The 288,358-nt window shown below is 42.8% G+C and overlaps 2 protein-coding genes and 3 long non-coding RNA genes across 10 annotated transcripts; 2 read left to right on the top strand and 3 right to left on the bottom strand.

Moving 5' to 3' along the window:
- Positions 1 to 57,197: 57,197 nt before the first annotated feature.
- On the bottom strand, positions 57,198 to 57,567 carry LOC120740732. Its single transcript, XR_005697476.1, has 2 exons — positions 57,405 to 57,567; positions 57,198 to 57,307 (listed from the first exon to the last, which is right to left on the bottom strand). It is a non-coding gene; the product is annotated as an uncharacterized LOC120740732 (long non-coding RNA).
- Positions 57,568 to 106,154: 48,587 nt separating this feature from the next.
- On the top strand, positions 106,155 to 227,026 carry glra1 (glycine receptor, alpha 1). 5 transcript variants are annotated; one of them, XM_040043096.1, is made up of 11 exons: positions 106,155 to 107,434; positions 134,300 to 134,424; positions 134,703 to 134,714; positions 144,356 to 144,394; positions 164,025 to 164,092; positions 174,777 to 175,000; positions 182,819 to 182,901; positions 184,196 to 184,333; positions 197,135 to 197,349; positions 204,491 to 204,637; positions 223,761 to 227,026. In XM_040043096.1, the coding sequence occupies exons 1-11, from the start codon at positions 107,364 to 107,366 to the stop codon at positions 224,067 to 224,069; spliced, it is 1,431 nt and encodes a 476-aa protein (XP_039899030.1). In that variant the 5' UTR covers positions 106,155 to 107,363; the 3' UTR covers positions 224,070 to 227,026. The 5 variants fall into 5 exon arrangements, with proteins under 5 accessions (XP_039899030.1, XP_039899028.1, XP_039899029.1 ...); XM_040043094.1 differs by lacking the exon at positions 106,155 to 107,434 and having other exon boundaries at positions 133,634 to 134,424; XM_040043095.1 differs by lacking the exon at positions 106,155 to 107,434 and having other exon boundaries at positions 133,635 to 134,424; positions 223,785 to 227,026.
- A 10,666-nt stretch (positions 227,027 to 237,692) lies between these two features.
- On the bottom strand, positions 237,693 to 246,184 carry g3bp1 (GTPase activating protein (SH3 domain) binding protein 1). 2 transcript variants are annotated; one of them, XM_040043135.1, is made up of 12 exons: positions 246,034 to 246,184; positions 241,765 to 241,881; positions 241,485 to 241,566; positions 241,034 to 241,207; positions 240,846 to 240,936; positions 240,529 to 240,622; positions 240,082 to 240,331; positions 239,897 to 240,001; positions 239,406 to 239,523; positions 239,084 to 239,209; positions 238,894 to 239,003; positions 237,693 to 238,798 (listed from the first exon to the last, which is right to left on the bottom strand). In XM_040043135.1, the coding sequence occupies exons 2-12, from the start codon at positions 241,857 to 241,859 to the stop codon at positions 238,550 to 238,552; spliced, it is 1,494 nt and encodes a 497-aa protein (XP_039899069.1). In that variant the 5' UTR covers positions 241,860 to 241,881; positions 246,034 to 246,184; the 3' UTR covers positions 237,693 to 238,549. The 2 variants fall into 2 exon arrangements, with proteins under 2 accessions (XP_039899069.1, XP_039899070.1); XM_040043136.1 differs by lacking the exon at positions 246,034 to 246,184 and adding an exon at positions 244,680 to 244,786 and having other exon boundaries at positions 237,697 to 238,798.
- Positions 244,753 to 246,010, top strand: LOC120740661. Its single transcript, XR_005697433.1, has 2 exons — positions 244,753 to 244,872; positions 244,990 to 246,010. It is a non-coding gene; the product is annotated as an uncharacterized LOC120740661 (long non-coding RNA).
- A 16,715-nt stretch (positions 246,185 to 262,899) lies between the features above and the next one.
- LOC120740704 lies at positions 262,900 to 278,404 on the bottom strand. The gene is made up of 3 exons (XR_005697449.1): positions 278,392 to 278,404; positions 277,374 to 277,377; positions 262,900 to 263,121 (listed from the first exon to the last, which is right to left on the bottom strand). It is a non-coding gene; the product is annotated as an uncharacterized LOC120740704 (long non-coding RNA).
- Between the last annotated feature and the right edge of the window lie 9,954 nt (positions 278,405 to 288,358).

Below are 288,358 nucleotides of genomic sequence, written 5' to 3'. Positions count from 1 at the left end.
AAACATCATGCTATGGGGCTGTTTTTCTGCCAAGGGGACAGGACGACTGATCCGTGTTAAGGACAGAATGAATGGGGCCATGTATCGTGAGATTTTGAGCCAAAACCTCCTTCCATCAGTGAGAACTTTGAAGATGAAACGAGGCTGGGTCTTCCAACATGACAATGATCCAAAACACACCGCCCGGGCAACAAAGGAGTGGCTCCGTAAGAAGCATTTGAAAGTCCTGGAGTGGCCTAGCCAGTCTCCAGACCTCAACCCCATAGAAAATCTGTGGCGGGAGTTGAAAGTCCGTGTTGCTCGGCGACAGCCCCAAAACATCACTGCTCTCGAGAAGATCTGCATGGAGGAATGGGCCAAAATACCAGCTACTGTGTGTGCAAACCTGGTAAAGACCTATAGTAAACGTTTGACCTCTGTTATTGCCAACAAAGGTTATGTTACAAAGTATTGAGTTGTATTTTTGTTATTGACCAAATACTTATTTTCCACCCTGATTTACGAATAAATTCTTTACAAATCCTACCATGTGGATTCATGGATTTTATTTTTCACATTCTGTCTCTCACAGTTGAAGTGTACCTCTGGTGCAAATTACTGACATCTGTCATCATTTTAAGTGGGGGAACTTGCACAATCGGTGGCTGACTAAATACTTTTTTGCCCCACTGTATATGAGATTGGGGAAAAACAGCTGGAGATGGAAATGTAAGGAAAAAGAGAAACTGAATTGCAGAGCGTGGGAAGGGGGAAGAAGAGGAAACAAAAAGAGTAAAATGGAAGAAAGAGGGAGAAAAGTTCCAAGATGAAAAATGTGTATGTAGAGGAAAACCAGTAGCATGTAGTTTAGTAAAATGGCTATTAATCAACATTTGTTAGTTTTGTGCTAGATATATTTCTTCAGTTTTTCATAAAAGAAGACAAACTGTACATGGGTGACTAAATAAGAAAATTACCAAAGAAAATTGCTCCACCTGCATTTCTTTGTAAAGTTTATTGGTATAATAATGAAATATGCTCAGAAAAGCAGGAAAAAATGCAATCACTGTTAAATATCACAAAGAAAACATGAGGAACTGTTTAGCAAACCATTGTGGGATAGAGAATTTTACACTGGCTGTCTCCTGCACTGAGGAGAACCCACAGTCATCAAAAAATACACTACACCAGTGTAAATCACGCGGCACACCTCCAAACAAAAATGTCACAAAAAGCATATTGATCATTTTCCCCATGCAGCAGCCATTGTGAAATTGGCTCGGTTTGTCTCCAGTATACATTTTTGCTTTCTTCTGACCACTACTCATGCTATGGCCTTCATCTGGGTCGGAGTTTTCTCCAGGACCCAGGTCAGACTGGCTACTTATTCTTTTCAAATATGTATCTATTGCTATTATGCAGTTGTCTTACAGCATCACTATTATGTAATTTCTTCTTTGTCTTCTTCTGTTTTACTGGCAGTTGGCAACCCATTTAATTAGAGCAGGTAGTTGTACTGCCCTCTAAGCGACCGGCATGAGTAACGGGCAGTACAGAGTACTAATCAGGTGAAAACCAGATAACCTTCCACAGCACACAGGTTGGAAAACACTGCACTATACTGCCAAAAGTATTTGCTTGTCTGCCTTCACACGTATTTGAACTTGAGTGACATCCAGTTCTTAATCCACAGGGTTTAACGTGATGTCGGCCCACCCTTTGCAGCTTTAACAGCTACGTCTCTTCTTGGAAGGCTTTTCAAAATGTTTTGGCGTGTTTATGGGAATTTTTGACCATTCTTCCAGAAGTACATTGTGAAGCCAGACACTGATGTTGGAAAAGGCACACGCACACGCGCACACACACACACACACACACACACACACACACAGAATATAAATACAAATCTGTGTAGACAAATACACACTGTCTGCTGTATTTGTACGTGTATACTGGTGTACGTGTGACTCATCACTCTGATGCATTGCATTGAGCTTGATGATGTAAGGCTTTGATGCAATTGGTCCATTCCATGACGCGGTTTATGCACTATTCTTGAGCTAATCTGAAGACCACATGAAATGTGGAGGTCTGTAGCTACTGCCTTTGCAGAAAGTTGGTGATGTCTTCACACTACGCGTCTCAGCATCAACTATTGTAATACCACTAACAGCTGACAGTGGAAAATTCAGTAGTGGGTAAATTTCACAACTTGAAGTGTTGCACAGGTGGCATCACGGTACCACACTGGAATTCACTGAGCTTCTGAAAGTGAGGATCTACCTTACAATTTAAGGTGACTTGTGATTTAGTGCTGTATAAATAAAATTGAATTCAAATGAAATTGAATTGAAATAGAAGCAGTCTGCATGTCTAGCTGCTTGATTTCATAAACCTGTGGACATGGAGGTGACTGGAACACCTGAATTCAATGATTTGGATGAGTGAGTGAATACTTTTGGCAGTATAATGTATGCCCCATTACCCTAATTTTAATATTAATAATAAAAAGAAAAACCTTAAAGATTAAAAGCACTATTTACTTACTTTTGTGGTTTAAACTGGCATCTTCATTCAGCTTAGCGTCTGTCTTTTTAAAGGTTTTTGATTGGCTCAATGGTTTGCTCCATTTTCTTCATTAGCTCAATGTGAACAAAAGAGGAAGAAAGCTGTTTTTCATTCACTGCTGTTCACTGAGTGAACACACACACACACACGGTTTATTTAGCACGCATGGATACATGGTAACTGATGGGGCTTTGCACTGCGATCTGTTTAGCTGTCTGAGTGTGTAAACAGCAGAAAATATAGCCCTGCATCACAGATATGACAGCAGCTTCATATTACAAGCATGAAAGGATTAACAAGAGACTGCGTGAGTCAATGAAATTACATTAATGATTTAGAAAAAAAGCTTAATGATTGCTGTAGGGGAGGATGGAGTGTGTGTAAATGAAGGAACTGAGGTCTGATGGATTGAATGATTAGAGGTGTGTGTTGGACATCAGCTGACCTACAGAGTGAGGTACTTCATGTTTGTGTTCGAGCAAACAAATCAGTTCATGTGTTAGTGAACTGATGAATAAGCTGAGATATAAATTAATGAAAAAAGAAATGAATGGGGATGCAAATAAACTGCTGTAACAGGTAGCTGCTGTTCAAAAGCAAGAGAATTATGAGTCTTGTAAGTGGTTAGAACGATGATTTAAATCAATAAACCGAGCGATCGGAGGACTGATGTATGACTGATGCTCGAGCTGCATCACTAAAAGTCTTTATTTGAATGTAAGGTGGAAGCTGAGTTCAGCTGGAGCTTAGTGAAATTGGAAGTGGAGCAGAGGTCTGTGTGCCCGCTGTCAGCAGGGCCAGATGATGCTTTGCTGTATCAGGCAGGTCTGCAGGGAAAGGTGATTCAAGATGGATGAAAAATGATTCTTTTAACCTCCTGTTAACTTTTCTCCACCTAGGCAGGGGCGGAGGTCTCATCTGCAGCCAACCTGAGGCTTCTGCTATCGCACCCTGACATGTATATATGTCAGCACTCTCTGTGTCCCCACATGGATGTGACCCGCATACATACCTAATCTGCTGTGGATCCACGAGGTTGAATCATGTGGAAATGATGTTACTGAGGTTACTGTGCTTAATATTCCTGGGTAAGTGTGAACTAAGATGCCCTGTTTCACATACAAATAAACTCTAAATTTGTCTTTTAGAGTTTATGTGGATAAATTTATTAGTGCTGGACCCCCAAGAAGTTGATTCTGTTTATCTGGACAGTTCATCCAAAGTTCAACTCTCCTTTCCAGCATCCTGACGTGTCAGTAGGATTAAGGAGGTCCTCGAAGTATTCCTTCCACCGCCCAACAATATCCTCAGAGCACCACTTTCCCCTCCTTAGTCACCTCACAGTTTTCCAGAATCTTCTTGAGGCAGTCCGAAAGTCTTTTTCCATGGCCTCGCCGAACACCTGGCACACCTGTATTTTTGGTTCTCTTCACCTCTGGTGTCCATCATCTTGGGGGTTACCATCACACAAACACCTTGCGGTGGTTCAACAGCTTCAGCAATGGAAGTGCTGGTGTAGCTGTTACTGTTCTGTGAGTCTATTGTGCAAGTGGTGTGATATGCCCATGTAGAAAGGACGGCACTGCAACGCTGGACTTGCCCTTACTCTGGGCTCCCTCTTTATTCTGGCAACTGGTACAAAGAAAACAGCACACAGTCTTCATTAACAGTGTGCAAAGCAACTGCAACATTCAGTTCTGTTAAAAAGAATTAGAACAATTACAATCTCATAGAGAAGCATTAGAGCTGAGTGCAAGTCAAAAAGCACCCGACTAGCTAACGAGTATTAGCTTAGCATGCTAACTAAAAATCCTACTCATGCAATAAAGTTACTACCCATGCATCAAAATGCCTGTAACTTTCAGGATACATGCTAGTACTGCTTACAATCAGAATACATGTTGACAATTACCACTATAAGAATGTTTTCATTAATACAATTACAAAAGTGACAACAGTATCGCTCACTAGCACCTACCACCAGCTTGGGATTTTTTTTCCTTTGCTGAGGCATGCGCTGTGAAGCAATTTGGAACCTTAATAGTTGCAGTTGCTGTGTTTGTCCACCAGGTGGCTCCAACTATTCACAAAGCACATCAATTTTGAGGAAATTCATTAAGCTATTTTCTAACTCTGTTACACTGGACATGGTCCATTCGGACTCAATGTCCCCAGTCTCCCTCGGAATGCTTTCGGAGCTCTGGCGGAGGTGGGACGACCTCCTCATCTACAATCTTTTTGTGTTTTCTCTTTTAGCATCATACTGCAGTAATATAAAAAATACATCAACCATCTTTTTAACAGAAAACTGGAGGAGATGACACAGCTGTTTTAAGCTTTTTGAGCTGCAATACTGTGCAAAAGTCTTCAGCCACCTCATTTCTTCATCACATTCCTTAAGCTGATCCATCTACTGTGATGGAGTATTAGAGCCACATTAAGAGAATAAAGCCATAATGTAGACATTAAAGCTGTTCTTTCAAGTCAAACAACTGCTGTGGCTGCTACATACTCCACGATGGCTTGAGTAAATGAGTTAGTGAAACAACTTGATGTTGAGCTGTCTTATTGTGTCCTTATACAACATCATACCCCCTCTGATATGGATATCCTTGCATCTGTCCATTACCAGCTGTTTTATTTTGTACAAATCTGGCCAACTCCTCAAAGTTTCTGTTGTTTTTCCTTCTGTCTTTATCACCACACTGTGTTCATGCGCTAAAAGGGAAATCATTTCCTCGATACTAAAAACAATTCTAAAGTTTAATTTCACTACACGAGGCATTAGTGAGATATAGCAGGCCTGGCTGTTGTTTAGACTGAAATGCCAACTTTAATCTCTACATTTTGACTTTATTCTTTAAATTTACAATAATAATGAAAAAAATCCTTCTATTTTCATTTTCTTTATATAGCCCTAATTATCTGTTGTTATCTACTGTTCACTGAAGCTTTATCATACATGGTCCCAGTGACTGTCAAGAAGCCATTCTTAATTAAGGGAAACAGGGAGAAAAGGCTGAGGTATAAAAATTACACACAAACTGGACTGATAGAGTGATGAATCCAAGTCATGGTCAGCATGTATGGAGGAGGTCCAATAGTTAGAGTCTATATCTGTAAAACACGTTGGAGCTCTGTCATGGTATGGGCTGATTTCAGCCCGTGGTGTTGGAGATCATGTCAAAATTGATGGAATTATGAATGCAGAAAGTCTTTAGTCTGTATGTGATCATTAGACTTTTGGTCTTTTCAGTATGTCTTTGATCTGTTATGCAGAAGGCACTCTGACATTTGAATATCCAATATCCAAATATATCCAAAGAACCCACACTCTGGGATCTTCATCAATATCAAAACCAAGATGCAACATCTGCAGATCCTCTAAGCGTGTGCTCCAAAAGCTTTTTTGGTTCTGCTCTTTGGTGCAGAATATTGTTACAAGTCACTGTTTATAATCTCTGACTAAAAAGAGAACCGGGAACTATGCGACACACAGGACACTCAGCAGATGGCCAATTAGGTTGCCATTCAGTCGGACCCACGACTCAGACTGCTGTCACATTTCACTTTCAATTTCTATTCTCTTCAAGTCAAATATATGCAGAGGACTGGAAAGAGCAATTTAAAAAGAAACCATCCTCACCTCAATCTCCATACTTTCCATCTCTGTAAGCACAACTTTCAAGTTTCATTTCATTCTAAATTTATCTTAGGTTCACTTTAAATCTTTGAAAAAGCTGCACATCACTCTGGATGGTGGTCTGTTAAGTCCACTGCTAAAGAGAAATCCCATCTAAACCTGGATCTTCTGTTAGTTTTTGATTTTGCTTTCATTTTAATTCTCATGAATCTGCCTACAGCAGGCATCCACCTTCTGTGGCAGTGACATATATCCAATGGTGATTTAGGAGGCACTCAGACTCTAACTGTCATCCCACCACAAGGCGCCAGCTGAGATGGTTCTCTATCAGGCTCCGAGGCAGATCCAGGGTACAATGGAGAGATTATATCTCTTGGCTAGCTTGGGAACACCATGGAAGGAGAAGGCTGGGGTGCAGTAAGTGTGGTTAGCATATTGCCCCCGTGGCAGTCTAACCACCAACAATCAATAAAGCCCATAAACAAACATAATTGACCTTCTATAACTTTGTCTCTAAAAAAACTGATTTTGTATATAAATCCATGGAAATTCAAGGCAAGGGAGTGTTTGTGCAGAATTTGGTGACATGGAAGTGGGTGGAAAGAGGACAACAACAGTTGTCTCAAGGCGCTTTATCACAGATTGGCAAAAGTCTATCAGATACTGTCTGCCAGAGATTTCTCTCTTTTAACCAAATGTTCTAAAATGTCAGTAGTTTTTGAAAAACTGTCCACTGCCCAGACTGACGGTGATTAAAGAAACAGCTAGCATGTGCTGAAGCAAACAATGCTTCTACAAACCCTTTGTTGTTTGTCATTCGGGACATCCGCCACAGCCACTGATTGTTTATCAGGCCTGGAATGATGGTGGAATCTCAAATGGTCTGGAGACCTTCAAAACCTTCAAAGGACAAAAGAGCCCATTGGAAGAAAAGATGTAATTGGATCTTACTTATGAATCCGATTAAGACCAGCAACCTGTGATGAAGTAAAACTCATTTTCCCATCACCTCTTCAAATCCCACCACGAGTGATCAGCTTTTATGCTTTGTATAAAAAGCAGCTAGGCATGCTAGGAAGGATGGGATGAATTATGACCCCAGGAAAAAATATTTTGCAGAACAATAACTTATCGATGAGTGTTTGTGTGGCTTTCTGTTTATGTGAGTATTCACGATTAAACTGACCTTTCATGCATGTACACTTGAATATTTATATAGTTTTAAAAAAAATGTGCGTTTTCACTATACAGGTCTGTTTGAATAAGTCTGAGGCTGCACACAAAGTAGGATATGAATAAAAAGAAAGTAAGAAATACTGTAGAGTATGCTAATGGGATCGTCTGTTTATGAAGGAAATATGTATTCAGCGAAAGCAGAAAAGACTCTTTGCATCTATAAATTACTTTGGGGGCTCAGCAGCCTCTCTCAGGGATGCTGATACATCAGACAGAGATAGGGAGAGAGGCTTTGTGCAGAGAAAATGATAGATAAATTGAGAAAACAAGGCAGCCAACGAGAAAAGAAACTTCTATATAGCTAATCTGTTTTTAACTGTTTTTGACAATATATTTCATATATTGTCTTTTATAATACTGTCTGTGCAATTAAAATATTATTTTAAACAAACGCCTCAAAACAACACACTGAAGTAAAACGTTGTTGCGACTCATGTCAGCATGGAGCAGAGGAGGAAACCGGCTTGTGTACAAAGGAGGAGGTCGGGGTGGATGGTTGGGTTAACCAGGAACGGACATGAACGTGAGAGAATGGTGTTCTCTTCTTGTTGCCTAAGAACATTTAGCACTCACTAATGAAGTAATAAACATGATCCAAGCCAAAAAAATTCACACTTTTTGATCAAAGTTTTACCTTCTCAACTTTCTATTTTGGTTTCAAACTGTGGTGCTCTGCGCACCGTATCCATAAAGTCTTCTTCACACTTTTCCACATTCACAATTTCCAATACCTTGTCCTGCTTTACCTGCTGTGCTGTTCACTCCTCTGGAGCTCCAGATGACCGAGTCATGTGCCCGCTCAATCACACTGACGCGTCAGCAGATGTTTCAGCCTCACAAGGACGGATAAGAACAGTCTTACTTTCACTTTTAAAAAAGCTGGTGGTGTTTGAGCTCCAGCGGACTCCAGGAATAATGTGGCAGAGTGGATGTGCAACAGCTGGCTATCAACTCATTTATTACAGCTGTTGCACATCCACTCTGCCACATGATGTTACATTCTTCAGTAGGAATGTGAGCTAATAATATTGCAGTGATTACTGAATACTGTACTAATGCTATATATTGTATACAGTTTCAGACACAGCTGGTTTTGTGTTTCTCTGAGCAGATACTGTCCTGAGTCGCTGTACTAAAGCCTGTCCCCGACTCTGGCCCAAGTCAGTAACTTTCTCTACCTCTCAGAGAGATGCTGTGTTGATTTTAGAGCATTAGAATTTTCCACATTTGGTCTATTTTTTTCCTCTTTGTCTATATATTTCTATTTGTCTATCTAATATATAATATGTTGTCACAGTCCTGCAGTGCTCCTGGTCTGAGTCACCTTTTTATGTGTTTGGCCTCTTTAACCCTTTAAAACCGGTCAGAGCAGGCACGCCCCGTTTTGAGTAACTATTTTTAAATCCCGGTAGCACTGCAACCACGTGAGCTAGCGCAATAAATTTTTTTGCATATGAAACCGGAGGAGTTGTACTTACATCTTGTGCCATCAGCTTGTCCTAGGTCACAGTTTCCTTCCACATATAGCTTTGCAAAAACTGCATAAAAAGCACTTGCAGCAACAAAAACATAATATTCCAGAAACACGCTTTGCCGATCCGATCAGCTGTTCGTAACACTTCCCAGTCCATCAGCACGAACTATCGCATGTCCGCCATGACCTGCCCGAAACCGGAAGTGACGTCATTTTCGCAGAAATGTAGTTTTTTTTTTACCATCAAGGCCTCATGAGCTTATACTGGTGTTTTTAAAAGTTATGTTTGACTTTATGACTTTCTGTGTCGTTTCTGGGATGCTTAGGACTAATATTGCACTGCTGGAAATAGTTTATTTTGATGCATATGCTGCTTTTTTGAAAATTTGCACTATAATATTTATTTTCGTTTTTCCTGCAGTGTATAGAAATTGGTGTATTTCAAAAATAAAACCATGAAGACACTCAAAATAAATTTCCTGTGGTGGGAAACTATTTTGTGCAACTTTTTTGTATTTACAGTTTTGAGGGATAAGCCTCTTAAATTTCTCTAACTAGAAATATATTGTAGCGGGTCAGGGCTGTTCGGGGTTCTGTTTGTGATGTTTTGTTTATGTTACCATAGTGACGGGTGACGCCCTCTGGCTGTGATGGTGTGTCCTTCCAGGGTCAGAGGGCGCCCAGTGTGTTGTTGTTGTTGTTGCTGCGCTGAGCAGTTAGCTAGCGGCAGTGTTCTTCTGCAAATGTTAATAAACGGCTGTGCTCCCTGGCTAGCTCACGGGAAACAAGACCAAACGATACCTCCGTCTCCTCCTTGTCTGAGCTCGCCACATTGGTGTCAGAAGTGGGATAGCTCACCCTCGCCGTAATGGAGAGAGACATTCAGAGGCTGGAGCAAGCTGTAGAGGAGAACATTCCCCGCTTGGGAAACTGGCGATTGAAGAGAGAGGATGTGAGCGGCCATGTAAGTCCCCCGACGGGTCCCGATGGCGCGAGCGCACCGCAGCGGCGGCCCGTCGCGACAGATGCTAGGGCAATGCTTCATGGGCTACCTCTGTCGACCCACACGCCGAGCCCCCAACCACGAGCAGTCATGCCTACCACGCCAGTTAAGGTACCGAAATACAACGGGCTAACCCCGCTAGAGCCCTACCTCTCACAAGTGCGGCTGGCCGCCAGACATAGTGGCTGGAGCGAAGAGGAGACTGCTACACACCTAGCGCTAGCATTAGAGGGAGATGCACTGCAGATACTCCTTGACCTAGCCCCGGCAGAGCAGCATGAGCTCCAGGCCCTCACCGCGGCACTCGAGAGGCGATTCGGGCAGCGGCACTCCACTGATCAGAGCAGAGAGCAGCTGACCAACCGGAGCCGTTGACCGGGGGAGAGCCTGGGCACCTTTGCAGCAGACGTGTTGCTGTATGCTCGTCATGGCTACCCGGAGTTTCCAGCAGCAGCCCGTGAGGAGCTTAGCCTGCATGCTTTTCTGCAAGGACTTTTCCCAGAGCGACTACGCCAACACGTCCGCCTGGCCATGCCTCAGACCCTCCGTGAGGCACTCCTTGAGGCTGAAAGGGCCAAGCCAGTGCTCACCTCGCGACCTAACCAGCAGGCGCCCCCCCCAAACTACCCCCAAATCAGAGCCGCAGACTGCGATGGGGAGGGGGGGGGTCGCCGAGATGTCCCAGCTGCAACCCTCGGTGCCCCGGAGGCGTCCTCGTCGACCAACCGACCGCTGCTACCGGTGCGATGAGCCTGGCCACGTGGCGCGTGACTGCCCAGCACCAGCCCCGAAGACCAGAACTACGCAGCCTCAGGGAAACGAGGAGGGAGCGGTGTAGCGAGGGGACCACCGCTCCAGCTTCCTGCTCCCCTCCAAGGACGATGCACAGTGGTGGGCCGAGTTGGGCACCTCAAGGGACTCTACCTGAGCTGCTGTGTTGAGGACCAGCCATGCCAGGCCCTGGTGGACACGGGGTCTACCATTTCCCTGATACGACCTGGCGTGCTCCCTGAAACATCCGGGCCACTGGTGAAGGGTTGGTTGCCCACAGACACCCAGCTGATGACAGTGACGGGGGAGAAAACTGTTATGCGGGGGAAGAAACCGTTGCGGATCCGAGTGAAGGATCTAGAGCTGGTGCACAACTTCTGGCTCGGCGACATTCAAGACCAGTGCATCATTGGCCTGGATCTGCTGAGCCGCTGGGGGGCCTGCGTCGACACCGCGAAGCTGGCTATCACTCTTGGCGCAGATGCCGCTCAGCAGATTTCGGATGCCGGTGGCTCCGGGTCATCTCCAATCGCCTCAGCCTCAGCCTCTCAGCCTGACAAACCTCCTTCGACCGAGACCATCGAGGCTGTTGATGACCTTTGGCAGCGCAGCAGCGTAGGCCTCAACGTCGACCAGCGCCAGCGGTTGAGGTGCCTCCTGGACGAGAATGTGGACATCTTTGCCGCCAGTGACAAAGACTGTAGGCAGACGAGTCTGGTCCAGCACACCATCGACACCGGCTCTGCTCAGCCCATCTGTCTGCGCCCACACCGGCTGCCCCTCTCAAAATGGCAGGTAGCGGAAGAGAAGATCCGTGAGATGGCTGCGGCTGGGGTGATCGAGCCGTCCAATAGCCCATGGGCGGCACCCGTGGTTCTGGTGGGGAAGAAGGATGGCAGCCCGAGGTTCTGCGTGGACTTTCGCCGTCTCAATGCAGTCACCAAGAAGGACTTGTACCCGCTGCCGCGGATCGACGAGGCCCTAGATTACGTTACCGGCTCCAGTTGGTTCAGCTCCCTCGACCTACGCAGCGGTTACTGGCAGGTGGAGCTAGCCCCCAACGCAAGGCCTAAGACTGCATTCACCATTGGACAGGGGCTGTGGCAGTTCAGGATCATGCCAGTTGGGCTCTGCAATGCGCCAGCGACGTTTGAGAGGCTGATGGAGAGGGTGCTCGTGGTTATCCCTCGTAGCCGCTGCGTTGTGTACCTGGATGACCTGTTGGTGCACGGTGGCGACTTCGACAGTGCACTGTCTCACCTGAGCGAGGTCTTGAGTGCCATCCAACGAGCTGGGCTGCGGCTCAACCCTGCAAAATGCCGGCTGTTGGCGAGAGAGACCACGTTCTTGAGCCATGTGATCAGCGCTCGAGGTGTCGCCACTGACCCCGCAAAAGTGGCTGCGGTCCGGGACTGGCCGACTCACTCGAACGTCCAAGAACTGCAGAGCTTCCTGGGCCTAGCCTCCTACTACCGTCGGTTCATCAAGGGGTTCGCGACGATGGCCAGCCCCCTCCACTGCCTGACTGACAAGGGACAGCTGTTTGGCTTGGGGGAGGCCTGTGCTGCGGCTTTTGCACAGCTGAAGGAGGCCCTCACCAGAGCCCCAGTCCTGGCCTACCCCGACGCCCGGCAACCTTTCATTGTGGACACTGATGCTAGCAATGTAGGAGTCGGGGCGGTCCTTTCCCAGCAGGACGAGGCTGGAGAACGGGTGGTGGCGTACTTCAGTCGTGCCTTGGGGTGAGCCGAGAGGAACTACTGCGTGACCTGGCGGGAGCTGCTGGCCGTAGTGCTAGCGGTGCGGCAGTTCCAGCCATATCTGCACGGCTGCCGGTTCCTCCTGCGCACTGACCATGCATCGCTGACTTGGCTCCTGAACTTCAAACACCCAGAAGGGCAGGTGGCCCGCTGGCTGGAGGTCCTTCAGGGCTATGACTTCGAGATCCAGCATCGGGCAGGTCGACAGCATGGCAACGCTGATGCCCTCTCCAGACGGCCCTGCGTAGCCGTCGAGTGCTGCTACTGCCTGCGACAGGAGGAGCGGGCCCAGGAGGTGCTGGGGGTGGCTACTGCTCAGGCCACAGCCGGCGGAGGGGGGTGGCTCCCATTGACAATGCAGGAGCTGAAGCGGGAGCAGGAGGCTGACGCAACGTTGGTTCAGGTGGGGGCCTGGCTGGAGGCGGCGCAACGCCCCACCTGGACGGGGGTGTCGGGACAGGAGCCCGAGGTGAAGGCCTACTACTCCCAGCACAACAATCTGGAGACCCACGACGGCCTCCTGTACCGGAGATGGCGGGCCCCCGGTCAAGGCAGAGATCTCCTGCAGCTGTTGGTGCCTCGGTCGCTGCGGTCGCAGGTGCTTGAGCTGTTCCATGGCTCGGTGGGGGCAGGACACTATGGGAACGCCAAAACTCTCCGCCGCCTCAGGGGACGGTTCTACTGGCCTGGCTGTCAACGGGATGTGGAACTTCATGTGCACTGCTGTGACACCTGCACAGCACAGAAGGGCCCAACTCAACGCTCCACTGCCCCCCTTCAGTAGTACCTGGTGGGGGCCCCAATGGAAAGAGTGGGAGTGGACGTCCTAGGGCCTTTCCCCGTCACAGAGTCAGGGAACCGGTATGTGTTGGTGGCTATGGACTATTTCACGAAGTGGCCAGAGGCCTACGCAGTGCCGGACCAGAGCGCAACGACTACGGCCAAGAAGCTGGTGGAGGAGATGTTCACCCGTTTTGGGGTCCCGGCTGAGCTCCACAGTGACCAGGGGCGTAACTTCGAATCGAAGGTCTTCGGGGAGATCTGCCGGCGACTGGGGGTGGAGAAGACGAGAACCACACCGCTCCACCCACAAAGCGATGGCTTGGTTGAGCGCTTCAACCGCACGCTGGCCACCCAGCTCGGCATTCTCACCAGCCGCCACCAGAGGGATTGGGACCGACATCTGCCCCTGGTCCTTTGGTCGTATCGGACTGCGGTTCAGGAGTCCAGCCAGTGCACACCTGCCGCTCTGATGTTTGGACGGGAGCTCCGGACGCCTGTGGATCTGGTGTTCGGGTTCCCCCCCCGAGCCGGAGATTGATGGTGGGCCAGAGATGGACTACTACAGGAGGCTGAGGGAGCGGCTGCAGGTGGTTCATGACTACACCCGCCAGGCCCAGGCCAGCGCCGGAGTACGACAGAAAAGAGCCTACGACACCAAGTGCCGAGGGGGGGTTTTCATGCCTGGCGACAAGGTTTGGGTGTACTGCCCGGTTCGCAAGAGAGGAGTGTCCCCCAAACTCTGCAGTCACTGGCAAGGGCCGGCGGAGGTCGTGGAGCGGCTAACAGAAGTGGTGTACCGTATCCGCATGCCAGGCCCGGGGCGCATGGTGGTGTTGCACCGGGACAGGCTCTCACCGTACCGACCGCTCGCTCCGGCAGACACGGGGGCAGGGGATGCTGGTGGCACCCCATGTTCTGACCCGAGTGACTTTTCCCCCGCCGGTCGAGACCGGCCGGTGCGTCAAAAGAAGGCACCTGGACATTTGCAGGACTTTGTGTGGGGTAATGGGGTCGTCGGGGACGACTGACCCCTTAGGTGGGGGCTATGTAGCGGGTCAGGGCTGTTCGGGGCTCTGTTTGTGATGTTTTGTTTATGTTACCATAGTGACGGGTGACGCCCTCTGGCTGCGACGGTGTGTCCTTCCGGGGTCAGAGGGCGCCCTGTGTGTTGTTGTTGTTGTTGCCGCGCTGAGCAGTTAGCTAGCGGCAGTGTTCTTCTGCAAATGTTAATAAACGGCTGTGCTCCCTGGCTAGCTCACGGGAAGCAAGACCAAACGATACCTCCGTCTCCTCCTTGTCTGAGCTCGCCACAATATGTTAAAAAACAAAAACGATTTTCAATTTTTTTGTAGTTTATTGCACTTTTTTGCAATTTATGTAATTACTATGCACTTAATGCATGCATATTATTAAAATTTAGGCTGTAATGGTTGTATTGATGTATAGCAACTTGAAATGCTCCCAAAAATGGCTCTACAACATGTAAAAATATAATATAAGCTCTGGCGGACTTGGTTCTATGGTAGGTCTTAAAGGGTTAACGCTCTCTCTCTCTGTGTCTTTGTGTGTGTGTGTATTTTACCACACCTCTGTTTTCAGGGGCATGATCCTTTAGGGATTCCCGCTCTTCATTCCAGCGCACCTGGAGTTAATAAGCACACCTGAGCTTCATCGTCTCATTCCACTGCCTCTTCTTAAACAGAGGAAGGTCTTTGCACAGCATTTGATTGTTGAACTAACACTGTTAGTCCAGTCTGCTCTAACCTGAACTTTTGGCTCTTGGTGTGAGAGAATGTGTTTGTGGATGAACCCTGTTTGCTGGATTGTTGTTTTGTGAACTGGCACCTGAATTTAACAAAGAGTGTTTTTTTTCTTTAAGATATTGTTGCACATTTCCTGTCTGTAAATAAACTGTCGTGCTTTTATTCTAAGACTTCTGCAATTGAGTCCATGTGCACCATTCCTCTTGACAATGTATAATCATCGTCGTCGTCGTCATCATCATCGTTTATTTATACCAAAGTGCTGAACAATACAACTATAAATAATAATAATAATAATATAAGAACTAAACAAAACAATAAAATTAATAAAAATGTCAGTCACCCACAGAGTTAAAAGCCAGAGAATAAAAATAAGTTTTTAATCTGGATTTGAAAACCGGTACTGATGTAGCTTGTCTAATATTAAGAGGAAGATTGTTCCAAAGCAACGGGGCCACAGTAGAGAACGCCTATGGTGTTATTTTTGTGCCACTATTCTGAGCGCACGTAAAAAAAATTTGAGCACACGTAAAAAAAATTTGCAGGTGCACGTATTGCATTTTGAGCGAAGAAAAGCTAAATTTGAGTGAACAAAATTCATTGCGGCGTGCAAAAAATGTATTTCCGTGTTTGCTATCACACACACACACACACACACACACACACACACACACACACACACACAATAGCAGCCCCTCTCGCTCAGTTTTTGCATATACACTTGCTCGTAATGTGTTGCTCGCGCTCTCAACATTTCTGCCCGTGCGCGCTCAACTCTTTCTGTACACCGTTATATTTGTGCCACAAAACCAGCCAATCACAGACTTGGGTGCAAAAAAAATCTGATTGGCTGTTCTGGTCTCCAATCAGCTCGAAATGACGAAATGCAATATCCCAACATTTCCATTTCGTCCAAAACTCAAACGAGGCAGTGGCGGAGGAACACAGAGTGGTGGAGTTTGAAATATTACTCTGTCTGGGTCACAGAATAAACTTTTAAGATATTTTCATGCGAGAATGGTGCTGTGTAAACTTCAAATATCTGCTCGATTTATCAAGACATCACATATTTGCAAAACTGCTCTAACGTTTTCGGAGATGCCTGTTACCCACCAGCTGACCGGGTGGTCACTCGGGTTAAACATAATGTTTTTTATGTTTTTATCTGAAGAGTATGTAAATATCTGGTTTCTGTATCTTTTTAGATACATTTGTTACTTTTCAAATTCTATTTTAATTAAGTTATGCAGGCTTGTTTGCACAACAAGGCTAAATAATTATATAAACTTTTCTGAATCTAAATATTGTACTTTGGTAGAATTAAAAAATAAGTGTAGTGCAGGTCTATGATGATTTTTAGTGCTACTATCATCTAGTTTTGATTCTGGTTCTGTCTTGGTTAAGTCCTGATTTTGAACTGTTGTAGTCCTGTTTTAATTCCGGATCAGTTCTGGGTCTGGTAGAATTGGCGTTTAGTCCGCTTGTCTTGATACAGCCCTGATTTTGTTCTGCCTTGCTGCTTAATTAAAAAACTAAAAAACTAGTTTAAGGTGTCCTGCATATGTGATATATATTTTTGAACAAAACTCAAAACACAGCCTAATAAATAAATCTTTCAGTCATTTCCACACAGTGGCTCAGCTATGCTCCAATCCCTCCATATTATGGCCAATCACATGCGAGGATATAGGATAATATCATTATGTGAAAAACAGAGAGGGTGAGAGACGCGACAGTCAAGTGCAGCGTGCGTTTGTCCTCTCAGTAAGTGAGTGAGAGAGTAGACAGCAGTGAGGAGGGCTGTGCGAGTGCATCGCACATAAACGTGCCTGACACCCATAAACGAAGCAGCATCTGGCTGCAGTTTGGTCTCGATACCCCCTGGTCTTGGTATTGTCTTGGTCTTGGTTTAGGCAGTCTTGACTACAAGTCTAGCAGTTGCTCAGCTGACAGGAGGGAACGAGTGGGAACATAAGGCTTCAACAAATTGGACAAATAAATGGGTGCCAAACCATTTAAAGATTTAAAAACCAATCAAAGAACTTTAAAACGGATCCTAAATTCGATCGGAAGCCAATGTGGAGAGGCCAAAACCGGAGTGATGTGGTCGTATTTCCTTCTACCAGTTAAAAATTGAGCCGCCCAGCCCCGATTAAAATGGAATTACAGTAATCCAGGCGTGAAGTAATAAAAGCATGAATTACAGTTTCTAAGTTACATTTGGAGAGAATAGGCGTCTGAGGTGGTAGAATGCTGATTTTACCACCCCATTCACGTGGTCATTAAAGGTAAGTGCAGAATCGATCTTTACGCCAAGATTTGTGATCGAACTCTTCAAATGAGAGGTCAAAACAGCAAAATCAACATCTGGAGGGTTGGAAAATCAATTTGGGCCAAATAAAATTGCTTCCGTTTTAAAACCATTAAAATGTAAAGAAAAAAAATTTTAGCCATCCATGACTTAACATCACTAAGACAGTCAAGGAGAGGTTGAATTGGAAAGGTATCCGCATGACTAAAAGGTAAATAAAGCTGGCAGTCATCAGCATATGAATGAAATTACACTTTGTGTTTTCGGAAAATCGCACCAAGTGGGAGAAGATATAGCGAAAATAAAAGTGGCCCAAGAATAGATCCCTGCGACACACCCCAACGCAGAGGGGCCACAGAGGATGAAGCCGACCCCAACATAACGCGAAGACTCCTGTTAGACAGATATGATTTAAACCACAACAGTGCCAAGTCAGAAATTCCCACACAATCGTGAAGGCGGGAGATCAATAGATCGTGATGCACTGTGTCGAAGGCTGCTGTCATGTCCAATAAGACCAGCACTGCATATCTACCACGATCAGTAGCTACCAGAACATAATTTAAAACTCTTACAAGGGCTGTCTCCGTGCTGTGAAATGGCTTAAAACCTGATTGAAAAATTTCAGACAATTGGAAGTCATTCAAGTAGTCCATCAACTGAGTATAAACAATCCTTTCCAAGATCTTACTTAGAAAAGGAAGCTTAGAGATAGGTCTAAAATTTGACAAGACTGAGGTATCTAAGCCAGGTTTCTTAAGCAAGGGATGTATAACCGCGTGCTTAAACTCACTAGGTACTTGACCAGACAGGAGACTTGTGTTAATAATGTTCAGAATGCGAGGTCCAATATTAGGAAATACCTTTTGAGAAAGCGGGGAGCAACCACATCATTCAGAGAACCACACAGTTTAGCGTTCAACACCGGTTTCTCTAAATCAGGCAGAACAATTAGCAGGAAGGCAGAAAGCAAACATGAGCAGGAAACATGCTTAGAAGGATCAGGTATAGAAAGAGTTGAAGGTCTTAGGCTAGCAACCTTGTCCACAAAGAAATGAATAAACTTATTGCACAAAGTCTCACAGGACAGCAAGAAGCATAGCCCTCAATATTAAGTACAGAATTTATAGTGTTCTACAGAACACAAGGGCTATGTGAGCTAACGGCAATAAGTTGAGAGAAGCAGCAGTGTTTGGTGGCCTTTACTGCTCCCTGATAACCTTTCCACCTTGCTTTGAGAGCTTCCAGAGAGACACAAAGCCTGTCTTTTTTCCACCGTCTTTCACATCTCCTACATTCTTTTCTATTCGCTCGGGTAAGGTCAGTTAACCAGGGACAAGCTTTGGGCTTGCACTGCCTGAGTCTTAAAGGAGCAACAACTTCGAGGACACATTTACAAGCAGAATCAAAATAAGAAAGTAAATCATCCGAGGTGGACAAATCAGGAGGATAGGACATGACTTGATCAAACAGTAAGGAAAACCACTCGGCAGAATCTGAGACCAAAGCACGATGATAACGAACATGAACAGCCTGTTTAACAATAGAATTAAGAAGAAGAATGTCACATAAAATGGGCATGTGGTCAGAGAATACAGGATCCTCAACACGTACATTACAAATAGTTAGACTGTACGATAAAACCAAGTCCAATGTAGCACCTTTGACAGATTGAACAAAATTAAGAGTTCACTACGTCCAGAAAGTCCTTGGCCAAGGGCTTTCCAGGGTAGCAAACATGTATATTAAAATCACCAAGCAGAAGAATCTGATCATAGCATGATGCACAGTCAGCAAGAAACTCTGAAAACTCAGCTAAGAACTCCTTATTATATTTAGGGGGCAGATAAACAATCGCACACAGCAACGAGGGCGAGTGGCCCAGCTCACACAAACAGAGTTTGAAGCTGGTGTGGGGACTCAATGGGGATAGCTGCTTAAAGTCAAAATGTGTCTTAAAAACAACAGCTAGTCCTCCTCCACAACCAGAGACTCTCGAAACATTAAAAAAGTCACAGCCAGCCTGCAATAGCTCAGTGAAGGCACTTAACTCACCGTTTGGAATCCAAGTTTCAGTCAGAAGAAGAAAATCCAGCACATGGGAAGTGAAAAATTCTTTCAAAATGAAGGTCTTATTTGCCACAGATCTGCCATTAATTAAACATAACCTGAGGCGAAATGGGTCGGAAACTTCCGAAGCAGCGGTATCCAGATCCACCGGTCGAAGGTTAGTCTGCTCCACTCCGCGCCAACGCAGATGCTGAAAAGAAGGGGATTTTGCAGGACTCCTCTCGAAAGTTCCAACAACAGGAAGCAGCCAGGGGTCCACCGGGTCCAAGGCACGCATTGGCACCAAGAGTCGCAGATAAGATCGACAAATGGAGAAAATGAGAAATCCAAATCCTCAGCTTGACAAGGTGGCCACTACGGTTACCCCGTCTCCTGCGTCGCTTCTGCGAATCCGGTGGCAGTGGTAAGGAGCGCCAGTGCGGTGGTGTTACTTCAGGGAGGCAGAAAGCCTTGGTTCTTGTTTCCAGTCCGATCTAAGATCTGCGTCGATAAACCTATTTCCAGTAATGTCTGGCAATCATAAGACAATGTTGGGCTGACACGTTGCATAAAGTTAGCTAAGAACAATAAAATAAAACAAATAAAAGAGAGCGATAGACAGCTTGCCAAACACACAGGTGCCATCTTGTCCAAAACATCCTCCACATATATATTATAAATAAATATGTATGCCCATTACTGTGAATGCTTTTGTATCATGTCTTTTATCCTGTCTTCCTTCTCTCAGCCAAACCGGTCGCAGCAGATGGCTGCCTCTACCTGCTCCTGGTTCTGCCATAGGTTACTTCCTGTTAAAACTGAGTTTTTCCTTCCCACTGTCGCCAAAGTGCTTGCTTATAGGGGGTCATGTGTTTGTTTGGTTTTTCTCTTTATGTATTATTGTAGGTCTACCTTACAATATAAAGCGCCTTGAAGTGACTGTTCTTGTGATTTGGCGCTGTATAAATAAAATTGAATTGAATTGAATGATTATGACTGTATTTAAAACTAACGTAATAAAATATTAATGTTTCATGAAGGTCGCTGGGCATAAAATCAAGTCAGATACGTGTAGCTTCCCACTGTGGCAAGAAAGTAGAGTACCTTAGCTATTCGCTGAATAGTTCTTAATACCAAAATCCAATATTGTTTTTAACTGAGAGTTAAGTTTCTGAATAAATCTGAACCTCTACCTCCACTGAACCTAATCAGCCTGAGTCTGTCTGAATTAAGACCTGTATCCAGTGTTCCACCCGCTTCTTCCTGACTGCTGTGTTCAGGCTGTTACTGTCAGCCCTTTTCTACCCTGTTCAAAGGTTCTCTTTAATGTGGTCTGATAGTTCTGTTTGCATGTGGCTTATTGGGTAAAGTCATCATGTGGGTCGATATCACACCGGAGTGAAACATTGAAGATGTGTAATTCATTTTTCAACTGTGGCTTCTCATTTTAGATGGGAAGTGTTGGATTTTGAAGTCACACAAAATTAAACAAAAAAGTCACACAAATCCAAGCACACACACATTTTTTGTAATTTGTCTTTGTTTATTTCTGCATGCACACTGTAGTGCGTATCAGCACACAAACAAGAGCAGAATAGAAGGAAAGCAGCTCTTGCATGCGTTTCTTTGAATGTGAGAGGAAGCCTAAGGAAGAGACACAGGGGTCCAGGTAGCCATCAGGTAGACTAGAGATGGAGCTGCCATTCTCCTTTGTGAGAGATTTCTTATTCCTATTGTTGCTTGTACTCTCATTTCGTAAGCACATTTCAGACGTGGGATTCTCACTCTGATGCTGTCGCGTTGACAGTAAAGAGAACAAGTTTTTGCTGCGACCTATTTTGCCACCTATTTCTCATTTGGCTCACAAAATTGGTTTTGAGGGGGTTGATGTATCTTGCAAGATTTCCATTATTATAAAAATGGAATCAGTAAAGCTGACTAATGCTTTTATTTTGTATTTCAACTCAGAAAGGGTTAGTAAGGCAGAACAAAGTTTAGTTAGGTTGAACAAAGCATATTTGATTACACTGATTCCTCGAGTGCTGATGGTTGGTTAGGTGTCTAAACCCAGTGTGATGCTCGTCCTGATCTATTTGACCTCTTGTTGTTGTCTGATGAGGGAAATCACTGCTTTGTTTGTAGTCTTCAGACTCATTAGGTTAAGTGGAAGCTACAAAGGTAAAAACTCATGTATCTTTTCACCTGAAGGTTTCAGCTGAGTTCAGGGTCCTGAAGCACGCTGTTCTCTTTGACTTACTGTTGTGTCACAGGATCAAGCCTTCCTGTGCTGCCCTCATCCACATGAATACAAACACAAAAAAAAAAAACCCACACACACAAGCACTACCGAAGGCAACAAATTTCAGAAAAATAAAGACAATGTTTTTTTGAACTCGAGAACAGACCGGCCACACCAAGACACAGTACCAACCAAACTGTCTTCCATCTAACAGACAAGAAACAAAATAGGTTTTGATTTGTCTGAATGTGGCCTTTGGCCTTGTTACTCTGTATCAGGAACTCTGTGACAGGCTGCTGAAAGAAAGGGACATTTTATCATGCTGTAGCTGACTGCCAGGGACAATGTAACACAGCAAGATAGACCAAAGGATTTTAGAAAGTTACTACTGGTTTCCTAAATGACTTTGGGAGTCATCTGAAACTCTACTATAGTAAAGTCAAACAGAAGTTCTACTTTAAAAAGTGCTGTGTCCCAAACCCTTACCTAGTACAGTGCATCTGGGAAGCATTCACAGCCCTTCACTTGTTCGACATTTTGTCATGTTACAGATAGAACTGTATCGAGGCACAGATACAGAAACACTTCTGCAGCAGTGGCCGCCATCATCCATTAATGGAAGAAGGTTGTATTCACAGCCTTTGCTCATTACTTTGTTGAAGCACCTTTGGCAGCAACAGCAGCCTCCAGCCTGAGTATGATACAACAAGCTTGGCACATCTATTTATGGACAGTTTCTCCCGTTCTTCCTTCCAGATGCTCTCAATGCTCCATCCAGTTGGATGGAGAGCATCTGTGCACAGCCATTTTCAGCTCTTTGCAGAGATGTTCATTCGGGTTCAGGCCTGGCCTCTGGCTGGGCCACTCAAGGACATTCACAGAGTGGTCCCAAAGCCACTCCTTTGCTGTCCTGGGTGTTTGGTTAGGGTCATTCTCCTGTTGAAAGATGAACCTTTGCCCAGTCTGGGGTCCAGAGTTCTCGTGGTCTGAAAGTCCTTCCACTGCCTTTTGACAAACTCCAGGCAGGCTGTCATCTGCCTTTTACTGAGGAGGGGCTTATATCTGGTGACTATGCCATAAGTTTTGGTTGGTAGAGTTGTGCAGAACTTTCTAGAAGGTTCTCCTCTCTGCGCAGAGCAACACTGGGGCTCGGTCAGAGTGATGATTAGCTTATTGGTCCTTCTACCCCAATCAATGTTGGAGGTCACTGTGCTCGCTGGGACCTTCAATACTGCAGAAATGTTTCTGTACCCTTCCTCAGATCTGTGGTACAATCCTGTCCTGGAGATCTACAGACAATTCCTGGACTTCATGGCTCGGTTTGTGCTCTGATATAAATTGTCAACTCTGGGACTTTATATAGACAGCTGTGTGCCTTTCCAAATCATGTCTAATCAACTGAAATTACCACAGGTGGACTCCAATCAGGTTGTAGAAATATCTGACAGCTAATTGGTTGAAACAGGATGTACCCGACCTCAATTTTGAGTTTCGTGGTAAAGGCTGTAAATACTTGTGTGCTTGATATACAGGGTGGGCCATTTATATGGATACACCGTAATAAAATGGGAATGGTTGGTGATATTAAAGTCCTGTTTGTGGCACATTAGTATATGTGAGGGGGCAAACTCCTCAAGATGGGTGGTGACCATGGTGGCCAATTAGAAGTCTGCCATCTTGGATACAACTTTTGTTTTTTCCGTAGGAAGAGGGCCATGTGACACATCAAACTTATTGGTAATGTCACAAGAAAAACAATAGTGTGCTTGGTTTCAACATAACTTTATTCTTTCATTAGTTATTTACAAGTTTCTCTTTGTCCACAACCATTGACATGTCGAAGAGGTTAACACGTGAGGAGCGGATCGAAATTGTGTTGATATCTGGTGAACGCAGTAACGGGGTCATTGCAGCAGATTTCAATGCAAGACACCCTACGAGACCATCCCATGCTACAGTTAGCAAACTGCTTGCTAAGTTTCCTGAAACTGGTCAAGTGTTGGATTTGCCAAAATGTGGACGCAAGAAAACTGTCACTAATGAAGAAACATCAGTGGCTGTCCTAGCTACATTCAGCAAGAGCCCACAGCGTAGCACTCGCCGCATGTCACTGGAGAGTGGCATTAGTCAAGCATCCCTTCGGCGGATATTAGCTACTCACAAATGGCACCCTTACAAACTCCAGCTGCTGCAACATCTCAACAAGGATGACCCAGATCGGCGCACAGAATTTGCAGAATGGGCAAAACAAAAATTGGAACAGGACCCTCAGTTCACGCAGAAGATTTTGTTCAGTGATGTGGCAAACTTTTATGTGAATGGTGAAGTTAACAAACAAAAGCACTGCTATTGGTCTGACACTAACCCACATTGGATGGATCCCTCCAAGACTGTTGGAACAACAAAAGTGATGGTTTGGTGTGGTATATGGGGTACAATGATAGTGGGTCCATTTTTCATCAATGGAAACCTCAAGGCCACTGGATATTTGAAATTGCTACATGATGATGTGTTTCCCTCTTTATGCACTGAAGCTGGCACGTTCCCTGAGTTTTTATCTTTGGGGTCATCTGAAGGCAATTGTCTATGGTGTGAAGATACGAGATGTGCAGCACCTGAAACTATGGATACTGGATGCCTGTGCTGGCATTTCTCCTGCGGTGTTGCTATCAGTGTGTGAGGAGTGGGAGAAGAGGGTTGCATTGACAATCCAACACAATGGGCAGCACATTGAACACATGTTATGAGTGGTCAGAAACTTGTAAATAACTCATGAAAGAATAATGTTATGTTGAAACCAAGCACACCATTATTTTTCTTGTGGCATTACCAATAAGTTTGATGTGTCACATGGCCCTCTTCCTATTGAAAAAACAAAAGTTGTATCCAAGATGGCCGACTTCTAAATGGCCACCATGGTCACCACCCATCTTGAGGAGTTTGCCCCCTCACATATACTAATGTGCCACAAACAGGACTTTAATATCATTAACTGTTCCCATGTTATTACGGTGTATCCATATAAATGGCCCACCCTGTAGTTTTTTATTTCAAGCAGTTGGGGATCGAACCACCAACCTACCAATTAGTAGATGCTTTACCTCCTGAGGCACAGTCACACCCAGTGTTGTTGGCATAGGAGAAGAGGAATGCTTTTGGTACCACAAAATGGTTTCCCCATGTCTGCTGGATTAAGTACAGAATAAAAATTGTTACGGATCATTCCAGCCCACCTTAACCCATGGATGTTACCAGGGACTGGTAAAGAATGAATGTTCCCTTAAAAAGGTGAAAAATCCATGAAAATAGATGGATGCAAATGTAACCTTAACCGCTTTACATCCACCAGATTACATGTGAGTTTTAAAGCACATCATTCAATTCCACACCTGCACTGAACTAAACAGCTTGATAGTATTTCCACTTCTTTTGTTGGTGCTTCTTATAAATATTAGTTATTTCACCATGCCTTGTCATGTCACCATAATGTAGACTACTTGCCGTTTTTTGGGGGGCATCAGGTGATACTTTATTTTTATTCTTCACAGCAATGTTAAAGCCAGAGAAGGAGGTTTCTAAATATCAGGTGCTTCTCATATCCAGCATTTTACAGATGTGAAACACGAGAGCATACTCCTGAAAACACTCAGCTCTTTTACAAATAAGTTAATTTAAATGTTAATACTGCATGTAAATAAGTAAAGCCTGAATACAACTCCACCTCCACGGGGTAAACATTGCTCATATTTGAGCTTTCCACCTGCCGGAGGTTTCACCCTGCTAACGTGCAGAGAAGAAATTACATGTCAGCCACAGTGTCAGAATGATTAATTTGCCTCTGCATCACGGCATAGTAATCCTCCTCGCAACGGTGCGATCAATCACACAACACCCGGCGGGTCGCCATGGCACATGCCGCACAGCCCAACTGAATGCTGAACTGAGATGGGTTCCTTCCATAATACAGTCACAACAAACAGCTTGATAGAGTGTGGCTGCCTGGTAGGAACAGCATCAGAGAGAGCCACGATTTGTATTTTTAGCTGGTTTCTGTTTCATCATACGTATAAAAGGAAAAGTTGAAAACAAGTGTCTCAAGATGGAAGGAGCTAGAATAACACCTGTCTGATATCTGAAATCATAAAGAAGAAAGATGAGGAGGCACAGTGAGGAAAAACTGGCAACAGCTGAGAACTAAAGTGTATTTCTTCCTTGAAAAAGCAGAATACAGCCAAATGCTATATGACTACATAAGGAACAAATTACCAACAGGGAAAAACATCTAATATTTGATGAAAAAATACTGTTGGCTCTCAACCTCTTAGTAGATGCTTAGATGGTTTAAATGTGAAAATCCTAGCTGACTTCCTCCTTGAATTATCACAATTCTGAAAATGACCTTGAGGTCAAGGTCACTGAAATTTGGACATGTCTGAGATTATCATTTTTGATGTTGCCTCATTCTCAAGCTGTCGTATTCACAAACCCAAGTGTCCATGCCGCCCGCCCACACACCAGCCCGGCAGGGTCACATCAACCTTTTAGGACTAAGGGGTAAACATCGTTTATCATGAATCCATCTGTTTTGCATGTAAAGTGTCGGTCTTGCAAGAGCCTGACAAAAATGTTAGTCCACTGTTTGTTTCTGAACACCAGAGAATGAATCAGAATTAGAAATTCTGAATCAGCTTGGGGCACAGTGACAATGGTAATACTTTATGATGGTGACCTTTTAGTGACTTCTGTTCACAACACACAAACTCTGGAATTAAAACAATAATAATAATTGGGACTGCATCCATCAATGTGAACATTTCTGACTTGTTGCATTTTTAAGTATTTCCCTCATTTTATTATCATCTCGGTTTGATGGATTAATGAGATCTTCATTACACTGAAATGTTGCTCCATGTCAAAATGGTTGTACCTATGACTATAGAAAACAGTCATTGGGTTGTACTTGTGCCTACATGAACAGGCAGGTAAACTGGTGTTGCCAGAAAGTGAAGGGGTTCTGTGAGTGTTTGTATGACAAAAAAAGCCCCTGTTGTGATGTTTTCCTTCGGATTTCCTGAAGTTGAACAGTGGAATGGTTAGTTGGTAATTCAAACCAATTTATAGAGATCTAATAAATCAGCTTTCTTTGGCTGATGAATAGCTTGCTGAGCAATAACTACACAGCAATAGCAAACTCATTTACAAGTGGGTCAATAAGTAGCTGTTAGAGTCGTACTTTTTCCGTTTTGACTCATTTATCTTGTAAAACAAAAATGTAATGATTTAACTAATTTGACCTTTTCAGCAGAACACTTCTAAGACTGGTCCAAAAATAAAACTTCTGTCAAACTAAATTATAACAAACGTAAAAAGAGTTAAAGTGCGTCTGGATCAGGCTATAAGCTCACAGCACACCCCCATTATTTAGGAGCGCAGGACATCACACTGCTAACACATTCATTCACAGTACCTGCCTGTGTCTGTGCTATGACATACCAACACACACGCACACACACGCACACACACACACACACACACACACACACACACACACACACACACACACACACACACACACACACACAGAGGAAAACACATCCCAGCTTGCACTAACCAGCCCAAGGCAATACTCAGCTTTACCACCAATAAATGGCATATTGATCTGACCATGTGGACGGGGGACTGGGGAATAAACAGGGGGAAAAGCAGCTGAACTGACTATTGAGTTTCTGCAAAAAGAGATGATCGAATCCCTGCTGCTCTTCTCCACCTATCCAGGAATATTTCTGCGAGTTTTCAAGAGAAGGACTGAAGTATTTCTTTCAATAAAGTGTAATTCACTGGCAGAAGATACATTTAGATTAAAGTAGAGTATGTGCTTGTTTTGGATTCTGCTGCAAAAAACCCCAAACAAACAGCCAAAATGTTCTACATGTAAACCTTGGTGTTGTCCCCGTACAGCCTACTTTACAGTGTTGATGATTAAACTGGTATTTTCTTCATTAGACTCTGAAACACATTTAAACACATTTGCGGAATAAGCTACGCCTAACTGTCAGAGTTGCCTCTGCTACAGTGTGAGGTTCAGACTGCTTCGGTGTTGGTTGTAAATCTTAAGATTATTAGTGAGATCGTGAGTCTCGGTTTTGCCTTTTCGTTGAGGTTCCACAAAATGTTACGTGAATAACACTAGTTGTCATTTCATGCAGGGCTTGTTTTCCTCGGTGTCTTCATTGGACCTGCATGAGAACACCAAAGAGTTGCAGTAAGATTTAATCGTCACGGAAACATAAAATAGTCTTCACTGAGATTCAAATTTCAATTACCTGAAAATAAAAAATGCAGAAACAAACAGCATCTGCACTCCTGTCTGTATCTCAAATGAATCAGAAGTTTGCACTTAGCTTGTTCACAGTCATGAGTTAACTTCTAAGTGAAATACTTATTGATCTATGCTTTCTGTAAAACGAAATAACTTGTGGGATTGCTTCTATGATGCCGCAACACTGAGGCACTTGTGTTCAGCACATGGTCAACATGGCTGCCATGCATTTTCTTTAAAAAAGGAAGTGGTAATGTCATGTGATACCTATAAATAAAGCTGCTTTTTACTAAAAATAAAAAACTCTAAAAAAAAAAACGTCAATTTTTTCCATTAAATAGAATACGCCATTCAAACAACACAATTATTTAATTCTTAAATAATGAATGGATGGATGGATCTACATAAACCTTTCCTCAGATGATTTGCTGTAGATGAACATGGTGTTTCCATGTCCTCCACATTTTGGTTGAGTAGCTTAGATCAGCGGTCCCCAACCCCCGGGCCGCAGACCGGTACCGTGTCGTGAGTTGTTTGGTACCAGGCCGCAAGAGTTGAGGCTCATACCACACAGAAAAAATAAATAACTTACATTATTTCCGTTTTATTTATTATCCGACTCTGAGCAGTGTTTTATTTTGAAAAAGACTGAATTCTCTCAGTTACTTCCTTCTATGACTGACTCTTGACGCATGTCAAGACACATTAGCTAATATTAAACCCACAAGCTAGCAAAATTAGTAAAAAACAGATGTCTTTGGAGGGTTTCTTTGCAAAGGGAAAAAGGCCCAGTGAGGAGACAGAAGAGAGTCTATGACAACCACTAAGAAAAAGAAAGCTGCATTTAACAGACAATACCAAAAGACCTACTTGAAATATGGATTTATCGCAACAGGTGATTCCCACACACCAAGCCCGCTCTGCATAATATGCAGCCAAGGGAGATCACTGGCCAATGAGGCAATGAAGCCTTCAAAACTGCTTCGTCACTTGGAGACCAAGCACCCGACATTTAAAAACAAACCTTTGGAGTATTTTGAAAGAAAACAACAACAACAGGGACAGAAGCAATTATTGAGGGCCTCCACAACAACAAATGCAAGTGCACTGAGAGCATCATACTTGGTGGCTAACCGTATTGCTAAGGCTAAAAAGAATTGACCCTTTCTGCCATGCTAAAGACATTTGCTGTGAACTTTTCGGGGGGGTGAAAAGATAGCACAGGTGCCACTATCGGCTAGCACTGTTACTCGTCGCATTTAGGAAATACCAGAGGACATTGAGACACAGTTGTTGGTGAGAATTAATACATCACTGTCGTACGCTTTGTAGGTTGACGAGTCTACAGATGTGGACAATAAGGCAATACTACTTGTTTAAGTGCTATACCCTTATCATGAGGATGTACATGAGGATATGTTGTGTGCACTATCGTTGACAACCAAAACCACAGCTGCAGAACTATTCAGGTCACTGGATGATTATGTATCAGGAAAACTTAAATGGTCTTTTTGTGTCGGCATATGCACAGACGGAGTGGCTACCATGACCGGACGGCTGTCTGATTTGACTACTCGGATTAAGGAAGTTGCACTTGAATGTGAATCTACACATTGCGTCATTCAGAGAAATGTTGGCTAGCCGAAAAGTGCCACCAGAACTTAACAGCATACTGAATGATGTTGTTGGAGTTATTAACCACATCAAAGCACACGCCCTCAACTCATGCCTGTTCAAGCAACTTTGTGAGGAGATGAACGCGGAGCACAGGCGCCTTCTCTTGCACACAGAAATAAGGTGGTTAACCCAAGGGAGATCACTGGCCAGAGTTTTTGAATTACGAGAGCTGCTGCAGAGATTTTTCTCAGAAAAGAAGTCACCGCTGGCAGTACATTTCAGTGACAAGGAGTGGGTCGCAAAACTCGCTTACTTATGTGACGTTCAGCCTACTAAATGAACTCAATCTGTCCCTTCAGGGGAAAATGACAACTATCTTCAGGCAAATAAGGTAGCTGCATTTAAAGCCAAACTGGACTTGTGGAGATGACGCGTAAACAGAGGCATATTTGACATGTTTCAAACATTGGCTGGATTTTTGGAAGAGACTCAGCCTGAGCAATCATTCTCCCAGCTAGCAATCATTCTCCCAGCTAGCACCTGTCATTGCTTTTAAGAGTTCGAGCGCTACTTCCCAATCACAAAAGACCCACGAACTGACAAGGAATGGATCCGCATCCCATTTGTCAATAAACCGGGTGAGTCCAGCTTGTCTTTGCAAGAAGAAGATCAGCTGTTGGAAATCACAAATGACGGCGGCCTTAAAAGTATGTTCAAGACATCAGCTTTGCCGGTATTCTGGATAAAAGTCATGGCAGAATACCCCGAGACTGCCACAACAGCATTAGAAACCCTGTTGCCATTTCCGACATCATATCTGTGTGAAGCGGAGTTTTCTGCAGTAACAGCGATGAAAACAAAATTGAGGAGCAGACTGAACATAAGCAACACACTTCGGGTGTCATTGTCCCCCATTACGCCCAGGTGGGACCGTCTTGTTGCAGAGAAACAAGCACAGGGCTCTCACTGATTGAGCGTTATGGTGAGTTATATATTTTCTTGTACTTTTATATTTGTTTTGTAGTTGTGTGTCTTATTTTGAAAGAAATGTTTACGCGTTACCATAGCGACCAAAGAGCATTTAGGGGGAGAGAGGAGGATGTTACTCTCAATGTTGTTGGCGCATTTCAGGAGGACGCTGCTAATAAAGTTACACGATTACACAATGAATTATTATATTTACAAAATACCACAGTTTTTGTCTTGGTCGAATCATTTTATTTTGTTGTATTTATCAGTGACACCTGCCAGTCCGTGAAAATATTGTCTGACTTTAAACCGGTCCGTGGCGCAAAAAAGGTTGAGGACCGCTGGCTTAGATTACTGATCAGTCTGTTGGGTATGCAGTGAGTCCTGCCAGCACGTGAGCCAAGTGAGAAAACTATTTCTATTAGCAGAGCGGAAATTATGAACAGAAATGTATTTCACTGATGTTCAGGTAAACATTTACATTTTGAAAGAAAAGTAACAGTTGATCTAAAAAAAGCTTTATTTTGGGGTAGCTTTATGTGAAGATGCTGCAAAACATTGGTATTTTTTTCATCATTCACTGAAAAAAAAACCCAAAAACTCCTCCAAACTGAGACCTTGAATGTTACTCTTTATCAAAGTCAACAGTATGTGTGTGTGTGTAGGTATGTGTTGCTGCATTAATAGCCACACATTTATGTGTGTTGCTGCGTAAAAGTGTGTCTATGTATGTGTGCATGTGTGGCTTAATGTGCTGTGCGTATAATTATGACCCACCTTGCCAAAGTGTACTTAAGACGTCATGCTGCTCACCTCATTCGCAGGGATAATATGATTAAGAGCCACCTATGGCGCCTTGTGAGTGAGTGTGCTTGTGTGTCTGTGTGAAGGGGAACTGGTCAGCAGCCAAAAGCACCATCTTAATACGAGCTTCCCGCTCGTGCCCCTGCAGGGCCGAAGCAACACTGCGCCTGCGCCACACCAAGCCTGGCCTCCAACACGAGCCAAATCATCAGCCGACTATCACCCTGTACAAGGTTACATTAACACTCTGAGGCGTCCAATCACATATTAGACTTCACACGCTCCGGGGCCTGAGATTTCATGTTCTTGTAGGACAGAGATTGCCTTGCAGTCTGCTACATGGCATTTCCCTCTGTGTCCCCTCCCTGCATGCTTCTGTGACACTCATGAGGTTAATCTGCATAAAGCCACCAACACTGGTACTTTTAATTCATTTGCAGGGATATAAAACATGAACAGTGTAATATGAAATACCATAATACTAAAGATGATATATCAGCATATAAAATATTCAAGACATTTAGTTGGTTAAGAGCCCTAATGGTAGAGAGCTCTGTGTGAGCCATTCCTCCTAATAGATTATAATCGTTAAAGCTTTAATGAGAGACAAGGAGGAGGTGGAGCGTCAGAAGGCGTTTTAACACAGCAGTTTCATATTATTAAACAAGGAACAAGGATCAGCCACTAATCATCAAACACACATGTTTTCTTCAACCTTTTCCGTTTTGAGAATATCTTTGCAGTGTTGAGGAGACTTCGACATCCCTTGAATCTTTTGCTATGAAGTTGCTATGATGGTGGAATGATTACATTTAATGGAGCTTTATTTATATAGCACCAAATCCCAACAACTGTCACCTCAAGACACTTTATACTGTAAAGTAAAGACGATAAAACATGTGCAAACATAAATGAAAATAAAATGGAGTTTGTACTGTTCTGACAAACTGCATGATGGATCAAATTCTCACAGTGTTTTTCTTCTGTTCTCATAATTTCAGCGGTTTTAACAGGATCTCCAACACCACCAAACCATGACACAGCCTCAATCGCGTTTCACAGATGGCTGTACACACTCACTGTTCTTCCTCTTTCATGACCTCCTCTGGGCATACTGATGAGGATTTGGACAAAAAAATGTAATTGTCACGGCCTGGAGGTTCAGCTGGTCGCTGATCAGCTGTTTCTCTCTATCTCTCTAATTCGCTCTCTCTCTCGCTCTCGCTCTCTCTCTCGCGCTCTCTCTCTCGCCCTCTCTCACTCATTATGGGTTCACGCCCTTGGCCCACGCCCTCGGAGGAGGAAACACCTGTGCCTCATCAGTGTGGATGGCATTTAAGCCAGGAAGCAACAGCTGTTCTTCGCTGGATCGTTGTGAGAATCGCGTCAGTGAAAGTCAAGCATCTAGCAAGTGTTTTTCCATGTAGTTGCGTGTTTGGAATCTAACGAGCGTTTCTTTGTGTGCAGACCCTCCGGACTGTTTTCCCTGGTGTTCCCTGAGTGACGAGTGTTCGAGTGGATTCGTGTTCGGATTGTTTGGAGAGAGACAAGAGTGTTCACCTGGATTTCCCCCAGGAGCCCTGCCCCTCTCACTTTTTGTAGATAGCACTGCCGCGCAACTTTTGTATATACGCTCACTGGACATTCTCTTGTATGCATCAATCCCCGGAGTCCAGCACGTGAGTCCACGTTGTACAGTGTTTTTGTAATTTGGGTGCAGATTGATCAACTGATAGCTCCAATGCATCTGTCAAGTCTTTGCTGATTCTTTTTTTCCTACTTCTTAAGGATGAACTTTCAGACACTGTCCATCACACCACAGGCAGCTAGTAATTAAGTGCCTTGTTTAAAACAGGTGCATTGCTGGTTTGTCCCATGAATTAGACTTTTTAATGAATGATGCAAAGATCTGAGTTTAAGTGACTTAACAAAGTAAACAAACAAACTAGAAATAGTCAGGAACAAAGTAAAACCTTAGAAGTAACATATAAAGAAAGAAAATTAGAAATAAACAAGGCTGATGTTTTTTCTTAGTAGTTTATCTAACTAACTTCTGCTATTCTGCTGTAACCCTAGTAACGTAATTACCACCAGATAAAGCTAAACAAGCATTTCAGTGCTTTTCTTTTTCACTTCTTGCTGACTGATTGATTCTGAATGACTTTATCACTGATGTTGCTTTAGCAGAGAGAAGCTAATTGGATCATATTAAGATTGCGATTAAATAAAGCGGTGAGGTGCATGCCTAGCTTAAAGTTAATACAATGACACCAGTCGCACACAGACACATACTGTGGGGTGTTCCTGGTCTGTAGGGGTCAGTATATGTCAAAGGAAGGAGCAGTGGCGAACCAGTGACAGGGTCATAGGCGGCAGAAGCTCTCTGATGTGCCTGGGGTCCACCTGACACCAAGATGCACTATTGGAAGAAGGCAAGCCATCAAGGTAAACAATATGTTCATTGGGGGTTGGAGTGAAGGCCAACCTTAACTGTCCTAGTTTAACCCTTTAAGACTAGGGATGGGTATCGTTTAGGTTTTATCTGATACCAGTACCAAACCGGTACTTTTGAAACGGTGCCGGTGCTTAAACGGTGCTCGAACCGGTGCTTAAAGAATGGTGAACACACAATTTGTCCAAAAACCTCATGTTCAGCTGTGTGGTTTTTTGTTTTTTTTTGTTTTTCGCGAAAAGATAACAATGTTAGCCTTTTCTGCAGCTATAGGGGATTTATGGTATCACTCTTGGCTGGAAGCAGTGCTTAAACAATGGGAAATATTGTCCAAAAACCTCATGTTTAGCTGTTTTCCACTTTTTCTTTGGTCATTTTAGCCTTTTTGGCCAGGGTGAAGGGAGTATTTGCCATCAAACAAGAAGACAGCCGCATGTAACTACAACTGTGTTTGCTAGTTTACCTTACGTGCATTAATTTAATAACGTGGTTAGCCTACTCAACGTAAATTACACACGAACAACATTAAGCTACTGACCCAGAGAAGAACGGCTGCTGCTGCCATCATCATCCGTTGTCATTTCTGCTGCACTGGCAGGGCTAGGGGCCAGGACTGTACTCCTCGGGTTCTTGGGGGATGTTGCTAACTCCGGGACCGATGACAGGCACCACACCCGCAGTAGATGTGCTCGGTGTGAGGTCTCGCAGCAAGTGGTGGTTTCAGGTGTTTCATCAGATTCGAGGAGTTACCTCCTTTGCACAGTATCACCTTAAAGCACTTGTTGCAGGCTGCTGAGTTTGCATCTTTTGCTGTGAAGTACAGCCAGACTCTTGACCGCTTCGCCTTGGGCATTTTTAATCTGTAGCTCTGCTCTAAAAGAACGTACGTACCTGGGCCCGCCTACTATCCTCCGAAAGGTAAAGTGATTGGCTAGAATCCAAAGCATATGATATCTCAGGAAAAAAAAAAGCACCGAAATGTGCGCTGCTTTTCGGTCTGGTTACTATCGTTTATGTCAGAACTGGTGCCATAATGGCACCAGATACCGGTACCCATCCCTATTTAAGACTGGTCGGAGCAGGCACGCTTCCTAGGTTGGAATAGATGTCAGCGCGAACTATCACATGTCCGCCATTACCTGCCCGAAACAGGAAGTGACATCATTTTCACGGAAAATGTAGTTTTGTTTTTTTTTACCTTCATGGCCTTATAAGCCTATACTGGTGTTTTTAAAAGTCATGTTTGACTTAATGCTTTTCTGAATAGTTTCTGGGATGCTTAGAACTCAAATTGCACTGCTGGAAATAGTTTGTTTTGATGCACATGCAGTTTTTTTGCAAATTTGCATTTTAATATTGATTTTCGTTTTTCCTGCAGTATATAAAAATTGGTGTATCTCAAAAATACAACACTTAAAATAAATTTCCTGTGGTGGGAAACTATTTTGTGCAACATTTTTGTATTTACAGATTTGAGGGATAAACCTCTTATATTTCTCTAACTAGAGATATGTGTAGAAACAAAAACGATTTTCAATTGTTTTGTAGTTTATTGCACTTTTTTGCAATTTATGTAGTTACTATGCACTTAATGCATACATATTATTAAAATTTGGGCCATAATGGTTGTATTGATGTATAGCAACTTGGAATACTCCCAAAATGGCACTACAGCCTGTAAAAATATAAAGATAAGCTCTGGCGGACTTGGTTCTATGGTAGGTCTTAAAGGGTTAAGACCCATTACAGCTAAAGAGAGTTTTGGCCATTAAATGCATGTACAGAGTACATGAAGATGAGTCTGAAGCGAGTCCTTGTAGCTTAGGATTCATCATATGGACCTGACAACCTCCTCCCCTGTAGACTGGTATTTTTCTCTGCACTGTCACTCTCAGACAAAGGTATGGTTTCTCCTTTTTCTTTTTGTGAACCATGAACTGGAGTCTTGGTTGGTCACTTTGGCTGCTGTAACTCCTGTCGGCCTAACAGACTCAAACCGTGAAGGGAATCGACAACATTGGCGTCGTCAGAAAAGGTGGCTAGCCGAAAGTGCCACCAGAATTAACAGCAACGGAATGATGTTGTTGGAGTTATTAACCACATCAAAGCACACGCCCTCAACTCATGCCTGTTCAAGCAACTTTGTGAGGAGATGAACGCGGAGCACAGGCGCCTTCTCTTGCACACAGAAATAAGGTGGTTAACCCAAGGGAGATCACTGGCCAGAGTTTTTGAATTACGAGAGCTGCTGCAGAGATTTTTCTCAGAAAAGAAGCACCGCTGGCAGTAAATTTCAGTGACAAGGAGTGGGTCGCAAACTCGCTACTATGTGAGTTCGGCCTACTAAAATGAACTCAATCTGTCCCTTCAGGGGAAAATGACAACTATCTTCAGGCAATAAGGTACTGCATTAAAGCCAAACTGGACTTGGAGATGACGCGTAAACAGAGGCAATTTGACATGTTTCAAACATGGCTGGATTTTGGAAGAGACTCAGCCTGAGCAATCACTCCCAGCTAGCAATCATTCTCCCAGCTAGCACCTGTCATTGCTTTAAGAGTTCGAGCGCACTTCCCAATCACAAAAGACCCACGAACTGACAAGGAATGGATCCGCATCCCATTTGTCAATAAACCGGGTGAGTCCAGCTTGTCTTTGCAAGAAGAAGATCAGCTGTGGAAATCACAAATGACGGCGGCCTTAAAGTATGTTCAAGACATCAGCTTTGCCGGTATTCTGGATAAAAGTCATGGCAGAATACCCCGAGATGCCACAACAGCAAATAAAAACCCTGTTGCCATTCCGACATCATATCTGTGTGAAGCGGAGTTTTCTGCAGTAACAGCGATGAAAACAAATGAGGAGCAGACTGAACAAAGCAACACACTCGGGGCGTTGTCCCCCCATTACGCCCAGTGGGACGTCTGTTGCAGAGAAACAAGCACAGGGCCTCACTGATTGAGCGTTATGGTGAGTATATATTTTCTTGTACTTTATATTTGTTTTGTAGTTGTGTGTCTTATTTTGAAAGAAATGTTACGCGTTACCCAGAGCGACCAAAGAGCATTTAGGGGGAGAGAGAGGATGTACTCTCAATGTTGTTGGCGCATTTCAGGAGGACGCTGCTAAAAAGTTACACGAACACAATGATATTATATTACAAAATACACAGTTTTTGTCTTGGTCGAATCATTTATTTGTTGTATTATCAGTGACACCTGCCAGTCCGTGAAAATATTGTCTGACTTTAAAACCGGTCCGTGGCGCAAAAAAGGTTGAGGACCGCTGGCTTAGATTACTGATCAGTCTGTGGGGGTATGCAGTGAGTCCGCCAGCACGTGAGCCAAGTGAGAAACTATTTCTATTAGCAGAGCGGAAATTATGAACAGAAATGTATCACTGATGTTCAGGTAAACATTTACATTTTGAAAGAAAAGTAACAGTTGATCTAAAAAAAGCTTTATTTTGGGGTAGCTTTATGTGAAGATGCTGCAAACATTGGTATTTTTTCATCATTCACTGAAAAAAAAACCCAAAACCCTCCAAACTGAGACCTTGAATGTTACTCTTTATCAAAGTCAACAGTATGGTGTGTGTGTAGGTATGTGTTGCTGCATAATAGCCACACATTTATGTGTGTTGCTGCGTAAAAGTGTGTCTATGTATGTGTGCATGTGTGGCTTAATGTGCTGTGCGTATAATTATGACCCACCTTGCCAAAGTGTACTAAGATCATGCTGCTCACCTCATCGCAGGGATAATAGATTAAGAGCCACCTATGGCGCCTTGTGAGTGAGGGTGCTTGTGTGTCTGTGTGAAGGGGAACTGGTCAGCAGCCAAAAGCACCATCTTAATACGAGCTTCCCGCTCGTGCCCCTGCAGGGCCGAAGCAACACTGCGCCTGCGCCACACCAAGCCTGGCCTCCAACACGAGCCAAATCATCAGCCGACTATCACCCTGTACAAGGACATTAACACTCTGAGGCGTCCAATCACATATAGACTTCACACGCTCCGGGGCTGTAGATTTCATGTCTTGTAGGACAGAGATTGCCTTGCAGTCTGCACATGGCATTTCCCTCTGTGTCCCCTCCTGCATGCTTCTGTGACACTCATGAGGTTAATCTGCATAAAGCCACCAACACTGGTACTTTTAAATTGCAGGGATAAAACATGAACAGTGTAATATGAAATACCATAATACAAAGATGATATCAGCATATAAAATATTCAAGACATTAGTTGGTTAAGGAGCCCTAATGGTAGAGAGCTCTGTGTGAGCCATTCCTCCTAATAGATTAAATCGTTAAAGCTTAATGAGAGACAAGGAGGAGGTGGAGCGCAGAAGGCGTTTTAACACAGCAGTTTCATATATTAAACAGGGAACAAGGATCAGCCACTAACATCAAACACAATGTTTTCTTCAACCTTTTCCGTTGAGAATATCTTTGCAGTGTGGAGGAGACTTCGACATCCCTTGAATCTTTTGCTATGAAGTTGCTATGATGGTGGAATGATTAAATTAATGGAGCTTTTATTATATAGCACCAAATCCCAACAACTGTCACCTCAAGACACTTATACTGTAAAGTAAAGACGATAAAACATGTGCAAACATAAATGAAAATAAAATGGAGTTGTGTACTGTTCTGACAAACTGCAGATGGATCAAATTCTCACAGTGTTTTTTTCTCTGTTCCAAATTTCACGGTTTTAACAGGATCTCCAACACCACCAAACCAGGACACAGCCTCACGCGTTTCACAGAGGTGTACAACACTCACTGTTCTTCCTCTTTCATGACCCCTCTGGCCAACTGATGAGGATTTGGACAAAAAAATGTAATTGTCACGGCCTGGAGGTTCAGCGTGCCGCTGATCAGCTGTTTCTCTCTATCTCTCTAATTCGCTCTCTCTCTCGTGCTCTCGCTCTCTCTCTCCCGCTCCTCTCTCGCCCCTCTCACTCATTATGGGTTCACGCCCTTGGCCCAGCCCTCGGAGGAGGAAACACCTGTGCCTCATCAGTGTGGATGGCATTTAAGCCAGGAAGCAACAGCTGTTCTTCGCTGGATCGTTGTGAGAATCGCGTCAGTGAAAGTCAAGCATCTAGCAAGTGTTTTTCCATGTAGTTGCGTGTTTGGAATCTAACGAGCGTTTCTTTGTGTGCAGACCTCTGGACTGTTTTCCCTGGTTGCCCTGAGTGACGAGTGTTCGAGTGGATTCGTGTTTGGATGTTTTGGAGAGAGACAAGAGTGTTCACCTGGATTCCCAGGAGCCCTGCCCCCTCACTTTTTGTAGATAGCACTGCCGCGCAACTTTTGTATATACGCTCACTGGACATCTCTTGTATGCATCAATCCCCGGAGTCCAGCACGTGAGTCCACGTTGTACAGTGTTTTTGTATTGGGTGCAGATTGATCAACTGAAAGCTCCAATGCATCTGCAAGTCTTTGCGATTCTTTTTTCCTACTTCTTAAGAGGAACTTCAGACACTGTCCATCACACCACAGGCAGCAGTAATTAAGTGCCTTGTTTAAAACAGGTGCATTGCTGGTTTGTCCCATGAATAGACTTTTTAATGAATGATGCAAAGATCTGAGTTTAAGTGACTTAACAAAGTAAACAAACAACAGAAATAGTCAGGAACAAAGTAAAACCTTGAGAAGATTGATCTGACCATGTGGACGGGGGACTGGGGAATAAACAGGGGGAAAAGCAGCTGAACTGACTATTGAGTTTCTGCAAAAAGAGATGATCGAATCCCTGCTGCTCTTCTCCACCTATCCAGGAATATTTCTGCGAGTTTTCAAGAGAAGGACTGAAGTATTTCTTTCAATAAAGTGTAATTCACTGGCAGAAGATACATTTAGATTAAAGTTAAAGTAGAGTATGTGCTTGTTTTGGATTCTGCTGCAAAAAACCCCAAACAAACAGCCAAAATGTTCTACATGTAAACCTTGGTGTTGTCCCCGTACAGCCTACTTACAGTGTTGATGATTAAACTGGTATTTTCTTCATTAGACTCTGAAACACATTTAAACACATTTGCGGAATAAGCTACGCCTAACTGTCAGAGTTGCCTCTGCTACAGTGTGAGGTTCAGACTGCTTCGGTGTTGGTTGTAAATCTTAAGATTATTAGTGAGATCGTGAGTCTCGGTTTTGCCTTTTCGTTGAGGTTCCACAAAATGTTACGTGAATAACACTAGTTGTCATTTCATGCAGGGCTTGTTTTCCTCGGTGTCTTCATTGGACCTGCATGAGAAACACCAAGAGTTGCAGTAAGATTTAATCGTCACGGAAACATAAAATAGTCTTCACTGAGATTCAAATTTCAATTACCTAAAATAAAAAATGCAGAAACAAACAGCATCTGCACTCCTGTCTGTATCTCAAATGAATCAGAAGTTTGCACTTAGCTTGTTCACAGTCATGAGTTAACTTCTAAGTGAAATACTTATTGATCTATGCTTTCTGTAAAACGAAATAACTTGTGGGATTGCTTCTATGATGCCGCAACACTGAGGCACTTGTGTTCAGCACATGGTCAACATGGCTGCCATGCATTTTCTTTAAAAAAGGAAGTGGTAATGTCATGTGATACCTATAAATAAAGCTGCTTTTTACTAAAAATAAAAAACTCTAAAAAAAAAATGTCAATTTTTTCCGTTAAATAGAATACGCCATTCAAACAACACAATTATTTAATTCTTAAAATGAATGGATGGATGGATCTACATAAACCTTTCCTCAGATGATTTGCTGTAGATGAACATGGTGTTTCCATGTCCTCCACATTTTGGTTGAGTAGCTTAGATCAGCGGTCCCCAACCCCCGGGCCGCAGACCGGTACCGTGTCGTGAGTTGTTTGGTACCAGCCGCAAGAGTTGAGGCTCATACCACACAGAAAAAATAAATAATTACATTATTTCCCGTTTTATTTATTATCCGACTCTGAGCAGTGTTTTATTTCTGAAAAGACTGAATTCTCTCAGTTACTTCCTTCTATGACTGACTCTTGACGCATGTCAAGACACATTAGCTAATATTAAACCCACAAGCTAGCAAAATTAGTAAAAAACAGATGTCTTTGGAGGGTTTCTTTGCAAAGGGAAAAAGGCCCAGTGAGGAGACAGAAGAGAGTCTATGACAACCACTAAGAAAAAGAAAGCTGCATTTAACAGACAATACCAAAAGACCTACTTGAAATATGGATTTATCGCAACAGGTGATTCCCACACACCAAGCCCGCTCTGCATAATATGCAGCCAAGGGAGATCACTGGCCAATGAGGCAATGAAGCCTTCAAAACTGCTTCGTCACTTGGAGACCAAGCACCCGACATTTAAAAACTAACCTTTGGAGTATTTTGAAAGAAAACAACAACAACAGGGACAGAAGCAATTATTGAGGGCCTCCACAACAAAATGCAAGTGCACTGAGAGCATCATACTTGGTGGCTAACCGTATTGCTAAGGCTAAAAAGAATTGACCCTTTCTGCCATGCTAAAGACATTTGCTGTGAACTTTTCGGGGGGGTGAAAAGATAGCACAGGTGCCACTATCGGCTAGCACTGTTACTCGTCGCATTTAGGAAATACCAGAGGACATTGAGACACAGTTGTTGGTGAGAATTAATACATCACTGTCGTACGCTTTGTAGGTTGACGAGTCTACAGATGTGGACAATAAGGCAATACTACTTGTTTAAGTGCTATACCCTTATCATGAGGATGTACATGAGGATATGTTGTGTGCACTATCGTTGACAACCAAAACCACAGCTGCAGAACTATTCAGGTCACTGGATGATTATGTATCAGGAAAACTTAAATGGTCTTTTTGTGTCGGCATATGCACAGACGGAGTGGCTACCATGACCGGACGGCTGTCTGATTTGACTACTCTGATAGGTTTGTAGCTTGAATCTATCCGCTGGAACGTTGAAGACAATATAATTACACTGCAAAGCAAGACACAAGTAGGCAAGCTTCTTCATGTTTCTCGCGCACGGGAGAGAAACCGGACAGGCACCGTTCCTTCGCTTGACCCCAGTTGCTCTCGTCCGTCCTCCCGTACACTGTCCTTTTATTGAGGTTACATGAATATGCATAGGTTCATTAACATATGACGTCTTACATAAACCACAAAGAGTACCTTGCCTGTGTTGTGGTGGTGTGTGTGTGTGTGTGTGTGTGTGTGTGGTTGTGTGTGTGTGTGTGTGTGTGTGTGTGTGGACTGCTGATCAAAGGGTCAAACATCCTTGGTCAGGAAGAGGGGTAGCCTCCCCCTCACCTAGATGGTTCATCCTAGATAACACGGTGAGGAAGTCCTGCAGTTCATCTAAACAAAGAGAACTTAGGCTAGAACAGACGCAACTACGTTGATTCTACCATAAAACAATAAAACACGGTATGACCTCTTCATGCTCCCAAAGTGCTGTCTAATACACACAAAGTTTGCAGACTATCAAGGATCAAAACCTCTACCAATCTACAACTAATTACAAAACTCTAAGCATATATAAGTAAATATTTCTAAGCATAAATGACAATCAACAATACAAACTCTAACAACTCGGATTAAGGAAGTTGCACTTGAATGTGAATCTACACATTGCGTCATTCAGAGAAATGTTGGCTAGCCGAAAAGTGCCACCAGAACTTAACAGCATACTGAATGATGTTGTTGGAGTTATTAACCACATCAAGCACACGCCCTCAACTCATGCCTGTTCAAGCAACTTTGTGAGGAGATGAACGCGGAGCACAGGCGCCTTCTCTTGCACACAGAAATAAGGTGGTTAACCCAAGGGAGATCACTGGCCAGAGTTTTGAATTACGAGAGCTGCTTGCAGAGATTTTTCTCAGAAAAGAAGTCACCGCTGGCAGTACATTTCAGTGACAAGGAGTGGGTCGCAAAACTCGCTTACTTATGTGACGTTCAGCCTACTAAATGAACTCAATCTGTCCCTTCAGGGGAAAATGACAACTATCTTCAGGCAAATAAGGTAGCTGCATTTAAAGCCAAACTGGACTTGTGGAGATGACGCGTAACAGAGGCATATTTGACATGTTTCAAACATTGGCTGGATTTTTGGAAGAGACTCAGCCTGAGCAATCATTCTCCCAGCTAGCAATCATTCTCCCCAGCTAGCACCTGTCATGCTTTTAAGAGTTCGAGCGCGTACTATTCCCATCACAAAAGACTCCACGAACTGACAAGGAATGGATCCGCATCCCATTTGTCAATAAACCGGGTGAGTCCAGCTTGTCTTTGCAAGAAGAAGATCAGCTGTTGGAAATCACAAATGACGGCGGCCTTAAAAGTATGTTCAAGACATCAGCTTTGCGGTATTCTGGATAAAAGTCATGGCAGAATACCCCGAGACTGCCACAACAGCACTAAAAACCCTGTTGCCATTTCCGACATCATACTGTGTGAAGCGGAGTTTTCTGCAGTAACAGCGACGAAAACAAAATTGAGGAGCAGACTGAACATAAGCAACACACTTCGGGTGTCATTGTCCCCCATTACGCCCAGGTGGGACCGTCTTGTTGCAGAGAAAACAAGCACAGGGCTCTCACTGATTGAGCGTTATGGTGAGTTATATATTTTCTTGTACTTTTATATTTGTTTTGTAGTTGTGTGTTCTTATTTTGAAAGAAATGTTTACGCGTTACCATAGCGACCAAAGAGCATTTAGGGGGAGAGAGGAGGATGTTACTCTCAATGTTGTTGGCGCATTTCAGGAGGACGCTGCTAATAAAGTTACACGATTACACAATGAATTATTATATTTACAAAATACCACAGTTTTTGTCTTGGTCGAATCATTTTATTTTGTTGTATTTATCAGTGACACCTGCCAGTCCGTGAAAATATTGTCTGACTTTAAACCGGTCCGTGGCGCAAAAAAGGTTGAGGACCGCTGGCTTAGATTACTGATCAGTCTGTTGGGTATGCAGTGAGTCCTGCCAGCACGTGAGCCAAGTGAGATAACTATTTCTATTAGCAGAGCGGAAATTATGAACAGAAATGTATTTCACTGATGTTCAGGTAAACATTTACATTTTGAAAGAAAAGTAACAGTTGATCTAAAAAAAAGCTTTATTTTGGGGTAGCTTTATGTGAAGATGCTGCAAAACATTGGTATTTTTTTCATCATTCACTGAAAAAAAAAACCAAAAACTCCTCCAAACTGAGACCTTGAATGTTACTCTTTATCAAAGTCAACAGTATGTGTGTGTGTGTGTGTGTGTAGGTGTGTGTTGCTGCATTAATAGCCACACATTTATGTGTGTTGCTGCGTAAAAGTGTGTCTATGTATGTGTGCATGTGTGGCTTAATGTGCTGTGCGTATAATTATGACCCACCTTGCCAAAGTGTACTTAAGACGTCATGCTGCTCACCTCATTCGCAGGGATAATATGATTAAGAGCCACCTATGGCGCCTTGTGAGTGAGTGTGCTTGTGTGTCTGTGTGAAGGGGAACTGGTCAGCAGCCAAAAGCACCATCTTAATACGAGCTTCCCGCTCGTGCCCCTGCAGGGCCGAAGCAACACTGCGCCTGCGCCACACCAAGCCTGGCCTCCAACACGAGCCAAATCATCAGCCGACTATCACCCTGTACAAGGTTACATTAACACTCTGAGGCGTCCAATCACATATTAGACTTCACACGCTCCGGGGCCTGAGATTTCATGTTCTTGTAGGACAGAGATTGCCTTGCAGTCTGCTACATGGCATTTCCCTCTGTGTCCCCTCCCTGCATGCTTCTGTGACACTCATGAGGTTAATCTGCATAAAGCCACCAACACTGGTACTTTTAATTCATTTGCAGGGATATAAAACATGAACAGTTTAATATGAAATACCGTAATACTAAAGATGATATATCAGCATATAAAATATTCAAGACATTTAGTTGGTTAAGAGCCCTAATGGTAGAGAGCTCTGTGTGAGCCATTCCTCCTAATAGATTATAATCGTTAAAGCTTTAATGAGAGACAAGGAGGAGGTGGAGCGTCAGAAGGCGTTTTAACACAGCAGTTTCATATTATTAAACAAGGAACAAGGATCAGCCACTAATCATCAAACACACATGTTTTCTTCAACCTTTTCCGTTTTGAGAATATCTTTGCAGTGTTGAGGAGACTTCGACATCCCTTGAATCTTTTGCTATGAAGTTGCTATGATGGTGGAATGATTACATTTAATGGAGCTTTATTTATATAGCACCAAATCCCAACAACTGTCACCTCAAGACACTTTATACTGTAAAGTAAAGACGATAAAACATGTGCAAACATAAATGAAAATAAAATGGAGTTTCTACTGTTCTGACAAACTGCATGATGGATCAAAGTCTCACAGTGTTTTTCTTCTGTTCTCATAATTTCAGCGGTTTTAACAGGATCTCCAACACCACCAAACCATGACACAGCCTCAATCGCGTTTCACAGATGGCTGTACACACTCACTGTTCTTCCTCTTTCATGACCTCCTCTGGGCATACTGATGAGGATTTGGACAAAAAAATGTAATTGTCATGGCCTGGAGGTTCAGCTGGTCGCTGATCAGCTGTTTCTCTCTATCTCTCTAATTCGCTTTCTCTCTCGCTCTCTCTCTCGCGCTCTCTCTCTCGCCCTCTCTCACTCATTATGGGTTCACGCCCTTGGCCCACGCCCTCGGAGGAGGAAACACCTGTGCCTCATCAGTGTGGATGGCATTTAAGCCAGGAAGCAACAGCTGTTCTTCGCTGGATCGTTGTGAGAATCGCGTCAGTGAAAGTCAAGCATCTAGCAAGTGTTTTTCCATGTAGTTGCGTGTTTGGAATCTAACGAGCGTTTCTTTGTGTGCAGACCCTCCGGACTGTTTTCCCTGGTGTTCCCTGAGTGACGAGTGTTCGAGTGGATTCGTGTTCGGATTGTTTGGAGAGAGACAAGAGTGTTCACCTGGATTTCCCCCAGGAGCCCTGCCCCTCTCACTTTTTGTAGATAGCACTGCCGCGCAACTTTTGTATATACGCTCACTGGACATTCTCTTGTATGCATCAATCCCCGGAGTCCAGCACGTGAGTCCACGTTGTACAGTGTTTTTGTAATTTGGGTGCAGATTGATCAACTGATAGCTCCAATGCATCTGTCAAGTCTTTGCTGATTATTTTTTTCCTACTTCATAAGGATGAACTTTCAGACACTGTCCATCACACCACAGGCAGCTAGTAATTAAGTGCCTTGTTTAAAACAGGTGCATTGCTGGTTTGTCCCATGAATTAGACTTTTTAATGAATGATGCAAAGATCTGAGTTTAAGTGACTTAACAAAGTAAACAAACAAACTAGAAATAGTCAGGAACAAAGTAAAACCTTAGAAGTAACATATAAAGAAAGAAAATTAGAAATAAACAAGGCTGATGTTTTTTTCTTAGTAGTTTATCTAACTAACTTCTGCTATTCTGCTGTAACCCTAGTAACGTAATTACCACCAGATAAAGCTAAACAAACATTTCAGTGCTTTTCTTTTTCACTTCTTGCTGACTGATTGATTCTGAATGACTTTATCACTGATGTTGCTTTAGCAGAGAGAAGCTAATTGGATCATATTAAGATTGCGATTAAATAAAGCGGTGAGGTGCATGCCTAGCTTAAAGTTAATACAATGACACCAGTCGCACACAGACACATACTGTGGGGTGTTCCTGGTCTGTAGGGGTCAGTATATGTCAAAGGAAGGAGCAGTGGCGAACCAGTGACAGGGTCATAGGCGGCAGAAGCTCTCTGATGTGCCTGGGGTCCACCTGACACCAAGATGCACTATTGGAAGAAGGCAAGCCATCAAGGTAAACAATATGTTCATTGGGGGTTGGAGTGAAGGCCAACCTTAACTGCCCTAGTTTAACCCTTTAAGACTAGGGATGGGTATCGTTTAGGTTTTATCTGATACCAGTACCAAACCGGTACTTTTGAAACGGTGCCGGTGCTTAAACGGTGCTCGAACCGGTGCTTAAAGAATGGTGAACACACAATTTGTCCAAAAACCTCATGTTCAGCTGTGTGGTTTTTTTGTTTTTTTTTGTTTTTCGTGAAAAGATAACAATGTTAGCCTTTTCTGCAGCTATAGGGGATTTATGGTATCACTCTTGGCTGGAAGCAGTGCTTAAACAATGGGAAATATTGTCCAAAAACGTCTCATGCTGTTTTCCACTTTTTCTTTGGTCATTTTAGCCTTTTTGGCCAGGGTGAAGGGAGTATTTGCCATCAAACAAGAAGACAGCCGCATGTAACTACGACTGTGTTTGCTAGTTTACCTTACGTGCATTAATTTAATAACGTGGTTAGCCTACTCAACGTAAATTACACACGAACAACATTAAGCTACTGACCCAGAGAAGAACGGCTGCTGCTGCCATCATCATCCGTTGTCATTTCTGCTGCACTGGCAGGGCTAGGGGCCAGGACTGTACTCCTCGGGTTCTTGGGGGATGTTGCTAACTCCGGGACCGATGACAGGCACCACACCCGCAGTAGATGTGCTCGGTGTGAGGTCTCGCAGCAAGTGGTGGTTTCAGGTGTTTCATCAGATTCGAGGAGTTACCTCCTTTGCACAGTATCACCTTAAAGCACTTGTTGCAGGCTGCTGAGTTTGCATCTTTTGCTGTGAAGTACAGCCAGACTTTTGACCGCTTCGCCTTGGGCATTTTTAATCTGTAGCTCTGCTCTAAAAGAACGTACGTACCTGGGCCCGCCTACTATCCTCCGAAAGGTAAAGTGATTGGCTAGAATCCAAAGCATATGATATCTCAGGAAAAAAAAGCACCGAAATGTGCGCTGCTTTTCGGTTTGGTTACTATCGTTTATGTCAGAACTGGTGCCATAATGGCACCAGATACCGGTACCCATCCCTATTTAAGACTGGTCGGAGCAGGCACGCTTCCTAGGTTGGAATAGATGTCAGCGTGAACTATCACATGTCCGCCATTACCTGCCCGAAACAGGAAGTGACATCATTTTCACGGAAAATGTAGTTTTGTTTTGTTTTTTACCTTCATGGCCTTATAAGCCTATACTGGTGTTTTTAAAAGTCATGTTTGACTTAATGCTTTTCTGAATAGTTTCTGGGATGCTTAGAACTCAAATTGCACTGCTGGAAATAGTTTGTTTTGATGCACATGCAGTTTTTTTGCAAATTTGCATTTTAATATTGATTTTCGTTTTTCCTGCAGTATATAAAAATTGGTGTATCTCAAAAATACAACACTTAAAATAAATTTCCTGTGGTGGGAAACTATTTTGTGCAACATTTTTGTATTTACAGATTTGAGGGATAAACCTCTTATATTTCTCTAACTAGAGATATGTGTAGAAATAAAAACAAAAACGGTTTTCAATTGTTTTGTAGTTTATTGCACTTTTTTGCAATTTATGTAGTTACTATGCACTTAATGCATACATATTATTAAAATTTGGGCCATAATGGTTGTATTGATGTATAGCAACTTGGAATACTCCCAAAATGGCACTACAGCCTGTAAAAAATATAAAGATAAGCTCTGGCGGACTTGGTTCTATGGTAGGTCTTAAAGGGTTAAGACCCATTACAGCTAAAGAGAGATAGTTTTGGCCATTAAATGCATGTACAGAGTACATGAAGATGAGTCTGAAGCGAGTCCTTGTAGCTTAGGATTCATCATATGGACCTGACAACCTCCTCCCCTGTAGACTGGTATTTTTCTCTGCACTGTCACTCTCAGTGTTATGGCCCTGTCCATAATCTGTTTTGGTGGCTGTTGTTGTCTGTGCCTTTAAGTTTTTGCAGGTCCCGGAGTGGATGAGCTGACGGCTGCTGATTGGTCCCCTGGCCATGTGATCTTCATTCAAATCCCTCACCAGCAGTTGTCCCGGGGCAGCCACTGACAGCAGCAGCAGACCTGACCCTGGCCTCCAAAACCTGAGACTTTTGTGCCTGTGACTTTGTGCGACTTTTCGGAGTTTTGTATATAGTGTGTACATTAGTTTTCATTGTAAATAGCACATTGTAAATAGCACTGCAACAGAAGGGGTGAGCTGCCTTATTGTTTTTCCTTGCACTGTTTTCTCCTGTTTATTTCAGTTAGGGAGTTAGGTGTAGCGCTTGTCTTTTGTTTGATGTTTGATTTCACATAGGGTTTTAGATAACACCTTCTCCTGACTTAGCTTGTTTTGTTTGTTGTTTTGGCCTTTGTTCACCCCGGAGCTTCATTTTTTGCAGTGCAGAAAAATAAATCACGATTCACTAAGAAATTGGTTTCCCTTTGTGTATGGTTTTGGGGACCAGGGCGGGGCAATACTTCCAAACTTGTGTTGCGTTCCTGTACCCCTAGCCTGGGGCGTAACATAAAGTGGGGGCTCGTCCTTTTTTTTCTTTTGCCATTCTTTTTGCTCGTGGTATTTTGTGGGTTGTCTGCAGTTTTTGGTTGGCAGTTTTCTTGTAGTGTTGGGGGTGGTCTAGTCACAATGACTTTTGACGTGGATGATTTTGCACTACAACCCACCGTGGATAAGTTGGATCGATGCACAAAGGCGGATTTGTTGTTGGTGGCAGATTTGTTTAATGTTAGTGTGCCTTTACATGCTAAAAAGGCAGAAATTAAGCAGTGCCTGACAGCTCAGCTGGTGGATAAGGGGGTATTTGCGAAGTCGAAACCTCGGCCGGTTGAGGCGACTGGTGGTTTGGTGGTGGATGCGGGAGCAGAAGCTGCTGCAACCATCCCACAAGCTGCCAGTGGACGGGTGTCGCCAGGGGCGGAGGCTCCTGCTGCCATTCGGCTCCCAAACGCTAGCCCAGCCGGACAATCAACAGGATTGGTTACGGAGGATCTTGGGCTCGCCCTTCGCCTGAAGGAGGTGGAGCTTGCGACTAAGTCCAAAGAAGTTGAGCTTATGCATCTCCGCATAAGGGCTATGGAGCTGGATCCTTCCCGACAGCGCAATGTTACCTCTACCCCAGTGAGTAAAATTGTGAATAAATCTTCTGATTCGTTCTCCTCTGACCAATTCGATGCAAGCAGGCAAATTGCTTTAGTGCCACCTTTCAGAGAAAGTGAAGTTGACTCTTACTTTAATGCCTTTGAACGCATCGCAACCACTTTGAAATGGCCCAAGGATGTGTGGAGTTTGTTGCTGCAGTGTAAATTGGTGGGGAAAGCACAGGAAGTGTGTGCGAGCTTGTCTATTGATGACAGCCTGGATTATGAAATTGTGAAATCCACTATTTTAAGGGCTTATGAGCTAGTTCCGGAGGCATATCGCCAGAGGTTTCGGTCATGTGAAAAATCTGCCAACCAAACACATGTAGAGTTTGCCAGGGAGAAGACTCTCTTGTTTGATAAGTGGTTAGCTGCAAGTAAAGTGAAGGACTTTGCTCAGCTAAGAGAATTGGTCCTGCTGGAGGAATTCAAAACGTGTCTTCCAGAAAATGTTGTGGTATATATCAATGAGCAAAAGGTGGATTTGTTGTCTAAAGCTGCTGTTCTCGCAGATGAGTTTGTGTTGACCCATCGCGTTACGTTTTCAGCCGTGCGCCATGACTGTGCGCCGTTGTCTAAACCTGCGAGGAGTTTGGGGGTTTCTCCTAAGCGTCAAACGCGCCCTGATCAGGTCCCCATGACTGTCCGAGAATGCTTTTATTGCCATGATACTGGCCATCTCATTGCCAATTGTCCGTCGCAAGGAGCAAACTCACACATGGAAAAAGCCAAAAAGCGTTGGTTTCGTTCAGTCGGTTCCTACTCCTAATCCCGTCAGTGATGAACCAGGAAATGACAGTCTTGACAGCAGTTACCGACCATTCATTTCACAAGGGTTCGCCTCACTGACTGGAATAGAGAAGGATCACGTGCCGATTGTAATTTTGCGCGACACTGGGGCTGCCCAGTCTCTCATTTTGGAAAGCGCGTTGCCTTTTTCAAGTAACTCATTTTGTGGTGCTGATGCTCTCGTGTGGGGAGTGAAAATGAGTGTGTTACGAGCTCCGCTGCACAGGGTCTTCCTACAGTCGCCTCTAGTTTCGGGCCCGGTAACAGTTGGGGTGCGCGCTCGCTTGCCCGTGCAGGGGGTTACTATGATTCTGGGGAATGATCTAGCCAATGGAAAAGTTTTCCCGATCCCTGAGGTAATTGAAAACCCCGTCGATGATTTTGTTTTTGTTTCTGAGCCTGCTGCTGACAGTCTGCCCTCTGTTTTTCCTGCCTGTGTTGTCACACGCGCCCACAAGCGCAAATATGGTGATGTTGACTTGTCTGACTCTTTTCTATGTTCTGAAGCTGTTCCTGAGAATGCTGAACTACCTGTGGAAAAAGCCGAAAAATGTGTGTCTGATAAAATGCTACCCGCTACACCTGACCTGTCTTTTGAGGTAAACAAAACAGATTTCATTCATACGCAACAGAATGACCCGACTTTGGCCAAATGTTTCCTCGCCGCGAATTCAAGCGATCAGAATCCCCGTGTCTACAGCATTGAAAATGATGTGTTAATGCGCAAATGGCATCCTCCCTCATCTAGTGATCTTGGCTGGAATGTATTTCAACAAGTGGTTGTACCGCAAAGATTCCGACCCCAAGTGCTCAGCCTCGCACATGACAGTTTCTCTGGACATTTAGGAATTAGGAAAACTTACCATCGTATTCTGCGTCACTTTTTCTGGCCAGGTTTGAAGTCTGATGTGACCAAGTATTGCCGTTTTTGCCACGTTTGCCAGGTCAGTGGAAAACCCAACCAGGTTATTCCTCCCGCTCCATTGCATCCAATCCCGGCTTTAGGGGAACCATTTGAGCACATAATCATCGATTGTGTAGGTCCGCTTCCAAAAACAAAGTCAGGACATCAGTACCTCTTGACTTTAATGTGCGCCGCCCCACGCTTCCCCGAGGCTATTCCGTTACGCACTATCAAAGTCAAAGTCATTGTCAGAGCACTAGTAAACTTTTTCTCCACTTTCGGTTTGCCGAAATCAGTTCAAACGGACCAAGGGTCTAACTTCATGTCCAAGATATTCGCTCAGGTCTTAAAATCGCTATCCATCAAGCATCGAAAATCCAGTGCATATCACCCCGAATCACAGGGTGCGCTTGAGCGTTTCCACCAGACTTTAAAAGCCATGATGAGGAAGTTCTGCCTCGAGTCAGGAAGAGAGTGGGATGAGGGTCTGCCACTCCTTCTTCTAGCGGTGAGGGAGAGTGTGCAGGAGTCCACAGGTTTCAGTCCCGCGGAACTGGTGTTTGGACACACAATGCGTGGTCCCCTGCGGCTGCTTAAAGAGAGATATCTGTCCGACACAGCTACCCCCGAGCAGAACGTATTAGACTACGTAAGTTGTTTTAGAGAGCGTCTGCATAAAGCATGCGAAATTGCACGCGAGGCTCTTTCCGCGTCTCAGGAAAAAATGAAAAGGAAATTCGACAAAAAGTCCGTGCAGAGAAAATTTGAAGTGGGTGAGAAAGTGTTGACTCTCCTACCCGTTCCTGGATCCTCCCTCCAGGCAAAGTTCTGTGGGCCCTATACGGTTCAAGAGAAACTGAGTGACACAGATTATGTTATAGGTACCCCAGACCGTAGGAGAAAGCGTCGTGTGTGTCATGTTAATCTGATTTTTTTTAAAAGAGTTCAGCACCTGTCATTGTGTACACAGACCACAACCCCCTCGTGTTTTTGGCCCGAATGCAAAATTCTAATCAAAGGCTCATGAGATGGTCCCTCTTAGTACAGGATTTCAATCTGGAGATCCATCACAAAAAAGGGACAGAGAATGTACTGGCAGATGCGCTGTCACGTGGTTTTCGGAACCCCTAAGCGCCAAACATCTTTAGGGGAGATGTTTGGTCTTGGGAAGGGGGGTGTTATGGCCCTGTCCATAATCTGTTTTGGTGGCTGTTGTTGTCTGTGCCTTTAAGTTTTTGCAGGTCCCGGAGTGGATGAGCTGACGGCTGCTGATTGGTCCCCTGGCCATGTGATCTTCATTCAAATCCCTCACCAGCAGTTGTCCCGGGGCAGCCACTGACAGCAGCAGCAGACCTGACCCTGGCCTCCAAAACCTGAGACTTTTGTGCCTGTGACTTTGTGCGACTTTTCGGAGTTTTGTATATAGTGTGTACATTAGTTTTCATTGTAAATAGCACATTGTAAATAGCACTGCAACAGAAGGGGTGAGCTGCCTTATTGTTTTTCCTTGCACTGTTTTCTCCTGTTTATTTCAGTTAGGGAGTTAGGTGTAGCGCTTGTCTTTTGTTTGATGTTTGATTTCACATAGGGTTTTAGATAACACCTTCTCCTGACTTAGCTTGTTTTGTTTGTTGTTTTGGCCTTTGTTCACCCCGGAGCTTCATTTTTTGCAGTGCAGAAAAATAAATCACGATTCACTAAGAAATTGGTTTCCCTTTGTGTATGGTTTTGGGGACCAGGGCGGGGCAATACTTCCAAACTTGTGTTGCGTTCCTGTACCCCTAGCCTGGGGCGTAACACTCAGACAAAGGTATGGTTTCTCCTTTTTCTTTTTGTGAACCATGAACTGGAGTCTTGGTTGGTCACTTTGGCTGCTGTAACTCCTGTCGGCCTAACAGACTCAAACCGTGAAGTCACTTCCTGTCAACTATAGGACACAAGACTGTGCACCATTAAATATCCAAAGGACACTTTTGTGTTAGCCAGCTATTTAAAAATTGGAGCCATTTTCTTGTGAAAATTGTGACACAGTGTTAAACATTCTAGAGGGGGAAGTGAATTAATATCATCTTAAGACTTTTGGGGTATAAAGAGGGGTTTCATATGGTTTGGTTTTTGTTCTGTTTGTGCTCTGAGAAGAATCCGGTCTTTAAGTCTGACGTCATTAGCTGTTTATGGCTCCAAAGTCTACTTCAAATCTCAAAGTCAACTGAACACTGCGGCATCACTGAGAGTTACTAAATTTTTTCATCTTTAATAAAATGATCAGTTTGTAACAATTAAGTTTAACATCCAGGGTTCCATGAAAACAAAATTTCTGAAGTTTAACTGGGTTAGAAGTTAGCAGGGAGTTAGCTCGCTAGTTTCCATCTAAAGATGGTACACCATGTTCTGATAAGGGATTTCTGAAAAATGAAAGCTCTGCTATCAGTTCCGACATGAATGAAAACAGAAAACTAAACAGCAGTGACATTTGTAGGGTAATAATGATGTGCTACATGGTGGCTAGCTACACAGCTATGGTTAACATAATATAAACACAGTGAAGCTGGAGGATCAACGCTAACCTTTTTCCACTCAATAAACGTTAATGCGAGGGCTTCCAATGGTTAGGGACAAATGCAGTCGCATGGCAGGATGCTGTAAAGAGACAAAACTTCAGTCAGGAAAACAACGGAGATAATCCATCCACAATACAAAGTTAGTCATTAATATACTGCTGCATGGGCTGGACTGTAGTTGCATTGTAAGGTTTTAAAAAACTGAGCTTTAAAGTGAACAGTGGTAATAAAAACCGAGAGAGGCCGACAGTGATCACTGACCTTCTCTCACCCCAACCGGTCGCAGCAGATGGCCACCCCTCCCTGAGCCTGGTTCTGCCGGAGGTTTCTTCCTGTTAAAAGGGAGTTTTTCCTTCCCACTGTTGCCAAAGTGCTTGCTCATAGGGGTCATATGATTGTTGGGTTTTTCTCTGTATCTATGAAGTGCCTTGAGGCGACTTTTGTTGTGATTTGGCGCTATATAAATAAAATTGAATTGACTTTTTTTAGGGGCTTGTTCAAATTATATAGAACAAGATACAACACATTAAAACCTGTTAAAAACACAACAGCCTTAATAAACAGTAGTTTGGACCCGGAAGCAGGGTTTAAACATCATCACTTAACAACCGGATTTGCATCCCGCCCGTGTGGTTTAGCAAAGAAAATCAAAGGATTGTGCCAGACTAGGTTTCTGTCTGACAGCACAGTGCCCTCCAGGCAGCCACTGTATCTCACACTGAAATCCTGGAGCCCCTCTTCCATACCCGCAGCAGTTGGACAGTGGTAGGAACCAGGGTCAATTGCACTAGGGAGGTCACGGACCCAGATCCTATAATCTTTCAGTCATTCAAGGTACCTTGTACCTTCCCACAATCTTACATAGTGGGAAGGATAGGTCCTACATAAGCACTGTTGTAGACCATGTACACCCTTTCGTGGACACTGTACTCCCTGGTGGCTGCGGCCTCTTTCGGCATGGTTTAACGAGCATATCAGTCAGTTTGAGGTGTTGACTGGGCCTCCTCAATCCAGTCAATCATCTGTGGGATGTGCTGGACAAACAAGTGTGATCCACGGAGGCTCCACATCACAGTTTTGCAGGACTTAAAGCATCTGTTGATAAACATTTTGGTGCAGATACCACAGCACAAAATCAGGGGTCCAACAGAGTCCTAGATGAGTCAGGCCTGTTTTGGTAGCAAAAGTGTGACCAACACATTATTAGGCAGGTGGTCATAATGTTGTACCTGATCTGAATAATATAAAAATATTATTAAACATAATTTTAGAATATCTGACAAAGGTCAGGTATGTGAACATAACCATGTCCAAACCTGAAAGCAAGAGAAGTCTGTGTTCTGACTGCATGCACGTCAAGCTGTGAAGCTTAAAGAGGAGACTTTGAATTTGTGAGCTGAAGTTTGTACGCTTGCTCTGACTTAGAGAGTCTGCATTGTGCTTTGATATAAAGGCGTGTTTATGTATAAAAGGCTGAGACTCCGAAGTAGAATTACAGCAATTATCTTCCAGAGAGATGCTGCTCATTAATCGCAGATGGAATGACCCAAAAAAAAAAAAAAAACATTTAGTGAGAAGAGAGCGTGCTTGTACACAATAACTAAGGAACAAAAATGGAAGCAGCCACTGTATTTCTCAAGGTTACGGTCAAAGAAAAATGCTGTTCTATTTCTGTGGCATCCTTGTGCTCAGAGTGGATCAAGAACATTAGAAAAGACAAGAAGAGTCCTTGTCTCGTTTATTACGAAAGCTTTTTTGTCTGAAAGCGTCTCGTCTGACTTTATGTTCCGCCTTCATGTTGCCATTGTCCTCTAACTCATGCCTACGTCAGTTAAAGGGCGACACTATTCCATGTAGTCATTTTGTGATGTTCACTTTCTACATTTAGCTTCAAGGATATTTCAGGATGTCTACCATCAGTTTGATGTGTCACTTTAACAATGTGACAAATCTCATGCTTATAATAACAATAATAATAGAAAAACAAAAAGACAAGCAATGACAATAAAATCATACCTTGCTGAGGTTCTGTGCCTTTATGCCAGGTCTGAAAAATGACAGAGGGACATAGCTAGTAACTAGCTGACAAACATGGTGAAGCTTTTAGCTGCTGAAGAGCTGGAGATTTCCCTCAGGATTCAGCAGGAACCAAAGTTGAGACCAAAATATCTGAAAGAGAACTCCGGTGTGTCCGTATCGTGATTACAACCTGCTTTTGTGAAAGAAAGAATGACTTTTTTTTTTCAGAAGCAACTTTTTCCCAGATGTTCCTGCTGTCAGGTGACAGGCTTTCCCACAGTTTGTGTTAAACGAGTCTGTGTGGTTGAACACCACTAAAAGAGAGAAGGCAGGAAAACGGATGTAAATGAGTCTTGAGGCATGCTCAATCATCCATGTAAGTAAATCCCCAAAAGCTGCTTCTGTTTATCTGGATCAGTCAATGAGCTTTGCTTTTGGTTGTTGATCAATGGTCATGAGAATTTGCATATTAATGATCAAGGAACTGACATCCCAGCCCATTGTTCCTTCAGTGGTGCTGGTTTCATTCAATATGCAAATGTACTGTTTATTGGGCTTTTATTATCGATTTTCCAATTAAAATCGATTCTAGCTTGAATAGCGTGAGATCGAGTCATTAAAATCCTGAATCAATTTTTAAATATAAATTTATTTTGCCAGAATCTCAGGTTTAACCTCACAAAACTTCGACAACCACCAAACAGCTAAAACAGTAAATGAGAGTAGGTACACGGATTCTGCAGAAAGACGTATATAAAAAGTGCAGCCCGCATCAGAATCAGTGAGATGTCTGCTTTCTCACTCGACGGCACATTGACAGGGACACACTGTCGGGGCTGATCGTCGGCTGGTCCGCGCTTTTTAGTTACGTCTTGTTCTCAAGATTCTCAGCTGCAGTTTCATCACTCTCCAACCAAAATTGATTGAACCAGCAGCAAAAGAAGATCCAAACTACGCTTCACATAAACATCATCATGAATTCCCTCTTACTTTTGCTGTATTGCTTCCACCACAGTAAAATGACACGTCATGCACAGCTCTCTCTTTCTGTGTGTGTACTTTAAGAACAGTTTCCCATCTAAAAACCTCTGTTTTCTGCATTATTCGCTTGCTTATTACGCACAGGTCTACCGTTATGTAAAGCGCTGTCGGCCGTTTGGTTTTTTTTTTTTAATTTAACTGACTTCCGAAAAGAAAATGTCATTGCTGTTGAATACTGAAGAAATTAAAACTTTTTAAAATTATGCGAAATTGCAAAATGCTGTGTCTCTAAACCTCTGTAACTTTGCTCTGCTTCACTTCAGCAGCATCAGGTAAAGTTCATATGTTGACTCATTTCTTCAGTTTTAGTTCTACTGCAGAATATTTTTAAGGTGGTTATCTACTTTAAAAACCCAGGCCAGGAAAAAAATCCTTCATGTTTTTCTGTGTTTTATGCTCAGTTACTTTAACACAAAGGTATCTGCTGTGATGCTTACCTTTGATAAAGTCTCACAAGTGTCAGTACTGATAAATGATCAGAATTATGATATTTATGACTGTCTGAGGCAAAATTTCAAAATTCAAAAAGAATCAATCAAATCGAATCATTCTAGAAATCAGTGACGATACACAGCCCTACTGTTTATAAGATTGGGGAAACCTGTAGTCAGCTGAGACTGAAGAAATGTTTCTCCACTGAAAACGTTACGTCCAGATGAACAGAATCAGCTTTTGGGGATGGAAATTAGGTGCTGAATATACAGCAGTCCCTACTTTAGGAATTAAAAAAATCAAATTATTTGTCCTGCAAATGCTGATTAATGGGCATTATGGGGGGATTCCCTGGTGTCCAGTGAATTTGTGTTATTGATAGAAATGACTTCATTTCTCATTTAATATAGTCTTTGCTGAGTCAGCACACATACAGACAGCTTTTCTTTCCATTTTCCTGTTTGTAGAAGTGAGCCAAAGTTTAATTGGTTGATAATTCTGTCTGAGATCACATGTTTGGTTACACTTCTAAAAAAAACTTTATTTAAATGTATCAGACACAGGATGTTAATATCTCAGATATAACTCATGTTCAGAACTTTGCACATTTAGAACATTTGTACATTTCTGTTTTGGGAGGATTTTTCAGGACTCATGTTCTCACCTTGTTTAATAAGGGTGGCCAATGACAAGGAAGAGAAACTTTGTCTTAGTTTAGAAGTCAGCATATAAATGAACTAAACTCAAAAATACAGTCCATACAATCCAGTAGCTCACAACATTCTTGTTTTTCAGACGTTGTGAGAAAAAATGTTCTAATATCAGACCACCTCCTGCTTTTCCTTCTGGCTCCTCTATGGTTATCGACCTGCCTGCGAGCTCACAGCGCCAGAGGAAATGCTGCGCAGCTGCTGACTGAGATCACAACAGTGTGTGTGTTGGAGATAATTATGTTTACCACACAAGATTCATAGGCTATATGAACTCATAATTCATATTTTGGGACAAAAAAAAGCCCCATTGCTGGAGAAAAAGTACCGACCCCTGTTGGAGTGATTTCTCACCGAGTAATGTTATAGTGGGTTTTTTTTTTTTTTTTTTTTTTTTTTTTTTTTTTTTTCTTTCTGAATAAGTCCTCTGCTGCCTTCATGCTTCCACTGGGTGACACATACTGAGGCAGTGTATGTCCTCTGTGTCCACACTTGCAGAAAGAAATGAGTTTATCCTACTGTAAGTTTGAGGTCAATAGCTTGAGGTTACATAGATGCTCCCGTGCGTCCCGAGTTTAGACTAGAATTAACAAAGTTAAAAAATACAGTGCGTAAGTAAACCGCCCATCATTGTTATCGGAGTGAGTTACTAATGTTTTCAGTACCAGTCAATATCGAAACTGACCTTTGTATGGAGGACAGATTATCAAAGCACAATGAAAACAATGCATTATGCAAAGAATAATGAAGACCAGTTTTTTCCATTTGAAGATCACCCTAAGGCCAAAACAGCAACGTGATAAATAGTTTTGATTTGGTCAGTTTGGCATATATCCCATTGTTCATTTGCATGCATGTTACTATTTCCATCTCAGTTTGTATATTGCAGGATATTCTTTTTATTTCCTGTGGACTGGATTCAATTGATGCTTTTTCTTGTCGAATACAGTTTCACCCTCTGGGTAACTGTTTGCTTTATCTATCCCTGCTTTGTGCTGACTGATGATGACATTACCTGAACTTGTGGTTTTTTCTTTCTTGCATTTTTCATTCACTTTGTGCAATAAAGTCTCAGAATCATAAACCTGTGTTCTAGATTTATGTTATGGTTTCTCCTTCCGTCCTTGAAGCTCACACTGAGGCCAGCATGGAGTGGACATCAGGAGTGTTACTGTCATGTGTGTCATGGACAGTTATCTGCCTTTTTGACAGCAGATGGGCATCAAACAGGAAAAGACAGGAGAAATAAAACTGTTGGAGTTTTAGGGCCCCAACTGCTGCTGAAGTCAGGAGAGAAATTATAGAGTTGCCATGTCAACAAATGCATTCTTAATTAGCATTTTTACTCAAGCACCAGATGAGTGCCATTTGGTGGAGACATTTTTAAAACATGTGTGACTCCCAGACAAACATAAATGCACTCATATTCACTGCAGTTCTTTCTTTCCACAGCAAAAATCTTCCTGTTTAATTTGGAAGTCTGATTTGGGAAACACTGGACCTCTTTACACCTCACATCACACATCCATCCAGCTTCACACTAACATGAAGCTGTTCATTCGGGGCCACATTCAACTGTTAAACTGACCTCTGCATGATCACAAGAACATACTTATTCATGCACTATTCAGTAATCACATTACTGTTACAATCATGTTATGTGTTACAAGCCTTCTTCAGTTATCTGAAGTTCATGTGCATAGATATGAATATTACTTTATTTTTATTTTCTACAAAAACTGAGAAACACAACTACATCCTGCACAGGACACTTGTACTATACAGCTAACACAACATCAACTCTTTGCAAGCATCTGCACAGAGAGCATGCTAACACAAAGCTGAGTACATGCAGACCCCAACCCAGCAGCCAGAGCCTTCGTTTCTACAGTAGAATCACCATGATGACCACTGTGAAGTCTCTAGTTTTCATCTTTGTTTTGCATCACATGTAAACACTAATAGATCATATGTGACCTCATTAAGATATTAGGATCAGTGTGTGCAACTGTAGGATAAGATTTATATTATTAACTATTAATTATGTTATAGTAATTATGACACCAACAATGCTAATAACACGGTCGCACCTTCAACTCCTCAAAGTTTTAATGTCACAATGAAGGCGCATGTTTGCATTGTAAACACGCATTGGAACACAGAGCTGCCCTCTGATTGGATCACTTTTAATTTTACCTCCTCACGTACGTACGACTCTGGATACTGTAGCTCCTGTGAAAACTAAGGCCTCAAATCAGAAGTACCTGACTCCGTGGTATAATTCTCAAACATGTAGCCTAAAGCAGATAACTCGTAAGCTGGAGAAATGGCGTGTCACAAATTTAGAAGATCATCATTTAGCCTGGAGAAATAGTTTGTTGCTTTATAAGAAAGCTGAAAAAAAGTCAGAGCACTGTTGAGCCAACTATTCCTTTAACGTTGACTAGTAATGACTTCATGAACTTCTTCACAAATAAAATTTAAATCATTGGAGAAAGGGAAAGACAGCACGGTGGCACGGTGGTTAGCACTGTTGCCACACAGCAAGAAGGCCCTGAGTTCAATTCCACCATCAGGCCGGGGTCTTTCTGTGTGGAGTTTTCATGTTCTCCCCGTGTTTGTGTGGGTTCCCTCCGGGTACTCTGGCTTCCTCCCACCGTCCAAAGACATGCAGCTTGTGGGGATAGGTTAATTGGATAATCCAAATTGCCACTAGGTGTGAATGAATGTGAGTGCGAATGGTTGTCTGTCCCTGTGTGTTGGCCCTGCGACAGACTGGCGACCTGTCCAGGGTGTACCCCGCCTCTCACCCTATGACAGCTGGGATAGGCTCCAGCGCCCCCCGCGACCCTGAAAAGGATAAGCGGAAGTGAATGGATGGATGGGCATCTCACAGATGTAATATTATAAGCAACATTCCCACTGTCGCCAAAGTGCTTGCTCATAGGGGGTCATATGATTGTTGGGTTTTTCTCTGTATCTATTATTATCGGATATACTGTACAATATAAAGCACCTTGAGGCGACTGTTATTGTGATTTGGCGCTATATAAATAAAATTGAATTGAATTGAATCACTCACAGCCAGAGATGGGCAGTAACACATTACTGTAATCAGATTACTTTTTTCAAGTAACGAGTAAAGTAAGGGATTACTATTGCAAAAATGGTAATTAGATTACCGTTACTTTCCCGTAGGAACGCTACGTTACTGCGTTACTAAAACCGTGGTTTTTTTGCGAGAATGTTTCATGACAGTGACGTAAGCGAGTGCGACGTTCGTGACAACAGCTGTGTGCAGATCAACAATGGATCATATATCGAGTGCGGGAGAGAGTATGAGCGTGCAGCGTTTAAAGCGTGGAAGTACTGACCTTACTTTGAGTTTGATTCCATAAAAAGTGACAAAAACATTAGTGTCCGTTGTGCGTGGGAAGAAAACTTCTTTTTACAGCGAAAAAACCCCCTAAATTTCCGAGCAAGCACCGAGTGCACTACGACCTAATGGGAAATTCACAGAGAAACTGCCGTATCCTTCCACTGACCGCTGCGGCTCGCCTGCACCAGGGTAAACCTCCGCCTACCCAACTCCTGCTTTACAGGTGAAAATAGAGCAACAGGACCGCTAGTCTTTGATGTTATTTATTTTCTGCTGTGCTTTACTTGCATCTATTTGAAAGAGTGAGTGTAAACACAAATATATATATATATATATATATATATATATATATATTATGTGCTGGAATGTGCAGAAAATAGGTTTAAATATTACATTTTTGCTTGATGTATAAAGTTAAAAGATTAAAACTAATAAAACAAGTTTTAAAAAGGGACTTTTCCATTTGATTACATTTTGTATGATGAATTATGCAGAAAAAGTAGAATTGGGCTGAAAGATCTATCACTTTATCACCTATTCAAGTTGTAAATCGCGTTTTTAAAAAGTAACTAAGTAATTAATTACTTTTGAAAATAAGTAATCAGTAAAGTAATGGGATTACTTTTTTGGGGAAGTAATCAGTAATTAGTTACTGATTACATTTTTCAAGTAACTTGACCAACACTGCTCACAGCACATGTCTATGCAAGGTGTGAAGAAGGCCAATGAGACATTTAAGATGACGTTTTTTAATTATGTGATTGTTGTTTCCCAGCTTCTTCCAGGTTTTTACAAATAAGACACATGAAGTAATAATGCAGGACACACAGTAGAAAAGGGAACTGTGGCTGTTCCTGTTGTTGGAGAAGGAATGAGTTAGTAAATTATAAAAATAGTGAGTTTAGGATTGCATCCGTCAGGCCTTCTTTAGCATAGATGCAGTATTTAAAGAAGGAATATAGTCAAATCTCTTTGAGCATTTCATTCCAAGGGATATTTAACAGTATGGTCATGTGCTGTCATCTCTTTGCCTTCTCTCCTTTTTTCCTCCCTCTTGAAATTGTCAGGCTTCTATTGCTCGCTTTATGTCCTCCAAAAAGCAAATCCAGAGCCATAAAAGGGAACAACAGCAGCATTTTACAACGCAGCAGATGTCACTGTGTTTCTGGGATGTGTCCTCATTTGGCAGCTCTGAGCACAGAAACTCTGCAGTGTCATTCTGTCCATCACTCGCTGTCTGGGAAACAAATGAGCAGGCACATTTCACACATCTAAAGCCTCGACACTGTGATGGCTCCATTTACAAAATTCCTGCTGACATATAAAGTAAAAAAGACGGCTGTAGCTGGCAGTAGAGGCTTGTCTTGCTCTGAGTTGGTTGCACCACATTACATCGTAGGATGTTTTTTTTACTGGCATGAGGAACGCAAAAGAAACGCGGATCATTAATGGTAATAAAAGCAGCAGAAGGTTTCCTTTAAACACTATTAAGAAGTAAATGTTGTTAGAATGGACATCAGTCAGCACACATATACAGTGGTTTGCAAAGGTATTCGACCCCTTGAACTTTTCCACATTTTGTCACATTACAGCCACAAACATGAATCAATTTTATTGGAATTCCACGTGAAAGACCAATACAAGGTGGTGTACATGTGAGAAGTGGAACGAAAATCATACATGATTCCAAACATTTTTTACAAATAAATAACTGAAAAGTGGGGTGTGCGTAATTATTCAGCCCCCTGAGTCAATACTTTGTAGAACCACCTTTTGCTGCAATTACAGCTGCCAGTCTTTTAGGGTATGTCTCTACCAGCTGTGCACATCTAGAGACTGAAATCCTTGCCCATTCTTCTTTTCAAAACAGCTCCAGCTCAGTCAGATTAGATGGACAGCATTTGTGAACAGCAGTTTTCAGATCTTGCCACAGATTCTCAATTGGATTTAGATCTGGACTTTGACTTCTACAAAGTATTGACTTCCACTTTCCACTTCTCACATGTACACCACCTTGTATTGGTCTTTCACGTGGAATTCCAATAAAATTGATTCATGTTTGTGGCTGTAATGTGACAAAATGTGGGAAGGTTCAAGGGGGCCGAATACTTTTTCAAGCCACTGTAAGTTCTTAGATATCTCCAGACATTAAAAAATATACCACAGCTGAGGATGATGTCGTATTTTATATTCAGGTCTGCAAGTTTTTGGATACAACACATATTTGTGATTTTGCCTCTGTGCAACACAACAGTGGATTTTATGTCATATAATAAAGACGTGCAGACTTTCAGCTTTAATTCAGTGGTTTTAGCATTATTTAACATGTTTGGAATTACATTTTATATTATACACATTTTCACAGGTCCACGAGTGATTAAGTAGGGGTAAATAAAAATGTGCTTAGTGTAAAAGGTCAAATGATCTGCTTAAGTAGTTTCTAGTTAAATATATAATATTGTTTAAATGTATTTAAAAACATTCATTTTCAGCACCACGGACAGCTCAATAATAGCTGCGTGAGTGCACTTGAAGTGCTTTATGTTTACCAGAGAACCAATAGTCTCTGTTTCTGTGTATGTTTCATGAAATTGCTGGACTCATCTCCTAGTTTCCTTCAAAATAAATAAAGAAATGAGGGCTAGCTCAAGAGTTTTGTAAAATACTGTATTTTCACGTAACAACAAACTGAGATTGTAAAAAAAATGTTTAAATGGAAATAAAATCGAATTTAAATTAAAATAATGTAAGAAAAACATGTTGTTTCAGAGTTCCTGGATCAAATGTCGACGAGACACCACCACGAGAACCACAGGTGCTGATTCACATGAGTTCGAGCTGTAAATATTCATTGTGATGTAGTCGACAGTCAAACTGCTTTTGGAAGATTTTGAAAACATTCCCTTTTTTCCCAGAAATGCCAACTCAAATTGAGTTTTAGATCACTGATGAGAAACATTCATCTGTCATGCAAAAATACTAAGAAGTGTTTTAAAAAAGGTTTTTTGTTCAGAGAAGCAAATGTAGGTATTTACAAACAGTTTTGTGTATTCTAAGCAAAGCTCTGTCTCTCTCTCAGCTCTGATCTGAACAGCCGTGTGCGGTTTGTAAAGTCTTGGCTCGGACTTCGTGCACGACTAGTTCTTCCAACCTCAACATTTTATGAATATACCATCACGGGTGCAAAGGGACTATTGTTATACATCCAGCATTCATAATAAACTGCCGGGGTAAGGTCTGCAGAGTCTCAGACGGTTTATCATGGCTAATACTTTTCTCCTTCTTCAGCAGTGCTGCTCACCATGCATAATTCAATTAGTGTCTCCAGCAGATTTTCCATATGTTTGATTCATGTCTTTTTTCTGTCTTTCTGGTTCATTTCTACCGTCTTCCTTCTGTTTCTTTTTTAAATTTCTCCTGGTTTTCACAGCACAAGAACAAGTACCTGGGTTTTGACATCTTTCTCGGGGTTTTAGATGCATCCACATACCATGTCATGGTATGTGGATGCAGACAGCTGTTTGTACAATGTACAATTTTCCAGCAGACGAGTCCGAGCCACAGCGGCGGCTAACAGGGTACCCACTTGGCAGAGCTGATTGCGGTGTAATTCACTGTAAAAGTGTGGCGATAAGAAGGAGAGAGAAGCAATCTGCTCAGTAAAGTCACATGCCTCGCTCCTCTGAATCAGCCCCTCAGACTTTGTCCTTTCCTTGCATCTCAGCTAGCTTGTTTTTCAGTGAAGAATTCCCACCCTGCTGCTTGCATCCATATCACGGCATCAGCTGCTTCTTTTACCTTTTTACTGTTTGTTCTACAGCAACATCAGAAAAAAACATGGAGATGTCTTGTTGGATGGTGGTCATCTGCAGAGCGCAGATTCGAGTTTGTTTGCTGGTAACAGCTGCCTGACTTGTTTAGACCAGTGATTAACCTCAGCCATAGGTTAAATAAAGCACTTCACATCCATTTTTGATTAACCACGGGGGGAGTCTTCCCCAGCTGTCAAAGGGTGAGAGGTGGGGTATGCCATGGACAGGTCACCAGCCCATCACCAGGCTAACAGAGAGACAGACAACCACCTACATACAATTTAGAACCACTAATTAACCTCCCATAGAGTACATGTCTTTACACGTTCTCCCTTTATGTGTGTGGGTTCTCCCAGGCTTCCTCCCACAGTCCAAACTGCGCACAGAGGTCCACTTTAAAATAGCGAATGTGAAAAAATTAAAGAAAAACTTGGAAAGCACATCAGATTTAATGAAAAAAACTCATGCTGGTTGTCTGTACTGCTATGGACTGGGTAATGTGTTAGGAACAAAAGGATGCCAAATCAACTGATGGAAATGAATCATCCTACAGAGGGCTGAATTGAAGTCAAAAATGAAAAATGATGCAACAGGCTAAAAATTTCACTGCAGGATGGTGCTCAGTAGTTTGCACAGTCCCTGAGCTTGTATGCTATATATTTTTTTTAATCCTGTCCTGTTTGACAGCTTCAGCTATCAGAATTGTGATCTGGATGCTCTTTGGTGCCAAACACATTTTCCTTTTGCAAGAACAGCTATATAAAATCTCTGTAGGCTCCTACTGTTCATGTGAATCTTTTATCTGTTTATTTATTAATTTCTGTTTGTTTTATTTTAGGTATTACATTATATGAGGTATAGCATGATGATGTCTAAGGCAGGGGAAAATAAACAAGGGGTCGAGGGGATTGGGAGAATTCTAGTAAAAGGATAGAGTACAAATAGAAATGCACAATGTACCACCAACTGTTGCACCTGTAAGAAATAAACAACATACAGCACCTGCATGGGGTGGGGTCACCGCGCAGCACAGCCAGCAAAGCCACATGAATGGCCTTACACACTGTGATCTATGTGACCTATGCAAGAGTAGACTGGCGTGTGCACCACAGTAGACATCGTTCCAACAGACACACACGTTAAAGGGACGAGCCAAACTGGTCTGGGTCTGAGACAATCTAACCCTAACCCAACGGTGTTCCCTCATCTCGACGCCCCACCCTAACCAATGGGCTTAAAGCCATCCACAAGCCCCGGAGGCACAGACTGCTGAACTGCTTTCAAGTTCAATATTTCTTTGTGTTTCTTGATAATGTTCTGTAAACAACATTTTCTGATATTGTTTTTTTCTTTGACTCTTTGTCACTTCTCTTTTTGCCTGAACACTTTGACGTATGTGATCCATTTGGATTAACTATTAACTAAGCTTCATGTCAAGGGTTTGGGTCCTGTGCACCAGGGGAGTAGTAATAGTAATGTGTATATCAGACCCACACCATCCACCCCATCCACCTAACCAACCCTAACCCTATTCATAACTCTATTCATTTATGCCGTCCTTTTTGTTCCTCTTGACGAGCTTCAATTAAGTTGCTTGTTGTAATCTTGGTGGTTGGAGCATGTGAGCCAAAGTTCATCATCAGATTATGATGCATTGTGATGTTGCCAGGAGACACTGGAACATGTCATCACCTTCTCCCACTCTCTGTGTGTTACTGTCTGTGTTTCAGACTTCTAGCTTCACACTGACTCGTGTTTTATTCATGTGTATCACTAAGTGTATGTACACTTTTGTTCCATATGAGTTGTAATTTTTTTAAATGTTTTTGTCATTTTTTATTGTTTTTCTTTTAAAGAAAGAAATTATTAAGAGTTACATCTCCCCTGCAGCCTCTGCCCTCGTACAATTGATTCCTGTGAGAGAAACAAAACTCACTGTTTTGGGCAAATTTAGAGAGAAACATGAATAAGAGCAGTCTGCAGGAAAGAAAAATGCACCGTATGTAGATGTCTGTATCATTGTCCACATGTTTAACTATTAAGTTCAGGATAGATAATAGCCTAATGTGAACCTTGAAAGAGAAAAACTGAGCTTTATTTATATTCCCTTTAATTCATGCACACTGTTATGTTGTTAGATCATTCCATCCCTGTACTACAATTCCATTTTCAAAGAGCTTTTTCTTTTGAATGTTATCAGGAGCCAAACTGTGGACTCAGAGAGCAGTGATGGTAATTCAAATAGTCCGTTAGTTGCTTAGCTACTACTGTTTTTAACCACTTAATACTGGAAGTAATTTTAGTGTCCTGCAATTAGCTAAATCAGACTGAGCTCCTCTCTGGAAAATAATATAATTACTGCAGCTTTCATTCCATCAAGGAAAAATGCTTCCATTTATCAGCTGTATAAAAGGGTTATGGTATTATTCTCCATCAAGAGTCCATCCCAGGAACTACTGAATCGTGTAGTCAAGGATGAGAAATTGTACTGATGATGAAGACGTGATCCTCAACACCACACAGACTTCTTAGGACACATTAAAATACTCTGAAATGTTCACAAAGTAGTGACACTTTAAAAACTTGGATTTTGCACCATGAATCACTCAACAATCATTTGTGTATACCTACAGGCCAATTTATTAGGTACATCTTGCTACAGCTGCTTTAATTCTTCATGTCAAACTTAAGACGCTGCTGGAAACATTCATCAGAGACTTTAGTCCATGTTGACGTGACATCGTCACACAGTTGTTGGCAGCATCCACGATGACAATCTCCCATTTCTCCACATCCCAAAGATGCTCTGTTGGACTCAAAAAGGTTTCTTGAATATGACGGTGATTTTGCTGTACTCTGATGTCACCAGATCTGACATGTTCTGAGATTTCTGACATGGTCAGAAATCCTAAAAATGATCCTGAAAATCTCCCCCACCATCATACTAGCAACATGTTTTAAATGGATCGAGTTGTTGCCGTAGGATTGGCTGATTAAATATAGGTGTTAACAAGCAGTTGAAAGAGTGTACCTAACAAAGTGTCCAGTGAGTGCATATTATATTTCCATGTAATTTAAATCATTTTTTGTCCTCTGAGTAACTCAAACAGTCCAGGTTCTCTTTTGCATTTCGCAGAGCTGTTGCTATCTGAAATATAGATGTAATGTGTGTTTCAAAGGAGCCACGAACACACAGCTCAAGAGCCAGCATCATCTGTCAGCTGTCATCAGCTTCACTGTGTGCCCAGTTCTGCATCAGACGTTTTACTTTCTTTATATCTACGATGATGCAAAGAAACAAAAGCTTGTTTCCAGAAAGATGGAGCCTGTGTTTATCTTCCTGTGAGGAGCCACAGAGTGCATTTCCCTGTAAACATGCCTCATCCTTCTCTGAGCAACATATGGCTATTACTCAGAGGCTCCCATTGCTTAAGCGGAATAGACAGCAAGAATTACATAACAGGTTAACTCACTGTTTGTGTGTTTTATATAATTTTACATCTGAAATGCCACACATACACACACACACACACACACACACACACACACACACACATATGTAAGGGAGCTGTGTTTGTATTTCTGAAGGAGGATATAAGACGCTCATAAGCTGAAATGTATCCTAACTTTTGCCCCTGACAGCTGTGTTTAACAAGCAGAGTGGATTTAATAATTTGTGCTAACAAATGGCTCCGCCGTCCATTGCTGGCAGCTCTCCTCTGAAGAACAGCTCAGGGTTTGCCTGTAAGATAACAGCTGTTAGACGGTGTACTCATCTAACTGGACATTAACACAGTAAAACACAAGACATCCTCTAGACCTTCTGTGTGTGTGTTAACACGTGTGTGTGTGTGTGTGTGTGTGTGTATGTGTGTGTGTGTGTGTGTCAGTGTGTCAGTGGTAAAGTTTCACTTAATCACTCGTCTCTATAAAGAAGACACACTGCATGATGACAAATAAATGTCTGCATTTACAGTTTTCTCTCTGTGCACCTCTGGACTGTGTCTCATGTACCTTCTATATTTTTTTTTTCTTTAAATTTCTCTTTGTAAATCTGGTTCTGACCACAGATGTGGAAATGACTGCACTGAGATCAAACATCAAATGTAGGACGAAGGATCTTCACGTATGACGAGACCAAACAGAAGTCTTGAGTTGAAACGTCCACAGTCGAAGCCCAAAGACGGTTCATCAGATGGTGACCGACTGCAGGATCAGAGTATCCATGTAAAGTTCTTCTGTAAGGCGTCCCAGTGTGTCACCAACACAATTTTCATTAATCATCCACACTACTCACCACTCAGATCGCTGCTTTTTGTTGCCTTAACTTCCATCCATCCATCTTTTTCTGCTTATACGGGGCCAGGTCGCGGGGTTAGCAGCCTAAGCAGAGAAGCTCAGACCTCCCTCTCCCCAGCCACCTCCTCCAGCTTGTCCAGGGGCACACCGAGGCATTTCCAGGGCAGCCAAGAGATATAATCTCTCCAGCGTGTGGGACATGCCCAGAACATCTCACCCAGGAGGCGCCCAGGAGGCATCCTTGTTAGATGCCCGAACCTCCTCAACTAGCTCCTTTCGATGTGGAGGAGCTGTGGCTCTACTCTGAGTCTCTCCCGGATGGCTGAACTTCTCACCCTATCTGTAAGGGAGAGGCCAGCCACCCTTTGGAGGAAGCTTATTTCTGTTGCTTGTATCTGCAATCTCGTTCTTTTGGTCCCTACCCACAGTTCGTGACCATAGGTGAGGGTAGGGATGTAAATAGACCGGTAAATTGGCTCTCAGAAGGCTGGGTACTCTGAACCGCCACTTGGCACATAAGCACAGACAATGGTCACAGCCCGTTCCCTGACCTGAAAGCACAGGGAACAAATCCTCTCGTCCACTGGGAGAAACCCCAATGTACAGGCAGCAAGCTGAGGGGATACTAGGATGCCAACCCTGGCCTGCCGCCTCTCACCAGGGGCAACTCCAGACAGAGCCCCTCTCCAGGAGACTGGTTCCAGAGCCCAAGCCGTGCATTGAGGTTAGCCCAACTATATCTAGCTGGTACCTCTCAACCTCACACACTAATTCAGGCTCCTTCCCCACCAGAGAGGTGACATTGCATGTCCCAATTGCCAGTCTTGGTAGAAAGGGATCGGTCCGCCAGGGCCTCCACTCCTAGCCACCACCCAGGTCACAATGCACCCGACCCCTATGGTGCCTCCTGCGCGTGGCGGGCCTGAAGGAAGACAGGCCCATGTCCCCCTTTTGGGCTGGGACCAGCTGGGCCCAGTGGACTAAGGCCTGGCCACCAGACGCTCACCCTCAGGCACCTTCCCCGGGCCTGGCTTCAAGTGGTCGTGTGATTGGCTTACCACAACTACTTTATTCTTCCTCAGCCAAACAGCAGCAATCATGAGATTGTTTTGCCCCCCTAGCTTCAGGTGTTGTGCCAAAAAGTGATCGTCGGCCTGAAAGTGATTGCCGTCCGCGGGAGCGCGCAGTTGCTGAAAGCTGTAGCGCGCAGATTACTTATGTAGACAGCTACGTCCGTGCAACTGATATAAGATGTGGTAAGCTGAACACAGCTTCAACCGTCTGTTTGTTGAAAAATAGTAACGCGACCGCACCGCATTTTCTTGTTAGTAACAGTAACTGCGTTGTAACGATAGAAATAGTAATTAGTAATAGTAATTTTCAGTAACGAGTTAGATTACTCGTTACTGAAAAGTAATGCCATTAGTAATGCCGTGACTTGTAACGCCGTTATTCCCATCACTGCTGAGGAGGGATTTCCTCCCCCTGCCCAGCCACCCCAACCTCTGGTGGAGTAGAGCAGCAAGGTGGTGGATCGAACGGAGGGATAATCCAACCCCTTAGAAACCATTTGGGGGCAAAACCGTTTGGGGGCAAAACAACAGAAGTGTCCCAACCGCCTTAACTTTTAATAGATTTTTATGTCTGACTTGTGAAGGGAGCACACGAGTCATTCAACCACTGGAAGATTTAAAATGAATGTTAAAATTAAAATTTAAGTGTAGAAATTAGTTGTAGTTGTCAAAATTAACGTGTTAACACAAATTAATCTACCATCACAGTCAACACAATTAAAATATTTTAACGCATCTGGAGTGCAGAATGACTCAAAAGCCCTGAAATGTTTCTGGCAACACATTTCGGGCAGTTTGTCCAAGTAGAGTTACCTTCGTACATGCGCAAATGGGCAGTTGATCTGGTAATGACGGGCAGCTGAACCAATCAACTCAATATGGAAGATGATTAACGCACATTGGCCCTCTTGATCGGAAATTTGAGTATTAAAAAAATAACAAGACAGAATAGTCGACCAACATAAAGTATTATAGTCATTGTGCCATTTCACCGAAGCACTTCCAGCTTAAACTATCACATTGATGTGAAGCATACGTTAGCCAGGCATGGTGCTAGCACTTTGGCTAACGCGTCACCCAGCTTGCGACAAACCATTCACGGAGCATCGGAAACTCAGGTAGTCTACTTGGAAATACCGACTGACGCCAAGAGGATTGCAACAAACTGCAGACCTATTAATATCGTTGAGAACACGCGGTTTACATAGCTTTGGTTCCTCATTTCAAGGACTTGAAGTGCCTCCCCAAGAGTGACAAAGAGAGAGTGGAAAAATGTTTACAGAGTTCTTTGTTAACATAAATGTTCAAGATGTTCAATAAACGTGTTAAGTGCGTATATTTTCTATTTTTTTTCTTGAGTCTATTTGCTCATGCAAAATGAAATGCGATTAATATAGATTAAAAATGAATGCCAACCCGACCACTTTGTTACCGCGTTCCAAGCGCTCTACCGCAACTCCAGTTGTTGCGTCCGAACAGAAAACGGCATCACAGAATATTTTAACATTGATATGGGTGTGCGACAAACTGCGTCCTATCGCCATTCGTCTTAAACATCGCCATCGACCATGTCATCCGCCGAACAATTGGACTGAACACAATGGGCGTCGCTGGACGTGATCCCCTGCAGCAGAATTTCAAAGATTTGGACTTTTCGGACAATATAGCCTTACTCGCACCAATGCTTCGGGCTCTTCAGCAGACAACCTCATCTCTGGAAAGCGAAGCAGCCCTGACAGGACACAGGATCAGTAGTGAGAAGTCGAAGATTATGCGACTTGGTTATGCTGCACCATCAAACAGAGGTCACTGTGAATCAGCAGCAGCAGCAGCTAGAAGAGGTGGACAGGTTCGTGTACCTGGGTTGCACTCTCAGCAGTGATGGGGACGCGGAGCATGACGTCAAGTGCCGAATTGGGAAAGCATGGGCAGCCTTTCAACGATTACGACCTATACCAAGTTGCGGCTCCTGAAGACCATTGTTATACCAACGGCACTGTATGCAGGGGAGACTTGGAAATTGACTGCAAAGATCAAGCGCCATCTTGACGTCTTCCAACAGTGTTGCCTTCAACGGCTGCTCAAGATCACATATCGGGATCGCGTTACCAACGAGGAAGTATATTGTCATGCGGGAGTAGAGCCGCTCCACGTCCAAGTCACCAAGCGTCAGTTCAGATTTGCCGGTCACATCCTTTGGCTACCAGACCTGAGACCCGCCTGTGTCGTGGTTCTGTGGAACCCAAGCAATGGAAAGAGACGTCGAGGAAGACCCAAAATAACGTGGAGGAGTACATTCCTTGAAGATTTATGCTCGGCCAAATTATTAATCAAAATTCAACCACAGTAACAGTAAAGTGATGAATCTAATTAAACATTTTAATTGCTTGACAGCACTAATAAATATTATGTATTAGTGTATACTAACCCATTAGTATATAGGTTTTTTTAAAAGTTGTATCTCACAGGAGAGAATCTGTGTTAAAAGACTGAAGAAAACTATTCAAATTCTCTTTGAATTTAAGTATTTAACATTCTTTGTGTTTATTCTGCATTTACTTCATTATATTGCATAAATGTCTGTTACTAGCTTAAATATAAAGTTGAAAAAATGTAATTGCAACCAGGCTATTGATCAAGTAATTGCGATTAATCGTGATTAATTACAAAAAATTGTGAGATCAATTAGTTAATTTTTTAAATCTATTGACAGCACTAGTAGAAATATAAAATAGTGGGTGAAGTCTGCTGGCATTTAAGTCATATGGTCGACTACATGAACAGGAAACACAATCAATAACTCATAATTTGAACATTACTGGCAGCATCTATGGCTCATGTGAAACTTGAAAGCAGGATTTCAGCTCTGATTTATGCGAAAGGATGATTTCTCACATGTCTTAGACCATCACCAGGATTTGGTTTGTTATTTGCTTGGCGTCTGCGCTGTTGGCTACTAGTTGGGGAAAGATTGCAAAGTTGTGATGTGAAAGAGCAGCTAATAAATTGTAATGGAGAGACGGAACAGACCAAATGATTCAGCCGTGCGGGGGTGAGCACCGCCTGAGCTGCAGCACAAAGAAGCAGAAAACAAATTCCAAATGATTCTGCCAGTAACGCAGAGAGGCAATTCAGCAGAACTATCTTTAGCCTGCGAGAGGCTTACTGTACAGTTTTGCTACTGTAAACATGTTGAGTGTATGTGTGTGTGTGTGTGTGTGTGTGTGTGTGTGTGTGTGTGTGTGTGTGTGTGTGTTTCCATGAATGCCTCATTTCTTTCTTTCTTTTTTTGTTCCCGACCATTCAGCAGTCACAGCCCTCCTCTGTGCAACAACCGAGCCTCGAATTATAATTAAGGTGATACCTGTGGGGGTGTTTGTGTGTGTTTGTGAAAGAGTGTGTGTGTGTGTGTGTGTGTGTGTGTGTGTGTGTGTGTGTGTGTGTGTGTGTGTGTGTGTGTGTGAGTTAGAGGGAGGTAGGAGAGGGTGGAAAAGAGAAATTGCTGCATAATTGTGTGCAGAAAATGTGTGCTTTTGTGTATGAGTTGATAGCTTAGAGATATGGAAGGAGGGAAAGTGAACACTCATGTGCAGATTGCCTTTTCAAAACTGTGTGTGTGTGTGTGTGTGTGTGTGTTTGTTGTTGTTTGTGTGTGTGTGTGTGTGTTGGCATCGCAGCATAGGGGAATCCATCATCGTCAGGCTTCTATTGATGTGAATGTCGGACTCGGTGAGGACCAATCACACTGAGACGTTCCACAAAGCACTCACTATAATTAGGCACACACACACACACACACACACATACACAAACATGAACTGTATCCAGAATTTTGAACAATGTGCGCATGTACAAAATTGTTCAAATACACACACACACAAGCAGGTCCTGGGTACACAGCAGTGACATCATTCATGTCAGAGTGACTCAGAGTAGTTCGTCATTTTAACTAAAATAAACTCAGAGCTGCATCCAAAGTCACTCTCTGCTTGTTATTTAGAAGCATTCTGTTCACCTTCCAGCTCTCCTTTTTTGGTTTAAAAAATGTTTTGTGATATATTCATAACCTGTAGGTCGTCTCTGATATCATCAAACAAGTCTGATCAAAAGGTTCGGAGGGTGCGTCTGTTGAGCACAAAAGGAGCAAAGCAGGATCATGCTACAGACTGTACATGAAAGATGGAAGACCTTGCTCTTACTGACAAATTGAGGGATGCTCGTACTGTAGCAGCTTGGCAGTCATGCAGTAAGTCATACCCTGCTCTATCAACCTTCTGGAAGCTGATGGAGACCATAGTTTACAAAATGAAGCTCACGATGAATCCAGTGAGATCTGAAACGAGCGACTGATGATGAACTCACCAGGAAAGTGTTACTGTGGAGACAAAGTGTCAGTCTTCTGGTCAATAGAGACAAATACAAGTTTCAGAAACTTCCACATTGGCAAAAAAGCTACATCCCTCTTTTGTATACAGTCACATGTGCCAGTGTTAACCTTTGAGCCAGGATTACACATCTGAGCATAATCAACATCTGGACCTGTGTTACACACTTTTCCATTCAGACTGTGATCTGGAGCTCGTCTGTAACATCCTGAGGGAGTTATCTCTGCAGGGCTGTGAGTCACAGAGGCCTGTGACTCCATGAATTATTTGACTGAGTGTGTCATTTCATTTTCAAGGAATTTTTTAAAAAAAAGTTAGGGTTAAAAATGTAAAATACTGTAAAATACTTAACTCTCACATGAGTCACCTCAAGTGCTCTGGCCAGTGTTTAGTTGGTGTCAGTCAGATCCCAGTTTATTCATATGAGCAGAGAGTACAAACATGCACACGGTTAGTTCAGTGAGAGAGTCAAAAACGAATGTGTACACTCATGTCTGCAGTTTGATTTTGTTAAATATGAACAGAATGACAGCCGAAGTGCTGCCACGTGTTTGGACAGACTGAGAGGAGCAGTGTGGTTATTTGGTAGTTCAATGAAAGGCTTCAGTCAGTTAAAATCTGTGTTCATGTTTGCAGTTTTGTCTTGTTATACAATATTTGAAATAAAAACAAACAAACAAAATGCTACATTTCCAGAAACATTTGTAGGTGTTTTATTGTTTGTACTATTTGAACACTAAAGTGGCTAGAAGATGCTTGTATTTTCTCTTCCTGTTGAAGTTTTATGGAACCGTAGAAAACGTTCAACAAAAGGGAAAATCATTTGTTTCCAAACATGCGACTGTTGTTGTGTCATTTCTCTTTACACACAGACAGAAAGCTGCAGGGAAGCGACTTTTAAAGACCCCCTCTCCCGATCTTGATCGATTATTATGAATGCTCATGCTCAGTAAAAGACTTTGTGCTTTGTTCACGAGGACAGTTTTAACCGCTAACTGTTCCACTGTTCAGCGTGCTCCAGACACGTCCGTTCAGTGGCTCTTCCTCATTTCTTTTTTCTTTTTTTCTTTTTTTCTTTTTTTTTTTTGCCTGTCCCGTTTGGCTCTTTTGCCATCAGAATTATTGTCTAAAGACGAAGAAAGATGCCCAACGGATTTACTTTACCAAATTGACCATCCCAGCCTTGCCGTAATGGTCCATTTGATTCACCTTTTATTGTTTATTTTATTTTCACTTGCTGAATACGGGACAGACTTGACTGGGGGAAAGAAGGGGAGAAAGAAAGAGGGAAAGAAAAACAGCTGAGAAGAGAGACTGGGGAGAAGGGCAAAAGACAAAAACCAACAGAATAAGCAGAGAAAAAAAATGCATCTATCGATCACCTGGATCACCTGTTGAGAAAGAAAAAAGAAAACAAGCAGAAGAAAACAAGAGTAATAGAATAAACAACATCACTATGATATATGACAGTAAATACTAAATATTAAACATTATTGTGCAGCACACAGTGTGCTTTGAGGTAGGAGCCAAAAAGGGTGTAGTTTGTGGGTGTGATCACCGTTGTGTACACCTGTGAGCATGGACGCGCTTGTTTTTTTTAAAAGGTTCCTTCACGTAATGATCTGCTAGAGGGTGTGGGGGGGCCACAGCCCCGTCCTCCAGGGCATGAAGCAGGTATGGAGGAGATCAAAACTCCAGACATCCAGAGGCCCCCAGAACACACGAGACCAAGGAAGACCAGCAGAGGGGCAGCCGCGCCACTGTCCCAGAAAGAGCTGAGAGTCCCAGATGAGGGCTCACTCAGCAGCCGCGGAGCAGAAGCCAGGGGGAGTTGCAGTGACGCGCCCGTGAGCTCCGCCGGCAGCCAGCTGTGCCTGAGTGACCGAGCCCCAGGCCGAGAGGCTCTTCCTCTTTTCTGACATATTGTTATTCTCTGTCTGCAGGTCAGAGCACATTCACACACTACACACTTACAGATATCCACGACTGTTTTAAATGTTTTCCACAGTTTTAAAGTTTGTTTCTGTGCGTGTACTCACATTACTCTCACTGCGGGGGACATTATTCTTTTTGCAATTTTGATGCCAAGATAAGTCTGCAGGAAATGACTGTACTCTAATATCATCTGAGCTGATGAAAACACAGTGTGTGCGTCTGCATGTGTTTAATTTAATTCATATGATTGTTGGGGTTGTCTTTGTATTACTGTAGGGTCTAAAAGTGCTTTGAGGCAGCTGTTGTTGTGATTTGAGTCGATATAATTAAACTGAATTAACAGTTCCTTACATCACAAAGGAGGTCCCATTTTTAAAAAAACACCAGCAGTCAAATGAATATTAACACAGTTGACAGTCAGCTGAGAGTTTAAAAACACGATGAACTCTTTTTACTCTTGAATCAGTTCAACACGATGATGCTCCATCTCTCCAGGGGAAGTATTAGCATACGAAGCTCAATACTGAAACATACAAAATGTCTTGTGGAGCATAAAGCAAATAAAGAGGTGGAGGGAAGTGACTCATAACATCATAACATGCACAATGAGTATTTGTTTCTATGTTTTATATATTTTCTCATTTTCCTACTTTTTTTTGTAATTTGAGAGTCAAATTTGCAGGAGGCAGCCAGGCTTTGCTTGTTCATGTGAGCCTTTTCCTCTGCACTGCCTACATCTGTTCGCTTTGCCCCACGGGAATACAGCTGGGCTTCAGCCTCCAAAGGACAATACGGAGAGAGGGAGGCACCGAATGACAAGACAGAGGGAGGCAGCGGGAGGATGAGGAGCTGAAGTGCATGAAGAGGAAAGAGAATAATTTCTGCTTTCATAAACTTCATCTATCCTGTACAATGTCCCAGAAGTCAGTGCGCTAATGCTGTGGTAACTTAGATAAACACACCACAGAGCTGGATGGATGTTTGCTCAGATAAACTGAGTTCAGTGTGATTATTTTAACCAGGAGTTGGAGAAACTGGCTTTAAATGGAAAAGTGGAACAATTACAAACCCATGATGAGCAGCTGTCACTCAATTAAAGAAAAACCAATATCCTAATGAATAAAAGTCTTAAAAACACTTTAGTCATCATATGCAGAGCTACCTTCGTGCTCCTTCATGGGTAACATTCGGTGATGCTGGATGCACAAACTTCAAAGTGTTGTCATGTTGTCACGGAGCACTTGTATCGCCTGCAGAGGATGTTTGATTCCAGCTCCTCGGTTTTCAAAGCATAAACTTTTATCCTCGTGGCACCGCAGGTACAAGGACGCTTCACTTCTTCTTTGTGTCAGAGAGCAAACTGAGCAGAAAATGCTTACAACAAGAGGAACTGCTGGTCGCTACAGTTCATGCACGAGGTCCTCAAAGTTTTGACTTAATCTGCCAAATGTGCACAGGAAGGAGAACCACACTAGACAAACAATCTTACGGTTATAGATATGGCTTCAAGAAATTTTTATAATGGCTTTTAATTCATATATAACTGCTCACAGCTCTTCTGCTGGTGCTGACCTCCTCTTAAATCCATACGAAGTGATGGTGTTGATGACTTTCACCATCATCATGACCGCTGATTTTTTCTCTAAGCTACTGCACACTTACACCACAGCATCAGAAATCATGATCACAGGGGGAGGTGATGAGGCCGACGCTGAGCAGCCTTTGGAACGTGAGCGCAAATGACATCAAAACACAACACAGCATGCAAATATTGTAAATATGACATGGCCTTTCAGTCATCAAACAGCAGCAGTTTTCAAAGATCCTCATTATAACTTGATAATAAAACCAATAAAAAGATAGAAAAACAACGATCTCTAGTTGTTTTTAATTAAAATACAGAAAATGTTTGGGTTTTACATGACTGCCAATTAAAAGTTGTTATTTTTTTAATTTGTGAAATTAATATATGTTAATATTGTGACTTTAGTTTTACAGTTTTTAAAAAATAGAAATCATGGTTATGTTAAGTTCATTGATAAATAGGTTGAATGACATTTTTCATTTGTCATATGCTGACAGCTGATCAACAGGTGAGATTCAGATACTCACAGTTAGTGTGAATGTCGCCCACGTCCTTTCAACTAGAACGGCTTTTGTCCGTGAGAGTCACAGTGACTCGGAGAGCAGCTCATCTGGGCTGGACTGAGATTTCAGTCCACAGGATGTGATGTAACTCCTCGCTGAGCTATTTCGGATGAGCCTCAAGGAAGAAAACCTGGCCCGCATGTAGAGGGAAAAGTAGATGAGCGGGGATGTGAGCGTATATAGCATTTTTATAACTTCTGCTGTAATTTGCATTTATTCAGCTTGATGTCATTGGATAATAAAGACAGTGTGTTGAGCCTTTGTGTCATGTCTTATTATCATCTCACTGTGTTTCAGCCAAAGCAGATATTCTAAAGAGGGTAGCATGATGTTTTTCTACCATATGACTCATGGGGTATATGTTGTTTGTCAGCCTCCTATTTCATTCTGTGAGTAGCACTGACCCCTTCTGTGTTTGCAATCAGCAGCAGGTTTGCCTGCAGCCCTGCAGCACAAAGTTGGCGTGCTCTGACAGTGATGAGGTCAAAGTTCACTTCTCACTGTTCTGTTGTTTGTCTCCATCCAAAGAAAAAAATCTCGGTTCTGTTCTGATTTTTAGTCTTTCAGCTGAAGGTTAATAGGTGTTCTGTGAAATGTTGGAAGTGTAAAGTGATGTGCAGAAACAAAACTGGCTAATTAGAAATCAATAAAATTAAAAATGTGTTTCAGCTCATGCATGCTGCTGTTTTCTATAACAGTACCGCTTAGTATAAGGTCACGTAACACAACAGGTTCATATTTATTTATTTATTTATTACATTAAATATTATCTTATTTTTCTCTTTAGGCATCTTTGCACAAGCTGTCAGTGCATTTCGGGAATGGTTTTAAGATTAAGGCATCTTCAAACTTTCTGATCTATAACTCTTCACATTCACCCAGGAGCTCAGCTGTAGTGAGAAACACATAAAAGCTGGTCATAACCACAACAGCTATGGTGAGGGCAGTGTGCCACTGCCCCAGGGTGCACGCTCAGTGAGGGCCTCCTGCTGAGCTGCTGTTTGCTGAACCACGGACCTGTGCTGTTTGTGACGCTGACTGTGTGTGAAGTTCAGCTGAATCCCAGGAGTGATGGTCTGTTAGGTGGTAAGTAGAAGGTGACACACTGCTGCAACAGTTAGCACTGTTGCTTCGTAGCAAGAAGAGCCGCTGGTGTCTGCCTCCTCCTCCTGCAGTTCCAGTCTGTGTGTGACCTGTCCAGGTGTACCTCAGCTCTCACTCTACGACAGCTGGGATAGGCTAAAGAAGTGTGCTAAAGAAAGTTGATATGATACTAACATGGAAACAGTTTAAAAAGTGATGGACACACATCCAGAAACTCATTTTTGTGAAACTTGACTTAATGTTTAAATATGAAACATTAAGAACAAAAGCAACACAAACAAAATGCTTTAAATGTTAACCCTTTAATAACTGATGATTGTTTCAGTTTTCCTACATGTGACGAGGTCAGTGACGTGCAGCGATGCAGTCTGACATAGAAAACCGTTATAATTTATGATTATGTATGTGAACATTGGCTTCCTACTAAATGATACCAGGCCTTTTAAATTCCAAAGCTCATGTGTTGCACAGAGGCATAGCTGAAGGTACAAACACACTATTATCACCATGTTCCACAAAAGCACAAAACATTTGCAGCTATAAAGGTCACAATAAAAACTTACAATCTGTTTTAATTAAGTCCTTATCAAGCTGTGCAATAACTTCACCCTGCAGTGTTGGAGTGTGTAAGCAAGAAAACAGCCACACAATTACCGAGCAGAGATAAGATTTGTTCCCCAGACAGCCAACAAACTGCACATTCATCCGGCTTCATATATTTATTTTTTTTAATCGTGTAGGCTTTTTTCTTCTTCCTTCCTTTGCTTTACCTTTCAGCTCTCGAGCACCTGAGGGAAATGTAATTGCACCCTCCTCTTGGCAATAATACAAGCAGACCAGGTTTATGCATAATTCATGCTGTCTAACATGGCTCGTTGGATTTTTAAATTAGAGGTCATCGCGTGTTTTGACTCTGTGGGAATAACCTGCTCCACACATGCATGTGTGTAAGTATGTGTGTGCGCGTATGCACAACATATCAGTGTATTTATATGTGTTGATGTGTCCAAACTATACTGTGTGACTATTTATATTTTTGTGTGCGTGCTGTTTGTTATCTACCCAGTGGGATTTAAGGTTCCCTGAGACTGCACCTTGCAGCAGATGGCTCTGTGACCCGACTTCTGCCAGAGTTCGATGTCGGGTCATGTTCTGCTAATCTGAGCAGTCTGGCCAGACCAAGATTTAAATAGAATAGATCATCTTCTTTAATACACTTTTAATTTAAAATAACTTAACTGCGTACTATTAAGAATGCATTTCAAGATCTACTGCTGTGGAGGACACTGATAATTCAGGTCCAGTTTAAAAGAGAAAAGCTCACAGCAATCATTCAGGTGTTTTATGCAAGTTGAAGGTGGATAAGACTGAACTGATATTTTTGTTCTTTCTTTTACAGCTTGTTGTATTTGCTCACTGCAGCATCAACACGGAATAAAAAGGATTTACTTCATTTTTGTGACAAAGAATTTCACGTTAAAAATACTTTTTAAGTACTTTTAAATAGAATTAAATAACATTCAGAAACTGTCATTAACTGTTGTCATATGAACATTTTTAATAGTGTGTGCTCAGATATGGGACTTTAAGGACAGCTGTCAATGTTTTAACATTTCCACCAGACCTTACTCAGACATGTTTGGAACCTACAAATTACAGCTCTTGATTGACTTTGATGGTAAGAAAAACCTGAAAGCTTCCACCTTTTATCTTTAAAGTTTTTTACATATTCATGTTCAAACATTGCCGCAGGTTTCAGTGTGCTAAAAAAATGGTCTGAAAGTTGGTTGATGGACAGCATTTATTCTTTGTGTCCAATCTTTGGACAATAAAGTTTTTATACAAATCACTGATGGGTGAGCAGAAGGCCCAGGTTGGTTTGAGATGGAGATGCATGTTTTCCATCTGACCCCGTGTTGTCGTTCTCCTGAGGCACACCAACCTTCACAAGCAAGACACTGTCAGACGCTTCACATATTACAACAACACAATGGATTCATGGTAAAAGGATCCAACTAACAGCATCTGGTGCATTATTTTACAGAAATATAACAGAACTGCAAATAAAAATAATACAACTTCTAATATTTGTGCATAATTTGTGTTTGTGTGGCTTTCCTTTAAATAATGTGGAGCTGGGTGTTTGTTGATGTGCTGCTGATAGAAAAGCAGAACTCAGGTGTGAGCATACATTGTCATCGTGGGGATGTGAGGGAAAGGAGACTCTCGTCTCCCCGCTTCTCGTGAAGTCACGCAATGATCCCGCGTCAGAGAGAGCTCCACCACACTCTCAAGTAGCTCCTCCGACAAGGCCTGATCAGCTGCAGCTGTGTCACGGACTTCAGGTGTGGCCAATCACCTGCCAGAGCCACACCCACACACCTACACAAATATCTACAAGCAGGGAGAACGAGGGACAGCAATACCAAAATACATATATTATAATACTAGTCCATAACTGCTTAGGGTCCCTGGGTTTCTCAGACCCAGGATCCTGACATACGTGGGCTTTTTGCAGGAAATTCAACCATACAGAAAAATATATATTGTATTCCAAACATTCAGTGTAAAATCTATATTTTAATGGAGCGTTTCAGTTCTTCCCAATCTTAGATGCGGTCTGAAGGAGTCTGTGTGTCCCTGTCAGTCAGTGTCACTGTTTAAAACTAAACTGAGCATTGTGAAGCCAGCAAACACACAAAACGTAGCATGAATGTACATCAGCCTTTATCCCTGCTCGACATGAATTCACACAGATATCAGCGCAGGCACTGTTCAGTGAGTACCTCAACCCTGGATCTCACTGTCCATCCTGAAAAGTGAAACCACAACAGCGAGCATGTAGCACCGCAGGGTGCAGAGATACCTTTACGCTCACCCACAGCTTCTCCTGTGTCTCAGCTCACCTGGCGAGACAGCAGGTTTTCATGCCAGGCCTCCAAATTGAGTCCTGCTCTAATAATTTATTTAAACTTTCAACTTAGCATTAAGAACCCAGTAAGTGAGCACATACACACACGACAAATGAAAATAAAGGTTTTGATCTCCTGCAGTAAGGAGTCTGCTGGATCTGATGGGGCATTTTTGCTGCTATGGCGATGGACAGTCTCAGGACAGGGAAGCCCTCAATCACACTGAAAGATTTGTGCATGAAAATTATGTGAATGTATTTTTAACCCAACATGTCTCTCTACCACCAGCATCACGTCCCAAAATATAGGAATATCTTTTAGAAGAACGATGTTCATCTGCTCAGTGAAGTTCCAGAAACTAGTCATGCTCACTTTACAACCAGCCGAGTCCCTGCAGGCTGTCATATCCAGTAAGCTTTTTCCCTGCTTAGAAACGCAGCATCATTACTCTCTCATGTGTACAATTTGCCTATGAAACAAATAGCCACATTTCAGTGGTCATAATTGAGTTACCAGGAATAAACCAATTAAAATGTTGAAATTGTGCACACATATTGTGATGAGCACTAACTGTGGTATACTGGTAGCCCTGCAGTGCACGCCAAATAAGAAAAAAAGGTTTCATTTCAAACCTTTCTTGTTTTGTTTTGTTTTTTTGTTGTTGGCTTCTTCTGTTACAGTTAAAGTTGCAGAATAAATGAAAGGGTCTGACTGGTCACCTGCAGCTGAACGGCTAAAAACACACGTCACAGATAAAAAAAACTAAACTTAAATTTCAAATCAGTTAATCTGTTTTCCACAGACGTATGGATTCCATCTCTTTAATGCTGCACTCTTCCTCCATCCCTGTTTTCCTCTCTCGTCCCTCTCCCTTCTCCCCCATGGAGCAGCCACTGTGCGAACCATGATGTCAGGCCCTCCTGCTGCTCGTCGATCATGATTTTCCTGGTAGAGCTCTCAATAACTCAGCGGGCCCTCATGCACCATGAGAGTGCAATTAGGTCGACTGACAACTGCATTTTTCTCCTCAGGAATAAAGTGCCTCGACCCATTGGCATTAATCTCAATGGAGATTTTGACTGATGTAATGAAAGGATGGTTTCCTGCTGAGCTGGTGCTGCTGTACAGGCACCTGCTTCTCTTTAACCTAAAGGGGGGAGAGGATCTTAAGAGGTTGCTTTATTTCTTTTTTAAGAAAGAAAAATGTTAAAACTGGGTCAGCTATACTTAAGGCTAGCTCCACAGTGAAGTAAAGGTCACACCTTCTTTTTTTAAAATGTCCATGACATGAAGGCAGACGATGAAAAATGAGACCGTAGTGAAGGTGCTGCTGTGGAAAAGCGAACCTTTCACCATGTTCCCTTTCAACTATATGTGCATTAAAATGCTGATTCTGCAGTTTTCACAATGCTTGTTTCCAGGCCTAATGCTATAACCGGTATATATCTTAGCTAAACTATATGTCTTTTTTCTGTATATGTAAGTGTGCTCACAGTTACAGCCACGAGGCATGTTCTACTTCTGTTTTCTATTTTCAGAAGTTCATTTCAGGGTTGTGATGGCAACTAGGGAAAACAGAGCTAACCCTTTCTCCAACAGCAGGGAGAAGGTGTTCAGCGGGCATCTTTATCAGGTATCCTGCAGAAGCTCCACCCAGCTGACCATCAGTCTCACTGTCCATTTTCTTTGCCAGGATCATTAGACAGTTGAACTCCTCCACCCGGGACCGGCCGTCCTTCAGCTGAAAAGGGCATGCCATCATTTTCTGGGATAGAACTATGCCCTCAGCTTTAATAGTGATGACTCTCATTCTGGCTGCCTCACACTCAGCACTCTCGTCCATGAAAATCCCAAACAGGAGGTCCAGCTTTAGCAAAACCCAGCACCCACCCTGAGCTGGTTGGAGTCAGAGCTATGTTTGCATGCTCAGCACTAAGTGTACAGGGAACTAACGGCACACAGAAGCAGCCCTGGGACCCGATACTCCCAAAGCACCTTCCACAGTATCCCTAGGGTACCAGTCCCTTTGGTCAGAACGTAAGAGCGTAAAACTCACTATCCTAGAGCCTGGACTGAGCTTGTGCTGTTCCTCCTACATCAAGGCTCAATAGTATTGATAATATTGTTTTCAGCCACTTGGGCATTGATCACGGGGCCTTACAAATTAAATAACTGGTAATACCCCCTTCTTAAAAATCCACTCCCATCCTTGAGGTCCATGATATGTTGCAGAGGTGTGTGCAACATATCATTGGCTCTCATCTCGTCAGGTCCTAGTTTCAGTTTGTCTTTCCTGGGTCTGGTCTCCATGTTTGTTAACCTTTCTGTCTCCAGTTCAAGTTTCTGGTTCCATGGCAGTCTGTCAAATGTTCTGTTACTTCCCGTCTTAATTTTGTGGCCCCCTTGTCTTCATGTGTCCCCTGTGGAAGTCTGTCTTATCTCTATGTCTGTTTATCTGTCCCATGTCTTAGTCCAGTGGTTCCCAAACTTTTTTTGCTAGCCACCCCCTTTGTTTTACAAGACCCCCCACCCACCCCAAACCTTTTGTAAGCAATTGAACAAATAAAAGTTATCTGCAATAGGTTACAGGTTGCAATACAATAAACCACTACCTCTTTTAAATAACAGAAAAACAAACCATCTTTATGGTGTAATTATTTTCCTTGGGTTTTTTTTTTTTTTTTTTTAAATGTCTCTCTGTGCAAAATGGATTTAAAAACATAACACAGCAGCGGGATACTGTTGTGTCCCAAATTGTGGCAGGATCAGTGTTGTGCAGGTGAAGCCAAAATCAAGATATGCATCATCATATGTTCTGGTCTTTGCATTCTTTTTTTTCTTTTTTTCCCACGCTGTGATTGTGACAGGTCACAGGTGCACCTGCCATGCCATTTCACCATTAACAACATACACCATAGCAACAATAAGGCGTACTCAGTTGGGTTTGACAATACCTTCCTATTGCTTCCAAATCACTGACAAAGGTTGTTGCCCTGGTGGTGCTAGATTAGGCTTACACAAATTCTACATCCTACAGAAACTACTTCAGGTATTTCTGAAGATGACTAAGACAGAACCAAAACGCTCTAAACTGGCATAAACTCAGTGTTGGTGAAAAAGTTCCCTGTTATGTTCCCTGAAAAAGTCCAGGAAATGTGGGAAAGTAACAAAAAGGTTGAAAATAAAACAAAGAAAAACTGTAACATGATCAACAGCCTCCTCTCCACAGAGTGCACAGCCACACTGAAGTTCCCGAAAGAACAATGGAGTCTTGGTTAGGATCCTCTGAGTGTCCTGCTCTCTTAACTACAAACAGTTTGTGTTTGCAGTCCAAACAAGGATGAACAGAAGCGATGTCTTTCTGATTTCTAATCTAAACTTCTTCTCAGCCATTGTTCTCCATCCCCTCCAGAGGACATTTGGCTTTTGATGCTGTTCACATGCTGCTCAGGCTGTAGCCGTTGTACTTGTTGTACTTTAAAGAGAACATTTTCAGCATCTCAATGATGTGAGCCCAGAGGCAGTGTTTAGTCTTTTAGTTTTACAAACTGCACACTATGTAAAAACAAACTATGATTTCACACTGTCTGTGCATGTTTGATGTTAGTTACAAATTCATTTGCACTGTTCTCAGCCTTGATTTGATTTTGCTTTGTTTAGATAAATCAAAATTTGGAAAGTGGAATATATTAATGTGTATTTTCTAACCCTTTGAGCCAAAAGCCACCAGGAAACAACACCTACACCAACTAAAAAGTGTGTTACATTAAAACTGTGTTGTGTAATTGCAGTTAATGTGGAGATTTAACACAGATTCTTCTGTTCAGCGTTTAAGTGGAGATTAAGTATCGGGATTTCAGGACCAAGCCTCCAAACACGCTCCTTCCGGTTCTCATCTATATAGGTTCCCCCAATTCTGCAAGCTGTTCATTTTCGTTTATGTCCCCTTCACTTCTATTTAGTAAATGGGGATCTGACAGGCCCGGGAGCCGCCGCCAGTCCCCTTCGAGGCTTTCCCCAAACCGCAGCTCAATTCATGTCCAAGCCATTCACCTTTACCTACTAAAATGCTGTCAAACTTAAAATAGCCAGTGAAACTTGTCAGCCTCCAGAATAATGTGCTTGAATGCAGGTTTGAGTATCACGAACTGAACTTGAAGTCGAGCAGCTTTTTTTAACCAAGATGTACATTTGATTATTAAATAATAATCAAACGACTTCCGAGTTTATTGAAGTGACTTCTGATAAGAGGATACTAACACAAATGCAAAGCAGGTAGTATCATCAAAGAGGTTCAGAGTTGATCTGTGGCGGCAGTGAGCAGCTGCTGCTTGTCAGTAATTAGCAGCTTCACTCAGCGCAGCTGGAGGAGCCAACGCTGCCAGAGAAATGTTCTCAGTGACCAGTTTTACTCAAAAAAGGGAACAATACTGGACAGGTATCGTCACTTTTATTACTTTAATATGTCTAAACCTTCTCCCAGAACAACAGAAACAAGGAAAGATTTTCAGTCAGCCTGTGAAGAAATGTAGCTGTCTGATATAGCCTACTACTTTTATCCCGTAAAAGAGAGAAATGATGGATTAATACTTTTAATTTTCTTAACCTTTAGGTTTTGTAATAATAACTTTCATTCTGTTCACTCACTTTAAATTCGTTTCAGTGTTCCTGTTCTGAGTTCTTGTTGAAATTATAAGGTGTTCCTGTAATGTGTGGTGTTATTAAAAACAGGTCTCTGTCTAAACTAAAAGCTGTGTAGTATAGAATAAAAACATAAAAAATAACAGAACATAAATGGTCTCATTTTCTGAGTTTATTTGCTAAAAAATAAATGGTAAACCAGGGTTATATTAAGAACCTGCACAAATGGTAAATGGCCTGTATTTGTATAGCGCTTTTTACTAGTCCCGCCTAGGGACCCCAAAGCGCTTCACAGAGACATTCACACACTGGTGGAGGCAAGCTACAGTTGTAGCAACAGCTGCCCTGGGGCAAAGTTTACATTCAGCTATTTTACTGAGTGCATTAAGTTCATATAACTCGTCCCTCTTACTTTATTTTTAAAATCATTTTTCAAGGCTTTTTTTAAATTTTGTTTTGGGTTTGTTTGTTTTTATAAGTGAAGCCGGTTTATCAAAATGATGGGGGCCATACTTTTAATCAGATCAGAATAAGGAAGGATCACTAACACAGAAATCATTCAAGAAAAGTCGTTTTTAGTCATTTGATCGTTTTAATTCAACATAAGTGAAAATTAATACACAGTAGCAGACTTGCAGGCTAAACAAATCTGGCATACATTTAATTATTAATAATCCATCCATCTTTATCTGCTTATCTGGGGCCAGGTCGTGGGGGCAGCAGCCTGAGCAGAGATGCCCAGACCTCCCTCTCCCAGGCTACCTCCTCCAGCTTGTCCGGGGGAACACCGAGGCGTTCCCAGGCCAGCTGAGAGATATAATCTCTCCAGCGTTTCCTGGGTCTGCCCCGGGGCCTCCTTCCAGTGGGACATGCCTGGAACACCTCACCCAGGAGGCATCCTTATCAGATGCCCGATCCACCTCAACTGGCTCCTTTCGATGTGGAGGAGCAGCAGCTCTACTCTGAGCCCCTGCTGGATGGCTGAACTTCTCACCCTATTTCTAAGAGAGAGGCCAGCCACCCTTTGGAAGAAGCCCATTTCTGCCGCTTGTATCTGCGATCTTGTTCTTTCGGTCACTGCCTACAGCTCGTGGCAATAGGTGAGGGTAGGGACATAGATCAACCGGTAAATTGAGAGCTTCGCTTTTACACTCAGCTTTCTCTTCACCACGACGGACTGGTACAGCGTCCTCATCACTGCAGCCGCAACACCAATCCGCTCGGCCAGGAGCAGAGGCCCTTGCGGACCAATCCCACACTACCAAGACTAATCTATTTATAATATTTTACGGTCATATCAAATAGGATTTGTGCTGATGAGTATAAGAGGATGGATGAGTGAATGATTATTCTCGGTGTGTCACTGTAGAAATATAAACACATACTGAAGTTTGTCCACAATCATGTCACCTGCATGAAACCTGGTAAAGCACATGGGCTGAAATATCTACAATGTGATGTTGTGTCTTTGGAACATTGATTCTTCCCTTGTTTCCTGGACTTTGTGAAGATGTCCTGGAAAAGAGACAATGTAACTGTGGTCAGGCAAAGGGTATCTGCAGAACATTCAGAGACAAAAACAAAAAAGAAAAGAAGACACAAATCTGAAGGGGTCAGGGAGAAAAAGAGAGAGGAGTGAGAGAAGTGAGCTGAAGGTGCTGAAGAGACAGCAGAGCAGGACAATTCATCAGCCTGGCTAAATTAAGGAGATTACTGAGTGTGGTCCCCTGTGTGGATATGAAGGAACGCACCTCCCAATGTGATTGCCAGTGGCGGCCGTGTTGTAACTCAAGGTTGAGTTTGGATGATGAGAAGGGGGTTGTGGAGGATTATACGAGGACATTTACAACGTGATGATTCCAGGAAGACATTGAGAGGCGAAGCTCAGCTGGTCAGCAGCTTCACCTGAAGGCAGAGGAGTTGGACGAGCTAACGGCTAATAGCAGGAGCAGCTTCTGGGATCTGCCTGCAGAAAACATTCAGTTTATAGCACCACTCGGTTAAAGTTATATTTCCATCTGTGTTCCCACTGCAGCACCCAGCGTGCTGTTTCTGGTCAGCCTTGGTCTGTGGCCCCGCCTTAACTTTGAAGCCAATATTAGAATTAAAGGTTATATGTAGTGTTGGGTGTAATGCGTTACTAAGTAACGCGTTACTGTAATTAAATTACTTTTCCACTGAAAAAGTAGAGTAACTGTTCATTTTTAGGTATTTTAATTACAGTTACTTACAATGTACTTGCGTTACATTGTAAAATAATTAAACTAGCTGAATATCATTATTTAATTTCAATAATTTATCTTCTAAATGTAGAAGTAAACTCTGCCGCTTTAACATCGCTGTAGTGCAGCTGCACGTCATTTCGTGCCAGTTTGCTGCATAGTCGTATTCTAAAGCAGAAGATGTCGGACTCGGCTGAAGCGTGTGGCTGTTTTATGAAATGGACATATTCCCGTCTCTTCACTTTTCTGAAACAAGCGGACAAGAACATTACAGTAATATATAAGCTATGTCCTGGGGAGAAAAAAACTATCGGCTGCTGTTAATAGCAGGAGTAATCCACTGAAGCGCCTGACACGAGCGCATAGACGAACACTTCTGAGTGATCCTTGTTCATCATCCATGGATAACACCGCGGCAACTCCTGCTAAGCAGGCAAAACTTGATTTTACTTCAGCAGCACAGAAGGTGCTTAAAAAGGTGAGCTTAAAAAATGATTGCAGGCTACATTGTGGAAGAGATGCTACCGCTGCGTACTGTAGAGTCTCCGTCTTTAAAAAAAATTTATTTATTATTTAAAGAGTTTAATTTCTATTGTTTGTCCACTCAAGATTTATAGGGATTTTAAGAAGTATTTAGTTTAATTACTTTAGTAATTAAGTTACTTTTCTGACACAGTAATTAGATAAGTATTTTAAATACAATATTGACTAAGTAATTAGTAATTAGTAATTAATTACTTTTTTAAAGTAACTTACCCAACACTGGTTATATGTTAATTCATTCTGTGTGATGTGAGCTTTTCTAGCTGTAAATGCACTAAAAGTCATTTAAGGTTGAACTACGTCAGGTCTGTGACTTCCAAGTGTCTCTCTACTGTTAAGCTTAAGCTGAGAACTCTGGTTTTCTGATAAAGCTCAGGGTTGGCTCTGATGACCTTTAATCATCTTTTAGTTGTGCTTTTGTAGGCCTCGGGCTGCTGCTGGACCCATCGCCATGCTCTAAGCACCTCTCCTCTAATCCCCTCTCTTACACTCTTCATGCATTCATGTGCAGCTCTTGCATGCCAGTAACTGTCTCAGTGTTGTTTCCCTTCACATTTCTGCAGGTTCTGTGAGCTGCCTGTTTCTGATCTGTGGTTGCTGCTGTGCTGACCTGTGTCTGTTTGTTCCCGCTCGCATCTTTTCTCTCTGCTCTCTTTTGTGATCTCGGGGATCAAGACAGATGACCCGCCCGCCCTGAGGCAGTTCTGTTGGATGTTTCTTCTTGTTAAAAAGGAATTTTTCTCCCTGCTGTTGCTAAATGCTTGCACGAGGGAATCGCTGGGGTTCTTTCCGTGATACCATACGGTCATCACTTTACTGTGTAAAATGGTTTAAGACGGCAACATCTATAAAAAAGATGAAATTTATAGAATTCTCATCAAATAAAATTGCAACATTTTTTCATTAACATAATGAGAAAACATTATTAAACAAATTTGGCAAATCCAAAGTCTATCATTAGAGTACGAAGCACCTTGAGGTGAGCGTTTGGTGCTATATGAATAAAACTGATTGAAATTAACTTAAACTTCAGGCCAGCCGAAATGTTTTTTTCACACTTAGGCCTGCTGTGTTGCACCAAAGTTGCTATATAAAATAGATTAAAACATATTTTGAATGTTTGTTTTTCATTAGAAATGTAGAGTAATCTTAATTTAGAAAAGGTTTGGGGCAGGCAATTTAAACTTGTTTTAGAGTGTGCTCCATATCTAAATATTTTAATCTAAGAAAAGTGGCACTTGAGCAGTACACTTTAGTTTTACTATATGATAAAGAAATACTGCTGTAGTAAACAAAGGTGTCGCGTCTGCAGAAAGTAATACAAAGGAACCTGAGAGGAGACGTGGAACATGGGACATGGACGCCTGAGACAAGGAACATGGACGAAACACAACAAACAGGGAAAGACAGGGCTTAAATACACAGAGGAATAACGAGGGAGCGAGACACAGGAGGAGAGCACAGGAACTACATCCACACACTTTCATACGGCCTACATTTATCAAAATTTGTCTGATAATTGTCCAGAACTCGATTAGCGACTTTTTAATAAGTCACAAAGCTGTGGACTTCTTTTCCAATCAAAGGAAAAACTGTTTTCTGTTCTAGCTTTGAAAATATTTAGCCCTCATTCAGTCGGCTTCATCCACTGTTCTGTCATCTTCTGATCAACGGAAGCAATGCTTTGAGCCACCAAACTTACCTGGAGTGATGATCCAGACATCTCTGCCACCTCGTCGCCTGGTTTACGATGAGTAATTAAGAGGAATGAGCGCATGTTGCTCTTTAAAGCACTAACAGTGTTTTGTTGTTGTCGACTCCACCTCGCCTTTCGGTCATGGTTAGCCTCTGTTATCAGAAAGGAAAAATGAACAGCAGAGATTTTCACGAGTTCTTACACCCTGATAAGACTGTCTCCCCCTGAAAAGCTTGACATCGTATAGTGAGTCAAAACTAAAAATAATATAGGGATCTATGGTGTGATGATCTTCTTGCTCTTCTCCTTTATCAATAATTTCCTTTCTGTCTGTGGGTGTGCTCGTGGTGCACACCCACCCACATCACCAACAGCTGGAGAAACTTTAAGGTGAACCTCAAACATGAAAACAAAGTTGGGGAAGGACGTGCTGAGTTGTGGAAGTAATGCAGGCACGCTGGTCATGATGTAAGTCTGCTGAGTCCTGTGATGTCTTCTGTTGCATCCACAGCTGCAGGCTTTTCAGTGTATTCACCACAGGCTGACACGTTAATTATTAATGACATTAATGAAATTAAATGAAATTAATGACACATATTTCCCAGATCAATTCCACATCATCTATAACATCTTCTACCATTAATAGACATGCTATTGTTGTTCTACTCAGTGCAGTCCAATCACTTTTGTTTTGTAACTTCCTGTTAATCTTAATTACTAACTTTATTACCATTTGCATTGAAAGTTTGAACTTGACCTGTTGTATTTAATTAATGTGTATGATGTGGACGAACATAAACAAGTTGATTTTCTGATCATTTGCTGGAGAAAACTTAAAAACTGCATTTTCTTTGATCACCCTGTAGCAGAAGTGGCAGAGGTGACTGCTCAAAACTAGTTAGAGCTTATAAAACGTCTCCTTTTTGCTTTTTACATTTTGATACCAGGCTGATCTTCCATTTGTTTCTAAATAATTTTCTTTCTGGGTTAAAAACTGATGTGGTTACAGTTTCTAATGGAGCTTAAATGTGTTTTTGTTTCAGCCCTGAAAGTTTAATGCACATACTTCCTGTCAAAAGGTGGGAAATTTCAACCTGTCTCTAAATACATACAGAAAATGTTCATTATAAGTTATTGCACATTGTATTGATGATCTTTCTAGATTAACTTCAGTAATTAGTTCCTCCAAACCATGAATGTGTCTTTTAGACCCCATTCCTACAAGACTGCTTAAAAAAGTTGTTAACACAAACTTAACAATGTAGTTTATGCTGTACAGTGTAGCGAGGAATGCCCAGACCTCTACATTGGAGAGGTTTGGGGAAACAGCCACTTCATAAGCACATGGCACAACATAGAAGAGCCACCTCGACAGGACAAGACTCAGCAGTCCATCTGCATTTAAAGGATAAAGGTCACTCTTTCGAGGATGCCAATGTTCACATTTTGGACAGAGAAGGCAGATGGTTTGAAAGAGGAGTGAAAGAAGCCATCTATGTCCACTGTGAACGACCATCTTTGAACAGAGGTGGTGGCTTACGACACCAACTGTCTGCCATCTATAATCCAATTCTGAGATCCCTTCCCAGATGCCTTAACGCCCACTCACATCCTGGGCCATCTGACCTCCGGAAATCACATGATTAGGGTGGGGCCAGGTTTCACAGTGGGTTCACCCGAAACCTTGGCTGATTGTGACTTACATCCATTTTCACACCTTGGCTCATGTGATTAGGTAGAGGATCATTAGAGGGTCTATTGTCCCTCTTGGGGGGACACTCCCACAGGACTTAAGTCTGGGAGTCTCCACCATTTGACCCTAGAACTGAAGAAGCTTCTCGGATGAGAGGTGAAACATCTTCAAGCAACCTAAAAATGTCCAGATGCTTGACAAGCTCCTTAGACTGTTTTTGTGACTTGGTGCTCTATGTATACAGTTCAATTGAACTTGCTTCCTCCACAGTTTGAGGTTGTGAGAGCTCACATCTGCCTTCCCGCTATCCTTCTTGCATTTAGCAGGGTTATTGCTGTAGTTTTCTTTACAGAGGACAAAATTTCTTCTGGCAATGTTGTTGTTTATCCTTGTTGTTTTATTGCATCCATATTTAAGTTCCCATCCAAATGTAATGAATTGAGAAAATTGGCAAAATAAATTGAATGCACATTTCCATCAACTACTGTTATGGAAATATTAGGAGCCGGCTTGTTGAAGTTAGCAGTTGTTGACACTACAATTTTCCAGCTGGGTGCCATTAAATCATTTTATAATAAAAAAGCACAGCAAGATGACTTCATTAGGAGCAAACCAGTCAAACCCCAAACTGTGAAAAATTATATAAAATGAGAAAACATGATTGAAATTATGTACACCAATCAGCCACAACATTAAAACCACTGACAGAAAAAGTGAATAAAAATAATTAAATTGTAATTATAATACACTGCTTTTTGATCCAGGCATTGGGGCAGTAACCCCCCCCCCCCCCCCCATGATGTAAAGAGCAGCTCAAGAAATGACACCAACATTTAGACCCAGACCTCTAGCCTCCCCACATCCCAGACCGATCAAGCACTCATGAGATGTAGTGGATGAGGCTAAAACCATATACTGGACCATTTTTTCCCCCATGTCATCCCTCTGTGGATGTTAAAGTCACATGATTCATGTACATCATCACTGATTTAAAAAAAAAGTGGTTTCCATTATAGTTTGTCACATTTTGCTTTTACATACAATGTAAACACAATGAATACAATGAATATTCCATCAAAACTAAAACTAAATCAAATGAATTTAATATTTCTTTGTAAATTAAATTCTGTGTAAACCATCTTGATATCACAAAGCTAATACTAGTGAGCCTCTCTGAGCATCACAGCAGATGTCATCGTATCCAAGTAACTGGCAATGGAACATATTTTATTTCTATTTTATTGCCTTTGACCCCTTCTGCAGTTCTGCAGTAGACCAGAAACTCCAGAAAACCATGAATCAACATTTGGACATTACTGGTGCGAAGATCGGCTGCACCAGAAACAGAACAAAGTTACAGAGTTTCCAGTAAAGACATATGTGTTCTGCAGTTTGCCACTTTTTGGCACCATCTGTGCAGGTTGAAAGTTCTTAGATAAATAAAGCGGAGAACAACATTGTACACCACGGCAGACGAAACAAGCAAATGAGACAGAAAACTGTGATTTTTTTAATTTATTTTTTTGAATGGAAACTGCTCTCAAAGCAAGCAGGGACATGGAGTTGGAGTTGTTATCCTTGTGGATTTAAGTTTTGGAGGCAAGACAGCAAAAGAAGGAAGAATTCATGACAACGTGTTTCAAACGAAAAGAATGGTTTTAGTCTTCTTTTGCTGGTTAAGATCATTTTGGTTGGAAAATGATGAAGGTTCAGCAGGTTAGAACTCTCTCTGCATCTCTCCATCTGATACACTGTACACACTGCAGTAGTCACACCTGTTGCACGTGCTCTAGAGTAAAATAACAAATGACAAAGTTTCAAGGGTTAGAGTTAAATCCAATCATATATATTTCACCTCCGTGATATTCTTGATATTTATATATTTAATATATTTATTGTATTATTTAATTAGTCTAGTCTGTTACTGTCTTGGAGCAACTGTAACCACTTAATTTCCTTAGGGATAATTAAAGTATTCTGATTCTGCAGTTACAAAAGTGTTTAATGAGATCCAGTGTGCAGGTTGTGACCAGCCCATGTTTGATGAACGCACTATCCTGAGTTTGAGGCCAACGGCGTTCTCTAAAGGATTGACAGTCAGCGTCAACAACTGTTTTTTCCCCCTTTTCTTATTTATTCGGTTTTTGATCTAATATGCTGTATGTCCCCTCTTAAAGTTTCTGCCTTGTCCAATGTGACTTTGTTGACTGGCCCAAGATATGCATCTCATAAATATAAATCAAATATTCTCATTTTATATGGAAATGATGCAATGTAGGTGATTACTTTCACTGCAGTCTTTTATTTTGTAATGTATTTTAAGGATAAAAATGTAAATGGAAACATGCCCTAAGATCTGAGGACAAGATCAGTTGCACAAAAGAGCAGCAATTAACCAAGTTAAAGAAAGATCATTGTCATGGATAAAATAAATCAATGTTGACTTAGTTTGTATGCTAACCATCCAGCTGGACCTCATCTCTGAAAGGATCTTTATGGCACACTGCATACAAGGTCAATTCAAAGAGATGATTCAAACATTCCCATTTCCCAAACTGCCTCCTCTCACCTAGCAGGATGGCTTCTGTGTAATCTCTACTTTAAATATAAAGAAGAACTGGAGAGCTAAACACAAGAATGATGTTGCAACGGTGAGCTGATGGTGAGTGGATAAACCTGTCACACTGTGGGAAGCTACCAAGCTTTTGTGGGTTACATGGTAGAAGAAGTGCCGTCAAAATAAAGTACCTATGCAATGAGGTTAGTTCACTGCTTCCCTTCACACTTCTCAAACTGCTCAACCTCATGTCCTCTCCTCTCCTTGTGTCTCCTCCTCACGTCCTCTGGAGGGAGGAGCTTAGAGATGAGGAGTCTAGGCAGCAGACACTACACAGAATGAAACATCTTTGCCTCAGAGCCTCATTTTAAAATCATGCCAATTAAAAATGACCTGTGGCTCCGCTGGATCATAAATAGCTTTGTCAAAGCCACATTATTTTATGGTGGTTGTGGCATGTTTCATATTTAGGGCCACTGAAATAAATCTGAAGCAGTGTGGCAGATATTGGACTAGTTCTTAATCACTGACAGGCAAAAAGAACAACTTCTGAATCTAAACCAGAAGTTATTTAATTTTTTACCCCTGAACGCCTACTGGGAGAAACTATTGAAGCACTTTTCTGAACTGAATAGTTTCTGTCATATTTTAGGCCTGTTTGTAGGACAAAATGCCTGGGTTTGCATCAGAGGTTAGCAAAGGTGGCCTACACCTGTGCAGATACTTTTGGAAAAGCCCAGAAACTAAAACCAAAACTTTACTGATATATGCTAAGATATCAAAGGTCATCATTAACATCAGAAAATGTCATCTTTATGGAGGAAAGAGTTACAGAGTCCTCTCTCCAACACCTGAGCGTCTTCCACTCTGAGACTGAGACTAATGCTGACGTACAGCAACGCACGGTGATGGGGACGATCAGACACAAGTAAATTCAGCCAAGAGGAAGGCAAAAAAGCATGAATGACACAAGGAACCTAAAGCTGCACAACAGGACACAGGTATCAGTAATTTTAATACTTAACCTAATATTTAACTTCAATAAAAATGGTCACTGGTAACACATGCAACCTCATTCCTGGTAATGGAGTGTGCAGCTTCTGACTTCTGAAAAAATGAGATGCATGCAATAAAACATTTGCAAAGTGATATTTTTAAGAAGTCCTTTTCTACCTTTTTATATATTTTATTTATTGTTTACTCTATTTAATTTGTAAAATATGTGTACACACACACACACACACACACACGTAGAAAAATATTTAGTATACACATCCAGAAATGCATATACTATTATATATTGTACATATATTTATTAGTTTCAGATGTAGCCATTCTTGTATTTTGCTTGTTTACATTATTGTATTTTGCACAACTCTGTTGCTTGTGAAGCTCGCACACAAGAATTTCACTCACATGTGCTGTACCAATGTACCTGCACATGTGATGTGACAATAAAAGTGATTTGATTTGATTTGATTTGACCTTTTCCCATTGCACTGATACATGGTTTGCTGAGCTGCTGTTTGTGCACTGGATTTCAGTCCAACTTCTTAAGAGATGATTGAAAAATGAAATATAAGACTTTCTGGGCAAAGTTTAGTTCTGAAGCTAAAACAATTTATGGCGATACAAAGATAGAAAGTTGGTGTTGAAAATGATGAAATAATGGGGAGAAACACTGCACAACATGGGTTTTTTTTGTTCGTTTTTGTGCATTAGAATCTGACAGATGTAGGCGCAGGTTTGGACACATGCTCTCATGGAGGTCTAATACTGTGATGTTAAATCCTAACTCGAGTTTTTGGAACATTTTTACTATAAGTGTAGAGAAATCTGTTTCCCATTGGGTCATTTTGTGTATCTTCACTGTATCCTCCACTCGTCCTGTGACACCGGCTGTTGTCATTGAATATCTGCTCTGATATCAAGAATCCTCGAGTTTCAACCTTTCTACAAGTCTCCCTGCGAAGGCTGCCTGAATGGCATAATGACCTTTAGTAAAGGATAAATGTTACGATGCTTTCAAATAAAAAAAAAAAACAATCAAAATTAAAATTTATTTATAAGCACATTTACAAACAACACGGGTTGAGCCAAAGTGCTGCACATAGTAGAGATAAAATAGTAAACATACATAGTAATTACTATAAAAGACTAGTCATAATTGAAAGATAAAGAGTACAAATGTGTTTTCAATCGGGTTTTAAAAATGTCGAGTGTTGGCAATGACCTAATGTGAAGGGGCAGACTGTTCCAGAGTTTGGGTGCAACGATCGCAAAAGCTCGGTCACCCCTGTTTTTCTGGGGATAGTCAGAAGCAACTTATCTACAGACCTAAGGGCTCTACTTGGATTATCTTTTGTTAAAAACTTTTAGAGGGAAACTGGAGCTACTGATCCGTCCTGCTGCTGAACATCAGCCTCACTCAGCACACCTGTTCAGCTTGGAGCAGAAACAGTTAATGTGCTAAATGAAGGCCTTTGTGGATGGTAAAAGAGCACAGTGAACTCACACCAAATATCAAATATCAGCAAATATCAGCAAATATCAACGTATAGCATATTGCACCTTGTAGAGTACAGCTGTTCTTGGGCTGCTGCTGTCAGACTCTTCACATTTCTCAGTGAATCAGAACAACTCCTGGACTTCAAAAATATGACTCAACCGTGAACCTTTGCCACTATGGCCTTTGAATCGGGAGACTTCTTGTTTTTCCTGCAGTAACTTCACCTGCCAACACTGAACACCGGCTCCTTCTAACCAGGTGCTGAAGTTTGACAGGCCAAATTATATCCAGTCTCTTTAAATTGGGAGGTTTTCTGTTGCACTAAAGGATGTCTCGGTTCTAGCGGTGAGTTCTTATCTCAGGGGATCAAATTCTGCTTTTTTGTCAGAAGTGTTGTTGCAGAGATACACACAAGATGGGCTTCAGTGTTGGAATATATATCCCAAGTTTTTTTTAGTCTTCTGTCAATTTTAGGACCTTTTTTGCTTTTTTTGATTCACTTTTTACTCTCCTGTTTGTGGTTGGTTTTGCAGTCTACTGCACATCATCAGCCCTGCATGCTGGACAATTATGCCAACTGTGTGTTTAATCATGGCACCAGAGGGTTCTTTATGTCTCTGGTTACAAAGTGAGAACCATCTCGCTACTGCCACAACCAAAGGACAACTTGGGCTTATCTGTGAAAGGCAGGCAGCAGGTGAAATAGCAGTACTTGACACCCACGAATGGCAACACGCTAAGTATGTAAATACTTAAGATGTAGTGAAACACAACCATCAGGCGACTGGCATGACAGAGGGAGACAGAGGAGAGGAAAACATGATCTACTGCAGGAGCAGCCATGCACAGAAGAACAATCATTTATATTCAGTTTAAAACAAATGCAAATGAAATCAAATTTCCTTGAGCCAGTCAGAAATAGTTGTAAATTTTGGCTGCGACTGAGCAAACACTGCTCGGAGATCTGTGCTGGGAGACTTTGGCTCCTGAGGTTAAATGTTTGAAGAGTTGATTAACTCTTTATTAAGAGTTCATCAGTGAGGGATTTAAACCTGCAACCTTCCAGCAGCACAGCTGTGAGCCATCTTCTGCAGGGACGGGTCAGCTGGGATGGTCCACACACTCCAAATAAGAACAGGAGCCAATTACAGCCTGCTGTGACTATAAATAACCACCACAGCACTTTACTCCACATTTACATAAAGAGCTATAATGGCTGTGTAATGGTTTAAATATTCATCATGCTTCCTTTGCATTCCACATACTGCTGAATTATAAAAGGAAAACTGTACTGAAGTGAAGCCCAAAGATGTTCTGCAGAAAATCTACAGTATGGACAATAAAAACAAACAAACCTACATGAAGAAATTCTATTTGTGGTCTCATCCAGTCAAGACGACACTTGATTCCGCCTGATGTGCCGCAGCACATTTTAGGAGTGCCCGCAAGTAGCTCTCCTCTCTGCTTAACTTAAAGCAGCAGTATTATTACTGCTATAGCTTCAGTTTTTATAGAAGGCACATGACACAGAAAAGATGAGATCAACAGGAAGTCAGACACAGAAAATTCAAAATAAAAGACCCTGTGCAGACTAAATGAGGTGACACCAACTGAAGGCGAGAATAAAACATGAAAAACAAGTAGTAAATATTGCCACAATCATTGCATTGATAATGAGACAATTGGCAGTAAATGAAGACCAGCTGATCTTTGCTATAATCTCTGCATAATTCTGTCAGACTCATGTTTCACATCTCAGCACACTCAGTGTGAGTCTGAGCTTTGTTTGCTGTATACATCATTCATACTCATATTTAGTACAAAGTCCTGTGTTCCAACCTGTGCGACACATCTGTCTATCTGTCTGTTTCCTTTATTTAGTCAGAAATGAGCCTGAGGTAGGAGCCCTGCAGACTGAGCAATTTTCCCTTTACACTAATGAAGACATCATATTCTTGTCTCTCTGTGTGTGTGTGTGTGTGTGTGTGTGTGTGTGTGTGTGTGTGTGTGTGTGTGTGTGTCTGCTCTTCAGTCACAGTATCGCTAAGCCTTGTGATTCCTTCAGTGCCTGCAGACATTAGAATCACAGTCACGTTTCAGCGGACACTTCGGACAAAATGGTCCTGAGGAGAGAGACTGTGTGTGTGTGTGTGTGTGTGTGTGTGTGTGTGTGTGTGTGTGTGTGTGTGTGTGTGTGTGTGTGTGTGTGTGTGTGTGCGTTACTCTAAAATCACAGAATACGTTTTTGAAGTGATAACATTACAGTATTACACTGCACAAGATTAAAAACACTTCAGAGTATCTTACTGACTGTATGACCACCCAGGCAGGCCTGCACTCTCTCTGCTGATAAATTATAAGATCATTCTGAAAAAGCCTCTAATTTATAATAATTCTTATGTAAAACAAAGTGTCAATACTATGAGATGCACCATGTCATAAAAATCACAGGTGGTAAACAACCTGCTGCTGATGAAGACTCGCTACAAGCAGTATTTGAGTGGTTGAATAATAATAATACTAAAAAATATAATAATAATAATAAAGATTAGAAGAACAATACTGTGAATGCTTTTCAAGCATTCACACTAATAATAATAATCCTACTACTACTACTACTAATAATAATAATAATAATAACAACAACAACGACGGCGATGACAACAACAACAACAACAACAAAAACAACAACAACAACAACAACAACAACAACAACAATAATAATAATAATAATAATAATAATAATAATAATTGGTAATTTACTAACCCTAAGTGGAATTCATTGCATCCCATTTGTATAGGAATTTGGTGTATACAGGCAGACAGGCTTGCGTGCAGTCCTCTAAAAATAAACTTGTTGTGTATTCTGACTGCGGTTTTCTCTGAGGCAGGAAGAAAGCTACGTTTGGAAGCTTTCCATTAGCATCTGAAGATGCAGAGTCCCTGCAGCTCATTTATAGGTATTAAATTCTGATTTGGTGGCATCTTACTCAAGGCTTCATATAAAGGGGATCGCCTACAAAGCCTCAAAATCTTTGTTTGGTCCTCCTGGGCCCTATTTCAGGAAGCCGGTTTAGTGGAAAAACTGAGTAAGTATACCCTGAGTTAACGAAAACTCTGGGTTTTCAGTTTCACAAAGCGAGTTCAGATGAAGCCTCAGTGAGTCACTATGACGACACACTCCGTGAAGCTAACCTGTCCCCTAGCAGGTTTACTTCAACTAACCCTGACGTTCTCCGCCCCTTTGTCGGAAACCTGACAGTAGGAAGTGTCAGACATGGCGTGCCCCGTCCTTGAAGAGCCAGTAGATCGTGAAGCCCAAATTCTCCGCAGAGCTCTCCGCCGGGAGAGAGTGATCAGAGCGCGTTTGGACATTTTATCATTTCCTGATGATTTTCTGTGCGAACGTTACCGTTTCTCAGCACAATCTATAAGTTATTTGGATAACATCCTCAGGCCATATATTACGCATGTGACACATCGCGGACATCCTCTCAGTTCTGTATATATTATTTGTATTGCACTTCGTTTTTTGCAAACGGGAGCTTTCTGTATAATATTGATGACGCTGAGCACGTTTCCAAGGCTACCGTCTGTCGGGCAGTCAGGAATGTTACAGTTGCACTGAAACGTCTCCTGTACTCGTCTGTGGTGTTCCCCGGTCATAGACCCACAAGATTTATCAAAGAGGGATTCCACAAAATTGCAGGTATCAGGATGACCAAAACTTAATTCATGATGTGGTGATACTTGAACTACTACTTAAATTTTACATTTATTTCCAGGGTTCCCAGGCGTGATTGGCTGTATAGATGGCACTCACATTCCAATCATTGCTCCTTCAGTAAATGGAGGAGACTATGTGAACAGGAAGTCTTTCCACAGCATTAATGTACAGGTACATAGTTCCCTGTAGCATTTCAAACTAACAAATTATTTCATTATAGTAATGGATGCTAATTTGTGTTCTCTGCACTGTGAAGATCATATGTGATGCTGCCAACATTATCACAAATGTGGAAGCCAAGTGGCCAGGCTCTGTCCATGACTCACAAATATTCCGTGAATGTACACTGAGCACAAAATTTGGACATGGTGAGTTGAGAATACTTTAAAATATATAAAGACCAATTGCTTCAGGGACATTTGAACTGAAGTGTATCCTTCTGTCTTAGGAGAGTTCACTGGCTACTTGCTTGGTGATAGGGGGTATCCATGTTTACCCTATTTGCTTACCCCTTACCCTGACCCTGAACCGGGCTCACAGCAGCGATATAATCTGGCTAATTGCAGGACAAGAGCCAGAATTGAAATGACTATCGGAATGCGTAAGGCCCGGTTCCAGTGCCTGCAAAGACTCAGGGTCACCCCAGAAAGGGCATGTGACATTATTGTGGCATGTGTGATTCTTCACAACATTGCCACAATTAGAGGAGAACACTGTCCTTCTGAACCAGACATCAGCAGTGATCCAAACCATGAACATCCTGACCCTCCCACGGACATACAAGATGGAAGCGCAGTCAGAGACACCATATGTCACAATCATTTCTTTTGACCCATCACCTCAACATGTTGAAAGACGAATAAACAGATTTTCTGTTCAACTGGCTTTATTGGTCGCCTGTATTTCCTGTACACAAAGTATTAAAAGATGTAAACCTCATAAAGTGTCTCTGTTGCTTCGTCCTCTGTAACAGCTGTCAATGTTTCTTCATTATTTTCCTGTAGTAAAGAAATAAACAACATTGCTGTTCTACTGTAAACTCATATAATCTGTGGAGTATTACTCACAACTGCATGTTGGTCTGGCTCAACAGGAGGCTGCACCAGATGCAGTACACCATCACCATCAACTGATAGAATATGAGGTTTATACAGGTCACTTATAACTTACAAGGGACCAAATGGCAATTAACAAACATACCAATCACCTTACACTTCATTGTCATTATGCTCTCAAGGACAACCAAGACTGAGGGAAGGCAAAATCAGTAGGAAGATAACTTCACTACAAAATAATCCATTATGGTAAAGAGTTTATCAAATGAATGAGTAGCACTGCAAAGGTGACTGTGAAGAAAGGATGTATGCACATCATGTATTATTTTGAATTTACCCCCTATGTAGGCACTTGTGTCTTGCGGGGTTATTGACTCAGAGGATGTCCCCGCAGAGATGCCTTCAGCCACAGGGCGCCCACTGTTTTGGCTGAGGGCAACTGCTCAGCCTCTGTGAGTGGTGGTGGTGGAGGACCCCCACCTGTTTTTCGGGCCTCCGCTTTTTTTCTGTTGGCTATAACGGGGTCACATTTGAGCATACAGAGTAAGCAAATATGTACTTGTAATGTGCTCAGATAATTTCAATAAGTGCTTACAGAAAGAAAATTAATGTAGCCTCTAACTGCAATTGATTTACATGGGACAAACAGACCAAGCACTATGGCTCATAATACAATTACACCTTACCTGTTTGGACTATATTTTTATATTTCATTTTTACTTGCTGCCAGGCACGTTTGGGGCCTGTTGGGTTGCACCTGCGCTCACATCACAACACAAAATAAAATGTATAAAATAACAAATAAAATAACATATGATAAAATAACGTGTTAAATGGGTGGAAATCCCTAGATCAATGTTTAAATTAACACTCACGCATTGACTCTGTCGACTATGTTTTGCCATGCATGCTCCCTTTCTTTTGCAGCTGAGGCTGTGTTACTTTTTTTCTGCAAAATTTGCATGTTATCGGCATATGCTGCCATCAGAATTTCGGCCTCAAGCGCTGTAAAATACATTGACCGCGCCTTCTTTCCCTCCGTCTCCATGGTGACTCGCTTACTCTGTGCTCCGCTTATCAGGGCTTTATGTATCCTCGTCCGCGCGCTTCACTTGGGGTTAAAGCAACTCCGCGTTGACTGAACTACTTGTTATCAGCCTTTCTGAAACCGAATATTCCGAGTTGGACAGTTCGGGGTTACTCAACCCTGAGTATCGTTTTTCACTCTGAGTTTTCTAAACCGGCTTCCTGAAATAGGGCCCTGGTATCTGAATGAAAACAGACATAAGTGAATAACCACCTTAGAAAAAGAAAAAAAGTAACACATATTACAGTCAGCCCATAAAAAAGATGATCCCACAATGCCCCTTCACAGTTGCCTCCTCATGCACCTCCAAACTTCAAATCTCTCCAATTTCATCTCGAGTTGCATCAAAGCCACGTCACAGGATCAATTTCATCTAAAAGAGTGAAGAGGAGTTCACCAAAGCTGCAGCACCTTATGACAAATAAAGAAACACTAAACAAAGACATGTATTTGGTACCAAAGTGTTAATAAGTCATATTCAGACATGACTCCATTCAATTCAGTTTTATTTATACAGCACCAAATCACAACAATAGTCACCTCAAGGTTTATATTGTAAGGTAGACCCTACAATAATACATACAGAGAAAAACCCAACAATCATATGACTCCCTATGAGCAAGCACTTTGGCGACAGTGGGAAGGAAAAACTCTCTTTTAACAGGAAAAAACCTCTGGCAGAACCAGGCTTGGGGAGGGGCGGCCATCTGTCGCGGCTGGTTGGGGAGAGGAAAGTTAATCCTTTTAAACAGTGAAACGGATGCACTGTGAAGGCCCTTCGATCATGATAAGAACATAAAAATGAATCAGATTAAAACTTTGATCTCTTCTGCTCACAGATTTGTTTCATTGATTTGTGAAATCAGACAGTGTGAGCTTTTGCCTCCTCCCTCAGTTCAGCAGGAGCAGCTTGGTGTGTTTTAGTGAGGGCTCCTCTCCCTCCCCGTAACTCAGATCACAGACACGTGATTTATCACTTTTACGAATATTAAAGGTCTGCACGCTCAGTCTTTAGTAAGTTCGCTGATATTTCCTCAGGGGATCCGCGTATGAGGGGCAGAAGCTCATACCCAGCTAGTGACACCTCCCCCAGCCAATCATCGGCGTCCTTCAGCCCCGCGCAGCCCAATGGGGCACGCTGTGGGCGTGTCCGTGCGCGGTGAGGGGCTTTTTCGGAGTTTGGTAAATGACTGCAGCAAGAAAGCAGACCAGAGCGCACGAGGCTGTGTCCGCCTCCGTGTTTCACCTCCGTGCACGTGTGTGCGCGCTCTCTTCCGCCATGGAACGGGTCCACACGAGTCGGCGAGCACGTTAACGACACTCCGACGGGATTGCTTTTTGTTTTTTCTCTCGGTTTAGCGGAGCTGGTGTTCCGGTGCTGGTACTGGGGCGGGAGCGCAGCGGCGGCCGCCGGTGAGTCTCCAAGTTGAGCGGCAGCGGACAATGGGAGCAGCCGAGCCGGGCTGCTGCAGAGACCGCTACTACTACTGCTCACCCCGGGGAGCCGCCGCCGAGCAGCAGCAGGAGGAGGAGGAGGAGAGGGAGAAGAGGAGGCACACCTGCTCCACCTGCAGACCCCCCTCTCCGAGCAGCAGCCCCGTGCGGGTCCGGGACGTGTGTAGGATGTGGGTGAGGAAAGCTGCGGCTCTGTCCTCGCGCTGGATTTGGGGAATATAAAGCCCACGTGCACTCTTCTCGAGCCCTCCTGAGAGCGCGAGCCTCCCGCAGACCCACAGCTGAAGGAACCGGAGGGGATGTGTTTCGTTCCCGCTGTCGGCGCCGCGGACCGCACGCGCTGGACTTTAGAGTGATTGGATGTAACTGTGGCTCAGTTGACAGGATCCCGTGATCTCGTCTCGAGACCCCCACCCACCCCCTTCTCTCCCCCCTATTCTTCCCCCTTTTCCCTCCCCTCCCGAACCAGAACCCGGACGAGCTCCGTACCCACTGCCCGCCTCTGTCCGTGGTCCTGAACACAGTCTCCTGGCGGATTTAGTGGATTGTTCCCCCCAAAAAACCCTCCTGCGTGGAGGCGTGAGAGCGGACATCAGCATGATTTCATGGAGACTGAGGTCATGAGCATCCCGCGGCTCGGCACCGGCGACTCCGGGATCTGAAACCCACACACACAGACACACACACACACACACACACACACACACACACAAAAGGTGGAACATTTTCGGTTCACCTTGGAGGTCATAAACCAGAACCGCGACCCCCCCTCCCCTCTCACCCTCATCTTCCTCCTTCTCTTCTTCCACTAAAGGCTTTTTTTGGTCTTTTTTTTTTTTTTTTTGGAGGGGACTTCATCCTCTCCAGAGCGTGACCCCCCTCCTCCCCTTCCCACCACCTCCACACACTCCCCCTCCCCTCTAAACAAAATGAGACTGGCAAAAATGTGCCGACTAAACGTGCTGGGGATCTATTTGTGGCAAACGGTTGTGTTTTTCAGGTAAGCAGAAGCATGAAATGGACTTCATGAGTGCAAAATAACGACGTGTGTGTCATTGCTTTTCAGAAAATGGAAAATATGAATTTGCATTTTTATTGCCTTGCAGTCCTACTGTTGGGCGGGGGGAGGGGGGCGTTCATGTGCAAACTTATGAAAGTTGTGTTTGGGTTGCGTGTCTCATTGCTCGTGAGCATGTAAAGGAAGTTGAATTAAGTTGCAGTGAATCCAGACAGGACTGTAAAGGAGGAAAAAGCGACCACTAGCGGGCGATGTGTGTTTATGGTGTCAGCGGTCATGTTTGGGGGAAAGGAGCCTGTCGGAGTCACGTGCTCTCTGACAGTCATGTTAAAGCAGGTGTTGCTCATAGCAGACAGTATGTGGAGGGGACATGGTGAGGTTTGTGAATACCTCAAACGGCTCGGAGCAGCCTTGTATCCTGGAAATCCACATTCCCATTTGTCTCACTGGTTCAATAAGACAATCGCTTATTGTGAGTTTTCTTCTTTCATTAACAGACATCCAGTAATCGAGCTCCTTGTACATAATACAGCCAAAGAGGAAAAATGCAGGGACACTGTTTCTGTTGATGGGATAAAACATATTCATAGACAGTACTTTGTCAGCCATTCAATGCAAACATATTTTTTCATGTAGATCTCCAGGTCATCTCCAGGCCGGCTCCCTGTTTGTCATTGTCCCCCTTTTACAAACCTGCTAAATGATCCTGTACCTGACCAGAACAGGAAGTGGCAGCCATTGTTTTGGTGATGCAGATGATGACACTCTGTCAGCTGATGACATGGAGGTGACGATGCTCAGATGGTTTTTTTTTTTAGATTGAACAGTTTTACTGGGGCTGAAAAACTTCAAACCAGTCTTTACCCTCCATTATATAATCATTATTATTTGAATTACTGCTTTGGAAGTATTGTTGACCAGATGACCAACACAGATTTTTTTTTTAGGTTGCCAAGATGAGTCCAATTGTATAGAAGTCTATGAGAAACGAGCCCACTGCTCTGTGAGCTCAGTAAAAATGGTCTCAGCGGCTGGTTTCAAGTCTTATTCAATGCAACTACATATTCATTCTCCAAATCCCGTAGATGATACAGTAGTTTCTGCAGACAGTTGTGCAGAGCAGAAGTATGAAGCGCCTTAACTGGTGGAAAACATAAGAAGTGCTTCAAACTGCACTCTACTTTCCAATGTCACAGTTAAACGAGCCGGCTTTCTGATTCTGTGCAGCATGTTGGAAACTGAAAAGGAGCCTATTTATAGTTACCAGCTGTTTCTTCCAATTTACGCTGAATGCATATTATAATATTATCTCTCAATATTATTTGCTAACGTGTTTGGGTCCTGTGCGCGTTCCCAGCCTGCAGGTTCCTGCACGTTTCGTTTTATTGCATCACATGTGGATCTCATTTCCCTGCACGTCGCCGGGATTTCATTATGTCGAGTATCACTAGTGTTTTTCTACCTGCTGCAGTGACTACTTTCCAGTGAATAAGGCGGCCATTTACCGTGAGGGACATGGTGCTTTTGTAGGAGGGGGCTGCAGGAGTTTTGCATTCAGTGCACACTGTTTAGTTAATGAAGCAGAGTTGGGATATTGCCGTCTCAGCTCCTCACGCCTGGACTCTGCAGTTCCCTGCTTAATTGATATCTCTTTCCTCCATCCTGACCCCCCCCCACACACACACACACACCTCATTCCACATTCAGCTTCATTACTAAACATTGATTAGCCCGTCAATGGCTGGGGCCAGACCTGATGAATACACATTTAATGCCTGCACATATCTCGCTCACTCACTGGCTCTGTCCACACTCGTAGTATTCATCAAACAGGCAGCAGAGGAGAGCTAGGAATTTAGATTGGACCTGCAGGAAACATTCATCTAACGACCTGTTTCATCTTGCATTAGGCTCAAATCTGAGATAATGTCCTTTTCCCCTGAAAAAGTCTCCTTTTTTAAATCTAATCAGTTGACGTTTTTAAGAAAATTGGGACTAAAATGTTTTGGAAGAAACTATTTTACTTTATCAGTGGCAACAGCAGCTACAACTGTAAACCCGTGAAGGTTTGTCCAGTCTAAGATTCAGTCATTCCTCATCTCATGAACAATTCGTTGTTTATATTAGGAAGGTTCTAGAAATGACAGTCAGTACCAACACAGCGTAGCTCGGATATTTATGTGGACAGTCGGCACGAAATTTATGATAGAAATTTTTTTTTTTTTTAAAAAGGATTAAAGACTCAATCAATAAACACATTTTAAATAAAAGTATAAACAGTCTGTTTAAAGCGCACAGGAACATTTGCTGTCCAAGTTTCCTACATGAAAAGCAAATTCATGCAAAAAAAGATATATTTAAAATAATAAATGATACTATTAGTCTATACTTCATCCAGAGCAGCTTCAGATTATTCACATTAATTGAACTGCTACTGTGGATGAGAAGGTGCAGTGCTACATTATCAGCCAACGCTCGTTATCTCATTGCTTCAATAAACTGTGCAGGTGCAGCGCATGAACAAATACCTATTAATTAACATTATCATTAGTAATAAAGTCATGCTTCACTTATACTAGAGCAGAGTCAAAGAGCCTATTCATTGGCTACAGCTGTCAATCAAACCTTAAAAATAATGTAAACTAGTAAGTTATTGTTTGTATATGTATGGTGTGTGCATAGTTGTTATGAAGGAATTAGAGATGTATGGAACTGAGTCACTGCTGGAGCCCCAGCTGGACGTTTGAGAAACTGCAGTTTAAAGGTAGCAGTTTAAATAGCTTATGTAGTAAAAGTACAACATACTGTAAATGTCCACAGTAAGGCTGACATTTCAATCTGTTATTCTGTCTCTTGAGTTACAGGTTTATCAAAATCATTTAGGGTTCGTATTCTGTCATCACAGTAATCTCATAGAGATGCTGAGCTACTGCTGAAAGCTCATTCATAATTTCTTGCAGCACATTTTAGGACAAACTGCATGAAGTGAGCTGTAAATTTTGGATTCAAGCAAAGAGATTTATGCCCGGGGTATGTTCTTAATATTAAATAGCAGAAAAGAAAATGCCAACAAACTGATAAACAATATTCTCACATATAACCCTCAAAAAATACTTGTATTTTTATTCTTCTATCAGCATCACTCCATCATTTAATCCCAATAACAAAAATATATTTCCCTTTAATTTCTTGATTTCTGTATGGAAATGAGCTCAGAACCTCCAGCAATGTTGCTGTGCGTTACCCATGAACGATCACACCGTATCTGAGCCTGAATCGCTGGAACAGACTTAAAGTGCACGAGCCGAACACCACGTGCTCCTCAGTCCTGCGGCACATCGTCTGCTTCTATTGACCGCTCGAGCAGGAACGATTAATCAAACGGGTCAGTGCTGCATTTAGAGAATGCCAACGCACAAACCAGCAGGGAATGCCAATCAGTCACTCACAGTGATTGACAGGCATCGAAACAGCCGCCGACATGTCTGCCGTATTGGTTTTCTACCAGGTGGGAGGTCGTTGGAACAGCAGAATCTTATAGGAAGCTCTGGGGACGGCTGTCCTCTGTCCACACATATCGATGTGTTTATTTTTACAAAAGGAGAAGCCAATCATCCTAAAACTGGAACATGTGCACAGTTTGTCATGAAGTCTTCTCGAGGGAAATTTATTTATATTTGGTTTCAGATGCAGTTATACAGTTATTTGTGATCTTAAAGGTGTGCTGGAGCAGGAAAAAGAGAATTAGATGCCTCTCTGTTGACAGTTTAGTTATTTAAAGCCAATCAAGCATCGGGGGTGATTTGCAGGAAGGGTCACTCAGTTTTTTTATGGCTTCATTTGCTGAATCGCTGCTGCAACAAATAAAGCACCTTCAGGTTTTCAGCTTCTTAGAGAAACAAACTGCATCCCTTTATTTTTTTGATCAGCTGCACATCTGCCTCCCTATGATAACACAGACTGATCACCTCCGATTTTTGCGGGTGCTTGCACGTGTCGTTATTATGTACAAAAGCACCAGCCTTCAGTCTCTATCCTGAATGATATGTGCAGAGTGACCTTTTCCTCTGTACATTTCTATTTTCAATAAAAATCTTTTTTAAATGGAAACACCGAGCAGTGGATTTAAGCATGAGTGGAAACAGTCACCTGCTGCTTGAAGGTAACCTTGAGCTGGCCTTGACGAGGCGGCCGTATGTCGGGATCTCTTCTCTTTGGGAGCGGGACGTACTCCGACCTGCTCACCTCCTTCATGTCTCAGAGTAAATTAAATCCGACTCTGTCAGTTCATGAAATAAATTGATGTTGAAATCTGGCAATTTAGAGAAGGTCATTCGATGGCTTTCTTAAGTGATTTCAGGCAGCGGATGTCAGACTGATATTAAATTGAAGTATTTTAAAGGGGTAGAGTGGAAACTAGGAGAGGAGGAACATTTTAAAGAGGACAAACTGACCTCAGTGGTTTGTTCATTAAATGAAAGGTCAGCTTTCACGTAGATGGCCAGAAAAACAAAGCCGTGACAGAATGACTTGCACGAATGTCATGTTACCTGGAGTGATATTTCACTTCAGTCTAGTTCTGGCTTTCATTAGCTGTGTAAGTGTTGTGACTCAGTGCCGGCTGTCATCTATATTTACAGTCACATTACAGACCTCCCTGCGAGTTCCTATAACAAATTCTGATTCTGTCTAAGAACTTAAAGCATGAAGAGAAAATGAACGTCTGCCTGGGTTCAAGTTCAAGGTCGAACTTGAAGTGAAAAAGACGAGATGCACCGTTCATGAATATAATGTACATTTAAGTGGATACTTAACCTGATAAATGTGAATTAGATGCAGTTTTGACTCTCACTAAAATTCTGATGCAAATACATTTAGACCATTGGGACCTATTTTATTTTCTAATATTCCAGCAAAACTACGTCTTTGTGCTGATGATATTGTCATATAAACACATGCTCCCTCCAAGTTCTTGTGCAGACAGCACAAGAACTTCAGACTGCATTTCACTCATTTCAAACTGCTTTGCTGCAGTTAATTAATTACTTAAAATTCATGATGTTCATGTATCCATGCCCACCACTGATGCTATTATGTTAAAAACTTGTGTTAAAAAAAAAGAAGGAGAAACATTACATATAGGCTGTTTGCCAGAAATGTTTTAATTTCTGCTGCAGAAAAAAAGTGCAAATCAAAAATCCAACCTTACTAGGGCTGTTCGATATAACGATATATATCTGATGGCGATATAAAAACGTCTATCATTTCATTTTACGCTATCGTTTTTTTTGTGGTGTCGCAAAATAAACTGTTTACGGCAATATTTTTTCATCGTTTTGATGGTCACTGTAGTGGCTATATTAATTTCTTCATTAAGTTCTCTCTTTCTCTTATATTTAATATTAATATTAATATTTAACACCATCGCGTGTCCACTTGTTTATGTTCCACATAAACCTTTCACAATAAAGCTCAAGATCCTGTTGAGACTTTTCAAAATAAACTGAATCACGTGAAAGAGCAGATTATTTACGGATGAGAAGTAAAAAAGAGCCGCCAGGTGCTAAAAAATAAACCTTGGATTCAAACGTTAGAACAGGCTGTTCCCCGCAGCACGCCGTGTAATAAATACTCACAAAGAAAACGGCGGCCGTTACAACTTACGTCTAAATAGTATATGTATAGTTTCATGCATCGGTTAAAACACTCGACCCCAGGTACATGACGCGCAGCTGGAAACACTTCCCGCAAGTCAAGCTGCCCGAGATTCACAGAATGTACAGAAAATGTTACATTTTTGTGATTTATGTCATTATCGGGACTATAGAATTCTTATATCGGGATATGAGATTTTGGTCATATCGCACAGCCCTAAACCTTACCATGTCATGTTGATCAATATTATTCCAAAGAACACAACATTGACTGGTTAAGAAGACTTGATTTTTTTTTCTTGCTTATTCCTAAGGATGAGAGATTTGGTTTAAATAAATCAGTGAACGGTGTTGGAACGCTCTGAAAAATTAAAAGGATTAAAGAGTCAATCAATAAAAACATTTTAAATAAAATTACAGAAACTATTTAAGTGAAATATATTAATTGGAGGTCCTAACAGTCTGTTTAAATGAACATTTAATGTCTAACTCCAATTTTCCTACATGCAGAGCAAATTCATGCAACTTTAGACCGTTGGTCGTTAAGTAAAACCAAAAATGCAAAAGATATATTTAAAATAGTAAATAATACCTTTAGTCTATACTTCATCCAGAGCAGCTTCAGATTAGGATTAGGATTCAACTTTATTGTGATTACACATGTATAAATACAGGGTAATGAAATACAGTGATAATTCACATTAATTGAACTACTAACATGGATGAGACGGTGCAGTGCAACGTTATCACCCAAAGAGTATGCAAAACAAAAATCCAGCCTTACCATGTCATTTTGATTGATATTATTTAAAGAAATACGTCATTGACTGGTTAAGAAGACTTGATTTTTTTAAACTTATTCCTAATTCTTTCGTAATTCCTAATTTTTTGGTTTAAAGAAGTCGGTGAATGGTGTTGGAGCACTCTGAAGTAAAGACAAAGCTTCATATTTATCAAACAGATTTTTTGTATCATTACCAGTGTTGGGGAGTAACGGAATACATGTACCGCCGTTACGTATTTAAAATACAAAATATGAGTAACTGTATTCCGTTACAGTTACCGTTTAAAAAGGTGGTATTTAGAATACAGTTACTTTGTTGAAATAAATGGATTACACTGCGGTACTTTCCTGTTTCGTTTTGTCGCGGGTCAGGACTGTTTGGGTTTTGTTTGACAGCTATGTTCTATTGTTCCAGGCGGCAGCGTTACGGTTGCCATGGTTACAGGGCGACGCTCTCTCTCTCTCTGCGACTGTGTGTTTCCTGGGTGAGAGAGCGCCTTTTCGTTGTTGTTGTTGTTGTGCTAAGCTAACAGGCAGAATGCTACAAGCATAGCTCTAAAGAATGTAGCATCATGGGCAGTGTAGTCCGTGCTGCTGGGAGAATGGACTGCCATACACGTTATGGGTCTGTGAGCGCGAGGAGGGAGAAAAAGGCGAGTGGAAAGGTACGAGTTGTCATCGAGCAAAAACGGGAGCTGGAAGCATGTAAATATAATAATAACCACTTCAGCCAAGAAGAGAGCCTGACGAGCCCAGTTGTAAGTAAGCTATTAAGACTCAACTGTACACCGTGTTCGTGTTTTCCTCCGAAAACAATAAGTTCCGTTGGAGCAGTCTTTCAACGCCTCTCTCTGTCTCTCGCAAGAAAAGTTGACCCACACAACAAAGTAAAGCTATTTTTCGGCTACAAGCCGACAGGGACCCCACCGTATTAGTCAGAGGTCCCTTTACTACAGTTCGGAGTCGCGGACCTTCAGTAACAGTAATAAATCACACAGCAATAGTACATTCACGTTGTTGTAAAAAGCATGGTAATATATTAAGTAATCCAAAGTATTCAGAATACGTTACTGTCATTGAGTAACGTAACGGAATACCTTACAAAATACATTTTGGGGCATGTAATCTGTATTCTGTAATGGAATACATTTTAAAAGTAACCTTCCCAACACTGATCATTACAGGATTTTATCAAAATATTGTAGACTGCACTGCAACCCAGAATGTTCCCCTCATGTTTCCTTTTGTACTTAAGAAAGAATTCTGTGAAAGATAAATAATAAACTACCAGAGAAAGCAGATGTGTGACACTCGGGGTCATTTCAAGCATAAAATAAAGCGTGTTTCTACTTTTTACCCAGAATTGTTGTCCAGGATCTCCCAGGGGTTCGTTCTGATTTGACTTCCACAGCAGATCCAAAGCCGGGGAAAGATGAAGCAAATTAGTCTGCTGACATATCAAAAGCACAAAAGCCTCAAATTGCCTCTGAATGTTGCAAACTGCAAAATTGGACATCAAAAACTGAACCTTGCTGTCACTCACACAATAAAATCTCCTCCATCCTGATTATTTTCACCTTCGTTCTACAAGCTAACAGTAACACAAAATGAAGGGATCAAACTATTTGATGGCACACCGTTGGGCTTTCTTTTCCGAGTTGGGAATGCTCCCATAAAATCTATTGGGTGTATTAAACATCAGCAATTGATAGTGAAGGATGGGAGTGAACAAAGGAGATTATCAGCTTTAGCTGCTGCAAACTGCTGCACATAATTCAGGATTCAATAATCCTCTTTTGATCCCCAGAGGGACAAAGATGTCTTTTATGCCTTCCTGCTGTGAACTTGGTCATTAGGGTTCGCAATTCAGGGATGGGGTCAGACCTGGAGCAGAGCAGGCGGGGTGAGATTTGCACTAGAGCACTACAGGAAGCAGTCCTAGAAATCATCCCTTGTCAGTTAGCATACTCACTGCTCAGCCAAATTAAAGCAACTGTTTCATTTATGCGTCTGCCCTCAGGCTGTTTCTTTATTTGTAGCCGATATTTATTACTTGCATCTCCTTTCATAACAAATCATAACATATATATTTTTCTCCTGTGATCAATTTCCCTGAGTCGTCTAACAAAAAACAATCGACTTCTCTGGTGGAGTTCAACTTCATCTGCAATAATGAACTTCTGGGCAGGTTCATTTCCAAAACTTGATATACGATAATACATTATTGATCAGCAGACAGTGACAGATTTTCACCATAACTAACAGAGTACATTATCAATGGCCTCTCAGAGCTGTAACTGAGTTAAAGCAAAGGTGAATTCCTGGAAATGTCGGGAGCTGCTGTGCACTTTTGAAATTAAAGTGCTGCTGGACGATGGCAGAAGCTGTTGATGAGAGAGGAGCGTTTCTGAAGAGTTTTTTCTGACTTAGAACTCGGTTTAACGACCACTTTGGCAAACACTGCTCGTTCCTTTTGCGATGGGTTTAGTAGACGGAGAATATATGACAACCAGGATGTGTTTTCACAACCTTCAGATCTGAAAATGAAATCCTATATTTATTTTAAATTTTAAATAAAAAAGGGAAGATGAGCATTTTACAGTCCTGCTGAATTGAGCATTAAAGTTCTATATCATGTTTAAAACATAAAAATGACTTGAATGTGATAGTAAGATAGTAAGAGATAATGTAAAGAAAAAAAAACAAAATATTAAGAAAAAGCACCAATAAGGCTTCCTGCTGTGGTAGTTATGTGCAAGTTATGTCCAAAGTATCATGACTACATGCATTTTAAACACAGCAGCTCCTGATGGGAATCAAACTCACAACCTTGCTTTGCCTTTGCTCAACTTTAACACATTCTCGTACATTTGTGAATATCAAACACAGACTGCTGCATGCAGCCACAGCATCCTCAAACCTGACTGTTCACAAGCACATGGCCTGAAACCAGAACACGTCAGTACCAACAGCCTCGTGCTGTCTTCACATCCTTCATCCTAGACCAAGAGTGTCCAACTCCAGGCCTCGAGGGCCCGTGTCCTGCAGGTTTTAGACGTGTGAGCTGATTTAAATGGCTAAATGACCTCCTCAACATGTCTCGTAGATCTCCAGAGGCCTGGTAATGAACTAATCATTTGATTCAGGTGTACTGACCCAGGGTGAGCTCTAAAACCTGCAGGACACCGGCCCCTGAGGCCTGAAGTTCCCCACCCCTGTCCTAGACTAAAAAATGAACTCCATGCAAGTATGAAAACCACACGTCAGTCTGATGTTGTTTGATATGAACATTAAAATGCTGAATGCTTAAACATCTAGGGTACGACGTGTTTGCTGGGCGAGGCAGCCTATCTGTTAGTGCCAGGGAAGCGAGCAGCCCTTTGCTTTCCCGAGTGTTACTAAACGCCAGGATGAGATCAATTAAGGATTCGGGTCTTCAGAGGCTTTAAGAACATAATGAGGAACACTTAGGGCTAATGATTGGAGTCTTGCATTAGCCCACACCTCTCCTTTGCTCTGGCGTTTCTCTCTGCTCGCTGTGTGCATATGAGACACCGACGCTGGGCAACTCAGCTGTTTTTCCTTCTCCTCTGCTGCCTCAGCATTGGCCGCAGCTCTCCACAGCAGCACGGGCCAGCGCTGATCTGAAATAATTAAAGCAAATCCCGACTTTGATCACGGAGAGCCGGAGAAGATTAGGCGAGGGTTGTGTGCCACTTATATCAGCTGACTGTGAGCCTCTTCGGTCCTCGTGGCCCTGTTCCAACTATAGACGTGTGTGTGTTTACATATCAAACAGCCGTGACAGAAAGAACCTCTGAGGCTGAAATAATAATACTTACAGTAAAGATACAGTCTGCAGTATTAGACCACTGTTTACTGTGGTACTGTTAATATCAGAGTAAATGCCTTGGACATGATTTTTTGTTTCCTTTAGAACTTTGTAGAGGACACTTTCTGGTGATGCTTACGTTATGGGAAATGCAGGAAGCATGCATGTTGCTCATCTGTTACTGCAAGTTTCAAATGCCTGTGATAACTGTGCTGAATATCAGTTATATTTTTATTGTAATTTCTGGTGTCTTTGCCAGGGCTCTCTTGAAAAGTGAGACTTTTACCTGGATAAAAGAGTGATATATACATACATACATATATATATATATATATATATATATATATATATATATATACATATATATACATATATTAGTCTGAGGGGTGAAATGATCATTTTAAGTTAAATGCAGCTGAAATATATCAAATCAAATGTTATATATCAAATAACACTTTTATTGCTGTTGACAAAATAGCTTTTATTTTTGGAAAGAGCCATTTCTCTGTAATAAACTCTCTTTTCCACAGATAAGTGATTTCTCCATCGGATACATTTATTTTTTTATTATTTTGATGTTTCAGCAACATTTAATTTAAAAACTGTACTTTTGAGTTAAAAGAAATATTTATAATTTTAATAACTTAAAATAGGCATGAACATTTTTTTTGTATCAAAAAAATATCGAACCGTGACACCAAAGTATTGAAAACGAACCGAACTGTGAATTATATGTATTCTTGCACCCCTATATATATATATATAATTTTATATATCTTTTATACTTTTATAACAAAATTACATAGAAAATATACATGTAAACATGTAAATACTGAATACTCAAATAAATGATAAATAAATACTGTAAAATACTCAAAGCCATTATTTATTTGAGTAGAGCTCTCAGTTTATACAACAAATACCAAAAACTATTAAAACAAACGTATGAATGTATCTAGAGTGTCACCCTGTTGCTGTGCACGTTGTCTCAGTGCAGGGCTGTCAGTGTTGTGGAGCTATAAAAAACACGAGCAGCACCTCTGCATGTCTTCCTTCTTCAGTGGTGCTGAAGCTGTCACGCAGTCCAGCAAAAGGACTTTTACAAGCCAGGCAGACAGCATTATGTAGATATTATTAGAAAAGGCGCTCCGTGGTAACTCACAGCTGGAGTCTCTGTCTCCAACATGAGAAATTAAGGCCAAAATAGTCAAGCGTCCACAGCAGAGCTTGCTTCTAATTGTGTGTGTGCTGTATTATCCTCGTGCCAGGCTGTAGTGGCTGTGCCTGGTGAGATGTCAAGTGTCCACAGACATCGACGCCGGCTCCTCGAGCCTTAATGCATTTTTCCTGATTCTGCCTGCAGTTCAGTCAGTCAGACAGGTAGGTGGAACATTACGTTTGCTGGGTTATTCATAGAAACAGAATATCTACACGTTCAGTGTGAAGAGCCTGTAATGACATTAAAGCAGGTGGGTTTTTAAAAGGACTCATCTGATCTGTTCGCCCAAGCGTTTATGCAAATGGGGCAGACACCTGGCAGATGTTTGGACTCGATGAATAGGTATTCTGTGGAGCAGCAGAAAAAGACATATTCAAAACGCAGCTTTTCTCTCAGTGTGTTTGGGAAACGGGTCAGTTTGACTCAGTTTGACTCTGTTTTTCAGTGACACACGTAACTTGTGTAACTTTTCATATTAAAATTTTGGGGTTTGAGCTGAATAATAATTATAAGATGAGCAGACTCAAACAAATGGTGAGCATAGTGTGTGCTGAGAACACAAGAATACTGAGATGAAGGGTCCAGTTGTTGATCTCAGGCGTTTTACTCCCATCATCAGGTTTTAATTTCAGTTTTGCAATAAAAATGGCATGCATGGGAGAAGTGCTAATTGTCTTACACAGAGACACAGAGAGGTATGTTGCACAGCTGCACTGGGATCAGACAGGGGTAAGGGGAAAATGGGGACAAAGAGGACAGGATTACATAAAGGGGGACAACTCTGTGAGGCTCAAATCAGGGAGCAAGTGTCCCGCTGAGCTTGGATTACAACCATAGCTGCTATGAGTCTGGACCTTTAAACATCAGGTTCCAGCTGTGTGATAACTGCTGATTATTCTTTTCTCGCCTGCGGATCATCCAGGGATTTAATGAAACCTTTGTTTATTCACATATTTCAAAAGCTGAGGGCTCAGCAGTCTCAGAAAACCGAGCTTAGGCGGCCATTTAAGGAGGCAGCTAGTGTCTTTATCTACGGGGAGGGCTGGTTTGATCCCTGGCTCCTCCAGTCTGCATGTCAGAGTGTCCTCAGGCAAGATACTGAGCCTCGAGTTGCCCCCGATGCATCCATCACAGTGTGTGTGAATGTTCGGGAAGGCACTTAGGCATAGATATGGGTGTGTGTGTGTGTGTGTGTGTGTGTGACTGAGTGAATGAGGCTGGTACTAAAAAGCACTTTTAGGGCTCAATTAGAAAAGTGCTGTATGCGTAAGAGTCCATCTCTTTAAGTAAGGAGAAGCAAACAAACATGAATCAAAAGGGGACGGTCCACAGACTTCCAAAATTGTTCCACAAAACCAAAAGTTCATTAGTTAGAAACTTTATTGTTGACCTGCTTTTCACATTTAATTTCATGTCATGCAGGAAACACTAATCCTGCCTGTAAAATGAGCATAAAATGTGTAGACGCGATAATGTAAATCAATCAAACTCTTTATCCCTCAGGGGGAAATTCAGAGCACAGCATCAGCACATTAACCGTCACAGCACCGAGCTGACATCCCACTAAAATCAGACTCTTGTCATTTATCAGCTCCTCAAGTTTTCTACAGGGATCATGTTTTGAGTGTCTCATACGTGTGTTTCCTTTATCTATAACAAATATTTCTAAATTTCTAAAATGTTATATTGTCAGTGGTATTGGTTTTCAAATATTTGTATGCAAAAATGACTTTAAAAACACAAACTGTACAAACCAAGTTACATTTGTTACTTTTTCTATGATTTAAAAACTAAAAAATGTAAAAGTTCACATATATACAGCACATAATGTGAATTTTAACTGCTCTGTGATTACCAACAAAACCATTGTGTTTTTTTCATACTTTGTTACAATTTAACAAACATTTGAAAATATGCTATATTTGTGCAGAAACGCTTGAAATATTACTGAAAAATCTGAAAACAAGAGGCCTGATTATGGAATAATTAACAGCAGAATGATCATTGAAATCAAAGTCTATAATTTAATACACATACATATGTCTTCAGGGTCAGAAATGACACTTATGTTAAAGCATTGAACAGTTATAGGAGACGTAGATTCAACTGCAAGTAAACAACAAGAAATGAAAATCACATAGAAATATCACATTCACTCTCTGTATACAGCAAACCAGTCAGTCGATCAGTTTTTAAATGTTTATACAGAATCTGTTGATATTATTTTTACTCTGTCAGAAATCCCCCACAGCCCACACTTTGTGCCGTAACAATTACACTATCTGAAACTTGATTATTCTCCAGTTTAAGGTCAACAAAACCAGACTCCTCCTCGAAGAGTTCACAGTTTCAGTGTAATTCAGCCTGAAGTGTCACCTTGCGCTACACGTCCGGGAAAAATGATCTTTGTGTCAATGGCACGCTGGTGTAATCTGTGACTAATCTGGTTGTCATCAGCCGAGCCCTGTGCGCGTTCACCGCTAATTTGGAAGCATTTCACACGGGTCTTATGCTTTTATTGTATCATCTGTGCGACGAGGGCCATGCCCAACAACAGAAATTTGTTTTTCTCTAAGAGCTTGATCTGATCTCACTCCCACCGGCCGTTGTTGTAAAGAGGATTAAGCGCCGATTCGTCACGTTGCTGCAGGAATTATCGGCACAGAGATAATCTTTGATCCACCTAATTTGTTGTCACTGAGAACAGAACTGGATGTGTGATGGGTCTCAGAGTCCTGATGTCTTAATAATAGTAATGGATTGGATTTATATAGCGCTTTTCAAGGCACTCAAAAGCACTTTACAGAACTGTTCATTCACTCTCACATTCACACACGCTACAGTTGTAGCCACAGCTGCCCTGGGGCAGACTGACAGAAGCGAGGCTGCCATATCGCGCCAGCGGCCCGTCTGGCCAACACCAGTAGGGTGAAGTGTCTTGCCCAAGGACACAACGACCAGGACAGAGAGCCTGGGAATCGAACCGGCGACCTTCCGGTTACAGATGCGCTTCCCAACCCCCTGAACCACGGTCGTCTTCTCATTGATTGGCATTGCTTCATTACAGTTTTTGGGAGATGCCATTATCGTCGTTGTCCACAGGCGTTCTGAAGCGTTCTCTGAACTGTCGACACTTACAGACGATCATCAGCTGACCGCACATGCTTTGTCATTCAGTCATGTGACTATTTCAACAGGAAAGCAACTTTTAAAAAAGACAATAAGCACAACAGGGTGGAGAATTAGTGTGATTTGAGCTCAGCAGTCACAGTAATCTCAGATCATGATATCAGTTATCATAATCATACAATCATACGTATTCATTTTAACAAGAGGTATTTAATTAAAGGGGGATTTCAGAGATTTTCACCAGCGAGTGTGAGATCACATTCTTGTACCAAGTGCTAAGTTCAGGGACCATTATATTTATACAGCACCAAATCACAAGTCACTTTATACTGTAAGGTAAAGACCCTACAATGTTCATGGGCTTAAAAATGTCAGCACTTTAAAATGTGATCAATGTGTAAACAAAAAGGAAATATACTGTGGCACTGCCTAAATAAGCTAAATCGCACCAACTTGTGGGGTCGGTTATGTTGACTTGTTTAAGAGTACGTGAGGAGGATGAGTCATATTAAATGTACTTTATATAGATTCTGTCATGGCCGGCGGGAGCTGACTGTGTGTTGCCTGAATGATGGACGTGGAGCGTAACTTGGAAAAAATTAGTCATAAATAGTCAACAGGGACAAGAAACATGAACATAACCTGAGCAGAATCGTGAAAGGTTTAATCATGATGTGACGTGGTGGGTAAATACACAGACTATCCAACAAGGACAGAATGAAAACACACAGACTAAATACACACAGGAGGTGATCAGGGGAAGTAGAAACACATGGGGAAAGAGCTGACACAAATTAATATCATGACGATGATGAAAAGATGATGAAAAGTAACACTAAGCACAATGAACATAGAAACAAGACTTCCTGCCGGGACATAACGGAACGCCGACATGACATGAGCTTGACAACATGAAACATGGTTTAGAAGCACGAATCAACAAGAGAGACCTAAACACAGGGGTACTGAAAGTAAAACACTGAGGACAAGATAGACCCTATAATACAGAGAACAGGAGCACACTCATAACTAAGAATACACAGAAAAACCTAAACTAGAATTAAAACTTAAGGCGACCTGATAATAGTGCTAGAACTTAACATCCTTTCAATATGCCTAAGAAATCACAAATACAACAACAAAGTCAAAGTGCTGGGTCACAAACCCAGCCCCTGACAGATTCAGATTTACTGACCAAGTGTGTGTACACATACAATGAACTGAGCTCCCACTAGTTCTTTGCTCTCGGTGTAAATAACAACATGTACAGCTTATTTATGGTTCAGAGTGCAAAGATGTTGGAATATATGGATAATTAGTTACTATATGTCTACTATATGTAACCTGTAGTTTGGCACATTTTACCATAAAAAAGGTTCTAAACCTTAACCTAAACCTAAAAGTTAACTTTGCGTACTGTTATGTGTCGAGAGCCGTCTCAGGTTTTGTGCTACATACACCACAGTTTACAGCAACGCTGTTTTCTGGCATCAGATCCACAAATCTGAACGTCAACACTGACCCGAGCCATTAATGATTTCAAGACACTCAGCCGTGCTGTCTCTTTACTGGCCAAGCTTTTACATTAACGATCCTGTGAGTCTCTGAATAAAATCTGTTAAATAACACAAGCATGCACAGAGTTACTCAGCAGTAGCCAAAAATACAGATGGATCGGTAGAAGTAAGAAAACTTAAAATGGTATAGATTAAGATAAAGCACTAATTTAAATTAGTCCACTGAGGTGGTGCGCAGCATCAAATGTCAGTATGGAAATTAGATTCCACATCATCACTTTGAGCGCAGTGGCATCTTATCATTGATGAAGTGAAAGGTGACAAAAATGCCTCGGATAAGAGTTTGACTGAGGACAGTGTTGTTCCCATGGAGTTTTCTTCTACTGTCATACAATTCCACAGAGATGATCACATTTACACAAGTGTAAGAATCACAGCCTTAAATCTCAGTTTGCCTACACTGTGTGCTCAGCCACAATTAGACACAAATATCACTGACAGATCATTAAAGTCAGCTAGGAGATATATTTGTAGATTAAAAGTTTGTACCTGGATTTAAAATAACCTTCATTAAAAATATATATATATAATCAGCGTATTTGCCATTCAGTGCAAAAAACTGCTGCTGTATGATTTTTCATATTACTGAGGTTTGCCAAAAAATTGTACTTGTTGCCCCTGAAAATCTTTAATTTGGCTGAAACAAAAGCAATAAAACTTTAAACTGTTATTTATTGGAAACTATGCAGGCAATGAATAACCAATAAATGTTAGAGAAGAGGCTGTTGAACCATAAACCATACTTTTATTATTTTTGATTACACTTATTTCATATGGTTTAAATATGCTCTATTGCATATAAAATATTATAAATATTATCATATTTAATTGGAATACTCTGTAGAGAAAGCACAGACCACTTCACCTTTTAAGAACTTTTTCAGATTCTCTGCAGATTTGTACTTTTCTTTGCTTTCCATGTCTCAAACATCAGATTCTGTCATGCGGCATGTTTGGACAAATATTTATTTTTATAAGCTTGGTGTCTGTGTGAAGTTCTTCAACATGCGTGTCCGAGTGTTTCAGATGTGTCATTACTGCTGTATGAGGCATAACCTTTAAAACTGACTTTTAAATGAGTGAAAATGTCTTCGTGTTATTGGTTATTGACAGTGTTGGGACTAACGCGTTATTAAGTAACGCGTTACAGTAACTACGTTATTATTGTGGTAACGAGCACGGTAACTAGTTATTATGCCAAAACCAGGAACGCGTTACTCGTTACTGGGATTTAGATAGGCTCGTTATTCGTTACTTCGTGTGGTGGCTATCGCGGAGCTTCCACAGATTCAATAACATTAGCAAGTGGTGGAGGCCCGCAGGTGGATGAAGGAAAAGGAAGGCAAGAGGAGAGACCCGAAGCGGCCGCCGGTCCGAGAGTGTCAGGTGAACTGAACGTCAGGTAAGAAGTTATGACCTGCAGTCCATCTGGGTCAGATATGAACCAAGTTTAGGTGGAGTTTATTTTAGCTGTGCTGACTTTTTCGTACTGCGTGCTAGCTAGCATGACGGAGTTTCTATACAGCTGGGTGGGTGCTATGTTACTGATGTTGAACTTTATTTTGTTCATAGGTTAATTATTAGAGTTGCCAACCATGCCGTAAAAAATAGAATCGTCTCGTATTCAGAGAAAATATTACGGGTTTCGTATTGAGGTGAAAAGGAACAGTTTGTCCCGGACTTCAGCTACAATGAAAAAGACACAAAGCTGGAGTTATTCTGTGTCTTTGCTGCACAGCTGCATCTTCTTCTTTCATTCTCCCCCCTCCCTCTCCTGTTTCTACTTCAATCATAAAACTGATCAATGATCAGCTGATCGGCTTTTCTCTCTTGTTTATTTATCGCCCATTTTGCGCCAGAAAGAGGAAACCAGCGGATGTCGCGCTAAACAACAGCAGCACGTTTAAGCTTGATCGGCTGTTGTTAGAATTTATTTAATATTACTTTCTAGTATCAGCTGATGTTTGCTGGAGCCACAGCTGCAAAAAAGCTGCTGGTCATGATGTCGGTTTGGATATGTGGTGAGATGGAAACATGAGGATGAAACCAGATGTCCTTACTGAATCATCAGAGCTGAACAGGTGATGGAGAAACAGGTTTACCTTTTAGGTGACATGAATGAGTTGAAGGGAAGTTATGAACTGTTTCTGAGAGACAAATAACCCCAGGATCCTTTTTTAGGTAGCTGACAGCTGGTAACTGTGCAGGGGCGGGTCTAGCAAAGTATTGCCAGGGGGGCATGTAGGGCATTAACAGGGAGAGGTGGGCACAAAGAAATACTTTTCTTTCTTATTCTCATTTAAAATGTCTCACTTTAAAAAAAATAATTATCTGAGTCTTACAACAAACGATTGATAGATTAATACATATATACCATCAGAACAGTGTACATCACTGTCACAACAGCGTTTGTTTTCATTCAAAGGCTTTATGATTTTTCCTATAATGGTGGGCCGGTCTCTAGTCAAATTCCCCGGGACGATTTTTTTGTCCCAGTCCAGCTCTGTATGCAGCTCATCTGCAGTTTGGCGTTACCTACATCTTCCTATTCAGAAGGCAGAATTTCCGAGTTCTGAGTACAATCGAAAGCACCACGACTGCAGTTTTTGTGTTGGATGTAAAAAGCAGACTAGAATCATGCGGCGCTCAACGACGGTCCAGGTGTGGGATTTCTCTCATGGAAGTGTGCACATTATTTTTTTCCTTTCTATTGGTAGGTGGCACAGTGCACCTGTGGCAAGTAAGCAAGCTAGAAGACTGGCAATCTTGCTGGGTATCCAGTTACGGAAGCAACACATTAACAAAAGAATTCTGAGTAAAACCAAAGTTACTTTCCCTACTAACTAGTTACTCTGAAAGTAACGAGTAACTTGAAGTAACTGAGTTACTTTTGATAGAAGTAACTAGTAATGTAACTAAGTTACTAATTTAATGTAACTTACCCAACACTGGTTATTGATGACTAACAGGCCTGCAGCACTTTTCCAAAGTCCGACGTATGCTGCAGGTGACTCATGAATCATATGCCAATTCAGAAAGACAGCCATCCCTCTGCTCGCTATAACTGCCCTTAAAAAATGATCATTATTGTCTCTTTGATCTGATCTGATGTGTTTCTCATATATTTCTGTGCATCACATCCTTTCTCTTTTGAATTTCTTTATAAACCGGAGCTTCTGTTGGCATTTTTTCTCAAACGTGACATTTCGGCCATCTGAGACTTTCTTCTGATCAGACTGTAAGGTGTGACACATGTCGGCTCTGTGCACTGGCATTTAAAAATTGCAGGCTGGCCAAATTCCAGGGTGTTCAACTAAAGGTCAAAATTCTAGACTTTGAAAGGCCACAGATGGCACAAATTCTTCATGTATCCTGTTCCTAACTGGCCCAAAGTAAGCCTCCATCAAGATTTGCTCCCAGTGTAAAACTGTGCAGTCTGAATCACGAGGCAGCAGACCGAGTCAAAATCCCCCCACTCAGCCTGCAGGAGATGTCATTCAGTCCCTCCAACTGTAACCGCTGCCTCTGTGTGACTGACGTGTGTCCAGCTAAACCAGGGTGGACAAACAGCTTACATAAACCGATGCAGGTTATGTGAGGAAAGGCCAAAAATAAGTTACTTTGTATGTCACAGTGATATTTCCCTTCCCCAGATCATCCTTTTTAATATTTAAATAAACATTCAACATCTTACAGGGAGAGATTTCACACCTTACAAGTCAACAAAATACCAAGAAAGACAGATAAACCTAAAGCTAACAGGCTAGCAGGCTAACACAGCAACATGTCAGGTTAATCAGAAGCCTGGACAAGACTCATAATGTGACGCTTACTTAAACCTTTCACTCTGATCATCATCAGTCATGATTCTTCTAATATAATTATCTGTGTTGTGATTTACGATCATTATAATGTCGTCAGCCTCGCCGTCATTTAACAGCAAAGCCCGTCAGAAAGGAAACACGGCCTCATCCTTCATGTATGGCAGTGTGGAAAATCATTAGGACAAAAAAAACATCAGTGAGGGGACTTTCATACAGTGCCAACGTTTCACATCGCAATTTTTATTTTTTACAATTGTGTTTGATTCATAAACACTCAATTAATACATTTTTATATTCACATGTTCCTATAATATTTCTTTTCATTCATTAATTTATTTGTTAACTTCCTGTTTGCATAAAATCACCTGATCACAGTCATGTGACCACCGTGATTCTCTTTAGCCCAGTCACTCTGCAGGTGCTAGCTCTTCAGTCTTTGTAAGTACACCTGTTCCGCCCTGCTTACAGCTCTCAGTCACCTGACACACAGAGGGTAGGAGCTTCTAACAGATAGTAGCAGAAAACTCTGCCTCCCCCTGATCTTCCTTTTAGCCATTCGATTAGCAATCAGCTCTTGAGTTTCACGTCAGCAGAAACAGAGATGGTCTCTTTTGATCCTTCGTTGTAGGTGTTTAACTTTTTCCTCGGCTAACTCTTTGTGCAGTTTGGTTGTGGACATTAGTGTCCAGTGCTCAGGTCCACCTGCTGGGATGTGGTGGTCTGGCAGTTGAACGTGTGCAAAAACATGTTTGTGAACTGAGACTCACCTGTGCAGTAAACCTGATCCAGAGAAAGAACAGTGACAGTGCTAAATCTGTAATCACGTCGGCTCAGCTGACCGCGTGGACACACTGAATAACTGTTAGCAAAGGCATCATTAGTCTTCGGTTGGGGGGTTTCCCGTGTTTATGTGGTTAGGTTTCTTCATCACGGTGATTATCATTCATCAGGCCAACTTATTTCCATCCCTGTCATTAATACTCAGTTATGATCATTATAATGTCATTATCACTGTGAAGATTTATGATTATCAACAACACCGTGAACTACTGTCAGCAATTAACACCACAGACTGATGGAGACTGTGTGTGTGTGTGTGTGTGTGTGTCATGTGACTCTGCGAGCAGCTTGGCCGGTTACCCAACAGGACAGGATGACCTTAGTGGCTGGTAGCAGTGTAGATGGAGACAGTGTCCAAACTTTCCTTACTGGTCCTTGTCCTAAACACACAAACATTTACAGACACAACCACACACACACACACACTGCCCTCCTAACCCCCCCCCCCCCCCCCGCCCGCATGATTTGTTTTCCAGTGTTTTCACTGATGAGGGCAAGCTGGTTTGTGTGTGTGTGTGTGTGTGTGTATATTTACTTCATCGTCATGCTTGTGTACACATGAGACAAGAACTAGTGAGAGATTTGTCCCTTTCTGTTTTGTTTTCCAATCACGGCTCCATCATAATTCCCGTCTTCTCCAGGCGGACTGCGATTCTGATCAGCAGTTTCCTGATAAAGCGACAGCGCCGGCCGCATTACGTGTTTATGAATTGCTAATGCCACTATTTATCAAGCTGCGCGACACGATTTACCATATTGAAAGTCACGGTTTGCAGTTTTACATTTAGAAGGTGAGCGTGATCGACTGTATCATCTGTCATTTTAATTTATGAGAGATTAATGCAGCAGCGGCGCACTCCTCCCACACACTCATCAGGAGCTCACACTCATCAGGAGGTTAAATAATCATCATTCTCACATTTACTGTTCAAACTATAAGTTTGGAAACAGGAAAGTCACAACAGACCAGCTAATTTAATGACCCTTTGAACTCAGCTAACTCTGAAATGATAAGAAAACAGCCCAAAAAGTCCTGTTGCTGCTGCCCCACTTTGTCGTCTGGACTCGAGTATCTTAGGAAATAATTTTGTCTATATTCAATCGTTGATATCCTGAGCTGGGATAAAGTCATGGTGGCTGAAAACGACCGCTGAATGTTTGAGTGCTGTAAAGTGGGAATGTTCCAGCACCAAAATGAATTATTTCTCAGAAGCAAAATCCATAACATCTACTCACTCTGAGAAGGTTTGGTCCGAGTCGATCCGTCATAAAACATGCATGTCATTAAAATTCCCATTAGGCCCTGATTTTATTTATGACCTGTGTTTAGGTTCAGACGTTCAAAGAGGAGTTCGGTCAGCTTGATCGGATACTTGAAATAAAAATAAAATTTAAAAGTCATTAACATTTATTTTTCAGGGACCGGGTACAAAAACAAAGATGAAACATTGCACCAGATTTAGCTACTAGCTAATGTTCATCCACAGTCCCTGAGTAGGTAAAAAATGTATTTTATTATTATTATTTATTTTATTTGTGTTTAGAGAGAAGTGAGATGATTGTAGTCTGACGCAAGCTCAGGAACGGTCCACAGTGACGTATAAATATGCTCCCCGTGCAACAGCATGAACCGTATTCACCGTTTTTAACTATTTATATAGTAACAGTTAAACTGTCTGAGTGTTTGTTTATTTATTCATTAAAAATCAGGAATCTTTTTTTTTTTTTTTTGTAGCAATAATATGATCATTAGAGCGAGTCATGGACCGCTGCTGAACCTGGCCTTAAAACCAGGTTTATGTGCACACGTTGCGCTGATATGATGGATTAAATGAAGCTGAAGGACACTTTTCTACACTTTGAGTGAAAATTAAGAACATTTTTAAGCAAAAAGACCAAATAAAGAAAATAATAAGATTAAAATGACAGAGATACACATGGGACCAAAGAGAAGCAAAACAATCCAATTAGTCTATAAAACTAAAAACAAAGAACGAGTTGATGTACTGATAGAAAGAGAGAGAATACATAAATTAACAAGTAAAGATTATAAGAGGAACTATTTAATAAAACCTAACTAAGGCGTGACTCAGAGCTCTGCGGTGAGTCTTTGTAGAGCTATGATGTGACTACGACATCGTTGTTTAGTCTACATAGAAGCGCCTTAGATGCGGGGACCTTTTCCCTCCTGGGCACTTGCTCTTTGTTCTGGGCATTCTTTCCGGGGGTCGGACATCTTTGTCCCTCACGTTTTTCCACTTCTTCTTTGTACACTCTGATAGTTTCAGCAATCTCCCTACAGGAACTTTCTGACATGTTTCAGTCCTTATATTGATGCTATGATTATTGTTCCTTCTGTTGAAATGATGATGGCTATTCTCTTACTGATAAACTTAAAAACTGCAGGGAAAAGGTAGAAATGCACAGGACGAATCAACGGTGCTGAACAGACGTGCAGTCACATTTCCAGTGAGATGCACATCAGGTTGCGGGGTATGGTTTCAGAGGGGCTTGCAGTTATGGCGTAGATTTTAGTTTGAAAGCACAAAGCCCCGCGGTTCTGCACATCCTTTACTGTTGGTACCTTAATTTCAACTTCATAGTTTATATTTCTTTTGTGTATTATATCAGGGATATTTTTATATTCAAGCTATTTACTTTAACTGTAGTATTTTAACTTGTTTGCTTTTTTTGTCATGGAGCAACAGTGACCACATAATTTCCTCTGGGATTAATAAAGTATTCTGATTATGATGTTCAGTATTTAACCCCTTTACTGTCATGACAGATGCTAGAAAAATGCTTACATGCTTTTATCTACTTTCTTAGGGACACTGACATGGAAGAAAGTGTATTTGTAGAATTTAATTAAACTAATTACACTTAAAAAAAAATCCAAAAAATATGAATGAGAATGAAGAACAGAAACTAATAGTTACCCAGTCCTCATTCAGTCCTCATTGCTGATTAATTCATCGACTCATTAGGACAAAGCTGGCACGGTGAAAGGTTTTCAGAGTTCTTCTCATGTCTTCCTGGATAACAAAGCTCATCGTGGAGCTGCGGTCAGATGAAGTGGGTCAGCTCAGCAGCGTATTTATAGCTCAGATCGCACTGCTGTCCGTGCTGTCTCTGGACCCAGCAGGAAATGATGCAATGAAATACAAACTGTACTACAAGTGGCCACTAATCTCCTCCACCTCCACTGTCGGGCCACGGGTCAGTTCAGAGTCACTGTCAGTTCACTTTCCATCCAACTGAAGCAGCCAAGCATTTCATTCCAAATTCAGAGGCGTGCATTACCACAGGGTTCAAACAGGCTGTGGCACAGGAACTAAAAGCCACATCAATAACTAATAATCAGCTCGGAGTCACGACAGCTGGAAAAGCTGCAGAAGCTTGCATTTGGTGCTCAGATCTGAAATATCCAAAGTTTTGGAGATATGTTGTTTTATAAAGTAAGGATGTTTGGGAAGGCTTCAACAGTGGGAAACAGATTTTTCCCCATCCTAATAGATTTTTGGAATCTATTAGGATGTAATTGTGATTTTTTTTACATGTACGAGTTTCAGATAGTCCTATTCTAAATACAGATTTTTCTTTCCAGGTGAGAAGCTCTTTACCTTACACTATAAATTACCCTGAGACAACTGTTCTTGTGGTTTGATGCCATATAAATTGAAGTGAGATTTTGCAGACTGACTCACGATGGTCTGTGCCTCTCAGTTCATCCTCTGCCTCCCTTTAAATCCAGCTTTCCTCTGATTGGCCTCCTCTTGCAAACAGAGGTTTGAACAGCAGTGTGTTCACAGAACTTTGTGTCTGATAATCATATGAAGAGTTTTTACTGCAGCCTGCAGCTTTTTGTACCAGTGCCTGAGGCAACTGTTTTGTTTTTTTATTTGATGCTATATACATAAAATTGAATTGAACTGAACTTGTACAGACGCTGACCTCATCATTAGAAATTTCCTCACCGCCATTATGAGAGAACTAATATGACAGAAAATAACAGAAAGCATAATAGGCCCCTTGTTGTTTAGCTTTAAGCTCTGAGTTAGGAATGCTCCCCTGCAGTAAAATGCTGAGTATATTTTCAGGCCTCGCAGTGGGAAGTTTAATGACTTGGACTTTTTGCCACAGTTGTAGGTAACGAACACAGCTCATCTTCATTTCAATAAATGCAGGAGCGTTTATGTCCCAAGCTGCACTGACATTTACTATATCTGTCAAGACCAATATTTTCAGCTGGGTCACCACGGTGATCCTCATGGCAGCAGGAGAGCCGCTTGGTGCCTGTTTGTCTTTCTTTGATGTGCCGTAGCTGTTCGCTTTGGTTTTTAGCGCAGTCCATCATCGTCTGTGTGTTCAGCGTTATTGACTGTTTGCTCTGGACTCGTTGTACGTCTGTGGGCTCAAGGCTGTGCTGGGGATTTGGCATTATGCAGAGAGCATCTAATGAGCATGATGAGCTTAATAAGGTAAAGAACTGAACTGCAAAATCAATGGGAGCTGGTTAAGTGAATCACAGCATTTGAGTAACAACTTCATGAAAAGAATAAGCATGTTTCTTGTAGCCAGGCGTTAAATTCACAGACTGTAAAGTTTTAATTAGTCAGTTTTTAATTAAAATAGATAAAACGAAATGAAATCAAATGAGGATAAATTTAATTTGATTTGAATCTGTGGTATGGACGGGAACTGCTTTAAAGCACCAGTTATCCCTGCTGGTGCTTTATGCCAGCAGGGATAACCTCCAGAGGACCAAAGGTGATTTTTAAGATATTTGATTTAATCATTTATTAGTGTGAACTACCTCTTTGTTAAAATGAACAACAACAACAAAGAATCTGCCTGTCAGCTTTTTCTCACACGGGTACATTGTTTTTGTAGATTAGAATCACAAATGAACGTGGTTTGTTTCCAAATTTGTTTAAACTAGAGTAAAAGATGTGCTCTCAGGCCATCAACAGCTCAGACTTACATGTGAGTACGTACGCGGTGGCTTTTCGTACACTTCAGCCATGCTCTGGTTCTTTCGTCAGATTTCCTTGTAACACATGACAGCCTGTGTTCATGACTCGTGATGGCTGCTTTTCATCTGTGTTTGAGAAACATCATGTTTGGGTGAAAGTGCACCAACTTGTGATTTTAGCTCTGTAATTCTTTTATGGTGATGTGGTCATTGAAATGAGGAAATGAGGTTCACTTAAAGTCTATTGAGCTTGGAAAGAAAAGCGTCCGGACTACTGTAAATTTCTTGAAGACATTTCATCTGAGAAGCTTCTTCAGTTCTTAGAGCAACTGGTGGAGAATCCCAGATTTTAAGCATTTTGGACAGAGAAGACAGATGGTTTGAAAGAGGAGTGAAAGAAGCCATTTATCTCCACTGTGAATGACCATCTTTGAACAGAGGTCTTATGACACTGACTCTCTGCCATTTATAATCCAGTTTTGAGATCTCTTCCCAGATGCCTTAATGCCCACTCACACCCTGGGGCATTTGACCTCAGTAAATTACATGATAGGGTGGGACTAGGCTTCACTATGGATTCACCCGTAACTTCGTTGATTGTGACCTACACCCGTTTTCACACCTTGGCTCATGTAGAGGTAGAGGATCAATCCACGACCCTCTTGGTGGGACATTCCCATAGGGCTTAAAATCTGGGACTCTCCACCATTTGCTCTTGGAACTGAAGGAGCTTCTCAGATGAAATGTCTTCAAGCAACTTAAAGAAGTCCAGATGCCTTACTTTCCAAGCTCCTTAGACTACGATGACCTGGATGACTAAGAACCTTCACAGACATGTCTGCCAGTAAAAGGTTTGAATGGCGGGGTTTATGTAATCTTTGGGGTTAATCAGGTCTTTTTTGGATCATTTACATGAAACGTAACTGTTTGTTTGTAACACTGCCAGGCTGCATAAATCTGTTGGGATCCACCATTCCTCTCTTGCTGACCATGTCTACCTTTCTCTCTTCTAGCTTGGCAGCATCCAAAGAAGCTGCAGCGAGGAAAGCTGCCTCCCCGATGCCACCGTCCGAATTTCTGGACAAGCTCATGGGCAAGGTTTCGGGGTACGATGCCAGAATCCGACCAAATTTTAAAGGTAGGCGTTGCCACCAAGACTCAGTCGGATAAAACAGGAATGTAGCCAAACGTACCCTGAAAAGACCTGCGCTGTGTCTGCATTTTATTACCTTCTCTAAATGCCTGTTTAGCCAAGAATGTCACCAAAGATAAGGTTTGTATTTATTAGCTTAACTGAAAAAAGGAAAATAACATGTTTAGACATCGATGTTGCTGAAACTTTGTTGCTGTATATTTAATCACTTCAATGTCTTTGTCTGTTCTCAATTTGTCGATCTCTGTATTTGCCCTTTGCAGTGTGGAACAAAGGTAATTCTTCCCACGGCTCAGTTTAGGTGTCAGACCCCAAACTCCCTCCCCCCACCTTTTTTTCCCCTAACACAAGTCCAGCCTTGCACTTTTACCCACAATCATATGGTAAGATGACAAAATCCCCAGTAAGGACTAAGCTAGTTGGCTACATTCCTTGGTATCCACACAGTATCCTGAGTGCTTGTTTTGGTGGTCAAGGTAATGTGCCTCTCTCCCATGAGTGTGCTGCTGACCATGATTTCATGATGATGATGATGACGATATAGTTTTAAGTGACCTCCCTGAATGGAAGCCCCCATAAAGACACATGTCAGAGGTTTCTGCTTTAAACTTCTTGCATTAGGAACACAGACTGGACATGAGAGAACTGGGGCAGCCCTCCGTATCCACCAAAGTCTATGACTAATGCAATGGGTTAAAAATACATTTACAGCATCTTTAAGCATCTGAACAGACAGACAAACTGATTTCCCCTCGTGCTTTTCTGACATTTAAGCCTTGCTGCATGTTTAAAACTGCCAGAACTGAGATTTTATAAAGTGGATGTGAGAAATTTCTAATGTCTTCCGTTTAGTTTGTCGGGTCATGTGTACAAAATATTGGTACCCCGGTGATATTCCAGCTTTTATCAACACGTCTTCTTTAAGTATTAACCTTTAATCACCTGTTACAACATGTGCCTTACTTGTTTTTTTTTTATATACGGCTGCCAAAGCATTGCTATCCTTGGCACCTTGCAGTCCAGACAGTAAATCTTGTCCTACTGTCGTCACTTAAAGGATGAAGATTGGTTCAAATGTTAGTGAGAGGTACGCTCAGTTCCCCTCCAAGTCTGATCAGAAGCAGATCAGTGGGATGTGTAAGGAGTTCGAGTCTTACCTGGCAGCAGTTTGGTCTGCAGGAGGTTTAACATGAACCTCAAAAGCACATGGGAACCCATCACCCAATCACCGCACGTTTTAGGCGCTGTCCAAGTTTTAGTGAAAAGTGAACCTTTTCAGGTTATTATCAAGATTTGCCAAACCATTAATTAATAATTATAAATATCTAACACTTACACTTGGCTCAATTTGATCTGATCTGTTTCATGTAAAATGGTTGTGATCAGATCAGTGTGTGTGTGTGTGTGTGTGTGTACAGAGCTTCACAAACGTATGAGACCATCTGTCAAATATTTTAGAAATGTAAAATAAAAATAACTAAAACTCATTTTTACTGTTCATCGATGCAAAATAATAATGTGCTTCACTGCTTTTTCATAAAACTGTAAACTTTAAAATTCATGGATAAGATATTACATGATTATATTTTTAATTAAAGAGCATTCTGCTGGATTAACGAGAAATATTAAAAAACAGGAAGCTCTCAGAGAGCTTCCCCCTCTGAGGCGGCTCTCATTTTTTTCTTTCTTCTTTTTAAACATACTTTAATAAACCCACTGAAACACATTTTAATGTACCCTACTAAAATATTTGTATATTTTTTTATTTATATGAATATAGTACATGTGTAGTATTTATTTCATGATTTATTCATATTTTAAATGTTTTGTAATAAACACCAAGTGTATTTTGGTTTATAATAAAAATATATTAATAAGATAAAGCATCGTCCTAGTATAGGAATTGTGGTTATGACCTGTTAGATGAAAAATATACATAAAAAAAGACCTAATGAAACAAATGTTTTCAACACAAACAAGATTGACATTGAAAAGATGGGAGTAAGAAACATAGTTTTAAATATCTCCATAAATCATTATTATAACTTTGACCTTCACATCAGTTTGTTGACCTTGAAGGAGAGGTCAGAGGTCAAATGTGACGCGACGTCTTAAACCTTTAGATGTTAAGATGAGAATATTTTAAGTTATTAGACTTTTTGTCAGTTTCCCACCAATAAATCATGAAGCTGACCTTGAAAATGTGTTTTTTAACATGAGACTTTATCCGAATTCATTCTAGACAGAAACACAAAAACGCTGCGACACACAGAACCTGCCTGGTCCATTCAGGTCAGCCGTGGCATAAACCACTAATTTGTTGGTGGTCTAATATATTTGTTAAGCACTCTGCTTGTGTGTGTGTGTGTAATATAGTAAGTGGCATGTTATCTGCTGGGGTAGAAAGAAGGTTCGCCTTCGTCTTTTCAATAACCTGAAAAGATTTCTGCCGTTCACTTCTCACCCAGATGTTTTCTGGGATCTCTGGCGGTGATCAAACCTGGAGGGATGACGTACATTACCTAACGCTGCCTGCGTCAGGTCAGCATGCGATGCTATTTGTCTGCTGCTCTGCATCTGCCTGTCGTCTCTAAATCAAAAACAGGTGAAACTTAAAGGTGTTGCTAATATTTTGTACACTGAGCACACAGGTACACAGAATGTGCACAAGTGAATCACAGCTTTGTTTCTGAATGCTGCCATGGAGCTTCTCTCTTCTTCTGTTTTTTCTTTGCTGAGCCCATAATGGTACAACCCATTATATGGTGAGCAGGATATCTCGGTTCACGCAGGACAGAGTTGAGAGGAGCGGAGGGTTTTCGCTGTGACTAAGTGCGCATTATTAAACCTGCCGTGGCTACAGAATGGCCGACCTGCCGAGGGTTTGCTCAGGTGTTTGTCGCGAGTCGATTTTGGAGATCATTTCTGTTTTTTATAATTTGATTTCTCCTCAGCTCTGCTCGGCAACACTCCCGCGCGATTTACTGAAGCTAGCACTGCACTGACCTTTACAAATCAGGATTTAAACAGGCCTGTGTGGCAGTTATTTGAATTTATAGCTTTAATCTTTTTTTCCTTCTTCTAATGCGATGTAATAAAATTTTTTAATGCAGATGAAATTACTCTCCGGCGCTGTGCCGCACACGCACAGAATAATAAGAGTCCCAATGTCCCCTGTAACACAGACACGTTTATTTAAATGAGCTCAGATGTCAGATACTTTCTGTTTTGGGGTAAATTTGTAACGAGCGCAGATCTGTAATGAAGATACGTATGGACGAGGAGGAGGAGCCCATCTTTTATATAATGTGCTCAGCTAATTGTGTCAGGGGCCATCGTTAGCAGACAGCCCAACATGAACTTCCAGATTCTGTCATGGTTGTCAGGTCGACAGAGTAACACAGCGTGATCTCTCCGACTTGCTCATTCATGCAGTCTTTTGTGTGTAAGTGTGTGTGTTTGTGTGCGTCCCCTACCAGCCGACTACACCCCTGCATTAATCACACCCATGAAATAAACAGCTTGACAGCTCGGCGGCCTCGTAAACTCGGGGGGAAAGAAACAACAACAAAAAAAAATGTACTTGCACAGTAGGGGAGTCAGGCAGGGAGCAAAAAAAGGAAGAACTAGAATAGCATGGGGGGTATTATAATAAAAATAATCATCACCATAACATGCTAAGTGGGAACACTTTAATAAGTGACGTGTCTGTAATGATGTGACATTCAGCACACGGATCGCTCGAACGTGTTTCCTTAGAAGCTTTTTAAGGAAGGGATCGTTCAACTAGCATGCTTCTCAGCTGCTGTAGTGGAAACGTCACCGTCACCTGTGCACATTCTCCAACACGGTGAAGACACACTGATAACTGTGTATTACCCTGAGAACACACTGGGCGCGTCACACAGTTTCATTTTGTCTTTTGCACAATTTCCAATTTAGACCAGAACAAAGTTGTTGTTTTTTTAACTAAAACCAGCAGAAGTGAACACATGCAGAGCCGCACAGCTACGAAACAAGCTGCCCGAGGAAGTCGGGTCAGTGCCTGGGGCAACTATGGCTCAGGAAGCAGAGCGGGGTGGCTACCATTTGAAAGGTCAGTAGTTCAAACCCCGGGACCATCCAGGTGACATCAGGCGGTCAACACAGTGAACCCCAAACTGGCCCTGAAGCATCCATCAGAGCGAGAGTGAGAAGGATTTGTGTGGTGCAGGATGGATGGACGAGCCTTGTAGTGTGAAGCACTTGGAGTGGAAACACACTAGATTTAGCTTCACTGTTGTATTATTTATATGAATCCATTTTGGTGTCTTTTTTTAATTTTGACCTGCTTTTCAAATATCTTTTTGTTTCTTGTTGTGTACCACCGTTATTTTACTGGATGGAACGCCTCCCACGTGCTGTTTGAGATATTCTGTCTACAGTAAAACTGATGTCTATTTTATGATGGGGAACATAGCAATTGTAAATCTAAATTCACAACAAACTGAGTGTATTGTACTCTGGATGGCGTTACCTTAGTCTCCAGTAACACTGTGAGGAACCCCAGGATATGTCCTTCAGTGCACATATTAAACAAATATGTAGGACTGTTTTCTTCCATTTGCGCAACATCTCTAAAATGAGAAACATCCTGTCTCAGAGTGACGCTGAAAAATTAGTTCATGCATTTATTACTTCTAGGCTGGACTACTTTAATTTCTTAGTATTTACAGGGATAAAAAAAAGAGAGATTTATCTTCCCTTCGTTGACCTTGCTGATCTTGGTTGTTTCCAGAAATACATTTAAATTCCTTCTCACGTGCAAAGTCCTGAAAGCATCATATCCCCTCCTAGTACACTATCACCACATTAGTGCACTTCACTCTCACACTTCAGGCCTACTTGTTGTTCCTAGAGTATTTAAAAGTAGAATGGGAGGGAGAGCCTTCAGTTTTCAGGCCCCTCTTCTATGGAACCAGCTTCCAGTTTGGATTCAGGAGACAGACATTATCTCTACTTTAAAGATTAGGCTTCAAACCTTCTTTTTTTGCTAAAGCACATAGTTAGGGCTGGATCAGGTGACCCTCAATCCTCCCTTAGTTATGCTGCAAAAGGCGTAGGCTGCTGGGGAATTCCCATGATGCACTGGGTGTTTCTTCTTCATTCACCACTGCTGCATGTCATAAATAGTTTTTTTCCTCGTTTTTTTCTTGTTTTTTTGTTTGTGAGCTCCCCGTGCTCCTCTTTTTCCCTCCTACACATCATACATGCTCATCCAATTAGCACCAGCCCTGCTAATTTTGCCACAGTAGATGGAGGGCGGGAGGGGACAGGATGGGGAAGTGATGAGATCTGCCCCAAGCTATGACTATGGCAGCACGAGAAGAAATCCCAGTGATCCGGTGCAGGGGGTCCAGTGTATGGGCAAAAAGCTTCCGGTTGATTTAGTTTAGTTCCTCTGCTGGAGAGAGGAGAGCAAGCACTCGTGACACATTCAGGACGAGCTGTTTATAATCCATGACTTCATCCTACGTTCATTTCTCTTTTCCTGCTTTCTCAGTTTTTACAGTGTTTCATCCAAACCTCACATCTGTCTTTGCCTTTTCGTTATTTCTGTCTGCTGCTTATAGCTGTGTTCTTAATTTTTGCTTCCTTATTAGTTTCCTTGCTCATCACACATCATTTGGTCTTATTTATTTCTGCATAGTGATCAGATCTTTTATTTTATTCTCTTATATTTTAATCTTCATTTTTCTTCCCTCTTCCTTTTATTTTCCTCATCTCTTCCTGCATATCCATTTTCCTTATCGGTGGTTGAAAGACAAGTTTATTAATAAAGAAATTGTCCCCTATTTATCTGTTTAGCCCTCCTTTATTTTAGCATCTGACTCTTGAAACATTTGCTCAGGTGAGCAGGTAGCAGGTGAGGTCATACAGGAGGTTTTTTTTACTTCCTCAGACAGCAGCACCGAGTCCTTCTGATGCACTACCCCGGTAATGAATGGCCACACAGCGTTGTGGAGATAAAGGAGTGTGTATGAGAGGGAGAGATGGGGGGTTAGCGAGGGAACCAATGAGGGAGAGGAGGGTTTGTGTAATTCTTCTTGTGTCCAAGTGTGTGTCTTCGTGCACGCTTGATGAATGGCGCCGACTACAACTGCGACTCTCCTCTCCCTCTCCGCCATAACCTTGCCCTTCCTCATCACTCAAGCTGAGCAGCAGCAAGGCCAATGACTCGGACCAAGCTCCTGGTTTCAGGCTCGACCTGAACAGGCCACTGGCGAACCAAACTCCCCACCCTCCGACCCCCCCGTGTTTGCAAGGCAGGGCTTTTTGCCTGAGAAGACACTGAGTGTGTCACCAGCTTTAAAATCTGTGCTTCAGCAGGTTTTCATCTTCTGCACTCTTGAGTGGCCCCCGTTGTTGCTTCATAGCTCGTGTTTGCTCCTTGAAACAGTCCTTTTATTTTGTTTGGCAAAGCTCCCTCCTCCTGATATCAAAGACCTCTCAATGAAAAATCATCACTGCGTCACTTTGCTTCGGTGGACCTGAGTAAATATGCACAGAGGACGAGAGATTCTTTTCCTTCTCCTCCTCACTTTGTCCTTGCACAGCTGGAGGAGCTGTTGCTGCACAAAGCTACACAACTCTTTGCTTCTCTTGTGTTGTGCGACTCCCTCCTCCTCCTTCTCTCCTTGCTGGAGTTGAACGTGCCGAGGTGGGACTTTAGTTATTAGCTGTCGGAGCTTGACGTTCATTTGGTGTTATCAGCACTTGTTTAATGGCTACTTAATGGGATTAATGGGCATAAGGTAATGAGCGTAGGATGGAGGAATGGCTGCGGGGGGGGGGGGGGGGGGAATGGATGGGAGAGCGAGTGGGGGGAGAGAAAGACAAAGTGAAAGACACAAATGGCCGACCGAGTTGGAGGGATTTGCCCACGATGGGAGATTAGGAAGAAGTGCAGGTGGCAGAAGTGAAATGCAGGGTGTCGCACTGCACACAGAACAGATTTGTGCTCGCTTAGAGCTGGAACTCTGATGCTAACACAGTTCCCAGTGGACCCAGTGTTCCTCAGTTATGTATTACACTTGCAGCAGTCTTGAATAAGCAGCTCTGGGATGCAAACTACAATATCTACACCCTCCTCTTTTTTTCTCAACTCTACAAGGATGCAAGCGCTGAAATCTGCTCGGGTGAGTGGGCATTCTCGCCCAGAGGAAGGTCTTGTGGCTCTCTTAGTATTCAAGGTAACGGCCCTCTCCTTTCCAAGCCAGGAAATTTGGATGAGGGATATATTGCAAGGAGAGAGGAACTTTAATGTCGTCACAGAGGTGACTCTCCCCAGAGTTATGACAAAAATATTGATCACAGTTGAGCGTCTAGCAGGAGGAGGCAGAACGGCAAGGGCAGCAAAGAGAGGAATATTGAATAGGATGGTGAGGGCACCAAAACGGACGAGAGGAGTCTAAGAGGTGGAGGAAAGAGGCGAATGAGAGTGCTCGGACTAATTTCTGCAGTCAAAAGTTTAAATCTGTTCATTATCGTGAGCCGAACAGGAAATGATCAAGCTGGCAATTAGAGCACTGTCAAATGAGCCATGTTGTCGAAATGAATGAATTCCCCTCCTCTTCTGTTTGCTTTAAATAGCTCACATTATTATTGTTTCCTCTTGATCCTCAGATAGCAAAAACCTTCTTTAGCTTCAGGCTGCACACAGCCACTCTGAGATGTGTAAAAGGAGTCGATGGGTACATTACTCTGTCTTCCTCCCTCTGCAGTTCACCGGTCCGTGGCTAATAAGTTTATAAGGAGGGGAATACTGCCTTATAAAGGGCCATTCGGTCCTCCTGCGCCGTCGCACCTCTAATTACTAGCCAGAGGAAAAAAGGTTTAAGCCCACCAAATCCATTTAAATAGCCTGATGGAGAGGTTGGCGTGTAATTGTTCACTTCCGCCACACAATCAGGCCGCGGGCTGCTGTTCTCGGGCTTTACGTGGCAGATGCGTCCAACTTTCGGCTGATGGAGGGACCCTGGGGTATAAGTAGAGAGAAAAGCATTCGGGGGAAACCCTGTATTTGTCTGACAAAGCATCTTTGCTTCGAACGCAGAGGCGAGCTTTTTTCTTTTCCTCTGGTTTCATTTCTGTACCTTTGCTGCAAAGCCAGGAGAATTGATTGTGCACAGTGCTAGTAATTAGCTTGCATTACGAGATCCCCTCTGCTGGCAAAGCAAAAGTCCAAAAAACCAAAGCTGCTGTGGTATTAATGCCAGGATCAGGTCCTCAGATGTTCGACAGGCCGCCTGGCCACGAGGCTAAGCCCAGGCTTAGTCCTGACACAGAGAGACTGTCGTGCACAGAGGAGGGAGGAAAAATTGCCTTTGGTGGATTCGGGCAGATTATAGAGTTTAAGTCACCTGTCTACAACAGTTCATGGTCACGACGAATACTTTCCATCTATCTTAGAAGCCGTTTCCCTTTTTTTTCAGGCTGACAGTGACAGATTACAATATCGCTTGCAGACTTCTGCTGGGTGTAGTTCCCATCCTTCACATTGGCAGTTGTCAAGTACAGCAAAGCAGGATGTGCCCGGTTTTCTCAGTTCAGTGCAGTTCGAAGACAAAATAGGACATCGATCAACAAACATGAGTTACGAAAGGAAGACTGTCTCCTCGGCGTGTATCGATAGGACGTTTTGTTGGCCTCTGTTCATAATTCTGAGTAACTGGAAGAGAAAATTTTAATAGCTTGAAAAGAAATGTGTTTGCTGTTGAGTGCATGAGAACCGTTTAATACCTGAAGGTCGACTCTGACGTTATGTCTGATTTGGAAGTCTTTGATTTGCAGAAAATTAGACGGCTTGGTGTTAAATCACAGTTTAGCTGTGAGCATGTGCTGATGAAGAAAATCTCTACTTTGTTTCCTTTCTTAAACTTTTTTAGACCAATCCGATGAGCCGCTGACGTTCAGTGGCACATCGGGCTAAGTCTTTATCTTTCCAAGGGCGAACGGGGGAAAGATCTCGGAGCAATGAATCGTTCGGCTTTAACTTCTGATTCCTTGACATTAGCAGGTTGGCATTTTTCCACTATCAATCAGTCTTGTGCAGACTAAAAGTTCTCTTTCTCAGCTACGATATAATGTGGCCCGTTTGTGAGAGGCTGTTACTTTCTTGGGGGGTTGAAGTAGGACCTTTTGTCATCCAGATGGGCTCCATTTCAGCCAAATGACTTCATATTAATAGGAAGAATTGGAATTACATCTAAGATTGGTGATCATTTATCCATTCCTTTAGGGTTAGTGCCATTTCTGTTGCCAGTCGAAATATCGATGGGGACGGAGAATCGGCTGCTTTGTTTCATTCGAGTTGTTGTGAAATGTGTAAGTCACTGTCTACCTGTTGCCCAAAATTACCGAGGTCAAAACCGTCAAGATAAGGGAAAAATCTAAATGAAGCCAGTTTGACATGTAGTCTTTGCACCTCCCCGCCCTCCTCCTCTTCCTCCTCTTTCTCTCTGGCCTCTTGCATCTCCTGTAGTGCATTTTGCTAGTTTTACTTCAGCTCCTCTTGACAGAACTGCATTGCAACTCTCCTCCTCTTCATCTCAGCGCATTGCCTCTCCTGTCCTGCCCGCTGCAGTATGGCAGTAGATTGTTTCTCTACAGTCTCATGCATCCCTCCTTCCTGCTATTGCCTTCACAGTATGTTGCCCCCCTCCTCCCGCCCCTCCCCAAGTCTCCCCCGCTGCCACACACTCACCCCGGCCGAGTGTTGGCAGAGTGTTGCGACACCGTAGATAATCGAGCCTTGCTGTCTTGTTCGCTCCTTGATAGACAACGCGGTTGTTTTCCTTAACGAGGACAAACAACGTGTAGTTGGTAACGTGTTGTTAGTATATGCTGTGTTTAATTCTCATCTTTTTTTTATTAGACCCCAAAGGCTCCAAAAATGAAGCTACTCACAAGAAAGGTACTTTTCCTTTTCCTGTTTCTTTTTCCCTTTTTTCTACTTTCTACTTCTGCTCTTCCCTCACCAACGTTTGTGATCATTTGTCTTTAATGCAACGACGAGGGATTTTCCAGATGTTGACACCATTAGGAACATGAGGGAAATGCTTTTTGGTTAAACTGTGGAGATGTTTTGCTGGAGGTTTTATCAGAAAATGTCTAGAAATAACTAAGAAAACTGCATTTCAGTATATTTAAAATATTTTAGGCGTGCACTTTTGACCTGACAGATGTTTTTCCTTTAGTTTCAGCCATGATTGTTTGCAGACGGTTGTGTCTGGCAATAGAAAACCTTTTTTTTCCTCCCTGACACAGACAAATGTAGACACTTTGGTGATCACACCAGCAAACCTGTCCTTCTCCTAGTGTTTGGCTTTAAGTAAACTGCATTCATCACAGCACTATAAGAACAGTTTGTACTAAATGACAAAGACATGGAGCCACTCAAAAACTGCCAGTTTTTAATATTATGTGAGCTTTCAAACTTGTGTTTTCATATCAGTGAACTTGATGTTCTGGTTCATTCAGAGATACACAACCAGCATTAAAATTTCACACAGAACATTTTTAAAGTGTTTTTCCAAACTCAGCTATAAGAATTATTTATTTTTGTCATCCTTGTGACTCATTTAATGGCACATGTAGTAGGGTGTGTAGCAGTGTTGTATTCTACCCACCATCCTTATGTAATGCAGGAATGTGCAGTACTGCACAGCAGCCTGTGTCCTGGTAATTTTCTGCCATTATGTTCTTTTTACAGAGGTTTATGTAAATTGTAAAATTCATTATCAGAAAAACAGTTCCTTCATTTTACAGATTTTTTATTGTGTACCTTTAGTGTGCAGGAAATAAAAAGTAAAATGAAGTCTAGAGTAGAGCACGGACTACAACAGCTTTGTAACCTTTCTCCCCGTTTGCCCTGCTCTCATCTCATTTGTCCTCCTAGCTGAAGATGCTAATTCTGGTAGCACAGCAGGCCCTTTAACACAGTGGCTCCTGTCAGTTGTAACTAATATCTGCGTGGCCCTAATTTGCATGCACAGACTCTAAGCGGTGATAGAAAGCCCCATACACAATCCGCTCACAGGGTCTGTCCTACAAATTACTGCTGCAGGACTTTCCAGACAATTACAGTTGGCGATGGAGCAAACAGCAGAGGTTACGCACTGGGTAATCTTATTTCTCGATGCTGCCAGATGGAGTCTGCAAAGTGCAGCGCAGGTTAAAGAAACGTCATTATTTTCAGTTGGATATTCCTGATCGCTATAGCAACAAGACCGAGGAAATAAGGCCGAGGTCCTATTCCTCCAAAAAGTTAACTGGCCATCTAACGATGAGCGCGGCAAAAAACGACCTCGGCAGTGGACAGTAGATGCGATCCTCTTGCGTCTGATTTCTCTGGGTGAATAACGCCACTGAGAGAGACGCCGTTTGCAGACTAAAGACCCCAATTACCTCCTCCCAGTACTGTCAGCGTCACAGGAGACAGCGTTTATATTAGCAGGCAGCAGCCTGTCTGCCTCCGGGCTGCTGAGATGCATAACTTACACTCTGGCTTGGTGCTAAAAATAAATAAAATGAATATATAAAAGTGCAGAGCTGATAAGAAATCATTTCTCTTTTTATTGTTCAAATAGCAGGAGAAAAATTCCAGTTTACAGACGTGCTGGACAGGAAATCAAAGAATGTAGGTTGGACGTTAACGTGGGTCCGAGCTGCAGTCATATATTAATGTCTTATTCATGCTGCAGCTGCTTCGTTTGTAATTTTTGTGAGTCAGCCATGAGCTGCTTGCCCACTTCAGTCTCTAGATGATGGGATTTCCCCCTTTTTGGACCCACAGACCCTCCTCCACCTGTAGGTTATCCTTCATTTTAATCGCTAATCAACATAAAGCAGCACGGTCATGTAGCAGACCTACAGCAGTGCTGTGAAGACATGTCGTGCATTTTTGCTACAAAGGCGTATGTAGCGGTGATATTTTTGGCTGCAGACAGAATTGGTGGAAATGTCAGTTTTAGAAGAAAAATGATTAATGTCAAAGCGAGAGGGGAATATTAGAAGAAGAAAGGGATAGGATTGGAAGAATATGTCAGAGGAAAAATTAAATTATTTAGAAAGAGACACAAATTAATAAGTAGTAAAATAATATGATAGTAGGAGTGGACAGACTAAATGAAAGGAGAGCAAAGAGGAGGGAAGGAAAGGATGATTAGAGGAAGAGACAAGAATGCTATAGAAGAGACAGCAAAGAAGGAAGTCTGTGTACAAGGTGATGACGGCAGAGGAAAGAAGGAGTCTAACAAAGCCGAGCACACGGAGGAGATGGAGGCGGAGGGGAAGACTAGAGACCAGATAGGATGGAGAAAGAGGAGGAAGATGGCGGGTGGGGAGGTTTTACTTCCAGCGTGTTCAGCAGAATCCAGTCAGCAGGTCGGGGCTCGTGCCTCTCCACGGCCACCATCAGATTGGAGGCTCTGCTCTGCTCCTTCTGTTGTGGGATGTTGAGCACATATTCCACAGGAGCCTTGCAGATGCTTTATGCAGATTACTGTTAGGCCAGGTTCTGGGCTCTCTGTCCTCCCACAGATTCAGTCCGTCTCCGCAGATTTACGTCCATGCGAGCGCCCGTTTTCACGGAGGACGGCTCGTAATATGATTGCACAGTGCTTCAGAGAGGTGACACTTTAATGTGACGACTGCAGGTCGGAGCATATTGCGGTTATTTAACTTTTTTATTGAGGGCAAAAAATTGCTGCTATGTAGATTTATGCTTATCCGAGTGGCCTGTCTTATGAAGAACACCTTTCTAATGTGATTGCACAGTGCTGCAGAAAGCCAACGCTGCAGAATGATTACTGCAGGCTGGAGCACAGCACATCGTTTTACTGAACGTAAAGCTGAATATCCCCCTACACACAGTCGTTCCCATTCATGTGGCCTATTTTAAAGAGTATGGCATCACTGCACTGTGGTTTACAAAGAACATTTTAACTGCAGGGCTTTCCAAAACCACACGAATCACGAGTGCTTTGATCAAAATGACTAAAGATTTGTTTCACGGTTACAAAAGTTTTCTTTACGAGTCAGAAATTCTTTTAATGCTTTAAATCCATGTTAACCTTCAGAAGAACAACATACAGGCATGTATATTTGTGTGAAGCACTGAAAGTCTTATAAAGCAGACTATTGAAGTGTTGTATGATTTATTATCCCCATGTGAGGAAACAAAGAAGAACTTTGCAGCTCGTTTAATCTCTATTTAATATATTACCAGCTCCTGTGTTTGGTGTTCTGGGGTCATTTGAATGAAAGTCATTTCAGACTTTGCAGGAATTTAGAGTAACTTATTCACGCTGCCAAAATAAAAGTATCAAAGTATTTCACAACAAAAGCACCAGAGAAGAAAGCCTCAGATGATGAACATGAAGGACTGAAACATTTTCTCTGTCACAGGCACTCATGTGAGAGCTCATATTATAGTTAATTACACACATAAATCACATAAAATTAACCCTAACTCTTTGTATATATTTTCACATATATTTCATAATTTTCTATCCAAGTATTAACATTAAGTAGTGAAAATATGCTTTTTTGGTTTTTTTTTTTTACTGCAGTTAAAACAATAAAAAAGAGTCAAAACATTTCTTTGATTTTAATGTTAACACAACGGCCTCTGTCTTTAATCCACACAGAAATAAAAAAAACCCACAATCTTAGTAAAACGTTCTGAATATGAAGAAAAAAACGTTTTAAAGGTGAAGCCGTGTTCACAGCGATGGAAAAGTGTTTTTTAATAAAACTGAATCGACCTGTTTTAACAGAGTGTGTGTGTGTGTGTGTGCGCGCGTGTGTGTCCACTAATCTCAAATGACTATCTACATTTCCCTCAAGATGATTAAAAGCGTCGAGCTAATGGCAGCACATCACGACACGCCATTAAATCACACGCCAATTTATTGAGGAGATGACCATCTCTGTCTTGCATGCACACACACACACACACACTCTGCAAACACTTCATCTGCACGAGGGCAGCAAACAGGAAAGATCACGCACAGAACACACACAGGAACTAAAACACACACATCGCTGCTCACATTTTTATTTTCCTCCCTTTTTTAATCTCTTTCACATTTTCATTGCTACCTCTCACTAATCCATTGATATAAAGCCCGAGTCACCTCGTCTCCGTCGCCATTGCAGACCTGCTATTGATTTCTGTCTCCCTGCGGGCAGCCGGCTGCCAGCCTGTCATGTTCTCCTGTCAGTCAAAAGCTGGCAAAGAAAGCCCTGAAAGGTCCAGCGACTCATTTACTGCAGACTTAATTCACTGTCTGCCTATAATTAGACAAGGTGATACATTTTTTGGTAAAGCAATTAATGTCACATTTGGAGTGGGTCCCCCTGAAATCAGAGCGCCGTTAGGTGTGGAGGTGTTTCTCCTCCTCCTTTTAAGACGGCTCCTGCATGAACTTTCTTCTTCAGGCGTCTTTGAGGTCGTCTTCAGCTGTGTGTCAAAGTGTGCAGCAGCCTCTTTCATTTGAATGAGGTCGTTAAATCAATGCAGCGCGGATGTTGCAGAGAAATCCAGTGAACGAGGATGACAGGCCAACATGACATCGTTTTGGTTTTATAATATATCCTCTACTGATTTCTGGGTGTTTGATCAAAAAAAAGAAGGCTTTCTTCAGTGATTACAAAAGCGTCTGCATATTTCTGTGTACATAGTTCTTATTGCTCTACAAACTCTACTTTCCAACACACTGGTGCTGCCCCCTGTGCTGACTGCAGGACGTCACCGGTGACTCAAATGTTCAGAGGACAGACTCCAGGAGTGTGACTGAAATCATGGTCAGGCTCTGAACAATAGCGGCTACTGAAGATGAAGCATCCGGTGCTCTTCCAGCAAACGCAAACTATCAAACTCAGTGGCTGTTTTTCATCTTTGGAAAGGCCAGCCTCCTACATAATTTACAACAACTGGCATTTCAAAACGTGACGTCATTACTCAGGAAGCACCTATATTCACTCATAATGAAGAAAAAAGTATTTCAGCAAACTTTACCCATGAAAACAGATTAATTTAAACCCAATAAGATTCAATAATGTTTCATTAATTTCTCCTTTACATAGCATTGAGGTCAAGTGTGAGTCTTACTGATTTCATCCCAAACTGCGTCAGTGTCTGCCCTTTGTGCAGTCACTTTATTAAAATCACATATTGGTGTTTTATGCTGCATTTCAACAAATGACCCAAAATAGCAGAGATTATGTTCAAGTGAGGAGGATGGAGGGGTTAGCACAATATATTTCCCTGTGGCCACTGTGCTTATTTAATCATTTACAGTGAAACACAGCAATGGTCAAGAAGTTCTTCCAGCCTCTACCAGCTATCATCCCCAAAATATATCCCACCTCTGAGACTCTGACGCCGCTAGCTGGTCATTTTCTAGCAGACAGAAAAAACTTTAATGTGCTTGTTCAATATCAGATTTGAACTCGTTAAGTGTAATTATTCAGATCACAGATTTAACACAACCACACAAAAACTAAAAAGAACAAGTGAAACATCCACACACAGCAGCTTTGAAGAAATGAAAGCCGTCGACTCCGGTCTCCAGCATCCGGTCCTTTTTTTTTATGACCTCATCCCACAAGAAGCTCCTCAAACATGAAAATGACACTGAGGTGTCAAGAAGATCAAAATGTGACACCTGACTGAAAACCAGATTCCCCTGTTATTCCGAATAAATAAGTGCTTCCAGCAGCAATAACACACACGCGTTATCCTGCACAAACGTTTTGTGCAATTTCACAATTTCTCAATTATTAGACTGGATAAACCTTAGTTTATCCAGTCTAATAATTGACTGGATAAATATAGAATGATATCTATATATATTTTCCTTTTTATGGGCGCGTGTTATAAAACACACGCTCATCATATTATGTATTTGTAATCAGGTGGCCTGATTACAAATGCATAATATTTGTAATCAGGTCACCTGTTCAGTCACAAAACTGATGCCGCGCCACTTTACTCATTTCCAACAGCAGCTTTTTTAATGCCAGCAGCAGTAAGGTTGTCTCCAGGTGCTGGAAACATTCAAACTACTGATGGTTTTCATGAGTACATGTTACAGAAGAATCATGACGCTAAATGTCCTTTAACCTTCAAAAAGCTTGTTTTTATTTTTTGCTTAAACTGAAATGACTTTGTGTGTGTGTGTGTGTGTGTGTGTGTGTGTTCAGATAGTATGCATAAACAGCTGGAATATTGCAGAGGGGAGTGTTCACATGCAAACACATGCTGCTGGCAAACAAACACATTCACACACATTCTCACTCTAAACATACAGGACACACACACACACACACATCTTGTCACACAGAGAAACGGGAAATGCTCACAGGCACAAATGCCAATTTTTAGTAAATATGCATAAACAAACACAGTTGTTCTCTCACTACTTCACACACACACACACACACACACACACACACACACACACACACACACACACACACACACACACACACACACAGAGCCTCAGGTGTTTTCTGACCAGGCTGCTATGCATCCATCCATCTCTCCATCCTCTCCCCTCCGCCTGCCTCCCACTTTGAATACATTTTATCTCGTAATGAAACTTGAACGCCCCGTGGCTGAAAGAGAGAATATGAATGAGAGGAAGAAGCAAAGTGACAAGAGACAGGAGAAAGTATCAGGAGAAAAGAAGAAATGGAATTGTGAAAAAAAAAACGAGGGGCAGAAGGAGAAAATGGAGGTGGAGGAAGAGTAAAACACATTATAATGGCATTTCTCCGCCCTCACTGGGGAGGAAAATGAAGTTTTCCCTAAAGTTCACTCCATGGAAGAGGCAATGATGGATGACTGAATATGACGTCAGTAGAAAACGCCATTCCTCATCTCACCACTGCAATTAAAATGTGACAGGAAGTGTTTTTTTCCCCCTGTTGCTGATCTATTTACTCGCTCACCTAAAGGAAACCACGCTCTATAAAAGAGCCAGGGCTCCGGCTTGTATGTAGGACAATAATGAGAGCTGTCTGTGCAGCGAGTACGAGCACACAGCATCTGCATGGGAGTAAAGGCAGAATAAACCAGACAGAGGAGCAGACAGGTGCTTTGGTGTTCGAAACAGCTTTAAAGCAAATAAAGACATAATGAAGAGAAAAAAGCATTTTATTGTTGAGAGCCAAGACGGACGGTGCTTTATGTCTGAAAGCCTTCCAGCGTTTTTTGTCCCTTCCCCATGGCGGTTCGCAGCCTTGATGTTTGTCTCCTCCTCATTGTCATGTCTGGATGTAATGGAGGGAAAAATGGTTAAAGAAGCAGAAGCAGGGAGCTGAAAGTTACCTATTTTACTTACAGAAAGTCGGGATAACCCTCCAAAGTCTGCTGATTTGAGGGAAAATACTGCCTGGATACATATATATATATATATTTAGCCATATTAGGAATGCCATGAAATCACAGTGTTGGGGAGTAACGGAATACATTTACCGCCGTTACGTATTTAAAATACAAAATATGAGTAACTGTATTCCGTTACAGTTACCATTTAAAAAGGTGGTATTTAGAATACAGTTACTTTGCTGAAATAAAGGGATTACATGGCGGTATTTTCCTGTTTCATATGTTCGGTTACGCCCTCTCTAATTTTGGTTTCCATGCCCCGAACAAAACACGCATTAAAAGGCTCTAATGCCTGTGTTTCAATCTCGCGGCCCATGTCACCTCTACTTGCGGAATGACGTGAAGAAATATTTTTAAAAATTATTCACAAAATTGATTTAATATGAAGGCAATAGGCAGAATGCTACAGGCATAGCCTTAAAGAACGTAGCCTCATGGGCAGTGTAGTCCGTGCTGCAGGGAGAATGGACTGCCGTACCCGTTATGTGTCTGTGAGCGCGAGGAGGGAGAAAAAGGAGAGTCGAAAAGTACGAGCTGTCATCGAGCAGAAACGGGAGCTGGAAGTATGTAAATATAATAATAACCACTGCAGCCAAAAAGAGTGCCCGATGAGCCCAGTTGTAAGTAAGCTATTAAGACTTGACTGTACACTGTGTTCGTGTTTTTCTCCGAAACAATAAGTTTTGTTGGAGCAGCCTTTCAACACCTCTCTCTGTCTCTCGCTAGCAAAGTTGACCCAGACAACAAAGTTTTCGGCTACGAGTCTGACACGGAACCCGACGTATTAGCTAGAGGTCCCTTTACTACGGTTTGGAGCCGCGGAACTGTTTTATATACGCGCCAAATAGTTTTCTATACGAGATCGCTGCAAAAAGTGCAGCCTTACTAATGCCCACCCTACTGTTCCTCATTTTATATTAAGATTTAAATATCTAGTTGGTATTGGTATGGCGAGTAACCTTCACTAATAGTAATAATTCACATAGCAACATAGCAATAGTACATTTATGTAGTTGTAAAAAGCATGATAATATAATAGGTAATCCAAAGTATTCAGAATACGTTACTCTCATTGAGTAACGTAACGGAATACGTTACAACAGCGGTCTCCAACCTTTTTTGCGCCACGGACCGGTTTATGCCCGACAATATTTTCACGGACTTTAAGGTGTTGCGGATAAATACAACAAAATAAAACTAGTACCGGTACCGAAAAAAAGAAGATTTATTCATAACACACGTGAAAAGACCCAGGAAAACCGAGTTAACGATAAAAACGATAACAAAATAACGTTGAAAACCGATAAAAACCCTGAAAACCATACATTTCACATCTGAGCCTCAACTTTCGCGGCCCGGTACCAAACGACTCACGGATCGGTACCGGTCCGAGGCCCGGGGGTTGGGGACCGCTGCGTTACAAAATACATTTTGGGGCTGTAATCTGTAGTGGAATACGTTTTAAAAGTAACCTTCCCAATACTGTCAAATCAGGATGATTTGATCAGCAGATACTTACTTACCAGGGTCCTCGAGTATTTTAGGACTCCTAACTGGTTCTTAAGATTAGAGTCAGACCTCTCTAATGGTCTGGTTGCTGAAAGGGAACGACAGCTTTCTCCCCAAATCTCGTGGAAAATTTGAAACTATAAAAGTGGAGGCAAAGATCCACCTAAAAGGTTTGGAACAGCAGTGAAAAATATCTTTTATATATATCTCTATATATTTTGTATTTGTTTTTCATAAATAAATGAATAAAAAGAGAAAAAAGACTCCCAGAGGAAAATTGTGAACTGGGCCTTTAATGTTCACATTATTCACCCTGGAGTTTCCTCCTCCTCGTTGGATTCCTCTGGCAGCCAGTCAAGGTTCAACTGATGTATTTCTGACCTTTGTTTGGATTTAAAACGTCATCATTGTATGACATGAGTTATTTCTGATAATCATTCCTGAGTTCTGGTCAGGGAACATGGTGACTTTGTAGTAAACAACAAAGGCGAAACATGGTCGGACGGACAGCGCGGCTGTTGAAGTTGTGCAGGTACGTCGGTCCCGCTGCAGCACCGACACTGTGTTTGAAAATCGTTTTTTCAGAAGTGCAAAATCTTTTCGTGACTTTTAGCGAACTTTCTTCGAAGTTGTGCTGAGCAACTTTCAGGAATATAAAGCTCTCGGGGTTTGATGAAATGTTCATTATTTCTCTGTTTCACTATCGAGTCAGGGGATTTATGATGCTTTCAAGTTCCCTGGGAAACTCTTTTTTTCCCTCTAGCTGGCATTTCGGCTCTGATGTTTATGCACGGTGGATGAGAACAAGATGATCACTTCCTCAGCTGTTGCGTTCGGACGTAATGGAAGAAAATCAGCGATCGGAAAAGAAAAACAACCTTCTGGCTCTCTCCGTTTTCTCACTTTTCCCTCAGTCCTGCTCTTCAGCTTGCACGGGCATGTGTAGGGAATATATATTAGTTCAATAAAAGAGTGAAACTGCTTTCCCCGGACCATATAGCCTCGAGACGACGCCTTATAAATATTTAACGTCTCGCAACCATTGTGGGATTTTTTTGCTGAAGGCAGCTCAATTGCAAAAGAGGCGATACTGCGTAATTCAGAGTATTATTCATTTAATTTGTAGCCTGTGACTTTTTTTCTCCCCCCGCCGCCTTTTCTTTGTTTAGCTTGATGCCATTTGTTGCTGGAAATAAATTCAGGCAGACCGCTGTGGTGTTGAGGTGTCACTTAGAGGACTGCAAATTGGGCATCAGGAGAAGAGAGAGTTAAATAAAGCATAGGAGAGCAGGACCAAGGCAATCCTCCAGTTACCTGTGTTTTACAACTCTCCGAAGGCCTGATAATGGAGCGTAGCCCACTATACCACCTATACTCTTCCCTCTTGTAAAAGCACGGCATGTGCTTGATTTATGCCGCTTCATTAGTTCCACTTGGCGGTCCAGGTATGCCGCAGTAGGGAGGTGCTGTAAAATGAAGATGTCAGCGAGGAAAGCTGATAGATTGACTGGTTAATTGGTCCCTGTAAACACCGAGCTGATGATTAGAGGTTCGCAGGACAAGGGTTAGGATGAGTCCCCAGAGACCGATCTGTCAGCACCGGTGGCTCGATAAATACGTTGAAAATAAAGGATGCTGCAGTGGAAAGAGAATTTTGTCTCTCGGACGAGGCAGGAACAGGACGGGCGGCGTGTCGCTGGAGAGCACGGCGGCAGTATGAAACAAGGAAAGAAGTGCAGCAGAGAGAAAGCTCTGGAAGATGTGTCTGCAGAGAGCTCGGCTTCTTCCTCGGTGTCGTCCTTCATCCCAGCTCCAGTTTTCCATAGTGATCATTTACTTTTGATTGTGTGATAGTTGTGACAATGGTAACTGAAGTGAGGGTGTTACGAAGGCACAGGAGGTGGAGAACGGTGGTGTGTTGTTGGAGCTGGGTGAATAATTGAATAGAAGGACTCGTGACTTCATACAGGCTGTGATTGCACAGTGAGTGTCAGTGATTTTCAGCACTGGAAAAGAAATACAGGCTGTAGCTGAAGCTCATATTACAGCTGTCAGCTGCTGAGGAACCCGTCATTAAGACTGTGACAGCTTCATGGCTGTGACAGCTTCTCCTGAAACACTCCGGGATGTCTTTTTTTCTGTGACGGAGGACTGTGGGTAGAGTACAGATGATAAAAAAATGACAGCAAAAAATGTGCACTACTGTTTGGTTGTTGCAACTGTTAACGTGTTGCCATTACTATGAGCAGGAGAGATCTTGCTGCCTCTGAAACGGTTGCGTTGCAGATGCAATCGGTCTCTGTTTTCAAAGCAACTTGTGTGCATCAACGCATGTGCAAATCTGTTGCTGTCTACATACACAGAAATGCACAAGTTTGCTACCTACACTCATTCCTGCCAGAAGCTCATAGATCTGAAACAGAAATCCTCCACAGAGAGTGACCATGCACGCCCGCAGCTCAACAGCAAAATGGCACAGGTGCTGAGCAAGCTTGCGTTTATAAAGGAAAACAACCAAAATGTAACCAGCTGAGTCAACCCGTCTACTGCAAAGAGATGAGTTGCAACAGTCGCACTGCAGTTGTTTGGAGGTTGCCTCCTACCTTTGCAATTTCTTTGTGATTGAAAGTGGTCACTGCAACTAGTTACAGTCAATCACCAAAAAAACATCAGTGCGATGTTTGTTAGTAGGGTTTAGCTACACTGTGACTAAACTGATCCCCTCCCAGGAGATTACCATGCAGCGTTAACCTGATAGATAATGTATGATTTGCATTTAGCTCCACATCACTCTTTGCGAATGAATCCACAGTAGGGATCACTGGATTTAACCTCCACTCTTCCACTTCAAATCAAAACGTAAATCTGCTCCTGAGACTGAGCCGTGCCTACTTTACGGCGCCACCGTCTTTTGAACAAGGTGGAGGACCGGCTGTCGTCGTCTCAGTCATTGTCAGCAGATGGGGATTGAGACCCCTCGAGAGGCTTGACTACACTGCGAGGACTGATGCAAGACCTCAGAGTGTCACTGGAGGTTGATTAAGAGGGCACGGATGTCATGTTTGTTGGCCAACATCATCTCTGAAGCCTGCGCCAAGCTGCTTGGATTCACTTGATAACCCGTATGAAATATGCATCTTTTTTGTTGCTGTACATTCAGCTACATAAAAAGCGATTTGGCAGAAGAACCGCAGAATGAGGCTGACAGAAGGCTGTGATGGAGAGTTCAGTGATGCCAAATCCAGTTCCTTAATGTCTGAATAAACTGGTTTTCTTGGTCTGTGAACAGCAACAGAGGACAGAACTTCAGTGGAAGAATGACACCTGATTTGGATTTCTGCTTCTTAGTTTTTGAAATAGATGGAAAATCAGCAAAGGCGATAATTCTTTGAATGTGTAATGTGTAAACAGAGCTGGGCTGTGTGTTACTGGACTGGAGCTTCACTGCTTGTGTCCTGCAGTCTTTCACATATGGCCCATGGAGGACGTGACATACCATGCTGTGCAGCGGATGCTTTGCCACGATGGAAGTGGGAAGCCTTGTCTTGGGGTGGCGATGAGAAAAATCAGGCCAAGCGGTCGTGTTTTCGGCCATCTTTAAACTTCCCCTCAGGACGTGCTGACGCAGAAATGCTCCCACGGGCTCATTCCACTATCCACAGCTCCTAGCGTCAGTTGGCAGCAAAGTGTTTGTTTCTAGCATCAGTTTAAAAATCACAGTGAGGGTGAAATGTTAAGTTGGCTCCAGTCTGCCGAGGGAATGGTGCTGAACTATTAATCATTAAAAAAGCAATTACACATGCTTCCCCGGCAGGTTTATCAGGCTGCCATCTTCATGTTATCTCTATTTAGACCCATCTACTTCCTGGATCACCACCAAGCTCTTCTTCCCCTGTCAGTTCTGATTCACAGTGAAAAATGAGCAGACGATGATGACCGGCAAGTACAACACTAAGAAATGAAAGACGCTTGAAAGAACCAATACAGTTCACATCTGGCACCAAGCTAAGTGGAGTATTTCTCATCTGTTGAATGAGGAAACTGACTTTTTTAAATGTAGGTACACGTGTTCATTCATTCATTTTTCTGCAAGAATTCATGGTGACCTCTGGAGCATGTTGTGGTTGTTGCAGACTGAGGTATTCTGAGATTATCAGTGTTTCATTTGTATTTAACGTATTTTGTTGGTATGGAGTATGCTGGTATGCCACAGGAGTTTTTTTTTTCTACCTAACTGACCACAGATAACTTTATTTCTCTTAAACACCCCAATAAACATCAATAATCAGCCAAACCACTGAAGCAAGTTTACATCAGCTTCCCTAAAGTCACTGTCACTGACCCATACACTGCGCGTAACCAAATCTGACCATGACCGGGGCAGTTGGGCCTCGGGTTGGCGAGCAGGTCATCTACCGATCCAAAGCTTGGTGGAGCAGTCCCTGCCCCCTTCAGTCCATGAAGCACCATTGGGTAAGATACTCAACTCTGATTTCCCCCGAATCTGTCCTTAGATAAATATGCACATAAAAGTACTTTGATATAGAGGATGAATGAGACTTGTAGTAGAAAGTACTGTATGAGTACCAGCCTGTTTACCATAACTTGGCTCAGATCAGCAGAGCGTCTCAATCAAGGAAGCACAGCAATTATAATCCTCATATTTAAATTATTTTAAAAAATAAAATAACTGGATGAATTTATTAAAACATTAAATTTGTCCAATCATTTTTGAGCATCTGATAAAACAATGACTGTGTTTTAACAGTTTGATTTAAAATCCGCGGTCATGTTCAAAAACCTATGAACCTCAATGAAAACGACAGGAAAATCCTAATGAGTCCTCTTTAAGCTCGTGTGTGTGGCATGATGGGGAATCACACACACAGAGAGAGAGAGCTGTGTATACAGCATCTCTGCAGGAAATGGCTGCGGCAGCTGCAGTTAGCAGAAGTGCTGAGAGGCCGAGCTGGGCCGGTTGTTTCGTCCTGCTTTATTAATGCTGTCACTTGTTTTTCATGGACATGGAGTTCAGCTGAAAGAGAGCGGGTTTATTCGAGCCGCTCCACCTCAGCAGACTAGCATAGTCGCTAGCCTCGATTAGCCTGTTTGTGCGTGTGTGTGTTAACTTTACTGAGGGCCAGTGGACATGAATAATTGTAAAAGCATTCACAGAAATAAAAAATTCAAATTTTGTTCAAACCTCAGGCACTTTTACAAAATGTAGCCTAATTAGTTACACATTCATTAGCAAGAGAGTTTCATTAGTTTAAAAGAAAAGTTCCACATCTCCTTGCATTAATCTGACATTTCAAATTTGCTTCCATTTCACTGAGCTCTGTGTGATGTTCTGTAGCCAGCAGGGATGAAGAGCCATGTGATCAGCTGCAACAGTCGTGTATGTAGGTGCTGCTAAATCTATATTAATGGTTGTTGTGTGTTTGTGTGTTCATGCACGCCTCAGTGCACCTTCATGTCTGTGCACTGTAGCATATGCTAAGTCTGGTTGTGTTTATTTTAGCATACGTGTGTAATTGTGTGTTTTGTGCTTGATAAGTGACATTCGAGGTTATTGTAGTAAAAACTAAAACCAGATGTGAAAAACATTTTAATTACCTAAAATAAAAATTAGACTTCAAACTAACTGAAACAATTGTGTGAAACGAAAAAAAAACGTTTTTTTTAAACCAATAAAAACGTGTGTGTGGTGCTGTCTTTACACAACTGAACACAGACGTCCAAAGAGCTGAGACTCACATTGTTTTCAACATTAATATTCCCCTTTGACGGTATTTCAGCCACAGCTGGACAGACCATTAACACCAGCATGACCATCAACATCAGCATGTGTGTGAGGATGGAAGCCTTACACCACCGCCGACACAGCTTAGAAACATCAACGACCATTTTTTTAACATCCTGTATAACCAAAGTTAAAAAAGGTCGTTCAGGTTTAGGTTTCTGAACAGTGTTTACATAAAATCTGCATAAGAACAGATAGTTCCGTTAATTGAAATTGCTCACATGCATTTTAACGAGCACTAATTAAAAGAGTCTGCACTCAGAAATATGGCAGCACGTGATGAGATTCTGAAACTGATTCTGTCTGCAGCTGAAAGACTGTCTGCAGACGGTTTAATTGAGAAATCTCCCTTTCATTCACGATGCAGAGAGCGCGTTATGTAACCGTTCTCGTGCCTGTAGAAGCGCACTCACGTCTGCTCTCAGCGCTTGGCTCGCACGCTGAGGCCGATATAAGCTACAGGATCCTGTGACTCGGTGCCAGCCCGTCCTCTGTGACACTAAACGAGCTGCTGCTTCTTCCTCTCGTCTCTGTCTTCAGCGGGAAGCAATAATGGAAAACCGTCTCTCTCTCCTCTCCTCTCCTTCACTGCATGGTTATTAAATGAACCGCTGTGGTGGAAAAGAAGGAGAAGGAGGAGGTTTTCAGTGGGTATTAGCTTCTCCTTCTCCTCCTCAGATTTTTGTGTCACGTGCTCTGAGGGACGTCAAGAAGAAAAGACAAATTGCGATATCCTCCCCTCACCACCCTCCCACCACGGAGCGAGAGGACTTTGAAGGAGGGATTGTGAACAAAGCCGGGATGCTGAGGAAACGTGTCAGAGGACTCGAGTTAGGCCTGAAAAGCCATTCTGAGAGAAATCACGGTGATAATGTAATACCAGCCGCTTTATGGATAAACCCTGTGATGCACTCAGAGCCTGCGCTCACCTCGTATCACGCGGGTGCAGTCGGGCAGGGATGATAGTTTACCAGGAGCCCACTTGTCTTACAAACAAGTTTTGCTACACTAAAATATGCAGATTTTAACAAAATGCACAATATTAAAATATGGATACAGAAAAAATGAACGCGCTGCATAATTTATATCAGTGCTTGAATTAATCTTACACGTGACAAAATGCACAGACATTGTTACAGACATTTTCATTCAGTGTATTTAATTACAGACTCAGTAGGTTTTATATTAAAGTGTACACACATTGCATAAAATATTACCCAGTAGCTTTCTCTGAATCATATGTGTGTGTGTTATATTTCATCATATATTCCTCCAAAATCGTCTTCTCTACACAGATACAGGCTGGAAAACATATTTCGATCATTCAGGCACGTTAATTTATCTTTGGTTTGATGAAGAAAAGCATGAAACTATTAACATTAGAAAAATAGAAACGCTCCCTTTCAGAAGACAGACTGCAGCAAAACAATATTTTAAACTTGTGGAAATGAGAGAAGCCTGAAAGCCGACGGCTCTGATCTTCTTCTTCTCGCATTTTAAAGTTTGCATTTAACATCGAGGGTGTAAATCTGAAGCATACCAAACACATAAGCTGTATATTTACATGGTTGGAGAGCTCTGGGTACCGTGCAGAAGACAGATGACAGATGCAGAACAAACAGAAACACAGCAGAGTCGGTGAGTGTTAGACGTGACTGTAACCAGCATTAATCTTCCACAGTTCCCACGGGTCTACTTCGAGCATCCCTTATCTATCACATCTGAAGTAAATGAACCCCAAATGCTGGCAGGTTAAATGTCTTCCTCTCCTCCTCCACCTGCAGAATGCGGTGATTTCTCTTTAGCTACAGTGGAACAAACTCATTTCGCGTGCAGCCACTTTCTTTTGCCACAGTGGAAACCAACTAGGTTCATTTAATATCTCCGTTTCTCAGTCGCCCTTTCTGCTTCGCCCTCGTTTCCTCACACGGCCGCGTCACTAATCTGTCGTTTGCGTAAATATGATGCTGTACGTGTCACGTGACCATCCATCGCCTGTGCCAGGCTCTGATGATCTTTTACCTTTTAACCATACGTCGTCAACCCGGTGACTTAACCGCATCTGTCTGTGTGTATGCCTCCGGCACTCCTCACACTGTGACAGAGAGCGTAATTGGCCTTCAAAATAATCCAGACCCCTTCCTTCATTTCCAGCTAGCCGCCAGCAGTTAGAATTAGACATCGAGTTTAACCAGGGACATTAAAGGCAGACCGTGTGTGTGAGAGAGAGACCTTAACTTACATCAACATGTGTGATTCAGCCATTTGACTCATTAAAAATCAAATACATTTTTTTCTAAGATCTCTAATGGGAAATGGATTAAAAATAATCGGATTACAGTAATCTGTTTACAAAAATGCGTTTGAAATATGTAGGCAGTTATTAGTGTAATTATCTCACAGACAAAGAACTGATCATACTGTGTCTGCAGACTTAAATCCAATACAAGGAAAATGCTTCATTTGAGGATCATCCTGCTCCTACTGGAGCTGTGAAGTTCTTTGAGCCTGATGAATGGAAACATGCAGACTGAGATGATACTGTGATAAAGCATGATATCAGAGCTGACGACGCCTCTGTGATTGGTTCTACTGGGAGGATTTTTATTGGTGTAGTACACCAGCGAGCGTGATGTGCTAAAAATGTTTATAAGGAAGGTCAGAGGGGAGAACGCTCAAAGGAGTGATTTTTTTAAAACCAGGTGTCTGCAGTGGAGATGTGTATGTGAAGACTTTAGTTCAATCAGCCGTTTAACAGAGAAGGTTCCCCAAAACTGTTTCAATGAGGCCAAATTATTAGAGGCGGCCTGAAGAATCACAGACCTGCAGGTTCAAGCTGGACACAAAACCTTTCGTCTTATTAATCCTCACATCTAATGTTTTTAATAAATGTCTTATTTAGGTATTTCAGTGGTGTTTTGTTGAATCTGTGTTTCAGTATTTAGTTTTATTCCTTGCACCAGCCATTATCACGCCACCTGCTCTTTCATCGCTCATGCAATAATCTGACTAAGGCTTTATTATAGTGTCAACCTTTAGCATATTAAACGTTAGTTTCATAATTTGAAAACTGACTTTTTATTCTACATTCATTGATGCAGCTTGACTTGGTTTTCAGAGTTCAGCCAGATTATAATGAGTGAAAGGAAAGAGAAAAGAGAAAAAACACGAACTCTGAAGCCATTTAGCCATTTAAATCAGCTGTGTTGGATCAAGGACACATCTGAAACCTGCAGGACACCAGCCCTCGAGGTCTGGAGTTCGACACCTGTGCTTTAGAGGAAGCTGGGGTTGGTTCAGTGTGATTGGAACAGAGGAGAGCTGAACTGCTGGGTCGGTGTCCGTGCTTCTTACTGCATTTGTGTTTGTAGAATCCAGTGAGACAAAGAATCGTGGAGCCGTGCACGAGGCTGCTGACTCTCACCTCGACTAACTCATCAACCTTGAACGCGGCGTCTCGTCTCTGAGAGGAGAGAGGGCAGACTGTCTTGGTTGTTATGATTCCCTTTGAAAGGACACTGTGGGTTTATTGACACCACTCGAGTGGGCTTTTCAAGGCTCGGGGGGATGTGTAATTGGTTTTCTCGTTTGTAGTTTTCTTGAGTTGTAATGAGACGTTTGCGCATTTCCTCGTCTCAGCGGCTCTGGGACAAACTTCCTGCTGTTGTCAGGCAGTAGGACGCTGTCAGAACATTTAAGTCTGGAAAAGCAAGTTGTTTATTCAGCCAGTGTTTGAAGCCAACTTTCCCCCAGCAGAAGGTTTCTTTCACTTTGTTTACTTCCTGCAGTCTGCCATCAACTCGCTTCAGCTTTAATCTTCTCTGCTGCTTTAATATCCGGCAACACGCAGACTGATACACGCAAACACATCCACTCAGCTTACATCGATTCAGAACACAAGAAGAATCTTACGCTGTAAACCAACCCCGACAAAGTGCAGCAATTATCAGCAGCGAGGAGAATGTAAAGCAGGAGGCTGCAGACACCAACCAGGCCCAGCATTCTGAGTAACACTGATTACCTCTCCATCATGGCACCTGTTAGTGGGCTGGGAGATATCAGGTGGTCATCAGAGTTGATGTTGGAAGCTGGAAATATGTGTGAGCGTGAGTATTTGGCTCAGGGCTCACTGATGATGCACGTGGGAAACGAAGGCTGGTCTGTGTGGTCCGATCCAACAGAGTGGTTGCTGTAGTTCATTCTGCAGGAAATGTTCATGCTGGTTCTGATAGAAAGGAGTCAGGATACACAGAGCATCACAGTTTGTTGTGCATGGAGCTGCAGATCAATCAGGGTGTCCATGTTGACCCCTGACTCTGATAGCAATGCGGTTATTAAGTGATGACATATGAACACTGCTTCCGGGTCCAAACTACTCTGTGTTTTTAAGGTTGTGGTGTTTTTAACATGTTTTAATGATTTGTATCTTGTGCTGTTTAATTTCAACAAACCCCATAAAAAAAGTCAGTGATCACTGTCAGCCTCGCTCGGTTTTTATCATGTTTTCATGCCTAAGTTTAATTAATTTCCTCAGAAATTCAACATGTCCTCAGTGAAAATCAATGAAAGCTCTTTTAGAAGTGGAACAACATCTAAAGGCTCATCAGAAATTATTACCCACAATGCACACATTCACTCTTTACAGCTTCTATACCGACTCAAATTCAAGCTGCTTGCAGTGTTGATGCAGTGTTGAATCCATGTTGAGCTCTGCAGTCAACTCTCACGAGCAGGTTTTCCACGTTCTGTGATGACGAACGCGTCTCCACGTCTTCTGTCTGCATAAATATTATGAACTCTAACTTCTCGTGTCTCTCTGCTCCCTCTCTCCAGGTCCGCCTGTCAACGTAACCTGCAACATTTTCATCAACAGCTTCGGGTCCATCGCCGAAACAACAATGGTGAGCTGATTTATTCTCCATATCACACCTCGGTGTAAAGACTTTCACATCATTTATTTCTCACTTTTGTCTGTGTGGATTCTGACGGTCGGGCAACTAATAGAAACTGTCACGTCTCGTCGCGGCTGTGTTTCAGCTCGGGTAACGCCGCCCTGAAAAATTCAATTAATTTAAACAAAAGCTTCACCGATATTCAGCACATCCAAAAGTTTCACTTTTATTTCCCTTTAAAAATTAAAAGCATTCTGCCCTGTGAGCGTTTCGAAATTTCTCTGCCTCATTGACCCCGTCTCCCATTTGCTACACTTCATTTGTTAGAGCGCATCACTGCCACGACCATTTGCATAACAACGTAGCAGCCCCGTGCCTGTTTGTACGCAGTGGAGTGGAAATTTACGCTCAATCATTACACAGAAAACCCATTAGTGCTAATATAACTGAACCAGCAACCTTCACAGAGCAACAAGGCTCAGAGCCGATATGACACCAACCAACCTTTGTGTGTCTTCGCATGTGTGTGACAACAGAGGCTATTTCAGCATCCGCTGCCTCTGTAAGTGTTTGTAAAAACGAGGCACGCTCGTGCCGCTAACCTTCAAAACATACATGAATCACTTCTTCATCCAATGAGAGCTCTGAACTTGTCAGCTGTGTGAACCTTCTGCAGGGCCTCGGGCACATTCGCAGATTAAACATCGTTCAGCGTGCACACGTGTAATGTGGTGTTGTGTTTTTTTACTTTGAGGAATTTTGCATCTAGTAGTAAAAGGCTGTTTTGATCAGCGTGACCAAGCACCCCAGAAAAGTCCTTATTTTCCTCCCTGTTTGCTTTTGCCCGAGCAGCTTTAGAATTTAACAAACACACAAACACTCCTGTGAAACAGCCCACAGCTCCCTGTCTCTGGCAGGTAGTACTGTTTGAAAAACTGGTTTTCAAGGCCCTAAAAGTTGAAGGTCAAAGGAAGGTTTTATGTTCTGCCATCCTGTTAGCAAAGAAAACGTTGTAAAAACACCAAAACAAAAGTGCATTTTTCCTGCGAGTCAGATCCAAAGTCTTTCAGTTTACCTGTGTGCCAGCGAGCCCATTAAGTTGACTCAGTCTGACACGGTGTACACGTTCCTGCTGCTGCAGGAAATACTGACAGTAGTGTTCAACAGCGTGCCGTTTCCCACTGTTTAACTACTGTTCCAAACAGAAACACAGTGTCCTGCTGCTAGGGGAAATTGCGTAGCCCATTTTGAAAAAATATATGACATTTATCTCATCCGAGTGAAAGAGCTCGGGTAATAGAGAGAGTCCAGAAAGTTGTGAAAGACAAAAACTGTATTGTTTCTGGCGTTTAGCTTTAATCCAAAGTGAGGCCGCAGTGTCGGCAAAACTCAAAGAGACAGCACCAAGGAATCCCAGTGAGATGCATCCGTTGACCATTCATGACATCACCTCACTCCCAAACCACAGGAAGTAACCCAGGATTTTCCTTGATCTCAGATTTGGAGGCCTCAGATCTGCTCTTGCGGTTGCTACTTCACAGCAAACCACACCAGAGTGTGCAGAGTGGTTCTCACAAAGCCACACACGGATCGTTACCAATGAGCATACACCATATGGACAAAAGTACTGGGCTACATCACTTCATCTATGAATTCAAATCAAGTGCCTGGCCATGCAGTCTGCCTCTACCAACATCTGTGACACAGTGAGAGGAGTTCACTGAGCACAAGACAAGACAAGAAATGTGTGTCCTGTTAGATATTCCACAATCAGCTGTATGTGGAAGCATTTAGTAACCACAGCAGCTCAGAGCGGGCTCGCAGCTGAGGCTAGTAGTGCAAAGACGCTGCAGAGCTCCAAACCTCCTGTGGCATTACCATCAGCACAGACAAAAGGGGGGGACAGGAGCTTCGTGGCTGAGGGGCTCCTGTAGGTGTAATGTGAAGGTGCCCAGTGCTTTGCCTCATATTACATTATTACTTTAAAAATAAACATAAGACCAGGAAAAAAGAGGGAAACACGTGGGAGAATAGAAATGATAAAAGAATAATGTGTTTGGAAGAAGAAAGGATGCAGGAAGGAGAGAAGAGCAGAGAAATGGTAGAAAGGAAGGAGGAAGGAGGAAAGAAAGACTGAGGCAGAGCCGAGCAGCAAAGGTAGACATCCCACAGTACACACACACACACACACACACACACACACGCACACACACTGGTGGCTTCTACAGATCCTCAACATGCAGAAAAAAAAATCCAGATTTTCTCTCTCACAGAAGCAAAATCAATGGAAAAACTGAAGAAAAGAACACTTTGTGGCAGTATTATTCATTAAAATGATGAGCAGAAGAACACAGAGAAACTTTTAATACCTGTTCAGCTGATGTCCCGCACCCCACCTGCTTCAGTAAAGCTCACTGGGTTAAACAGGTGACCTACTGCACAGGCCTGAGCTTGAATCCACCCTCCTCCTCTCTCTCCCACCTTTCTTATCCACTCTCACTTGCCCTGTCATAACAGGGGCTAAAAAGCACAATTAATATTTACATATAAAGTCAGAGTTATGTCATAGAAGTAGACCACACATGGAAATGCTTCACACACCATCTATAGACCAACGAGACCAATTTACGGTGGTTTCCAGTGCTCGGATAAAGTTCTGTGAGAAAATGAAAACATGTTGAAGATCCAATGTGAAACAGAGACCTGAATGAGTGTTTTGATGATGATATAGAAACCAAATATAACAGACCATAGAGTCAGTCCACGCACTGCAGACCACAGTCAGAGCTGGTGCTCTAATCTCTCAAATGGTGGATTATAGGAAAAAGCAAAGTACTGATATAATTGGATTTATCAGCTTTTATCAAAGCAGAAAATCCATTTTAAACCTCAGGAGGCGAAACACAGAGCGAGCAGCAGCAAGGACGCTGTTCACTGCAGTGTGTAACTACACTCCATGCTCAGCACACACACACGCACATCTAGCTATGTTTGTGAGAAGTATATTTTGTGTTCCTTACCCAGAACCATCACAAAACCAAAACCAAAAAATGTCTAAACCTCTAAAATGTCCTCGACAGGTCCTCACAAAGACATAAGTGCACACGTGCATGTGTCCACCGAGTTGCTGGGGCAGGTCGCTGATAGATGGAGTGAGTAGAATGGCGCAGTGCTCGCTAAAGTCCCACCGGTACACGGCTTTATTCCTGTTTCAGCGCTCTTCCCACTCACTCTCTCTCTCACACGCACACATACACACGTGCACACACACACACACACACACATACACACAATCTCTCTTCATTCTTTCACACTTCCTTTGTAGCACACGTGCACTTGCAGCGTGTAAAACACACACACTGAAACCTTAAACATCTGATTACTGATTATTGGAATATTAAATCATAACTAAAACATGTATTACATTAAAAAGTGTTGAGCTGCTGTTTCTTTTCTTCTTAACACAGTTCATACATTTTGATATAATTCCGAAGGTGATAAAACAACTTTTAATCCATGCAGCATGACAAACAGCTGGGTTTATATTTTAATTGCGATATTCTTGCACAGTGAACTCAGCCTGTTAATACCCAGAGTACACGTTTCTAATACCAAAGCATATGACAGAAAATATAAACCATGTGATCATAATATGAGAGTGAGCTTCAAGCTTTTCTTTCGTATATATGTCAGGTTATCTAAAATGTTATCCTCATGTGCACTAATGAGTTTTATCTCATTAATTTGGACTCGTGTGCATAAATGTGCACTACGTGTGTTTGTGAGTCATCGAAGGAAGAAATCTTACAGTAAAGTAATCTGCCGTGTTTTTGTCTGTGGAGTCAGAATAAAGGAATGAACTTTATGAAGTTTTGTCAGTGAAAATGCATCAAAAGATTCATTTTGTGCTCATATTTCATACGGCGCTGATCTAAATGTTACCCCGGGACAGAAAACCAGATTCATTTCAGATATATAACCGCTGTCTTCCACTGATGTGCTGCAGCTCTGTGCCCTCCCACTTTTCTTTCTCACATGTCTACAAAATCATCATTTTCCAGTTTTTGATTTGTGACTTCACATTCATGGGAAACTGTAACCATCTCAAGGCAAAAGTTTCTCATTATCAAACAGGTTTCAGGTGGGTGATTTAATTAGAAGTTTAAATTGGACACGCCAAGCTCGAACGGTCCAGGTCTAACGCGTCGGCACCCTCCTCGCCTCTTTCGAGATCCGGGCAGAGGCTTGCTTCCTGGATTTCTCGTAAACTGTTCCGACATCTCACAGAGCTGCAGGCGCAGCTTTGGCTTTTTCCCAGGCCGCATGCTGAAGACAGCATGTTTCCCTCTCCACGCGCAGATGTGCCACCATAATGTGCGAGCCTCCGTGACCTCCTACCTCCTCCTGAGTGCCGTCCAAGGAGACAGCAGGATGTTATGACAGGCATGGAAGTAGAATGTGGCTGCTGCTGTAGTTGTTGTTGTTGTTGCTGCAGGAAGAAGAGGAGGAAGAGTATTGCATCCTTTCATGCGTGGTTTACTGCCTGAGTTTAATACATGCTGAAATGAGCAAGGTATTGTGTAAGTACAGCAGTTCCTCTGCTAATGGTTTCATAACAGCACATCGACAGTAGATGGTAATGTCAGGGTAGCACTTAACAGTCCGATGGCCTCATGTCTCGTTCTCAGATAGAAGGGTTTAATATGAAGCTGCCTCAGTATAAACGTTTTTAATAAATGAGTCATCTGCTCTCCTAACACTGAACTATTCCCTGAAATGAATCGTTTGTGCATTCAAATTACTTTCCCCTCGTTTTGGTCCGAAACAGATTTGATGTCCGCTTGCTGATTTCTGTATTTTAATGTTTGTCCATCTGCAGCCACGAGGAGCCCCTGACCCATAATGATGAGGTTTTATAGACCAAATGAATGTGCAGTGTGACCACTTTTTCCAGTGAAACAATTAAATGCTTTCAGGGCATTTCAAAATAAAATATCTTTGCAGATAGAACATTAACTGCAGGGTGTCTGTCTCTCAGGCTGAGAAAGCTCAGAGTCAAAAATGCAAGTAAACCTCATTTATCCATTTTGAAAAAAAATATATTTTCAGTTCATGAATTGAAAGGAAAAGCTGCTCGCTCTGCTCACTTTCAGAATTAAAATCACAGATTGGATTCTGTTAGGACTCTGAAGCTCATTTACACACAATAAATCAGGTTTAACCTTTACTATATACTGCAAACTAAGACATGCATTTTCATTTTTGGGCACTTTTAATGTTTTTCTTTGCAAATGTATATAAGCATGGATTAATCCTTTGTAGACTGTGAGGAGTAGGCTCAAAGAGTTAGGGTTAGAGTAATATTAGTAATAGTATTCAGTCTGATAAATGATCCTAAACGTACCCTACCAGTGGAAGCATGTTGTTATCAGTGCTTCTGAGAGCAGTTGGACGAACAGACTGGTACGAGTTTATTTATGTCTCATATTTGTTAAAAGGAAATGGACATGTGCGTTATTCAATGTGATCACGTAGATCCAGTGAGTACATGTTTTAGATTTACTCACACAAACTGGCTGCAGGTTAGAGATGTTTATAAACATTCAACAGCAAACAAACAAACAAAATTAGAGCAAATACAAACATCAGGAGCACAAACATGACTGGACAGTGACATAACCATAACCATACCCATCTAAGGAGCTTGGAAATAAAAGTGTCTGGACTTCTTTAAGTTTCTTGAAGACGTTTCATCCGAGAAGCGTTTTAAGCTCAGGTATTTAACCCTAGTGGGAGTGTCCCTTAAGAGGGTCGTTGACCCACTATTGATCATCTGCACCATCACATGAGCCAAGGTGTGAAAAAGGTGTGGGTCATTATCAGCAGAGGTTTCAGGTAAAACCATTGTGAGACCTTACCTCACCCCATCATGTGACTTACTGAGATCAAGATGTGAGTGGGTGCCTGGGGAGGTTCACAGACAGGTGGCAGATAGTTGGTGTTGTGAGCCCCACCCTCAGTTTCTCTGATGACAGGGATGACAGTGTTGTTCTGTTTGTGATTCTGTTTCTCCATAGTTGGTTTCTGACCTTTTTCCTGTGTGCCTTTGCTGATTTGATGATAACCATATGTTTTAAGAGCTTCCTTTACAAGTGTGTGTTCCCTCTTTTTCCCTTCAGGCTTAGAGGGAACATTTTCTGCCTGGTGTTGTAGGGTCCTGATTACTCCAAGTTTGTGTTCCACAGGGTGGTGGGAGTCAAAGAGAAGAAATTGGTCTGTGTGTGTGGGCTTCAGGTAAACTTTAGTGTTGAGGTTTCCATCCTCCTCCATGCACACAGCACAGTCCAGAAACAGCAAACTGTTATCCTTTGCGTCTTCCCTGATTAACTTGGATGTTTCAATCCACTGAGTTGATGTGAGCAGTGAAGGCTTCTACTTCTTGGGTTTGGATTTTGACCCAGGTGTCATCCACGTATCTGTACCAGTGGTTAGGTGGTGTCTCTTTAAACGAGCCCAGAGCCTTTCTTTCCACTTCCTCCATGTAAAGGTTGGCTATAATAGGTGACACCGGGAGCCCATAGCACATCCACATTTTTGTCTGTAGAAACCCTCGTTGTGTTTAAAATATGTGGTGGTGAGGCCGAGGTTTAACAGTGTGCAGGTCTGATCGGAGTGAAGCTGGTTCTGCAGTCTACACTGCCTAAGTTGTATGCCAGTGAAGAGAGAAACCACATCAATGGACACTATGGTTTCACCTGGATCCAGAGTAAGTTTCTGGAAATTGTTGGTGAAGTCAGAGGAGTTTTTAATGTGATTGGGTGTGTTCCCCGCAGGGGGCGCGAGGATGGTGGCGAGGGGCTTGGAAATGTTGTAGGTGGCTGAGTTTATGCTGCTGATGGGTCTGAGTGGGACTCCTTCTTTGTGGATCTTCAGAAGTCTGTAAATAGAGGGTATATCACCCCCTGGGTACAGACTGGGTACAGATTCACAAAGCTCATAAACAGTTGAACACAGACGATCAGTACAATGACCCTGAGTTTGAGACTTTTTTATTTCGAGTTAATTTTAAAAAAAAAGGGTGAGTGTTAGCACAGTTCAATAACCTCATGTAGCATACAATATTAACCCCGTTTGAGTGTGGCGTGTTAGCGGGACACAGAACTGAGGGGAAATCAGGACCACCAGTGGCGGGACATAGGAGGGAGAGGAGTGTGGCCAATGCTACAAAGACTGTGGATTCACTGAGATGACACTGAGCTGCAATTCACTCAACACATACATAATAAAGTTAGCAACAAAGGCAAATGAATATAAAGAAACAGTGTAAGACTAATTCACAGTGGTAAACCAAAACATTGAGAGGGCATTTGTTTCCATTGAATTTGACCATGTAGCATTTTCCGACCTACTGCAGCTACAGTTGCTGCAAATCGTCAAGCAGCTTTGCAACCCCCCTTTACTCCAACATTTCATTAATGTGTTGACTTCTACTCTGCTCATAGAACGCCATACCACTGGATATACATTACTGCAGATGGATACAGTAATCTTCTTTTGACTGCAGAGAAGCCGACTGACCTGACATGTGCATGATGACTGAATGTTGATTGTGTCTGCCAGGTTTGGGTGTTTTTACCCATTTGATTGTGGTGTAGAACTGCACAATGGGGCACTGGTTCTAGTGGAGTCCTGTGATCTCTGAGTGCCCTTCTAGTTATCTTTGTTTTGAGAAACTTCATCAGGTTCCTGTCTGCCCAGCTTTTGCCCTTTCCAAGCTGATATCAAACCGTAGGCCCCTCAGTGACTGATGGTCCTGGCATACACTCGCTCTGCTCCTCTGTATTTCCTCGTTGGCTCTCTGCATCAACAGACGCTCCTCATCTCGGCTTCATTTCAGGATATTCATCATATTCTCAAGCAGAAGAAAAGGCGACTCGTTTGAAAGGTCAGGCTCATTTGTTTCATGTGAGATATTCAGTGTAATAAACAGTGATAAACGGCGACTGGGGCTCACTGGGGCTGATTGCCATGTGACTGCATTTCACACACATACACACATGTACAGCACTGTGGCTCATTGCTCCTTTAAATGCCACCCGCCGGGGCTGCTGGCACGCCGTACCTCGTCCCTGCGATGCTTTTCTGCTACGCCACGCCGCTTAATGATGGCTCCAGCCTGGCCGGAGTGGCCAGGCTCCATGTTCTGAGAATAATTGACAATTAGGGAGATGGAGGGGCAAGCTAAATGCCATCCCACACTCAATACAGAGACTTCATCTCTGATTGTGAAACAGGAAATGGAGAATGGGTGGTGGAGGGGTTATACAACAAAGCTCTGCAGGAGCAGCGGTTCATATCTTCTACCTGGATCGATTGCACTGCACATGCAGAGAATTTACAGAGCAGTGTGAGAAGGGGGAGACACGGGACAGAGGCAGAAATGTGTCGATAGAGGTGATAAAATACAGGGAAACCAGTGTAAAGGCTAGTTCTACTCTAACGCATAGAAGAAGGGAACGATCTGAGAGACAGAAAAAATCAGATGATCCTTTAAATGCTCAATGATTTACTTTAGTACAGCCACTAATTACAGAGATTCAGACAGCATCTACTGGAGACTCTCCACCCATCCCTAACCTTCAACCAAACCATGGTCTTTATGTGATCTCAGTCAAATTATTTTTATACCTAAATCTAAATCAGTTGTCCATGTTGTCATACTGCAACCACGTTTCCCACACCGCATTTTAATTTTGAGGTGAAATGAAGTAAAAAGCCTTTTGAGTCTAGGGCAGACGGACTGTCGTGTTCAGTCAGGTCTGACTGTGCGAGAGACGGTGGAGGTTAATTTCTGTGCTCTGTTTTTGATCTGACATCCATCAATTCATGCTGCAGCTGGATAAAACCTATTGAAACCAAAAATGAACATTCCAATATGTGATCCAGATGAGCCATAATCAGCAGCACTTATGAGCACTGTGTGCTGACAGATCCAATCAGAAGAAAAACTGAAAGTGTACATTCAGAGCCGCCTGAATGCAGAGCTCCTTGTTTAAAATATTGCCCATATTTGGTGAGGAAGAACATTTAAGATGAGAATTGTAGGAGGCTGTATACACTAACAAAACTTAACTTCCTCCTGACTGTCCTTTGTGGCCAGGATGTGTACTCATGTGTCATGAATAACACTTTTTTGTCTTTTAATCAAATGTAATAAAAAAAATATTCTCTTCTTTTGATTGGCCATTAAGCACAACATTTCCATCTGTGTTCTTCATTGTCTCGCTCCACATCCATCTAGCTATGATTTCTGGCAACACACAACACCAAGAACAAGTGCAGAAATACAAATAGAGATTGTGAAAACAAAAGCACAAAGCCGAGTAGTTTGAATACCCTGAGGCTGAGCAGGATCTGAGAGATCACACAGGTTCACAGACAGGAAACAGATCTGTGCTGTAGCTCAAGGCTACAAGTCACCACCATCAGTAAAATCTCTTACATTCACATAAAGGAGGAAATGACATATGGATAAAGACCCATAACCACCTGCTCAGCTCTGTCCTTCACTCCGTTGCTGCGTCTGCCTGTATCTGTCGATCCGATCCTCCATATGGAGTTACAGCTTCGTGAGTCAGCGGTGCGGTGACCCTTGACGAGCCTTTTTTCTCCCTTTTCCACATTTTCTTTCTTATTTTTTAAAGACAACATTTCCCCGTGGATATATTTTACATCCTTCTGTTCAAGGTGTGTCAGTTGTGCTTTACAGCTTTTGCTGTTACATGTTAATTTAAGGCTGAAGTAGGCAAAAAAACCCCAAAAAACAGAATAACATTACAGCGTCTTTCCTACTACTCTCCACTCTCTGCCCTCAGCACGTGTGTCAACATACAACACCAACACATCATAACAAACCACTACAACACACTTACATGTTCAAGGAAAATTAAGTTAGCAGATTATCCACACAGAACAAGAACAGCGAGGGTGAAATCCAGCTGTTACCAACTGCGTAACTACAGTTTTATGAATATGCTTCATCCATATGAAGACGCTTTTTTAATATTCATTATCAGACTCTCCTTTTAATGAGTTTTCTTGCTTTTCTGGGTTGCTCTACAAGGCTGGAAAAACACCTTTTCTTGCAGTATTTTCTGGCATTTATTACACTTTCTACTACCAGCAGCCACATGCACTCAGATCTGCATTTGTAAAATGTCCAATGGAAACTTCAGCTGTGTAAAAACACTTGGCCAAAGTGTCGCTCATTGCCTAGGTTTTGTATGCAAACCAGGTGCAGTCTAGTTTCCTCTCAAACCACTTCATCTATAAGACACAGAATTGTTTTTGAAAAGTTTTGCCCAATCATTCCCCAAAATTACCACCCACTGAAGCCTTTTCTCTGCCAAAGCAGTTTCCTTCCCACCTGCCTCGTCTACTTCAGGGAGAATTTGGACCTCCAAAGAATGCAGCAGTGAACATGAGGATAACATGAGAGAAAAGATAGGACTGCCAGGCTGTGAATGTGATAGTAATGTCGACCATTGTGTATTCCACCAGGACTAACTATAGTGCCATGCAATAATAAATGAGCTTCAGACAAAGCCAGATGTTTGAAGATGTTCAGTAGATGTTCCTTCTGCCTTCTTGCCCATACCTCTAACACTTCCATATCCTCTGTGTCTCCTTGCAGGACTACAGAGTGAACATCTTCTTGAGACAGCAGTGGAACGACCCTCGGCTGGCCTACAGCGAATATCCAGACGACTCGCTGGACCTCGACCCCTCCATGTTGGACTCCATCTGGAAACCTGACTTGTTCTTTGCCAACGAGAAGGGGGCCAACTTTCATGAGGTCACCACCGACAACAAGCTGCTACGCATCTCTAAAAATGGCAACGTGCTCTACAGCATACGGTGAGTGGAGAATTGTTTTATATTCCAACTGTGAGAGAGAGTGGTTATTAAACAGCTCACAGCAGCATCTTTGTTAAGATTTCTGACTGTCTCCTGCTGACAGAAACTGAGAGCAGTGACCTCACAGGTGAAGGAAATGTTGGGGTAAAGAGCTCAGCCAGTTGGGAGGGGCTCAGAGTAGAAAAGGAGCACATTAATGTGGTTTGGACATCTGTCTGGGATGCCTCCAGGATGCTTCCTGGGCTGTTTCAGGCCCGTCCTACTAGTAGGAGATCTTGGGGAAGACTATGTCTTGGCTCTTTAGGAACACCCAAGTATCAGCTAGTGGAGCAGGAGGAAGTCTAAGCCTCTCTGCTTAGACTGTGGCCTGGACTCGGATGGACTGATAGTGAGCTCAGTGCTCCTACAGATAGATCACACCTGTACGTGAATAAATTTGTTTGGCACAACAAAGCATTCAGACTAACTTTCTGCTTGCTACTACTGCTGGACAAGATGGGTAGAAGAGCACATCAGGAACTTTATAATTTAGAGAAGAGCGATAAAGAAAAGTTTCACACCGGGATGAAGAAGAGTGTTTATAGGATGGGATGTTGTACTGAAACAATCAGTTATAAAACTGTGATAGGAAATAAAAAGTGACTGTCCTGCTCTGACTTCCTGTTTATTGCATTTCACATACCTCCCTCCTCTGCTTCAGAATTCTATTATTGCGTCAAAGTTGGAGGTTTTTATTTCCTCTAGTTGCTCACTTTTTTTCTCTTTTTATCTCCAAGACATTCTTTTCAAGGCTTTCAGAGTTATAGCCTCCTTCAGCTGACAAACCTTTTAGCCTGCCGGAGCCTCCTCCTTGCTTTTATTGCGTTTGCTCGGGGGCAAATGAAAAAACGCAGCAGCCATGGTAATCTACTCTGCCTGTTAGTATTCCAGCAGTGTGCCTGATCCATTATCAACCTCAGTTTTCACCTTCATGTCCAGCAGCAGGAGGAGGAGTGAGATTGGCCCTTCTGCACTCTGCCTCCTCTGCTGCTTTCATTTTTTTAAACTTGACAACATCAGAATGAACCCTCGGTTGATCAGCTTGATCTCAGAGGCGACAACACGACTCGTGATATTAAACCATCCCGGGGGAAGGGGGAAAAGTGGGTGCTGTAAATGCTGTTTTCTTTTTTCTATCGTCATCACTCATCGGCAGAGCAGCACAAGGGGAAGTCATGACTGATGCTTGCTTCTCCTCCGGCATGAAAGCCAAGTTTCTGAGACTGGATGGCCAGATTCGCATGTAGTGCAATCTCCCGCTGCACTTCAGACACAAGCACATGCTAGCACTGAAGTAATATAGAGTCCCATTCGTGCATGGGGGGTACTTTATCAAAGGGAGAATTTATGCACCGGCACCAGTTTGCAACTGCAGTCAGCAACACCCTACAAAACAAGAGGGAGACCCCCAAAGATCAGACCCCATTAGCAGCACTCGGCCACAGTAGAGACAAACTCTGTTTCAACTGGAGGAGACCGCCAGCACCAGGATCTGGGTGGGGGGGAGCACAAATGGCAAACCTGAGACCCAGCAGCTGCAGAGAGCACTCAGTTTCACAGACAGTGAAGTTAAGAGTGTCAGAACTGTCAGGTGTGGGTTTGATCATTTCTTCCCTCACTGAAGAAGAAATTTGATGGTTTCTTTTTGACACAATCTCTGTAACCTCGTGCCTGCTCATTTCCACACCACCGCCGCCGAGGCTCATTCTTCCCTCCAAGAATAAATGATGCTTCAGATACCCTCTATTCCACTCTAACTGGGGCCTGGCAATCTCACTCCTCTTTCCATTATATCTGCTCAGGCTGTTCCATCCCAGCCGTTGCTATCTAGGCAAGCTGCAGACAGATCTCAGAGACTCTGAGAGAAAATAACTTAAACCTGGAAATTTTATGGACCTCATTGAATCTCCTATTAGGCATTTGCCTCCAGCTTAACTTCAGCAAAAATGGAATTTTTCCATTACAAAATCCGCCTGCTCCATGCACTAGGAAATGATTTTCCACCCTGTCCTTCACTGGTGACATCTCTCTACCTCATGACTTTGCTTGCTTCTTTACTAAGAAGGTAACAGACGTTAGAGGTCAAGTCAGTGAATCTCCTCCCACTGAAGATGTGTCACCGCTTTCCTGATCAGGATGTCTGCAGTTATCAACTCTTGAGTTATCGCCTAGAATTTTTCCCATCCATGCTCTTTTAAGGCATCTCACCCCCAGTCGTACCAAACATCCTCCATCCATACATCTTGCTCCTTTCACGCGTATGTTTTTTAGCCATGTTTGAGAGGGTGTAGATCCTGACTCGTGAGAGCTGATCCATCAACTGTTCACTGAAGCCTCGCCAGAAATGGATCAGTGGAAGGGCGGCTGTCAGGAAGACATTCTTAATGAAGAGAAGCATTTTTCAGCAGGACAATGATCCCAAACACCTGGATAGAAGCACACTGTGGAACAGTATGGATGGGTCTCCCCAGAGCCCGGACCTCATCTTTATCAAAGCAGTGTGGGATCATCCTGACAGAGAGCAGAACAAAAGGCAGAAACATCCATTCAGCTTTGAATGTCCTTCAAGAATCCTGCAGAACTTTTTATAAAAATGGTTATACCAATCATTCACTGTCAAGCTTGTTAGAGTTGCACAAACTCTGTTTTTGCCTCATGTGCTGTATTTCCATGTATGTTTCAATAAATTGCTGCAGCTGTTTCCCATTTTCCCAGCAACATGGAGGTGCACCCCCAAAAATACAGATCACAATCTTCATATTTACCATCAGCAGTGCAGAAAAAAGATTTTTCCATGTCATCCATCTTGTAATTAATTTGAAGTCCAGCTTCGTTTTACAGTCTCGGAGAACAATGTAAAGCACTTCCTCTGTCAGCATTTAGGTGTCACAGAGCAGCAGAAACCACCGAGCTGAGTCCGTCCCTGAGAAAGTGGGACATCGGTGAAAGCTGCATCACGTATGTAGCACGAACTCAGCATCCAGTGAGGCACTTGTAACAATGTGCAGACGAGGCAAAGTTTATCTGGAGCATCGGGCGGACTGGACGTGTGTCGTTACAGAAGGACTGAGCGTGTGCAGTGAAATCACCTTCTGCACTTCACAACAGCTTGCTCAGCTCACACTCTGCACACACCAAACTGAACTTGGTGCTTTTTCCAGGTTTTCTCCCTGAAATTTAAACTGCAGCGTAACATTTGATGCAGAGAACGCTTTGATATTTATCGTTATCTGGCAGGAAGCATGTCACCTGGATGTACGTGCTCCGAGTTTTGAGGTTAAGATTAAGTGAAATTAGCAAAACTGTTATTTGTCATTTTTGACAGTCTGCCAATTTATCAATTACTTGAAAGACTGAAACAGTGGATTGTTAGTGATAGACTCTATTGAGTTCAGTCTATAATTCCAAGGAGTAGATTTTTCAACAGCTTCTCTCATTAAAAAAATCCTCAAACAAGTTTTATTTTAGCTGATGGATGGAATTGCATGTTTAATTTCACTAATGGTTCTTTTTACTTATAAAATTGCTTTTTGCATTCATTTCTGGGAAAAACAGACTTTTTCCAGAGATGCTCTCCCTCCCATTCTACTTTTAAATACCGTATTTTCACGACCATAAGGCGCACTGTGCTAAAAGGCGCAGTCTCAGTTATGTGTGCCCTTACTGTATTTAACACACACATAAGGCGCACTGGACCATAGGGCGCATACAAGTACCGTATGCGTATTTAAAAATAAAGCGGGAGCAAACCTGAATTCGGTACCTTACTCACATTTCTATTGCCGGTAATCGTCATCATCAACAACACACAAGCATACAAGTGTGCGTATTTAAAAATAAAGCAGGAGCAAAACTGAGTTTGGTACTCACATTTTTATCATCAATCAAACCCATCGAAGTCCTCATCCTCTGTGTCTGAATTGAACAGCTGCGCTAAATCTCCATCAAACATGCCAGGTTCACTGTCTTCACCGTCAGAGTCACTTTCCGTGCCGTGCGGCTCCTCGGAAACGATGCCGGCTTTTGCGAAAGCTCGAACAACAGTGCCAGCAGACATGTTAGCCCAAGCATCTACAATCCATTGGCAAATTGTGGCGTAACTCGCCCGGCGCTGCCTTCCACTCTTAGTGAAACTGTGGTCTCCACCGGTCATCCATCGCTCCCAGGCCGCTCGCAGCCTTACTTTGAACGGGCGGTTCACACCGATGTCCAGCGGTTGGAGTTCCTTTGTCAGGCCTCCCGGAATGACAGCAAGCTCACAGTTCATTTGCTTCACAAGTTTTTTCACATCGGCTGTGAGATGGGCACGCATAGAGTCACAGATTAAGAGCGATGGTGATGCGTGGAAAAAACCACCTGGTCTCCTTACATACACCTCCCTCAGCCAGTCTTTCATCATTTCCTCATCCATCCAGCCCTTTTCATTTGCCTTAATGATGATTTCTGCTGGAAACTTCTCTTTAGGCAAAGTCTTTCGCTTAAAAATCACCATAGGCGGCAGTTTCTGTCCATTAGCATGGCAGCCAAGCACAACAGTAAAAGAAGACTTTTCATACCCCGTTGTGCGTATCGCTACCGTGCTGGTCCCCTTCTTCTCCACAGTGTGACTCACCGGGATGTCAAAAGTGAGCGGGACCTCGTCCATGTTTGTGATGTGGCTGGGCTGGATGTTTTTGTCGCCGATGTGTTTGCTGCAGTAGGAGCAGAAGATGGCCAGCTTTTCCTTATAATCCACTGGAAGTTGCTGCGCTACCGTAGTCCTGGTCCGGATGGAAAAATGGCACCGTTTCATAAAACGAAAGCACCAAGACGGACCTCCTTGGAAATGTTCAATGTTCATCTCTTCAGCTAGTGAAACTGCTTTTAGCCGAATGGTGACCGTCGAAACGCTTCTCCCGCTCGCTCTTTGCTCGATGATCCACCGCTCGAGTCTTTCCTCCAACTCGAGCCACCTCGCCTTATGTCCGCGGAAACTCAGCTGCGTTTTCTTGACCTGCCGGAGCTTGTTTTCCAGCTTCCTCCATTTGCGAACCATCGATTTGTTAATCTTAAATTCTCTCGCCGCTGCTCGATTTCCATGTTCCTCCGCGTAGCTGATGGCCTTCAGTTTAAACTGTGCTTCGTAAGCGTGTCTCTTTGCCATTTTCAGGGTTGTTAAAACAACGATGTCCTGCATAATGCACATACCTGTTCTTTTATACAGGTATGTGCGATTGTCCCGGTATATACGATCAACGCCCACACTTCACCCTTTAACGTTCTCATGGTGTTCTCTACTACGTCCTCCTTACAACACATAGGGCGCACCGCGCTATAGGGCGCGCCGCACTTTTTGAAGAAAATCTAAGACTTTTATGTGCGCCTTATGGTCGTGAAAATACGGTACTCTAGGAACAACAAGTAGGCCTGCAGTGCGAGAGCGAAGTGCTCTAATAGGGTGATATGGTACTACAAGGTCATTAAGATAAGATGGGGCCTGATTATTTAAGACCTTGTATGTGAGGAGCAGGATTTTGAATTCAATTCTGGATTTAACAGGAAGCCAATGAAGGGAAGCCAAAACAGGAGAAATCTGCTCTCTCTTTCTAGTCCCTGTCAGTACTCTTGCTGCAGCATTTTGGATTAGCTGAAGGCTTTTCAGGGAGTTTTTAGGACATCCTGATAATAATGAATTGCAGTAGTCCAGCCTGGAAGTAATAAATGCATGAACTAGTTTTTCAGCGTCACTCTGAGACAGGATATTTCTAACTTTAGAGATGTTGCGCAAATGGAGGAAAGCAGTCTTACATATTTGTTTAATATGTGCATTGAAGGACATGTCCTGGTCAAAAACAAGGTCCAAGGTTCCTCACAGCATTACTGGAGGCCAAGGTAATGCCATCCAGAGTAAGAATCTGCTTAGATACCATATTTCTAAGATTTTCAGGGCCGAGTACAATAACCTCAGTTTTATCTGAATTAAGAAGCAGAAAGTTAGCGGCCATCCAGGTCTTTATGTCTTTAAGACATTCCTGCAGTTTAACTAATTGGTGTGTGTTATCTGGCTTTGTGGATAGATAGAGTTGGGTGTCATCTACATAGCAGTGAAAATGTATGCTATGTCTTCTGATGATGCTGCCTAAGGGAAGCATGTATGATATAAACAGAATTGGTCCTGGCACTGAACCCTGTGGAACACCATAATTAACCTCAGCGTGTGAAGAGGACTCTCCATTTACATGAACAAATTGGAGTCTATTAGATAGATATGATACAAACCACTGCAGTGCAGTACCTGTAATACCTACAGCATGTTCTAATCGCTCTAATAGAATATTTTGGACAACAGTATCGAATGCTGCACTGAGGTCTAGCAGGACAAGCACAGAGATGAGTCCACTGTCAGAGGCCATAAGAAGATCATTTGTAACCTTCACTAAAGCTGTTTCTGTGCTGTGATGAGCTCTGAAACCTGACTGAAACTCTTCAAATAAACCATTCCTCTGCAGATGATCAGTTAGCTGTTTTATAATTAGCTAAGACTGCTGGGTCTAGAGATGGCTTTTTGAGTAAAGGTTTAACTACAGCCAGCTTTAAAATACTGTCAGTATTGTCTGCATGACCAATCTACACAAATCAGCCTCCTACTGCTAATTATTGGACCTAATAGCATAGTTTTTTAATTAACATTCATTTAACCTTTACATTAAAGTCCCATACTGTCAGGAGAAGTTTGAGACTAGTCTCCAAAACATGCAAACCACAAAGGTACATGTGTACTTTATTTTGTGAGCCCAGAACTTCTTCTCTCCTATTCAGTCATAACAGGTCGCATTTATTTAAATATTCTTCAAACTGAAGGTGAGAGACTGTTGGGGATTATTTCCAGTCTGGATTAATCCACAGTCGGTGCTCCAGCTCAGTTTGAGGCAGCAGGAAGGTGTCATAGTAAACTGCAGAGTGTGCGCTCAGGGAGACGAGAGGAACATGGTGCAGTCATTAAATAGACGGGTATGTTTATTCAGTGAGTTATTCAGTGAACCATGCCACCAAACAAAAAGATAAAGCAGACTCAATAAAAGAAGGATAAAACAAAGTTCAAATTGTTCAGGGAGTGTGGAAAGTTTCCTTTGGCAGTAAAGGCGCCAGTGACCCTTTCTGCAGACCGATTTGCAATTGTCATCAAAATTCAGTGTCAGTGACATAAAAACACGTTTGTGTTTAAATAGTTTCATATGAAAAACCTGAAAATGGTACCCGTCCTCAGACGCTGTTTTTAATGCTGTGCTGCTCCGTTAAATCCAGAGGAAGGAGCTTCAGACGAGCTCAGCTACTTTCATCTCCAGTCGAAATGAATGACGTTCCCACACAGGAGGGGAAGACTTGCGTTTCTCATTTATGCTTACTAAATGAATTTATTGATTGGATCACGTATCAAACTTGTTGCAGTTGGTAATCAATTAAATAACTAATTGCTCTGGCTTTCAGTTCATTCACACTTTCATGTGTTTGATGCTTTAATTGGTTTGGCTCAAATGAAGTGAATTTTCTATCGTCTCTGCAGAGCTCATTTATTATTTCTGCTGCTTTTATCTTAGCATAAACAAAGTTGTTTATCTTTTGTAAACCAATAATGATTCATTTAATCAGTTTTTCCACTGATGATTATTTCAGTCTGAAATTTCAAACCTTCTGAGGTGTCGATGTGGCGATCTGATAAAACCCGAGGTAATCCTCTTACTGTAAAAGTGTGTGTGTGTGTGTGTGTGTGTGTGTGTGTGTGTGTGTGTGTGTTTGCAGAATAACGCTGGTCCTGGCCTGCCCCATGGATCTGAAGAACTTTCCAATGGATGTCCAGACCTGCATCATGCAGCTGGAGAGCTGTGAGTAATTACACACACACGCACAGACACACACATCATTCGATCAGTAACAGCAGCTGGCAGAGTGAGAGATATGGTATAGATTTTTCTTGTGGTCTTATTGTTGAGCAGACGTGAGAGGAATCCCAGCAGCGAGTGTGAAGTACATCTGCAGAGGGTCAGTGATCGTAAATCAAAGACAGAACAATGCAGTCGTCTCTGAGTTTGTGAAACAGACACCAAAACATCATGAAGTCGCTTTTTACCGCTGTTTATAAATAACACATTTAGTAGTTAAGCCACCGGTTAGTTTTAAGGCATAAAGTAATTCCCTGTATATATTACTGATATTTACACTCCCCAGACACTTTATTAGGCACACCTGTTCATTAATGTTCATTAATCTAATCAGCCAATCACACGGCAGCAGCTCATCGGTGAAGACGAGCTGCTGAAGTTCAGACCGAGCATCAGAATGATGAAGAAAGAATGTGGCATGGTTGTTGGTCTGAGTGTTTCACACACTGATCTCCAACCATCTCTGAGCTCAGAGGAAATAACCAGCCAGCAGCAGCTCTGTGGGAGGAAATGACTCGCTGAGGTCAGAGGAGGATGGACAGACTGCTTGGAGCTGATAGGAAGGCAGCAATAACTCCAGTAACCACTCGCTACAACCAAAGTCTGCAGAAGAGCATCTCTGAACCTTGAAGCAGATGGGCTCCAGCAGCAGACAACCACACCAGTGTCACTGCTGTCAGTAAGAAGAGGAAACTGAGTCTATGGCTAACACAGACTCTCAAACCCGGACAACAGAAACTGGAGAAATGTTTCCTGGTCTGACAAGTTTAAAGCATGGATCCATCCTGCCTGTGTCCATGTTCAGGCTGCTGCTGGTGTGACTCTCAGTACCATCGTTTAAACTCCACAGCCTCCCAGAGTGCTGCTTTGGTCTTTTTTGCTTGATTTTCTTCTTTTTTGTGTTCCCTCTGTCCTCTTTCCTTTCTTCGCCTTCTCTTCCTTACGTGCTATTTTCTTTCTTCCTTCCATTCTTTTGCTTCTTTAATTGAAAACACAGAAGCCTTTAAAGTTTCCCAAACACTGAGCTCAGGCTTTCTCCCTCACTACTTCAGTGGATTTTATTGCCAATACAGATTGTGATTGTTGTGCTGAACTGGCCTTTTAACCACTAAAACTGCAGGGTGTGACTTTGCACCCCTGCCAGATACAGAGAGGTCCAGTTCCTCCTCAGAGGATGAGAACTGACCTCTGCAGTGATGAAATAGTCTAACCTCCCGCTCATTGCTCCCTCCTCCAGTCGGCTACACCATGAACGACCTCATATTCGAATGGGACAAGAAGGGGGCCGTGCAGGTCGCAGACGGGCTGACGCTACCTCAGTTTATTCTGAAAGAAGAGAAGGACCTGCGCTACTGCACCAAGCACTACAACACAGGTGAGAGAAACTGATGCAGAATGATGTTCACCAAACTTTTTTACTGCTTGTTGTAGGAGGAAGGTTGGTATAAAGAGGTCTGAACCTGGAGACCTGCCCCTAGTCTTCATCTTCACTTTTAGATGCTGTTTTCTCTCATATTCATTCCTTGGTTGGGTTCATAAAAATGATGTAGCGTGGCTTTATGCACAGTTCTTCATGTTACAGGTGGAGTGAGAAACACATGGAGCAGCCAGGAATATGCTCATTTGTGCTGCGGTTGGTTCGTTAGCGGAGCTACGGTGCAGCCAGAAAGGACCGCATACATACAGCATCTCTGTAGTGGCGTGAAGCCATCTTATCTTAATGACCTTATAGTACCCCATTAGAGCACTTCACTCTCACACTGCAGGCTTACTTGTTGTTCCTAGAGTATTTAAAAGTAGAAGAGGAGGGAGAGCCTTCAGTTTTCAGGCCCCTGTTCTGTGGAACCAGCTTCCAGTTTGGATTCAGGAGACAGACACTATCTCTACTTTTAAGACTTTTCTTTTTGCTAAAGCATATAGTTAGGACTGGATCAGGTGACCCTGAATCCTCCCTTAGTTATGCTGCATAGGCGTAGGCTGCGGGGGGATTCTTCTGAGGTTTCTTCCTGTTAAAAGGGAGTTTTTCCTTTCCTCTGTCGCCAAAGTGCTTGCTCATAGGGGGTCATATGATTGTGGGGTTTTTCTCGGTATGCATTATTGTAGGGTCTACCTTACAATACAAAGCGCTTTGAGGCGACTGTTGTTGTGATTTGGCGCTGTATAAATAAAATTGAATTGAACTCGTCTGAGCCACTCAGGTTCCCCAGACAGAATCAGCGATCCACTAATGCGATGGGACATCTTCATAGGCTGCATACCCATGATCCTTTGCTCTGCACAGCCAGAACAACCCAAACAAATACAGAATCCTTTTTCTTCCGCTTATCTAATTCAGGGTCGATGGCAGGGCTAATACAGAGAGAACTATTCATCAATATCAACGATTACTTAAACATTTCAGTTTCCATGAGAACAACGGGATAAAACCATCTCAGAGCTGGGCTGTGATGCTGATATTATAAGCAAAGAGGTCTTTTTATTCTCCTCCTGTTGCCTCAGAATCCATTTTCTGTTCATGCACTGATAGATTTTTTTTACATATTCAGGTGATCTTCTCGGTTCCAACTCAAAGCTTTTGGAAAAGCAAATAATTGGATTTAATCAGCAGGAGGTTAACTGATCGCTATCCCAGCTTTCCTGAGACGTTACGCCAAACAGCTGCATTCTGATACTCTCTCTCCGTTGCTCGGTGAAATACTGAGCTTAGCTCAGCGGGAGCACCGGTAATGATTTCGGTTACCAGCTGCAGGTAAAATGTGCTTCTCTGAGCTACCTTAACATCAAACTGCTGTAATGCTGTGTGCATAGGAAATGTGATGAAGTTGACTTGGATATTTTCAGTTTTGAGGACCAAACCCGCCTCAAGCTTCAGGTTGAATTTTACGGTTTCTCACTCCTCCTCGCTACGAGTCAGCCTTCCTCGGTCTCTTTGTCTGGTTCCTCCTCCTTCTTTCTGTTTGTCTCTGGTTCAGGAAGGAGGGGGGAGATATTCTAAAATCATGTAAACAGGAGAAATGTGCAGAAATCTTGCATGAGTCAGAGACAGGTCTTCACTTTTATTTTATTCTGTGAAATATGGAAATAAGTGGACTGAAAGTTTGTTTTCCTGGTGTCATGAAGCCCTCAGTGAAGGGAAAACACTGTAGGCAGCAGAGCTAGTTTGAAATGACGAGGGGGGTTGGATTTAAATATTTTGTCTGGTTTCATAATCAGAAAACTGAAATTAAAAAGCATCATGTGCAAAAATATAAAGAGGGAAATACTAAATAGGAAAAGATAAACAGGAAGAGAACGTTGAATCGACACAACGCCGATCGTGCACGTGGACAAGACGTCAGGTAACGTTTTTTACAGCACACATGAAAACACGAGGAGGTGACCCAAAGTGATCGAGCATCAAACAAACACGGCCGTATAAAAATGTACAGACACAGACAGTGACAGCACTGAGCAGGCAGCGAGAGAAACACGAAATCCCGAAGAAGAGAAACCACAGAGGAGCTGCTGGAGACGATGGAGGACGGGGGCGGCTGCCGCGCTCCGTTTCTCCCTCCAGGTCCTCCAAGCGTGGCTGAAAACCATCTGTCCGGTCCACACAGCGAGCCCACGATCCTTACACTCCAGAAAAAACACCAAATATAAAAATATAAATCTGTATTATCTGCATGAACCAGCAGCCTAAAATAGAAAAGCATACATAGCTATAATAATAATAATAATAATAATGATAACTTAGATTAAACAGAAACATTAGAGGTTGAAGAGTATGTGAGGTGTGAGGCGCAGTGATGGGGCATCATGGAGCTGAGGGTGGAGGAATCACAATTCAGCGTTTGTATTTTGGGTCTAAATGATAAAGAAGAACGATCAGAATGACAAACAAATTCCTCCGTATAATAACTGAATAATCATTTACGTACTTTTACTTCTATGTCAGACAGTATATCAGAATCCAGCTGCCCTTTACTGCTGTTCTCACCGAAGCAACACAAAGACAGTGAGTCACAATCTGAGGGACACATAATTCAACAAAAACACAAATGTGACAGGTCCATTTCTCTGTGTGTGTGTGTGTGTGTGTGTGTGTGTGTGTGTGTGTGTGTGTGTGTGTGTGTGTGTGTGTAGCAGGCTGATTAGTTTCCATTCAGAGGCATCACTCACACAGAGGTTGACATCTGCTGTCGACACTCAGGAGATGAATGATCCTCCTCCAGACGAAAAGCCTTGACACAACTCTGCACACACCCACACACACACACCCACACACACACACACACACACACACACTCTTCCTCATACACACACACACAAAGACAATGAAGTGATGATAATCCACAGCTTTGGTACATGAATACATATCAGCTGTTTCCAGGATCTTTCCCGAATCACTGTAGATAAAAAAAAGTGGTTCAGCTGCAGTGTGGACATCAAATACTGATAGAATCATATTTCAGTAAACTGAAGTTAGAGTATTTTTTAAAGTGAACTATTGATGAAAGAGAGCAGAAAAAATTTACACCAGAATCAACATAACTTGCTGTTATAAACTGGCTGTGCTGGCAGGCAGAAAGTGGAGGATTCAGGAAACAGTGATGAACTTAAAAATGAGCATTTGTAGAGCAGGAAACCCAGAACAAGGAGAATCAGGGAAAACTCACACTCAGGAGGGACAACACACTGATCTCAGACAGCGAGGGCACAGGTGAGGTAAAGACAACACACAGAGAACAGCAGTCACCGAAATAAAACAGGAAGAGAGCCACGATACAGAGACAAGACCAGAGTAACAGACTGAGAACACAGAGGAATGTAAGGACCTCCATAACTCAGTGCTTCTCAAATATTTCCTGTTACGCCCCCCTTAGGAAGAAGAAAACATTTCACGCCCCCCCCCCCCCCCCCCCACTCGCCCCGCGACCATAAATAATATAATTTGTCTATAAAATTGTTATTATAAGTCCATCTTTTAAAGATGTCCTTTTTTAAAGAAAAAAAAAGAAAGAAATATAGATTAACCTAAAACATAGTGCATGCAGTAGTACTGCAACTCTCTAAACTACTACTACATTTTAAAGTGCATTCATTTGTCTCAAATAAAATAAATCCTTATTTAAACTGTAAAACATTTTTTTGACCAACTTGAACCAACTTTTATTCTGAAAAATAAAATTAAACAAAATCAATCAATAAATTTAAACTGATCGGCAACATTAACTATTCAAGTACAGATCCCCAAAACTCAAATTCCTTCTCAAATATACAAAGTCAGAGTGAAGCCGAGCGCTACAAACACTCCGTTACATTTCCTTGTCTTAGCTTTTGGGAGACTTTCGTTTGTCCCAGTATCTCCGTCTCATTGTCACTGTTAAATATTTTTTAAATATGGAATAACTGAAGCTGACAACTGAAAGCACCATAAGACACTTATGTCAAGCATCTTTACCAGGAAGTAAACACAACACATAACACAAAAGAAATAGTGGGAATATAACCCACAGCATAGAACCCTAATCCCAACATAACCCCAAATATAAAACTACAAAGACCTAGAACCCAAAAACTTGTTTCTTTTTAAGGAGGGTAGCATCGCTAATCTGCTGTAACTTATTTCTTTCTTTAATCACAAATTTAAATAAGCACACGTACTCGGGGTTGAGAGGAGGAAGACACACCAAGACACGCTGTGGGAGTCAGAGGTGATTAATAACTAAATCCTGCACTGTTTAATTTTTTTAAACTGTATTTCAAACAGTTTGAAATTCTGAGTGCATTTAAAAGCGTCATACATCGTCCGCACAGTTAATGGATCGTCAGTATCAATATTTAATTCAAAGACTCAAAGAAAGCTTTAAGGACTAAAGATTAAACCCAGAGCACAGAGAAACAGCACTTCTCATACTCAGATTCACCTGAGTCCATTTTACTGGAGAGAGGCTCAGAGGGGCATTTCATGTTAGTACAGCAGAGACCAACAGCAGACTTCAACAATTATTCGGGCTTCCTTAAAAATTCTGAACAGATTTCCTGCCTCCATGAAGATGCTTTAGGTGAGCCAGCGTTTTAGCCACACCCCCAGTGGTTGGCGAGTAGTAAGGCTGAACGTGGCACTACCAAAACAATTAGCTAAAAAGCTCTGTGTGGAGCCTCTCTGCACCTGTGCGGCTCGCGTCTGCATTTTCACGTGAATTGCTCAAGGACAACATTCTGCCCTGCCCTCCCTCCTCTCTATCTCCTCTGTAACAATCTCTGCCTGCGCTCGCGTACGCGTGCGTGCTGCCACGAGCGTGTGTTGGCGTGTGTTTGCGTCGCATCTTCCCAATCAAGCATTAAGAGGGAATTAAGGTGTCATTGTTCCTCAGATTTATTAGCTGCAGTCTATTGTGACTCCAGGAGCGAGGGAGCTCCCCCCTCCCTCCGTCCACTCCAGCACACACAGAAAAAGCCCTGTTTGAAATACTAATTACACTTTCTGCTGCATTGCAGGGCACTTTGTTTCTGGCTAACGATACGTTCGTGGTACGCTTTCGTGAGGTAGCTGTTAATAGCCTAACGCCTGCAGAGTGGCTTCTTTCAGCCTTCACCTGGTTCTTAATTGACATCGACATGAAGAATCCCCGCCGTCAGGCTGTCCTTATTCCACTTCGTCTCCTGTTGAAAGTGGCTCGGTACATCCAGTGTCTAAAACTGATGTTTTAACCTTACACATCTGTACAATCGTCTCAGTTTCATTAGCTCTCCAGGTTCGTGCTCCTTGTTTTTCATTAAATGTTGTTTTTGTATAAATTAAGTAATGCAACACACAAGCAAGCACCTCATATCATTTTTTCAGTACAACCTGAGATGTGTGGACACACAGCTTCATCTCATCCCGGGGGTGTCAATTAGTGCTGGCCTGGCTCATTGACCCAGCCCGTGTCCTTTCTGCGTTACAGCATCAAATTCAAATCAAATTCAAATTTTTATTTGTCACGTACACAGTCATACACAGTACAATATGTAGTGAAATGCTTGGACAACTGCTCGTGACCTAAAGAAAACAAAAAAGGAAAAGGCTATGAATAAGATAGGAAATAAATATGAAAAATTAAAAAGGGTAAATTTAACTAGGAAGGAATAAAATATAAATTAAGGTTAAAAATGAAATAACTGTACAACACAAATTAGAATGAAGGGTAAATTTAACTGGGAAAGAATAAGATCAAATATATAAATTAAAGTTGAAAATAAAATAACTGTACAACAAAATACACAATATAGAACTATATAAGAATGTATGAAGAAATATAAATAAATATATACACAATAACAGCAGCATATACACAATAACAGCAGCGCGATTTAAGTAATGAAGTGAAAACAAAGTCCAGAATGTCCAGTGTGTGTGTAAGAACTGTATGTGTGGGTCAGTACTGTGTGGTGGTGTGATTGAGAGACCGTATCGCCTGCGGGAAGAAGCTCCTCCTCAGTCTCTCTGTGTTGGTCTTCAGGGAGCGGAATCGCTTTCCTGACCTCAACAGAGAGAACAGTCTGTTGTTGGGATGGCTGAGGTCCTTCACGATCTTCCTGGCCTTGGTCCTGCACCGCCTGCTGTAGAAGAACAGGGTTACTGTTGTTAAGGGGCGTGTTTTAAACCAAACTAACCGAAGCCTAACCAGATATTTATAGTGCCTGAACCAACAAGCGAAGGAACAAGAACAAAAGCGAGTCAGCCTAACAAAGCAGCAGGCTGACGAGCTGAAAGACTCGAGCTCGTTACTTTAACCCTTCCTACCTGTGAGACCTTTGTCCCCACCGGCAGCGGCTGTCATTAAAACACAAGCTGAGCAGGTTTCAGTGTGTGGAACAACGTCCTGGTTATGCGCCTCAAAATCTGTACAGTTCACATCAATGTTTGAAGATGTGTTCCTGGCTCATAGTTTAAAGATTGTTTGTAAGACGGACTGTAAGACAGTAGGTCAAGGTCACATCAAATGTGAAAATCGGTAAACCTTCACATTTACAACTGGGTGAAGTAAAAGGTGTGCTGGAGGTCTGGGCTCTGTCCATGGAGCTTAAGACTTGAACTGTAACTGGATGTTGATTATTAGCAGTGCTCGGGTCGATACTGAAGAAGAGTCACGTTTTACGTTGCTTGTTTTATACTACTGTAACACGTTTTAGCAACTGAGCTGTCTGCTTTTACTCGTCACTGTTTCCTCTATAAACAGGAAGTCTCGATGTTTGTGTGGCTTTTGTGAGAGGTGGGTAGTATATAATTACATTTACTTAGTTACATTTACTTGAGTACAATTTTTGGCTACTCTCCCCACCTCTGGTTTTTGTGCATGTCTGTCTTGAAAAAGAGATCTCCATCTCAGTGAGATGACCTGTTTCAATACAGGATTTAATGATAACAGTAATAATAATAATATTAATAACTTGCCACAAAGTTGAGAGTGGTTAGTTTGACTCTTTACAGGCTCCTCGCTGCCACGTCGCTCTGCGCGTCTTCCCTCGCAGCTTCAGCTGTGGCTGAATGAATCTGGCTGTTTATCATAGCAAACATTCCTAAAACTAAAACTCTGAACGAGGACCTGACAGAATCTTCTCCTTTAGCATAGCTGTCTTCACCGTTAAATTGCCTTCACTGTTCAGGAACAATGCATTTTCACTTTTGATATTTCCACATTTGCAGTTTATAGAGGCAGACAGGAAACAGCGAAGCAGGTAGAGCGCAGTTAAGGAAATGCGAGCCAATCAGAATGAGTTCTGAGCAGGTGTTTAAAACAGGTTACAGGTTGGTTTTTGTGATCAATACGAGTTTTGAAATATTTAAAGAGCGGGCGTGCTGGTTCTTCTTTGTTGGTGTGTCTCTGATTCTCAGTCAGGCCGAGAAGACGGAGTGTGACGTAGTACAGAAACATGTAAACCTACATACATGCCACCTCTGTTGCAGGGGATGAGTGAATTTACAGATTTAAACACACACACATGAATGGTGTGAGTTCATGTACAGTGTTAAGTACAGCAGACACACACACATCTTCCACACAGTGAGATATGGGCCCGGCTGAATAATTTCAATCTTCTTATCAGATAGAAAATATGGACAGCACTTAAAAGCTCTGAAGTGTATCACAGCTATAAATCAAGTTCACCCCCCTCCTCCTCCTGCTGTCGTCATTCTCTCCTTCCCTCTTGTATCTTTCACTCCTCCTCATCCCTCTCTCCTCTCGCTCTATCCTCAAGTTTCTCCGACTTTCCACTTGACATCCTTCTTCTCCTCGGTCACTCCCTCCTTTCACTCTTCCTCTCCTCCTCTCTCCAGTCTTTTAGGGTTAACTCTAACTGATGAGGCCACCGTGCATTGATCGTCTTTGATTAAATGGATCTTCGGCCATCTCGCTCTCTGTGGTTTATTATGAGACCCAGTGTGCTAATTACATTACAGAGAGGCAGAGGGACACGGTTACTGTTGCCACAGTGCTGCAATGCAAATAAACCCACTGCAGTCTGCATTTTAAATGCTAGAATTTCAGATTTGAAAATAATGTTTAACCTTTAACAGACCATATATAACAACCAGCCTGTTTACCATTTACTGTCATCCAGAGATGAAAACCAAAGCATTACAGCTATCACTGTTAGGACCCCGGCGTGGCTAACTAGCATAAGCATAATGCTTAGCATACCATTACTTATCTATCCATCTTCTCCTGCTCATCTGGGGCAGCAGACAGCAGAGGAGCACAGCACTAGGACATCCTGAAACACCTCATGGCAGAGACAAGGCATCCTGGTCAGTGTGGAGAAGCAGCAGATACCCTACGGAGGGTGTATCTACCCAGAGCTCATGGTAGCATGTGAGGACAGCAGATTAACCATTAAGGCTTTAGTTTCACACTCAGCTTCACCACAGCACACCAGTACAACCAGTCCACATCACCACAGAAAATAAACCTTTACATTTGATTTACAAGTTGTGCTAACAAAAATGTTTAATTAGCTAACTTCAGGTGTCTGTAAGGTATCACAGAGGCATTCAAACTGATATTAGATGATGTCTCTGTATGTGTTTACAAGCAAAGACACTTTTCAGATGATAAAATATTCCCAAATCTCGTGCAGTGATGTGGTGATGTGGACTGGCTGTACTGGTCTGCTGTGGTGAAGAGAGAGCCGAGTGTGGAAGTAAAGCTGTGCAGCTATGCTGCTGTGACCAAAAGAATGAGATACAAGTGCAGCAGACTCACTGTGAGCCAGTTTTGACAGGATTGGACAGATAACTGGTCTCAATGATCCTGTTTGTTGGAGTCAGTTTTTACTGCAGGAAACCACAAAAACAGCAGCTGCACAGTTTTGCTGTTGATTTCAAACATTTCATTTAAGAATTGTTATGATGAACTTACAATAAGAGGTTTGTCATGGAAACGAATCATGTCACATCTGTCACATCAGTTCTGATGATGTTTCATCTGGACACACCTTCTTCTTCCCGAGACTCCGTCAATGTCAAACCCAGAAAATGTAGTTTGCTCTCACGAACAGTAGAAACGAATGCAGTGTTCATCTATGATCTACAGTGAGAGTGGACCGCATCTTTTTCTGGAACAAAGCGCCACGCGTCAGATAACTGAGTGAAAATATAACCAGGATAAAAAACACAAACAGGAACCAAGACCGAAATTTCTCAACTTTTAAGGGTGTTTGCTTCCAGGTTTGTACAAAGTATGGATGATGTCAGAAATAATGTCATGAATACTTTTTTATTTATTCCAAATAAACTCCAGACTGCATCCTGTAAACAGAAAAAGATGAATGACTGTCTCATGTAAAACCAGACTGACTCTGTGGTTTTTGAGATCAGGCCTCTGTGGGGGTTCTCGCCATCTGCTGTAGGATTTACACGTTTTCTTGTGTCTGCAGAAGCTTCTTTCTGTCGGGCTCTATGTTCGGGACCACAGTGATGCTGCAGAATGAATTCGGATAAGTATCTAAAAATCTAAAGTGCCTAAAACTAAAGCACAGTGTGTACTTGTACTGCTGTGCAGTCTAGTACAGCATGAGCAAAGGGATTAGGAGAAGTAGGTCCTGACTCTGTTCTTCCTAATCTCTGCACTCCCTTTTCACGGCAGCATGCTGTGAGCATAAACATCCAGAGCTTCCCCTCAAAAGGATGAGCAGTGCTTCTGGCAGGTACAACAAGGGAAACGCATCAGCGGGCTTTTAACAGCACACTGCATGTAGTGCGCTGACTTAAGAAGGCAACAAAGTCAAGTTAAAGTGCTGCTTTGTGAGGCGATGTAGGACAAAAACATCCAGTTCACGGTCCTACGTTTCGACAAAGACAAATAAATTCATTTTTCTACACAGACACAACAAGCGTGCCGGAGAAACACTCAGACGGATAAGATGGACGTGACTGTTTGATCACTGATTTATGAAGATGTGTCCAACTCCGAGCCTCCTGAATGAGTGAAAAAAGGCAGAGTGCTTGTGCCTGTTGGGGAATAACAGAGTTGGTCATGATTGTGGGAGTTATTCACAGATGTACTTTTCCAAAACCAACAATCCAGCAAACTGGCCTGCTTCAGTCAGCATTTAGACAGATGTACAGAGAAGAAAATGCAAACGTCTCAATGGAGCCATCTTCGTTTGGAGTGGAACCGTCTGAGAGTACGCACCGTTACTCCCCGTAGTTAAATAATTAGTGCTTTCCCTCCTCTGTCATACAGTTGTCGGGTTTCAGCTGACCACTTTAGTCTTTTCTAAAATAAAACTGAACAGCCAAAAGCAGCAGGACGCTGCAGGACATAAAGCTCATGTAAAGATGAGCACAACGCTGATGCAGCCGCTATAACAGATGTGTCTTCAGTGCAGCTGATATGAAGCTTGGCTCAGGTCACCAGATACTTTCAGAGCATCTTTTTTCACATTTTAAACTCCAGAGGTGACCTCCAGGGCTGCACATGAAGCCAGCAGCTGCAATTCCTCTACTGTCCACTAGAGGCTCCAGCAGTGAGGCAGTCTCCATAGACTCCCATGTTGAACCTTTGCAGCAGAAATAAGCATATTTACAGCCTGATGCTGTTTTTGTCTTTATAGATAATTTCTTTCGTCACGACACCTGCAGAGGGACAGAACTCACCTGTTTAACTTGGACTGTAAACAGGATATTTTGAATATTTTTATTGAGCTGCTGGTTTTGATAAACCTGATTATTCCTGGTTGTGTTTAGCTGCTGATGGATTCGTGTGTTAAACACAATGCCTCATCTTCTCTTTCTTAGACTAAAATAAACTGTGCACTTTGTCCTCTTAGAGTGACGAAAAACGCTGCTGTGCTGTGAAGATGGAAATGATTCGCTCCTCTTCACACTCTGTGAGTGGCAGGCTGAATCCCAAACCTCCTCCTGGGTTTGTTTTCAGATGTGCCACATGTTTGGCTTCCTTTGATATTTGGCGAGCCCCCGTACATCTCTCTGATTTTCTGCTTTGGCTTAGCGTGAGCGCTGAAGGAAGATGACATTTTGTCTCAAAGACGTCAGCATCGTCTCTGTGGCTCATCCTTTTTTCAGTCTGAGAGCTCCTTCCTTCCTTCTCTTACTCTCCCCCTCGCTCTTGTTTCCTTGCTTCCTCCAATCTGTGCTTGTTGTTCTTTTAATTTACCCTCCGTCTCATCATTTCCACCTGTTCTTCAAGGAGATGTGCCTTTGCCAATGTTTAATGTGCCCTTTCAAATGAAGATAATCGAGAATTCAGTAACACTCTTCGGTGATAATGGGACCGCACTGCCTCTGGGAAACTGATGAAAGAACATTTTGCTTTTGTTTAAACATTGACCAGCGTCGTTTCTTTTTCCTGGAATCAGCGCTGTGTGCTTTATGTGTTGCAAGTTCAATCATTCTCCAAATGAGATTTCCGTGTGAAAATAGAACACCTACCGACACAAAATGACTGGCTCCATGAATATAAAGCTGTGGAGAGAAAATCTTATGCGTGTCGTAAGCCATCTCATTAAAAACCAAACCAGTTGCTTTAAAAAACGCTAAAGATAAGAACAGCAAAAATGGGCACTGTTACTTTTACATGCCATGATCTGTGACCACCATCTCTTGCTCTGAAACTGAACTCAGGGCTTGTGGTTAATTTGGTGATTCTTCGGGTTTTCTCTCTGTTATTGACACAGAACTTAAAGTTAATCCCTTAATTCCATAATCCCTGATGACTCCGATGTTTAAACTGCACCATGCACTGCCCATCTGCAAGCCACTTTGCAACCCACCTCGTCCCTCTGAAACACACTGAAGTAGAATACACGAGACAAGGTTGCAGGACTCTTCACGACGATAACGAAGATGATTAGTGTTGTGAGAGAGTGTACTTAATAATCAGGCCCCATCTTATCTTAATGACCTTATAGTACCATATCACTCCATTTGACCAAGGGGTGGGTGTAGCTCAGGCGGTAGAGCAGGTCATCTACTGATCGAAAGGTTGGAGGTTCGATTCCTGGCTTCCCCTAGTCTGCATTAACCCCAAATTGCTCTCTGATGCATCCATCAGAGTATGAATGTGTGTGAATGTTACTGAGAACAATGTGAATGGGTGAATGCATAATGCAAGTTGTGTGAAGCGCTTTGAGTGCTCAGAAGAGTAGAAAAGCGCTATATAAGAAACAGGTCCATTTACCATCACTTTGCTCTCACACTGCAGGCCTACTTGTTGTTCCTAGAGTATTTAAAAGTAGAATGGGAGGCAGAGCCTTCAGTTTTCAGGCCCCTCTTTTGTGGAACCAGCTTCCAGTTTGGATTCGGGAGACAGACAGTATTTCTACTTTTAAGATTAGACTTCCCTGACCACCCTGGCATCTTTCCTGCATGCGCCCTGCACATCAACAGCACAAGCTAAAGGGTCCACACAGTTCTATAAAATACAACACCAGTGGGTTTTGATGTGTTAGTATGTGATCAGCTGAGACAAGAATGTGTTAATAGTAAATAAGCTGGTGTGCTCACTCAAAGCAGCAGTAACAGGACATTTGTCACCCTCACCCTTCTCTTTCTTCTCATTCGACAGGACGAGCCCAAAGAAACTGCTGTCCTTTCTCATATCTTCTGCTCTCTCTGTTGTCTCATATCTCTTCGCCCACAAACTCCGACCTCATCAAAGACACTTCTTTGTCCCCCACCTCCCAGGTAAATTCACCTGTATCGAGGCTCGTTTCCACCTGGAGCGTCAGATGGGTTACTACCTGATCCAGATGTACATCCCCTCTCTGCTCATAGTCATATTGTCCTGGGTTTCCTTCTGGATCAACATGGACGCCGCGCCCGCCCGGGTGGGCCTGGGCATCACCACCGTGCTGACCATGACCACGCAGAGCTCCGGTTCAAGAGCCTCTCTGCCCAAGGTGAGGACAAATCACTCGTTATTGTAGTCTGCTTGGACTTCATGAACATACCTTATTTCTAATTCATTTATTCCTGGACTCTTAGAGAGCAGCTTTGCATGATTCACAGTTTAAAATAATCCTTTCTCAGTGCTTGTCTGAAACAAGCTGTTTTAGCTCCTCCCCCTTACAATGACCTTCCATCTGATTGTCTTCCCCTCCCAAATGGAAGGTATTAACAGCAGGAGGGTGCAGCTTTTACACTCATAGCCAGGTGCCTGAGAATACAATAATATCATATAAGGACATCATACAGAGCTACGAGTAGAAAGAAACTGTAACGCTCGAGGTTTTGGCTCATTATTGGAAACTGGAACAGCAGACAGGAAATAAGAAACAGCAGAACGGAGCCACTTTAAAGGTTTGTATTCCTTAACCCTGTAACATTTCACAGGGTTGTGTGATTTTTTGAGACCTCTGTGTCATTAATTATTTTTTTTCCTAAAAACTGCAAAAATACATAAAAATAAAAATAAATAAAAACATTTAAAAAAAAACCATAAAACTCCTATATCAAGACTTTTATTCATATGATAGCTTGTAATGATGAGATACAAGAAAGCCACAGGATAATCACAGAATTAGCTATTTTATGCCTTTTATGTTCCAGTCCAGTGTTTATAATAAGCTAATATTCTACTGCTTCTTCTTCAGTACTTAACTCTGTATAAAGACAGAAACAAAATCATCTTATTCCTGTGATGAACTTTCAGGTTTGAGCTGATAGTTTATCCGTAAGCTTATTTTCACATCTGTTGACTTTTACCTTTACAGATATTGTTTTTCATCCGTCACACCCCCAAAAACACCAAAACAAAGTAAAATATGAAGCAACGGCAAGAAGAATTTGTATGCATGACGTGCTGTTTAATGACAGATGTCTTTTCATCCCTGTTGGAAGGAAGGCCTACAGCTTTTTCTGATAATTAAGGGACATAAATGACAGAGGCAGTGACAAAGACGATGTAGACAGAGAGGAATTAATTGAAGAAAAGTTGGAATGAAGGGAAAAGATAAATCAATGGGAGGGAAAGAAAAATTTCCTTTTCCCTGACAAATTAGAGACAGAGTGGAGGGAAGACGAGAGGCAGACAGATGGAGGGATGAAAGAAGGAAGAATTTAAAAAAAGACCTTTAACAAAGAAGGTTCAAGGAGACAAAAATGGAGACAATATGTTTTAGAAAGCGAGAGGAATCTTTTACTGTCAGGGATTTTCAGATTAAAGTGAAAAAATGGTCAGGGTCTGCGTGAGCTAGTAGGATTGTATAATTACGTCCAGGAAAGCTGTAATCCCCAACACAAACACAAACACAAACACACACACACACACACACACACACACACACACACACATATATACACACTCTGTTTGTTGACATTAGGTGCTTCATGCGCTCTAAAAATTGAACAAGTGAACCATGATTCCTCTGCAGTTCAGCTGTCACAATAATGATCACACAGCACAGCTGAGCTTAGGTGGGCATGCTGCTCCCTCTCTCTCACACACACACAGACACACAGTGTTCTGTGAGCGTTCTCACAGTGTTCTGTGTGCGATTGATAGCAGGCACACACACACACATATGGCTCTCTTCAGATGTTTCTGCTGCAGCTTGTCAGATCAGAGCAGATGGAAGTGGACACGAGGCGAGATCTCTGCTCAGCTGATCATGCTGTCCATATACAGCACAGTACACACACAGAATGACTCTCTCCACGTCTACTTATCGTACCATTATTGGGACACATGTTGTTGTACCCTCTAAGCTCCAGCCACAGACCTGGGGCGGCTGCAGTTCACCTGTAGCAGTGGACTTGTGCTTTTATGATACCTGCCTTTCAGAGAGGGGCTGACTTCACCGATTCAGATCAGGGTGCTCTCAGCTCAGGGCTGCAGATCCTTTTTGTGAGAAAGTACAGACGTCGCAGAAATATGCAGACGTTTCCTTCGGTTCTGCTGCTGCCAGGATACAAACAGCGGCTATGAGTGTTACGGCCCCAACCGAAAGACAAGGAACCAGGAGTGGTGGGGTTGGCGTAAGCTTCTCAGCAAAACCGACTGCACGCCTCTGTCTCCACGTCTTCACTTTTATTTCCTTTGCCTTCACTCTCTCTCTGCTCAGTTAGTTTTAAGCCCCTGAAAAATGTCTGATCAGGTTTAGGAACAGCTTGAATACATAATAACCCAGCGTGTTGTGACACGTGCGTTTAAATTTCTGAACAAGCATCCCTCTGTGGGGAGCCAGGACCGAGACCTCAGTACCAGGTTATGAAAACTTTGAGCCCCTTCTCTGACACATCAGGGATGATAACTGGCTGTGTGGAAACTACATCCTTCTTTAGTATTTATGATGATATTTCTTTTCTGTCTCTCAGTGAAGAAAGGATCGATGCATTGATCTTCTGACAGGGAGCTCAGTTGCATGATGCTGCATGCATGAACAGCTGATGCCCCGTCAGAAACCTTCATTCCAGTCGTGACTCGATGCTGAGGAAGCCCCTCTCAGAGTTCTCAGAGTGCTGCTGAGTCAGCAGAACTGTGCTGGAAATCTGAACAGGTGAAGGATGACTGCAGGGAGATCTGTTATTAATCCAAAGTTTAATGTCAACTTTGGTGAAATTAAAAAAGAAGGATGGTCAGATTAGCTTACATTACAGATTAGCACAGAAAAAAACATCATCTGTTCAGTACTGAAAAATGATCTATCCATCCATCATTCCCAGATTTTCCCGTTCCATGCATGTTGTATTCCACTAGCCCACTTCTCAGTTTGTCCTCTCATCCTGAAGACTTGATATGGAGCTTGCTGATCGGGCCACATATGAACTGGTATGCTTCAGTTATCTGTCGCTTTTATTAGGATGAGTTTAGCCTGGGGACATTTTGTAGATGCGTGAAAGGATTGAAACTCCAATCTGTTGTTCCCAAGTGTTCACACTAGACTATCCAGCTACTCTACTCACGTGCCCCAAACGATTTCCAAGCTACCCCATGCCTTGAATCCCTCTGTGAGTGGGTCACACAAAGACGGGTAGAAGCTAGGCGTCGCCTCCACCCACACGGGCTACGTCAGTGCTGTCCTGACCACGTTCCTCTCTCACGCTGATGTCACAGCAATGGAGGGTGCTATCTGGGCCAAAACAACCATGTCTGATGCCTGAGTTTTCCTCCTGTGGATTATTCTTACACACATTTTTACCTCATTATTTCAACCTGTGGAATCATTCAATGCAATATGGTTATGGCAGAAAATAAGGGAAAATCCCCCCTCAGTATTCCAGACACTTGCTCAGTCTGTCAGCACTTTCAGCTCACAGCCCGCCACTACTTCTTCTTCTTCTTCTTCTTTGATCGTTGCCCTGTGACGCATGAGTACAGTAACGCCGCCTAAGCTGCTCAGCAGGTCACTACTGCTCAGTTTGTCTGTCAGGAGCTTTCAGTCTCACACAGATCATACTGCAGCACCGAGCTAACAGTCGCCTGTGGACTCAGTAAAAACACACGAGTCACTCTCAGGATGTAGAGCATGAGTTTAGTGTGCTTCAGTCCTGCCAGATTTCATAGCTAAGCAGAGTCTACGAGAGCTAATTTAAGAAATCTGTACCAGCAGCATAAGGAAAACTGTGGTCACTCATAACGCTTCATGTTGGCAGTAAAACAAAAGCAGCATCAGGAAATAAAGTGTTGTCCAACAGTGTGGTGCAGACTCTCTCTCCATCTGCTTCATTTACCTCGCTTAATGCTCTGCCTTCTCAGAATCAGCACCAGAGAAGGCACTATTTTAGAGAAGGGGTCATTCAAAAGCTTCTTTTACTTCTGGATCTGCCCAAGTTTATGAACATAACCATACAGTCCAAAATAAAGCAGCACAGGAACCAAAGCTGACCTCTAAAATCGTCCATGCTGATTTTATGAGTATGTATGAAAAGGTAACGTGTGTGCTGGGTAGGATTTGAAGATTGTTTCTACTGCTTCACACAAAGGAGGAAAAGCTTCTTTCAGTGTCTGTGAAATCATTTTTGTGGGAGAGTCATCCCCGTCTCTCTGGCTGGATGACCATCACCACTGAGCGTGCCCACTGAGCACTGAGGCCTCTCGGCAGCTCGGGGAGGGAGTCGCTCAGGCGTTCGAAGATAAACGTTTTCATGAACGGCACAAACGAGCACGAATCACAGCGAGGTCGAACGGCGATGATAAGCACTCTGTGTTTGTGTAAAGTGATCCAAAGTCATAGTTTAATTGGATTTTAAACGGCTGATTGTGGGCTTCCTCTCTGCGAGACAGACCAGGTTCTCCCTCTCAGGCTGCACGCTGTAATTGCATTTGGAGATGAAGAGTTGTAATGACAGGCCGGGCGAATGCACTCGAATAAAGGTACTTGGCAGGCAGATAGAAATCATACAATGATCCAACCAGACTTCATTTAGCCCGTGTTATCTGGACAGTCCTCGCCCCGGCCGTCTTGCTGTAATTTCACTGGTTCTGTGAGCTAGTTGGGCCCAGTGTTGTGTTTTACGTGCACCTGGCTGTGCATGCAGTCAGGTAAATTTAATAATGTAGTGAAAGCACCTTAACCTCGTAGTCTAAGCTCAAGACAGTGGAAATACCTTTACACGTATGCCTTTACTGCGATAAAGATACAGAGCATCACTCATTCCTGTGCACTCAGATATTGCAGACAAATGTATAAATGAGTACAGATTATCAGACCACTATGAAATTAAAGTATTTTAATGTATTTGGATGCTTAGATTATTTTACTTTTGCACACAGAAATCAAATTATTTCGCAAAAAACAAAATCTACCAGGGTAATGATTACCCCTGAAGCTAACAGTCCATTTAGCTGGATAACAGCCTGCAGTCATCTACTGCAGTCTTCACTCCTCTCCACAGTAATCCCAGCCTGTTCTTCTTGGGAGAACCTCTCGGGCTCCTCCAGATGTGATGATCTTCTGGCGTGGACCTTTTTCTCCAGTTCGGCCCACATTCAGGGCTTTGTGCAGGCCAGTCATGTAACACTCACTTTGGTCTTCTGGAGGTCGTTCTTCACCAGGAGCGACATATGTTTTGGGTCGTTGTTGCGTTGGAAGACAAAGTGATGACTCAGACCCAGTTTAGCCGCTGACTGTGAGCATCAGTGATTCTGTTTCTCAGGTCTGGACTGGTGATGCTCAGTTACGGCTTGAACCCTGCTCAAGTTTTTATACCAAGTGTAAACTGGAAGATAACCGTCAGTTTGAACTGGATTTTACAGCTTTGAGTGTTACAGAGTTAAAGCACATCATTGCACAGCAGTGCTTTGTGCTGTGGCTCAATGAAAAGGTCAGTTTTTCAGGAGTAATAATATTCACCCTGTTCACTGTTGTTTTTTCTGAAATCATTCTGCTATTGTGTGCAAACTGGAAACATTTATGCTTTCTGAAGGAAACCAGTATGTTTATAAAATCCTTTTCCTCTGTTAAAAAGCACTTCGCCAAAATCTGCACATTTCATTGGGGAAACAGATTATTTGGATTTTTAGGTCGTTTGTTTGACCCTTTAGAGTGACCAGAGGAAGCTCTATAAGAACAGCGTATTGCTTCAACAATAGCTTACACTGATCGGTAACACTTACTAAAGTCCCAGTGCCCTGCTGCCAGATAAAAACATACACCAACCATAACTTGACTGCCATAATTCATTTCAGTTTTATTTATACAACGCCAAATACAAGCGACAACAACAGTCACCTCAAGGCGCTTTATCCTGTAAGGTAGACCCTACAATAATACATACAGAGAAACCCCCAACAATCATATGACCCCCTATGAGCAAGCACTTTGGCGACAGTGGGAAGGAAAAACTCCCTTTTAACAGGAAGAAACCTCCGACAGAACCAGGCTCAGGGAGGGGTGGGGCCATCTGCTGCGACCGGTTGGGGTGAGAGAAGGAAGACATGATAAAAGACATGCTGGGGAAGATAACTCTGAATATTAACGGCCCCACAAATTGTTGCAGTCTTTGATTTAACCTCATAAGACCCGAAGTCTTCCGTGGCATGCCTTTTTCATTTCTCTTTGATCTTTGGGCATATTGGGACCCGATGAATGTAAAAGCAAAGAATTACCAGATTTTTTATTTTTTTTTACCTGATTTTTGTTTCTAAAAGAAATGAGATCCACATATGAGAATATTTCTTTAAAATTTCGATAGAACAGTGGCAGTATATTGTCCTCGTAAGTGGATATCAGGCCCCTGTAGGGCAAGATTTAGTATTTTGGTCTAGACAACCCAAAATGTGATGTCCACATATGTGGACGCCAGGTCCTAGGAGGTTAAATACACACTGTCACCCATCAGTCAGTGAACATCTGTTGTGAAACCTCGAGTTGAGGGGTGCAGCCAGCTGTGGTCACAGTCCAGTGATCATACCCTGGTTTATCTTTCTGTCCTAATAATGATTTTAACTTATCAAATTTACTGAAAGTAGCTGAGCTGAAAGTACTGATAAAGTGTGGCGAGTGTTTACTGAGATCAGGTTAGCAGTAGGCTCATTTTCTGACTTTGATACAAGCAGAGGACACACGGGTTCACTTTTTCCTTTTCAGACTTTATGCATTAAAGTCTTTTTGGAGGGTAAATGAAACATTACAAAATAAAGTGGAAAAATTAGCAGAAAATACCAAATTTCAAACGAAGGGAGCGTCTCCTGAGATCTAAAACCACAGAGCTGAAAATAAAAAATAATGTATTTGTTCCCACATATATCATCTGATTTATGCACTCATTGTCAGTACAATGAGTGCATAAATCACACTTATCTGCATCAGTTACAGCAATAAATGTTCCTTTATGAACGCTTATTTTCATGTCGCAGGAGCATCATTTGGTGTAAATTGGTCATTTGAGAAAACATTTGGAGTTTAAAGTCATGAACTGAAAATGAAGCCGACTTTACAAACTTTCTCTAATCGACTGCCTCCAGCCTCAAACCAAACAGGGTGAAATGATCTTTAGATGCTCGTTAGATTTTATTAGGGTTTCTTTTTTTTATCAGCAAGTCAGACACGACGCACAGAGACCCTCTGACGGCCTCTTCTTTCTCATCTCCACTAACAGGTGTCGTACGTAAAAGCCATCGATATCTGGATGGCCGTCTGTCTGCTGTTTGTGTTCTCGGCCCTACTCGAGTACGCCGCCGTCAACTTCATCGCCCGCCAGCACAAGGAGCTGCTGCGCTTCAGACGGAGGCGACGACACATGAAGGTGAGCCACCTTGAGCGTCCATGGCACGGCCTCACCTTTAAATTCATGCATTTTTACATCTCCGCACCGAGTCTGTCCTTCATGCAGAACTCTGATGAGTTATATTCAAGACTTAGAATTTGTTCATATCACAGAGGTGTCTCTGAATAATCATAAAAAAAAAATACGAATCATTTTGGGCTTCTGCTTTTTGTTCTTCACCTGATTTGGATTAACAGAAAGGGATCTTTGGAGAGGAAATATGAAACCAAAGTTGTTTTATTGATGGTCAGTTATTTCACCAGTCCCAGCATGAACCGAAGCACGAGAGAAACTAATATTTTAGATCTACAAATGTGCAGTTTTTACAGATAAAAATGGAAACTTACTTTCAACGCAAGAAAACAGTGTGTGTGTGTGTGTGTGTGTGTGTGTGTGTGTGTGTGTGTGTGTGTGTGTGTGTGTGTGTGTGTGTGTGAGAACATCAAAATCCCAGCTCTCCTCCATCCTCAGGCCTTCTGAAAAATTCACGGCGTGTTTGATATTAGCTTTTTCGCAGGCAACGCTCGTCATCACTGGGCAGAAACACAAAGCATCAATGTTTGATGGGCAGAGAGCCGAGAATGATTAAAGGCTGAGCCGCGGAGCAAACACAGACGAGGCTCATAATGGATCCACGATGTAAAAGAGAAGAAAGCACACATTAAAAAAGAAACTCTGCTCAGCTCTCAAACTTTTGTTTGTGGAAATGCAGCAGTCAGAACAAACAGTGCCGAGTGTGCTGCAGGGTTTTTGTGTGTCTGTGACATCAAGTGCTTTTCATCCAGGTAGTCTTGGAAAAATCATCCCAGCGTGTTTCATTGATTTCTGCTCAGATTAAACACGTGTGGTCAATAATCAGTCAGAAAACCACATCCTCTGCTTACAGATGTTCATATACAGATGTCCCATTAGTTAATCTGAAGAAAGTCAAACCTTTAACAAGTATGCTAACAAACATTACATTTGTTAAACATTTTTGATTTATTAAAACAGTAAGCCACGTAGAATAAACAAACTAGTGTTTATTTTTACGTCTGAGTATTAATCCATCCATTCACAGCTTCCTGGTGTGGTTAAAAAATAAAATGTTGAGCTCTTGTAGGAAGTGACATGTATAAAATCTGCCCCAGGAGCTGGCTACAATTTGGGAGAGCCTGTGAAAAACATACAACACTGATTAGATGTTTTTATCACTAAGAGGTGGATAATCACATCAGCAGCCTTCGTCTTTCTTTGTTCTGACATCACTGTGAAGTCAAAAACAAATAACTCCCAAAACAGGCTCCATTTTTCATTAACTGTCAAACTGCCTAAAAACATCTCTTCTGATGAAACGAAGATAGAGTGGAGACCTGAAAATGTGTCGCTTTATTTAATTCCTCAACACTGTTTTTGGATATTTGGTTAAAATGACAAAGTCAAATTTCCCCCGGAGGACAGTTCAGACGTATCAGAGCCTTTTTTTCTTCTTTGCCTTCTTTCTGCTACTTTCTTAGGTTAGCTTTTATCTTTGCAGCATTTAATCAATCAATCCTATATGTCCAGTTGGATTTATCAGCGCCCGGCTGCTGTATTGAATAAAGAGTAAAGCTGTCAGGCCTGCGGGGAGCTGAAGTGCTGCTTGACAGTGAAACTAGTGGCTTGTGTGGGTGAAGGGCAGGGAAATGCAAACGCCCACAAGAAATGCAACATCGTGCCTGCAGTAAACAATCCATACAGCACCCATTGTGTGTGTGAGAGAGAGAGAGATTGTATCGTTATAGCTGGTGAGCATGCATGAATGCATCCGTGGGGGCTGTCGTGCATTTTCCTGTTGTAGGGCATGTGTTTGTGCTCGCTACTCCTGGAGCCGCCTGATTGAGTCTGACATGCTTTAGCGTGTGAGCGTGTGGTCATGTATTTATGAGGACCTTGTGTCCTCGCGGGGTGACGGAGGTCCTGCCCAGTGAGGCCGTTGCGTTGTAGACATAAGATCAAGATTAGACTGTCAGTTTCAGAATGAAGGTAATCACGATTTAGGCTGGACATGCAGAAAAAGGCGGGTTTAAGACGTTTGCATTAAAAAAAGTTAATGTTATTAGTGATCATTATTATTAATACTAAAGAGCCTTAATGCATGTTTTTGTGGGTCGGTTCAGTTTTATTTAAATACCACCAAATAACAACAATAGTCGCCTCAGTCGCCTTGTGCTGTAGAATAAAGGTCCTACAGTAATACAGAGAAAACCCAACAATCAGACGAACACCTATGAGCAAGTGCTCGGCAACAGAGGGAAAGAAAAACTCCCTTTTAACAGGAAGAAACCTCCAGCAGAACCAGGCTCATGGAGGGGTGGCCATCTGCTGCGAAGGGTTGGGGGTGGGGGGATTCAATTCAATTCAGTTTTATTTATATAGCGCCAAATTACAACAACAGTTGCCTCAAGGCGATTTGTATTGTAAGGTAGATCCTATAACAATACATACAGAGAAAAACCCAACAATAATATGACCCCCTATGAGCAATCACTTTGGGGTTCAGGGAGGGGCGCCCATCTGCTGTGAAGGGTTGGGGGTGAGGGGATGAGGACAGGACCTTGAAAAGATACCTGACCTGAAGCGGGCCTGTTGTGTATTTCCTTGTTTTTTTTAATCATGTACCGACTGTTCTACAGGTTTCCAATGATAAAGCTTCTGTTTGAGTCTACATCCCTAAAGTTGATAATTCTGATGAAAATCTGCAGGGGTCATGTAAATCCATTAAAAACCATCATCGAGACCAGCACTCATTTTTCCTGCAGATTTCTTAAAATAGACAGTGAGCTGCCGTGGTGGAGGTTTGGGCTCACTGCCTCTATCAGATTCCAAGAATAAGAACATGAAGCAGGAAATGACCATAATGTTTAACAAACATATGGAAACAGAGCTCTGAGGACTCTGACTGACCCACCTCTGCTCCAGGATCTCAGGCTGTAGTCAGAAGTCGGCCCCAAGTCAGAATGTAAAATCAGTGTAAGACCTTTCTTTGAGCGTACCTGAAAGTATGATGTCATCCCGTGATGTCACGCTTTCTACAAAAAAGCAAACAAATGTTTAACCCATAATCTCAGGAGCAAAATTTCATATCATTCGACCTTCACGGAAGAGGATCGAGGGCTCGGGGGGGGGGGGGGGGATTTTAGTGTGGCTTTCCAAACTCAGGAGGAAACTTCAGCATATATAAAAATGTCTGACCCACGAGCAAACAGCGGTATTCCCAAATGAACCCCACTAACGGAGTGTGATTGAATCCTCCCTCCACAGAAATCTCAGTCCACAAAGGCACCGTGAGGGAGAGAGAGAGGGACGGGAGGCCGGTCTGTGGGAATATAGAAAAATAATCCAAAATAAAATATATAAATCTTAAATCCCATTGTGGTAATCCCCAATCCCCCTGAGCAGCGATGGGAGGTGAAGAGGTAGATTAGCAGTCCGGCTGCCGCTGCACTTTCCAGGGAATCAGACACTCACCCCTCTCTCGGCCCTCGAGTCCACAGAGAGAGAGTGAAAGAGGACCGCAGGCTCAGGACTGACCCACATCTGCAACACCAAACCTTTTGCATACGTTTTTTTTATCTCACACTCTCTGTGTGGCCCTGCGATGGAAGCGGGGTGAATGTAGGCCACGTTATGCAATTTGAGCCTTGTACACGGCGGCCCGTCTGTCGGTCTTCCTGCCTTTACATCTGGCCATTCGGAATCCTTAATATTTATTTTAAGCTTGTATTACAAAATAGGTGAATTCATGTTCTGGTGTTCTTATATAACATCATTTGTTTTTCAGTTTTTGTGTCATGTTGTGTAGTTGGGTTTTTGTTGAGGTTGTCTGAGGTGACCCTTCAGTCACCAAAAATCCTCTAATGTCATTTAACAGTTGATGTCTCTGCAGTGAGCGCAGAGTTTTGTACTTTCTTATATAAAAAAGTGTTTATTACATTCATCACCAAGAAAATGTAAGAATCATAAAGTGGAGGGAAAAAATATGTTAGCATGTATCAGCCTGCTTAGAAAGTGGGTGACTATAAAGTTATCCATGCAACAGTCTCTTCTGCATTTTCACACCACAGCCAAAGGTTTAAATAAAGGAAGATTCATGTGGGAATAGGATACTGAAAAATATCAAAATTACAACAATTTCTATATTAAAAACAGAACTAGGCTGTTATTTTTAACTATTGTGGTGTCACTAATATTATAAACTACAGTAAATCAGCCTGTTTTAATTCAGTTTGCAAACATGTCATATTTGTTTAAACACATCACAAAGACTTTCTGCTGGAAGTCAGATTAAAAAAGTTTAAAAGTTTCATTTTTGGAGATATACGTCCAGAGTTAAAATGTTTCTCTGTGCTCACCTTTAATCCAAATCTTATATATTTTTCAAACAAAACTTTCTGAAAGAATTTTCATACACAGAAAGGTACCTGATTAATTGTAGACATATCACAGTATATGAAAAGTATGCAGGGACAATGAATATCTGAATAAATCAGTCAGTGCTTTATTCAGAGCTCAAAGCTTTAGTGACAAACGGCTTATTAAATACATCCGAACTGCTACCAAAGTAATGTTGGCGAGCTTTACAGAAAACAACTCCGGGATCAGTCAATCCTGAACCCGACAGACAGCCTGAACCCAGCGACCTGAATCGCACAACCATAACCCAACGGCCTGAACTGGGCAGCTTGAACTTTATGGTCTGAACCCTGACAGACAGCCTGAATCTGGCAACCTGAACCCCACAGCCGTAACCAAACCGCCTAAACCTAGCAGCGTGAACTCGACGGCCTGAACCCGACATAAGAACCCTGCCTGAAATAAAAGGTGCTTACTTAAGTCAAATATTTCAGGAGTGCACTTATGTAAAACTACTTACTCTCCACCACTTGTGCACAACTCATCTCATCACAACACCTTAACAACAAGAGGCTACAAGGACTTCTAAGGACGCAAAGAAAACAGAGATCAATTCGAGGTATTTGCATTTAAAGCAGGATTTTGCTGAGAGGTCTGCATAATTTGGTGGAAATGGAGGAATTCTTCAAAAGTATAAAACAACTTAAAATTCAGCTCCTTGGGTCTTTTTACTTTATTTCAGGCACAATAAAAATGGAATAAAATGATCCCTTAATAAATGTATGAGCACCCTCAATAAGATCATCACCATTAATCCCGACCGCTGTGAAGGAAATCTGATGACAGCGAAACCCCGTCGGAACACAGCGAGTGAGAGGCGTTCAGTCCTTGGGCGTCACTCGTTCTTAATTAACCTCTCTGGCCAGTGCTTCTAATGTGAGTCTAATGTGATCCACAGCCCTCCATTACGGCTGCGAGAGGGCTATCAGTCAGGTTTAAGCTCGCTGCAGAGGAAACTGTCACTGCTGCGCTCCAGCACGCATAAACCTCACTAACACAGGACTGCTCGGTCAAATCTAAATTCCAGCTGAGATGTAAAAATAACCGCAATCTAACCATGATTATAACCTGGTGTTTTAGAAGCCCAGTCATTAGCACAGTTAAGTCCTGTCCTCATATATTTACTGCATTTGCTGTCCCAGATATTGTGATGTGATTCGATGATAGGGTCTTTTGTATTACTGTAGTCTTTACCTTACAGTATGAAGCACCTTGAGGCAACTGTGATGTGGATATAAATAAAACTGAATGAATGAAATGAAATGTACGATAGCTTCAGGTCATCACTGATGATCATATACACCTCAGGCTGTCTACTTCCCAGGAAGTGACTACGGCTGGATTAAAGGGTGAAGTGTTAAGTAATTAGCTAATGCTTCCTACCTGCATTAGACAGATAAGCCTGTTATGCTAAGGCTTTAGGGAAAACAATGGTTGGAGTCTGCAGCACAGCCTAAATGATTGTGACTATGTGTGATGAACTTACCTGGTCACTTTGAGGATAGCAACCAGGTCTGCAACCAGGTCTGTAACTTTGGCGATCCAATATGGAGACTTAAATAAGCTAGAGTCAGCCTGCTATCAGTTTATCTGTCATAAATCAGCGATTAACTGTGATAAATTAACAAAAATCACAAATCTGTTGAATTTCTGTTACATAGAAACGAACTACATTCAGAACCTCACAGAGAGAAACTGAAGTTCCTCCACAATAGTGACAAGAGAGTCCTTACTGCAGAACGGCATCCAACTGACCTGAAAAAACTAGAATACGAGTTCCACTAATCAGCTGGGACCTCGTCTCTCTGTGTCAGACTGAGATTGCTTGGAGACAGGTTGCCTCCCACTAGGTGTTATTCCACTTAAAATTCTGAAAGTGTGACATGTTCCAGGGAAGGCGTTTGCCAACCAGTTACAGGAGAACACAAAACTCTGGTAAGATAAACAACTTCCTTACGCCAAACAGAGGCTCTTAGTATTGCTGTTGTTGAGTTGTGTTATTATACCTCTGTTAATATAACAGAGGTATAATATACTTTTATTTTGGACAGAGATTAATTTCCATGATAATCCAGAGCTGCTGGAAAACACTCTGTTAGTGCTAATTAATATACAAATGAAAAACTAGAATTTCACTAACGAAAACAAGAGTTAAAGGCAAGATCACTAAGCAAAATAAAATGTAAAATGATTGGTTTAAAAATCCTTCTAAAGACATTACAAGCATCGGTTTCACCCGTGTTTCCTCTACAGTTACCACAAACTGGTTGGAATTATCTACAGGGACCAAACCAGTTTGTGTATCAGGCTGTAAACACGTTTATTTCTGCTGGAAGGTTTTAACACGGGAGTCTATGAGGGCTGACTCACTGCTGCCCCTTCTGGTCATTAGAGGTTTTGGCTTCTTAGTTTGATTAAACTTTGAGGTGTGACTGCCAAACAGGTGCCCTCGCTAGTCTAGAACTAGTTTTCTCTGAGCTTATTCGTGCAGATGTTCAGAGCATCTTGCTGCATTAGCATGAAAATTAGTGCATCACTTCCAAGCACTGACAGCAGCAGCTTATAAGGTCACAGTAACAACTTCACAATCAGCGGAGGGCCAGCTGGCACATACACAGAGGCACATATGTGACACCAGTGCACTCGTACGTGTGCTCAGTCAGTGCCGTGACACTCGGGCCGGTCCAGAGCGAGAAGAAGCTGGATTCAGATGTTGCTCGCACATATAAACCTTCGTATTGGGACACGTGAGGATCTGTGGTACGAGTTAAATACACTTTTTGAGGGGTTCCTGTCATCTAGTGGAGTGATTCCTTCCTGAAAGAGAATAACCATCTGTGCTGACTTTAGCCCTAATATACATTAGCTGTGTTTTAAGGTAATTACAATGGTGAGCACATGCCTTCCTCTAAGTGTGGTAATTGTCGTAGGACGGTACATTGTAATGGATTAGAGTAATTATTCCCCAGAGCGGTTTGTTTCCTGCCATTCTGGCTGCAGCAGAGATGAAGCGCTATGAGCTGCAGCTGAGTACAGTTGGAAGCCGCTGCAGTCAGAGTGAACAATGTCCTCGAGGACTTTGTGGCTGTTATGCAACTATTGAGATGCATGCTGTAAAAGTGCTTTGAAGCATCAAGTGCACATATACAAAAGTGAGAGTGAAAGGACAGCCAGCTTGTGCCTTGATTTCTTGGGGACTGGAAATCTTTGGCTGAAATCAGCAGGTATGCAAATCCAAGTGAAAGCCGCAGCCTGCTGTCGCTCTGCTCCCCGCCCCGGCTCGTATTTCAGCATCGGACGGAGCTGTGTTTGCGGCGCAGGTAGCCACAGCAGCAGCAGTTGGAGGAGTCTCAGTTGTGCTGATTTCTGTGGTTTCTACTCTGATGTTTTATTGATTTGTTAGTGACACTGATAGTTCGGGGACAACGAGTCAGAGAAAGAGCAGAAGCAATTGGACTCAGGATACCTGCTTCAGAAGGACGTCTAATTAGAAAGACAGAGCGAGAGGACATCAAATAGACAGATACCGCAGCCCTGTGAGAGCAAACGCTGCTGCCAACGTCCACGCAGAGAAACATCCCCCCCTGCTGGGCGAGCACAGCTACTGCATGGGGATCAGATCAATAGCGCCACTCATCCTTGAAGGATAGGCCCGCCTGGCAGCAGCTCGCTTGTTTAACACAGTCAAGCTCTCCAGACTGAAAACGAGAGCCTCTTTAGAAATCAAAGGGAAGTCAAACATTACTGCCTTTGCCTCCGCTTCAATCAGGACTGTCTGCAGTGCCTTCCCTTACAAATTCTAATTAGTATTAAGATGAAGAGAGGCCTTCGTTAAAAAATTATTTGTGAATTATCCACTGTGGAGTGGAGTGGCTCGCATCAGATGCATTAAAAGTGACTGCCCTGCGTTACATCCACAGTCAGAGTAACACAAACACTCAAGCACATCAAAGCAGCAAGCGACTAAAGCACACGACGGTCCTCTCCTGCATCTCGTTCACCTTAAAAACACGAGAAAAGAAGGAGAGCAATGAGATGATGCTTCCTCCCCTGCAGCCCGGTCGGCCTTCTGGGAAGAGAGATGTGCATTTGGAGAAGAGGCCTGGGGGACATGTCCTCCCCGCTGCAGCCTCCGTCCCACTGTTTTATAATGACAGCGCCTTATTAGGGAAACTGACATCCTGATTGATCGGCTATAATCAGCTCGTTAGCCATGATTAGGCGTTTGGTGGTGGTGGTGGGGGGGGGGGGGGGGGGTCGACATGCTGGTTTCTCTAAATGCCTTGATCGCACAGGCTGTTCGCCAGCTCTGAGAACAAAGGCAGATAAGAGAGCTCGGGGATTAGGAGGCCCAAAGAAGCGCGGTGTGAGCAATGAGCCATACATGGCGGCTGAACCTCTGGATTGACAGGCTGGCTGTTGAGTGGCGTTCGGCATTCTTCCTGAGTCCCCATCAGGAAAATCAAGCAAAGTAGTGGTTGAAAGTGCTTATAGCCCCTGTTTTCATCAAGCTGCTCAGTACAAGTACAGATTTGTACTGATCACACTACAACATCATGCAAATTTTTATTTAAATATCCATATTTATCTGCTGGACAGGGAAATGTGCCGACCTCTCGCCCTTATTGTAGTGCTGAAAGCCTCGGGATTAGTCAGACATGAATTTGCATGAGGCTCTCCATGTTTTCTCAAGAATAAAAGGATGACCTCTTGGCCAAGAGGCCATCCCGTACACTGTACTATCTACTGTGAGCTCCTCCTGAACTGGTTTCTACCAAAAAACCCAGCCAGTAAAAGGAATGAAACCAGAACAAGGACATGTAATCCTGATTAAACATGTAATAAAATGGAAATCAGCCAATCGCACAGATAAGAACCTCATATGTAGATGACAATAAATGTGTGAGCTCATGGACCACCACAATGTCTCAAGCTCAAAATAACACAGAAAACATTTTTACCATTTCTGTGGATGGTCAACCTTCAGCTTCAGAAACTGTCCTCACCTGCATTAAAAGCTAAATTAATGTCAGCATGAACACTAACTGACACCAAAATGCAAACCTCAGATTGAGTGAAAAGGTGACGTGGCTTCCCCGAAAGATATTTATGTCACACACGGTTGAAGTGCAAAGAGAGGAGATACAGGAAGAGAGCAGCAGATCGTGTGGTTCATCATTCCAGGTCACACAGGGCACTCCAATATCATCACTGCCAAAGTTTTACAAAACATCATCAGGAACATCCATAAACTTTCCTCGTACAGCCTTCTGAAAAAATTAAAATGTACAGCTCTGCTATCACTTGAGATGTAAATGAAGACAGAAAACTAAACAGCAGTGACATTTGCAGGGTTACTGAAGTTGGGCTAGCTGGTATATAATGATGTGCTACGTGGTGGCTAGCTACACAGCTATAGTTAGCATAATATAAACACAGTGAAGCTAACTTTTTTTGCTAACTTTTTTCTACTCGATAAAAGTTAACGTGAGGGTTCCTGATGGTTAGGGACAAATGCAATTGCATGGCAGGATGCTGTAAACGGACCAAACTTCAGTCAGGAGAACAACTGAGATAATCCATCCACAATACGAGGTTAGTTATTAATATAATGCTGCATGGGCTGGGCTGGGCTGTAGTTACATCGTAAGGTTTTAAAAACTGAGCTTTAAGATGATGATAGTGATAATAAAAACCGAGACAGGCCGACAGTGATCACTGGCTTTTTTTAGGGGCTTGTTCAGATTAAATAGAACAAGATATAAAGCATTAAAACATGTTAAAACACATCATCCTTAATAAATGCAGAGTAGTTTAGACCTGGAAGCAGGGTTACATACGTCATCACTTAACAACCAGCTAGGTTGAAGTAGGACTTTTTAATTTGCCTCATTAGAGCATCAGTGTGACAGATCTGTCAGTCTGAAGAACTGCAGCAGTTTCATGTAATGTAGAGGAGCAGAAACCAGCAATCTGTCTGATGATTCGCTGTAGGAAATTTCAGCAAGGGCATTCTGGGTAAACTTCCAGGCTCATGTCACCATAACGAGCATATGAAGGACTGGTTTTTCCCTACCTTTGACAATGTGACTCCTCCTCCTGGGTCAGAATCACAATCTCTGATATATTTGGTTGCAGTTTTTTTACAAGTGTTTTTCATGGAGATATTTTCTGTGCCCAAACCCAGGATTCATCCATGTTGGCAGGTTGTAGACAGCAAGCCTGTTCCCTAACCCCCCCACCCCCCACCCCCACTAGCAGCTAAACGGATCAGCTGCTAGTGACAGACAGACACCCTGGTCTTTATGAGGAATTTCGTGAAATAACAGGACCAAATTATTTAACAGTTATCATAAATGTTAAGGTTAGCCGTTTAGCTATTAGCAGTTACCGATATTGCCGCTTGTGAAGCTATCATTAAGGTAGCAGCTAGCAGCTGTGTTTAATTTGGGAGCTGACCACAAACACGATTTGACCAGCCTGTGTAACATCTGTAACATCATTATACAAAGCTCATTTAACAGAATCACAGTTAGTAGTGTCTCCAGAGTCTAATCTCTGTTCTCTTAAAGTCTCAGAATGAAGTAGAAAAACGTCTGTGCCTCTTTTTTAATGAAAATGGTCTCAAGTGTTGGTATGGTAAATGACTCGCTTACAGAATGCAGTTGGAAATTATTAATGATCCACATAAAGTTTTACTTTTCTGCTCTGAAACTTCACTTATAAGTATGGACAAGGACACAGGTATTAATATGAATTAACTTAATGACTGAGTGTCAGTAGCTCACGAATTTACTCTCTGCACTGCTGAAGATGAATGAACAACTGCAATTTAAATGTTCTGAACACCCATGCTCACACAACTCCTGTTTCGATATCTCATTGGCAGAAATACACACATTTGCACCTGTAACTACGGCAACTGAAAATAACATGTTTAAGATGGCTGATGTGGGCGTCGTGGGAGAGAATGTGGCTAATCAGAGCTGCAGATGATTGTTGAACAAGAAGGTCTCACAGTTTCTCCCATCTGTGACAGATTTTAATAATAAAACTGCTCAGGTATTTGTGGGAAGCTCATTTCCGCCACCTGAATGGGAAAATGACTTGAAACTGAGAAAAGAACTTGGAATTTTGAGTTGAGGTGAAATGGGTAGGCTGTGACGTGCGATCATTCAGTTTCATATAAAGCTTGGTTCCTTGTACTTGTACTGTGATGAGTCACAGGTAAAGAACGAGACCAAGCAACAGCTTCTAAATCATCATCAGTATCGTTCATCAGGAGCGCAGCAAGTAGCAGCTTCCTGTTTTTTTTCTCGGACATTCAAAGGGTTGTACATGATGAATTCCAGCCCAGGATCAGACTGGAAATGCAAAGACTCGATTATTGATTATTTGACAAAAACCTGCTGAACCAACTGCAACTGTTAACTGCCATGTGTTCTACTCAGAGACAGCTCCCACGACTTTACATTCCCCAGATTCAAGTTAAAGAGCTGCTGTTTAGTCACACTGCAGGAGATCCATCATGCAGTGCAGCGTGAGCAGTCAAAATAATTGAAAACAGCAACTAGTTTTTTAAAAGTGCAGTTGCCACACCCACACCTGATAACACCTCGCAGGTTTGATGTCTGTGAAATGGGACAGTCCAGCCTTCAGATTTGCGTCACCGCTGTCTTGGTGGAGTTTAATAAACTCAGCCGTCTGCTCCTTGCTATCTAAAATATAACACGACACTGGAGTAAATTCTCTACCATCTCACGCTCCTGTTTAATCAGTTTTCTGTTTGACGTTTATTCAGCTGTGTGAAAACTATAACTTTAATCACAGCCAAAATGATTTACTCAGGAACAAATAAAACACTGAAAAAAGCCAAACAATAACATTTTTAAGTTATCTAAGTGACTTATATATCATGTTTAACTTGAGTAGCGAAAGTCCATGCGGGGTCTGAAAATGATGTGCTCCAGTGTTCTCACCAACTCTAGTGAACCTTGACTACCCGGTCAGCTATCGAGCTGGTGGGTAACAGACGTCAGAGCACTCTTGCAAATATGTGATGTCTTGATAAACCGAGCAGATATTTGAAGTTGACACAGCTGCATTCTCGCCTGAAAATATGTTAAAAGTTTATTTTGTGACACAGAAAGAGTAATATTTCAAGCTCTTTAGCCGTCCTCCTCCGCCATCGATGCGTTTTGAAAAGTATTTATATTATTATAAAGATATTATAAATACTAATTTAATGAATACAGTATAGCAAAGAGTAATAAGAGTAATATTACAACTAAGTAGCTGCCGCCATTATTGGAAACTGGAATTGGCTGGGCCGCGCTATTAAATCGGGGATAGGTTGCACCACGAAGGATACACCTGACCTATCCTCAAATTTGGGGAAATGAAGGACGCATTTGTCGGGCGCATTTGGAGCAGCCTTCGAATTGGGACAGCCTTTGTCACATCGCTGTGATGTAATCGGCCTTCAAATGCGGCCTCAGGAGGATGTGGCCTATGAATTGAGACACAGCCTATACCTGCACACAGAGCAAAGGAGAAACAGGTAAGACTAATGAGGGCAGGCAGACACAGGTGGAAACGATCAGGAGGGAAGACGAAAACATGAAACAATAAATCAGGAAGTGGAAACAAGACAAAGGCAAGGAAACGTGGGAGAGAGCAGGAAAAGTCCAAATAAGCACCAAAATAGTTTAGATAATCCAGAACAGCCAGATCACGTCCAGAGCTCATTTCTGACTGGATGACTCAGGCCACAAATGAAATGAAATAATGAAAACTATTTTGGAGCCGACATATATATATTTTTATATAAATATAAAAAGTGCCAAAGCAGCCTTAGAGCTGTGTGTGCTGACGTAAGGGACCCACGTTACCACAAACTGAATGACATGAAGAAGAAACTCAGGAATGCATTTGAAGCATCAAAAACCTCCCCTGCAGCTGCCGTGCTTCCTTCTGCCACACAAAACTATAAAAGTGGTGCACAGCAGCATCTTCGACAAACAGCCACACTAACCTTCTCGGGATGACAAATATGTTCCCGTGCCCGAGCGCAGTTATTTCACAGATAAAATCAAATCTATGCTGCGATGCAGAATCCAATCACAAGTGGCCAGACAGGAGACGGATCCTGGATGTATTTCCAGGTGTGAAGTGTACTCTGTCATAGCCGGATATCAGTCTCAACCTGCTGCTTATAACAAACTAAGTTGGGGTGAATTAAAGGCACAAAATACCATAGGTACGAATGGAAAAGTTCACATTACTTGGATATTCCTGTCAGCACACCAGAATCCACTCAGCACTGACATATTGATGCTGAAATGTCCTAAAAAGCCTCAAATGGCCTTAATCGAGGCGAGAGGCAGAAGGGAGACAGGGAGAGGAGGTGGAGGGCGGTTTGAGATGGATCCACCGGAAAATGGATCGGCCGAGGCAAATGTATAATATATTTCCTTCCCCGGCGCTTGGCTGGAATTGCTTAGGGGGAAATCATAAAGCGAAACGCAAGCCAAGAAATTCCTCCTCCAGCCTCTTTCAGCAGAGACTGATGCTGGCGTTAGTTGGGGCTGACACCTCTCTGAATCCTGTTTTATGTAAATGCAGGTCTCTAAAACAAGTATCCAAGGGTAATGTTAGCAGAGGAGACATGGAGGATGGCAGGCCTGATGCAGCTCGCTTTCAGCTTCCTGCTAATCTGCTCGATTAATCACATCAGCTGAGGCGGAGATAGAAACGCTTCAATCCAGAGATGAAAGTGTGATGGATGAGTGAGCTAAGAGGTCCTCTTCCTCTTTTTTCCACTCCTCTTTTAGCGTCTTCCCTCTCCTGCGCTACCCCAGCTTCTTTCTGAGCATTCTACTTTTCAACATTATTTCATTCCCTTTTACCATCTTTCATATTTTCTTTAACTTTAACTGTACTTGTTTTCTATCTGACCCTAGTCTTGTCTATTGTTTCTGTTCTGCTCGACTATCCCGTCTGTTTCATCCAGCAAAGTGTTCATCTACCAGGTACAGATTAAAGACGAGTCCAGTTATTATGATAAAATTTCACGTGACAAAAGGACAAGATGGTGCTGAGAAAATCACACAAGCTTCTCTGTCACCAGTACCAATACAAATCTGGGAACCTTCAGCCAGCTCTGAGTGCCGACTCTCAGCTTCGGTTCAAGGCGGTGAACAAAGAATATTCACTAGGAAATTAACATGTAGTCCCTGATTTCAGGAACATAAATCATACAGAAAGTGTTCATCCTTAACACTTTGTGGAGAGTTCCCCAAAAACGAAACTTCCCGCAGGAATCTGAGCAGCGAGTGTTGTTACACTGCTTCTGTCATCCAACAAAAACCACGGGCACACTGGAAGCCATACATCACGCTGCCTCCACGTGGGAGACCTTCTCGGCTTTCTCTGTAATATGTTCTTCATGTGGTTCGTTTAAAGGCTGATGTTAGTTTTAGTTGCAGAGCTGGTCTGACGTCTTTCGATGTATTTACAAAATCTAATATGGCCTCATTGGCCAATGATTGGTTTGCCGTAGAAAGGATCCAGTGATCATCCTGATTAGGATTATATTTTTATCACCACGCTGGCCTCGGGAATATGGTTAGGCCACTCCTAGTGTTCCCTTGTTTAGCATGAGGCTAAAATATTAACCCTGACCTGAAGTGGTGGACATTAAGTTAGGGATGCACTTGCACCGAGAGCTCCTTTGCACTTGTTTACACAAACAGCTTGCAAATGTAATTGCCACAGTTGGAGTAGATACTACACCGAGTTTGGAGCAGACTTGTTATCTGCTTCATTTATGAAGAGAAGACCACCCTTGAACTGGCTTTAACGGTCAATGTCATATTTGTTTTTGCCCCCCTGGGATTAAAGCTTAGTCTGCACTTGTGGCGGTGCAGAGACCAAACATCTCACGGTCCATAACTTTGCAGATTTCGTATGTGTGTAAATATGTTAGGATTCGATTTTTGGGCTGTATCAGAGAAGAGACATTAGATGAGCTGGATCCTTTGAGGCTCCTTTGTAGAATCCAAAGGGCAAACCTTAATTCTCCTCCGCCCATCCATCCATCCGTGGACTGTGCGGGCCCAGAGCTTGTGTGTTAATGGAGGACATTTTTATAATTAGGCATAAATGTAATGAATCACCTGGTCCATGCGGAGGCGTTCTTCGATGGGTTCCTTCAGGAACCTTGTGAGTTCTTTTCGCCAAGTCTGCAGGCTGCAGGTCTTCCTCCCTTGTCCCTTATTGTTCTCCTTCTCTGACTTCCTTTCTTTTCGTCATTACTCCACCTTTTCTTTCTCCCTCTGCCGTTCCTCTCATTGTGTCTCCTCCTCACGTTCCTCCGCCCTCCACATTAATCACATGGCAGGCAGAATAAAGCAGAGCATCTGTAATAGTTTAGCAGCGTCACTGAAGGACAGGCAGAGGTCGGCTAGCATCACAGCTAATGCATCGACATCTAGCGCGCACGGGCGTGTGTGAGTGTGTGTGTGTGCACATGTGTGTGTGTGTACATGTATTAACAGTAATAGATGGCTTGAAGTGCATGCAAGGACAGAACGGGGACATGAGGCACTAAAAATGGATCGTTACCTGGTGGTCTAACACTCACGCACACACACTCACACACACTCTCAGTACATCTCCCTCACCCGGCTGTGCTGCTTTATTTGATCGGATTTTTGGAGCATTTTTAACCCTTTTCTCTGTGTTATTGATGATATCAAGACAAACAGGCTCATTATTGACTCTTTTTTAGCTCCTTCCCCCTGCTAGAAACCAGAGGCTGGTCTAACTGAAGAGAACTGAGGCGTCTGTTTGGTTGGCAGCTTGATTTGTTGCTGCTGCAGAGGTTTTGCGTCACTTTGGTCCTTCTGCTGCCAACAGTTCCTCCTCCTGCTTTCGATTTTGCTCCTGCGTGTTTTCCGATCATAAAATGCTCTTTTTCTTTTCCTTTTCAGCCAAAATGAACTGGAAAGATTCCCTGCTGATAAGCTGCCACACAAACTCCCACCGTGGCCTGCGGGAACAAACAAACAAATGGCATTCAAGCGTGAACTTTACAACCTCGGCTTTTATCAAAAACTCTGAAGCCAAACAAAGACGACTCCTTATCATTGAAGCTAATTTTTAATTTCACGGGTGTTGTTTTAAGTTTGAAGGACATTCTGCGCTGTTTATTTTCCTCGTTTAGTTTCCCCACACGCCCTCACCGTCTCTCAGCCCATGTAGGCCTTTGTGTTCGAGTCCCTGAACCAGATAAGGAAGTCATTGTGTGTCCTGTAATGAAAAGGCAGGGTGAGTGTGGCGATAGGATTTTCAATATCTCGCCGCGCTCGGGTGAAAGTGCCGTGCACGCGCCGTAACCTTGAGCACGGCGCATGTCAATCAATCCAAATCCATTCGGCCGCGTCCTCCCGACTGAGATGAGCGTACGTGGCGTCCGGCGTCAGCTCCTATCGATGACTTCTGCATCTAGGCTGAGCGAGTGTGATTAGCAGCGAGCTTTGGGGTTCGTCCCCCCTGCACAGCGCCGCCGGGCCATTCAGTCGAAATAACAATCGATGAGTCACAACCAACCACTGGAATAGCAACACAGGAAATATCACGATTTAGTGGTGCAGCTCTTAAAATTGCATCTTCTTTTCTCAAATACCTGACGGGAACTTGAATAGAAGACACCATGTTTCTCAAACACACTGCTGTTCATTAGATATATATATATATATATGATACTTCTGTATTCATTGCTCATATTAATAAAGTTTAACACATTTCTATTTAATGCCATCAAACATGGACACACCAATCAAACGTGTCATGATGTTAAAGTTGTGCCCGCCTACAATCGGTCAAACCTGCTGCCCGACCAAGAAATATCGTAAGATTTATTATGGTTAAAAAAGCAAATCCAGGCTGCCTATCTATGAAAGAGATGATTGTTACATATCCATTTCATTATGGTGGCCTTTGAGGCTGGTTTGTTACAAGCGTTTTCTTCTGACTGATGAAAGGATCATATAAAAGCTCTTTGCCCAAAATGCTGGCCCTTCAACTTGATTTTCATTCTGGTCACACAGATGAAGTCAAAGGGCCATTTTCAGATATTCATTTCTGATGAACATCCACACAGTATTGGGTCCATTTACTGTCTGCACGTTTGAGGTCATGACAAAATGTAAGAGGTAAAAAAGGGGAACTGCACAGAGTGATTTAAAACTAGAGAACAGTGGTCCAAGGGCAGTGTTGGTCAAGTTACTTGAAAAAAGTAATCAGTAACTAATTACTGATTACTTCCCCAAAAAAGTAATCCTGTTACTTTACTGATTACTTATTTTCAAAAGTAATTAATTACTTAGTTACTTAGTTACTTTTTAAAAACACGATTTACAACCTGAATAGGTGATAAAGTGATAGATCTTTCAGCCCAATTCTACTTTTTCTACATAATCCATCATACAAAATGTAATCAAATGGAAAAGTCTCTTTTTAAAACTTGTTTTATTAGTTTTAATCTTTTAACTTTATGCATCAAGCAAAAATTTAATTATCTGCAACATTCTCTGACTGGAAGAAATTTGTTTAATATTTAAACCTATTTTCTGCACATTCCAGCACATAAAATATATATATATATTTTTGTGTTTACACACAGTCTTTCAAATAGATGCAAGTAAAACACAGCAGAAAATAAATAAAGTCAAAGACTAGCGGTCCTGTTGCTCTATTTTCACCTGTAAAGCAGTAGTAGGGTAGGCGGAGGTTTACCCTGGTGCAGGTGTGCCGCAGCGATCAGTGGAAGAATCCACGAGTTTCTCTGTGAATTTCCCATTACGTGGTTGCGCACTCGGTGCTTGCTTGGAAGTTTAGGGGTTTTTTTCGCTGTAAAAAGAAGTTTTCTTCCCACGCACACGGACACTAATGTTCTTGTCACTTTTTATGGAATCAAACTTAAAGTAAGGTCAGTACTTCCACGCTTTAAACGCTGCACGCTCATACTCTCTCCCGCACTCGATATATGATCCATTGTTGATCTGCACACAGCTGTTGTCACGAACGTCGCACTCGCTTACGTCACTGTCATGAGACATTCTCGCAAAAAAATCACGGTTTTAGTAACGCAGTAACGCAGCGTTCCTACGGGAAAATAACGGTAATCTAATTACCGTTTTTGCAATAGTAATCCCTTACTTTACTCGTTACTTGAAAAAAGTAATCAGATTACAGTAACGCGTTACTGCCCATCTCTGTCCAAGGGTGTGCAAGAAGATTAGCATGAAGGGAACATTCAGGGGTCAAACCAGGGGTAGTTTTCGCTGTTCTTAACAGGATGGAATTGCACAGAGATGAATCAAATATTCTATATTCTCTCTCTCTCTACATACATTATATATATATGTGTAATTCTTCTTTTCCTCTTTATTTTAATTAAGACAGCCAGCTGAGAATGAGACGCTAATTCCACCTTAAATTTCTGGTTTATTCAGACACACGGTCATGTGATAAAGTACTTCACTTCCTCGCTTTTCATTTTCACTCCACGTCATCAGTTATTTGTTTTGCATGTCTGCACATCTCTGAAATTCACTCACACACACACCTCTCAACAGTAACGTCTTTCTCTGGTTCCTAACAGCCTGAGTCTTGGCCTGTGTTGCAGGAGGATGAGACGGGCGAGGGCCGCTTCAGTTTCCCCGGTTACGGCATGGGCCCCGCTTGCCTGCAGGCTAAGGACGGCATGGCCATCAAAGGCAACAACAACAATGCCCCGACCTCGGCCGCACCCGAAAAGAGCATCGAGGAGATGAAGAAGCTGTTCATCAGTCGGGCCAAGCGCATCGACACGGTGTCTCGCGTGGCCTTCCCGCTCGTCTTCCTCATTTTTAACATTTTCTACTGGATCATTTACAAGATCATCCGCAGCGAGGACATCCACAAGCAGTAGTGGAGAGCTGAGGAGGAGGACGAGGAGGAGAACGGTGCGAAGAGGAGAAGACAGAGAAAAGGAAACAGAGCGCTGACTTCGGTACAAGATCTGTTGCCCCTTTTTCCACCGAGCGTTCTCTCCTCTTCCTCTTCCTTCGCCTTCATTTGGTCGAGGAAAGTCACTTTCTTTGTGGCGGTCGCTCACCATGGCACCACCTGACGCCTACAGACACGATTTCAAATATTTATTATTGCTTTATTTTTCCTTTAATCTCCTCTCCTACCCCGAAACCTGCCCCTTTCCCGTCTCCTTCCAGCTCCTGAATAATCCGGACCGGTGCAATAGCAATGCAGTAAAATGCATGATATATGAATGTGGCAATATATTCAAGAAATGAAAAGTTCAACTTTTGCAGGCATCCCAGCAAAAACTGTGTGGGAGCAGTCGGACTTAACAAGCGAGGCTTGTAAAAGAAATGTTGTGTTTGATTTTAGCTTTTTGTGTGACGACAGATATAATGCTATGTGACGGGTGGGTTGTGCGAGAGCAGTGTAATATACTCATATATGTTATCATAACTGGGAAAAAATAGGATGTTTGTTTCCACAGGTGGGCGTCTGGATTTAAAGGATTTTTCACCCAAAAAAAAGAAAAGAAAAGAAGGCTTCGATCGGTGCTTCCATTGAACAAAGGTCGCGCTTTCTGTATATCGAGATTTGCTTCAAATGTGTACTGCAAGCACTCCTCAAAGCTCCCCCTTCCTCCCGCTGCCATCAAGCACCGTGAAACTGAACCGACCTGTCAATCACACGACTGGACGACATGGGACAAACTATCTCATTTATCCGTGCTCACCGTGTTCCTCTGCCTGTCCTTCATTTCTGTTTTTTCGGTTGTTTCTTAATGAATTTCTGTGCCGACTCAACGCGTGGCTCCTGCGGCGCTCTAACACGCAGGAAGGAGGTGCGCTCTGATGTCAGCAGCTGATGTCGCCTCGCAGGCTCCTGGGTTTTTGAGATTTCGCTTTGTTTTGGTGAAAGCGGACAGAGAACTACTCGAGCGAGGACGTAGCAACACACAGATACGTTTACATCTCCAGTAGTGCTTCCTTGTTTGACCCCGCCTTAACGTGACGCCGCCCATCCCGCTCCCCAGCCGAGAGGACATATGTTACCTTAATTAACTGTATTCCCGCCTCATTCGTATGCACCGACTGTAGCTGCAAACCTCATAAAGCTACGCCGCCATCTACATGCAGAGGCTGTGATGAGGGGATTCGTCATTTGAAGCTTCATAAGTGTGACTAATGATTTTATTTGTTTCTTTTTTTTTTCTTGTACTTTGCACCAGGCTTCTCTATGCAACGATCAGTATATGCAAATATGATTTTTCCCACGTCTTAGCACCCTCATCCACATCCCGCTGCAGACAGTGAGAAAAGGTCTTTCATGCTTATTGGTCAGAATGGAGACAAAGGTGTTGCAAACTGCCCAGGCACTTCTGCCCAATGAACACGAATCAGTAGATGGAGGAAAATATATATAAATATATATGTGTGTATGTTTTAAACTAGAAATCTGAAGGAAGGAGGTGGAAGGAGGAGACTGATGTGTGTGCAGTGAGAACTCTGACAGGCTGTGATGTGAAATGTTCTTTTTTTTTTGCAAACATTTAATCAATCTCACACTATCTTTTTCTGCTTCTTACACAAAAACCTGCCTTTGCAGCCAAACCTCAAAGGAGCACGTCGACGATTCTTTGTGAGACACCGGGAGGCCTGGCTCAGCCGTACTGCCCAGTCAGAAACATTTTATTAAATCCCAGCTTGTGCGCTGGTTAAATTAGCCCAATGTAGCTATTAGTTATTATAGTTTGTGTTTCCTGGTTATGTCCCAGTCCACAGACATACTGTAAGAGTCTTAGAGAGAGCGGATGAACATTTCCGATTATTCCTCTGATAACCTCTGATCAGTGAGCCACCAGCTGAAAGTCAACCAGCCAGCTAGACCTTCCTCGCTCTGACAATAAAACATGGATTATTTGTTTTGGTCTAAATATCAGACACGGGGAGATTGGCACAAAGTGCATCTCCACTGTTAACTGAAACAAACATTTTGCTGTCCAACTCTGCATTGTGAGAAAAAATATGATTTAAGAGGCTATAATTTCATATTCCTTTTATTCTCAGAGACAGAAATACAAAACAATATTTTCATTTGGATGATTTCTTCATTTCTCTCCTCCTGCTGTTTAATCCATGAATCCGCAGCAAAGGGATTCCTTAAAACTAATTTGGGTTTTGTGTCTTTTACAGAACATCTGATGTAGATTTTAATTTACATCATTCACTTTGTCTCAAAGTACACTGCGAGCAATCCGAAGGGCTATGCTCCACCTCTCCCTCTGCTCACATGATCCCAGCCTGTTCTGACTTTAAAATGGAAGTGCCATAAAATCTGCTTCAGTCCAAACTATGCATCTCATTCACCGAATCATTCCCAGAAAAGGAAAACTGCTCAAAGCTGGAACCTCAGAGGTGCTTCGGTTACTTACAGAGGCCGTTTTATTTCCACATGCGCGGCTGTGTTTCCGTGAGCTCTGGTCGAATCCCCGCCTTCACCCTCTCACCCACCTTATCGTTACACCTTCAGAGATGTGGGCACGGATTCAGATTCAGAGCAGATCAGACGGTTCAAGCAGGGAAAGTAAAAAGGTGGTGTTTTTTCTGAAAACCCACAAATATGCATGTTAAATGAAGACCTCACCCAGGTCCAAAATCACACTTGTACTTCTCTGCTATTCATGTATGTGGGAGCAACGAAGCAAAACAAGCTCACTGGGCCTTTCAAAGGCTGCTGCGATGCTTCTCACACAGCGTTCTTGGTTTGACCAAAGTTCTCCAGAAATCACCTTAAAGCTAATTCCAGGTAATAAACTCTTTCAGTTACACAGGTCAGTCAAGCAGGTGCAGTACTTAAAAAGTAAACCGTTTAGTGCTGCTGAAAGGAATATTTTATATTTGTGTACAGGGACAAATCAACGGCGTCTTAAATGGAAGTGTTCGACTTTTAGTCCACCTGGCTCAGTCATGGTGAGGCACACAACAAACTTTAAAATATCTTTTATAATAGAGCTTGAGGTGCAGCTCTTCCCAGCAAATGAACTTATGGATCCGTGCACGCTCGCCAGGAAAATCGTATTTTGCAGACTTGGCAGCTCCTCTGAGCGACACGTATGATGCAAACCGCCTCTGATGGCCTCTGTTTGCAGTGAAGCCTCCTCTGTGGTCACGGCCTGCACCCAGGTGGGAAACCTCAGCCGGCTCAATCTGATTAGGACGGCTCCTTTTATCTTCTGTGCCAAAAACACAAGGACATCAGTCGCCTGTTTTACATACACATGTACATCTTCTCGTGCCATATGGGGGTTGAATATGCAACAAAAAAAGAGGACCTAGAAGCATATCGTGCATCCATTCAACCACCATTTCCCAGCATTTACGGCCCTCCCCTCAGGCGTGGGTCTCGTGCGTGTCATAGTTGTTGTAGAGCTTTTTGTCAGGCCTCAGGCCGTCGTATTAATCATTGTTCTCTGTGGGTTTGGGGGGCAGAGGGGGGGATACTGTGGGTTGGTTTTGCATCGCGATGTGATGCAAACTGACAGAAGGATGAGAGAGAGGGATGCATTTTTAGACGTTTATGGATTTTAAAGTAGCATGGTTTGATTTGCCGATGATTAACGATTTACGGGCTTTTGCAGGGTTTGTTTGATTCTCTTGTATTTTATTGTATGTACTATACAACCCGATGACCCCGAGGCAGAAGGAGAAAAAAACAGAGACTCTCGAACTGCTGTGAACTAAAGGAAACATTATTATGACGATTCTTCTTATTATTATTTATTTATTTACTTTCTTTGCACAAGTTGGAATGGCCTTAATTTTGCTTTAGTTGCTTCTCTCGTGTATTGGCACAAAGTGCACCTGTTTCGTTTGCCGAACTTACGATTATGCTCATTATGACGCTTATAATCTGAACGTGCACATCAGAGCAGAATGAAAAAAAAAAAAGTTCAGCAAATCCTTTTTATTTTTCATTAATCTGAGAATCAATATTTTGCATGAATATAAATAAAATGGCAGATATTTTGGCTTGTATAAAAAAATGTGAAGCAATTTGAAGAGAAAAAAAAAGAATGTACCGTTTCTGCTGTATCTGTATATATCTAAATATTTACTGAAATATGTCATACTACTAATTCTATTAATGATTAAAGGTTTTCTGAACAAAAATCTCTTTACCTGTTTTTGAACATTGTCGAGGTTGTTGGAGTTGGATCTTCTGCTTTCTGTTACTCGACTCAAGGATCTGTGTAATCGTTCGAGAAAAAGTATTAAAAATTGCAAAGAAATCCCGGCTGCAGGTTGTTTTTATTTTAATAAAGGTCAGACTTCTTTGTTGTGTTTATCGTGCTTTCAGAATTTCTTTGTCCCACCTACTGCTCACGCAAAATTCCTGCAATTAGAGTGCTTCACACTAAGCTGCAGACAAGGGAGCAGGTCAACCATATGTCCTAAAAGTTGACGTTAGAAGTCGGAAAAATGTGTGAGTGTGAGGATTTCCTACAAAACTGCAGTTCTTGTGAAGTGTTCCTCTTCTGCAGGGGTCAGTATTGGCGGTAAACCGGTGACGGGGTCGTGGGTGGAGCAGCAAAGGCTGGGTTGTGTGCTCTGACCCAACAGATGAGCTGCTGTAGCTCAGACGGCCGGTGTCAGAACACACATAGCATCAGTAGCCACCAGAGGAACACCTCGCACTAAGGTTCATTATGGGACGATGGGCCGGGGTCCCTCTATGTGTCTGAAAAAGCAGTCGCACCTTTCCATCAAAACCTCTGATCCTGTTGAATCCAGGAATATGGCATGTGGCTATGTCAGGTACATGATGTACTCCAGGTAATGATGTTAGCACCTGGAAAAAGGCAGAGACCTCCAACGGACTCAGGGAGGGGCTGCGGCCACCTGAGAGCACAGAGGAGAGAGAAAAGAGAGTCTAACTAAGGGAGGATTCGGGGTCACCTGGTCCAGCCCTAACTATATGCTTTAGCAAAAAAAGAAAGTTTGAAGTCTAATCTTGAAAGTAGAGATAGTGTCTGTCTCCCGAATCCAAACTGGAAGCTGGTTCCACAGAAGAGGGGCCTGAAAACTGAAGGCTCTGCCTCCCATTCTACTTTTAAGTACTCTAGGAACAACAAGTAACCTGTGAGAGGTAAGTGCTCTAATGGGGTGATATGGTACTGTAAGGTCATTAAAATAAGATGGGGCCTGATTATTTAAGACCTTGTATGTGAGAAGCAGGATTTAAATTCAGGGAGCCGATGAAGAGAAGTCAGTATGGAAGAAATCTGCTCCTTTGAATGAAAAGAGCAGATTTGAATGGCAGGTCCTTTAATTATTTTATTCCCATTAACCTGTCTGCATGGCTCTTACTGTAAAACACAGCATTTACTTAGCAAGAGGAAAGTTGACGTCATCATTTAGACCTTATCTCCTGCTGTACTTTTTCACTGGTGTTTGGAGAAGGACCAAGTTGGATATAATATAAAAGGTGGATATAATGTATTTAATATAAAAGTGGAGGCAGCCAATATGGTCTGGACTGCACAAGTGCACACATATCATCAGTGTAAAGTTACAGATTTGTATAGGAATCCACGCCTGGAAGCAATTTAAATGTCTGCAGCAGGACCACAGGAGCTCCACCTGAGCTTTGTTTTTAATCCCTACACGTTTCAGATTTGGGGGGGTTTGTTTTTTTCCCCATCAGGATCTGAGGATAGATCCAGAAAGCTCCAGAGAAAGCTTCTAAGTTAGGTGTACACTATGTTCCCCATTTTCAAACAAACTGGAGCTTTTTCAACAGGTGGTCACAGAAATAACATGACTGGTAAGTTAAACAGCAGCAGAGCCCGCACTTTGACAAGTTCACTGTTTCTTTCCAGACTAGACTCCAGGAGTGGATATTTACCTGACAGAAATCACCTGCATGCAAATCTTTAAAGCCACAGGGCCGCTGGGCTCGTTGCTCATCTGTTAGTCAGCCTGCAGCCTGCACTCAGGTGGGAATTGCACTTTCAGTTTGACCTGGTTCTGAAGTTTATTGCAGCCGTTCCCGTGGGTCAGACACTGAGTTTGGTTTCTTTTGGTTCTTCCTCTCTGTATCCGACATCCCAGCCAGTAGGAAACATTCCCACAGTGATGGTAAACTGGACCTCAGACGGAAGCTCATGTGTTCAGTAATGAAGCTATGTGATCACTCATCTGCCTGATGCTCTGTTCTTTGCTCCAAACCAACTGCCCTTTAATCTCACTCCTCTGATATCATTCTTATTCATGCAGCCCACCTCCTCCCCATCTCCACCTCCTCCAGGTCCCTAGAGAACCACCCAAGCCTCCAACAACTGTCTACACTGCTGAGGATGCGGCTCTGCTTTGATGGCTCATCAGAGTCTAATCACACAGCTTAACTGAATTCTGTATCTCAGTGAATCATGTTCAGGCCTTAAAAAGGAGAAACTGTTTAGAAAGTTCTAATGATCGTTATAATGTTTGTGATAAAATGTTTTAATCAAATGTTCAAGGAACATTTTAAACATCTTTATATTTAAAAAAAAAAAAAAAAAAAAACCTTCCTGTAAACTGTGTTCTTGATCTCCAGTGTGAGTGAAAGCAGGATGTTCCCCCGGCAGCATGCAGAGCTGCATAGACTTGAGGTCAGGCCAAGTATGAAGGACCCCGAGTGTGGCAGACCCACAGCCGAGCGTCTGAAGGTCAACTTTTCACACTGTTATAGAAACTGTGCCTGGGAGGGAGGGAGGGGCTTGTTCTCAGGATCCCTCAGTCACAGGGACAGATGAAGTCTATACACTCCAGCTTCATGAAGTGTCAGGCGAGCTGGTTTCAACAGGAAATCGATGCTAATCATGTCGATGGGAGCACCTCTTATATGTCTCGAGACTCCGCCCAGCACGGTGCTGAGAAATGATCCTCTGTGTGTGTGTCCAAAAATTGGACGTTTTGTGGGGACTAACAGCCCTTATGGGGACCAAATGCCCAAGTTTGAAGGCATCTTTGAGGCTCAGAATGTGGCTTAGTGTCAGGGTTACAGTTAGGTTATGGTTAGGTTTAGGCTCAGGGTTAGGATTAGGCATTCATTTTTGATGGTAAGCGGCTAGGGAAAACATTATGCCAATTAATATGAAAGATATGAAAACACAACTGTGTGTGTGTGTGTGTGTGTGTGTGTGTGTGTGTGTGTGTGTGTGTGTGTGTGTGTGTGTGCGTGTGTGTGTGTGTGTGTGTGTGTGTGCAGTACGAGCTGTTAAATCACAGTGAGTGGATCTGCGTCAACACGACTGTTTTACTAACAGGGTCAGAAACTGGGCACAGTCATGGTTGTATATTCAGAGTCTGTTTTCTGTTAAAGCTGCTCATAGGGGGCTTCCTGATTAATTCAATTCAACTTTATTTATACAGCACCAAATCACAACAACAGTCGCCTCAAGGTGCTTTATATTGTAAGGTAGACCCTACAATAATACATACAGACAAAAACCCAGCACTCATATGACACCCTATGAGCAAGCACTTTGGCGACAGTGGGAAGGAAAAACTCCCTTTTAACAGGAAGAAACCTCCAGCAGAACCAGGCTCAGGGAGGGGCAGGGCCGTCTGCCGTGACCAGAATCACTGTGGGTTCTTTACCTTTAAATATAAAGCATCTTGAGGTTACTGTTGCTGTGAATTGATGCTAAATAAATGAAATAAATTGAATTAAACTGAAGTTTCATGCTCAGTTGGATTTAAGTCAACTGATTTCAGCCCCCTTGTTTTGGCTTGGAGAAACGCTCTTGTTTCTCTTGTCCTGCTGCAGATTTAAATTCAGGGAGCCAATGACAGTCCGTGCATGAATAAAGCCCACCTGAGGAATCCCAAACATTGGGATGGCCTGAATGATGGGGACTGTGTATGAGAGTGACTGACTTTAAAGTGAGGACTGTGTGTTTTAATTGTGTCTGCTCAGTGTGTTTGAGTGAAACCTCCACACTGTGAGCAGAGGGCTCCCTCAAAGACAAACGTGTCTTTGTCCCAAACATCATGGAGGGACTGCACACACACACACACACACACACACACACACACACACACACACACACACTGACCCAATGCGATCCAAACCAGCTGAACTCAAGGTCTGTAATGATACCACACTGTAATATATGAACTTAATCTGGTATCAGTAATGGCACCATTATTCCTTTAAAGCTCATGCAGGGTCATTAAAGACGTGTTGGTCACATTAATACTAAAACAAAGTTGTCAAAGTTTCATGATTGTGCAGCTCTGGCACATCAGGCTGTCTGATACACCACACTGGGTTTTAATGACTCGGAATCAGTGGTGGTGGTGATGATGATGATTGCAATTTTTGTGCCAAGGGATGCAAACCTTTTTAAATAACCACTCATTAATGGACTCATTTATCTGGCCAGCCACTGATCCGCCAGCTCTACTGGGTAAAATCGAAATATGTGCTCTTGTTGATTGGTGCTTTGAAAGATTCTTTCAACAGACAGGTTTTGGACACACTCAGATTTCCTGTTTTCTTACATGATGCGTGTCATGTATCGTTTAGATAAAAGGTGAATCTGCTCTCCTCCTAAAAGCAGCACAGCTTCACTCTGACCGCCTCAAATTAAAGACTGGCTTCCACAGAGAAGTCAGAGATCAATGTCAGCAGCGGGACGGCAACTCCACAGCTGCTCAGCTCTGGATCTCAGAGCGAGGAGGGCGTGAAGTGGAACTTTTGATAAGCGGCAAGAGGGCACGTCTCTGATGTATAATGCACGTCAGCTGGAGGGCAGCTGCAGAAACAAACGAGCAGGTGTGAAGGTGGCAGAGGTCTGATAGGAGGCGGAGAGGAGCACACTGACAGGAAGCTGTCTCCTGGTGGTTTCGTTTACGGACTTAAAGGTGATTTATTCCAACTGAGCCGAGTTTGGGCTCCATTAGTGTCACTGCATGAATATTGGACATTGGACATGCTTTCTGGTACCACCTTAAAAACACTGCACCCCTCTGGTTATTAAAGTGTCAGGTAGAGGAGCTGGCAGGTAATAAAGTACCTGCTCTAAATTTTAATCTTCTAGGTTTGTTCTTTGAACAGATCCCAGTGAATGAAATCAACGTTTCATTTTTAATACGTTTTCTTTGTGGAGTTTTGTAGACGATCAATTTCTAAAATGACAGACATGTAAAAAAATAAAAAATAAAATAATAATCACAATTTATTCCTACACGACAGCAGAGGAGAGCTGGAGATATACATCCATAAGCATGGATGAATAAATGAATCTGTTTGTGCTTTTTTATTGTTTTTCTGGTCTATTTGTCCTCTGTAGGTTTTATGTGGAATTTCTTGAGGACAAAGACACCAAATTTATTTAATAGGTCAGCATCGCTCCCTCGCATCATATAGATCAGGGGTGTCAAACATAAGGTCCAGTGGCTAGAATCAGCCTGGCAAAGATTCATCTAGCCCACTGCATTTCCAGGAATACTGCTGGGAGTCAGCCAGCCTTTATATGGTGCACTCATCTGGATTCAAGTGGTCCTAAAATCTGGAACATTTTCTGTTCCGAAGCATCTTCTTATCATCTTCAATGCCCTGTACCAACATAGAGCAGAGCAGCTATCTGAACGCTACTCCAACAGAGGTCGATCATCTTGTTAATAATTTTACCTCCTCACTACGTACGACTCTGGATACTGTAGCTCCTGTGAAAACTAAGATCTCAAATCAGAAGTACCTGACTCCGTGGTATAATTCTCAAACACGTATCTTAAAGCAGATAACTCGTAAGCTGGAGAGGAAATGGCGTGTCACAAATTTAGAGGATCATCATTTAGCCTGGAGAAATAGTTTGTTGCTTTATAAGAAAGCCCTCCGCAAAGCCAGAACATCTTACTATTCATCACTGATTGAAGAAAATAAGAACAACCCCAGGTTTCTCTTCAGCACTGTAGCCAGGCTGACAAAAAGTCAGAGCTCTGTTGAGCCAACCATCCTTTTAACGTTAACTAGTAATGACTTCATGAATTTCTTCACAAATAAAATTTTTATCATTAGAGAAAAAAATTACCAATAATCATCCCACAGATGTAATATTATCTACAGCTACTCTTAGTACCATTGATGTTAAGTTAGACTCTTTTTCTCCAATTGATCTTTCTGAGTTAACTTCAATAATTACTTCCTCCAAACTATCAACGTGTCTTTTAGACCCCATTCCTACAAAACTGCTCAAAGAAGTCCTGCCATTAATTAATTATTCGATCTTAAATATGATCAACCTATCTCTAATGATCGGCTATGTACCACAGGCCTTCAAGCTGGCTGTAGTTAAACCTTTACTCAAAAAGCCATCTCTAGACCCAGCAGTCTTAGCTAATTATAGGCCAATCTCCAACCTTCCTTTCATATCAAAAATCCTTGAAAGAGTAGTTGTCAAACAGCTAACTGATCATCTGCAGAGGAATGGTTTATTTGAAGAGTTTCAGTCAGGTTTCAGAGCTCATCACAGCACAGAAACAGCTTTAGTGAAGGTTACAAATGATCTTCTTATGGCCTCTGACAGTGGACTCATCTCTGTGCTTGTCCTGCTAGACCTTAGTGCAGCATTCGATACTGTTGACCATAATATCCTATTAGAGCGATTAGAACATGCTGTAGGTATTACAGGTACTGTGCTGCAGTGGTTTGTATCATATCTATCTAATAGACTCCAGTTTGTACATGTAAATGGAGAGTCCTCTTCACACACTGAGGTTAATTATGGAGTTCCACAGGGTTCAGTGCTAGGACCGATTCTGTTTACATTATACATGCTTCCCTTAGGCAGCATCATTAGAAGACATAGCATAAATTTTCACTGCTATGCAGAAGACACCCAGCTCTATCTGTCCATGAAGCCAGATAACACACACCAATTAGTTAAACTGCAGGAATGTCTTAAAGACATAAAGACCTGGATGGCCGCTAACTTTCTGCTTCTTAATTCAGATAAAACAGAGGTTATTGTACTCGGCCCTGAAAATCTTAGAAATAAGGTATCTAAGCAGATTCTTACTCTGGATGGCATTACCTTGGCCTCCAGTAACGCTGTGAGGAACCTTGGACCTTGTTTTTGACCAGGACATGTCCTTCAATGCACATATTAAACAAATATGTAAGACTGCTTTCCTCCATTTGCGCAACATCTCTAAAATTAGAAATATCCTGTCTCAGAGTGACACTGAAAAACTAGTTCATGCATTTATTACTTCCAGGCTGGACTACTTTAATTCATTATTATCAGGAAGTCCAAAAAACTCGCTGAAAAGCCTTCAGCTAATCCAAAATGCTGCAGCAAGAGTACTGACAGGGACTAGAAAGAGAGACCATATTTCTCCTGTTTTGTCTTCCCTTCATTGGCTTCCTGTTAAATCCAGAATTGAATTCAAAATCCTGCTCCTCACATACAAGGTCTTAAATAATCAGGCCCCATCTTGTCTTAATGACCTTGTAGTACCATATCACCCTATTAGAGCACTTCGCTCTCGCACTGCAGGCCTACTTGTTGTTCCTAGAGTATTTAAAAGTAGAATGGGAGGCAGAGCCTTCAGTTTTCAGGCCCATCTTCTGTGGAACAGCTTCCAGTTTGGATTCGGGAGACAGACACTATCTCTACTTTTAAGATTAGTCTTAAAACTTTCCTTTTTGCTAAAGCATATAGTTGGGCCTTAGTTATGCTGCAATAGACATAGGCTGCCGGGGATTCCCATGATGCATTGAGTTTTTCCTTTCCAATCACCTTTCTCGCTCACTATGTGTTAATAGACCTCTCTGCATTGAATCATATCTGTTATTAACCTCTGTCTCTCTTCCACAGCATGTCTTTATTCTGTCTTCCTTCTCTCACCCCAACCGGTCGCAGCAGATGGCCCCGCCCCTCCCTGAGCCTGGTTCTGCCGGAGGTTTCTTCCTGTTAAAAGGGAGTTTTTCCTTCCCACTGTCGCCAAAGTGCTTGCTCATAGGGGGTCATATGATTGTTGGGTTTTTCTCTGCATCTATGAAGCGCCTTGAGGCGACTTTTGTTGTGATTTGGCGCTATATAAATAAAATTGAATTGAATTCTAAGGTTACCCTGCAGACCAGCAAAGCCCCAACACCGCTTATTTATTCGAAACATTGATTGATTATACTTCCTTGATCCCGAAAGAAATTGGGTAGGTTAAGGCTGCTAGCTTCAGCCAGTGCCAACATGAGCACCCCTTCTGACCGTATATAGATTACACAAACATCACATTGGGAAGAGGTCAGAGGTATGAAAATCAGTGAAATCCACAATACATACAAGAAAGAGGAGGAGAAAAAAAGAACTCCTCCCAGACTGAGCTCCTAAGGGAGAGCACTTTGAGAATAGAAAAAAAACAAACATTTCTTATGTCTGTTATTCACATCTTTATTACAAACAAGTTGGACGATGACGTCGTGTTGTTCAGACGTGGTGTGAGGAGAGCAGACTTGTTAAAGCAGCCCAGGTCAAACCGGTCAGTACAGAAATGGATGCTGCTGTTCACACTGCCACTGTGACTTCCTGTCGTTGTGATGGCGACCATCACCTGATCACCTGTGGAGGGACTTGTGATGAAATGTATGGAGAGGTTTTACCTGTCGATGACCACGGCCTTTCACAGTGAACTGCATGTATTGCTGTTACCGCCATGACTGATGAAACCTTGCTTTCATAAACCAGCGTTAACCTGCTCTTCTCCTTCTTTTGTCCCTAGCTGGCAGTCGGTAGGGGAGGTCATCCACGAAGCCAATATGTCTCTGTGAGTGTCGTAGGGTTTCCATCTTGGTCAACAATGCACTTCCAGACCTTGACCTTTGCTTGGTCAAGGGTTAGATGTTGTCGTTTAAGATAGTCTTCAATTTGCTCGATCCAAGTCTTCTTGGGGGCGATGATTGCTCATGCAGCAGACGCGGCCAAACCAAAAAAGCTCTTCTATCGAGGGCTGCTGGTGACATTGACTATGTATCGCGCTGTTGCTGAGCCGGTCACAGAGGGTTGCTTGGAGAATCTGACGCAAGCGGCACATTTGGAAGAACTCGAGCTTGTTGAGTTCGGGCTTGAGGATGACCCAGATGTCTGATCCATAGAGAAGAATTACAAGTGTGTGGTACAGGCGGATTTTGGTAATCGGGGTGAAGTTCGTCTTCCTCCAGACGCACCATTGGAGGGAGCCGAATGCCGCTGCTGCTGTGTTAACCAGCTGGTCAAATGAACACTGTCACACATGTCCATAGACCTTGGCCTTGTTACGGTTTAAATGAATAATTTATAGTTTCTGGATTAAGTGAAGATAAAACTCACTTTTTTTTTTTTTAAATCAATTAAAGGCATAAAAAGAAAAAGATCAGTATTAAAGCTTCGCCTTCTTAAAGCGTCCATGTTCCTGGACACGGACACGTGCTGCCTTCCTCAAACACATTTAACTCCCCGTGCATCCGTCCACAGACTGAAAACAAGCTCCGAAACAACGTTCAAAACAGTAATTCACTTTAATTTAGTTCTCTCGTTGGCCGGTGAGCTCGCTTTAAACATGACAAATGAAGTGCATCGGTAGAAGCCTAACAACGGGTTTGGAAACATGCTCCATTCAGACACGTCTGTCAATCCACATATTACAAGCCAACATTATTATTACTCAAATAAAACCACTATAGTTCAGCTCTTGACCTGATAGAAAAAAAATAAGACAGATCCATCGCTAGATACAACGGTGGCAGCAATACACAGGATTGCCCAAGCAGTAAAGTACACGTTCCTTTAAGAAACAGGGAGAGAACGCGAAAAACAACACCTAACCTCTGGGTTCATTATCCCCAATTCAAGTAGTATTTACCCTTTTTTATGTGTTTGCATGTTTTGATTTGTTTAATAAATTCAAGTTCAGCATGAAAAACAACAAGAGTCCAAATAATACATGTTGGTGGAGGTCAAAGAAGAAGAGGAGGAGGAGACGATGGGAGAAGTGAGTGCGACGTCCTCAAATCAGGAGGTGAGGGGGAGGAGGAGGAGGAGGAGGCTGGAGTGGAGGGCATCCGGGGAGGAGGAAGAGGCAGCCATCTTCAGGAGAGACACATGCTGCTGAAATCAGCAGGAAGGAGCGGGCAGAGCTCTCGACTAAACCTGCGTTGATTACTGAAACCTGTTTTGACGCTCATGCGCCAGGAGGGAAACAACGAGGAACCATGACCGCACAGAGTTCCTCGCTTTTCCCTCCCAGGAGCGGAGCAGAGAATTTGGCCGTGTCCAATCAGCTCCTGCTGCGGCAGGCACACACCTGCTCAGGTAAATGACAGTAATGAACTCAGGTTCAGAGGCCGGGAGCCTCACTGGCGGGGGGCAGGGTAGCGTCCCTCGCTGGGTCCGGCGCCCCGTCCGGAGCCAAAGCTGGGTTTCTGTGACGTGCCTCCGCGGGCAGAGGGGCCCCGGGGTCCCCCACTGCCCCCAACCCGCTCTCTGGGCCCGCCGGGGCCGCCGGGGCCCCGAGGCCTGGCGTCCCGCCTGTCGCCCTCTCTGGCTGACCGGGTTTTCTTCTCCTCCACGTTCAGGCGCACGTCGCCTCGGAACTTGATGGGCTGAAGGAGAAAAGAGGCATTAAAGCGGTTATCACAGGCCAAGACACAAACAGCTGAGCGTGAAGCTCCTCGGCTGAAAGCATCAAAAAGCTCACCCTGTTACTGAGGATCTTCTGGACGGGCTCAGAGTCGTCAAACACCACAAAGCCAAAGTTTGGAAGCTTCCCTCCGCTGTTGATCCTGAGCTCCAGGACCGTCCCGTACTCTGAAAGATGCGGTAAAAACAGTCAGATTTTATACCTACAAACAAAAGAAAAAAACAAAGTTTCACACAATCCAACTCACGCTCAAAGAACTCCTTCAGTTCGTTCTTGTCCACGTCGTGAGGCACGTTCCCCACAAAGAGTTGGTGTGCGTCGGGATACCGGACCACCCGGCGCCCCTCCGACTCACCCTGCTCTCCTTCTCGAGCTGAGACAAACAAGAAGAGTCCTTTTCAGATACAGCTTCTCTGTGTTCAGCAAAAATGACAAATCCAAACACATCGACGAGACCCCGCTGTCACAAATCAGCCAGGGACATCTTTGCAGCCGAGCTCCTCTGAGGTGCTTCGTGATGTTACCTCTGGTTTACAATAAAGGCCTGCTGCTGACGGGACTATGCGTACCTGGTCTGGGGCCTCTGTGAGTGGGCGGAGGACCTCCCGGCCTCTGTTCCCTTGACCTCTGGTCTCTCTGTGGTCTCTGTGCTGGTGTCTGGGACTCTGACTTCACTTCAGCTCTGGGCTATAAGAGTCGAAACGCATTTTAAAACAAAAAGTTTGTTTTCTGGACTCGAGGCTCTGATTATCATCACAAACGTGCTGCTGGCAGAAGCTAGCTCTCAGAGCTCTGCCATCATCTTCTCAGTGTTACCCAAGAGAAGCGATTGCATCATAAAGTGAGATTAAATCTGCTTTTAAAATAGTGACACCTGCTGCCAAAGAGTAAAAGGACAGCCATTTCCAGAAAAATGCTGAGAAATCAAAGTCTTTGTGTGAGACTTTATCATATTTGCTAATATTTGACATGAATGTTCATTCAGAGCATCATGGCACTTCTGAACCCACACCTGCGACATAAAGCCTGAGCAGGGTTCTGAGGGAGAACAGGGACTCACCGGTGCTGTGGGGGTGACTTTGACGACATGGGGAGGGATTCCTGAGACAGGGACAGCCCCGCTGGGAGGGAGGTTCTTACTGGTGACCAACGCCCAGGAGAACGGCTGCAAGACAAAGGAAAGAAATCAGATCCTCGTGTTTGCCACTTAACCCAATTCATAAACGCCGCCACACAACCACCTACCCTGTTTTCCTCCGGGGCGGCGGGGGCGGGCTCGGCAGGTGCAGCGACAGCTTCTGTAGCGGATGGTGTGGCGGTGGCAGGGCTTTTCTCTGTCTGCTCGTCACCTGTGTGCATATCCGTCTGCGTGTCCGGCTTCGTCTCGGGCTTCAGCTCCACCGCCACTGCCTCGGCCTCCTTCTCTGCTTCCTGCTCTGGCTCTGGGCTTGCCGCCACTGCTTCCTCCTCGTCACCAGGAACGGCTGGCTCTGAACTGGAAGCGAAGAAGAGAGAAGTTCACTTCACTGAAAACGCTACTTGTGGCAGTTTGCTTTAGAACTCCAGTAAATAAAACTGTGACATCATCTTCCTCTTCCACAACCCGGGCGCAGCTGTGTTCTGTGCGTTTAAATATTCAAGTTTAAACCTCGACAAGAACGCGAGACTCCTCAGCGCGCTTCGATCACATACCAGGCTGCTGGGTCGTAGAAAGGAGCCGACTCCTCGGGAGCCACGTCAGGGGAGGGAACCCTCTCCTCCAGCTCCTCCACCTCGTCCTCGGACTCTGAAAACCAAAACACGTACGTAACATTAAATATCTGCGCGAGACTGCGGCTGTACTAACAGCAGCAACGCTAAACTTCCTCCACCTCAGCTCTGAAAACACTCGACTCACTACCCGAATATTTTCATCCCCATTTAACCGATCAGACATGTTCAGGATTTCTTAATCTGATCTCTGAAAGAGTCATGAATCACAACAAAAACAGAACTAGATGTGTTCTTACCCTCAGGCGGCTCAGAGTCAGAGTCGCCGAACACTTCGTCCTGGTAACGGAACACGTCGTTGTGGACGTAGAATTTGTTTGCAACGGTTCCCTGAAGGAAAGGAAAACCCATCAATCAACACTTTCTACTGCGGGTTCATGTCACAGATCACATGATAACAGGCTGAAGGCCCGATGGAAGAACTGACCTCGGGAGCCAGCACGAAGGTCTGCATGAATTTCCTCATGGGCTGCATGTTGTTGGACAGCTCGCCCATCACCTGCACCACCACGCCCTCATTCAGGGTGGCGTGAGCGTCCACGTGTCTGATCTTGGTGTGACAATCTCGGAAGCTCAGAGCCATCACCCTCTTATGGATCTCCTGGAAAAGAGAACAGACAGGCTGAGTCAGACTTCCCGCGCCCAAACCTAAAAGCTATGAACTCAAACCAACTTCACGCTCGTGGTCAGACGTCAATCAGAGGACGCCGCCTCGTTCAGCTTATCATTCAGGATGGGCCAGCCTCGTCTGAAATTAGCCTGCGTGTGTGTGTTTTAATGTAAGCTGTAACTATAACATATTACTTTGTAGTACAGTTACATGTTCCTTCTAGCTCTTTGGAATTGACCTTAAAGCTACAGCCTGCCACTTTACTTACAGATTGTCCGTAAACGGCCTCCGCCGGTTTGCCGTTGCTGTCCAGGCCACCGTGCACGTAGGATGAGTTCTTTCCATAAAACCTGAGTGCAAACAGCAGAGACGGGTTTAGTGTGTGCAGGAAGACATTTACAAAGACAGCGGGCGAGCGCGTGACGCTTCAGTCACTCCCTCGTATGCTGACAAGAATTTCACTCGCATGTACTGTACCAGTGTACCTGCACATGTGATGTGACAATAAAAGTGATTTGATTTGACAGACAAACAGCTGCCGGCTGTACCTGTGCAGGTAGTCGGGGGCCTGGTTCAGGAGTGTGTAATACTGTCGGACAAACTCTCGCCCGACCAGCTGGGCACTTGGCTTCTCCATCACCATTTCTTTGGTCAACTTGAAATCTCTGCAGAGAGAAAGAGCAGGCTGAGATCAGCAACAGGAAAAATGATATCACTACAAACAAAGAAAGCTCCGCTCATTCCGACAGCTGTGAACAAATTCATCATGGACGTTTTAGTGCCACAAACACGGAGACATGAGGACTGCACAGACTGAGAAATCTGCTCAACGAAGTCATTCTGAGCTCAGTAGTCTCTTAAACGTTGATCATTCAGAGCAGCAGACCCCGTGGGGTAGAGGAAACTTTGTTTCAGGTGCTGATGAGCTGCTCATGCAGACCGACTCATCGCGTTTCAGCCTCGGCCTCTATGTGTTTGTGACGCCTGTATTCAGCAGAGCCGACCCATTCTGCCTCGTCTGTGTGCACCGATGTGAAAACGGCCCTGCAGACAATTTTCACAGGGCGTGGACACTAACCCACAGAATTAGCAGAAAATGTAAAAAAAAAAAAAAAAAAAAAAAAAAAATTCGGGACGATAAGTGTCTTACATTGGGATATGAGATTTTGGTCATATCGCACAGCCCTACTTTCTGACACACCTGACTTTATGCTGAAAGTCTTATTAAAAAACTGTTTCTTCTGTGGCAGATAGCACATCGTCCACGGGAAACTGCACAAACGTTGACTATGTTTTGGAATGGTTGCAGACTATGGCTTGTTCAGATGTGTTCTACCTTTCTTGTACTATGACAACTATGATGCAAACAGGCGTCAGAAGCAGGAAGCTTGCTGCGCTCCACAGACACACCTGGCATGCTCAGACAGACCTGCATACTTTCCCTGTTTCTTGAACATTTGCAGTTTTTAAAATGAGACCCGCTCAGGATTTTTCCACAGAAAGCTGCAGGGCTCGTCAGACTCGATGGATTGCCTACTTCGTGCCTCTACTGGTAGATTTTCTCTCTGTAGCAACATGAATGGAGTCTATAAGGAAGACTGGAAAAAGTCATTCCTGCTGTGAATTCCTCAACAATCAATCCCAAGGTCCTTCTTTCACGCTGAATGGAAATGAATCACAGGAAACAACCAGCTGGGTCACTTTACTGTGACAGAAAGAGCTGGTGGCTTTTATTTGAGAGTCTCTGCTAAAAACATTTCCAGGGTATCCACCTGTGAAGCCAGCAGCCCGCTTGGCCTCCTCATCGGGATATTTTTAGACAGAAACCACGGCTGCTACATGAGCTACTTGCCGACTCTACCCGCTAACCTCTCTCAGTGTAAAACTCCAACAATAGGACAAAAAAAGCTCAACACGGACAATGTGTTAGCATCTAATGTTTATTTCAGTAACAGTTTTGGCTTTAATCCGTGTTCTGTTGTCCAATATCTATTTAATGTTTTTTTAGGTTTAATAAATCAACAAAGTCTGAGTAATGATATTAAATAAACCTGATTTCAACATCAACTGAAACAACGGTGATGAACATCTGTTATGATATCCTGTGTATCGAGCAGCTGCTGTTCTAAGCCCAGTTAGCCTTACCGAACCAAGAACTACAACCTGCAGTTCCTATAGCATCCAGCAGGGGCTCCAGCAGCAACTCAGTTAAAATGAACATGTTTACAGCCTGAAACAAACTAGTTTGTGGGCTCTATAGATGAGTTCTACCTTTATAAAATCTGTTTAAACTGGACTAGGGTTTGCATTATTAGGGGCGTGGCCTCTGACAGGTGGTGGTGACACAGGTGGCCAGCACAAACATCCTAAATCACAATTCATGTTGATCTGAACTTTGTTGCTTTGAACTGTACACAGTGTGCAGACTGTCCAACTTGGGTAAAATCAAACAAAAATCAAAGTACTACAAGTATTACATTTGGAAGGTTGTGCAGATTACACCGGCCAACGAGTATTTTGCTGCTGGGCTTCGTTCAGCTGTGCTTTCATGAATTTCGCTTCCAGATTTCAAATTTTAAAAAATGTTTTCTTCAAGCAAGCCTAGTTTTTTTTAGCTGACTTAAAAAAAGAAAAGAAAAGAAAAATAAAAAGACGGTAACGTATTTCAGTGTTTAACAAGTTTGGTCTCCAGAAAAGTGAAGGCAGAATAAAAGGAGGCGTATTTGTTGCCCCTGAACTGCGAACTGATACTGAATCCGCAGCACACAAAACACTCGTGGACGTAGAGTGAAAGCAGAGAATCACGAATCGTGAGTGTGAAACAGCTCATCAGATGATTCAAGACTCATGTTTCTGTCAACAACAAGCACAGGGAAAGATTTCATCAAGACATAAATGTGACCGAAGTCCGATATAAGGGAAAATGTAATCCAGGCATGGCGGTGACTGCTGCTGGTCATCGCAGAGTGACAGATGTAGTGAAGCGCTAGTGACTCATATACTTTTAATCTCAACATCTTTCTCCATCTCTATCCCAGCATCATCATCTGTTTCACTACACCAGTGGTAGGCAACTCCAGCCCTCAAGGGCCAGTGTCCTGCAGGTTTTAGATGTGCTGTTGATCCAACACAGCTGATTCAAATGGCTAAATGACCTCCTCAACAGTTCTCCAGAGGCCTGGTAATGAACTAATCATTTGATTCAGGTGTGTTGACCCAGGGTGAGATCTAAAACCTGCAGGACACTGGCCCTTGAGGCCTGGAGTTGCCTACCCATGCACTACACCTAGGAACCTCCTCTGAGATTTTCCTCTTGTCCTCCCGCCTAGCAGCTCCATCTTCATCCTTTGCCCAGTGTATCCACTCTCCCTTGATTTTGAGCCATCCCTCTGATTGACTCATTTCTAATCCTATAAATCCTGATGCTTAAGATTAACTCTATCTTAGATGAGCCTAACCATACCTTGGATATCCTGCTCGAGCATGCTTCCTGGTCTTTATACAATACCGTCTGCAGGCATCCCTGGATGTTTCATGTCTGCTGTTACTGGAAATGTGAAACCTGAAGTGCTCTTTACCTGGGTCTTCATTGGCCTACAACAGGCATCTGAGGCCTGCAAGCTGATGTAGGTATAGCTGATTCACATACAGTTAAGGTAAAGAGTCAAATGTATGTAACACAAGTCTGTTCTTTGCCCATTTTCATGTCTTTGGACATTTGATAAACTTTAAATCCATTTTCGGTTAATTAATTAAGCCCTGCACTCCTACAGTTTGTCTTCCTCCTCCTTACCCCCTGGGCTAGCCAAGGAAGATGGCCGCCTTCCCTCAGCCTGCTGTTGAAGGTGTCTTCTTGTTAGAGAGAATTTAGCCCCCTGCTAACACCGGGAGTACACGGGATCACTGGCCTTCACTCTACCTTCCACCGAAAAGTGCTGTGCAGATAAATGTGCACACCTGTACACACAGCACGAGCCATCTGTTGCTGTGACACACCGCCCAGCCCTCCCTGGTCCACCAGGCTTTAAGGTGGACTAGCCCAGCTAGCCTAAAAACGTGCCCCAATGCTTCCAGCTGGCTCTAGCTTATCGATCCGGGCTTCGCGTGAAGGACCGCGCTTGCACGCACACAAAGGCCGCGGCGTGCCCGCTGCTTGGAGCCGCTCACCGGCTTACACGCGACCCTCAGTGGACTGCCCCATCGATAACCGGGTTCACATGGCACGCTAGACGGCCCTCTCCGGAGCCAAGCTGTGGAAACTGAGCGAACACACTGCTCCCAAAGCGAGGCAGGGCGAGCGGCGGCCGCAGCACGTGTCCCGGCCGGCCACCCCTCCGCTGCTGCCGGAGAGAGCCCCGCTAGCAGCTCCGAACCGGGACCGAAGGGTGAACCAAACACGAAATTTATCTTTAAACTATTTATTTAAATTAACATGTAGGGATTAAACTACAAAATGGAGCGGTAAAAGAGGCAGAAACGACCGAGCCACGGCTAAGAGAGCTACATGTGGGGGGTGGCTATATCCTGGAGACCAAACAATCAAGCCGGTAGCTGCATTTCGACTTTTTCGCGCAATAACAGTTGTTACACCATCCGATGGCAGTTCAAAATACTCAAATATTGTAATTTATAAGTAATACACGATTATATAATTATACTCTAGTTACAATGTCATTAGGGTTGCTAACAGCAACTCCCCTTCTACACCAGGCTGTAGACGCGGCCTGGAAGAGCGATCCAGTTAATAAAAAAAAAAACCCAAGTATAAACTAATCACACACAGATGTTGGATTAGATTACAGAGAAGAGTAACTTACCGCCTGGTGAATTATTTTGGGCAAAACTGCGCTTTACAAACAGGAAGTGTCTAAGAGTCACAGCAGCGGCTGCCTGAACGCTAACGGCTTCACAACGTGCCGAAATGCTTAGTACCGGCCTCGGCTCCACAACCGAACGTGCTATTCTGCCCGCCTACGCGACGGCTACTCAATCAAATTCACGCTCCGCGACTCATTCACCAATAGTTGAACGTGACTGCAACGGCCCCTTACGTACAGCCAATCCGGAAGAGTCTCCTCGCTGCCTGGGTTCACGGAGCGTGCCAATAACGTCACAGTGTCAGTTGACGGTACGATGGTTTCGTGAACAGGCGACTGCCGTTTTTGTTGTTAGCTCGCAGTGTACCGTTGCTTACCCCCGCCTGGGGGCGACAAAGGCTTTTGTTGTCGAACCTGGGAGCGAATGAGTCATCCAATCATGCGGATTTTAATTCATTTTAAGCGGCTTAATGTGATAAAAGGAGGCCGTGGGACCGAGATGTGGGCTTCACTCTTTTCAGATCAGAAGAAGCTGGATGCAGCCTGCTTTAGGACTGTTAAACAAACTAATCCAAACTCAAGATCCAGTGAGGGGCTTTTTCTGCAGCCATAAACCTCATCTCACCGATACAAGTGCAGAGTTTCTTTATTTATCATTTTCTGTTCTGTGTCGGTTATAATTTTAATAAACATGAGCAAAAGAGAGAGGAAGACACCATACAATGAGCCGGCAGCTGGACATAGACTTGTTGTTTTTTTTTAATTCCTGCATTTCCAGTTTTTGCCATTTGCATTGTGTCCCTTTGTATTTCCCTCACGATTTCCCATCATCACCCCCTCCTCTCCACTGCACCCCTTCAGTGTTCTGTTTTTTGTGGCTACCTCAATATTTTTAGTGCCCATCCATCCCCCCCCCATGATGCGCAAGTATAGAGAAGGTCAGAAGGAGCTTCACTGTGTCTTTGTTGGGCTATAGAAAGCAGATGATGGGTCGTAACAGAGGAAGTGTGGCGTTGTGTGAGGGTGGTGCAAGGACACCTGTGAGTACAGAGACAGTGATCAGGTGTGCAGGTGGAAAGGTGAACATGAAAGGAGCAAAGGTAGTAAAGGTGGATGAGCTTAAATACCTGCGGTCAACCATCTAAAGAGGTGAAGAATAGAGTGCAAGCAGGGTGGAGTGGGTGGAGGAGAATGTCAGGGGTGATTTGTGACAGAAGTAAACAGCAATAATGAAAGAGAACGTTTAAAGATTGAGGTGATGCTGTGATGGATGGTTTGGAGACTGTGGTACTGACACAAAGACAGCAAAACAGATGGTTTATCGATGTAGTGAAGGAGGACATGCAGAAGGTTGGTGTGGTAGAGGAGGGTGTTGCTGCGTGGAGTCTCACTGTGGCTTACTGAGATGTCTCAGACATTTGCAGGATCAGATTGCTGCCTCGCGGTGTTTATCCGCCAGCTCAGAGCTTCGTTTGGATCTGGACGCTCGTTTGATGAGTCGTTCACCTGGAGATTTATGTGCATAAAACTCTGATTATTTGATTATTGATTACTGTGGAGTGCGGCACATGTGAACATGAAGGGAGGGACAGGCTGTGAAGCTGCACACTCATTGGCTCATACAACTCATGGCATAATATACCACAATAATCCTCAATATTTTATTGAGTATGACCCCAAATGAGTGGCCGTAAGACCGTAAACCCAGCAGAGGTCAGAGAGTTGTTGTCCCGTACACTTCCATAGGACCAGAAGGCTTTTTGTGACCACAGCTGTCGTCGTCTGGTCGTCGTCTGGTGGCCCAAACAATTCAAAAGCTTTTTGAAATGACACACCGCCCATCCAGGTTATCTGCGAGAACCAGACAATACTGTCATTGTTCGGTGCAAAGCACGCACTGACCAACTCGGTTTCCTCTGAAGCAGGGAAACGACAGAGTACAACATTTAACATCTCTGTTTAGATTTCACGATTCATTTAACTCATAGCTTTAAACTTTAATCTCAGGTGTGAGCACATATAATGTAGGATACATGCAAATATATACATATATACTAGATTTGTTTTCATTATTAGAACATTTGGATATATGTGCAAAATAATATCAATAACATATGATGCTCTGCCAATCGGTACCAAAACAGCCATCCAAAAAGCTTTTCCTTGGAGCAAGATTTCTTTTTCAAAGACTGTGTACAGTCACAACATCATTATTTTTCACTGTGTTAATTTAACATATATTTAAAAAAAAAAGGTTTTTATGGCTTTTTAATAAAAACACATTTACCTTTAGCTGTAATTATATAACAAATTAAAAGGAACCAACAATAAAAAAGCTAACAAGTGCTGTAGAATTCTTCTTATACCAGCTTTTTACTTGCTGTTCTGCTTTCATTTAAAGAAGCCCAGGTTACAGAGAAATTAGTTTTTACCACTAGATGGCAGTAGAGACTTTGATAAATGGACTGGTCTACCCAGCAGGATGCCCTACAGAGCAACTTGGGTTATTTTCCAGGGATATTTGCAGTGTTGGGAAGATTGCTTTTAAAATGTATTCCATTACAGAATACATGCCCCAAAATGTATTCCGTAACGTATTCCGTTACGTTACTCAATGACAGTAACGTATTCTGAATACTTTGGATTACTTAATATTGTAATGACCTGGCTGGGGTTGTTAGCCAGGTGCATTCTGGGTATTGTGTTGTCTGTGTTTTCTATCGTTCTGCTAGTTCCTATGTGTTTGATTCGCATGTTGTGTTAGTGTTATGTTAATGTAAGCCACAGTGAAGTTGATGTGTGTTCTGTGGAGTGGGTTGAATTGGCGTGGTTGGCTGACAACGCGACTCTATGTGGTGGGAGCGTGATAGGGGTTCGGTGTCAGCAGCGTTACGTTGTTGTAGAAAAAGATGGTAAATAAACGCCTGGTGTGAACCACTACTGCCTCCTGCTGGATTATTTGGGGATTACCAGTCTGCTGCTGAGACGCTCGGGGTCGTGCGGTGTATGAGGCACGAGCGCTCTCCATCCGTTGCGAAGTTTAGCGATAGCCGCTAGCGCCCCGCTAGCCGTTTAGCTAGTGAGCAGTTTAGCCAGTTTAGCTCCACTAACCCACGGTCGTTAAAATTGGTGTCAGAAGTGGGATTCTGAGTGTCTAGCAGACACTATGGAGCCGACCATAGGCGAATTAGAGCGTGTAATCCGAGACAACTGCTCGCTTCTGGAAAGCATGGCTGCCGAGACCCAGCGGAGAAGACCCGAGCTGGGGCGGCCAGAGGGCCGCAGCGCGCCCCGGAACAGCCACCCCCTGCTCCCCCTGCGACGGGAGGGGAGTCCTGGGGCCGCACCACCGCTTCCTGGCAGGACGGCTGCTAAGCTACAGCACTACACTGGGGTGACGCAGCTGGAGCCGTACCTGGCCCAAGTCACGCTGGCTGCCACTCACAACAGGTGGGGTCAAGAAGAGACTGCCACCCACCTGGCGCTTGCACTGGAGGGCCCGGCGCTCCAGGTTCTACTGGACCTGCCCCCAGAGGAGCAGCGTGACCTCCAGGCTCTAACCACGGCGCTCGACAGACGGTTTGGACAGAGACCACCAGCTGAACAGAGCAGGGAGGAGCTGACTCGCCGACGCGAGGGAGAGAGCCTGGGGTCCTTTGCTGCGGACGTCCGCCTCTATGCCCGACGGGGCTATCCGACGTTCCCAGGAGCGGCACGAGAGGAGCTGGGTCTCCACGCCTTCCTGAGGGGCCTCACACCGGAGAGGCTGCGACAGCATGTCCGGCTGTCATCCCCCCGAGACCTGGAGGAGGCATTGAGGGAGGCTGAGCGGGCTGAGGAGGTGCTGCGGGGCGAGCCAGTGACCCGACGATCGGTCAGGGTGGTCGAGCGAGAGATGAGCGCGTCCCAGTCGGATGAAGAGGAGGAGGCCAGACGAGCCCAATCAGAGGCAGTTCCCCGTCGGAGGCGCCGGACGGACTGCTGTTATCGGTGCGGGGAACCCGGTCACCTCGCCCGGAACTGTCCCGCACCTAGTCCTCGGAGCCGAGTGACATCACCAACGGGAAACGGCCACGGGGTGGGACAGTGAGGGAACCCCCACCCCAATCATTAAACCCTCTCCGTGACGCTCATCCCGTGGTGGGCCGCTGTGGGTCCACCCGTGGACTGTACCTGGACTGTATAATTGATGGACGGTCTTGCCGGGCCCTGGTAGACACGGTGTCCACCATCTGCTTGCTGCGGAGGGGGGTGCTTCCGGAGACGGGCGGCTCATTGCCGAGAGACTGGACCCCTACCCACACAGCGTTGTACACTGTCACGGGAGAAAAGACTGTGATGCCGGGGAAAAAGACTCTGCAGGTGGTGGGAACGAACAGTGTGAACCATGAGTTCTGGCTTGCCGACATAACAGACGAGTGCATTGTTGGACTCGACTTGCTGGCCCACTGGGGGGCACGGGTCCATGTGCCGGGAGTTGCCATCCACCTGGGTGCTGAGACCGTGCAACTCCAAGTGGGCCGCGGTAGCCAGGGACAGACCCCACCAGCACCCCCAAAGCCCTCGCGCCCCACAGCTCCATGCCACAGCCAGGGGCCGAGAGCGGCAAGGGTGCGGAAGAGGACCCAGGGGGCGAACCTAAGCAGGGCCAACATCCCGCAGCCAGAGTCGCCGCCTAGCTCGGCAGTCTCCCAGTCACCTGAGACTGTCGCGGCAGTAGAGGAGCTTGGGCGGCGGAGTGGGGTACACCTCAGTGCGACACAGCAGCGGCAGCTGCAGAGCCTCTTGGCAGAGTTTATGGACACTTTTGCCGCCAGGGAAGAGGACTGCACAAGGACGGGCCTGGTGCAGCACACTATAGACACTGGAGCAGCTGCTCCAATCCGGCTGCGGCCCCACCGCCTGCCCCTCGCCAAACGCCAAGCTGCCGAGGAACTGATAAAAGAGATGGCAGCTAATGGCGTCATTGAACCCTCGGATAGTCCATGGGCCGCACCTGTGGTTATGGTGTGGAAGAAGACAGGGGGGTGGCGCCCTTGTGTGGACTACAGGCGTCTGAACGCGGTCACCCGCAAGGACTCCTACCCGTTACCTCGCATCGATGACGCACTGGATTACATCGCAGGGTCCAGTTGGTTCAGCTCGCTAGACCTCCGCAGTGGGTACTGGCAGGTGGAGCTCGCTGCCGAGGCACGGCCCAAGACTGCGTTCACCATAGGGCAAGGACTGTGGCAGTTTAAGGTTATACCTTTTGGACTATGCAATGCACCAGCCACGTTCGAAAGGTTAATGGAAAGGGTCCTCAAAAACATTCCCCGTGCCCGCTGCGTGGTCTATTTGGATGACTTGCTGACTCATGCTAAGGACTTTGAACAGGCCGTGGCTAACCTACGAGAAGTTCTGACTGCCATCCGCGGGGCCGGACTAAAGCTGAACCCGGCCAAGTGCAACCTTCTTGCTCGTCAGGTGAAGTTCCTGGGACATGTGGTGAGCGAAAAGGGGGTGGCTACTGAAACCCGAGAAGGTGGTTGCTGTCGGGGACTGGCCTCCCCCATCGAACGTCGCCGAGCTACGAAGCTTCCTGGGGCTGGCCTCCTATTATAGGAGGTTTGTAAAAGACTTTGCCACCGTCGCTAGCCCCTTGCATCAGTTGACAAACAAGGGTCAGCGGTTTACTTGGACGGGGGAATCTGCAACGGCCTTCGAGCAGCTGAAAGCTGCCCTGGTGAGTGCCCCGGTCTTGGCGTATCCTGACCCCAGCCAGCCTTTCCTTTTGGACACTGACGCCAGCAACGTGGGGGTCGGAGCGGTGCTCTCCCAGAGGGGAGAGGCTGAGGAGCGAGTGGTGGCATATTACAGCTGCAGCCTCAACCGGGCCGAGAGGAATTACTGTGTTACCCGGCGTGAACTGTTGGCTGTGGTCCTGGCGGTTCGTCATTTCCGACCTTACCTCCTGGGCACTAAGTTCCTGCTCAGGACAGACCACGCCAGCCTAACCTGGATGCTGAACTTTCGCCAGCCGGAGGGTCAGGTGGCCCGGTGGCTGGAAATACTACAAGAGTACGACTTTGAGGCCCAGCACCGACCAGGGCGGCAGCACGCCAACGCTGACGCCCTGTCCAGGCGCCCCTGTTCTGCGGATGAGTGCCGGTACTGCAGGCGCCTGGAGGAGCTGGACCGGGGTCCGACATCGGCAGCAGCAGAACCTGAGGGTGCAGATGAAGGGCAGGAACCTTTCACCGCGGCGGAACTACAGCAACAACAGGTGAGCGATCCAGCGCTGGGGATGGTGAGGGACTGGATGGAGGCAGGGACACGGCCAGACTGGTCCGCCGTGTCTTCCCAGGGGCCCGAGACAAAGTCGCTGTACTCCCAGTGGAACAGCCTGGAGCTCCATGGCGGTGTAATCTACCGGCAGTGGCGAGCGCCAGACGGGGGAGGCAACATACTCCAGCTCCTGGTTCCCCGGGCCTTGCGGCCTGAGGTCCTCCGCTAGGTTCATGGGGCTGCAGGTACCGGCCATTTTGGGAATGGCAAGACGGTGCGACGGCTGAGACGGCGGTTCTACTGGCCGGGGTGTCGTCAGGACATGGAGATCCATGTCCACTGCTGTGACGACTGCACGGCGCAGAAAGGTCCCAGCCAGTGCTCCCATGCCCCATTGCAGCAATACCTAGTTGGGGCGCCAATGGAGCGGATCGGAGTGGACATCCTGGGTCCGTTCCCGGTTACTGATGCCGGCAACCGGTATGTCCTGGTCGCGATGGATTATTTCTCAAAGTGGCCAGAGGCGTACACGGTGCCGGATCAGAGTGCGGTGACGACGGCGCGGACTCTGGTGGATGAGATGTTCACGCGGTTTGGTGTACCGGAGGAGCTCCATAGCGACCAAGGGAGGAATTTTGAGAGCCAGGTGCTGGGAGAAGTGTGTCGGAGACTGGGGGTGAGAAAAACGAGGACCACCCCCCTCCATCCTCAGAGCGATGGTCTGGTTGAGCGGTTCAACCGCACGCTGGCCACCCAGCTGGCCATCCTGACCAGCCAACATCAGAGGGACTGGGACCAACACCTGCCCCTTGTTTTGTGGGCGTATCGAACAGCAGTGCAGGAGTCAAGTCAGTGTACTCCTGCAGCGTTGATGTTCGGAAGGGAGCTCCGAACCCCGGTGGACTTGGTGTTCGGGGCGCCCCCTGAGCCGGAGATTGCTGGTGGACCAGAGATGGACTACTTCCGGCGGCTCAGGGAGCGGTTGCACACGGTGCATCAACTGGCAAGGCGGACGTTGGAGGGAGCCGGGGCCCGCCAGAAACGGGCGTATTATACTGTTTTGTTTGTTTGTTTGTCTGTTTGTTAAGTGGGTTTAGAGCTCTGGGTAGCTCCCCAACTGGGTCTAGACTGGGTCTAGAGAGTATTTTAAATTCAGGGAATTTAAAATAGAAAGTAGCTCGTCCACAAAAGGACTGGTAGCTCCCCTTACGATAAGGGTTCAGATCGCACGAACAGGTGTGAAATGTGTGTGTTTAGTTAGTTTGTTTGTTTGCTTGTTTTAATCAATTTTAAATCATGCTTTTTATTTGTTTTTGTTTCTAATGTCTCTGTAAAGCACTTTGAATCACCTTGTTGTTGAATTGTGCTATACAAATAAATTTGCCTTGCCTTGCCTTGCCTATGATACCCGTGCGCACGGTCCTATGCTGGGGGCCGGAGATCGGGTCTGGGTGTTCTGCCCCCAGAGGAAGCGGGGGCTGACCCCCAAGCTCATGAGCCACTGGCAAGGCCCGGGCGAGATCCTGGAACAGCTATCGGAGGTGGTCTTCAGAGTCCGGATGCCGGGACGGGGAAGGCGGGTGGTGCTACACAAGGACCGGCTGGCGCCATACCATCCACTTGCCCCCAACCCACAGGCTGGTGTGCAGCCTGGGGACTCCTTGCCCCCTACGCCCGGCCCGACTGGGGGCGCCATGGATTCCCAGTCAAGGCCGAAGCGTACTCGACGCCGGCCCGGACATTTGCTGGACTACAGAGTGGACAGTTAAGGTTGTGGGGACACTAAACCTTTTTGGGAGGGGGCTGTGTAATGACCTGGCTGGGGTTGTTAGCCAGGTGCATTCTGGGTATTGTGTTGTCTGTGTTTTCTATCATTCTGCTAGTTCCTATGTGTTTGATTCACATGTTGTGTTAGTGTTATGTTAATGTAAGCCACAGTGAAGTTGATGTGTGTTCTGTGGAGTGGGTTGAATTGGCGTGGTTGGCTGACAACGCGACTCTATGTGGTGGGAGCGTGATAGGGGTTCGGTGTCAGCAGCGTTACGTTGTTGTAGAAAAAGATGGTAAATAAACGCCTGGTGTGAACCACTACTGCCTCCTGCTGGATTATTTGGGGATTACCAGTCTGCTGCTGAGACGCTCGGGGTCGTGCGGTGTATGAGGCACGAGCGCTCTCCATCCGTTGCGAAGTTTAGCGATAGCCGCTAGCGCCCCGCTAGCCGTTTAGCTAGTGAGCAGTTTAGCCAGTTTAGCTCCACTAACCCACGGTCGTTACAATATATTATCATGCTTTTTACAACTATGTGAATGTACTATTGCTGTGTGATTTATTACTATTACCGAAGGTCCGCGGCTCCGAACCTTAGTAAAGGGACCTCTAACTAATATGGCGGGGTCCATGTCTGCTCATAGCCGAAAAATAGTTTACTTTGTTGTGTGGGTTAACTTTTCTTGCAAGAGACAGAGAGAGGCGTTGAAAGGCTGCTCCAACGGAACTTATTGTTTTCGGAGGAAAACACGAACACAGTGTACAGTTGAGTCTTAATAGCTTACTTACAACTGGGCTCGTCAGGCACTCTTCTTGGCTGCAGTGGTTACTATTATATTTACATGCTTACAGCTCCCGTTTTTGCTCGATGACAGCTCGTACTTTTCCACTCTCCTTTTTCTCCCTCCTCTTGCTCACAGACACATAACGTGTATGGCGGTCCATTCTCCCCGCAACACAGACTACACTGCCCATGAGGCTACATTCTTTAGAGCTTGTAGCATTCTGCCTGTTAGCTTAGCACAACAACAAAAAGGCGCTCTCTCACCCAGGAAACACACAGTCGCAGAGAGAGAGAGCGTCGCCCCGTAACCATGGCAACCGTAACGCTGCCGCCTGGAACAACATAGCTGTCAAACAAAACCCAAACAGTCCTGACCCACCAAAATATGAAACAGGAAAGTACCACAGTGTAATCCATTTATTTCAACAAAGTAACTGTATTCTAAATACCACCTTTTTAAACGGTAACTGTAACGGAATACAGTTACTCATATTTTAACTCCAGGCCTCAAGGGCCAGTGTCCTGCAGTTTTTAGAGATCACCCTGGGTCAACACACCTGAATCAATGCTTAGTTCATTACCAGGCCTCTGGAGAACTTAAAGACATGTTGAGGAGGTCATTTAGCCAAACAAATTTAATATTTTACCTCATGCTAAGTTTACCACCAGAATCAGACTCTCATATCAGGTGTACAACTTCTACATTTGTTTGCAGTGTTGGTGTGTTGGGCTGAAGCAGGGTCAAGTGATAACAGTAAGGCTTTAGTGACTGGCTCATTGTGACAGCAGAAGCTTCACTTTAGGAGAAACATAAAGTAGATTTCTTTTACAGAGGCAGACGGTGGTTATTAACAAAGAATGCTTGCATTTTAGACACTGCATTAGAGGCATTTATTAGGAAGATGAGAAGTTTTTGGCACCTGACAGCTGTTAACAGAAAATCTGTGAACCCAGCCTGTATCTTTATACTTATTTAAATACTCACGAGTATTTTTACTTTAATTACTTCACTTAACTGCTTTTTTACTAATGTTATATTTCAAGTAAAATATAATTTTCACACAGCTGCAATAAATGCTCATCATAATCTTTGTATGTGTCCCTCCAACAGACGGCAGCAGTGATGGTTTTAGTTTGAAAAGCTGCTTCTGTCCCGTCAGCTCAAGATGTTATGACATCATCATTTACAATGCTACAGTAAAAATAAAGAGGGACTATCGTAGTGTTATCTTCAAAAATCTTCGCTGCCATGAAAGGGAAGTGTAAAATCTGTATTTCCAGTTTGGATAGCAGTGCGCTGTGATTTGATTGTGCTATGTGACACGATTGATCTTGCAGGTAAAAGTAGCTCACTGTAACTTCAGAAGCAGCTCAAAGCATGAAGAGAATATATTTTAACTGAGGAAAGGATTTAAAGCACAAACAGTTTTCTTCAGAAAGAATAAATGATTCCAGTTTGGACACAATAACAGAGAGAATGCGCAGGGTGAATATTATTAATACTCTACATTATTATATTACTCTATTGAGTCACAGCACAAAGTACTGCTGTGCAATGATGTGCTTTAACTCTGTAACACTCAAAGCTGTCCAGTTCAAACTGACTGTTATCTTCCAGTTTGCACTCAGTATAAAAACTTGAGCAGGGTTCAAGTCGTCAATGAGTATCATCAGGCCAGACCTGAGAAACAGAATCACTGATGCTCACAGAGCAGGAGTGAATATACAAAGTCATCACAACAGCTCCAAGTGTGAAGAACTGGAGTGAGAAGCATTGTCGAGAAATTCAAAGAGAGCCGCACAGCACAGAAGAAGCCTGGCAGAAGAATTAAAGACTCTGAAAGAAAACTAGTGAGGGTCTAAAACACCCAGAACAACTGCAGCGACACGCGTGGATGACTCAGCCGAGTTATCGTGCAAAGAGCCCTCACCACTGACTGTTAGCGTCGGGAGCATATTAAAAAATGAAAGGGGGGTAATATATCTGTTATCATCTGTATGTGTTCAGGGAGTTTCTACCTTTTTAACCACAAGATGGCGCTACAGTGTTAATGTTTGTCTTGGAGAGCCTCTCATGTCTGATATAAAGAGGTCACAATATAAACAACAGCCAGTTAATCCACAAATCAGGATCGATTATTTAAATCATTTTAGTTCATGTACATGACGTCCAGTCTGACCAATGAAGCCACTGATAATGAGCAGCCTGAGGGGAAAATGGGTTCCTGTGTTGCTTTGGCTGCTTTGGACTGTCAGAGGAAAGTCCAAAAACACGTCTTCCTTTTCTGTAACTCTACGCTTGGTGGCCAGAGTGTGGCCTGGTTTTTTGCCCCGGATTTATTTGAATTTTTATATAATCCTGCTCACACCTGTCAGGTTTCTGCTCTCTCTCTCTCTGTTTGTGTGTGTGTGTGTGTGTGAGATGAAGCTGTGATTTCCACCTGAGTGACAGAGCAAGCTAGAGCCTCGGGGATGATGCTTTCCCACCTGTGGCGCTGCTTTCAGAACAGAAGGGTGCGCGTTAGAGTGCAGGATCAGCTCTCTTTGTTAACAAAGGAAAATCCTCAAATTAGGCCTTCAGGTCCTGCACACTAAGCTAAGGTTCCTCTGCCTGCCTGGCATATTTTAATCCAAAAGCCTTTTGTTAATCTGAATAAATACATATATTATTTGACAGATGAGAGCAGTACAGCCACGGAGGAGGCGGTTAGACTGCTTTCTGCTCTGGAACAGAACCATTCACGATTTTTGTCCTTGAAGAGAGGAGAAGAGCTCCTTCTTCCCCTCTCTGACAGTTTTTATGGGTTTGGTGAACCTCGCTGTCTCTGTGAAACTGAGCAGCATAAAAACATCTCTCACAGCACGTTTCAGACGATCTTCAGTTGAGGGACTTTGTGTTCCTCACCGCCTCCTGCCCACTACGCTCAGTTTACCTCTTTTCAGAACTCTGACAGAGTACGCAGGATTCAGAAAGATGAAGGTCAAACAACAACAAGGCTGTTTTTTTTTTTTTTTGTTCCTACATACTAACAGCTTTCAGCTGTCACGTGTTCGCTCAGGTTCAGAGTGAAAACTCCCAAAAAGTGCCAGAATATGCCCAGAACCTATCGACCACGATATATAAACCGCGTACAGCCACATAAGTCTTACAGTGTTACATTGACTGAGTTTTATTACAGCAGCTGTTTGCATCTATTTGATTTGAATTTATTTATACAGGTAGTCCTGTTAAGACTCAATGTCTTATTTACAACAGAGACTTGTTTCACACAATCAGACTAAGATTACAGTTAATAGGTAAAGACCCTCCAACACTGGAGAGAAGACTTCAACAATGTGACAGTCAATCAATCAGCCAAGTCAGCCAATCAATGTGAGCAGGATTGGCTATAGTGAGGAGGAAGAACTCAGTTTTTAAAAATGTATATGTTTAACTGTGTTTTTCAAAAATAGAACAGTTTGCAGGAATGGGAATAGTTGCTCATGTACTCAGAGAATCAACGTGGATAAAAACAACATAGGAAACCAACCGAAGCGTCTTGGATGTTACTCACTATGATAATCATGTCATTCCAGGTCACCTTTCAATCCTTTACGAGTGTAAAAGATCAGCTGTGTGGAGCACAGAATGCGGAACCAAATGAGTTCTGGAAAACAGAACTTCAAAAAAACTTCACAAAAGGAAAAAATCCAAAACTACAGAAGGCCAGGAGCAAGAAATGCAAATACTATCTTCAGGGAAACATAGAACAAACGAACACATAACAACATATCCAACATACACTCACAGGACCTATTCAATTCAGATTGATTTGTACAGCGCCAAATTACAACAACAGTCGCCTCAAGGTGCTATATATTGTAAGTTAGACCCTACAATAATACATACAGACAAAAACCCAACAATCATATAACCCCCTACTTTGGCGACAATGGGAAGGAAAAACTCCCTTTTAACAGAAACCTTGGGCAGAACCAGGCTCAGGGAGGGGTGGCCATCTGCCGCAGCAGTGAGCTGAAGGCGAGTCAGACCTCCATGAATACGCCTCCCCACCACCAAACCGGTCACGGTGAATGATGTTACAGGCAGCATGATGTTCTCCATGGCTTCTCCACGCCCTGTATGGGAGTTTCTCATTGTGGCCCTCTCTGTGTTAATCCTGGCTCTGCATTGAGGGCTTTTTCATTTGCACCCGATAAAGATCCATCTGTTCTCTGATGGAAACCAGTCGTCTGCCCTGTCTTCACGGTGTTAAAGTTTCACATTATTATGATTCTTTCTAATGACACATGTCACGTCAGTGTCCCACACTGTAAAGGAAGAGTGTTTCCTGCTGAGTGTTGTAGGTATTTGCTTCCAGGTCTTGTCATTTACTGATAAATCCGTCACATTAACAACACCGCTGAAGGATGTCAAAGGAAATGGAGAACAAAACATAAACTTTGGATTTCTGAGCAGTAAATTTTTCCTCCGATAACTATCTGACACCCAGATATTGACTCCTGTGGTGAACCCAGAAACGTTTGACTTTATTGAAGGTTTTGGCTGGCTGTGTCAATGTAGGAGAGCGTGCCGCCCTGAGGGGAACACCTTCATAATCATAAAATCCTTTAAAAACAAAAGAAGTGATCAATTGAGACAAGAATGGTCTCGTTCTGATGGGAGGTATGTTTTGTGTTTTGAGCACCTGTGAGAAAATGTCCATATTCTGAGGAGAAACCCATCACAATGGTGACAGCTGGAACATTTCTGTGTTTTTAACCTCCGAGTAGTCTCATATTTCCGTTTCAATTTCATTCTACAGCTTTCCATCAGAGTTGGCCCACTGGTGGGGCGAGAAGAGTGGAAGTATGTTTAACCAGAGTGTCCTGTGTCCCGTGGGAGTGCTTTGGGAGGGTGGGTTAGTGGACGTGTTGTTACTAGCTGTTCTGTTCACATTACAAATGATAAATCTGCCCTCTGTCAAAGAAAACTGCAGATTGCCTCAGTTCCATGAATGTGAAGCATTTACAGACTCGATGTGATTTACAGTTCAGGTCACAGTGCAGGTCTTTTACTTCTCACTCTCTTCTTCTGTGGTGCTCCTGATGTGTGTCTGGTGTTGCTATCTCTTAGTTTGTGTTTTATTTTGTCCTCCATCAGCACTCATGTTTCTGGAAAACGGCAGAGTGTGACAGCCGCTCTCCCGCCCACCTCATGCCAGTGGAGTGCTCTTATTCAGAGACAAAGGCCATCTTTGTTTCTTTGAGCACTGCATAGTTTACGCACACACACAAAGCAAAATTGGTATGGATCGGATCTGGCCCACACAATGTGCTTACACATGGCCCACATACCGCAAAGAATGATGGCCCTTTGGTGGCCTAGCTCTGGTTTGCCAGACGTGGCCCACACATGGGCCAGCACAAGGCCAGTTGCAGACACGCTGGTGGTTCTGTGCTGGCCCAGAACAGTTTCAGCTCTGGCCCCAGATGTCAGCCTAATGTGTATTTTAATCAAGCCATGTAATAACAACATGTGCATAATAGTGCAAAAGTAACATGATGAAACTCTGTTCAGACAGTGAATGGACTGATTCCTTTAATAGCGCTTTTCTACTCTCCCAGAGTCCTCAAAGTGTTCTATACAACATGCCACATTCACACACTTTCTCTAATCTGAGTGCTTCCTAACTAGATTCATACACATTCACACTCTTTCAGACTGGAGGAGCCAGGGATCGAACGAACCACTAACCTTCCAATCAGTAGGTGACCTGCTCTGCTGCCTGAGATACAGCCACCCACTGGCAAAGATGAGTAAACCGTCACTAGGTATTGGATAAAGTGTACACTCACAAACCTGTCAAACCTGCATTTGAAACGTTGGCTACCATAGCAGTATAGTATTGCAACATGGCATTTGGGTCTTCTAACTAAAATAGGAAAATAGGAACATAAATAGTATCATCATTGCCAGACCTGGCCCACATCTGGTTGACATACACTCTGCCATGGCACCAGTCAGTCAGAAGTGCCAGCTTGATGCCAGATCCGGGTCAGACCTGTTTTCTATGAGCCTGGGCCACATGACCCAATCCACAATCGAGCCAGATATGGCATGGCATCACATAAACAGTGCCATCTATGCCAGGCCTACCTGGGCCATATCTGGATGACATACGTCTTATCATGCCAGAAGTCAAACAGCAGTGCCGGCTTGATACCAGATCTGGGCCAGATCTGCTTGCTATTGGGGCAGACACAATCGCACAGACATACTCACTCACTCACTCACACAGTCACACAGACATACTCACACTATCAGCTGTCTGTTGCTTTCCAGCGATTGCAACACTCAGCATCAAGTTCAACGGTGCGCACATGTGGGTCACTTTCATCTTGTTAAGGTACGGTACACCTCATCGTGTGTGTGTGTGTGTGTGTGTGTTTGTGAAAAGGAGAAGCTAGTGTGACTTAAACAGACAGCGGCATGCTGCATGTTTTTACTATGATCATTAATTTGACAGTTGAGCCCAATTAAAGAACAAACTACTAAGGAAGGATGTTCCACATTATCAAGCAGACAAGTAGCGGTTTTTGATACGGGTTGCCCGGGGCGGCATGTTGGTGGGGGGTGGCATACTCGTACTCATGCTGGCCCGACATCATGCCAGTGCATATTGGGAATGGCATAGGCACCGATCAGTTTTCTAACGCCCATTTGCTGGGAGTAAGGGCACCCTCCGTTTGCAAGGAGGGCGCCAATTTTCTTAAATATTATTTTCTTAAATAAATATCAAGAAAATTGACAAGAATAATCCAGAGTAGAAAAGAGCGTGTGTAAAAAGGGTGTAACTATTGCAGTGTTCACCATGTGTTAGATGGATGAGTTGTACAGGGAGATGGCCACAGGCAGGAATGATTTCCTGTGTCGGTCAGTGGTGCTTTTTGGTAATCTCAGTCTCTCACTGAATGTGCTTCTGTGATAAGCCAGCATGTCATGGAGTGGGTGGGAGGTATTATCCAACATTGTCTTTATCTTGGACAACATCTACCTCTCAGACACCACCCTAACGGAGTCCAGCTCTATCCCCACAACATTGCTGGCCTTGTGGATCAGTTAATTTAGTCTGTTGGCATCTGTGACCCTCAACCTGCTGCCCCAGCATGCAACAACATAGAGGATAGCACTGACCAAAACAGAAATACAACAAGATAACATCAATTAGTAGGGATAGTGAAAATGTCTGTTTACGTTTGTTAGGTGTCCCAGGACGCCAAACAGGCTAGAACTGCCACTGAAGCAGACCACCATTTTCAAGCAATATGGGAAAGAAAAAGGATCTCTCTGCTGTTGAAAAGCATGAAATAGTTAAATGCCTTGGACACGTAATGAAAACCTTAGATCAGGGGTCGGCAACCCTGGGCACGAAGGGTTAACTGATGATACGATGATACTGGATTGGCCATCAGGCATACCAGGCATTTGCCCGGTGGGCCGGAAAGGGGAGGCAGGAGGAGGAGAGACCGGAGCGAGTGTCAGGCCGCTGGTCCGAGTGTCAGGTGAACTGAACTTCAGGTAAGAAGTTATGACCGGCAGTCTATCTGGGTCAGATATAAACCAAGTTTAGGTGTAGTTTATTTTCGTTGTGCTGACTTTTTCGTACTGCGTAATAGCTAGCGTGACGGAGTTTATATACAGCTGGGTGGGTGCTATGATGTTACCGATAGTGAACTTTATTTTATTCATAAGGTTAGTTAGTAGAGTTGCCAGCCGTCCCGTAAAAAACAGAATCGTCCCGCATTCAGAGAAAAATATTACGCGTTTCGCATTGGGGTATAAAGCAGGGGTCGGCAACCCTAGGGTCAACTGATGGCACAGCCATAGCTGGACTGGCCATCGGGCATAGGTGGCCCGATGATTTTTATTTTTTTTAATTTTTTGTAACGGTATAAACCAATGACTGTGAATGAAGCCAAAACGTCTCTATCGCCCCCTGGTGTCTGGCTGCAGTATAGGTCATAAACCCCGCCTCCTCCATGTTAGCGGTTGGGACTGGGGTCAGACTAAAATAAATTTATTCTCCTCAGATTATTTTTTTTATTTTTTTTTCTCCAAAGATTCTTTCTTTTGTTTTCAATAGTTCTCATCATGCTGATTGATGTCCAAGGGGTCTCCTTTCCCATAAGTTTGATTCTAATTCCTACCGCGTTGATGTTAAATTGGGGTGAAACGTCATCATAACAGCTTTGACTGGCAGCTGCAGTCACGGAGAAACTTGCGTATCTCTGTTCGGGAATAGCAGATAGAGCGTAGGCTCTGAGAGGAGGGCCAGCGTTTACGCTACGAAAACACGACCGAGTGTTTTGACCTGACAGCCTGAGGTGTTCTTCAGTACAGTAAACTGGACTACCCGACAGAAGGACCCGAGGCTCCGCTGCACTTTTTCGGTAAGTTAAACGTGTTTGTAAGCTAATCCGTAACTACCGTCTTTAGCTAGGTCATGAGACCTTAGCTAGCTAAAATGAGCACTCGGCTGTCAGGGTTCGTTTAGCTAATCTGTGCAGGTGAATGAATTTACTAAAGAAATCAAGGGAAACGCCCCGGGCTACTCAGTCACTAATTACTGTTACTGTACTTTTATTGCAAGTATTATACTGTAAAAGAAACAGGCTGCACCCTGCTTTAGCTCCTGTGCAGAGCTGAATATAAAATATGTGCACACAACAGCATGTTTTCAGTCTCTTACCACATCTGTAAAGACAGTAACATTTTTTTAAAGCTTGTACTTCAGTAACTCCTCATTAATCAGGAACTATGGATTAAGGTACTGTAGTGTACTGTAATACTGAAATAAATGTAAGCAAAGAACTTCAGATCCGGAGTGTGTGAGGACAGAAGAATCCGCTTTATTTCAATTTTGAGGGATAAAATTTATATCTGAGTTTGATGGTCTGTTCTCTTTGTGATTACAGGAGCTGCCCTGTACAGTGGCCCCTAGAGACAAAGCAGTACAAACTCCAAAACACGTGCAAACTCCAAAACACGTGCAAACCCCAAAACACAACGGAAGTGCTCCAGGACGCTAGGGGCAGTGTTGAGCTGGATTTGCAAAATAAACGGCAAGTTTGTTGCAAACACATGGGCTGTATGGGACGGTCTAGTCTCCGTTGCGCTGCCCAGGTTGCCTAGCAACCATGATACTAACAGCTGGAAACGTGTCATACAACTTTGTTTGACAGAAATGAGGGAGAACATATTTTGTTCATTTGTTTGTTTGTTTCTACAAGAGCTTTGTGTGATTTGATAAGTATCTGAGGCTGAGACCACAGGACAGTAAAACATGATTTTTGGGCTTCATTTCTGTACTGAACAGTCATTTAAGATTAGTTAGTAAATAACAATTAGCTAATGTTGTTCATGAGACTAAAGTCATATCACTTTGGTAATGTAAATATAATATGGCCAATATTAAAGTTATTATATTAATCATTATTAGCTATTACAGCAGTGAACATGAACTGTGTCAAATACTGAGCCTCAGTACAGATTCAAGTTGCAGTTATTTATGTCTTATCACCTTAAATCTTCACTCAAAGACAAGTATCTTTGACAGTGCATATATAAGTGTATCATATATAAGAGACAAATGTTGTTCCTTCAGTATGTTGGCATTACTAAATTTGGCTCATTGCTTACATATATTTATAAAAAGTAAATGTACAAGCTGTGATAACTGTTTCTGATCAAATGAAGAGTAGACTGATATATTGAATATTCCTTTATTGGGTGAGAAAATCAGACCATGTCATAACTGCACTGTTCCAAAAAATAGTAATGTCAAATAATTTTACTGTGTATTTTACAGATGTGTACTGTTTTTCTAGAATATCATTACATTTACATAAGTAGACTGTGATCTGACACGTCAAATGTAAAATAACATAACATCACTGTAAATGTAATAAAACACAATTTACTTGTTTGTTAAATATATTTTGTTGTACATATGCATATTTAGATCATAAAAATACATCCAGAAATGTCTCCCATCATGCCTTGGGACATGTGCTGCTGTTTAGATGTTCTTGTTTTATTGTTTATGGTTACGTTACTTTAAACTGTTATCTTGAATGTTGTGTTTACGCCGTGGTGCAGCGTCACTGACAGTTGTTGTTTTGTAGAGAGAGTGCTGTACCATGAGTGACTTCTGTTGTGCTGTTGTTGAACCTTGAGGCACATTGTAGCACCGCAAGTGTTTTAATAAGGAGTTCCCCCTACCAGCTTGGGGTTAAATAACAAGCTCAATCTCTCTCTGTGAGCTTCTTTGTTAAGATTTCTCTGTATGCCACAATGTAAAACATTATGAAGGTAATATGAAGGTATTTTACTGTGCATTTTACACTAATGTTCTGTTCTTCTAGAATATCATTAAAGTTACGTAAATAGACTTTGACTTCACATTTTGAATGTAAATTAACGTTAAATCACTGTAATGTAATACAACATAATTGTCATGATTATTAAATGTATCTGTCTGTACATATGCATATTTAGATTGTTAAAATACATTCACAAGTGTATCATGATTTCACAAATATCTGTCCGTTATTTGAAAGATTGAACTGTTGAATTCAAATGTAATGCTATGGAAAAGTATATAACATGATCCCTATAAGCTTGTGTTACATCACATAAGTATTATTATCGTTGCTAGTTAGGCCGTTCGTGGCTCAAGAGTTGGCAGTTCGCCTTGTGATCAGAAGATTGCCGGTTCGAGCCCCGGCTTGGACACTCTCCGTCGTTGTGTCCGTGGTCAAGACTCTTCACCTACCGCCTACTAGTGATAGCCAAAGGGGCCGATGGTGCGATATGGCAGCCTCGCCTCTGTCAGTCTGTCCCAGGGCATGCAATCAATTATTATTTAAACCAACTGTTAACTGTATATTTCTGTACATTTACGTATTATGATTCATATTTCCACATTCAGTGACCTTGTTTATAGGTAATTTCATTGTTTGATCGCGTAATGTTCCTAATTTAATGTCTAAAAGCACTTGGAAAAGGCAGAATCCCATGTCAAATTAGCGCAACAAACTCTATTTTCATTACTGAAAATAACCGTATTTTTATGGGACAGTTACTTTCTGTTATTTTACGGTCGTATTTTTGGCGCCCCAGCTGCCGGAATATTACCGTTTTTTTAAGATGTTTTTTTTTTTCCTATTTATAGATGCTTTCATTGTTTAATCACATTAACATGTTCCTGATTTAATGTTTAGCGGCACTTGAAAAAGGCGAGATCCCATGTCAAATTAGCGCAACTAATTGTATTTTCATTACTGGAAATAACCGTATTTTTATGGGGAGTTATTTTCTGTTATTTCACGGTCGTATTTTGGCGCCCCAGCTGCCGGAATATTACCGTTGTTTTAGGATGGTTTTTTTTAACAGTGTGCTTTAAGTCATACAGAATAGATATCAGAGCCTTAAACAGGCTGACTTCTGCTAAATGGGTCAAACTGGGCAGAAAGTATACAAACACATAACATCCTTATAAAATATGATGTAACACTATAGATCAACTTACCTCAGAATATATAAAGCATATAAACAATTACAGCAATATGATGCAACAAACACAGCAGTGCTACTAATCCAAAATACTCAAAGCTTCATAGAACTGAAACAAACATTTATTTTTAGCTCCATTCTGCTGCTGATACATACTTTAGGTTTCTGAATATTAAACTTGTTGCTGCCTTTCATAGTGTTTAACATGAAGGCCCTGAGTACTTTCTCCCACACTGAAAACACTGGAATGATAACATTATTTGAACATTACCTAATAAGACTGATTCAGGACAGACAATTAGTTATTCCAAACTTTTCTAGCAGTCCTTCAAAAACGGAACAGTCTGTCTATTCTCTCCATCTGTCAGCTGCTGCTGGCTCTTCCTCCTCCTCTTCCTCACACACTGCTGAGTTTGTTCTGGTGGATCATCAGGGGTGCAAAGCCTCACAGATGATGTGCAGCAATGGGTCCCCTCAGTCTGTCCTCACTCTGGACACTTGCAGTTGTCACACATGGAAATCAAATGTGTGATAAGCTGCAGGATTCAAACACAAGTGTAACTTATAAATGAATGTTCATACTTTTATTACACAATCAGAGAGAAAGAAAAAGAGAGAAAGTGCAGGACAGACAGACAGGTGACAGTCTCAGTTGTATACACTGCTACAAAACAGCACAAAAGGAGGAGGATTGTGTTATTACGAAACAAGAAGAGTTCCCAGATGGTACAGTGGACACATGCGTGACTGCTGTGATTAAAGCATCTTTCTTTCAGCTTAACGAGTGAACCGTCAGCTCGTTCAAACACACGTTAAAGTCTGTTTGGCTCGACACCACCAAACAGAGGCAGCAATATAACATAGCTAACATTAACAGTGCAGTGAATCCTGCTTGTGCTGTGATATTCAGGACTGCAAACCGAGCAGCATCACTGACTTTCAGCTTGTTATGTTTGTGGACATATGACTAACTTTAATTATCCATAAAATCATCACATTCTCTGTAAGATTAAAGTCAACTATTGAACGGCGTATATTTTGAAGTAAAGGCTTTAAAACCAAGTTAGTACAAACATCGCTAATGTCACATAACTTTCCCGACATGTGACCAACAGTAATGTTTTAATGTTCTTCATTATAAAACCATTTGCGCATAAATAAGTGACATAATATTCAGTACTTACTTCTGAAAGTTTACTCTTCGGCGGCTCCGCTTCCGCCGTTTTTTTCAGCAAAATTATCCACACCACCGCCGCGCTATGAAATCTGGGATATGTTGGGCTATGAAGGCTACACCAACCCATCCTTAAAATTCAGGGAAATTAACCCTTTAGAGCCGAGCAGAGCGGCCCCGCTCCGATTTGCGTAACTATTTTTAAATCCCAGTAGAACTGCAACCACGTAAGCTAGCGCAATAATTTTTTTTGCATATGAAACTGGAGAAGTTGTACTTACATATCACACATGCAGCTTTTCCCAGAGAGATGTTTCCTTCCTCTAATATGTTTGCAGAAATCATGTAAAAAGCAAACAAATAAAAAAAAACATAATCCTCAGCCAGACTCTTTATCGATCTGATCAGCTGTTCACATCACTTCCTACTTTGATTATGCCTCGTCACGTTGTCACCGTGACCTATCACGTGGGCCTGTACAACAACAACAGGAAGTGACGTCATTTCCCCGGGAAATTTAGTTTTTTCTCTCGCTCGTGTATAATGTCGCTTTTTCTAGAAACATACACTCGTACAAAACACAGAACACACACTTTTTACACACTCAAACACATCCACCCATTACATTATTATGCAGCAACAATCCAGACACACCAAATACTTCACATTGCGCGAAGCTTTGGATCTGATTACCGCCCCTCCTGAATACGGTGCTTCTGGCCATTTGTCGGATCCTGATTCTGCCGACAGTGAGGATGAGGCCGACTTCGTTGAAGGGATTGACCCTTGCTAAGACAAGTATGTATATTGTTTGAAATAAAATAATGTTTTTTATGGAAGAGAAACGTAGGAAAAATTACGTTTGCGGTGCAAAAGAGGAATTTCGCACCGCGACACAATTTTGCCCAAATTACGCACCATTATATAACTCTCATGCTATACAAATTAAACAGACAGTATAATTTCTTTTGTGTATAGTGTTGATAATGTTGAAGAAGAGGGAACTGAAGTCTCCTGCTCAACTGAAGCAGCCCCTACTCCGGAGGGAAGCAGACGGAGGGGAAGGAGTCGGATGACTTGTCCGCCGGCAAAAAGAGGCAAGTGCTAGTGATGTGCGATACCACTGATTTTCTTTCCGATCCGATACCAAGTAATATTCAGGGTGGTATAGACGATACTGATCCGATACCGATACTTTGTACAAAAACTTATTTTATTTATTGTATCTCAAATTATAGCATCATAATGATTACAGGACATCAGACTACTTGTTCTTATCACTTAATAATGTAGGGTTCTTCATACAGAAATAAAAAAAATGAAGTTGTGCGCTATTTGAACTCATTGCCCTCCTGCAGCACTAAAGGACTCCGTGACAGATGTCTGTCTCGCCCTGGCAGCACCTGTCCCTCTCCTCCTCTTCAGTTCACCTCAACATACGCTCCTCATATTCTGTGATATGATTTACTCTGAGGTGTTTGACAAGGTTAATGATGTTGCCACAACCATACATGCCAACCCTCCCGATTTTTCCGGGAGAATCCCGAATTTCAGTGCCCCTCCCGAAAATCTCCCAGAGCCACCAATCTCCCGAATTTCGCCCGATTTTCCAGGACAACAAAATTGAAAAATCATATTGCAGAATTCATAGCGCGGCCCAGCCAATTCCAGTTTCCAACAATGGCGGCAGCGACTTAGTTTTGATATTACTCTTATTTCTCTTTCTGGGTCGCAAAAAAACTTTTAACATATTTTCAGGTGAGAATGTAGCTGTGTAAACTTCAAATATCTGAGCCGACGATGGCTCAGATATCATCATGATATATAAGTCACTTTGATAACTTAAAAATGTTATTGTTTGGCTTTTTTCAGTGTTTTATTTGTTCGTGAGTAAATCGGTTTGGCTGAGATTAAAGTTATTAGATTCGATTAAATTACATTTAACTTTATTAATCCCTCGGTAGGGTTACTCCGGGGTTTTCACACAGCTGAATAAACGTCAAACAGAAAATGGTTAAACAGAAGTGTGAGACGGTCGAGCGTTTATGTCAGTGCCCGGTTATATTTTAGATAGCAAGGAGCAGACGGCAGTGTTTCACTCCACCGAGGGAGCTCGTGACGTACAACCCGGCTTTCTTTAGACCGCGAAGGCCGGGTCCTCAGGTGGAAGCAGCCTCTGAATTTGGACACCCCCGCTGTTTCCGGGCCGGCCAATAATAACGGTGACATTTAACGTATTTTATCCGATAAATAAACACTGTAAAATGTATTTACCCCCCCCCCCAACAGCCCTTTTGAATGTCTCCCTAGTATGGCCACAACTCCTCACTCTTGGAGCACTTTTTTGCCACATGTATCGCAAACCACGTCTCAGCTGTTGGTGGAGGTAAAATACGTCCGCACATGACTTCAATTACGCTCAGCCATTGTTGTGAGTGCGCACGCCAAGGGGCTGCGAGACATTTATACAGCCGTATTTCGCACATGACTATGAAAGGCGGAAGAGGAAGTAGTTCCTTTGAATGTAGACAATCCGAATGTTATAGTTTCTTTCCACTGTGTTCCTGTTAATGATAAACTACAAATTTACTCTAAATTACTAAAATATCGATATTTTAATGTGAGAATCGATTCTAGAACATAAATGACTGGTATCGGAGGAATCGATATTTCAGGATCGATTCGCACATCACTAGCAAGTGCTCCAGGTCACTCTCCGGTGATGCAGCTGCCTGGATGAGTGAAAAGGACCCTGACAGCTTGCCTCATTCTCTACCGAATTTCTGTCCAAAAAGAAAGCCAGGTGTGCAGCTGCCATTTTCAGAATGTGTGGACCGTCCATCGCCATCTGAACTATTCAAGATATACTTTGACCATGCTGCTATAAGAACACTGTGTGTCAACACAAACAAAAATGCAGCTAAAAATATTGCTGCAGGCAAAAAATTCACATGGACTGATCTCACAGAGGCTGAACTGTACCATTACATTGGCATAACACTCTACATGGGGGTTCTAAAGCTGCCTAAAATGAGAGACTTTTGGCGCGTGAATTCGATTTTTCATGTGCAATATCCCTCTGAGGTCATGACCAGAGACCGGTTCCTCACCATCACTTGGAATATTCATATGAGTGACCCTGCGGAAGACACTCTCAATGACAGAAAAAAAGGAACTACAAATATACAGGGAGTGCAGAATTATTAGGCAAATGAGTATTTTGTCCACATCATCCTCTTCATGCATGTTGTCTTACTCCAAGCTGTATAGGCTCGAAAGCCTACTACCAATTAAGCATATTAGGTGATGTGCATCTCTGTAATGAGAAGGGGTGTGGTCTAATGACATCAACACCCTATATCAGGTGTGCATAATTATTAGGCAACTTCCTTTCCTTTGGCAAAATGGGTCAAAAGAAGGACTTGACAGGCTCAGAAAAGTCAAAAATAGTGAGATATCTTGCAGAGGGATGCAGCAGTCTCAAAATTGCAAAGCTTCTGAAGCGTGATCATCGAACAATCAAGCGTTTCATTCAAAATAGTCAACAGGGTCGCAAGAAGCGTGTGGAAAAACCAAGGCGCAAAATAACTGCCCATGAACTGAGAAAAGTCAAGCGTGCAGCTGCCAAGATGCCACTTGCCACCAGTTTGGCCATATTTCAGAGCTGCAACATCACTGGAGTGCCCAAAAGCACAAGGTGTGCAATACTCAGAGACATGGCCAAGGTAAGAAAGGCTGAAAGACGACCACCACTGAACAAGACACACAAGCTGAAACGTTAAGACTGGGCCAAGAAATATCTCAAGACTGGTTTTTCTAAGGTTTTATGGACTGATGAAATGAGAGTGAGTCTTGATGGGCCAGATGGATGGGCCCGTGGCTGGATTGGTAAAGGGCAGAGAGCTCCAGTCCGACTCAGACGCCAGCAAGGTGGAGGTGGAGTACTGGTTTGGGCTGGTATCATCAAAGATGAGCTTGTGGGGCCTTTTCGGGTTGAGGATGGAGTCAAGCTCAACTCCCAGTCCTACTGCCAGTTTCTGGAAGACACCTTCTTCAAGCAGTGGTACAGGAAGAAGTCTGCATCCTTCAAGAAAAACATGATTTTCATGCAGGACAATGCTCCATCACACGCGTCCAAGTACTCCACAGCGTGGCTGGCAAGAAAGGGTATAAAAGAAGAAAAACTAATGACATGGCCACCTTGTTCACCTGATCTGAACCCCACTGAGAACCTGTGGTCCATCATCAAATGTGAGATTTACAAGGAGGGAAAACAGTACACCTCTCTGAACAGTGTCTGGGAGGCTGTGGTTGCTGCTGCACGCAATGTTGATGGTGAACAGATCAAAACACTGACAGAATCCATGGATGGCAGGCTTTTGAGTGTCCTTGCAAAGAAAGGTGGCTATATTGGTCGCTGATTTGTTTTTGTTTTGTTTTTGAATGTCAGAAATGTATATTTGTGAATGTGGAGATGTTATATTGGTGTCACTGGTAAAAATAAATAATTGAAATGGGTATATATTTGTTTTTTGTTAAGTTGCCTAATAATTATGCACAGTAATAGTCACCTGCACACACAGATATCCCCCTAAAATAGCTAAAACTAAAAACAAACTAAAAACTACTTCCAAAAACATTCAGCTTTGATATTAATGAGTTTTTTGGGTTCATTGAGAACATGGTTGTTGTTCAATAATAAAATTATTCCTCAAAAATACAACTTGCCTAATAATTCTGCACTCCCTATATACAGGGAGGTCAACTCTGGTAACTGGGAAAGGGCTGTCATTTGATGCTGTAATGGCACTTATAAACAAAAACTACCTGGGAACAGTATATCACATTTATTGTGATAACTTTTATACAAGCCCAGCACTTTTTCACTACCTTCATGATCTGGGGTTGGGAGCATGTGGGACATTTCGGGACACTAGAGTTGGAGTCCCAAAAACCAAACTTAACGCCCTGACAAAAAAATCTCCACGAGGGACAATCAGGTGGATCAGAGAGGGCCCTCTCATTTTTATCAAGTGGATGGACACAAGGGAGGTGAGTGTGTGCTCAACTCTGCACAGTGCCTTCTCAGGAGACACCTGTGAAAAGGATGTGCAAGGCTGAAGGACAACACAGAGCAAATGAGGTGCCAGTGCCATCAGCTGTAAAAGACTACAACCGCTTTATGGGAGGAGTTGATCTGTCAGACCAGCTGATTGGCTCCTATTCTTCATGGAGAAAGAGCAGGAAGTGGTATGTGACAGTGCTGCACCACTTTATAGACATTGCTGTCACAAACAGCTACTTGGTCAGTAAGGAGCTCTCTGGCAGACTGGAGCAGCAGCCAATGACGCACCAGGATTTCCAGGAGCAGTTGATTGCTGAACTCTGTGGGGTGTCCTCACAATCAGGAGCGAAGAGCTACCAACACATCCCAGTTGCCATTGTTGAAGGGGCATCTGGTCAAAACAAAGCCACAAAGGGGCGCCGGAAGTGCAGGCTGTGTGGGAAGTGCACACCCTTCAAGTGTGAGGCATGCAAAGTGGCTCTGTGCGTCATTGTGGACAGGAACTGTCACAGGGCCTATCACACCTCCACTACTGCTGCTGAAGAATGATATTTGACTGTTTTTCTCTCTCTAAAAGTAATGTGACACTTAGAACTTTTACTGCACTATTGTAAACTTTTTTTTAAAAATTATTTACATGTTACCAAATTGTGCAAAATATTAATTAATTTATTTTTTGGTTATGCTCCACCAGGGCTACTGAACAGCAATATTTGACTGTGCCTTTCTGTATATAAATTCCTGTGACACTTATAAATACTATTATTGTATTGTACTATTATAAATAGTTCATTTTGATGTTGTATTTTTATTGTCATGTTGTTAAATTGTGCCCAATATGCATTTTATTGATTTTCGTTTTTTACTACTGTTTATAAAAATGATTATATTTCAAAAATGAATTGATGAAAAAACTCCAAATAAATTTTGTGTAGTTTGAAAGGACTTTGTGCAACTTTTTTTCATTTACAATTTTGAGCTATATAGCTTTGATATTTTTGTATCAACAAAAATATGTGAAAAACAAAAAACGTTTTTCAATTTTTTTGTGGTTTATTGCACTTTTTTAGCAATTTCCATAGTTACTATGGATTTGTTACACACATATTATTAAAATTTGGGATATAAGGGTTGTATTGATGTATAGTAAGTTAAAATACTCAAAAAAATGGGCCTACAGTATGTACAAATGTAAACATAAGGTCTGTCGGACTTGTTCTATGGTAGGTCTTAAAGGGTTAAGGACGCATTTGAGGGCCGCATTTCGAGCAGCCTTTGATTTGGGACAGCCTTCGTCGTGTCGCTGTGACGTAATTGGCCTTAAAATGCAGCCTTTAAGGCTGCAGACCCTGAATTGGGATACAGCCCAAATCCGGTCATTGGTACTTCCTGGCTTGTGTAGTTACTAGGTAACAAAAGCTCAACATTGCCCCTAGCGTCCTGGAGCACTTCCATTGTGTTTTGGAATTTGCATGTGTTTTGGGGTTTGCAAGTGTTTTGGAGTTTGCAAGTGTTTTGGAGTTTGTACGTGCTTTTTCTCTAGGGGCCACTGTAGCCCTGAGATTCAGACCTCAGCCCCATCGAGTGACAGCAGACAGATCATCCAACATGTTAACTGCAAAATGAACTGATGAAAACAGTACAAAGGTTAAAGTACCACATGTGCTGTAGTGAAAGCTGCAGCTTTATTGATAAAGTTAAAGACAAAAAAACAAAAGGATTAATCACTCATGTAACTGTGTCACTATATATCAGCATTAACAGGACCTCAGTTTGGTGTTTCACAAAGCTAGTTTCTCTGCAGGGTGAATGTAGCTGTTGATAGAATATGGACTCTATTATTAAATGAAAAGAAGAAATTAGACTACACTACTGAAACCTTCTGCTGCTCTTTTTAAAGTTTCCATGTTACCAGGCTGTAGAGGGCTCTGAAGATTTAAACAGTTTTAGATCCATTACACTCACAGTCTTATGTTAAAATCTCAAAGGACAGCATTATATTTTTGATATTAACAGTAACTCTGGGCTTCTGTGGAGTGTGCAGATGATCTCATCGCTGTCTAAAAATGGATTAAAAAACAAACAAACATAAGAAGTGCCGAATCCTTCAATAATACAGACTATTAAAGTAATAGGTGTGTAGCATCGCTAGCTAGCTAGCAACAAGCCTCCAACACAGTGCGTATGCTAGCGGCTAATCTAGCAAACGAATTAACAACAGAGTGATTTTAGAACAATGGCTGTATCCCAATTCAGGGTCTGCAGCCTTAAAGGCCGCATTTTAAGGCTGATTGCGTCACAGCGACGCGACGAAGGCTGTCCCAATTCAAAGGCTGCTCGAAATGCGGCCCTCAAATGCGTCCTTCATTTCCCTGAATTTTAAGGCTGTGGCAGTGTAGACTTCGTGGCCCAACATATCCCAGAATGCATAGCGCAGCGCCGAAAAAAAACGGCGGAAGAGGGGCGCCCGGGCGCCCGAAGAGTAAACTTTTAAAAGTAAGTACTGAATATTATGTCACTTATTTATGCGCAAATGTTTAATAACGAAGAACATTAAAACATTCCTGTTGGCCACATGTCGGCAGAGTTATGTGACATTAGTGATGTTTGTACTAACTTGGTTTTAAAGCCTTTACTTTAAAATATACGCCGTTCAATAGTCAACCTTAATCTTACAGAAAATTTGATGATTTTATGGATATTTAAAGTAAGCACTGAGACAAATTTAGTAATGCCAACATATTAAAAGAACAATATTTGTCTCTTATATATAACACAGTTATATATACAGTGAAGATTTAAGGTGACAGGAAATATAAATAAATGCAGCTTGAATCTTTACTGCAGCTCAGTATTTGAAACAGAGTCATTCACTGCTGTAATAACCAATAATGATTGAAATGATAACTTTAACATTGGCCATATTGTATTTACATTACCAAAGTAAGATGACTTTAGTCTCATGAACAACATGAGCTAATTGTTATTTACTAGCTAATCTTAAAATGACTGTTCAGTACAGAAGTGAAGCCCAATAATCATGATTCCACAGTCCCGTGGTCTCAGCCTCAGATACTTATCAAATCAAAGCTCATGTAGAAACAAACAAACAAATGAACAAAATATTTTCTCCTTCATTTCTGTCAAATAATGCTGCATGAAATGTTTCCAGCTGTTAGTGTCATGGTTGCTAGGCAACCTGGGCAGTGCAACGGAGGCTAGACCATCCCATTTCAGACGCCTCGCACTTCAGGCCTTAGCGGTCGTTGAGTACGCGGCCCTTGTGGACCGTTAAGGCTGCAGACCCTGAATTGGGATACAGCCTATAAGATGATAAGCTGTGTGCCTTTTTTTTATAACAGTGACATGGTTGTATTTACCTTAATTAAACGAGTCATCAGTCACGTAAACCAGCAAAAAAACTCAAGCAGCCGGGCTACGTAAAAAGTGTAGGGGGGCGTGTTTGCGGTCACGTCCAGCGGGTGTGTGGGCGGGACCGTTACACAGTCGCTCCACCTCAAGTCACTACTGCGCAGACTCTGGCTCCAAATTTGCAAGATGGCAGCCTCCACAAGCGGGATATTTTGGCTTCATTTTTGCACAATGGGAGGAGGCGGTGTAGCGTCGTCCATCTTTTATACAGTCATTGGTATAAACAATGAAAGGTGTTGGATTGGCCAGATGCTGGCCGGTGTGTAAAAATAACTCAGTTGTTTGGTGGTGGCCAATGTTCCCTCTAAGCTGCGCACGTGCGCAATTGCGCACTGCTGGCACGGTCTCTGCGCACAGAAAATCTGTGTTGCACACAAAAAAAATCTAACCTGAATTGAAATTAAAATTAATACTTTAACAATTCTGTTTTGCAGTGTTAGTCAGTAAGTGACTGGCTGCTCCCGTATGGGATTAGAACGATGCCACCTTATCCCATAGTCCAGCCAATAATGCCATTCACATTCGTATATACGCAGCTAATCAACGTCGACAGGCTATGACAGCGTCCTTATGTGCCGACACCGGTGTTTTAGCTAGCAAAGCGGCATGAAGCGGCATGGCTGATGTGGAGTGAAGCCACGTTAATGACAATGTGTACAGCCATTGGAGATGTGAGCAGGACAGATGGAACAGTTGACGGAAAAAGTGTGGACTTTATACCAGTTTTTAAATTGTGTTGATAGGCGGAGTTATGATAAAAATATATGCAATGGTTGGTTTTCTTTCTGAATACTATCATTAGGGCTGCCACGATTAGTCGACTAGTCACTATTACGTCGACTATCAAAATGGTCGACGACTAATTTAATAGTCGACGCGTCGTTTGAAGCTTTGTAAGATCCCAAAAGACGCGGGAATAAGTAGTAGGATTTAAGAGTGTAATAACGGACTGAAACAGAAGATGAGAGCACTGCATGTACAAGGATGCCAGCTACCGTTAAACCCCGAAGAAGAAGAAGAAGCAGCTGTGTCCCAGATAATGGGCCCAGCGCATTTGTCAACAATGGTGGCAGCTAGTTAGTTTTAATATTACTGTTATTATTCTTTTTGGGTCACAAAATAAAGTTTAACATATTTTCAGGCGAGAATGTAGCCGTGTAAACCTCAAATATCTGCTCAGTTTATCAAGACACCACATATTTTCAAAAGCGCTCCGACGTTTTCTGAGACGTCTGTTACCCACTAGCTCAATAGCTAGCCGGGGGCAAGGCTCACTAGAGCCCGTGAGAACACCGGACTCCCAGCAAATCGTTTTCAAACCCACCGCCGTCTTTCGCTACTCAGGTTAAACATGATATATAAGTCACTTGGATAACTTAAAAATGTTATTGTTTGGCTTTTTTTTTTAGCATTTTATTTGTTCCTGAGTAAATCGGTTTGGCTGAGAAATAAAGTTATAGTTTTTACACAGCACTCTCCGCCTGTGAGCAAAAACAATGCCAAAAACCCCACCCTTTCTTATTGGTCGAAAAATGTACCATGTCGACCAATCAAAAAATGATATGGCAACATGGCATTTAGTTGTTTAGGAAAGGGGGGAAGTTTTGGGAGTGACGGCGGTGTTTTGAGATGTGAGAGATTTGCGACGTTTAGCACAGATCTTGTGTAGTTAGTGTGTAGTGTAGTCAATAGTTTTGTTGTGTGTGTCAGAACAATGAGGCGACTGCTGAATGTTACAGGTGTTACAGGAGTGATACATCTCGTGTTGTCAGGCCTGTTGTTCTCCTTTATCTCATAGTGGACAGAAATTATTTTTTGGAGTGGCACAAATAATTTGTGTGGCATCAAATTTGATGCAGAACAGCTGATTGTTCTATAAATAGTTTGAAATGTTTATTTAAAAAAACGCCTTGGCTGCATTTTTAGGTAAATAACTGCAAAAAACTGTTGTTTGCATAACTCAGTTACTTTTTTGAAGAAGTAACTGTATAATTAATTGCCCAACATTGGTCATTATATACTGTATTTTGCAGACAGAGAGTTATAGGACTCTCTCCCAGACCACAGACTCATACAAGTTATTAAAAAAAGAAAGAAAGAACGTTGTGTTTTCAAAATTGGACTTCAAGCTATTTTTACTTCCAATAGTGTTAACATACTACACAGGTCAATGACTAGATTTTTTTTACATTTTCATTGCAAGTGGGCTAAAGCAGTTAATTAAAAGTAGTCTAACATAAATGTAAATGCTGTAATTTGATTATTTTAATAAACCATGTAACTTGGATAGATTTGATGCTGGCGTGACCACAGTGCACACGTCTACTGTTGCTCACAGTGGTCCAAGGGACCGCTCAGGGAGTTTGTGTGTTCGCTCACACGCATGAAAAATTAGAGGGAACATTGCTGGTCGGCCCCTTTAGGGTCCCTGAAGGTGTGAAAATGACCTCTGTAAAGTATGTAGGTTTTTCGGAGGGTGGGGAGGCAGTTCACATCCAAACAGCAGCTCTGTGAGGCAGCTCTGTTTCTGCAAAGACATTCAAGCAGAAACTTTCCAAGAACTCAGGTTTCATGCAAGAATTGTGAGACTGCTATCAAATATGTGAATGTGTAACTTGTCCTGTTGAGATGTTTTTGACTAAAATAGCTTTTGTTTTCAGTAAAACTGATTTACTAATGCTGCAAATTCAACAAATGACCATTTTCATTTCTCTACAACCTATAAAATGTTTTGAAACTCTGTGTGCTTCATAACTTGGAACAGTGCATTTTAGGCTTTTTATTTTTGAAAAACATTGTTTTCATTGGAGCTTTGTTCAGTAACATTTGAATTACTCTCTCTAATGGTTGATGACTCGAAAATTATGCTGACTGTCATTTGAATCGACTGTTTAGGACAGGGGTTGGCAACCTGCGGCTCCGGAGCCGCATGCGGCTCTTTAGTCCTTTTAGTGCGGCTCCGCTGGTTTGGGAAAATAAATTATTATTTTTTAAGTAATTAGCTGAAGTGTATTTTATTTATGTTAGTTCTTTTTTAACTTGTAGTTCTAAATTGGAAGATTATTGTGATATTGAAATATAAATATAAAATTATATTCTATTTTTTTTTTTGATCGCTCAAAATAAGCGTCACACTTGCGGAAGCCAATATACCTGCCGAAACGCCGTGCATTTATCGAGACTTTCAACCCCAGGTAAGACAATTCTGGATCTTCGGATCCACATTATGTCAGCAGCTGTTCTCCACCGTGAACTATGTTAAAAACAAACACTGCTCACACCTCACAGATGACAGCTTACAGTCCTGCGTAAAGATGAAAGTGACTTCGTACAGCCCCGATTTGCAGACGCTGTGCGCAGAGGTTCAGGAGCAGAAGTCCCATTGTAAACATATCACGGCAGACCCGACGATGTTTCCATGAACATGCTTTTCAGCATCTCTTTATCGACCGCTTTTCACACACGGTTGCTGTACGTATACAGCCGGTGTTAAAGCGCACAGCCCAACACATACCAACATAACAGCATAGACAGCACAGGAATGTGCTAATTATTGCCAATTATTTTTTTAAAAGTCAAGTCAAGGCTCCAAAAGCCCAAAGGCGATATAAGGGTGGCGGCTCACAACAGTTTTTGTTTGCTACATGGATCATTTTAGTTCAGCTGGGTGTCTTTCCTTTTGTTATATTTCTTTAAGAGTTCAAAATGTGTTAATTACAGAAATAAAATGTAATTTAAGCAACACACCTTAATTGCTTACACAAAGCATAAAGGTAAAAAAAACAATATATACAGTGTTATCTTCATTTTAGATGTCAAAAAGTATTTGCGGCTCCCAGTGTTTTCTTTTGCGTGGAAATCCTGTCCAAATGGCTCTTTGGGTGTTAAAGGTTGCAGACCTCTGGTTTAGGACAATTAGAGAAAAATATCATTTGCATAATAATTTGGAATGCAGTGTAAATTGTTTATCAGAAGAGTTACTTGTCGATCATGGTAGTACAGTGGTTACACTGTGGCCTAACAGCCAGAAGGTCCTGGGTTTGAATCCATCATCTAGTGTGGGTCTTTCTGTGCAGAGTTTGCATGTTCTGTATGGGTTCTCTGGCTTCCTCCCACTTCCTCCTTCCACATGCAGTTAGTGGGATTAAGTTTCTAACTTGGCCATAGGTGTGGCTTGTGATTGTCCAGGTGTACCCCGTCAGCTTAGATCTTTGTTTTATATCTTCTCTTTGAACAAGAGAAGATATAAAACAACATGGCCTTACAAACCCAACAGTAAAATCTTAAGAGATCCACAGCCTACGGCTCTTCGATGGGGTGTCATGGGGTCCCCAGGAAAAAAATTATAAATGTAAAATATTAATAAAATAAATATTCTTCTGTAGCAAAAACAAAGTATAACATAAATTATTCTGTAGTGGGAGGCACAGAAAAGCAAAGCAACCTGTTTAGACACTTGCTGGTTAAAAAAATCAGGATGTGCATGACGAGCTCCAACAAGGCCGAATCACAAAGCATGCCAGCATCTGTGCTGTCATCTTTGCAAGGATGATACCAGCAAGCCAGCCGCTGCTCAGTTCACAGAACACACGCTGGTTGTGGCTCAGGCCATACTCGCTCGCACAACCAGTTTTTTTAGGTTTGGCTCTTTTTTACCGTGACAGCGTTGAGTTGTGTTCCCTCCCTAAAAGCTCAAACCATCTTGCTGTTTAGTTCGATGATGCAAAGAGTCTTTTTCCAAGAATTTCTGTGCAGAGGAAGTAAGATTCACAGGTCTGTGCAGGTGACTCTGTGGAAAGATTATCGGATCGCTCCGGGTCTCTTCTGCTCCACTTCAGGTGGCGTGTGACAGTTGGCTGTCGGAGTCGGGATTCATTAATCCCAGCCAGATTTCTCCGTGCTTGGTGTAAATGTCACACCTCAGATATGGATTTGCAGGATTCTCAGGTCCACACGTGAGCTCTGTGTTCCACACTGACTGAGTGTCAGCGGGTCATGGCTGGGCTCTCTTTCCTCTCTTCGTGCCAGAGTCTAATGGTGTCACAGTGATCATGATGAAGACGGAGGAAGTTGAATAACTTGTCTTTAACCTTGAGTTCTCATGAAAAGCTTCTTCAGAAGCAATGAAGTTATTTTTCTGCACACTTTCACAAAACTTTCTTTGTTGTGCAGTACACTCATAGAATCAGTGGCCTGTAATGTATTTGAGAAATACATGCTTGAAAGTAGAGATGGACCGATATTACGTATCGGTATCGGTCAGATACTGACCTAAATTACTGGATCGGATATCGGAGAGAAATAAAAAATGTAATCCAATCCGTTAAATATCAAAAAAGCACCTCATAAAACTTGCGACACGCGGTAACTCGCCTCATAACCTTAGCACTCGGAGCAGTATGTGTCACGTGATAGAGCGGCTGTGGCATGCGAGACCTGTCAGTGGTCTGGTTGAGCATTTGGAGTTTCGCTACCAACCCGGCATTTCATCTCTGACAAAGTGATCCCAGAGAGAAGTAAAGCAAGTGTGTAAGTCCATCTCTGAATGTTTGTAAAGCATTCCCACGTTAAGCTTAAGAACCGATATATGGAGCGAGTGCCTCTTCTCTCCCTCCCTCTCTCCCTCTCCTGCTGCTACTTCAATCATGAAACTGATCAATGATCAGCTGATCGGCTTTTCTGTCGTGAGTCCGTCTCTCTTGTTTGTTTATTGCCCACTTCGCGCCAGAAAGAGGAAACCAGCGGCTGAACAACAGCAGAACGTTTAAGCTTGATAAGCTCCATCTGTGCAGTCTGCAATTCTGTTGAAGAAAGATGTTGAATCTATTTAATTATTCTTGAAAAATAATTGATTTCTGTGCATTTTTTTCCCCACACTGCATCAAATTAAAGTTGATTACGTCGATTAAGCATCATGAGGTGGGCGGTGGTTCCCTTTTTTTTTAGAACCCTATTAGTTAGGTTGCTTACTCTTTAAAATACCAGAATAGGGAGGATGGAGTAGGTTTAAGTTTATTAGATTGATCAGTGTTGCTGAACTATGAAATATTTTGGGTGCAGTATATTTTTTGCATACAGGTATAACAGAATAGCTTTAGTGTTTGTTTTTTTGTAACTTGAGTATGAACTTATACAAAAGCAGCAAGATATTAAAAAAACATTTTTATTGATTAAAAAACACACTATATCGGATTCATATCGGTATCGGCAGATATCCAAATTTATGGTATCGGTATCGGACATAAAAAAAGTGGTATTGTGCCATCTCTACTTGAAAGTAGAGATGGACCGATCCGATATTACGTATCGGTATCGGTCCGATACTGACCTAAATTACTGGATCGATATCGGAGAAAAATAAAAAATGTAATCCGATCCATTAAATATCACGAAAGCACCTCACAAAACTTGCAACACGCCGTAACTCACCTCAGAACGTCAGCACGTCGGAGCAGTATGCATCACGTGATAGAGCGGCTGTGGCATGCAGGACCTGTCGGTGGTCTGGATAGCATTTGGAGCTTCGCTAGCAACCCGGCATTTCATCTCCGACAAAGTTATCCCGAGAGAAGTAAAGCAAGTGTGTAAGTCCATCTCTGAATGTTTGTAAAGCATTGCTGCGTTAAGCTTAACAAGCGACTGCCTCTTCTTGCTGCTACTTCAATCATGAAACTGCTTAACAATCAGCTGATCGGCTTTTCTGTCGCGAGTCCGTGTCTCTAGTTTGCTTTTGGCCCACTTTGCACCAGAAAGAGGAAACCAGCGGCTGAACAACAGCAGCACGTTTAAGCTTGATCAGCTGTTGTTAGAATTTATTTAATATTACTTTCTACACCAGGATCTTTTTCTACGCAGCTGACGGCTGGTAACTGTGCAGGGGCGGATCTAGCAAAGTTTAGCCAGGGGGGCCGATAGGGCATTAACAGGGAAAAGGGGGGCACAAAGACATACTTTTCTTTCTTATTCTCATTTAAAATGTCTAGCTTTTAATAAATAATTATCTTACACCCAAAGTTTAAATTTGATGCAAAATGAATAGAAGTCCATTACTGTATATAGTAACTATTAAGTCTAATATACCCTAGTAAGCTATAGTACTTTTTCCTTTGGGAAGGTACCATCTGTGCAGTCTGCAATTTTGTTGAAGAAAGATGTTGAATCTATTTAATATTTCTTGAAAAATAATTGATTTCTGTGCATTTTTTTCACACTGCATCAAATTAAGGTTGATTACGTCGATTAAGCATCATGAGGTGGAGCGTGAGGGGTGGTTCCCTATTTTTTATTTATTTATTTTTGTTGTTGCTGGGAGTTGGAACCCTATTAGTTAGGTTGCTTAATATTTATGCTAAGTACTCTTTAAAATACCAGAATAGGGAGGATGGTGTAGGTTTAAGTTTATTAGATTGATCAGTATTGCTGAACTATGAAATATTTTTTTTTTGCATACAGGTATAACAGAATAGCTTTAGTGTAGTTGTTGTTTTAAACTTGAGTATGAACTTATACAAAATGCAGCAAGATATTTAAAAAACAGTTTTGTTGATTAAAAAACACACTATATCGGATTCATATCGGTATCGGCAGATATCCAAATTTATGATATCGGTATCGGTATCGGACATAAAAAAGTGGTATTGTGCCATCTCTACTTGAAAGGTAAAGAACTTTATATTCATCGTGTTCTGTGTTAGATGGTGGGATATTGTATTTTGCCCTCCCCTAACTTTAGCCATTTTCTCTTGTTTTATATTGTATTCATAGTTCATACTGCACAGTTCTGCTTTTATACTGATGCTACAGTGAAATGAATATTTCTGCTAAGTGAAGGTGAAGAACATCTTTATCAAAGATGACCTGACTGCTGCATGAAGAAGATTTCTAAATAAAGCTGAAGCTTCATGAACTTGCTCCATCCTCACAATAAATATCAAACTTTACTCTGCAATCATTTTTCCTTCATCAAGGTTGTGTGCAGGCAGTTCAGCTAATTGGAGTCCCTGAACCGGATCTCTGGACCGTCTTTGTGCTGTTGGAGCATTTTTAATGACATCATCTGACCAATAACGTGGCTGGTGTGAGGTCACTGTGCTAAGAGACCGTACAAAAGGGCGGAGCTCCAGGGAGGGAGGGATTGGAGCTCTGCATCACTTCCTGTGTGGGCTTGGTCAAGCCTCGCAGTTCTGTTACCATCCATCCATTCGCTTCCGCTTTTCCTTTTCAGGGTCGCGGGGGGCACTGGAGCCTATCCCAGCTGTCATAGGGCGAGAGGCGGGGTACACCCTGGACAGGTCGCCAGTCTGTCGCAGGGGCAACACACAGGGACAAACAACCATTCGCACATTCACACCTAGTGACAATTTGGATTATCCAATTAACCTATCCCCACAAGCTGTATGTCTTTGGACGGTGGGAGGAAGCCGGAGTACCCGGAGGGAACCCACGCAAACACGGGGAGAACATGCAAACTCCACACAGAAAGACCCCGGCCTGATGTTGGAATTGAACTCAGGACCTTCTTGCTGTGCGGCAACAGTGCTAACCACCGTGCCACCGTGATGCATAAATCATAGCAGATAATGCTGCGTTATTGCTGTGATTCATGCTGGCCGGCTGAAGCTGAATGAGTTTATCTGTTTCTCCATGAAGTCGCTTTGACAGGAGCCGCCCAGGGGTGAAGGCCGGGGGTGATCTACATTTAGACTCTCAGATTAAATTTTTTACTACCACTGTTATTTATGGGGAGAGGGGGAAGCTGGCTGGATGGTTTCTTCATGTGTTCGTGCTGCTGGTGATTGCATGTGAGGCTTCTTTGTTCATGAAATCCACCACACATAATTTTGTCGATTAAGCAATATCTGATGATAATTATCTGATAATTGTGAAAAATAATGAACTTTAACCATGTTATTAGATTTGTAGCCAAGAAAATATGGTTTGTACTGTGTTTTCTGTCATTTTAGCAGAATGAGAGTGAACTTCAGCTGGGAGGACTAGCTGACATGATTCAAAGTCAGCTGATGTGTATAGAGACCAGCGAGAGCTCCAACTTTAAGCATCAAGCAAACGTGCACGTAAGCATGTGCTCACTTTCTGTATGTGTCTTTCTTCTTCATCTGCTTCCAAGGTGCACAGAGAATGACGACAGTGTTCCTTCAACTCTGAGTTCAACCTTCAGTCTGTGTACTCGTGACTCGTTGCCGTATAGCTGTGCAGAGCATGCTCCCTCTGCAGTCATGTTGGGGGGAGACCTCCACAGCGTGCCATGTCTCAGGTTGCTGTGGTTACCTGCAGTTTGCGTTGACGACCCCAACCTGTCTGCAAATATAAACTGCTTGGCGAGTGGTAGTGAAACAGTGAGAAGTGTGATTCCTTTTGAAAATTGTTGGTTACACTCGAGCACAGCTCATTACCAGGTTTCACTGCATTTCAGGGAGCAAATGGTCTGCCATGCAAACTACGGCGTAATCGTAGCAGTCAGCGTAATCACAAGAAGCTTTTTTTTGCAGCACCCTGTCTGAGATTTCACCCATGCAGAGCCAGTATTCCTCATCGGTGTGGTAAATGATAAATGGCCTGTATTTGTATAGCGCTTTACACATCCAGTCATCCACCCATTCACACACTGGTGATGGCAAGCTACATTGTAGCCACAGCCACCCTGGGGCGCACTGACAGAGGCGAGGCTGCCAAACACTGGCGCCACTGGGCCCTCTGACCGCCACCAGTAGGTGGCAACAGGTGAAGTGTCTTGTCCAAGGACACAACGACCGAGACTGTCCAAGCCGGGGCTCGAACCAGCAACCTTCCAATTACAAGGCAAACTCCCAACTCTTGAGCCACGATTGCCCCAGCCGATTGTCTGGTAACAAACAATCTGAGCTTTTGCTGTGATTGTCAGTGACTTAGAAAGCTTCCAGCTGTGCGGCTGTGTTTGTCAAACTCAGGATGGATGCTGCAGATCGACCAAAGAAACTGCAGCAGGTTGCAGGATATTTCCCGTGCTGTCATCGTCGGGCCAGAGGAGTTCCAAGAATCTGAGCTATTTTAGGACAGTCAGGTCCATTAATATGAAACATTTCATGTTCTGGGTCAGTGATACGGGAAGTGTCTGGAAAAGCTTAAGGAAAACTGAAGATTTTGGCCGGACTCTATGGGTTTGTTGCCTGAACGAAGCATTAAAGGCAGCTCATAGACATTTTGTGTATTGATCTTCTTCTTTATCAACGCCAGTTAAATCAGGAGACACACAGGTTTAACTTGCTAACAGATTTTAGTGCCCTGACATTAAGTGTAGCTTTTATTTTTGCCAGGATCTGTTTGCTTTGAAATGCTTAGATCTTACTCTGAGTGTCCCAGTACCAGTGAAAGTTCACTTTTATGGTAAATAAAACCATTTCTGAAGAACAGAAAAGTTAGGTTTCTCTGACAGGCGGTTAAATAGCTGCCAGTGTGAGAGTGCTTGTTTCGTAAGAACTGCAGAACTGGATAAGCCATCATTTTAAGTAAAGCTCCTCCCTGAGTACATAATACAATACTGTGGCAGATTAATGTTAAGATGGAGGGATTTGTATGAAGGGAGGTAGACAGGTATGTAGTTGCTCATTCAGACTGTTGTCATTGGAAATTAATCAGAAAGGAAAACGAAGCGTTCAGTTCAAACTGAGATGAATGGCTGAGATGAAGTTCTTATTGTCTCGATCCATCAGCTTTCAGAGCACATCTGGAACCTGCATGAAGACCATCACAGACATTTCTAATCAAAGAGCAACGGCAAGAAGACCAGTTAAAACAAGTTAAACCATTTAAAGTTGCAACAAACAGAATTAGAACATGTTCAAAATTTAATTTTACTCAAAACAAAACAAATTACAGCAAAATGTTTTGTTTTATGGAATGACTGAAGAAGTTCGACAGAGTTCAGACTGGGATAAAGTTCTGATGTTTTGACTGTATTTGTGGGTTTAAGTGTCCCCTGCTCTCCTTGAACCATGGGCAGTAACAGTGAAATCAACACGGACAAACCAGTGTGCTGACTCAGCAGGTTTATGAAGGTCTGTGGAAAATCTCTTCCCTTTGACCTCGGCAAACACTTTCCTGATTAGTCTAAAGGTCTCAGCCATTGGTTTCAGGTCAGACCAGATCGAATGTGATGTTCATGCTGTAAAGTGTCCGAAAAGCTGATTGTCCAGGATAGGCAGCGAGAGAGAGATAGCCTCGTCCTGGCTGGGATCACTTATCAGATCCTCTCTCGGCTGGATCGAGGGATTTGGTGGAAGAGCGGTGACTGCTGACATGCTCCTTGGACAGAGTGAATGAGCTGATTGGTCTTTACTGGAAAACGCTCTACGACTGTTTCCTGTTTCGAGCGCTAATCAGTGCTTTAACAAGAAACGCTTCTTGAGCTCCACATTTCATAAATCCTCCAAACTTTTGCCTGCTGTATATTTCTCCATACTTCTAAATTTGTACATGTTTATTCTGAGTTGTGTTGTTGTGGAGAATGTGATGATAATACGTTATTATTGTCCCACCAGTTTTATTTATTCTGTGCCAGGAAATAAAGAAATAAGTCAGTGAAATAGTCTGTCAGCTCTTCATTTCTGTCACCTTGAATATTTGGCCTGTGATAAAACTCAACAGTAAAAGGCCGATCATCACAAAGTGTCTAGATACTGACATTCGAACCGAAGTACTCGTAATTTATTTCCATTCTGAGCTTTTCCAGTACTGTACTGACTCATGCTGTGATTTAGTCACCTGAATGCATCACCAGCCTGATAGTATAGTATAAAATAAAAACCTCTGCCTGGCGAGGTTTGCAGAAAAGAAACCAATCCCACAATGCATGCATAACAAGCACTGAAATACAGTGTAAAGATGAAAGATACATTTCAATGCAAATGGTTGATTTGAGCCAATCAGTGTAAAGCCTACATGTAGCGAGTGGATGCTTTCTTCTGTCCGGGTTTTTCTGATTTTCACAGAGTTGGAGACAAAAAGCTTTGATACAGAGAGAGGAGAGAGGAGGAATTGTTAAATGAGAGCGTGATCCTCTAATTACAGCCCAAAGTGAGAGTGTGTGTGTACCTTTAAAGGAGGAGAACAATAAGAAAAGGTCTAAAATGAGGGGGCAGATGAAGTGTGTGAATGTGGTGAACAGAGAATGAATGTAATATGTAGCTGTAATAGTTTGCTTTCATAGTTTTGTACAAATATGACTTTTTGGGACTTAACAATGGCTCTATTGTTACGAGGAACCATCAAAAACCCCTCTT

The sequence above is a fragment of the Simochromis diagramma genome, unplaced genomic scaffold (genome assembly GCF_900408965.1).
Source record: "Simochromis diagramma unplaced genomic scaffold, fSimDia1.1 OVJJ01000433.1, whole genome shotgun sequence".
In the NCBI taxonomy this organism is placed as follows: Eukaryota; Metazoa; Chordata; class Actinopteri; order Cichliformes; family Cichlidae; genus Simochromis; species Simochromis diagramma.
This window is presented reverse-complemented; position numbering and strand designations above follow the sequence as displayed.

Coding starts and splice junctions, on each gene's coding strand:
- g3bp1 (XM_040043135.1), bottom strand. CDS start 241,859: ATGGTGATGGAGAAGCCAAGTGCCCAGCTGGTCGGGCGAGAGTTTGTC. Junction 241,208..241,484: donor AGGCCGTTTACGGACAATCT/GTAAGTAAAGTG, acceptor TCTCTTTTCCAG/GAGATCCATAAGAGGGTGAT. Junction 240,623..240,845: donor TGACTCTGAGCCGCCTGAGG/GTAAGAACACAT, acceptor TTTGGTTTTCAG/AGTCCGAGGACGAGGTGGAG.
- glra1 (XM_040043094.1), top strand. CDS start 134,199: ATGAAACGTAACTGTTTGTTTGTAACACTGCCAGGCTGCATAAATCTG. Junction 175,001..182,818: donor AACGTGCTCTACAGCATACG/GTGAGTGGAGAA, acceptor GTGTGTTTGCAG/AATAACGCTGGTCCTGGCCT. Junction 204,638..223,760: donor GGAGGCGACGACACATGAAG/GTGAGCCACCTT, acceptor GGTTCCTAACAG/CCTGAGTCTTGGCCTGTGTT.